Raw genomic sequence first — 257404 nt, forward strand, 5'->3', positions numbered from 1 at the left:
ACGTGCAATAGCTAAACTTTAAAGATTAGTAAACTGATGTAAATCTTTTTAAAGTTCGGTCAGCCGCTTTGTCTGAGCAAGTTTCCTGAGCAAAAACAGAAAACTGATCCAATACTCTCTCCATATAAATTTCAAATAAATCGTCTCACATTACATGAAAGAATTTCATCTTATCACCTGACTCCTCGATGTCAGCACGACATATTTTGAAACTCGCTGTAGAGCTGACTAACCTTAACACACCACCTCTACCACGGGGTCGACAAATGTGGACTGAAGAGGGCTGTAAAAAAATAAAGCTGTCCCAAGCACTGGTCAGGCTATTCAGTTTTGATAGCACTTTTTATGTGGCAAACCACGATCTGGTGCACCAGTAGAGCAACTGCTTTCCATTATTCCTCCGTGCCCCAATGAGTCAGGCCTTTTTCCATCATTAGCATTTACAACATAGGCAGATCGTTAGAAAACGCTTAAAAACAAAGACCACAATAGGCATTTTTAATTTTAAAGAATTTTAATACAAACTTAATATAAACTATTTCAGTCCCTCTTAACATGTAAGACACTGACTCAAAATACTTTTATACCGTTTTTTTCAAGTATTGCACAATATAGGTACAAAATTAATATTTACGATTACATTTTTCTTCCATAATATATAGCAAAAATCTTTAAACCTTTAACAGAAAATACATTTTTTTTGAAAAAGCAAATATTCGTACATTTTAATTCCACCACTAAAGGAATATCCTGTACACAATTTTTAGAATAGTTGATGTCTTTAAGATGGATATTTTACAATTTCAGTAAAAAAAATACAACATGAAGCTGCTGCTGTCACAGATCACTGTAGTAAAAAGATATAAATGCAATACCATGTCGTAGAAACAATATATATATCCTCTGATATTTTACAAACTTTGTACTAAATTAAATTATACAATTAGAAAAGACCAATAAACCCACTTATTAGTGCCAATTTTTATAAAAAAAAATCAGCCATGTCCTTGCTATATCTTAAATACTGTAAGAGGCCATATCTGAGAGTATACTTTAAAATATACAGTCAGTATAAAATAACTTTGTGCTTGGTTGGCAAATGAAAAATGATGCATGTTTTATTTCTTTTAACCAAGCTTGAATGTATTCTTACTATAAGCTTAAAAAAAAATTCTCAAGGAGGCGAAAAAAAAAAAACCCCCCTTGGGCCCGTGCATTTTAACTTGTACAATACATTTTCTTATTTTTAGTTAGCCATAACAGGCTGGAATTGCTGGTTAGAATACTGCATGTTATTTAAGCTAAAATTCAAGCCATCTACAAAAGACTTCTCATTGAGGCCTCCATAGGCCGCAAACACATCAAAGGCATTACTGTACTGGAGAGGACTGAGGTTAAGGGGGCTGTCACCTGGGAACATTCCATTGGTACTACTACCTTGACCCTGCATATTAGGAAAAATAAATTCCTTGGCATTAGGAGAAAGGGCAGAGGTTTTCTGCTGTGGTTGCTGCTGGGGTGGCGGTGGTGGCGGTGGTGGTGGCTGGGCTGGCTGCTGCTGCTGCTGCTGCTGTGGCTGCTGCTGGCTACCCAAGCCAAGCCCATACAGAGAGTGCATTGAGGAAGAGATGGCTTTCTGCTTCAAGAGGTCATTCACATTCAAGCCGAGGTTGATAGGAGAAGTACGGGCAACCTTGTTGCTACGGCCACTATTCTTCATTTTGGTAGAGCCGAACTTGGTGGCAGCAAAAGTGGCCGTGGTAAAGGTTAAAGGCTGAGTGGACCGGGGCATGAAGGTAGGGCTTACAGCAGCAGAGTGACCAAAAGGAGGCGATGGAGAGCTGGACACTGATGACGCTGGGTCACTTATGGGCATAAAAACCTGGGCCTCTGGGTTAAAGCTGTTTTTGATCTCCTTATCCAACTCGCATCCATTTTCGTTATTATCATCCACATAAAGCACCTTCACTGGTCCCTTTTCACCAATTTGGTAAGAAACCTCAAATGGGTCGATCCAAACACTAAGATCCTGTGGCAGATTGCCACGAACATCATCAATGTCCAAACCACTCTCTTTGGATGCTTGTTCAATCACTGGGTCCACTTTCTCCCCTATGTGTATACATCTAAACCCCGATCCTTTGTATGGCTTTTCAGGATACCAGTGCCCTTCATATTTCTTCTTAAGCAGTCTTTCAAGTTCTTCACCAAAAATGTTGACACGTCTCCTGGGAAGCTTATTGTACAAATACGAAATAATAAAATTTAGTGCTACTTGGATTTCAAGCTGCATAGCTGCTATGCCACAAAATTAGGTTTCAACTCCCCTACCAAAAAAACAAAAAGTGTTCAGTTTGTGGCAGAGAAACAAATTTTCATTCAAAGTGCTGGTATTGGTAGATTATCCTTCACCTTGAGTGATCTTGTTCCTTAAAACAAAAGCAAACATGTCCAAATAAGATAAATGTAATATAAGCCCATGACCTTTTTTTTTCTTTAATCCCCAAAGTAATTTCACCTTTCAAAACGGCTAATATCCTATGTTAGTTTGCTAAGAATAAAAAGAAAATGTCTACTAGGACAGAAAGCCTGAAAACTGTAACTAGTACAATAAAGAAACACAAAATAGAAAATTGTTTATTAAAGTTTAAAATCACAGAAAAATGTAGGTTTACAGATGAAATAATGCTTTTAAGACCCTGATTATTTGTTTCTGAATAGAGTTCTAAGAAGAAAACCCTCTAGAATATGTATTATTCTCCCCTCAGTTCTCACAAGAATATTTACGGTACTCAGCATCCTTCCCCCTCATATACATATGCCACTTTTAGGTGGTAATTTTTATTGTGTTCAACTTAGAAGTGAATCCACTTTTTTGTTTACTTCGGATGTATACTTTTAAATCTGCTCTGTCACTGACATTTAAATATTTGGCGAGTTAGGAAAATCATTTTAATTTCCATAGTACATGACGCTAAAATTAAAGACACTGAGTACTAAAATGAATTTCATCCTAGTGAATAAAAACGAAATTATTCTATATAGTTTCGGCCTTAAGTATATTAAGAGCATACAATATAATAAATCCGAGCTTCTCTGTGCCTTTTATTTTCAATGTGTATTTTTCTAAATCTGGTAAGTACCTATTTGGCAGCAAGTATAACAAAGCAACAACACAAATTAAAACTATTGATTATTCTGTATAAAGGCCAGGGGTTCTGAGTTTTAGTCTGATTTTAAAAACCTCCCTCCCTCCCTCCCTCTCACGGTAACAGCCGGAGAGGCAAGTATGATAAGGTCGACCTTTAAACGTTTGCTGGATCAGCACTGGGTGGGGATAAGAAAAGATCAAGGGCAAACAGAAGATATTTGCGAAAGGGATCTATTTGCACACTCAAGCTGATTTAAAAGGACGTTTAAAAATCAAATTGGTCCTAATTCGTCTGTTCCATTTTCCATATTCGTGGTGACAAAGGAAAAAGAATCCCTGGCTGCCCCCAAACTACAAACACTTTCCAAGTCAAAAGCCTGAGTGCCAGCAGAGGCAGCTGATTAAGCCCAATTGCTTGAAGGTGCAGCCAAGCAAAATTCAGGCTCGGTGGAAGGTAGTTATAAAGCAGTGCCACAAGACAGGCAGGAGCGTGAAGAATTACATAAACAGCTAGTTAGATCTCATTAGATTTCTGCTCACAGCCCTCGGAGCCCGAGCGCTACAGCAGCAGCAGCAAGAGGAGGTGGAGGTGGAGGAGGAAGAGAGTACGAGCCTCCTCGGAGGGGGAGGAGGAGGGCCACGGGAAAAGGAAGAGCAACCTCTCCCGGTCGGGCACCCAGCACCCAGCACCCAGCACCCAGCAGGTCGGGGCGCCGGGTCAGCCGCTCCCCTCCCCCGCCGTAACCCGACCCGCCGCTCCCTGCCCCGCGGCCCCCACCCCGGGCTCCTGGGACCCAGCCAGAGCCTGGGGGAGCACCGATTCCCCGGCACCATTTTCAGCCTCGCGGCCACCGGCCTCTCGCACCCCAGAGTTCCCCCGCGAGCTCGCCGCTCCTCCGGGCGCCCCAACCCCAGGCTCCCGTCAGCTCGCCCCGGGCCGCCCATCCCAGGTCAACCGCCCGGGACGAGCCCGACGCGCCGCGGCGCCTCTCGAAGCCGCTCCCCTCGGGTCCCGGAGCCTCCCCCCGGCGCCCAGGGCCGCGACCCTGCCGTCCCCGAGCTCCCGAGGGCCCGGGGCTCGACGCTGCTGCAGCCCCCTCCTCCACCGCCCGGGCCCGGGGCTCCGTCTCCTCGCAGGCCTCGCCCGGTGCCCCGCGATACTTACGGGCTGCTTCGGGGGCGGCTTGGACCACAGACCCGCGGCGAGGCGGTGAGCAGCGCGGCAGGGCGGGGGCGCGGGAGGGTCGGGAGCGGCGGGCTCGCCGAGGGCACCACGTCGCCGCTGCGGGGCGGAGGGCAGAGGGCAGAGGACAGAGGCCTCGGGCGGGCCCTGGAGCTCGCCGCAGGTGGCGCGGGGTGGCGGGCGCGGGGGTTAGACGAGCGCGCTCACTTCTCCACACAGCCCGGTGCCCGGCCCAGCGTCCCCGTCGTGCGCCCGCTCCACGCCGGGCCAGAGCTTCGCTCTTTCTGCCGCGGCGCGCGCCCCGCCTCTCGTTTTATGGCCTCCTCCCCGCCCCCATCTCCTCTGCCGGGGTGCGCGCGCCCGCCCCGCGTCACACAGGCCCGGCAGCGCAGCCAGTCCCGGCGCTCCCCGCCCCGCAACCCCGGCCCTCGCCGCCGGCTCCGCCCCTGCCCTGCCCCCCGACGCCATTGGCCAAGTCCCGGCTGCCCGTGTCCGGACGCGCGGTGGACGCAGGGGTGGGGAAGCCGCGCCCTCGGGCTCCGGGAGGGCCAATGAACCGGCGATCGGAGCCCTGGGGACGGAATTAAGAGAACGCTGGAGAGGGACTGGGGGGGGACGTGCCACTGAGAGAGAAAGGGGTGGGGTAGGGCGGCTGACGCCCGGTTGAGGCGGAGAGGTGCCGGGCAGGGGGAGGGGGGCAAAGCTGGCGGAAAAGCGACCGAGAGAACCGGGGCTGAAGGAGCCCAGGGTGCCCAGAAAGTGCCCTCTCCGCGCGGGGCTGCGGTCGAGGAGGATCCCGGAACTCGTGGAATAGTTACCGAGTCGGCCTCCTGCCCACCCCAGCGGGGGTTTAGAGAAAGGGCAAATTGTGACCGGGACTCGTGCACCCGGTTAATTGAATATTAATCACCCCAAGGCCTAGGCCAACCGCCCCCCAGAGAGTGGCAGCTGCAGAACCCACAGGCCGCGAAGCCGGGCTGGGGGCAAGGAAGGGAGGCGGCCGCAGCAGCTCTCGCCCCGCCGGCAGTTTAACTGCCTCCGCAGCCTCAGGCCTCCCGGTGCGACCCCGGCTGCGACTGGGATTCATTTATTCCGAATGTCCCAGCCCACGCCGGGCCCAGGGTGTGGCGACTCGAGGCCAAGCTGCGTCTGTATCTGTGTCCCTGTCTACACACACGCATGTGCGCATGTCTAGGGCTTGCTGGAACGCAGGTGCACAGAATAAACGCGGGGCCTGCCTGTAGAGCGCGTGGAAGATCAGTCTCAGCTGAAATATGTGCGGGTACCTAGAGAGTAGGGTAGGAGAGGGACTCGTGGCGGGGGACGGGTAAGCGCCTTTTTCACAACCTGCCCCAGAGAAATACACGAAATTACATCGGGAGTGGAATCGAGCGTCCCTCTCAGCTAAAAATATTACTCACAGGTAGCAACGACGCCTGATTGGCCGCGCGGGTCCCTTCGCAACCAGGCGATTGGCTGCCTGGTATCCAGGAGACCGACGTCAAACTCGGACTGGGAAAAGGGGAAAGTCTGGGGAGAGCGATGGAGGGGAAGGGGAGAAAGAAGCAATGAATGAAACGCCCATCGCCTGACCTTCCCCTTTCCCCTTTCCTCCGCATTCTTGGAGGGAGCACTTCCTGGAAAAACACCAGTTGGGGCGCCGCCTTCTCCTCCAAACGGTGGGGCCTGCACCCTCAACCTGCTATAAGGAAGTTAAACCTCAGCTCACCTTGGAGTCGGTGTCTGCGGGGCGGGCCCGTGTGGACCAGCTGTGCTCCTCGGGCACAAACCTGCTGTACATGTCAGGCCTAGAAGCTATTGGCTTTATGGACGCAAAATCTGGATGGAGCCGCCTTCTCCACTCTGGGTCTCCCGCCTCTCCTTTTCAGAAGGACCCGCATTGAGAAAGGGTATTTCTGAAGGCTCAATGCGTAGAAGGGGAGGGGGGATGGGTTTGTAGAATGGGCTGACGGTGGGGAGTGGTCAGGTGACTGATTTCATGTTTATTGTACAGATTCCTAAAACATAGTTTTTCTCAGTGACTCCTTAAATTCTGATTATTGTGAGTTTTTTGTTTTAGTGTTTAGGTTTTTTAGTTGCAAACGAGTGGAATTGAACTGTGAAAGTATGGCAAAACTGTGAAAGCATTTAAATTAAAATGGCACTTCCTCTGCATTGAAATGTCATCAAAACGTCAAATATAAATGATTTGTTCAGTTTTGTTTTTTTAATTAGGTGTTTGTTTTTGGTTTTGTATAATGACAATTCCATCTTTAATAAAAGTGAATTATTTTTAATTTTATAATTAAGCACAGAAATTTCAAGAAACTGGATAGGATATTCTTGGAATGCCTTACCAAAAGAAACACTTCATTTTTCACATGTTCAGGAAGCACAACTTCTCTTACCATTAGGCAAATAATGGTACTGTACCACACATCTAGAATTGCCGGCCCATGTGTCCTGATTTGTAGTTTGGAAAATATATCACTATAATTGGGGGGCATGTTAGGTGTGGCTTAGAGTAAAATGTCTGTCTAAAGATAGATGAATTGTAATTTTGTCGAACTTATCTGTACTTTACAAGAATTCTTTTTTTTCCTGACATTTTTGTCAAAACTTTTCGAGAATTCTCTAAAGAGAAGGCACAAGTTCTCTTTTCTGAATGTCTTCAATCTGTAATTCCAGGTTTAAAATACGAGAGCAGTCATCTGATAGGTACTGATTAAATATCAATAGCAGTTAAAAGCATTAAGTCGGAAATGTAGATGTCAAAACTTTATGAATTATTGCTGCTTGGTCCAGGAGTGTAAGAAGATTTCAGACCAAATATAAACACACACACGCACAGACACGGAGGCCCCATGGCATACTGGGAAAAGCAATGAAGGGTGGGTACTGGAGATCTGAGTTTCACACTAGTTCCTATCAACTTTTAGTTTTCTCCCCTATAAGAAGGGTTGAATTAGATCATTTCTAATGTCTCCTTCAATTAAAAAATTCTACATTTAAAACTCAAGGTTCCTAACATATATAATGCAGCTCTTTTTCAAATATGGATTGCAAATAAAAGGGAAAACCGATTCACATCTCTGAACATTACCAGTCATGAGGTATAAAATGTTATTTATCCAAGTTTTGCATATGGCTTATTACTATTTAACATTTACTTTGAAATTGTGCAGGGGAGTGGAGGACTAACTGCTAGTTGTGCAGGGGATTAGGCTTAGGGAGGAAAAAAGAATTTGATATTAGGCTCCAAGTGTATCACAATCAAGAGGTATTCCTCTCCGAGCAAATGACAGTCACTAGAAACTACAGCCTTTGCCTTTCACATCCCTATGTTCTACACAATTCCCAGTGGGGCCTTACAATAAAGGTAATTGTTTGGTAAAAAATAACTTCCAATATCGTCATAAAACACCGTTCTCGAAAGTGCCTTGAATTATTACCTCATTCACACAAGCACACACAACACCTTGATTTCTGAGATAGAGATGTCCTAAGCTTTCTAATTCTTATTATGTTTCCTTGTAAATTGAGACAGGATTACAGGAGAATAGCTATCACATGGTGTGTAATTACTAAGACTCACTTCACTTTTAAGGAATCGAACTTTTACCTTTATTTGAAAATAAGACAGCCAGGACGAGGTGGCTCACATGCTTATAATGCCAGCATTTTAGGAGGCTTGAGGCAGGAGGATCCCTTGAGCAGAGGAGTTCGAGACCAGCCTATGCAGCACAGTGAAACCCCTGTCTCTATTTTATTTAAAAAAAAAAAAAAAAAATTCCCAGGCATGGTGGTGCTCACTTGTAGTCCCAGCTACTTCGAAGGCTGAAGTGAGAGGATCTCTTTAGCCCAGGAGGTCGAGACCAGCCTATGCAGCATAGTGAGAACCTGTATCTATTTTATTATTTTTTTCATTAGCTGGGTGTGGTGGTGCACATGTGTAGTCCCACATACTTGGAAGGCTGAGGTGAGAGGATCTCTTGAGACCAAGAGGTCAAGGCTGTAGTGAGCAGTGATCATGCCACAGCACTCCAGCCTGAGCAACTGAGTGAGACCTTTCTCAAACAACAAAAAACCATAATGTTCTTATCGTGATTGTTACTTCTTTCTTTCTAGACAGTCATGCAACGTAAATCATAGCACACACATTTTAAAATTATTATTATTTTTTGAGACAGAGTCTCACTCTGTTGCCCAGGCTGGAGCGCAACGGTGCGATCTCGGCTCACTGCAACCTCCACCTCCCAGATTCTTCCTCCTCAGCCTCCCAAGTAGCTGGGATTATAGACACCCACCATCATGCCCAGCTAATTTTTGTATTTTTGTAGAGATAGGATTTCACCATGTTGGCCAGGCTGGTCTTGAACTCCTGACCTCAGGTGATCTGCCTGCCTCAGCCTCCCAAGGTGCTGGGATTACAGGTGTGAGCCACTGTGCCTGGCCTAAAATTAATTTTTAAAATCATGCACTAACCATTGAGTTATTAAAAACCAAGTAAACCAGTTCTTTTCTAGACATTTCTCAAAAAAAGCAATGCAGTTATGTCTGAGGAAATTTCAGTGCGGGTTCCTGTGGCTTTTCATATGGGTTTGTAGTGGAGGGCTATATATTCTCCAGAAGACACCGGCACACAGACATTTGTAATTAAAAGATAACTAGATAACATTGCACAAGCCCATCTGTCTTTCGAACAGGCAATTCTACTGAAGCAACGTGGTCTGATGGGAGAATGTCTCCTTAGAATTTGCCACTCTCTATTATCTTGATGAAGAAAATCCAAACCAAATCTTGAAACTTCTTTCCATTAGTCAAGGAGGAAGATTTTGATTTCCGCAAAGAGATTATAGTGCAGATTCTAGGAGTGATACAGTGTTCATGACATTCTAAGTACAAGGAACATTTATATAAAGTACTCTGAGAGCAAATGTTATTAGAGTACTTTAAATACATTTAAAGCATGGGTTGCATATGTTATTATGCAGCTCTGCTTACTAAAATAGCATATAATTTTATATTTATAACCAATTGTGGTAGACACTGCTGCCAGCTCACCCGTTTCCCATGCCCCATCCTCTTTCCCTTGTCTTCCTGACTGAAGAGGCTAGAAGAGCTGAATGCATGTTTCCCCTGGCTTCATTGCAGTAGAGGTGGCATTGTGACACTGTTCTGCAGATAAGGCATAAACAGAAGTCAGCTGGGATGGTGTCTGAGGGTGCTATGCTTTTCTTATCAGAGGGATTTGTTCTAGTTACCTACTGCTGCATAAAAAACGATCCAAAATACCAGTTTATTGTGGCACAAAAGGTCCATTTTATTATGCCCTTGGATCCTTTAGGTAGGAAATTCAGTCTTGGCATGGTGGCTCACACCTGTAATCCTAGTACTTCGGGAGGCCAAGGAGGGCAGATCACTTGAGGTTAGGAGTTTGAGACCAGCCTGGCCAACATGGCAAAACTCTGACTCTACTAAAAATACAAAAAAAAAAATTAGCGGGGCATGGTGGTGTGTGCCTGTGAACCCAACTACTCGGGAAGCTGAGGCAGGAGAATCACTTGAACTCGGGAGGCAGAGGTTGCAGTGAGCTGAGATAGCATCACTGCACTCCAGCCTGAGTGACAGAGAGAGAGACTCTGTCTCAAAAAAAAAAAAAAATTTTAGGGCACAAGAGGATGGATGGCTTATCTCTGCTCCGCAATGTCTGGAACCTCAGCTGGAAAGACTCAAATGCTCAAGAATCATGTGAAGCAGGTCTATCTAATGGAACTTCCTCCAGTGATGGAAATATGCTGCCCATGCTGTCCAATATGATAGCCACATGCGGCTCTTGAGCACTTGAAATGTGGCTGGTGTGATTGAGGAACTGAATTTTTACTTTAATTTAATTTTAATGAAATTTAGATTGAAATAACCACATGTGGACAGCAGCTTCTGAATTGGACAGCACGGATCTGGAGGCTTTTTCACCCACATGTCTAGCACCTGGGCTGCAGTGACTCGAGGGCTGGGCTTAGTTGGCGCTGTTGTTTGGAGCATTTCCACATGGCCTCTGAATTTCCCCTGTGGTTTGGGCTTCTCACAGCGTGGCAGCTAAGAGGAAGCAGAGGAGTTTCTGGAGAGTGAACTTTTTTTTTAATTAAAAAAAATTTTTTTTTAAGTTTTCTGTAGAGATAGGATCTTACTGTGTTGCCCAGGCTGGTCTCAAACTCCTGGCCTCAAACCCCCAGCTTTGGCCTCCCAAAGCACTGGGATTGCAGGCATGAGCCACCACGCCTGGCCACCATGGAAGCTGTCACCACGGCAGCCACCATGGAAGCTGCATGGCCTTTTATGACCCGGCCTTGTAATTCACAGTGTACCACTTCCATTATGCTCTATTGGTCAAAGTAATCACCAGCCAGATTCAAGGGGAGGGGACATCCCCACCACCTCTCAGGGAGGACTGTCAAAGGATTTGAGCCCATTTCTATTATTTATTTATTTTGAGACAGAGTCTTACTCTGTTGCCCAGGCTGGGGTGCACTGGCGCAATCTCAGCTCACTGCAACCACCACCTCCCGGGTTCAAGCAGTTCTCCTGCCTCAGCCTCCCAAGTAGCTGGGATTACAAGCAAGTGCCACAATGCCTGGCTATTTTTTTGTATTTTTAGTAGAGACAGGGTTTCACCATGTTGGCCAGGCTGGTCTCAAACTCCTGACCTCAAGTGATCTGCCTGCCTTGGCCTCCCAAAGTGCTGGGATTACAGGTGTGAGCCACCACGCCCGGCCTGCCCATTTTTAAAAATCACCACTGGGTCACTTCTCCCTTTCTCCAGCCTTGAACATGGATCTCATGGCAGGAGCTGCAGTAGCTCCTGCTGAATAAACCATGAATAAAATGCAAGTTAACCCAAAGATAGGGTTTCTGACCAATGCTAGTCACTGCCTAGGCCTGGTCCACTTTTTAACCGACATTAAGTATTCCATGACTTGCAGCTGAAGTATTTCCAGCAAAACACTAATTTTACATCTTTTAAGGAAACCTGAACTTGATTTTCCAAAAAGCCAAAACACATTTTTCCTCAAGTGTAAAATATCAGGGCTTCTTTCTCATTATAAAACCTGGAAATGCTCATTATAGCAAATTTGGAACACGTAGAAATAAAGAAGAAAATAGCAATCATCTTTAATCTCTCCGCTCAGTGCTAACCATCTTGCTCCATTTCTTTCTGAATGAGTTTCTATCACCTGTGCAACTTTCTATCCTGCAGTTCACTTAGCATTGCATGTTCCCTATTTTCTCCTGATATTAAGCATTTGTCACAATCATCATTTTTAATGACTGTATATTAAATTCCACTCTATGGATTGAGAATAATTTATTTAACCATTGCTGGGCATGTACATTGTTGAAAATTTTTCTGTATTAAAAACAAACATATTTAACAAGCATTTTTATATGTATATTCTTTACCTGTCTAATTATTTCCCTGGGCTAGATTCTGTAAGTGAACTTACCAGGTTGAAGAGAAGAAACATTTTTTCAGGCTCTTAACACGTAATGTCAGTCCACTTTCCAGAGAGATGGCACTTTTTTACCTTCCCAGAGGATACACACTGCAAAATCACAACATTTTTAGCCAGCATTGCCTACTAAAAATTTTTTCCTATCTTTGGCTAATTTGGTAGGTAAAATGATGCCTGCTGTTTAATTTTTATTTCTTTGATTACATGCAGGATGAACAGAGTTTGACATGTTTGTCAGCTCCTTGTACTACTGTTCCTGTAAATTTAATTTAATTTAATTTAATTTATTTATTTATTTATTGAGATGGAGCTTCGCTCTTGTTGCCCAGGCTGGAATGCAATGTCGTGATATAGGCTCACCGCAACCTCCACCTCCCGGGTTCAAGCGATTCTCCTGCCTCAGCCTCTCAAGTAGCTGGGATTACAGGCATGCGCCACCACACCCTAATAATTTTGTATTTTTAGTAGAGATGGGGTTGCTTCACGTTGGTCAGGCTGGTCTCGAACTTGTGACCTCAGGTGATCCACCTGCCTTGGCCTCCCAAAGTGCTTACAGGCACGAACCACCATGCCTGGCCTTATTATTATTATTTTTTTTTGAGACTGGATCTTACTCTGTCCTCATCCAGGCTGGAGTGCAGTGGCATGATCTCAACTCACTGCAACCTCTACCTCCCAGGTTCAAGCGATTCTCCTGCCTCAGCTTCCCTCATGGCTGGGATTACAGGTGCCCGCCACCACGCCCAGCTAACTTTTGTATTTTTAGTAGAGATGGGATTTCATCATGTTGGCCAGGCTGGTCTCAAACTCCTAACCTCAGTGTGCTACCTCTTTAATAGAGAGTGAAATCCCAGGAAGCAGGAGAGAAGGGCAAAGAGAATAAAACAGCAAAGGAGGAGGACATATTCCAGGTTGCATTATTGAACCAACTGCTGTTAAGTACAATTGCTTGATCCCATGGATTAGTCCTTCAAGAAGCCATGTAAACTGACTGTATCCCAGAAGAGTTTATATGAGAAAAGAAAGTGGAAGAGAGTTTAGCCATTGGTTCCTATCTCCCGCTGGTTAAAGAATTCATGCCATGTTGCATAACTGTATTGCACGGTGTGTGTCCCATCTCTCTGCATTGTCATGAGAGCAGGCCAGTAGCTTCTGCTGCCCTGTACCTGCACCATCCACAGAATGCTTAGTGAATATTTGACTGCACTGACTTTTCATAAAGTTCAGCTTTCTGCTATTTGATCATTTGCATCCCAGTGTGCTTTCCCCAATTTGTGCTGTTTTGTTAATCTGTTAAATTTTATCATTTGAGTAGTACTTACGCAATCACCAGATTATTTCACATGCTCAGTGGCATTTGGATTCTAAAGCCAGATCATTGTCCTTCCACTCTCAATATGTTTAAATTAAAAAACATTAAGTGACATGCAAACTAGCTCTAAGAGATTCAACATTGACCAGCATAGGGATTCCAGAAATTAAGAATGGAGAGAACAAGGGGAAGGAAATAACTAAAGAACTCAGACAGGGAAAAAATTGGTAGATCAGTTAAGTAACAATTAAATATTTGGCTAACATAATAAGCTTGACTTAGTAGATATCTGTGTTCTCATAGGACCTTCCACATATAGATATTCTTTTCAATAACCCACGGACTAGTTTTAACATTGCCTATGTAATATGTCACCAAGAAAATTTACATAAATTCCCCCAAATAATCTTATGACCCATAGTGTTCACAGAACATTAAAGCTAGAAATTAACAACAAATATAGCAAAACATCTCTTTTCTTGCATTTTTTGTGTTTGAGACAGGGTCTCATGCTATGCCCAGGCTGGAGTGTAATGGTGTGACTGCAACACTTTGGAAGGCAGGAGGATCGCTCGGGCCCGGGATTTCGAGGCTACGTGGTGTGACCCTGCCTTTACAAAAAGTTTTAAAAATTAAAAGAATAAAAAATAGAAACAGGTTATTAAATATAAGAGCATACTATGTACAACTACATTAAATTTACAATTCTTAGGGAAAATGTAAACGATCCAAATTGATTTAAGAAATAGTATCAAACCTAAATACACCACCAATAATGGAAAAAAATTGGTTTAAGATCTGCCTCCAGAAAAGACACGAAGCCAAGGTGGTTTTATGGTAAGCTGTGCCAAAAAAATTCCTGCGTTCGAACTTTCAGAGCTTAGGGAAGCATAAAGGTCTTACAAACTCATTCTATGAGTTGGTATAACGCTGATATCTAAGTGTACAATGATTTGAGCAAGAACTGAAGATAAAACCGGGCACAGTGGCTCACACCTATAATCATAGCAATTTGGGAGGCAGAGACAGGCAGATCACTTGACTCAGCAGTTTGAGACCAGTCTGGGCAACATAGCAAAACCCTGTCTCTATAAAAAAAAAAAAATATATATATATATATATAAATTGGCCAGGTGTGGTGGTGTGCACCTGTAGTCTCAGCTACTTGGGGGGCTGAGGCAGGAGGATCACTTGAACCCAGGAGGTTGAGGCTGCAGTGAGCCAAGATCACACCACTGCACTTCAACCTAGGTGACAAAGTAAGACCCTGTCTCAATAAATAAATAAATAAATAGAAACCCAAAGGCTAAATTTGCTTATGAACGCAGATTTTAAAATCCTAAATGAAATATTAGCAAATTGAATCAGTGTATTAAAAGTATAATCGAAGGATGGCCTCATCCTCATCTGAAGAGGGCTCCTCAGATATCCTAAGGATGGATATCTGTTAATTCAATTCACTATATTAATAAACCAAAGAGGAAGGAATGACCATTTCAACTGATGCAACCAAAAAAGCATTTAATGAAATCTAATACTCTTTCATGATTCAAAACAAAACAAAACTCTTTTTTTTGTTTTGAAATAGAGAATGAAATGTCCTTAACTTGATAAAGTGTCCATCAGAAACCTACAGAAAAGGTTGTACCTAATGGGGGTGTGTTAGAAACATTTTAAAGTCAGTACTGAGACAAACAGTGTTGGTACCATTGCCATTATTAAACAAGCCTGGAGTACCTAGCCATTTTAATAAGAAAAGGAAATCAGAGGGATACATCATAAAAGGCTGAAGTGGGAGGATCACTTGAGCCTGACAGGTTAAGGCTACAGTGAGCTGTGATTGTACCACTTCCCTCAGTCTGGGTGACAGAATGAGACCCTGTCTCAAAATAATAATTATAATAATAAGAACATATATAGAGAGAGTGCAGCGGCATGATCTTGGTTCACTGTAACCTCCATCTCCTGGGTTCAAGCAATTCTCCTGCCTCAGCCTCCCAAGTAGATGGGATTACAGGCATGTACTACCATGCCTGGCTAATTTTTGTAATTTTAGTAGAGACAGGGTTTCACCATGTTGGCCAGGCTGGTCTTGAATGCCCGACTTCAGGTGATCCACACACTTCGGCCTCCCAAAGTGCTGAGATTATAGGTGTGAGCCACCAGACTTGACCTAAAATAAAATATTAAATACATTTTAACATTTATTATATTTATATATTATATATACTTTTTGTATAATTTGTATATATACATATACAAATTACAAATACATATACATATACAAATACAATCTTTATATTTGGGGCTCACTTCTTTGTTTATGTAGTGTTTGTTTCCAAAAGCTTCCTTTATTATCTCTCACAAAAATGAGAACAGAATGCACACACCACACCTACCTGCCCTACATTCCAAAACCATTAATTTATTACATTGGAAGAGATCTGGGTTTTTTTTTTCTCTCTCTCTCTCTCTCTTTAGACCTCCTCTGTGGACAGAGATCTGATTTTTGTGCATTCTGAAATACCCATTTATTACAAGAACTCTGTAGATGGATGGCTAAAATGACTTTAATTCCATCCTCACATACTCCCTAATAGAGAATTAGCCCTTTGGTCCTGTTTCCCAGCATCTGGATTCCCATTCCATAAGCATCACTCACAGGACTACCCTCCTGGGTGCAGGAGAATTGGAGGCTGAGTAAGCCCCAGGCTAGTGCAACAGACACTACTCAAGCCAGACACCCAGGAGGCTTCGGGGACACCCCCTTTTGCTCACTCTGTCCCTAATTCCAAGCTGCCACCGGACCCATCAACCTGACCTCCTACCTATTGATCTTGTCCCTCCACTGCCCCGCAGGCCATAAGCACCTGCTCCCTGGACCACTGCACCAGCCGCCTTCTGGCTCCTCTGCCTCCGGTCCTGCCTGCATTGCTAACACCTTCTCCACCCCACAGCTGAGGGACGGGTCTTTTAAAAATGCAAATCAAGCCTAGGCAACAGAGCAGGATCCTGTCTCTACAAAAAATAAAATGTAAAAAAAAATTACCCAGGTGTGGTGGCATGCACCTGTAGTTCCAGGTACTTAGGAGGCTGAGGCATGAGAATCGCTTGAACTCGGGAGGCAGAGGTTGCAGTGAGCCGAGATGGTGTCACTGCACTCCAGCCTGCACGATAGCGCAAGACTCCGTCTTAGAGTGAGGACCAAAGCCCTCACTGTGGTCTATAGACCCTCGAGGATCTGGGCCCTGCCTGCTGATGCAGCAGCAGGCCAGAGCTTGCCTAGCCTTCCTCTGCCCTCTCTTACTTCCTCAAATATGCCATGTTCGCTCCTACTTCAGGGCCTTCTGCTAGTCCTGACTGCAGCCTCTCACCTCATTCATCCCTACTGAGCTCAGCATTCGGCTTTTATTTCCCTTCTGCAGGGGAAGCTGCCCCAGTCCTATTACGGCAAACCCCCGGCTACTTGCTTCCATAGTTCCTATGCAGTTATTTACTCAGTAGCTGTCTCCATCACTGAGCAATGAAGTCCAGAAGGGGTAGGATCTGCATCTACTTTGTTCCTTGCAGTATTCTGGGACCCCAGCACAGAGCCTGGCTCGTATAGGACTTAATGAATGAATGAGTGAATGAGTGAATGGGTGAAGGAATGAATGAGTGATCCAGCTGTATTACCAGACAGATTGTGGCAGGGGCAACAGTTGCTGTGGGGGTTTGGGGAGGCTGTCTTTGCCTGGGAGGTGGGGAAGGCACGGCAGAGCCTAAGGAAGCCTTGAAGGCAGAGTGTGGCTTCATGGGCAGGGAAGGGAAAATGACATTTTAGACTCAGCCCCTACACAGGTGTGAGGCAGTCTCTCGCGGTTGTCAGGTCGGAGTGGGGCGAGACAGAGATAAGCCTGCGATTGTGGGTGAGCTCAGCCTGGGAGGGGCTCTACATACCAAAAAAAGGACTGAACCTTATTGTGTAGATAGTGGGGGAACCTGGGAAGGTGTGTTAGGCAATCTTTCCCCACCCTGACTCTTCCCATCCCTCCCCTGCTTTCCTTCCTTCTGGAGTTAGGGAGCAAGATCTCCAGGGGGCCAGGCAGGTGCTCTGGTTGGAAAGGTCATGACCAGAGCTTGTTGGGTCCACTGGACTCAACAGATCCCTTTCTTGGCTCTGTCCCCAGATGTATAAGGCAGAGCTAGAGTGGTAGAAAAAGGGAGACACACTCCTCAGGGCCACCACACTCACCCAGCAGGGATCTGGGAGCCCTGGAAGCACCCGGGACCCCAGCCTCAAGGGTGGACCCTGGAGGGAGGAGTTGAGGGAGCAGGCACCCATCAGTAAGAATGACGGGTTGACGGCCCTGCTGACAAGTGTCAGGGGGGTGCCACCTCCCCGTGTTTCTTCTGAGCTGTTTGCTTTGCCTTGGTGCACTTGAGGGGATGGAAGTGCTCGGCCTTCAGAGCTCCAGGTTTGGGGCACGAACAGGTTCCACTTTGCCCAAAGCCAGGCAAAGGCTCCTCTCTCTGAGCAGAGGTTGCTGAGTCACGGGAGCTCAGGGTGGCCCTGCACTCAGGATTCACAGCTGCCTTGACATCACCAGTGTCCCAGGTGAAGGCACAAACTCCTGGCCTGAGGTGAGGCTGAGGGATACACGAGCCCGCCAGGCTAGGCCAGCAGCTCCTGTGGGCTCAGACCCCTGCTCTCCTGGCTCTTCTGCTGACATTTCAAACCTTTCAGAATTTCTTTTATTTATTTATTTATTTATTTATTTTTTCGAGATGGAGTCTTGCTCTGTTATCCAGGCTGAAGTGCAGTGATGCCATCTTGGCTCACTTCAACCTCTGCCTCCTGAGTTCGAGTGATTCTCCTGCCTCAACCTCCCAAGTAGCTAGGACTACAGGCACATGCCACCATGCCCAGCTAATTTTTGTATTTTTAGTAGAGACGGGGTTTCACAATGTGGGCCAGGCTGGTCTGGAACTCCTGATCTCAAGTGATCTATCCGCTTTGGACTCCCAAAGTGCTGGGATTACAGGTGTGACTTTTACTATCTTTAGGTAACTGCTGTATATAATGCATGACCCAACATTTTGTCATCTGTTCAATCCTTCTTGGTTTTATTTTATTTTTCCTGTAATATTTTGGGGTTCGAGATTATTTTGTTGGGTTTGGCTACAAGGAAGGCTAGATGTGCCTCAGAACCTCCTCAAAACTTCTTGTGCGTTGTCAGCCGGCTCGGTCTCCTCTGAATCAGATCTGCCTTCTCATCTGGGAAACGCAGACCTCTAACAGGTGGTTGGAAGCTGTTGAAGGAAGAAGCCAAGATGTGGCTTCTGAAAAGCAGGCAGGAGGGTCCCTGGCCATAAATATGTCCCTGATAAGGGCCTGAAATCCCACTCTTAGAATTTTATTCCTTTGACGTTGCACGAGCACCTGGGAAGAATACTGCCTTCAATCCTGACTACTTATCAACCCTGTAAAGATCTGTTTATAGCCAAGGGTTCCCAGGATGGGCCAAGGAAGAGCAGGGGGACAGCCAGCTTTCCAGGTAGGCCCTAACATAGTGTCCAGATTTTGAGGTTGCTTTAGTTATCTACTGTGTAACAAACCACCGAAAAACATAATAGCTTAAAGCAATGATGTATTGTTTCTCAAAATGCTGTGTGTTGGCTATTTGGACAGTTCGATTGGTCTCACCTGGGATCACTCAGAGGGCTACAGTCACGGACTTGGGCTGGATGGTCCAAAGTGACCTCATTCACATGTCTAGCAGTGCGTACTGGTTGTCAGCTGTTTAAGTGGCCTCTCCTCCTCCGGTAGATTAACTGAACTTCATCATGGTACAGTGATCTCAGTGTTATGAGAAGGTGATCATAGGAACTGGAAGACCTGTGGCCAGGTGTGGTGGCTCACCCCTGTAATCTCAGCACTTTGGGAGGCCGAGGTGGGCAGATCACTTGAGGTCAGGAGTTCAAGACTAGCCTAGCCATCATGGTGAAACTCTGTCTCTACTAAAAATAGAAAAATTAGCCTGGTGTGGTGGTGCGTGCTTGTAATCCCAGCTACTCAGGAGGCTGAGGCAGAAGAATCGCTTGAACCCGGGAGGCGGAGGTTGCGGTGAGCTGAGATCGTGCCATTGTACTCCAGCCTGGGCAACAGAGTGAGACTCTGTCTCAAAAAAAAAAAAAAAAAATCTCTTTTGGGAAGATTCATGTTTCTTTGTTTTCCACTTTCTTGTGCCCTTCTGCTTAAACAAACTTTGGGCTTCAGCAAGTTAAGTACAAGTCCCATAAAACGCAGCCGAAAAACAAGCATCAACAAATCAAAGAAAATGACACACCAAGGGCAGCCTTGACTTGTGATGGGAGGAGAAGATGCCTGTTTTTAAGGAAAGGTCTTGTTGTTTAGGATGAATATGGAGGGAGGGACAAGAGCACCTGCAGATAAGACAAATGGAGAATTGAAGGAAAAAACGCTGTGAAAGCAAAAGTTGCTGGAGAGGCTGACTCCTCCGCCGGCTCAGAGCTGTGTTAGGGTGGAATGGGGCTAGCTGGAGCCCAGTGGGGAGATTTCTTTTCCAGGCTGGGTGGACCCACAGGGGCCATCACTCGATCACTTGGAGGTGAAACTAGTTCAGCCCAGCCTTCATAATTTTCTTGAAGCAGTCTGTATTTCCTGTGTTTCTTCTAGCTCCCAGGGTGTGTGTGACCTTTTCCTTGTTACACTGAAGCCCCCGCTGAGGGAGGTGTCCAGGAGACGGAGGTTGCAGTGAGCCTAGATCGTGCCACTGCACTCCAGCCTGGGTGACAGAGAGAGACTTCATCTCAAAAAATAATAAATAATAAAAAATTCAAAGCAACAAATAGATCGCAAATGAGCTTTATTAGTTAGTTTCTTGGAGGGGAGGGGTGAACATGGAGAGTTAGAAGGAGGTAGGAAATAAAAAAATCACAAGATGATCTGAATACATCCCTGCCTTAGAGAGCTTCCAGATAAGCCCGAGAACAGATCTCAACACAGCCTTGGGTTAATTGCCCATTTAGCTCCTTGCCCTGGGGCCTGTTGTTTTCCACAGACTGTGTCCCAGTGAGACTCAGTCTTCTTCTCTCACTCACCCCCATGGAGTCCTTTCAGCCCAGTTGCAGACCAGGAGAACATGAATGGAAGAAGGACTGAGTCCACACTGCAGTGGCTGCAAGAGGGGATTCAAGATCTAACATTCTGAGCAGTTTCCAGACAGTGGAGGACAAAGCCCAGGCTGGGGTCCGGCAGGAGCAGGAGCAGCCAAAGCCCTTGAAGAATGCCAAAGGGCAAACCGCAGAAAGCGAGTTCAGGTGTCAGGTCCCAAAGGCAAGAGGAGGGTTGTAAGTGGGAGAGGACCCAGGGGGCCCTGGAATGAGTGGGAACAGGTTGGGCCGGAAGTGGGAAAGCCATCAGCTCCACAAGTGACGGGGAGCATTCCCAGAAGGACTGCATAAGTGCCCACTGTGATGCTGTGGATGGGCTGGGTCAGGCGCTCAGACACTCACACCAGGACAGACGCTTTGTCCCTGGCCACCCAGCCATAGCCATGGTCCTCAACAAGCAAGCCCCGCAAAGTAGCCCCAAGCCGGGGCAGAGGAGCGCGGCGTGAATGCATCCTACACTCTGCCCATCAGCCCTGATCCATGACAAAGTTTTTGTCCATCAGCTACAAACTGGAAAAAAAAAAAACATAAATGAGCTTTTAGTAATGTTAATTTTTGTTTATAGTTTAAATTTTGATATTATGGCTTGTTCTACTTTTGGTGAAAAGATGGGTTTTCTTTTATGAAGTCATGGTGATGGGAGGTGATAGGGCTTTTTTTGGTTGTTTGAATTGCCTCACTATGCCAGGCGCAGTGGCTCATGCCTGTAATCCCAGCACTTTGGGAGGCTGAGGAGGGCGAATTACCTGAGGTCAGCAGTTCGAGACCAGCCTGGCCATCATAGTGAAACCACATCTCTACTAAAATACAAAAATTAGCCAGGGATGGTTGTACACATCTGTAATCACAGCTACTCAGGAGGCTGAGGCAGGAGAATCACTTGAACCTGAGAGGCAGAGGTTGCAGTGAGCTGAGATTGCACCATTGCACTCCAGCCTGGGTGACAGAGGCTCCGTCTCTCAAAAAAAAAAAAAAAAAGAATTGCCTTACTTGGCTAAATTTAAAAGCTGACGATTTGGTTCCCAGATTTATGAGAAAAAAAAAATATATTTTTTTTGAGAAGGAGTCTCGCTCTGTCACCCAGGCTGGAGTACAATGGCTTGATCTCCGCTCACTGCAACCTCCTCCTTCCAGGTTCAAGCGATTCTCCTTCCTCAGCCTCCTGAGTAGCTGGAATTACAGGCATATGCCACCATGCCTGGCTAATTTTTGTATTTTCAGTAGAGATGGGGTTTCACCATGTTGGTCAGGCTGGTCTCGAACTCCTTACCTCATGATCAACCCACCTTGGCCTCCCAAAGTGCTGGGATTACAGGCCTGAGCCCCCTCTCCCAACCCGAAAAATTTTAATAAAGCATCAAATCCCAGTCTGGTTACCTCTGCTCTAAGAAACTAAGAAATCCTGTCCTTGAAACCCAGATATGGCTGCCAAAATAACACCATTATCCTCTCCATCAGCAACCACGAGGACACTTATATGGCATGCACTTTGAGCCAAGCTCAATCTAAGCCTTTGCATACACGCATGAACTCCTCCCCTGTTTTGACCTCTTGCCCACTTACTGTCTGCCGGATATCTTGATTTGGACTTCCCAGCTCTGAGCTCTGACAGATCCCACTGTCGACTGAATGCCAGTTCCAATGGCCCCCTTGCTACAGGTTTCTGCAGGTCATATCATGAAATTAGTTGCTGTCTTTTTTTTTTTTTTGAGATGGAGTCTTGCTTTGTTACCAGGCTGGAGTGCCATGGTGTGATCTCGGCTCACTGCAACCTCCACCTCCCAGGTTCAAGCGATTCTCCTGCCTCAGCCTCCTGAGTAGCTAGGACTACAGGCGCATGCCACCACTCCCGGCTAATTTTTGTATTTTTAGTAGAGACAGAGTTTCACTATGTTGGTCAGGCTGGTCTCGAACTCCTGACCTCAAGTGATCCGCCCGCCTCGGCCTCCCAAAGTGCTGAGATCACAGGTGTGAGCCACCGCGCTGGGCCTAGTTGCTGTCTTAAATGGAAGTGCATGAAAGTGCTTCTCCACTAAGGTAGAAGGAGCCTCCCTTTTAAACTCTGCCACTGCTTCTAAATGTCCCTTTTCCCAATGCTGCTGGGAGTCTGACCCATTGATTGCTGCGGACCTTCAGCAAATAGGTGTTCCCTGGACTCTGGCTGGCTATCTGGAGGCTAACTTTGCCTGGAGCTTTGCAGGCACCCTCCTTCAGAGATCTCGTATCTACTGACACCCAGCTGCATCCTTCATTCTTTCCTGGCTTTATCCAAATGACAGTCAAGCTGCCTGAGGCTAAGGAGGATGATCTCTGAGTCCTACATATAGATGCTATATGAGAGTTAAAGAAGGTATGATTTTAAAAAAAGAATGTGTGATCGAGGGACCCTATGGTCCCTCAAATTACACAAAAACAGAAAAACCTGGATGCTGAAAATGAGGCTATTAATTGTAAATAAGAAGAAAACGCTAGTCAGTTGAAATAGCTAGTATGGTCTTGGTCATTCATGAGGAAAGAATGACCCCTGTCCTGGGAGTTGGCTTTGGAAGAACCCACTGTGGCAGAACCGGTCAAACCCTCCACTATCTAGTACCTAGAAGCTTTCAATTTCCTGCCAACAAGCCACCGAGGTCTGCCTGAACCTTGGTGTCTAAAAAGCCCACAATCGGCCAGGCACGGTGGTTCACACCTGTAATTCCAGCACTTTGGGCGGCTGAGGCAGGCAGATCACTGGAGGCCAGGAATTTGAGACCAGTCTGGCCAACATGGTGAATCCCTGTCTCTACTAAAAATACAAAAATCAGCTGGGTGTGGTGTCACGTGCCTGTAATCCCAGCTACTCAGGTGGCTGAGGCACAAGAATCCCTCAAACCTGGGAGGCAGAGATTGCAGTGAGCCGAGATCGAGCCACTGTACTCCAGCCTAGGCAACGGAGTGAGACTCCATCTCAGTAAATCAATAAATACATACATAGCCCACGATTAAGCCAGGCATGGTGGCCCAGGTCTGTGGTCCCAGCTACTCAGGAGACTGAGGCAGGAGAATCCCTTGTACCTAGGAGTTCAAGGCTGCAGTGCACAATAATTACACCTGTAAATAGCCCCTGCACTCACACCTGTGTAATACAGCAAGACCTCATCTCTAAAAAATAAGACAAAAGCCCAAAAGCCCACAATCTGACTCACCAAAAGGTGTGTGTTCAAGGCACTGTCTTCAGTGCCTGGCTGAACCTACTGAAGCCTAAAGAAAAAGGAAAAATCAATAATACAGGTTCTGTCTTCGTTGAAAATATTGCTATTTTGCTTCTCATGGATTTTTTACACTAATTTGGATGTTGAAAATATTGCTTTAAACATTATTTATCTTGAGTATTGGGTTTTGTAGGCATTCCCTTAAATTTTGTGAATAAGGTGAGTGCCTCACTCTCCTGGTCACAGTCCTGGCACAGTTATGTCTACAAAGACTAATAAGATTTACCTGTTAGCAAGCTCCTACTCTAACAAACATACTCAGCTCATTAGATTAGCTAGTTGATATCAGCCCCCGCAGCTCATGTAATTGCTTCCCTGGCCCTTGCTTATCCAGAAAGTAGAGTCCTGTCTCAAAGTTTTTAGCCAGTGGCTGGGGTCGGGTGCAGTGGCTCACACCTGTAATCCCAGCATTTTGGGAGGCCAAGGCAGGCAGATTACCTGAGGTCAGGAGTTCAAGACCAGCCTGACCAACATGGAGAAACCCCGTCTCTACTAAAAATACAAAATTAGCCGGGTGTGGTGGTGCCTGCCTGTAATGCCAGCTACTCCGGAGGCTGAGGCAGGAGAACTGCTTGAACTCGGGAGGTGGACATTGTAGTGAGCCGAGATCGTGCCACTGCCCTCCAGTCTGGGCGACAAGAGTGAAACTCCATCTCAAAACAAAACCAAGAAAAAGTTCTTAGCCCGGGGCCATGTCTGTACTCTGCTGCCAAACCCTTTCCAGACCCTTATACTGACTGCCTGGTTGGGCCTTCTGCTGACACTGTGAGACCCTCTGAACACTGAGCACCGCCCTAGGAAGAAGCAGTAGGTGCTTTCTAATTCTGGGTCCCTGACGCTCCCTGGCCCGCCTGGATTCTTTCCCATTCATCTGCATCTGACTCTCCTGGGCCTCATTCCACACTCCCAGAAGTTCTTCCTTTACTGCTCACCTGCCTCCCGGTCAGAACTTCCCTGAGCAAATACCCCACCTGTGTGTGAATCTTTTCGGTTTCTGGGTCTCATGCCTCCCCTAAGCAATGCAAACCTTGAGTCAAGCACTGCGCTCTTGCCCCAGGCCTGGGGTTGTCACTTTAATCACCACTGAGAGCATACCATGTGCCACTGACCCATGCTTTACTTGTTTTAACCATGCACCTCATCGCAACCTTATGAGTAGATTACTACTGTCATCTCCATTTTACAAACGAGCAAACCAAAGCCCAGAGAGGCAAAGTTATTTGCCCAAGGTCACGCAGCTAAGAAGTGGCAGAAACAGGCTATGCGCTCAGTTTCTAGAAGCCAGCTCTTAACTATCATGTTACCTAGCTTCTCCTTAAAGTCTAAGAAGCCCTGTGTGGAAAGTTTGGAATCAAATGAGTCTCAGATTCAAATCCCAGATGTTCAGTTTACGAGCTCCGTGGCTGTGGGTGTCACTCTCATTCTCTTGGTCTCAGCTCCCTCGTCTCGCATGGTTTTGTAAGAACTGACATTAGGCCCTCCATACACAGCAGACACAACCATCACCCCCAACCTTTCCTGCGTTAAAACCCTGGCAACCACAAACATGCCATGAGCAGGGCCCAAGGCACTTAATTCCACACACTGGAAATGTCAGTAACAGCTGAAAAGAATAAAGCCAGTTTTATTTGTAAAGCATTTTACTGCTGATGGAGGGGGTGAAGGGTGCCCTGCGTTTGAAGGTTTGCAGCATGGACTCTAGAGGCCAGCTACTGAAGTTGAATTCTGGATTCCACAATCGTGTGTGACTTGTTTGGGCAAGTTTCTTTTTTTTTTTTAAGAGATGGAGTCTTGCTCTGTCTTCCAGGCTGGAGTGCAGTGGCACAATCATGGCTCACTGCAGCCTTGACCTCCTGGGTTCAAGAGACCCTCCCATCTCAGCCTCCCAAGTAGGTGGGACTACAGGCGTGCACCACCACGCCTGGCTAATTTTTTTTCCCACAGAGATAGGAGTCTTGCTATGTTGCCAGGGTTGGTCTTGAACTCCTGGGCTCAAGTGATCTTCCCAGCTTGGCCTCCCAAAGTGCTCTGATGACAGGCATGAGCTACCATGCCCGGCCTGGGCAAGTTTCTTAAATTCCCTATGTCTTAGTTATCTCATCTTTAACAGAGGGATAATAATAATAATAGCACCTACCTTGCGTAGGGTTGTTGCTGATTATAGAGTTAATATGTACATGTAACACCCTTAGAATAGTGCCCTGAACACACAGTAAGCTCTTCAAAGTGTAAACTGATTAGTCTATGAGGTAAGGGGAACTGGTGTGTCACCACCTTTTTTTTTTTTTTTTTTTTTGAGATGGAGTTCTGCTCTTTCTGCCCAGGCTGGAGTGCGATGGCACGATCTCAGCTCACTGAAACCTCCGCGTCCCGGGTTCAAGCGATTCTTCTGCCTCAGCCTCCAGAGTAGCTGGCCTTACAGGCGCGCACTATCATGCCCGGCTAATTTTTGTGTTTTTAGGAGAAACGGGGTTTCACCATGTTGGTCAGGATGGTCTCGAACTCCTGACCTCGTGATCCGCCCACCTCAGCCTCCCAAAGTGTTGGGATTACAGGCGTGAGCCACTGTGCCTCGCCTCCTATGTCACTACCATTTTGCAGTCCGGGAAACAAAGACACTAAGGGGTTGAAGGATTTACTCAATATCCCTCAGCTTTTGCAGAGTGGACCTCAAATTGTAATTCAGAGCCTCTGGTTAAACGCTTGCTGGCTCCTCCATTTCACCGAGGAGTTTCTTATTTCCATTTCTGACATGACTGCAATTGGCTCTGATTCCCAAGTCACGGGTTTCCAACCATATTAATGCACTCCTGCAAAAGTCAGGCTCCTCCTCACAGGCTCTGATGCTGTTTGGAGCAGGCCTGGGCTACTTCGGCCGCTGTGTAGTGCACAGCTCCCCGACAGAGTGCTTGCTGCACGAGGACGACCTTTGGCGGGGCAGACATTCGCCTCCATCAGGCGCCTAATTATGCAAACCCTGAACAGGAGACTGAAGAGGAGACTGGCCTGCCCAAGGACGATTGACGAGGCTGGCTGGTTTTATCTTCCCCATTGTGTAGGCCAGAGGCTTCATCATGGATGCAGCTCAGCTGCGGTATCTCAGCTGCTTTGTTGCAGGCGCTGGGGCGATGAAGGGTGAATTGGGTTAATATAATGTGCTGGTGACTCATTCCCAGGAAAGAACCTGTGATGGATCATTAAGCTGTCTTGGAACTTATTTCAGGCCCACACCCGCAAGATGAGCGCTCTCAATTTGTTTATCGGGTCTCCAACAATAGGCCACTATTCTCCTTCCCCACAACTCAGTTACACAATCTTTCCCCTCGCGTCTTTCAGCCACCTACTGAAAATCTGTCTGTGCGCTGAGCACGCGCTCCTCATCCCTCTACCAAATGCCTGGCTGGCGCGTCATCCCCGGCTTTGATGGGTACATTCACTTCCCTGGCTCTGGCTTCCCCTAAGATGGAGGGATTTACTCTCCTGCCTGAGCCCTCACGTGGGCAGATTTGGTTATATTCCCTCTCCCTCCCTGCTGCTGAAGTCTTCTCCCTGCCACTGGCCCCACACTAGATCTGGACCTCTCAGTTGTCCATCTTCATGCCTGTCCTGGTTCTCCCATTTCTCCTTTAATCCAAAGTTCTTGGGCTGATCCTTTTTAAAAAGAAATTATTTTATTCTTTAAAGCGATATATATAAATAATTCATGTTTATTATAGAAAAAAGAAATCAGGTATAATCTTGCCACTCAGAAATAATCTCTGTTAACATTTCTGCAGTGAGGCATGGTGGCTCATGCCTGTAATCCCAGCACTTTGGGAGGCCAAGGTGGGAGGATTGCTTGAGCCCAGGAGTTTGCGAGCAGCCTGGGCAACAAAATGAAACTCCATCTCTACAAAAAATAAAATAAAGTCCGGGCACGGTGGCTCACGCCTGTGATCCCAGCACTTTGGGAGGCTGAGGCAGGGAGATCACGAGGTTAGGAGTTCAAGATCAGCCTGATCAGTGTGGGGAAACCCCGTCTCTACTAAAAATACAAAAATTAGCCGGGCGTGGTGGCAGGCACCTGTAATTCCAGCTACTCGGGAGGCTGAGACAGGTAAATCACTTGAACCTGGGAGGTGGAGGTTGCCGTGAGCGGAGATCGCACCGCTGCACTCTAGCCTGGGCCACAGTGCGAGACTCTGTCTCAAAAAAACAAATAAATAAAATAAAATAAAATAAAAAAATTAGCCGGGCATGGTGGTGTGTGCCTGTGGTCCCAGCTACTCAGGAGGCTGAGGTGGGAGGATTGCTTGAGCTTAGGAGGTCAAGGCTGCAGTGAGCTGTGATTGCACCACTGCCTTCCATCCTGGGTGACAGAGCAAGGCCTGATCTCAAACGGCAACAATGAAAGCATGTTTTTAGCGTATAATCTCTTGGACCTCCCCTCATTCCAATTACTTACCTCTGCCCATCTTTGCTGGGACACTTCTGATACGTGTCCCCGTGGTGTACTGGGAGTATGCCGATGCCCCTTCAACTTGCTTTTTCTTTTAAAGTTGGTAAGATGCCACTTCTTAGTGAGCCTCTACTGGAGAATAAGACATATTTGTCAGCTTGCGTGTGGATCTGGATCGTGGAATCACCTTCCTTGAGGCGTCTGCACAGCTCCAAGTGAGAATGTCTTGCCTGCATTTTTGGAATAGCCTCCTCCTGGTTATGTGGCCTCCACAGTGAGCAGAACAAGACGCTAACACATCAGATCACTCCTCTGGTTGCAACCTTCAGTGGCTTTGCATCCTGATTTGGGACAGGCTCGGGACCCTCACCGGCCACCTGTGTCTCTTCAGGACGCGAGGCTTGCTTGCCTTTCCAGTTTCTTTGCTTGCCTCCTTACCGTGGGTGTTCACGCTGTAGTCTCATCAGACAGTTTGCTCTTCCTAGAATGGGATGGCTCTTTGCATCCCAGGATCGTTGCACGGGCTGCTCCCGCTGCCTGGAGTCAGTTTCCCTTCCCCGTTTCTTGTCTGACTAGTATTTCTACTCTTCCTTCAAGGCTTAGTCCAAATATCACCTCCCCTAACTACCCCACCCCATCTTGTCTCTTGTCACTTATGCAGGTCTCCTCTGTGGAGACATCACATGCCACTGTTAGACTTTGATTTATTACAAATCTGTCATCTGTCGTCCTCGCCAGACTAGGAGCTACCTGAGGGCAGAGATTGTATTTTTTCTTTTTTTTTCTTTTAGACAGGGTCTCGCTCTGTCACCAGGCTGGAGTGCAGTGGTGCAATCATGGCTAACTGCAGCCTCAACCTCCTAGGCTTGAGCAATCCACCCATCTTGGCCTCCCAAAATGCTGGGATTACAGGCGTGAGCCACCATCCCTGGCTAATTTTTGTATTTTTTGTAGAGACAAGGTCTCACCATCACCTCCTAACTCTCAAACTCCTGCTCTCAAGCGATCCACTCATCTTGGCCTCCCAGAGTGCTGGGATTACAGGCGTGAGCCACCGTCCCTGCTAATTTTTGTATTTTGTGTAGAGACAGGGTCTCACTATCTTGCCCAGGTTGGTCTTGAACTCCTGGTCACAATCAATTCACCCGTCTTGGCCTACCAAAGTACTGGGATTACAGGTGTGAGCCACCTCCAGGGATTGTATTTTTTAACTCTTTTTTTTTTTTTCTTCAGCCAGTCACAAAAAATCTGGCTCAGAATACATATCGAGTTCAAGAGGATTTTTATTTTTTACTGACTAGAGTATGAGAATAAAAACTACACCTATAGCTGCTCAACATTGTTGCTTCAGAGGTGAGCATTTTTATTAGATCTAGATATAGAATAAATTTCAAAATTGACTCAGACAACAAGTTTGTACAAACCTATGATCATAATGCTTTACATTAGGTAAATTACCTCATGTGAATTATTTAATTTAATCTCATCTCAACTTCACAACAACCACATGAGGTGGGAATAATTTTAAGTTAGAGATTAGCCAGACTCGGATACATCACGATGTTACAAATAGTAAAAAACAGGAGCAGGATTTGAACCAAGGTCAAAATAATGACCTGAAACAAAATGATTAAGTCTTTAAAGTTTTCTGGGGCTAGGCACGGTGGCTCATCCTGGGAGGCCAAAGCCAGCAGATCCTTTGAGCTCAGGAGTTCTAGACCAGCCTAGGCAACAGAGAGAGACTGTCCCTACAAAAATATACCAAAATTGGCCGGGTGTGGTGGCATGCAGCTGTAGTCCCAGCTACTTAGGGGGCTGAGGTGGGAGGATCACTTGAGCCAGGGAGGTGGAGGCTGCAGTGGGCTGAGATTAAGCCACTGTACTCCAGCCTGGGTGACAGAGTGAGACTCTGTCTCAAATAAATAAATAAATAAATAAATAAATAAAGATTTTTGGATGCAGAAATTTGTTTCCAAAAGGAATATTCCCAAACCGGGCCCCTTCATCACCTGGTTCCTCATAATTTAGCAGCTGAATAATCACAGGTTCACATCCTTCTCAAAGGTTACTGGGTGTGGTGGCACATTCCTATAGTCTCAGCTACTCAGGAGGCTGAGATGGGATGATTGCTTGACCCCAAGAGTTCATGTCCAGCTGGGCAACACAGTAAGACCCTGACTCTTAAAAAAATGTAACTAGGGGACTTATGACTAAATCTTTTCCCTACCTTCAATTCAACTATAACTTTCCCCAGTCGTCTTTCCTCAACCAACCATTTTCTGCTTAATTTGGAAAAGTGGTAGATTGTTGCCCACAAACAAGGGACTGCTCATCCAGGTAACATGTTTGGTGCATTCATGTCTTGAAGATCTTAACAGAAGGACTCTGATGATACTGGATGTTCTTTATGTGCAGAAAAGTGCCTTGTTCTACTTAAGGTTCTCATTCACTCAAAAACATATACAGAGGACTTAATCATCACAGATAATAACAGCAGCTAACATTTATTGAAGGCTTAGTATGTGAGAGGCACTGCTCTACCTGCTTTATGAATAGTAATTCATTTAATCCTCAACAACCCTTAGACAGGAAATATTGTTATGACAGTCTGTAGATGAGGAAACTGAGACAGAGAGGGCAAGTAACTTGCCCAAAGTCGTGAGGCCTATAGTATACTGCCTCTCCCCCCATGCACAAGGCTCTCAGCCAGCTTAGGGTTAAATGACACAGGTCCTGCCCTCATGGGGCTTATGTGCTCTTGCAAGAGAGACATGGAAAAAGGAACTGTGGTGCTTGGTGCTGGGGACACATGCAAGGCGACAAGAGGTAGAAGAAAGAAATGTTGGGTCGGGCATGGTGGCTCACACCTGTAATCCTAGCACTTTGGGAGGCTGAGGCAGGCAGATTGCTTGTGGTCACTGGTTCGAGACCAGCCTGGCCAACATGATGAAGCCCTGTCTCTATTAAAAATACAAAACATTAGCTGGGCATGGTGGCACACACCTGTAGTAGTCCTAGCTACTCAGGAGGCTGAGGCAGGAAAATCTCTTGAACCTGGGAGGCAGAGGTTGCAGTGAGCCAAGATTGTGCCACTGCACTCCAGCCTGGGTGGCAGAGTGAGACTCCATCTCAAAAAAAAAAAAAAAAAAGTTGGATTGCTGGACTGCTAGCTGATGACGTCAAAGGCATCGGAGAGGAGATGACCTTTTAGCTGGATCCTAAAGGACAAGTAGAAGTTCAGTAGGTTGACAAGGGTGGGGCTTGTTGCAGAAAACAGCCTTTGCAAAGAGGATAAAACACGTGCAATGTGGAGGTGGAAGAAGAATAATTTGCCTGAAGAACAGCGAGAATTTCCAAGGGTTTGGCTGTCGGGGTCCGCAGGGGAAGCAGCAGGAACGAGGCTGGAAAAGTAGGTTGGGCCAGATCATGGAGGGGCTAAAGGAACAGTGCATTAGTTGGCAAGAAAGGAAGAATTACTGGAGATATTAAACAGGAGCAGCACAGTTACATTTGTGTTATACCTATGAGCAGTCGGGAAGATAGGTAGACGAGAGTTTAAAAAGGAAGCCAGAAAATCAATCAAAAAATCAATCAAAAGGCGGTTGAAGGCTCACACCTGTAATCCCAATACATGGGAAAGCCAAGGCAGGAGGATTGCTGGGGTCCAGGAATTTGAGACCAGACTGGGCAACATAGTAAGAGTCCATCTCAAAAAAAAAAAAAAAAAAGAGTTAGCCAGGCTTGGTGGTGCGTGCCTGTGGTCCCAGCTACTCAGGAGGCTGAGATGGGAGGATCGCTTGAGCCTGGGAGGTCAAGGCTACAGTGAGCCGTGATCGCACCAATGAATTCCAGCCTGGGCGACAGAGCAAGAGCCTATCTCATAAATAAATAAATAGCAGTTAGAATTAGCCAAGAAACACATAGTCCCCTAAGGAAGGAATTGGTTGGCAAAGTATTTTAAGAAGCAGAATCAGTAAAACTCAATGACCCTAAAGCTTCTCACCTGGGCTGTGTGAATGGGAGGACATTAACGTTGGCAGGGAATAAAGGAGGAAGGGCTCATTTGTTCATCTAATTATTTGTTCATCAGACTCTTGGTCAAAGCACAAGAACCTGTCTCAGGTACTGGGGCTACTGCGGCGATTCAGACACAGGCCTGGCCTCGCAGAGCTCATGGCCTCGTGGGCAAGGCAGACAAGTAAACAGACGATTCCAAGGCAAAGCGGTGTGTGGGTCACCGAGTCTGATGGTGACGTCTTCACATCCCGCCCTCGCTGGCATGGCCACGCCTGGAGGCAGCACTGGTCCCTCTGGTCACTCTGCCACTCCCCTCTGAAGAGGTCCACCCTGGCTTCCCCAGGGCACAGGCCAAGAGCCTGATGTGGACATTTGGCGATGGCAGAGCTGGAGCCAGGGCATAGCTTCTGTGAAGGCAGGGCAGAAACTGGGCCTCCCAGTGGGTGAGGAAATGCCCATCTGGGATATCCAAAAGCCAAATGCGGGTACAACTTGAGAGAAACCCCTAGTCAAGGCTGTGGGGGGAACAGAGCCAAGAGTTTATTTTTAATTTATTTTAATTTTTTTAGAGACAGGGTCTCACTCTGTTGCCAGGCTAAAGTGCAGTAGTGCAATCACAGCTCACTGCAGCCTCAACTTCCCAGGCTAAAGTGATTCCTCCCACCTCAGCCTCCTAAGTAGCTGGGACTACAGGTGTGCACCACCACAGTCAGCTAGTTTTTAAATTTTTTTGTAGAGACAGGGTCTCCCTATGTTGTCCAGGCTGATCTTGAATTCCTGGGCTCAAGTGATCTTCCCAGCTCAGCCTCCCAGAGTGCTGGGATTAGAGGCGTGAGCCACTGTGCTCAGTCAAGAACCAAGAGTTTAAAGTTGAGCAGATATGAGACAAGAACAAGCCAGAACATGCAGAAACGATTGCCCCAAACCCCAGGGAACTCACTGTTTTTCCCGATAGCTGGTATGCACAGGATACTCAGGTCCTAGGGGGTGGTAAAAAGTGTCAGAAGTGGCCCTCTAACCAGTGCGCTGGTTTCCACATGCTGCAGAGAAGTGGCCCAGTCCTCACATCCTTTCCCATCCTCCCAGGTAACCCGCACCTGTTCATCCAGGTGTGCTATGGATTGCAAGGCATGAAGATTGACTATCTGTAATTGTTTCTGCAGGTGGCCAGCTGAAGGAGACAGAGGCAGGTAGAACCAGGGGCCTAGTGCACCAACAGCAGAGCCCATGAGGAGAGGATTGTCCCCCACTTTCCCTCTCTAGTTTTCTCTCTTTAGAAAGAAAAAGGAATGGACAGGGTCAGCAGAATCTGGAGGCTGCATCGAAGCTGCCTGTGCTTGTGAACGAAGCAGCCAGTGCAGCTCAGCCATCTGGGACACCCAGGGAATTCAGGGCCCCTCTCAGAAAATTCAGGGCATGTGGACAAGGTCAGCCACAGCATGAGGGAGGTGGGTAGAGAAAAAGATAACAGAAAGTGAACAAGCAAAAAGACAGTTGGAGAGGAGTAGAGAGGTGAAGGCCCTGTTCCCTGTCCCTGGATTCTTACAGCTCTGCTCACAGCTGCATCATTTCACACAGTGGCACCGACAGCTGATGTGGCCCCTTGGAGAGGCAGTGGTGGCAGGAGAAGGCTGGGTTGGGGACCAACCGGGTGTAGCATGAGTTTCTGAACCTAGAGAACCTGAAGCCTGATGGTCCCTGATGGGAGATGACAACAAGTGGACTGCGCCACTGAGGGGAAGAAGGGGAGGGGATGCCACAGTGAGGGGACACTGGCAGCTGGAGTCCCATGGGCCCCGCAGTCTCCTCTCGGGGTTGATCGGCACCTTTGGCGGCATGCGCAGCAGCCATTCGTTGCTGTCTTTTCATTTTATTAACTTTAATTTGTAACTGGGTAGATCAGCAACTGTTCTTCCTGGAGGGTGTAATTAGGGTTATAAAAAAGCCAAGTGGAGAGTGTGGACAACCCAGGGCTGTGCCTTCTGGGCTGTAATGAGCCCAGGGCCCCCTACGACTCCCTCCCTGGAGGACGCCATTTTCCAACCATAGGTTTGTTGCCTCGTTGACTCAAAGGGAAGGCTGAAGTCTCAGAGAACCTCATACTTCACAATTCGGAAGGAGTCAGGTTTGGTAAACTCGATCTTCTAGAAACCAGTCATTTGGGGTATTTCCTGGTGGAGCCTTTGGAATTTAGAGCCCACAGCATTCAATTGATCCCAAATGCCCCAGCTCTTCCTTGACGTCATCCAGGTATAGTGCATGCTCCTCCCCACCTGCTTCATCCAGGCTGGACCCAAGGTCCCTCGGATCTGACTGCTTCTCTCCACCCCTACTGCCCAGGCTTTAGTTCAAGGACAACTCAATTTCCATCTGGATTATTCCTTGGTCCTCCTGGTCTCCCCATGGTATCCCTCTCACTGTCTCCAAAGTAATCATCCTAAAGTACAAATATCTCCTTGTTATAGCACTCCAGGACAACCCCAAACAGCCAGCCCCTCACATCTCTGGGCCTTTCTCATGGAATCTCCTTTTCTTTGAATTTGTGTCTCTCTTGCCCTTACACATCCATCCTTGCTTGGTCTGAAACTGGTCCTCTACTCTCTGAAATCCTGTGTGTCAGCGTCATTCTGGATTTGCAGATGAATTTTGGACAGGGATTGTATCTCGGAATTTTTTTCTCTAAGGCCTACCCCAGATAAGGCCCATATATAGATGTTCTAGATGATAATGTTCTGAGTGTTCTAGGTGATAAAGCTGCTGCTGTATATGTGGCTAAGTGTTGAAACCAGCACTGTCCAATAAAACTTTCTGTGACAATGGAAATGTCCTGTATCTGCCCCGTCCAGTATGGTAGCCACAAACAACACGTGGTGATTGAGCATTTCAAATGTGACTATTTCAATGAAGGAACTAAATTAATTGTATTGAATTTTAACTTAAGTAATTTAAATTCAAATAGCCAAAAACATGTGGCTAATGGCTACCATATTGGACATCACAGGTTTGGCTTAAGCCAACTCGGAATGAAGATTAGTTGACAAGACTTCCTACCTATATCAAATTCAGCACTTCACAGCTATTTTTCAATCTTTGAATAAAATAAATGGCAGTAATAACAATATTTAAGCCCTGATTAAATATTGTTTTGATAGCTCAGACTGGGGCAATGTCACAGGCTCATTATCCCAGGCAAATTTTTGATAGTCCAGGGCAATTTCATCTGAACTATCATGCTGATACTGGTGGGATCTTGCCAGCAAGTACCTTCTCAAGAAGGTGGAACATGGCCAGGCGTGGTGGTTCACGCCTATAATCCCAGCACTTTGGGAGGCCGAGACAGTGGATCACTTGAGGTCAGGCATTTGAGACCAGTCTGGCTAACATGGTGAAACCTCACCTCTACTAAAAATACAAAAATTACCTGGGTATGGTGGTACACACCTGTAGTCCCAGCTACTTGGGAGGCTGAGCCAGGAGAATCACTTGAACCCAGGAGGCGGAGGTTGCAGTGCACTGAGATCACACCACTGCACTCCAGCCTGGGCGACAGAGTGAGACCCTGTCTCAAAAAAAAGAAGGTGGAGCATGATGAAACCAGCTAAGTGAGCTACTCCAGGCATGGATAGTGGTATTACCCAAGCAGGGGAGAATGGTTTCTTAGGTATCCTGTAGTGTGGGAGAGATTATATCTCCAGAACCTTACAATGAAGATCTGAAATTATCCTAAAAAAGTCACTTTTTGGCCCATCCCTAAAAACTTTAAAACAGGTATAGAAATAGGATCAGCTCAGCAGATGTGCAGTGCCAGGCTGTTAGATTTCCTTAACTCTTGCTCCAAGGGTAGATCCTTTCTTCTGCCTGTACTTGCTTGGCAAGTAGTATTGTGTCTGAATACAAAAAGAAAGCTCAATCTTTCCTCTCTGGGCAGCTGCATCCTTTGAGTTAGGGAAGCCCAGAGCTCACTGGTGATTGATGGCAAGGTGGAGCAATGGGTCAGAGGGAGAGGTGAGAACAGGGGTGGGACACTGACAGCAAAAAGACAAAGTTCTCCAGCTCCAGTGCCTCCCCCAGTTATCAGCCTGTGCTATTGAAAAGTGAAGACTCAGAAAAAGAAACTCTCAGATGCCCTGGCCATGGGAAAAAATGGTTTTGATGGGAGTTGGGGAAGCAGCAGGCAGGAAAATGGGATGAGGCTGCCATCATGGCAGTAGCTCTGTTTAAAAACACACTCGGCCAGCACTTTGGGAGGCTGAGGCACGTGGATCACCCGTGCGTTCAAGACCAGCCTGACCAATATGGTGAACCCCTGTCTCTACTAAAAATACAAAAATTAGCTGGGAGTGGCGGCGTGCTCCTGTAGGCCCAGCTACTCGGGAGGCCGAGGCAGGAGAATCACTTGAACTTGGGAGGCAGAGGTTGCAGTGAGCCAAGATCGCGTCACTGTACTCTAGCCTGAGCGACAGAGTGAGATTCTGTCTAAAAAAAAAAGAAAGAAAACATACTCACAGGATGGGAAGAGCTAGCAAAAGGAAAATAATTATAGCATTTTAGCCAACACTGTATCTTCTTAAACTCAGGTATAAATAGATCCTTAAGCCCTTCTCTACTCAGCATAGTTACTTTAACCTCATCCATGAGCAGGGACTTTGAGGGGGCAGTGGAATGTTTTCTGGTGAAGCAAAGAACCACCTCCACAACCCAAAGCACCATACAACCTTACCAACCCTGTTCAGTCCCTGGGAAAGAGAAAAGGCCCGGATATGGAACAGGGAGGGAAGGGCTGCATTCAAAATCCCATCCTACCCATACATTGTAAAATGGTACAAGCACTTTAGGAAACAATTGGGTGGTTTCTTTAAAAGTGAAACGTACATTTACCATGTGACCCAGCAATCCCTCTTCTAGTGGCTAATGCGAGAGAAATGAACACATGCATCCACACGGTGATTTATATACAAATGTTCATAGCTGCTTTATTCGTAATAGCTGCCAACTGGAAACAACCCAGATGTCCAAACACAGGTGAATGGATACACAAACTATAACATACCCATATAATGGAAAATATTACTCAGTAATAACAAGGAAAGAACTGATAGATGCAACGATGTGAACGAGTCTTGAAATCATTAGGCTGAGGGAGAAAAGTCAGATGTAAGAGTAGAAACTCTATGGTAACGTGTATGAAACATGCAAATCTGATAAGTTGTGACAGAAAGCAGATTGGTGCTTGCCTAGGGCCAGGGAAGGGGCGTGATTGACTCAGAAAGGAGCACAGGGAACCTTTCAGGGTGACGGCAATGTTCTCTGCCTTGGTTATTGTGGTAGGTATGCAAACATACAGCAGTGCACCTAAAATGGGCAGATTTTATTGTGTGTTAAGTTAGACCTCAACAAAGTTGACTTGAGAAATAATTTCTTCCTGAGAGCTTGGCCTACAAGGTGCCGGCAAACAGAGAGGCCTCCCTCAAGGCGCTGGCAATACTGCCAAGCTGGAAAAACGGCTCGCTGGCAGCCTGGAAAAGGCCCTTCTCTGGCTCTTGATCCTTAAAAGGCTGGAATTTCTGGCCGAACAAGAAGGCCTAGGCCCCAGTCCCCAGGGGGCAGCTTCTCCTCAGCTCTGGGCAGGGTGCCCGGCCACCCCTCACACAGGTGCTGGCTTGCTGCCCAAACACAGGACCAGAGGGCCTGGGCAGGCCCCCACAGCCCTGCTGGGGCAAGAGGAGGAGACCAGCCCGTAGCCAACCCGGCCTTAGCCCCAGCAGCCTGTGGCTGGCAGGGCCTGTGCCTACACAGCAAGATCTCAGCGTTCAGGGACGGGAGCAACGCTCAGGCACCCACCCAGCTCCCCCAACCCAGATTGTCACTGGGGACCTTTACCCTGAATGAGTATGGTTTTAGCCCCTAGAGAGGGTCAGAGCATCTGTGACAGGACGAGGCCTGAGCCTGGGACTTTGACCTCTCAGCCCGGTGCCCTTTTCCCCACACGGCACAGGCTCTCAGTGACTCTCTGGGGGAGGGATTTCTAATGGGGCTGGTTCTGAAGAAAAGCTCTCCAGGGCAGGGCCTGTGAAACCCAAGGACTGACTGCTGCGGGGGCTGGGCAGCCTGTGGGCATGGGAGGGCAGGGGGGGCAGAATCTTAACAGCTGCAGCTGCTGCTTTGTCCAAGGGCAACCCAGCCTCCCAGGTGTGGGCATCGCCTCCACCTCTGACCTGAGTCCCTGCCAGGCGCTCCCTTCAGACCCTTCTAGTTCTGCAATTCAAGGCCCAGTTAACCCCTTGTGGGGTCATAAAGAAGCTGGCAGAGGGTGGAGCTTGGAGCCCAATTCTGCTTACCCTGGGCTCTGGCCCAGCCAGTGTCTTCTGAAACAGGGAACTTCAGGGGTCCCAGGAGCCCTGGAACCTCCTCTGCTCCCTCTGGCTCTGGCTCCCGCCCCACCCCCTCCCTGCTGCCACCTGCACCTGTTTTTCCGGCCTTGCTCAATCTCCCCAATCCACAGGCTGTTTGTTCCCAAGGGTCCCTCCCCTTATCTCCCAGGGAGCTGTTGGCCATGGCCCGAAGGTGCAGAATTCATTGTCAACTCTTGAGCTTTCCCCACACACTCCACCCCCAAAAACCATAGCAGCAAAGAGCACCAGGGAAAGTCCAGGCTCGGGGACTCAGGAAGTCTGGGCCTGGCCCTCCCTGCTGTGTGACCTTGAGCTGGTCACTTACCCACTACACTTCCGTTTTCTCCTTGGTGAAATGAGAGCACTTTACTTTTTTATTACCCGGGCTCTGTACCTCTTCCCCAACACACACACACACACACACACACACACACACACACTCTCTCTCTCTCTCTCTCTCTCTTTTTTAAAATGTAGGGCTATGAAATAACACTTATCCAATAATTATTGAGAAGATGATTCTTTTTTTGAGACAGTCTTGCTCTTGTTGCCCAGGCTGGAGTGCAATGGCACAATCTCGGCTCACTGCAACCTCCACCTCCCGGGTTCAAGAGATTCTCCTGCCTCAGCCTCCCAAATAGCTGGGATTACAGGTGCTTGCCACCACACCCTGCTAATTTTTGAATTTTTAGTAGAGATGGGGTTTCCGCATGTTGGCCAGGCTGGTCTCAAACTCCTGACCTTGTGATCCGCCCACCTCAGCCTCCCAAAGTGCAGGAAGGACAGATGAGAGCCACTGCGCACGTCCAGGAGCTGATTTTGTATGAAACAAAACTAATCAGAGCTTCTGAGCAGTATATCCTGGTTTTGTTTCATACAAAACAGAATCCTGAATTAGTAATTACTGAATAAATGTGCATTTATCATGTTCCTCATTATAATTCCAGCAATGAAATTTGACATTTTAGTTAAGCCTATGTAGCCTTCTCACAGATAAATCTTCTATTTCTGTTATGATTTTAGAAAGATGAAAAACAGCAACAGGTCTCTTTCTTCCTGCTCTTCTCTGATCTGGCGTGGGGAATGGGTAGCCAGGAACAGGTGATCTTCCAGACCCCTTGCATTGCTGGATTATGGGGCCCACGTGTGTCCCATTGGCTAATACACTAGTCAGTCATTAGGCTTCTCATCATTTCCACCTACCAATGCCTGGCCCCCATCAGAGATCAGTACAGAATAGAAAAGGGCCAGCAGGACTGGAGCCGGAAAACCCTGCCCCCATTACAAACCCTTCTGCCTCTGCCCGCCCAGCCCACAGTGAACACCAGAATTCAGAGCTACTGCCAGTGGAAATGGGAAGGGATCACTGCTGTGGGCACCTTAGGATTTCTTCAAGGGATAAGACTGGTTAAGAGTCCAGAGGTGCACGGTGACTGATGCCTGTAATCCCAGCACTTTGGGAAGCCAAGGCAGATGGATCATGAAGTCAAGAGATCGAGACCGTCCTGGCCAACATGGTGGCACCCCATCCCTACTAAAAAAAAAAAATTAGCAGGGCGTGGTGTCACACCCCTGTAATCCCAGCTACTCTGGAGGCTGAGGTAGGAGACTCACTTAAACCCAGGAGGCGGAGGTTGCAGTGAGCCAAGATTGCACCACTGCACTCCAGCCTGGCAACAGAGGGAGACTGTCTAAAAAACAAACAAAAAATCCATTCCCTACTGAACACTCGACTGTGATGTCTTAAAGGTACCTGAAATTCAATATGTTTAAAGCAACCCATTATTCTCCCTCCGGGGATGGGAGAGATGCCCCTCTGGTTGGCTCCCCACTTTTATATCTGACCATCAATCACCCAGGCTCTGTGTGCTGACCCCTAACTCCCCTCAGCCCCTGTCAGGACCTCTAGGCCAGAGCTCCAGCTCCTAATGGTGTTTTCTCCTTCACCTCCCTCAGCCCAGGCCTCAGCAGGGCCCTCCTGGCTCATGGTGGGGGCCTCCCCTCTTCCCGCCCACCACCACACTGGAGCCAGGGGGATTTTTTCACATCACCTGTGATTGATCATCCATAGCCTTGGTCAAGACCTTCCGTAACTTCATGCAAAGACAGCACGTGTGTAAGCAATGGGGAGAAAAGCAGGGAATAACTGGAGTTCTTGGGGGGAAAGGTGGCGAACCATTGATCTGTCCAAATCTTTAATTTCACAGATGAGAAATCGGAGCCTGAGAGACACAGAGTACCTGGCTCAAGGCTACCCAGCAAGGCAGAGGCAGATGGTGTATTTGGGGGACAGTGACACTCTGTCCCACCTGGCACACTGTTCACTCCCCATGTCCTCACTGGGCACTATGATTCAGCCACATGGAGCTTCTGTGTGCCCTAAGCTTACACCTCTTTCACCCTACTTCCTTCTTCACGTAGGCATGCCCTTCCTCTCCTCCTCACATCCACAGTCCTAGTCACCCGCCAAAGCCCAGCTCAAGTGCTGCCTCCTCCAGGAAGGCTTCCCTGAATTCCTGTGCTGACCTCCTCTGCATGCCTCCCTTCCCATCACTCAGCATTCTCAATTTTCGTAAGAATCATTCCTGGGCATGTCCTCCAGGAGGGGTAGGACTTGTCTTACTCACCTTCATATCTCCAAGAGCAGCCTGCCTCGTGCCTGGCCTGTCACAGGTGCTCAACTGGTATTTCTGGAAGGCATTATCATTACATTTATGTCGTTGTTGTGCATGGCTGGCATTGACAGTTGAGTCAGCCACTGTGCTCAGTGTAGGAGTCAGAACACATGCGTCTTCAAAACAGGCCCAATGATTAGCCCCATTTCACAGATGAGGAAACTGAGGCTCAGAAGAAATTGGTTGCTTGCCCTGGGTCTCACTGCCGGAAGGAGGCAGAGTTGGAACTCGACCCCAAGTGCAGCTGATTCTAAAGCCTGTGATTCTTTTTTTTTTGAAGATGGAGTCTCACTCTCTTGCCCAGGCTGGAGTGCAGAGGAGCAATCTCGGCTCACCGCAACCTCTGCCTCCTGAGTTCAAGCGATTCTCCTTCCTGAGCCTCCCGAGCAGCTGGGATTACAGATCCGTGCCACCATGCCTGTAGTCCCAGCTGCTCTGGAGGCTGAGGCAGGAGAATCAACAAAGTTTTGTAATTTTAGTAGAGACGGGGTTTCACCATGTTGGTCAGGCTGGTCTCAAACTCCTGACCTCAGGTGATCTGCCTGCCTCGGCCTCCAAAAGTGCTGGGATTACAGGTGTGAGCCACTGCACCTGGCCCAAGCCTGTAACTCTCAATCTCTGTGTTCTCTCTGCAGCAGGGATGACAGCACTCCTGGAGGCTGGTGGAGAATTCCCAGGACTCTGCCACCCACAATGGCCCTTTTAGCCTTGGGGAGTCCTGTGATCCAAGGCCAGAGGACTGAGTCCCCTCCAGGTCTCATAGCAGACGAGTGGTACGTCCACCCAGGCCTGTTTTGTGGTGACCCCGGCCGCATGCAGAGGCCGCCCTCCTCTGTGGTTAGAGCATGCCCTGGAATCCCTAGCACAGCCAGGTGACGAGAGTTCCCCGCTGGCCCCCTGCCACAGGAACACAAAGTACCTTTGCATATAACCTTTCTTTGTCCCCTGCTGGTGACAGCAAATAGGGCAGGCCCAGGGCAACGTGGTAAGGTGGCAGAAGTTTGTCTTGGACAGTGTTTGCAGCCTCTCTGTTCCCTTTCCACCAGGGGTTTCCTGCTGGCTGACCCCTTCCCGTGTTGCAGGCTGGAATGGAGGGTTTAACCCTGTTATAACCCAGAGGGACACGCAAGGAGGAACATCAGGCTTTATGGAGAGACTGAAAATGAAGGTGGAGGTTTTCCTTGCTCGTGAAACCTGGCTCACCCTACAGGCAGTCCCAAAGAGAGCTTGTGATTTTCTTTCCCCTGTGGTCCCCCGACCCCTTCAGAGCTCTCTGGGAAGCTCTGCTCTCTCACTCCTTCCCTTCCCTGATCGGAGGCCCTGTGCCAAGGCTCCTGTATACTGGAGCTGGAAAACCTGCTCCTTTCACCACTCCTATGCTGTCTCGGGGCTCACCCCCACCTGTGTGCCCACCCCTGTGCTAGGCCTGCACAGATCTCAGTTCACTGATCACTATGAGAACCCTCAATTCTTCTCCCCATTTCATGGACAAGGACGCTGAGCCTCAGAGGGGTTCGTGATACTCAAGATCACACTGCCGGAGCGTGAGGTGACGGGATGTGAACTTTGGTCTGTGTGGCTGCAAAGCCCGTGCTGCTCTGATTCTCTCTTTCCACCTGCTGCAGCCCACATCCCTCTGGGCAAGTCTGACACTCTAGCTGCTCTCAACTGCCTGGCCCTGTGGCATCCCCAGAGGGTGAGGGGAGCACAGGGTCTAGGCACAGAGGCCAGCCAGGGACAAGGCAAGGGGGCTGCCCAGCACAGTGGTTCTGCTCCAGAGGTGCAGTCAGACCGCCTGGGTCGGCCCATGCCTGGGTCTGTCATTGCGGACAGCGTGACCAGCCTAAACCACAGTTTTCTTTTATCACCTATGTGCTAGAAATACCTATTTCTGGAGATTCTTGTGAGGATGAAACGAGACAGTCTAAGCCAAGTGCTTTGCCTAGTGGCACAGGGTAGGCGCTCAAGAAAAGTTTGTTGTCTGCCTGTGGTCTGGGTGGGGGCAGGGTGGGGCTCAGATGGTGAAGAAATGACACAGAAACCCACAGGAAACGTCATCACCTCGATGGCAGATGGATGGCACATTTGAGGGAAGTCACAACACAGGAAGAAAAAACTTTTCCATTTTGGCTGAGCAAAGGCAACAATATAATTACCATCATTTATAAAAACTGCTTCCCATTAATGTCTAATTCCCAGGAAGCGCAACAATAATTATCTCATTAACTATGTGTCAGATTAACTTTGTTGCAGGTTTTATTTGATTAAAACAGTGAACTCGCAACAGGTATTCTCATTCTTCACAGTTTGTGGTTTCTGGAGCATAGTCTTCTGTTGGCAACTTTTTCTAAATTAGAAGGCCTGTTTCCAGGGAAGTGTTTTTTGGAAATTTAGCTATCTCAAGTCCCAAAGCAGGGTGCACCCAGGGTGGAGGGAAGGGCTCAGAGCTTCCTATTAGCTTCCACTTTTGGATTTGCTAAGGTTAGTGATGAAAGATGAATTATGTATCCATCTTTTCAAGAATTTGGGGGCCGGGCATGGGTAGCTCATGCCCATAATCCCAGCACTTTGGGAGACCGAGGCAGTGAATCACATGAGGCCAGGAGTTCGAGACCAGCCTGGCCAACATGGTGAAACCCTGTCTCTACTAAAAATACAAAAATTAGCCAGTCGTGGTGGCAGTACCTGTAATCCCAGCTACTTGAAAGGCTGAGCCAGGAGAATCACTTGAACCCAGAAGGTAGAGGTTGCAGTGAGCCAAGATCATGCTACTGCACTCTAGCTTAGCCAACAGAGCAAGACTCTCTCTCTAAAAAAAAAAAAAAAACTGGGGCTTGGTATTATTCGAACATTTTACCACATGCATTTGTATTACTCGTGTGACATATATAATTTTTAATGTCTGGTGGCGGAAGATGCTGTTTTTATTCCCTCCCCCTCCCCCTGGCCCTAATACATGGATAACTCCAAAGCTGTTATATCCTGGATTACTTCCCCCATGAGGAGAAACGTTTGCTATGTCATATGCACTTCAGCACCTGACGTTTTTCTCATTTTCTTGTGGGTGGTGAGGACCCCCGTCCCCTCCTCCGCACCCCTACCTTAACAGGGAAAAGCTGCCTGTGGATGGGTCCCAGCTGCACAGGGAAATCACTGACGATTTCCAATAGGGAAGTGTCACACTTTGCCAGCTCTGGAGAAGACGGAATAGTTGGCTGGAATCACAGACCGGGCAGTGGTACAACAGAAGGCAGAGGCACGGTGGGGAGGGGTCTGTTCCCCAGCAGCTGGCTGGGCATCTCCCACCATGCTGGACCAGATTGTATCCCGAGGCTTAGGCCCTTCAGCGGCCCCCGTCATTCCCAGGAGCTGGCATGTGTGTCTGCTGCCCTGTGGGAGAGCCCCTGCACCCACACTGAACGCAAGGGCGACCCTTTTCCCGAGATCAAGTGATGTGGGGGTTCAGGAGGAAGAGCCCAGCTGCAGTGCTCAACTCCACTGGAAGGGGAGGGGAGGGAAGGGAGGCATTGGAAATCCCTGTTGTGCCAGGAAAGGAACGCTCCAGATCGTCTGGGAGAGGGTGCCCGCACTGTCCTTCTTCCTCAGGGCTGTGCAGCTGACAGTCTGCAGATGGAATTACCAAGGGGAGAGGGCCTGCTCTGATTCACACTTAGCTCTCTGGGAGAGGGACAAGGGCAAGCTTGGATCCTGGAGGACCAGAAAGAGGAGCCCCTGACCACGAGCTAGAAGCGGGAGGACACTTATTGTTCTGTCCCCTCCTGATCAAAACGTAGCCTCCACATGTGGCCTGTGGAAACAGACCCCTCACCTCCAGCTCAGGGCTCCTGCAGATTGTCCTCCTCTAGTCCCTGTCTCTGTGGTCTAGCTACTTTGCCTTGGGTGCTGGGCATCAGGTCTAGGGTGTCACAGTCCAGTAGAAATATAACCCAAGCCATGTGTAGAGTATAATATTTTCTTTATTTTTGAGACAGATTCTTGCTCTGTCACCCAGGCTGGAGTGCAGTGGTGTGATCTTGGCTCACTGCAACCTCTGCCTCCTGGGTTCAAGTGATTCTCGTGCCTCAGCCTCCCAAGTAGCTGGGATTATAGGCGCGTGCCACTGTGCCTGGCTAATTTTTGTATTTTTAATAGAGGTGGAGTTCCACCATGTTAGTCAGGCTGGTCTCGAACTCCTGACCTCAGTTGATCCACCTGCCTCGGCTTCCCAAAGTGCTGGGATTACAGGCATGAGCCACTGTGCCCAGCCAGAATATAATATTTTCTAGTAGCCACATTTAAAACAAAGAAACAGGTAAAATTAATTTTTTGAATATATTTTGCTTAACTCAATATGTCCAGAATATTATCATCTCAACATGTAATCAATTTAAAAAGTAAAGAGATCTTTTATATTCTTTTTTCACACTAAGTCTTGAAGATCTGGTTGGTGTGTGGTTTACTCCTGTGGCACATCTCAGTTTAGACGAACTCTGTTCGACGCCCAGGGCCATCCCTGTGGCCGTGGCTGCCATACTGGGGAGTGCAGGTCTAGCGCTTTCCTTGTGCCCTCCACTCTCCACAGGGGAGGTCAGAGGCCTCCTCAGAGGCCCCATGTCCAGACTCCTTTGCCTTTCCCTGACCCAGGAGCAAATCATCCTTTGGGCCGGGGTGCCCATCTGTGTTTCCTTATTGGCCAGTGGGGAAAGCGAGAGCCCTGGACTGGGCATCAGAAGGCTCTACCACTCGGCCTGCTGTGTGACCTGGAGCAAGTCACCTCCCCTCTCTGGGCACTGGTCTCATTCTCTGTCAGATGAGTTTTCATTAGATTTGTGATTTTCAAACAGTGGAACTTGTTTTTCTGAAGCAATCTCATGCCGAACCCCTATATATAAATCACAGGAGAGTGAAGCTGCTCAATACACGGTGAGTTGCTACCTCCAGCCCCCAGCCTGGAGATCACTCAGTGGCCAGGCTGGAGCAGAGGGTGAAAACCCGGCACCATCAGTCTGCAACTCACATTTTCACACCTAATTTTCTGTTCTTTTCTTTTCTTTTTTTTTTTTTTTTTTTTGAGACAGGGTCTCTCTGTGTCGCCCAGGCTGGAGTGCAGTCTCCGCTCACCCGCTCACTGCGACCTCCTCCCCCTGGGTTCAAGTAATTCTGCCTCAGCCTCCTGAGTAGCTGAAATTATAGGCGCCCACCAGCATGCCCGGCTAATTTTTGTATTTTTAGTGGAGATGGGGTTTCACCATGTTGGCCAGGCTGGTCTTGAATTCCTGACCTCAGTTGATCCACCCGCCTCGGCCTCCCAGAGTGCTAGGATTACAGGCGTGAGCCACCGTGCCTGGCCTCACACCTAATTATCTAAACCTGCAAATGACAGTGTAGGTTGTTTCTGGGCCTGCGTACATAGTAAAAGTATGAAGACACACATAGGGCGTGTGCTGCTTTCAAGTTCGTGGCCTCCTCTGATGACGGAGGAAGGAGGATGGACTGGGGATGGCACTTCAGTTCTATTGGCAAAATTTAGTGTTTTCACCGAAAGAGACCTAAAGAGAATACAGTGAAATGTTAACATGTGTTCAAACTTAGTGGTGGGTTTGTGTTGAGATATTACTCTGTACTTTCCTGTATATTTGGGATCTTTTATAACTTTAACTTGAAACTTTAGGAAGGCCAAATAAATATAATCTTTTCTCACCTTAGGCACAGAATTCTTTTAAATCATCAGGTAAAATGTATCTTTCCCTTCCCATGACACACTAGGTCATCCCTGAGACCCCCACCCTCCCTGCTGCGGTAGTTCAGGAATATAGATGCTGAATTGACCAGGGGTCAGGGTTCTCAGGACGTGGACAGCAGCTGAGCAGTTATTCAGTAAGTATCGATTCTACCTTTGGGGTATCAGGTATGTGGAGGCCCCAGGGCATTGAGACCCAACCCTGGTTCAAGAGGAGCCTGAGAGGGGAGACCTTTCATGGCTAACCCCGCCTCAGGGATGGCTGCGAGGGGCCGGGGGAAGAGCTGGGATCTGACTCTCTCTGGCTCCCAGGCCCCCAGCCTTCGGTCTCTGGGTGGAGGGAGGCCCCTCCTCTCCGTCACTCACTGCTCTTCCCCCTCCCATCACAGCTTGACTCTCCAGTGCACTGCAGATTGCCCTGGGCCCCTCTGGCTGAGTTTTGGGGGCTCAGCTCACCTCTCTGAATGTGTGTGTATCCCCCGCTGGGCCCCATCTCTGGTTCCTCCCTGTCACCCTTTCCCCCATACCCACTGATGAGGCTCCAAGCTCAGAAAGATTAGGACACCTGCCAGGGTCACCCTTCCCGGCCGGCCGGGCATGGCAGGAGGAGGGTTGTGGGAGGACAGCCGTGTACCAGGTCCAATGAGGTTATTTCACCGCGACAAACAGGTCCTGCTGGTTTGCCATTTGGAGAGAGTTTGGCCCCAGTTCCCATGGGCTGGTTAAATGGTAACTTGTCTTTGGCTGTTTGTGGAAATGTGACAGGGCACAGGCCACCAGCTAGGCCAGTGCTGGGCATTGGACTCCCAGTCATGCTTCTTTTCTTTTTCTTTTTTTTTTTTTTTTTTTTTTTTGAGACAGAGTCTGGCTCTGTTGCCCAGGCTAGAGTGCAGTGGTGTGATCTCAGCTCACTACAACCTCTGCCTTCCGGGTTTAAGCGATTCTCCTGCCTCATCCTCCTGAGTACCTGCGATTATAAGCACCCACTACCACACTCAGCTGATTTTTGTATTTTCAATAGAGAGTTTCACAATGTTGGCCGGGCTGGTCTCAAACTCCTGACCTCAAGTGATCCACCTGCCTCGGCCTCCCAAAGTGCTGGGATTACAGGTATGAGCCACTGCACCTAGCTCTTTGTTTTTTTCTTTTCTTTCTTCCCTTTTTTTTTTTGAGACAAGGTCTCACTCTGTCACCCAGGTTGGAGTGCAGCAGCATGATGACGGCTCACTATAGCCTTGAACTCCCAGGCACAGGTGACCCTCCAGCCCTAGCCTCAGCCTCGGCCTCCGAAGTACTAGGACTAGAACACATGCCACCATGCCTGGCTAATTTTTCTTTTTTTTTAGAGACTGGGTCTAGTTATGCTGCCCAGGTTAAGCAATACTTATTTTCTTTATTTTTTGTTCTTTTCCAGAATCTTCCCCTTTCACATATCTTCCTAGCCAGATGAGTAAGAGCAAGGAGGAATGGTGGTGTTAATAACACAGTAACACAGCCATTGAGGGCTTTTCATTGGCAGATTCTTAATCAAGAACAGCTGTGCCCATTTTACAGGTGGGACAACTGAGACAGAGAGGAGTGAGGTCACTATGAGTCAGTCACTGGCCTTTCTGGCCTGAGAGTTGCCTCAATATGGCTGAGCCAAAGAGGTAGAGCAGGTGAGGGGTGGGGATGGAAAGAAATTCTGGTTCTTCAGAGAGAGTTGACTGTCCTTGCTGGCCTGAGACACCGGAGTGGTGAGAACAGGATAGCGCCCGCCCCTTCCCTTTGTGCAGTGCCTGCCTGATTACAGAGTTGGACACATAGGATCTCATCTGCTCCCACAACCACTGTCTAAAATAGGCAGAGCAGGTTTTACTGGCCCCGTGTGACAGACAGGGAAACAGAGTCAGCAAGATTAGGAGCCTCGTTGAGTTCCACAGCTGGTCAGGCCCAGGGATATCAGGCCGCTGGACACCAGCTCAAGACTCGGGCTTATCTGCGATTCCCTAGCTTGTACCAGGCCTGAATCTGTTTCCTGAGAAAGAACCCCAGGACATCATGTTTCTGGGCTGTGTTAGACCGATCAGGGGCTAAGGACTTGGGAGGACTTTTCTTGAAATTGATAGCTGCTTGGTCGGGGTGTGGTGGCACGTCTGTAATCCTAGCACTTTGGGAGGCTGAGGTGGGCGGATCACAAGGTCAGGAGATCGAGACCATCCTGGCTAACACGGTGAAACTCCATCTCTACTAAAAAGAAAAAGGGAAAAAGAAATTGACAGCTGCTTTGAGAGTGAGACTTCCGACCAGCCCTTTCTTTATTTCATCTGGGGCTGGTTTGGCAGACTTCCACTCCTGGCCCACAATCCCAGGTGGACAGAGGGAGGGCGCTGCAGCTTTTGGATAACCTGCAGGGGAAGAAGCCTCATTCACCTGCTCCTAGACAGTGCATGTGAGCCCTCAGGCGCCCAGAGTGGACACTGCTTCCAGGCAGAGAGAATGTGCAATGCAAGTGAGGTGTCCGTTCCACAGACCCCGGGCACTCCTGCCCCATAGAGTACTCACTCTCCTTCATACCCCAAAATGATCCTGCCTTCCTCAGCAGCTTTGTGAAGGTGCAGTGACTCAGAAGCTCGAGCAGGGCCTGGTGCACAGTAGGTACTCAACAGTGCCCCCCTCCACAGCTTCTTGTGCCCCAGTGCTCAGAGGAGCGGGAGACCCCAGGATTTCCCCAGGAAGGAGCCTGCCATCCTCACCGTCGTGACTGGCCCCTGTGCTCACCCATCGAGGTCACTCGATGCCACACTGGGGTGGGAGGTTCTTTATTGAGGAATCTGCAGAGGTCAGGGGGAGGCGGGAGCCAGGACCACAGGGAAGGCCAGCCAAGGACAGCTGCCCACAGCAGGCCACAGCTGGGGCCCTTCCCACACTGCAGGCTGGCTTGTTTTCATGCAAAACCATGTTATGTAAATCAGTGCAGGGTTGCGCACACTCAAGTCAGAGTCAAGAGTTGGGCCCCCTGCCCCCCATCCAGGGTGTCTGAAGGCCTAGGCCAGCATACCCATCATTCAGCCAGAGCAGGTAGCCGAGTCAGCTGGGCTCTTCCCCAGATACTTTCAGGGAGGGACACAGGCCTAAGACCCAGGGTCCACACCCTGAAGGGAGGTGGCAGAGGATGTGGTCTCGGAAAGCCCAGAACCTGGTGAGTGGGGAGGGGTCCTTCCAGATGGTTTCAACCTTTGACCCAATTCCTCCATCTCTGAGGCGAAGGGAAGGGATTGGGCTGATGGCCCCAGAGCCCAAGCCCAGCCACCATCCTTTCTCAGAGCCACGCAGCTGGGAGAAGTCACCAAGGCTCCTTGTGCTGAAAGAAAGAGGGTATGTCTCAGGTGGGTACAAGGCATGGACTCCTGGAGGGGTCCTTGGCCCTCTCTCCTAGCAGGGACATTCCTTCTCCCTCCACCCTCCAGATCTCCTGCTCCAGATGCCTGGCTCCTCCAGGGCACCCCAATGGGTGGCTCTGCCACCCCAGGACACTCAACTGGAGCCACCCTTACAAAACCGGTTTGAAGCCAAACAATAGCACGTCGCAGTCCAGCTGAGCTGGAGGCTTCAGCAGGGCGAGCACGAGTGAGGCCATGGCCTGGCCAAGAGGGACAGAGGTGCCAGGGTCTCAGAGGCAGGTGCGGCACAGGTGCCAGCAAGCCCCACTGCCCAGCACGGCTGCCCCACAGCTCCCTCTCCTCCCCATGACCTGACTGCAGCTTTGAGGCCAGCACTTGGCCTCCCCTCCCAAGCAGCAGGTCCCTTCCCTGGCCCAGGAGGAGAAGGAGGGTGACTTCCGTGGGGAGAGGAAGCAGAATGTCAGCCTGCGGCCTTCCTGCTATGGGAGGAGAACTTCAGGTCAGAATGGCCATCTCAACCTCATGGAAGCTCTGGATTGACGAGTGACCGCTGTTGTGGCAGGAGGTTCACCTTCCCACAAAGGGAGCCCAGAGCCCAGAGGGGTCCCTCTGGCCCAGGGAGGGTGGGACATAGGCATATGCGTGGAAGTTGGACAAAGTCTGGCAGAATGGGGCACCAGGGGACAGTAAGACCCTGGCTGGGACACTGAGTGGGGACAGGCCCCAGCAGTTCCCTTGGAGATAAAGAGCCTGCTGCAGGTCCCAGGCCCCGACCGGGGACAGACGGGAAGGGACATGCTGATGATGGGGGTGAGCCGGCTAGACAGAAAGCTCTGTGGACACCTGAGGCCTCCTCCTGGAATTGCCCCAAGCCATGTGGCTAAGGCCTGGGGAGCCCTTCACCATGTGGGGTGGGGTGGAGTGGGGTGGGGGCCCTGAGCCAAAGCTGGGAAGGGGCAGGGGCTGCAGAGAGCCTCCGGGAGACGGGAGGCGCAGCAGGGAGGAAGCCCGCATGGGCCTTCCAAGTGCCCCGCTGCCCGACTTTCCTCCTGCCCAGCACCGTGGGTGGACTCCAACCTACAGCTTCACTGATCTCAGAAGGCCCCACCCTCTCCCGGCTCGTGCTTCTGACTGTTTATTTCCTGCAGAGGAGTCAGCGTTACTGCCACTGAGAACAGAGATGTTTCCACCCAGAGGGCCCACCTGCCGGGCACAGGGGACCCCTGTCCGCACCCCTCACACCCTGGCTCCATCCTAATGCGGGGATATGAACTTGGACTTGGGTCCCAGCTGCTTCCTGGGCCTCTGAATCCTCATCCCTTGAGCTGAGGGTGTGAGATGGGATAATTCAAGCCACCGTCCAGCCCCAAATGTCCCCCGCTTCATGACTCTCTTCCCCAAATACTATGCCTCCTCAAATACCTCTCCTCCCCCGCAGTGAGAGAGGTGCAGTCTGGTGGGGGACAGGGGAGGTTGTGGGATGACTGTGCCTTCTCCCCAGATCCCAGTCTGTCCTTCTGGATCCCACATCCAGGGACCCCCAGCCTTTACAGTTGACCCATCCCCGCATATTAGCCACAAGATTGTGGTTCTCTTTTAAAGGTGAGGAGACTGAGTCTCAGACAGACGCTGTGTCTTGCCGAAAGTCACCTGGCCAGTCAGGGGCAGGACTGGGTTTCAAGTCAAGCAGCAGGCCCCCTTGCCGCCCACCCCCCAGCATCGGTGCAGAGCCCTGGGTTGCCCTCTTCCAACATCGTTGTGGCGTGAACAGCTAGGCGCTTTCATTCAGGGCCCGACTCTGCCGCCGCCACAGCCTGGTGATGTCAGCATTGCCATGGAAACCATTCCCCAGGCGTCGGGCAGGACCAGCCTCCCCAGCGCAGTTTCCCTTTGTGTGGACTTTGCAATGCGTTGCCAAGACAGTGGGGCCTGCTGGGCGGGTTGGCATGGGGTGGGGAAGGCAGACAAAAACCCACACCGCATCCCAGCAACCGGCAGCTCACAACAGGGCCCACAGTGCTTGTGGGAGGGAGGGGCTGTGGGCTGGTGGTCTGAGGCGTGAGAACTGGTGGCAGGGGAGCGGAGGGGGGTGGCCCACACCCCAGCTCAGGAACCCCATCTGGCAACAGCCTTTTGGTGTCTTTAGTGCTATTTTGGGTTCCTGCTGCCTAAGAATTACCTGGGCCTGGGTGTTGTGAAAAAGGCAGACCTGCTGGTGGAGGTTGGGAGGAGTCAGTGGTTTAAACAAACCCCCAAGGCAATTCGGGTATGCCACCCATTCCGAGAAGGATACCTTCAGGAAGAATGACATTTATTGAGCACCTAGCTATGCCAGGCAGGCTCTTCTGTCTATTCTATTTCTTTTAATAAATAATTAATTAGTTAAATTTTTTTTTGAGACAGAGTCCTGCTCTGTCACCCAGGCTGGAGTGCAATGGTGCAATCTCAGCTCACTGCAACCTCTGCCACCTGGGTTCAAGCGATTCTCCTATCTCAGCCCCCCGGGTAGCTGGGATTACAGGCACACACTGCCACACCCGACTAGTTTTTTGTATTTTAGTAGAGACGGGGTTTCACCACGTTGCCCAGGCTGTTCTTGAACTCCTGAGCTCATGCCATCCACCCACCTCGGCTGCCTAAAGTGCTAGGATTACAGGTGTGAGCCGCTGCACCAGGCTATTTTCTTTCTTTCTTTCTTATTTTTTGTTAGACAGAGTCTCACTCTGTTGCCCAGGCTGTAGTGCAGTGGTGTGATCTCAGCTCACTGTAACCTTCACCTCCCAGGTTCAAGCAATTCTCGTGCCTTAGCCTCCCAAGCAGCTGGGATTATAGGCGCATGCCACCATGCCAGGTTACTCTTTATATTTTTAGTAGAGACAGGGTTTCACCATGTTGGCCAGGCTGATCTGGAACTCCTGACCTCAAATGATCTGCCCACCTCGGCCTCCCGAAGTGCTGGGATTACAGGTGTGAGCCACCGCACCCAGCCTCCTTCTGCTAATTTTCTCTTGCATTATAATCCTCACAGAAACTCTGAATGGGAGAAGGGGACAGAAGAAATTTTTTTGTGTGGTTTGAAAAAAAATCCTCATTTCCCAGTGGAAGATGCTGAAACTCAGCAAGGTTACATCTCTGTTTGCCCACGGTCACTCAGCTTAGACGTGGCAGAGTCTGGATTCTAACTCTGCGGTCTCCTCGCCATCCAAGCTGGGCCTGCGGCCTGGCAGTGTTCACTTCCTCCTCTTGCTGGTTTTCCAGGAAGAATCCTAAAGTACCTTTGGAGAGTGGGCCAGCTCTGTCCGAAGCCTCCCACAAGCTCCCAGATCTAAGAGGGGGTTGAGCCAAGCTAGAATCTCCAAGCCCAGGCCCCTCCCCGCAGAGGCTTGGAAAGCCTCCTCAGCCTAGTAAGGAAAACTCGTGCCCTGGCCAAAGTCTCTGCTGTCCTCCAGCCACCTCGGCCCTCCAGCCACACCCTCCTCTGTCCTGTAGGCTGCCCTGGCCTCCGTGCTCCCTGAAAGGGCTCCTGAAGCCTCTGCTTCCTCCCCCTGCCCGGGGGTAGGTGGCCTCTGACCCAGTCCACAGAGGTGGCCACTTCTTGGAAGTTTCCAGGAAGAGGAATTCAGTGACATTTGCTGGCGATGTCCCAGAGCTTCCGCTTAGAAGTGACAGCCTTTCTGTGTCCACCCTCCACGCTCCTGCTTTCTCTGAAGCCTGGTTCCTTAAGCTCCGTCTCTCTCTTTTTTGTTGTTGTTGTTTGTGTTTGAGATGGAGTCTTGCTCTGTCTCCCAGGCTGGAGTGCAGTGGCATGATCTGAGCTCACTGCAGACTCTGCCTCCCAGGTTCCAGTGATTCTCCTGTCTTAGCCTCTGGAGTAGCTGGAATTACAGGTGTGGACCACCTGCCTAATTTTTGTTTTTTTAGTAGAGACAGGGTTTCACTATGTTGGCCAGGCTGGTCTCAAACTGCTGACCTCAGGTGATCTGCCTGCCTCGGCCTCCCAAAGTGCTGGGATTACAGGTGTGAGTCACTGTGCCCAGTCTCTGTCTTTCTTAACAACCTCTCTGAGGGCTCAAGGGGAAGGAACCCTACCCTGCAGTCCTGGGGTTCTATTTTGCCTGCTGACTCTGAAGCTGACGCTCTGCCTGGTATTGCTGCCCGAGGATCTGGGCTCCTCCCTCTCCACGTGCATCTCCCTTATTTCTCATTTTTTTATTTCTTCTTTTTTTTTTTTGAGACATGGTCACGCTCAGTCACTTGGGCTGGAGTGCTGTGGCACTATCACAGCCCACTGCAGCCTCAACCTCTCGGGCTCAAGCGATCCTCCTGCCTCAGCCTCTGGAGCAGCTGGGATCACAAACACACAGCACCACACCCAGCTAATTTGTAAATTTCTTTGTAGAGATAGGGTCTCCCTATGTTTCCCAGGCTGCTCTCCAACCCCTAGGCTTGAGTGACCCTCCTGCCTTGGTCTCCCAAAGTGCTGGGGTTACAGGCACCATGGCTGGCTATGAATCTCTCTTATTAAAGGTCAGCAAACACTAGTGACCTCCACTAAAGGCCGACGAGAGCTGACCTCATGCCAGGGATGCCAGGAATGGCTGGATGGTGAATGGGGTGGGGTTCAGCTTGTGCGGGGCATACCTGAAGCCAGCCAGGGTTCCACTCCCAACCATGACCAGGCCCTGCCTGTCCCTTCATTGAACAAGTATTTCCTGAAGTCTGTGCTATGTTTTAGGAAGCATTTTTTTTTAATGTCCCCAAATAAGCCAAAAATGATGGAGGACAAATAAAAGCCAAACAACTAAATAACCGCGAGCCCTGTTCATCCCCATCATGGAAGAGTACAACCTAGTCATAGTTCATGTTTGATCTTAGAATGAAGAGGGGACATACTCCCGAATGCTGACAGTGGTCATCGCTAGCTGGTGGCATTTTAGGTGACTTTTATATGCATTTGTTGTGCTTTCCAAACTTTCTACACTTTAAGATGAAAATTTTTTTTTTTTTTTGAGATGGAGTCTCACTTTGTCACCAGGCTGGAGTGCAGTGGGATGATCTCAGATCTCGGCTCACTGCAACCTCCGCCTCCCAGGTTCAAGGGATTCTCCTGCCTCAGCCTCCCGAGTAGCTGGGACTACAGGCATGTGGCACCATGCCCAGCTAATTTTTGTATTTTTAGTAAAGGCAGGGTTTCACCACCTTGGCCAGGATGGTCTCCATCTCTTGACCTTGTGATCGGCCCACCTCAGCCTCCCAAAGTGCTGGAATTACAGGCATGAGCCACCATATCCAGCCAAGATGCAATTTTTATAAGCAGAGGAGCCCCAATAAGCCTGAGTATTTGTTGAGAGCCTCTAAAGGAAAGAAAGCTCATCGTCTATAGCCTTTGGGTCTGGAGGATGGGGCAGAGGTCAGCTGGTCCATCCCTTCTCCTCCCTACAGGGGCACACCCAGACCAGTCAATAAGTTTCCCAGCCCTACCTGTGCAGGCTGGGAGAGGCTGCCTGGGTGGAGAGCCCGGGCCCAAGGGGCCCTGGAGACTCTGACCCCAGCCAGAGTTCAGAACAACCAAAGGACCAGAGGGCAATAAATGGGTAACGTCCACCATGGGCCTTATAACCTCCTCCCTGGCCCAGCCAGGCTGGGAAGCAGAGGGGAAGAGATGGGGGTTCTGGTTGTCTCAAGGAGAAGGACCCGGATGTGGGATGATGATGCCTCTTGCACAGGCTGTTGGGGGAATTAAATGTGATGACTGGCCCACAGGCCCCAGACGAGGAGGCACTCAGTAAACAGTGCTGGGCGTGTGGATGAATGCACACGCTGGCAGTTCTCTCTTATGGGGTTGGAAATCCTCTCCAACTGCAGAGTTGTAAAATACCCTCTGCTTTACGATCGGGGCAGGAAGCCATCTCTGCTCCTGAATTCCCTCACACAGGCTGCAGCAGGAAACCCACAGCAGAGGCGGCCAGAGCCACTCTTGCTATCTGGCTTCGGAAGGTCCCTCAGTGCTCTGGGGCCCAGGCTGCCCCTGTTGGAACCGCCACGTCCAGTCCTACCAAAGTCCACGCTGCAGCCACAGGAACGAAAAGGATGATAGCTTTGTGGAAAACTCAAGCATTTAAAAAACAAAACAAAATGTGTGAAGGCCAAATCAAGTTCATCTGTGGGCTGCAATCTCTGTTCTAAATTTTAGCATTGATCTTATCAAAATAACTCTTTTGCATTTTTATCAGGGCCTTTCTGTGGAGTGATTTCCTCCAAAGAGAGGTGGGAATCTCAGGCCCTTTGGCTGTCCCTGGGTCGCACGAGGCGTCTGTCATGTGCTGACTGACCAGGCCTGCTCCCCAGAATGCATCCTCAGGCACCAGCGGATCTGAGATTTTGGCAACAGTCCAAGGCATTGAGGTCTTGCCAGAAAATAAGGCAGAGGCCTCTCTGGAAGCAGCGGGTGTCAGCTATGCCCTGTGTTTGCAAAGATCATCCGCTACAAGGCTGAGCGCTTGGGATTCTGGGGCTGGTGCAGTCCCAGAAACATCCCCTCCCCAGACTAAGCAGATTAAGGTTTCCACCTGTTCTTCCCTTCAATAATCCCTGCATTTGATTCTCTAACCTAACAGGAACCAGGCCAGGTGGAGATGGTCATGATTTCCATTTTGCAAATGAAGAAACTGAGGCTCAGCAAGTGACTTACCCAGGTTGCACAGGGACTGCATTCAAGCCCTAGGAACTAGGACCATTTTATAGCAGATCTCCCAAAGGCCACAGGTAGCTTATGATCTTCTCCCACAGGAGACTTGGTGGCTCTGAGATTTTGCTTTTCTAACAAGCTGCTGGGGATGCTGATGACACTGGTGCACTTTCGGATCACCTGAGGAGCTTTGTAAAAAGGCTGATGCCTGGCTCCCACCCCCAGGATCTATTTCATCGGCCTGGGTGCAGCCTGGTGTTAGGGGCTGGCATTAGACTTGGTGGCTCTTGTGGATAATACAATTTCTTTCTCTTTGTAAATTTTATTTTTTAATCATTACACAAACTTCATGTTAATATCTATTACAAGAACCCCCAAAGACCAAAAGACAACCCATCACCCATGAACGTCATCATATTTTCACATTCTACCTTCTAATCATCATTCACAGGAACATCCTTTTCCTTGCCTTTGAGATACACAGTTTTCAAATTTCTAAACTACAAATGCGCATTTGTTTGTTCATTTTGAGACAGGATCTCAGGCTGTTGCCCAGGCTGGAGTGCAATGGCACCATCATGGCTCACTGTAGCCTCAACCTTCTGGGTTCAAGCGATCCTCCCACTCAGCCTCCCAAGTAGCTGGGACTACAGGCACGCACCACCATGTCTGGCATTAAAAAAAAATTTTTTTTTTGGTAGAGACGGGGGTCTCACGATGTTGCCCAGCTGGTCTCCAACTCTTGGACTCAAGCGATCCTCCCATTCAGGCCTCCCAAATTGCTGGGATTACAGGCATGAACCACTGCGCCCAGCACAGATTTGTTTCATAGCTGATGTATATACATAATGTACCTGCAAATGTGTGTGTGTTTTTTTTTTCAAAAAAAAAAAACCTGTCTTGGTAAATCAATTATGTGTCATATAATCAAGGAAATAGGATAGGTCATTTTGTAGAGATGTAAGCAAATCATCAATATCAGTTGCTTTCCACTTCATTCACTTCCCTTTATATCCCCTGGCATTGGCCAAGGTTTTAAAATAAAGACAATTCAGTATTTCCTAATCCCTGGCCAGCTGGCCACCCCCACACCAGGCACTTGGGCACTCCAGCTAACTTCAATCTAAATCAAAACAGCAAGAGGATGTGTATAAGCCTCTGCTCTAGAAATTCCAAGGGGAAACGGGAAGGAGAGAAACTGATGCTTAATGGGCATCTGCTATGTGCCAGCCTTAAGCTGCAGAATTTGAGGAGTGAGGAGGGCTTCCATCTCTAGATTGTAAGGGAGAGGATGCTTCACAATTCTGAAGTCACAGGGAAAAAGTTCCAATTGGAAACATTAAGAGAGAAGAGCCCAACTTGTGTTCCCTGACCCTTGGTAATTAATCAAAGTAATGTTTTCTTTTCTTTTCTTTTTTCGTTACAGAGTCTCACACTGTCGCCTAGACTGGAGTGCAATGGCATGATCTCGGCTCACTGCAACATGCACCTCCCGGGATCAAGCGATTCTCCTGCTGTAGCCTCCCGAGTAGCTGGGATTACAGGTGTGCACCACCATGTCCAGCTAATTTTTGTATTTTTAGTAGAGATGGGGTTTCACTATGTTGGTCAGGCTGGTCTCGAACTCCTGACCTCGTGATCTGCCCGCCTTGGCCTCCCAAAGTACTGGGATTACAGGTGTGAACCACTGCGCCCAGCCACTAGATTTTCTTTTCAAAAAGTGTCTTTACGTTGACTATCTCTTGTGAAGCTGGTTATTTTCAGATGTGCCATGTTCCTGTAGTCTGAGATGGTGCGCCTCAAGTTGTCTTGAGTCAGAATCACCTGGCGGGCTTGTTAAACTGCAGCTGTCTGGGCCCCACCCCCAGAGATTGTGATTCAGCAGGTCTAAGGCAGGGTCTGAGATTTTGCTTTTCTAACAAGCTACTGGTGATGCTGATGCCACTGGTGCACTTTCGGATCACCTGAGGAGCTTTGAAAAAAGGCTGGTGCCTGGCTCCCACCCCCAGGATCTGATTTCATCAGCCTGGGTGCAGCCTGGCATTAGGGGTGCCATGGCTCCACAGGTGATTCTTATGTACTGCCCAGCCTAAGGGTCACTGGATTTACTGAAAGAAGGCAGCAGACATGATGAGAATTTCCCGAGACTATGAGATTCCTTGGATTTCAGGGACAACCTCCTCAGTCTTCCCAGATCAGGGCCTACCAGGCAGAGGGATGGAGGGATGGAGGGAAGCTGTCATCTGTGAGCTGTACTTCCACACTTGTATCTTTCAAACCAAGTAAACTGGTTGCTAATACTAGGTGGGGAACCATGTGAACTGGCTTCTAAGATTTCCGGCTTCTCTAGCCAAGCTTCTGGACCACATGGCTGTGGTCAGTGCCCCCTAGATGGTACACACTTGAAAGCTTGCCACAGTCCCCATCACCCCCTAGTGCGTTACCCTCCTTGGCCTGAGACTCATTGATTTGAGCTGCTTGGCGCCATTGAGTGTCCATCGTCCTGTTCGTGGGCAGGTGTGAGTGGACAGGAGCTTTAGGAACAGGAACTCAGGTCAGTACTTTCAAAGGAAGACAGGAGACACAGGGAAAGGGCCCTGTGCGTTCTTTGGAGGTGATGGTGAGCTCAGTCCCTGCTCTTAGTCTAGAAGGAGTGGGGGATGTTAGACTGAAACCCAAGGGACCCGTCATCTCACCCCAGCTCTATCGCTCATTTGCAGTGAGTTTAGGTAACTAACACCGTCTCTCTATGCCTCAGTTTCCTCATCTGCAAAGTGAGTGAGGGTAAGACATGCTGAGCTCCCGTGTCCACCCTATTCTAGGAGCTGGAGAGGAAAGAGTCCAGGTCTTACAACTAAGAGTTGGGAGGTGGAGGACCCTGAAGCCTAGGGAGGTAGATAGCTGGGCCCCAGGAGGTGGGCAGGAAGGAGGCCCGGCTCATTCCCGGTCTAACCACAGGTCTGTGCCATCCCCAGCTCCTCAAAGCTGGACTCTGAGCCCCACCCAAGGGTGCAGGCAGAGTCTAATTCCTATATGAACTCTGATGCGAGGCACTGCGGGTAGTGGCTGACGCCCAGACTCTGGAGCCCGTTGGGCTCAGTCCTGTGGCTTTGCCACTTCCTGGCTGTGTGGCAGGTTACCAACCCCTCTGGAGTCTCAGTATTCTCAAATGTAACATGGGCTAGTAAGGGGTTGCTGTGGGGATCAAATGAGCAGCACCTGGAAAGCATTTAGCTTTGTGTGTGGCAGATACTCATGGGTCACCATCACCATCATTAAGAGGGGGCACTCAAGTTGTAGCTGGGGCCTTGTCTGTGCCCCCAAAATCTTGGCCCTAACCCCAAGATGCGTCTTTTTTTTTTTTTTTTTTTTTGAGGCGGAGTCTGGCTCTGTTGCCCAGGCTGAAGTGCAATGGTGCAATCTAGGCTCACTGCAACCTCCGCCTCCCGGGTTCAAGTGATTCTCCTGCCTCAGTCTCCCAAGTAGCTGGGATTTCAGGCACATGCCACCACGCCTGGATAATATTTGCATTTTTAGTGGAGACAGGGTTTCACCATCTTGGCCAGGCTGGGCTCGAACTCTTGACCTTGGGCAATCCATCCACCTCGGCCTCCCAAATGCTGAGATTACAGGTGTGAGCCACTGCACCCGGCCCCAATATGTGTGTCTTGATAATAGGGGTCCCCCGTCCTCCTAAATTCCTATGATTGAGCCCAAGTTCCCCGAAATGGGCGTCTGGTCCAGCTCAAGTTCACTGAGTGGTTCTGAGATTCCTTGCAGACCTGAGCTCTTGCAGTCAGGTCGCCCTCTGCCCCTGCCCTCGTTTCCTCTGCCAGCTGCCACACACAGGTGCTCTGAAGCATCCTGGACATGGAGTCAGACAGTATAATCTCCCCTGGCTGTGTGACCTTGGGCAGGTTACTTACTCTCTCTGTGCTTTTGTAAAAAGGGAATAATAACCCCCACTAGATCCTAAGCTCCTCAAGGGAAAAGATGGTGTTTGCTTTATCCACCATTGTATACCCAGCATCTAGCCCAGTGCCTGGCACATAGTAGGTACTCAAAAAATATTTGTTGGATCAATGAATGGGTTGACCTAAGGACTAAATTGAATAATATACATGAAGCACAGTGCCAGGCACATGGTAGTCCCTAAATTAATGTTTTTTGGAACTGAACTTATCTGACTTCCTGAACTTCTGTATTTTCCTTTGCGCCTTCTTGTGGCCTACATGTTAAGACACATTCCAGGAATTTGAACCATGGATCATTAACACCTTGGTCATCACACTTGGCCCCTACCAACACCTCTCAATTTCAGCAATAGAGCCTGTCCTACAACCCTGGCCCACCGTATCTACCCTAACGAAGTTAACAATCACATGTGTGTGTATCCATCCCTCCATCCATCCACTCACTGATTCATTCAACACATTTTCAGGAGTGTCTGCTATCTCCACACTTCCTCCCCAGGCTCCTCCCCAAGCTTTGGATTCCTACGTATCATGGGTTACTGGATGTTTCCACCCAGGCCTGCCATGACGTTGCAAAAAGCCAAGCCAGACCCTCCTTTTCTCATACCCACTTTTCCTCCAGGGTTCTCTAAGCTGATGGTGCCGCTGCCAGCCTGGTCACCCAAAAAGGGAGCCCAAGAGTTGCCCATGACACTCCCAGATGGGCATGCAGGCCTGACTATTTATTTCCTATGTTATTCTCAGATACCGTCTCTCCCAACCTTTTCTGCCCAATTAGCCTGGGAATCCCCAAGCTCTTTTTCCTGAGTTTCTCTCTCCTCACTGTTCTATCCTCCTCTCTCTCCCTATTATCTATCCTCCCAATGCTGCTCCCAGGAGGCTCCATCTCCCGCCCCCACCTTCAAGCCTCCCAGTTGCTTTCTGTCCAACCTGTTGTCCTGTCCTGAAGGCTCCCACAATCTGGGGTCCCTGTGACCTGCTCAGTGTCATTTCCTGTTCTCTCTGTCTCCTGTGTCATAAAGAGTCTCCTGACCAGCGTCATTCTCTGTCTCACCCCAGGCCTTACTTCTTCTGCCTGAATGCCTTTCTTTCCTCAGCTCACCCCTTTACTTGGCCAACCCTTACTCACCCTTCAAATCCAGTTTCAATGTCACCTGCTCCAAGAAAACTTTTCAGACCGCACCCAGCCTAGATTACAGACTCTTCAGCTCTGCTCCCATCTGACCCATGCATGACTCCATCGCTGTAGTTACCACATTATTTCATAATTATCTGCTTAGTGTCCGGCTTCTGCATGCTTAGTCATTGCTCTACCCCTCTGTGCACAGTGCCTGGCCCAGAGTAACCCCCTGTGCAGATACTATTGCTCAGTTACAAATCACCCCATAATTTAGTGGCTTAAAAGTGCTATTTTGCTCATGGTTTTGTGGGTCTAGAATTTGGGAAGGCCTCAGCCAGGCAGTTCTCACTTGAGTTCTGCCATGGGCTGCAGTCACCCAAAGTCTCAAGGGGGTGCATGCAGATGGGCTTGGGTTTTGCCATGGGCTGCAGTAGATGCTGGCAATTGGCTGGGAGTTGGCCGAGCTTTCCGCTGAGGCTTTACATGTGTCCTCTCTGGCACGGCAATCTCAGGGTAGTCAGACTTCCCCCGGAGCCAGCGTCCCAAGAAAGCCAGAAGGAAGATGCGTTTGCTTATCTAATCTAACCTTGAAAGTCGCAGCCAGGCCAGGTGGCTCATGCCTGTAATCCCAGCACTTTGGGAGGCTGGGGCGGGCGGATCACCTGAGGTCGGGAGTTCGAGACCAGCCTGACCAACATGGAAAAACTTTGTCTCTACTAAAAATACAAAGTTAGCTGGGTGTGGTGGCGCATGCCTGTAATCCCAGCTACCTGGGAGCCTGAGGCAGAAGAATCACTTGAACCTGGGAGGCGGAGTTTGCAGTGAGCCGAGATTGCGCCATTGCACTCCAGCCTGGGCAACAAGAGCAAAATTCCATCTCGAAAGAAAGAAAGAAAGTCACACAGTATCACTTCCATCACATTCTATATGTTACGAGTGAGTGGCTAAGGTCAGCCCAGATTCAAGCAGAGGGGACAGAAGCCCTGCCTTTCAATGGGAAGGGTGTTAAAGAATTTGCAGACATGCTTTAAAACCACCAGAACCTCAACACGTTTGTTGCATGGATAGTTGAAGACACGGATGCCAAATTTCTCCCCACATATCCCTATCCTGCCCCATGAATACCTAGTTCTTTTCTTATCTTTTTGTTTTGTTTTGTTTTTTTAGACAGAGTCTTCACTCTGTCACCCAGGCTGGAGTGCAGGGGCACCGTCTTGGCTCACTGCAACCTCCACCTCCCGGGCTCAAGATGAGGCCTCATTATATTGCCTAGGCTGGTCTGGAACTCCTGGGCTCAAGCAACCCTCCCACCTTGGCCTACCAAAGTGCTGGGATTACAGACGTGAGCCACTGCACCCGGCCAATACTTAATTCTTTTCTTCCTGCCTCTTTCTCCTGCACCACCGTGACTCCAGCACATTTGAGGGCTGGCAGAGTGGCCCGGTGGTGGAAGAACACAGGCTTAAAAACCTACAGCTTCTGCCTCCCTGTGCCTGCTGCCAGCTGGCGTGAGATGCTGAGACGAGTCCCTCTCCTGTCCTAGACTCCGGTTTCCCTACCCAGAGAACGAAGTGCTGGGCCAGATATTCTCTAAGTTCCTCTCCGCCTCCCACCTTCTGCTCTAACTTTAGGCATCTCCATAGTTCCTACTTGCTTTCTGAAAAGGCAGCTGGAAGCATGGGCCAGCCCCATTCTGCAAAGCTGCCTCCAGCCTTCATGTCTTTGGGAGTTAGTGTCTTAATGACACAAGCACACACAGTACATTCTGGTGTGAGAAACTCAAAGACTACAGAAATATGCAGAGTAAAACGTGAAATTCACCACAACCTTCCCTTATGCCCTGCCTCCCTCCAAAGGAGACTGCCTCCATCCATCCGTTCAGCGATTGCCCTGGTAGACTTTTATATGCACCTACAGATTTCTCAGAAGGAGGGGATATGTGGTTTATTTTTTAACAAATAAAATCATACTGTTCATGTTTTTGCAACTTTCTCTTTTTCACTTAATTCTATGTCTAGGACATCTTTCCACCACATCCCCAAACTTTTTTTTCTTTTTGAGATGGACTCTAGTTCTGTTGCCAAGGCTGAAGTGCAGTGGTGTGATCTCTGCTCACTGCAACCTCCGCCTCCCAGGTTCAAGTGATTCTCCTGACTCAGCCTCCTGAGTAGCTGGTATTACAGGAGTCCGCCACCACGCCCAGCTAGTTTTGTATTATTAGTAGAGAGGGGGTTTCGCCATGTTGGCCAGGCTGGTTTTGAACTCCTGATCTCAGGTGATCCGCCTGCCTCGACCTCCCAAAGTGCTGGGATGACAGGCGTGAGCCACCGCGCCCAGCCTTTTTAAAAAGATGCTCTATTATTTGCGACGGTACGGATGCTGCAAAGTTCACGTGACCATTCTCCACATCATCAAATATTTTGGCAACTTCCAGTTTTAATTATCGTATACAATCTTGCAAAGGGCATCCTCAGGCCGTGTTCAGCACTCCACAGAACTGCAGAGCTGGGGGACACTCCACTCCCGCGTCCTAAAGAGAGCCTCTTTGAAGCAAGCCAGGAGTGCAAATCCTCCTGGCTGCAAATTGCGGGCTGTGTGGCCTGAGCCAACTCGCTGGAGCTCTCGGAGAACGGCTGTGACGAGTCCAGCTAACAATAGCCCGGCTTAGCAGCCCCGCGGCGGGCTGACGTGGTGAGGCCCGCGGGCCCGCCCTCCCTCCGCCGTCCGGGCCGGGCCGGGGGGTGCAGAGGCCGCAGGGCCCGGCTGGCTCGCTGCGGCCGCTTATCAGAGCCAGCTCTGGCGCCGGTTACGTAACCGGGCGGCTAATGCTGTTTTACTTGTCGATGGAACCCAAATTAAAAGAGGAAATTATTCTCCTGATGCTCAACTCGCCTAATCCCCATCTGTCTCTCCCCTGGTCCCCCGCGCTGCGGAGCGCTCGCATCTAAAGGTCTTGAACGCGTTCCAGATTTCTAATTTCGTTTGCTTATGCAACCAAAAATATTATGGCCGCGTTTCCTGGGGGTGATGAAGTCTATATTCTGGGCTCCAGGCACACTAAAAACGGCAGCGCCGGGCCCAGCGCTGCTCGCGCGTGCACCACGCGCCGACTTTTTTTGGTTCCTCCGAGGCGCGGGCAGCTCTGCAGCCGCGGGGGCTGCAGCAGGCGGGGACTGGACCCGCCCGGAGCTCGGGATGGGCCCGGGACGGCCCTGGGGAGCGTAGGCCCCAGGGCCGGGAGGCAGGAGCTGAGCGGACACGGGCGGGCCTGGGGCGCCCGGAGACCCAGGGGCCGTTCTGGTCGCGGCCGCCTGGGTGACCTCTCGGAACCTCAGTCTCCTCCTTGGTTTTTTCTTCTTCAACTCTGATTCCTGTGCGCTGAATCGAGTGTGTAGTGAGCTGTGATCGCACCACTGCATTCCAGCCTGGGTGACAGAGGGGAGACCTTGTTGAGAAAGAGAGAGAGAGAGAGACAGAGACAGAGAGAGAGAGAGAATGAGGGAGGCATTAACACCCTGGAATATTGTGTAGATTATTTTATTAAAAAAAACAAGGTAGATCAAGATGTATTAACATGTATCAGATTGTCAAATTCTTTAAGACATAAAGTCATGGAAAATAGAAAAAGAATAGAATATGATTCAATTTGAGTTTTTAAAAATCCACGGGGTAGGGAGAAGCAAAACAGAGCTCAGTGTTTTCATCCTACTTCTGTACTGTCTGAATCACCTGAAGAGACGAGGTTCATGCATTTCTTGCATAAATTTAAGTATCTGCTTTTAATGGTGTGAGGGACAGAGGGCGGGCAGGGGCCTCCCTGACCCTATCGTTCTCTGGAAGCAGTGGTCAGATCAGCAGTGGGACTGGCTGCAAGGCTTCTGTCCCCCACCCCCGACCCCAGGCTGGGGCTTCAGGATGTCTGACCCCAGTGTTCTGAGGGCCTCTGATCCTCAGGAGGCCACCAGAAGTCTTAGGGCTACAGGAGGGATGGGCACCTGCCTTAGGAGGGCAAACGCCGAGGGCAGAGCAAGGGCCCTGGAGTCGGAACCCCGGCTTTTAGTCTCTGGGGCATTGGCCCAAATGGCTGAGTCTCCCTTGTTCCTGCTGCCACTCTGGGTCTTGAGACCGGTGGCATCCTCTGCCCTGACAGCCAGGACAGGGCCAGTTCGAGGAGGAGCTAATGGACCCTGGCTGGCTCCAAGGCTGCGGGGCTGGGTGTGAAGCCTTGCCTCAGCCAAATCTGGAGACGTGCCCCTTGACTTGGCTTCTCAGGGCGAGGCCAGGCTCCCTGTGGGCCCCAGAAGCCTCAAGGGTACCCCACCCCTGCGATGGCCCAGCCCATGTGCATAGTGCTTCTCAATCAGACACTTGGAAACATGTGCACAGTTGCTGGAGACGCAGCAAAGAGGCCGCTTGAACACAGGGAGCTACTCCCACAGCACACGGGATGTGGATTTCCAATCAGCTTCCACCAGCCAAGAATTCCAGGAACCTCTGTGATGAACTAACTTAAGCAGGTTTCTTTACTTTGGGACTTCTGAAGACCTTTCACAAGCTTGGCTATATGATGACTCTCCATGAAGGTGTAATGAGTGCAGCTTTTATTAGACATCCATGGACTCAGGAGCCCTTTTCTTCGAGAGCATCTCACAGGGCTAGGGGGCTCCAAAACACTGAGCCAGAGAACAGGCATGGAGGGTGCGGGACCATCACAGGCAGAGTTTGGGAAAATTTAAGAGGAGAATGAGGCCAGGAGTGGTGGCTCACGCCTGTAATCCCAGCACTTTGGGAGGCAGAGGTGGGTAGATCATGAGGTCAGGAGTTCGAGACCAGCTTGGCCAACATGGTGAAACTCCGTCTCTACTAAAAATACAAAAATTAGCCAGACATGGTGGTATGCCTGTAATCCTAGCTACTCAGAAGGCTGAGGCAGGAGACTGCTTGAACCCGGGAGGCGGAGGTTGTAGTGAGCCAAGATCGCGACACTGCACTCCAGCCTGGGTGACAGAGCAAGACTCCATCTCAAAAAAAAAAAAAAAAAAAAAAAGGAGGATGAGTAAGCACTGCCAGGCATCACTCAACAAGGGGGATACGTCCTGAGAAATGCATCCTCAGGCAATTTCATCATTGTATGAACAGCATAGAGTGCACTTACACAAACCCAGATGGCGGTATGGCCTATCACACACCCAGGCTATTGCTCCTAGGCTACACACGCGCAGAGCTTCTTACTGCATAAATACTGTGGGCGATTATGGCACAACAGTATTTGTGTATCTAAACATATCTATACGTAGAAAAGGTAGAGTAAAAATACAGTATTATAATCTTATGGGGCCGGGCGCGGTGGCTCGTGCCTGTAATCCCAGCACTTTGGGAGGCTGAGGTGATCGATCACCTGAGATCGGGAGTTCAAGACCAGCCTGAGTAACATGGTGAAACCCCGTCTCTACTAAAAATACAAAAAATTAGCCAGGCATGGTTGCGGGCCCCTGTAATCTCAGCTACTGAGGAGGCTGAGGCAGGAGAATCACTTGAACCCAGGAGGCAGAGGTTGCAGTGAGCCGAGGTTGTGCCAGGGCACTCCAGCTTGGGCAACGAGAGCAAGACTCTGTCTCAAATAATAATAATAATAATAATCTAATGGAACCACCACTGTAGCTGCAGTCTGTAGTTGACCAAAACGTTATGTAGTGCGTGACTGTATAAGAAGGTGTGAGAAGGCCAGGCGTGGTGGCTCACGCCTGTAATCCCAGCACTTTGGGAGGTGGAGGCAGGCAGATCACGAGGTCAGGAGATCAAAAGCATCTTGGCTAACACAGTGAAACCCTGTCTCTACCAAAAATACAAAAAATTAGCTGGGCATGGTGGCATGCACCTGTAATCCCAGCTATTCCAGAGGCTGAGGCAGGAGAATCACTTGAACCTGGGAGGCGGAGGTTGCAGTGAGCCAAGATCAGGCCACTGCACTCCAGCCTGGGTGACTGAGTGAGACTCTGTCTCCAAAATAAATTTTTAAAAAAGTGTGAGAAAAGTAGAAGCCACCTCACCTGTAAGAGATTTATTAAAATCCCAGTCCTGCCAATAGAATTCGGGTGGGTAGGGGGTGGGAGAAGCCCGTTGACTAAGCAAGTGTGGGACTAACATTCTCTTTTCTCAGAGCTTGACGCCTGGGCTGTGCACCTACCTAGGCACATACCCAGATACACACACAAAAAGCTCACATGCAAGCATGTGCTCACATGAAACACAAGCGCACATGGAAGAACATACACACATCTCCTCCAGGGCACACTTGTGTACAGAAAAGCACACACCCATGCACACCCCAGGCGTACACCCACACACACCCACCTGCCCGTGCAAGCCCATGAGTGCTTGTTCCCCAGAAAGCAAACTCACACAACACATGGAAACACGGATGGAGACACACACACCCACACACACCAGCCGAAGCATGCACAGACACTCACGCAGCACTTGCATACACACACTGGGGTGTGCACGCAGAAGACAGGTGCAGGTGTGTGCTCAGAGCACCTGCATCCACACACTACGCCCTCGAGAGCACAGCATGTCTAAGGCCATAACAGCTTCCCTGCCTCTTTGTGGAGGTGGGGCCCGTGGGGGTGGGAGTGACGCTGTATTTTAGAAGGAAGCCAAAGGACTCCCGAGCGCGTTGAGTAAAGCAGTTCACAGAAGGCATATGTCCTTTGAATATTTTTATCTTTAGCACTCATAAGTCTAGCAGAGTCTGGGTGGCTCCATATTGCTACCAGGAAGGAGGACAAGTGGCTGGCTTTGAAAGCAGATGGCCCCTGGCTGCAGAGAAAGGATACCCCTGCTCCCTCCCCCGCCATACCGCAGCATTGCCTACCTCCACATATGGGGTCCCCCAGAGGCCTGTGCAGGCCACCTGCTTCCCACCAGGAAAACAGCTGGCAGAGCAGATTCCCCGGCCCCTAGCTGGGTGCCTGGAGAGGTTCTGACTGCCCCCAGCCCCTAACCTACCCCAACCCCCATTTCGGGAACTCAGGTCTCCAGAGCACTTTGAGCCAGGACCATTGTCTTGGGCCTGGGCTATGGCCCCCTGTGGGGGGCTCTCTGCAGCTACCCTGAATATCTGCATGGATGGTGTTTTCCACAATCCCTGAGATGGCAGGAGGTCTGGGCATGTGCCCTGGCCCTCTGGCTGGTCAAGGACAAGCTGGTGGATTTCCAAAGCGATTTAATCCCTGGGTTCTGACGCACCCGGTTCACCACCAAGCAGGATCTAGGGGCCACAGTCTGATGTCAGAGGGCGGGAGTGGCCTTGGCCAGGCCTTGGCATGACTCCATCCCTCCTGCCCACATGGCAGCGTGGTGGAGCCAGCAGAGAGCAACAGGCGCCCAGAGCCTTCGCCTCTCGAGTCACAACCATTTGTTAGGCCTGCAAACATCAGCACGGCCTCAAAATGAGGTAAAACCGTAACAAGGAAAGATAATCAGGTGCTATTAAATGAAAAGAGCAGATAAACAAAACATTATGACCATGTTTATTTGAGAACGGTAATAAATATATTTAGGCAGAGGGGAAAAAACTGGAAAAACCAACAGTGACTATCTTTAGAAATTTATCATTCGACAAATATTTATTGAGTACCTGCTATTGGTCAGACTGTTTTAGGTGCTGGGTATATAGCAGTGAAGAGACAAAACCCTTTAAAAAGCTTATATTCAGCCGGGTGCGGTGGCTTGCGCTTGTAATCCCAGCACTTTGGAAGGCCAAGAGGGTGGATCCGAGGTGGGTGGATCACCTGAGGTCGGGAGTTCACAACCAGCCTGACCAACGTGGAGAAACCCCGTCTCTACTAAAAATACAAAATTAGCCGGGAGTGGCAGCGCACACCTGCAGTCCCAGCTACTCGGGAGGCTGAGGCAGGAAAATCACTTGAACCCAGGAGATGGAGGTTGCGGTGAGCCATGATAGTGCCACTGCACTCCAGCTTGGGCAACAAGAGCGAAACTCTGTCTTAAAAAAAAAAAAAAAAAAAAAAAGCAGCTTATATTCTAGAGAGTTTACAGACAATAAACAAAATACACAAGTTCAATATACAGTAAATTGGTTGGGCACAGTGGCTCACGCCTGTAATCCCAGCACTTTGAGAGGCCGAGGTGGGCAAATTGCTTGAGTGAAGGAATTGGAGACCAGCCTGGGCAACAGGATGAAACACCATCTCTATTAAAAATGAAAAAATTGGCCGGGCGCGGTGGCTCACGCCTGTAATCCCAGCACTTTGGGAGGCCGAGGTGGGCGGATCACGAGGTCAAGAGATCGAGACCATCCTGGCCAATATGGTGAAACCCCGTCTCTACTAAAATACAAAAATTAGCTGGGAGTGGTGGCGTGCACCTGTAGTCCCAGCTACTAGGGAGGCTGAGGCAGGAGAATTGGTTGAACCCAGGGGGCAGAGGTTGCAGTGAGCCAAGATCGCACCACTGCACTCCAGCCTGGCACCTAGTGACAGAGAGAGACTCTGTCTCAAAAAAAAAAAAAAAAAGAAAAAATTAGCTGGGTGTGGTGGCTCGTGCTTATAGTCCCAGATACTTGCGGGGCTGAGGTGAGAGAATCACTTGATCCTGGGAGATCAAGGCCACCTGCCGTGAGCCAAGACCGCACCATTGCACTCCAGCCTGGGTCACAGAGTGAGACTCTGTCTCAAAAAAAAGAAAGTAAGTGAAATGGTGTAAATGGTGTTAAGTACAATGGGAAAGGCTGATGGGTTTGGGAATTGTGGGTTGGGGACTGTAATTTTTAATAGATTCAATTTTTTAAGATTGGTTCCAGTTTTACAGAAAAATTAAGAAGACAATATAGAGAGTTACCCCCCAATGCTCCCTCCTCCCACACCCAGTCTCTCCCATCAGTGATAACTTACATTAGTATGGTACATTTGTTGCAATGAATGAACCAATATTGATACATCATCATTATCATCATCATCACCATCATTATTGTTATTGTTGGAGACAGAGCCTTGCTCTGTCACCCAGACTAGAGTGTGGTGGCGTGATAACGGCTCACTGCAGCCTCAAATTCCTGGGCTCAAGCCATCCTCCTGCCTCAGCCTCCAGGGTAGCTGGGACCACAGGTACGCACCACCATGCCTGGCTAATTTTTGCATTTTTTGTAGAGATAGGGTTTTGCACATTGCCCAGGCTGGTCTAGAATTCTTGAGCTCAAGCAATCCTCTTGCCTCGGCCTCCCAGAGTGCTCGGATTATAGATGTGAGCCCCTGCACCAGGCTTTGATACATAATTATTTACCAAAGTCTACAGTTTATTTAGATTTTCTTGGTTTACCTAATGTCCTTTTTCTGTTCCAGGATCACAACCAGGATCTCACATTCTACATCAATGTCTTGCCTCCTGAGCCTCCTCTTGGCTGTGACCATTTCTTAGACTTTATTTTTTATGACTCTGACAGTTTTGAGAGGTCCTGGTTCAGTATCTTGGAGGATGCCGCTATATTGGAATTTGTTTCACGTTTTTCTCAAGTTTAGACAGGGGTTATGTGTTTTTGGGAGTGTTCATCACAGTCGACGTGCCATTTTCATCATGTATGCTATCAGAGGTCCACAATATCGACTTGAGCCAGGAAGATGCTGACTTTATCACCGGGACCTGTCAGGTTCCTGCACCTCCTCCCGTTCCACACTGTACCCTCTGGAAGCAAGTCACCACGTGCAGCCCACATGTAAGGCCTGGGACTTACGCTTTCAGCCCCAACTCATTTAGGGTGAAATATCGACACAGATCATTTGAAATTCTTCTGCATGTGTTCTGTGTGTCTTCTCCCCCATTTATTAATTAATCCAATCACTTCTTTACCATGGACTCATGGATATTTATTTTACACTTGGGTTATGGTTATTTATTTTACACTTGGTTACTTCATTTCGCTGCTCAATTGTTCCAGTGTTTGGCTCCTGGGAGCTCTTTCAGTCGGCTCATTCATCCCTTTGACACCGGCCTCCCTGGAACCAATGTGAGTCTTTTCTTTTTGAGCCCTTCCTTACTCTCTGGCACTACCTGATGCTCCAGGTTTATCTCATGTGTATCCTGCCCAGTCCTGGAATCAGCCATTTCTCCTAGGAGCCCTGGATCCTTTCAGTGGAGAATGGTATTAAAAACCAAGGTACTAGATATGATTTTTTTTTGTTGTTTTTTTGTTTTTAAACAGGGTTTTGCACATTTGCCCAGGCTGGTCTAGAATTCCTGGCTCTTGTCACCCAGGCTGGAGTGCAATGGCGTGATCTCCGCTCACCGCAACCTCCTCCTACTGGGTTCAAGCGATTCTCCTGCCTCAGTTTCCTGAGTAGTGGGATTACAGGTGCGTGCCGCCACGCCCAGCTAATTTTTGTATTTTTAGTAGAGACGGGGTTTCACCATGTTTGCCAGGCTGGTCTCCAACTCCTGACCTCAGGTGATCCACCCACCTCAGCCTCCCAAAGCGCTGGGATTACAGGTGTGACAACTCACTTTTAAATTAAACCACTCTGGCTACCATGCTGAAGATAGCATCAAGGGGCAAGGACCGATGCTATTTTAAGAATCCAATGAGTGATGATGGCTTAGATTGGGTGGTAGCAATGGAGGCTGGGGGAGGGGCTCAGTTTCTGAAGGCAGAGCCGACAGCATTTTCTGCTGGATTGGATACTGGGTGAGAGAGCGGGATGGTGCTCAGGTTCCTCCTGATCACCTGGAAGGAGGCAGCGCGATGAGTCACATTGGGGGAAGACTGGAGGAGCTCACACGCTGGACACATTCAGTTTGAGACTCCCATCATCCATCCAAGCAGAGACACTGAGTTTGTGGCCTTGTGGACGTCTGGATTTGAGGGAGAGGGCAGGCTGGAGGGATACTGTGAGAACTGGCTTCCGACCCAGCCCTGTTCCCCTGACACAGGTGGTCTCCAGGCAGTGATTTACACCTGTGGGCTTAGGCGGAACCCAACACAGGACCTGGACCAAGAGCCACCCATAACCACGTGGGGAGGGAGGCAGCTTTGAGAAAACCTGGCCCCAAGTCCCGGCAGGTGGGGCCGATGCTAATGTGGCTTCCCAGGGACCCCTGGCCTTGCTCTGCATGGGGGTGCCCCGCAAACACCCAGGGCTGAGGGCACAGAGAGGCCCCCGGATGAGGATTGGGCTTTCTCCCCATCTGAGCTGCTCCCCAGGGTAGAGCTTGGGGCCACATCTACTTCTTCCTCAGCTCCCAGCCTCTGGGTCCTGGCCACAATCATCAGAACTGCTGAGTGAAAGAAGGCTCAAGGCCATATCCAGAGGGCAGCCACTCTGATCTTTGGGAGGTGACAGCACCAGGTCACTGGATTCCCAAAACAGGAGGAACAGACAGGAGAGGAGGATCAGGAGGGACAGGAGTGAGGGAGGAGAGGCCAGTGGACGGGAGAGGAGAGGGAGGAGACGGGCGGGTCCACAGGTGAGGGGAGGTAGGAAGAGGCTGGCGTCCCGGGCTGTCCCCTGGTCCCACAGCCTGGCGAAGGGGCGGCTGACAGCAGGGGGTCTGTCCTTCTTGCCACCCGCCTGTCTCTCACCCGCCACATCTAGTCCACCAGCTGCGCCATGGGGTCCGCCTTCACACTCTATATGGAATCAGACCCCCTCTTCCCCTGCTGATGCCTCCACTCTGGTCCGGGCCACCCCTCTCTGACCCGTGTCTCTGGAAGAGCCTCCTCCCACTTCGTCCTCTACAGTCTGTTCTCAGAGCAGCCAGAATGACCCTTCTCAAACAACACCGGCATGAGGCCATCACTTCACAAAGCCTCTCCCGTTCCCAGAGTGAAAGGCCTCCTCTCAGGCTGCGGAGTCTCCTCCCTGCAGTCCTCCCCGCAGTCCTCCCCGCAGTCCTCCCGCAGCAGCCTCCCTGCCGCTCCTCCAGCAGCCCCAGCAGGCTCGCTGCTGCCTCAGGGCCTCTGCACTTGCCGTGACCTCCGCCCAGCCCACTCTGCCCAGCAAGCGCCTCGCTCCTTCAGGTCAGCTCTGACCTCTCCTCCTCAGAGGCCACCCTGCCCACCCAATCTGAAATAGACCCCTCCCCACCACTGCCACTGTGCCCTTCCCCAGCTTACCTTAAGACTTATCACCACTTTATATGTGTATCTCAGCTCACTGCAGCCTCCACCTCCCAGGTTCAAGCGATTCTCCTGCCTCAGCCTCCCGAGTACTGGGACTACAGGTGTGCACCATCATGCCCAGCTGATTTTTGTATTTTTAGTAGAGATGGGGTTTCACCATGTTGGCCAGGCTTATATATGTGTTAACGTCTCCCCACTGGAGTAGAAGCTCCCTGAGGACCAGGCTTTTGTTCTGTCCACCAGCGCATCCCAGCACCTGGGACAAGCCCCAGCAGGTGGGGGCTCCATGGATACCTGTTGAATAAATGCATGGCTATGCCTCACCTCCTGCAGTTCCTTAGGGCTGGCTCAGTGAAATTGGCTGGGCCTGGCTGTCCTCCTCAGGCCCAACCAATTTGGCTCTCAGACGTTCTTAGACCAAAGTGGAACCTATCACACGGAAGATGGGAAGGAGACTGGGCTCAGTAGCTCACACCTGTAATCTCAGCACTTTGGGAGGCCAAGGTAGGCAGATCATTTGATCATTTGGGAGGCCAGGAGTTCGAGACCAGCATGGCCAACATGGTGAAACCCTGTCTGTACTTAAAATACAAAAAATTGGCTGAGCATGGTGGCATGCGCCTGTAATCCCAGCTACTCGGGAGGCTGAGGCGGGAGAATCGCCTGAACCCAGGAGATGGAGGTTGCAATGAGCTGAGATTGCACCATTGCATTCCAGCCTGGGCAACAGAGCAAGACTCCATCTCAAAAAAAGAAAGATGGGAAGGAAATTCACCAAAACCTCGGAGAGCAAATGACTCCTTTCTCCCAAATCTGTAATTCCACCATGACTTCCTCAATCCCTTCCTTACACCTTCCTGATGCCTCCTTTTCCCCCATTGCCCCAGAGCTGGCTACATCCCAGGTCCTTCGGGGATATTTTTGTTTTTGAGGCAGAGTCTTGTTCTGTTGGCAGGCTGGAGTGCAATGGTGTGATCCCGGCTCACTGCAACGTCTATCTCCCAGGTTCAAGCAATTTTCCTGCCTCAGCCTCCCAAATAGCTGGGATTACAGGTGCCCACCACCATACTCAGCTAATTTTTTTGTATTTTAGTAGAGACGAGGTTTTGCCATATTGGCCAGGCTGGTCTCGAACTTCTGGCCTCAAGTGATCCACCCGCCTCAGCCTCCCAAAGTGCTGGGATTACAGGCATGAGCCACCGTGCCCAGCCCAGGACACCTCTTAAATATCTCCGTAGTACCTGTTCTCTCTCTGGCCCACCACCTTGGTGCTTATCACTTCAGGGACCCCAGAGGTCTCCAGGGTTTGCTCTTATCACCACAGGGCAGTTTCTAGAGATCCAGAATGATCTTGCTAAAAGAGAAGGTCTGATCTGCTCACTCCCAGGCTTAGCCCCGTTGTCGGCCCTCAGGGTTAGGTCCAGAGTTGACTGCCCCTACCGTGTCTCCACACTCCTGCTCCCTGTGAGCTCTTCCTGCTGAGGCTCCTGTCTGACTCAGCCACACACCTGCCGCCAGCCCCTCATGCTCACAGCACCTGCTCCTCCTCTCTCAGCCCTCTTCTTGCTTGATTGCGATTCATTGTGTTACTGCCATCCAGACTTCCTGTTTTGAGTTTCCATGTGCAGCCTGGCTGGACAGAGGCCTTAGCCTCTGCCTTGAGTCCTGGTTTCATGGGAAGCCCTCTGGTCTCAGCTTGGATGTTTGTGGGTGGGGAGCAGCTGCGGTGGGTAAGGGGTGGCTGGTGAGGATCATGGAGTGTGCTAAGGCTCCCTGGTCCTTCCCTCAGGGACACCACTGCTGACACCACTTGTCCCCAGGCTCTAGAGGAACTGGGTCTCTCTCATCCAAGATCTGACAGAGAAGAGGCTCTTAGGCTCTGATCTATTGAATGGTTGAATGGGTCACTCTAAACAGTAACTGTAGGTGATTTTTGTTCTATACATAGCTATATTTTCCATAAATAAATTATGTCCTTTTTTTTCTTTTGAGACATGGGGCTCACTTTGTCACCCAGGCCAGAGTGCAGTGGGGCAATTATGGCTGACTTCAGCCTCAACCTCCCGGGTTCAAGTGATCCTCCTGCCTCAGCCTCCCAAGTAGCTGAGACCACAGGTGTGCATCACCACACCTGGCTATTTTTTATTTTATTTTTTTGAGACGGTGTCTTGCTCTATCACCCAGGCTGGAGTGCAGTGGCGTGATCTCAGCTTACTGCAACCTACAACACCCAGGTTCAAGGGATTCTCGTGCCTCAGCCTCCCAAGTAGCTGGGATTACAGGTGCTCACCATGCCCAGCTAGTTTTTGTATTTTTGTAGAGACAGGGTTTCACCATGTTGGCCAGGCTGGTCTTGAACTCCTGGCTTCAAGTGATCCGCCCAACTCAGCCTCCCAAAGTGCTGGGATTACAGGCGTGAGTCACTGTCTATCTTTTTTTTTTTTTTTTTTAATAGAATGGAAAGTAAAAACTTACCTTGAAAAATCATTCTTACTGAAATGTTGATTAAAAAGTAACACTTCCTGTATCTTCCAAAGCTGAGCATACATACACCCAGGCCCCACCATCCCTGCCCTAGGTATTCACCCAACAGAAATGCATTGACAGGAGCTGGAATGTTCATAGTGGCACTATTCACCATAGCTAGGACCTGGAGCCTCCCCAAATGTCCATCAGCAGTAACATGGGTGAATACATTTTAACAGAGTCACACAATGGCAAGCTACCATCAGTGGGGATGAACAGCCCCCGACTGCCTGTGGCAGTACGGACAAACCTCGCAAATATAATACTGAGCAAAAGAAACCAGACACGAAATGGCACCCACTTTATGGCTCCGTGGATACACAGTTCAGACGCAGGCCAGAGTGCCCATGGGCTGAGTCAGGAGAGAGGCTGGGCTCGGGGATGGTAGGTGGAAGGATCTTGAGGGGTTTCTAGGTGCCAGTGAGGTGCTGTTTTTTAATTTGGGTGCTGATTGCATGGATAGGCAAAGTGTGTGCAAAGTCAGCCAGTTGTATTCTTTGATTTGTGCAATGTTCTGTGTGTGTGCTTAACTTCAATTTTTAAAAAGTCTTAAAAATAAAACTCATGCCTCCTGGAGCTGGTTAAATCCACCTCCCTTTTCTGTCCAAGGGCAGGTGGAGAGTAGGTGGCTGGCCTCCCTGGGGCACAAGCACGTGTCCCCTTGTGGGTGCTACCAGAGTCCCTCCCCAGGCTCTGAGACCCCTGAGGCCCCAGACTCAGGGATTTTCTTTCCACTAAGCTCTGGGGTAAGTCCCACCGTCACAGACCAGGCCTTCGTATCGGCCCAGTGTAGCTGCAGGGTGGCCCTCACTGGCTGGGTTACTCCGGGCCTCCCTTGCCATCGGCCACCCCCAGGCTTGGTGCGGAGGCGAGAGTGCAGGGGCACAGGCCGCCTGGGTCCCCGGGTTGTGTTCGGCGGCCTCCCTCCATCTTTTTGCCCCTGGTGGGGGGTGGGAGTGGGACTTGGAGGTGGGGAAAGTGGGGCTGTCGATGCTCCAGGGTCCCCGACCCCTCCTTCCCGCCGCAGAGGGCACGGAAGCCCTGGACCTGGTCTGACCTTGCGCGCCAGCCCCAGAGGTCGCCGCGCTCGGCTGTCGGGGTTCAGGTGCCCGCGGTCGGACCGGGGAGGGTGGTAATCAAGCCGGCGAGGGGCGGCCGGCGAGGGGCGCGGGTCCAGCGCGCTGCCCTCCGCAGCCGCCCCGAGCGGTTATTTATAACCGCGGGTCGCGTTACCTCCTGACCTTAAGCTGGGGCCGGCGATCCGCGGCGATTAGCATCTATCTCCTCCCCGCCGCCCGCTGCGAACAAACACCCCTCTGTGCGCCCTCCCCGGCCTGGCCCGCCCCGCGGGAGGCCCTGCAGGAAGCAGGATGTTGACCCGGAGCCTCCCTGTGCTCCTGCGGCGGCCCAGCCACGTGTGAGTTGCGGGCGGTGGAGTGTGGGTGGGCGGGGGCGGGCCCGGGGGGAACCGGGAAGCAGGAGCTACTCGTGTTTGACGGCTTCCCGGGTTACCAGTGTCCTGGTCTATTCTGAGTGGCCGCCTCATTTACAATATAGGGCTCCAACAGCCCGAGTCTGCCCAAAGGGGTGCCCTCTCCTAAGCCAGCGGGGATCAGTCAGTCCTGGTTGCGGCGGCACCTGCACAGGTCCCAGAATGACAGACTGCAAACCGCATCCTCCATCAGCCAGCCCTCGTTCCTCAGTGTTCCTCAATGGCAGCTGAAGGCCGGAGAGGAAAGGCAGCTGCATCAAGGTCCCACAGCGGACCCGGCTTCTGCCTGATGTTTTTCCCGGCGGCTCCCAGACTCCTGATTCTGGTCTGGAGAAGCCTTGTGAAAGGAGGCTGGGGTCGGACGGTTGGTCCATTCCTTCAACATATTTTTATTTTATTTATTTATTTTTGAGACAGGGTCTTGCTCTGTCAACCCAGGCTGGAGTGCAGTGATGGGATCATAGCTCTCTGCAGCCTCAGACTTCCAGGCTCAAGTGAGCCTCCTGCCTCAGCCTCTGAGTAGCTAGGACTACAGGTACAGGCTACTACGCCCAGCTAATTGTAAAATTTTTTGTAGAGAAGAGGGAGTACTATGTTGCCCAGGCTGGTCTCAAACTCCTGGTGTCAAGCAATCCTCCTGCCTTGGCCTCCCAAAGTGTTGGGATTACAGGCATGAGCCACTGCGCCTGGCCCATTCAACACCTTTTTTTAAGGCATCTGCTAGGTGCCAGGCACCTTTCCAGGCAAAAATCCTTACCCTGTGGAGCTGACAGTCCAAGGGAGCAAGTCCTTTCCTGGAGCCTGGGGCCCCACAATGGAGCCACAGTCTAGGCAGTTGCTGAGGGCCTTGATGTGTAAGTCCTGGGGAGGGAGACTGAGGCAGGGAGGGAGAGGGCCAGGCTGATGCCTGGTGCATTGTGGGACTGCAGCCCGGACTGGGTATTTGCTGAGCAAGGCCAAGGCCATGTGAGACACTAACACCTGGGCCTGTGAAGGCTTATTTAGGCCCAATAGCAGTGTGCCCCTGCCTAGCTTCAAATGACCTTGCACCCAGGGCAGAGGGTGAAAATCTCACCCAGTCTTGGGAGTCATCCTGGAAGAACTCATGGGAGAGGACCCACTGAGTCAGGAGGTTTGAGGAGCACAGTGAGGGTGGAGGGAGCCTGGGCTGTTGCCTTTCTGCCATGCTCTCAGGCACTTGGGGGCATGTGGGAGTTTGCCTGTGTGACGTGACCAGCCCCTGACTATCCCTTGCCCTCTCTGCACTCCAGCCTGGGTTGACAGAGCAAGACCTTGTCTCAAAAATAAATAAAATAAAAATGTTGAATGAATGAGCAGTGAAGGGCCTGGTTAAGATGAGCCATTTCATCTCTGGCTGCCTGTGCTTCGGTCTAGAGAACCCCGCTAGGCGAGACCCTCCCGCCAGAACCTGGCTCAGGCCGGGTGCATCTGCGGGGCCTGATGAAGCCCAAGAGGCTGGGCCAGGGTGGACCAGGAGTAGCTGTGGCCGTGGGTAGCTGGCGGTGTCCAACAGCTGACTCCAGTGTGTGAGGGAGGGTGCGCACACGTGTGTGGGAGTCTGCAGTGCTGGGTGTGCCTCGGTGGGTAGGTGACTGCTCATGGGAGCGTGTGCTCGCTGTGTGTTTACATGCGGGTGTAAGGAGTATCAGCAAGTGTGTAGAGTCAGGCATGTACATGTGGGGGTGTGGGTGGGTATTGCAGGAGTGTCTTAGTGGTCCTGGGGGAGGCTTGGGGAAGGGGAGAAAGGCCTGGAGGGGCCTCTCCCTCTGCAAACCCCCCTCTGGCCACATGGTCAGCTTGTGGCCGGTGTGCCCTGACCAGTCAATGAACTCAGGGTCTGCAAGAGTCAGCGGCTTTTCCAACCTCTTTGCCAAATGGGATGTCAGCATGGGGGCAGGGATGGCGGGGGTGCAGGCTGGGGAAGGTGGCAATGACTTCATGACCACTGACTGCTGAGCCGGGCAGGAAGCCGGAGGCTGGCTGGGTGGGGAATCCACTCTGGGTGGGGAGGCAGCCAGGCTCATGCTTCCGCAGAACCCCTGGATTTCCTTGGTGGGGAGGACCTCCTGGAGGGTCGGCAGGGGAGCTCCCTTGGACTGAGACCCCTGCAGGGGCTGTTGCATGGGGTCCCAGTAAGCTAACAACAGCCCTAGAAAATAAGGCCTCTTGTCTCTATGTGACAGATGAGGAAACTGAGGCTCAGAGAGACCGCCACCCAGCTAGAGTGAATGGTGACTGGACTAGGAACATGGGTGGGCGCGGTTCCCATGCTGCCCCACAGGACACTGCGGGGGCAGGGATAGCCCTTAAAATCCGATCCTCCGGCCTGTAATCCAGCACTTTGGGAGGCCAAGGCAGGCAGATTGCCTGAGCTCAGGAGTTCATGACCAGCCTGGGCAACATGGTGAAACGCCGTCTCTACTACAAAAATACAAAAAATTAGCCGGGTGTGGTAGCGTGCGCCTGTAGTTCCAGCTACTTGGGAGGCTGAGGCAGGAGAATTGCTTGAACCTGGAGGCAGAGGTTACAGTGAGCCGAGATCGCGCTGCTGCACTCCAGCCTGCGCGGCAGAGCGAGACTCCACCTCAAAAAAAAAAAAAGTCCCATCCTCTGAACACCTTGAATCCCCAAACCACAATCCACCTAAAAGTGGCCCCGTCTTGGGGAGGCCCTCCACACATTTCTCTCCATTTCGGGGGCCCATCGGCCGCAACAACCACATAGCGGGGCCGCAACAAGTCAACAGAAGCCTTTATATCACACGGCAGACTCTCTCCAGTCACACAGCAGGTCCCATCTCCAGCACAGACCAGGCCTGGTTCCTATTTCCAGAACGCCGTGGTCCAGCCCTGCATCGCTGACTCACTGGGTCAGGCTGGCGTTGCTCCTCTGTGGGGCTGAAGGGGCCCCAGATCACAGACCTGGGGGTGGGTGTGAGCACTGTCTTTGTACCCAGGAGCTGAGGTCAGCTTTTGGGCTACTCTTTCTTCAGCCATTTACTAGTTTCCCTTAGAAATAATAACTACCCCTACCTAAGCTTTATAGTTCAGCCAGGACTTTCACAAACATTCTGTCACTCACACTATCCCCGCACCAGCCCTGTGATGAGGAGTTAATATGCCCATTTTATAGAACCAGAAGCCGAAGCACAAGGAAGGAGGTTCTGGAACTCGTCTCAGATCCCATGGCCAGGGAGTGGCAGCCGCTCTGGGATTCCTGGCCCTGTCTGACCAGCACCTTCCACAGCAGAGACCCCCTCCAAGGAGTGGGCGACTTGTAACTTCCCCGTGGGTGGCCTCTGGGCTGCAGCGATCAGCTAGCAGTGCCATCTTTAGTCTGGGAGCTGTGTGAAGCCCGTGCCCACCTTCTCCCGCCTGCAAATATTGGGGGAGGGGCACGGAGAAGAGGAAGATAGATAGAAGCAAAAGTGGCAGCGCCGGGTGCGTGAGAGATCGGCAGATACGTGCTGGGGAGGGGTCCCCGGAGCAGAGCTCGCTGCCCTTGGCACTGGGCCCAGGCGGAGGAGTGGAAGGACCAGCAGGTCCTGGAGCACAAGTCCATCGACAGGTGCCTGGTGCCAGCCATTGCCATGTTCTAATCTGCCCACGGCAAAATGAGAAAAATAAGGACTACAGTGAGATTTTTCTAAAGCTAGGTTTACTCAGTCCAAAAGACTGTCCTGTCATCTGAGCTTTTCAATCGTGTGTGTGTGCGTGCACGTGTGCGCGTGTGTGCGTGCGTGTGTGTGTGTGCACGTGCGTGTGTGTATGTGAAAGGACCTTTCCTTGGACATTTCATTTTAATGACCTCACCTCAGCAAAATAAAAAAAACTGGTGACTGGCTGGTGTGGTGGCTCAGCCCTGTAATCCCAGCACTTTGGGAGGCCAAGGCAGGCAGATGGCTCAAGGCCAGGAGTCTGAGACCAGCCTGGCCAACGGCCCATCTCTACTAAAAATACAAAGATTAGCCGGGTGTGGTGGCGGACCCCTGTAATTCCAGCTACTCAAGAGGCTGAGGCACAAGAATCGCTTGAACCTAGGAGGCGGGGGTTGCAGTGAGCTGAGATGGCGCCACTGCACTCCAGCCTGGGTGACAGAGCAAGACTGTCTCAAAAACAAGCAAACTGTAAACAAATAAAACTAGTGACTACGTCAGATCCTGATTTTTTTTTTTTTTTTTAAATGTTAGTGATCTGAGAAATCCGAAAGGCTGGGGACCCACTGAGCTAGCTTGTACACAGCTCTTGGTGAAACCTGGCCTGGGGTGGCGGGGGGACCGGTGTTTTTTAATTGAGAGATGAATCGGAACAGCTGGAAGCTTCTCCGGGCCGGGGGAGGAGGGGCTGGGTTCTTGGTCCCTGCAGCCCCAGCCTAGGATATCCCCAGGAAACCTGAGCAGAAGGAACATTCACGTAGCTGTACTGGGGATTCTGAGAACGGCCCAGGGGCCAGTTCCCCATGCCACATGCCATCTGCTCATCCCTGACAGGAGCCAGGAGGAAATGTTCCCTTAAACCGCACCTCTGCCCCACCCCCAGCACCCCCAAGGCTGGTTCCAAAATAGTCTAGGCCTTTGGAGGAGACATCATGAGTCTTGCTGGCTGCCTGTCCCCTGAGAGGACATGGCAGTAACGCTATGGCCGAATATAGAGGGACAGTAGATGCTGACAGGGGCCCTGGGGCTGGGATTGCCTTGCATGTTCCACGGTGCCTACCCCACCCCCATCCCTTCTAGTCCTGCACCTCCTAACCTGGACAGCTGGGAGGCTGGCACCCCTCTCCTGGCCTGGTCCAGCCCAGCCCACCTGGGGACATGTTCTAACAAGCCCAGGCAGAACAGAAGCCTGGCCTAGGAGGGCCCAGGGCCTGGGCTGGACATGAGTGTGGGGACACCTCTCTCTGGGGACTCAAAGCATTTTATAAGCTTAACTTCCCACGGGGCACTTCGAGATCAGGAGCCCGAGAGGAACCGGGGTGTCTGCGGCAGAGCCACTCCTGCTGTCTGTTCTCAGCTTCCGAAGGAGAACAGGGCCATAAAGCTGGGGTGTGGGAGGCTGAGAGGAGGGCAGGAAGCCAGGCCAAACCCCAATAAACTGCTGGCTGAATCAAATCACAAATAATAAGTCCCGATGGCCAAGGTTGCCTCCACCCTCCTCTCCTGGGAATTAAAAGTCAAAGGGCAGAGCTGCTGACGCAGATGTCAGGGGAGACAGGAGGTTTGGAACAGCTGGGACTCAGCTCCCGGCTCCACTGCCCGAGGTTGCAGGCCCCAGTTGCCCTGGACACGGTGTCCCCCAGGCGGGCCCCTAGAGCTGCATTCTCAACTCAGGCGCAGGGAAGGGGGCTCGAAGGGGCCTCTGCTCCCTCACCCTTCCTGGGCCCTATGCGCAACAGAACTTGACTCAAGGTTAATCAGGCTGCCCTGAAAACTGTCGCCAGACGACAGCCTGGGAGAAGCAGTTGTCAGCCTCTCTCCTTCCCACTGCTGTAAGAGGAGGAAGAGACCTCTGACTCCGTGTCGTGGGGGAGCCTGGCTCCCTGAAACCCGCTGCGCCCCTTCCCCTCGGTCAGCCCCCGCCCCGCCGCAGGCAGACCCTGGGTGGCTGCACCAGGTCTGTGCACCAGCGGTGACCCCTAGTGGTCAGTGCGGGACTTGAACCTGAGCCTGGGCATGGCTGCCGCAGACTCTTCACCGCAGCCTCAGCCCACAGCCAGTGACTTGGGAAGCCCCGCCGCGTGAGTGGTTTGGAGATCGGATTTTGGTAAGGCTGTTGTTGGCGTTTAGAGGCATTTCATAGGTGCTGATTTTCCTAATTGAACTGTGGCTGGATCTGGGCCTGAAGGTCCCACTGTCGGCAAATCCATGTCCACATGCCTAAGAATGAATTCATCATCTTGTAGCCCTAAACCAGCTCCTCCTCCTGACTTCCCCATTTCTATTAATAGCACCGCCACCCTCCAAACCTCCGAGTCATCTTCAGCCGCTCCCTACACTGGGCGGGGTGCCTGGTCCTGCCCCTCCTCCCTCCGCAGGTCACCCCTGCATCCCTCTCCTGGACACTCATAGCCTCTCACCTGCATCACTGGCATCCTCAACAATGCCGCTGGATCAGACCTGGGCAGGGGACCGACCCCTCCTCCACTTACTGGCCTCGAGACCCTGGGCAAGTCACTTAAGCTCTCCGAGTCTCAGCTTCTTCAGCTGTAATGTGAGGCTAATAATCACAGTCCCTCTTTCATCATTGCATGAATTAAATGATAGGCCGGGTGTGGTGGCTCACACCTGTATCCCAGCACTTTGGGAGGCCCAGGTGGGTGGATCACCTGAGGTCAGAGGACTCCAGAGCTGACCTTTTGTTCTGGGTCCTAGAATGCCATGATGGTGGAAGAGTGAAGAAGCCTCAAGATTTCAGGAACTTCCAAGTCCCTGGCTTTGTAGCAAGTTGTAAAGCTACCTGGGCCTCAGTTTCCCTGCTTGTAAAATGAGAGTATACATGGTGAAACCCCATCCCTGGCCAACATAGTGAAACCCCATCTCTACTAAAAATACAAAAATTAGCTGTGCCTGTAATCCCAGCTACTCCAGAGACTGAGGCAGAATTGCTTGAACCAGGGAGGTGAGGGTTGCAGAGAGCCGAGATTGTGCCACTGCACTCCAGCCTGGGCAACAGAGCCAGACTCCATCTCAAAAAAAAGAAAAAAGAATTAAATGATAGAATGGACATGAAGAACTCTCACGTAGAAAATGCTAAATAGGTGTGAATTATTAGAAATCACCCAGTCCAACGCTCCCATTTTACAAGCAGGGAAACTGAGGCCCAGGTGTATTTAACAACATGCTACAAAACCAGAGACTTGGAAGTTCCTGAAATCTGAAAGTTCCTCCACTCCACCCCTCTACCATCATGGCATTCTAGAACCCAGAACAAAAGGCCAGCTCTGGAGTCCTCTGGGCCCGTGCCCCTGCTTTCAGGGCAGGGATGCTTGGGTAAGTGTGACGGTCACTCAGCCACAGGAAGTATGTCCCGGGATGCGGTGACCACAGCTGGTGTCCAGCTGGCTGAGTTAGGGCCACCCATCTGCAAGGTGATGAGTGAGGCTCGGCACGTGGACTGGCACAGCTGCCCACCTCAGGGCACACAGGGGCGTGCCCACATGGCAGCTGTCCAAAAAGGGCAGCCGCCTCCTCCATTGGCAATCTCGTCCTTGGCAATCTTGCCCTCACCTCCCTCTCCCCACACACACTGCATCCTGGTCCCCGAGTGATCACATAGGGGTCAGAGGAAGGAGGGCAGGCTGATGTGGCCTCTTCCCATCTGGGTCTGCTTCCTGTTGGGCAGGTGTCCTTAACATCTCTCCGTGAATAAGCATCTGGCACCCACAAACTCCTTGAAATTAAAGGTGGGAGCCTTGTTCCAGGAAGAGGGTCATAGCTGTTAAAAGATTTCAAAAGGGACTTTTACTCCCAAAAAGGCAATAGGAAGAAAAGCAAGTGGGCTGGGCATGGAAGCTCATGCCTGTAATCCCAGCACTTTGGGACGCCGAGGCGGGTGGATCACCTGAGGTTAGGAGTTTAAGACCAGCCTGGCCAACATGGTGAAACCCCGTCTCTACTAAAAATACAAAAATTAGCTGGGTGTGGTGGCACGAGCCTGTAATCCCAGGTGCTTGGGAGGCTGAGGCAGGAGAATTGCTTGACCCCAGGAAGCAGAGGTTGCAGTGAGCCAAGATCATGCCACTGCGCTCCAGCCTGGGCAACAGAGTAAGACTCTGTCTCTAAAAAAAAAAAAGAAAAAGAAAAGCAAGTGGACAGGCTTTAGGATCAGATGATCCAGATTGAAACAAGGGCCTATCCTAGAGTCTTTGGCGTCTATTGTCTATGCCAATGGTTCTCAAATAGGGATGATTTTGCCCCCCAGGAACGTGTCTGGAGACATTGGGTGTGCTACTGGCATTTAGTGGGCAGAGGCCAAGGATGCTGCTACGTATTCTGTAATGCACAGGGCAGGCCACACAGCAGAGTCTCCCAGCCTCAAACGTTAGTACAGGTGAGGTTGAGAACCGTTGGTTGAGGCATCCTGTCAAATGAGGAAATCTGTGCCCCACAGCCGCCTTGGGGATTAAGGGAGGCAATGTATGAAGAACCCAGGACTGGGCCCAGCACACGCTCCGTGGCTGCGAGGGATCTTCCTCCCCTCAGGACTTTTGGCCCGGGGACATGGCAGCTAGCGGGCAGAGGTGGAGTAGGCACAGATTCTGGTTTTCACGAGGGAACTTTCTGAAATGATTTTGATGTTCCTGCCCCACCCAGCCCATGGCGGAGATTCTCTAGAACAGTCCCATGCTCATTTATCAACAAGGAAAACCCTGGCATGGTGGCTCACACCTGTAATCCCAGCACTTTGGGAAGCCGAGGTGGGAGGATCGTTTGAGCTCAGGAGTTTGAGACCAGCCTGGGCAACATGGTGAAACACAGATTCTGCAAAAAATACAAAACTTGCTGGGTGTGGTGGTGCGTGCCTGTAGTCCCAGCTACCTAGGGGGCTGATGTGGAAGGATAGCTCGAGCCTGGGAGGTTGAGGGTGCAGTGAACTATGACTGTGTCACTGTGCTCCAGCCTGGGTGACAGAGGGGAGACCATGTCTCAAGAAAAAGAAAAAGGAAAAAGCGGGCCCTGGAAGGAGCCAGCCGCTGTCGCCCTCTGGACACTCACCATACCACCCCTGAGGCCCCCATTCTGTGAGACCCATCCGTGAGGGGAGAGGATAGGGGAGGGAAAGCACCTCCTTCAAGCTCCAGGGAGGCAGGAGGATTGGTTGAGGAGCGGCCCTGTGCAGAGGCAGGGGCATGGCAGAGAACACCTTGGGAGGTGGTGTGAAGCTGAGTCCAGGAGCCACCAGCCCTCCCTGCCACTCAGCTCAGCGGTCACTTGGGTCGCTTCAGGCTTGACAGCCATGGGGTCAAGTGTCTCCTCTACAAAAATAATTCCCAAATAAGTCACTGCCTTCACCCCTGGGACTGACTGGTGCACCCAAATTGGAGTCACCACCCAGGCCCCCTTGAGCGTTGCCTTGCTGGCTTATCCAGTGCAAGCGGAATAGCTGACCAGACTACCACAGTGGGAGGGAACTGATCTGAGACCGCCTGGAGAGATGGGACCCCGAGGCCCCTTTCTGGCACTACTCACTTGTTGGGTCTGCGGGATTCAAACACGCTCCCCATCTCTGGGTCTCAGTTTAACAGGGAGGAGACCACCACCTCCCAAACCTCAGTGCTGGCGTCGTCGGGCTGGGGGTGGCGCTGGGGCTCCTGTGTCTGTAGACGCAGCTGACTCCTGACAAGCCCAGACACGCAGCTGTTCCTGCAGAGGAAGCAGCAGCCGCGGGGGAAGAGCTGAGCGCTGAGGGAGGGGGAAGAGGGACCAAAGGACACCAGAGTGACCGCGTGCAGTGGAGCAAGTGTGAGCAGAGTCCCAGTCTCCAGGTCTCTTCTCCAGGGAAGCATTTTTGTCTTTATTGGAAATTTCCTGCCATGTGACACCTGATCTCTACCTTCTCTTCAACAGATGAGTTCTGCAGCCAGTCCCAGCGGGCTGAGACACTGTGACTGCCCACCTGTCCCCGGGTAACCCTTCTACACAGCCCCGTCCCTTCCCAGGGATGCTCAGTGGCTGCGGACACCCTTGCTTTCTGCCACTCAGCCCTTACAAGGGCTCCAAACCCCAAGAGGGGCAGTCTGGGCCGGGGCTCCTGGGCTCCCTAAGGCATGATCCCATCACACAAGTTCCGGGCCAGGCCCTGAAGGAAAGGGGCCCTGGACCCAAAGGCTCCTGCTCCCCAGAGGCTCCACCCAAGAACTTCTCCAGCTGCTGGCGCCAACTCCCCTCTGGCTTTCCTGTCATTTCCCGATGCCACAAACCTTCTGACATTCTCTTCCCCACTGAATTTCTTCCCCAGGCCCTTCCCTTCCCCAACGAGCTTCACATTGGATGTTCCCAGCTGGCAGGATCTGGAGAAGGCTGGGGGAGCTGTCTCCATGACCCCAGTGGGGGCAAGAGACAGAAGCTGCATCTGGAGCCTGCCGGCTGCAGTTTTGGGCATTCATATCCACCTGAGCATCCTGGAACAGCCCTGAACCTGGGCATCAAACTCCCCAGGCTTGAGAATGGCGAGCACTCCTATTAGGCGCCCCTTGCTCCAGGCCTGTGCCGACAGAGGCCCTGTAGTCCATGCTGGCTCTGGCTCATATGGGTGTCCTGACCGCAGTAAGGCCGATGCAGCAAGGGTCCCTTTTTTCTGTGCACTCCAGCTCCCCACCCCAGCCTGGGCAGCCTCGACCCTCCCGCCCCCTCGTTGTGCCATGTATCACTTGGCTGGGATCATGCCCTTCCACCTTCTCCATCAAGAGGACCCAACAACATCTTGCAGCTAACATTGGGGCATGGGAGTGAGGGCACATGATACTCACTCTTATGCCCTAATGTTTAGAATCATGGGGCAGAAAAGCATCCCAGAACTCATCTAGCCCAACTGCCATTTTAGAGAAAGCAGGACAGAGAGAAAATGAACAGCCTAAAACTCATGTCTACTCAGGGCAGCTGGGACAGGGGTCTGGTTTCCCAGTGTGGAGCCCACAGTGTCTGGATATGCTGGAACTCGGCACGTCCCCGAGAGTTAGCTGCAGAGGTGGCGCGTGGGAGAGGAGGCTGGAGAATAGGCTTGGAGGTTTCGTCCAGGCACACAGATTCTCTCTCCCTAATCCTGAGCCCCTCCTTTTCTCCCTTTCAGCAGCAGTTATAAAATCCAGGAAATAAATGTGGATTGATGGCCTATAAAGGGCTTAGTTAGTGCTGTGACCTGCTGAGTTATGTAACTGCTATTTATTATCAGCCTTGGATGAAGTTTTCATTGAAGCAACTCACTAAGCTGATTCCGTGACATTTCCTTCAGCCTTGTTCAGAAGCAGCAGCCACAGAAATTCTTCTGAAACTTCAAAGACTAGAAATTGGTGGCATGAATGCTTTTAAAGATTCCCTTCTTTCATCTTTTTTTTTCTTTTTTTTTTGAGATGGAGTCTTGCTCTGTCACCCAGGCTGGAGTGCGATGGCGTGATCTCGGCTCATTGCAACCTCCATCTTCCAGGTTCAAGTGATCCTCCTGCCTTAGCCTTCCAGAGTAGCTGGGATTATAGACATGCACGACCATGCCCGCCTAATTTTTGTATTTTTAGTAGAGATGGGGTTTCACCATGTTGGCCATGCTGGTCTTGAACTGCTGACCTCAAGTGATCCTCCTGCCTCGGAGTCCCGAAGTCCTGGGATTACAGGCGTGAGCCACTGCGCCCGGCCCCTTCTTTCTTCCTTGGGGCCAATGTTTCTCTCATCCATATCAACCCTGTTCACCTCAGCAACGGTCCCAGGCTATAGGTCCTCAGGTCCCTGGGCTAGGTGGGGGCTGAGAGAAGTTGTTTTCCTGCCTCTGGCAAAGGAAAGGGGTTGAGAAGAACCCAGGGCATGAGAATCTGGAGCAGCCAGTGGAAAATGCACTGAATGAAGTCAAGATTCTAGTCCAACCTCTGCTGCCACTCTTGGTCTCAGCTGGCTTATTAGTAAAGTGAACTGCTTCCCTCAGCTGTACAACTTGACCCTCCCTAGTGCAGCACCCTCCTTGGTCTGGCTTGCTGTCATGCTGGGGTCGCCAGCCCAGTGAGGATGAAGGGGAGGGCTGAGGGGCTGGCAGGCTCTGGCTGCTGGCAAGTGGAAGGGAGGAAGGTTAACACCAACATGGCGCCACCGTGTGTTCAAAAGGGAGCAGAGCTGGGCCTCTCCCCAGCAAGGCAGCTTTCCTCTCCCCAGCCCCTTTTCTGCTCTGGGAGGGGGTGATGGTGGTGGGAAGCCAAGGATCCTCCCTAATTCGGCTTCACCTCTCAGCCATTCACTTTAGTTGCCAAAAGATCCCTTGGGAGAAGCTCCCTGAAGGCTCTAATGCCATCCTAAAGTAGATTTTTGGAGGCTTCCAAAAGATTCAAGAAGGAAAAGACCCAAAGGAAGTCCAGGACCCAGAGAACGCAACTGTGTCTCTCTTCCTAATTAAGACACATTCCTCTCATTCATGGACGTGCTTCCTTGAGGCCTCGGGACAAACTGGTGTGTCAAACAAGGCCATTGGTACCAAGTGGTGTAGGCTGCATGATTCCCTCCATTAAGGATGTGGGCACGTTGTGAACATTGGGATCTGGCTGGGCATGAAGGCTGCTAGTCCACACAACCCAAGATGCATTGGAAGAGACGGCCCACTCTCAAAGGATGTCACCTTCACCATAGCCTTACAGGGCATCCAAGCCCATCCAAGCCAAGTCCGTGCTTGTCACCAAGGACAACTGGGGACCCAAAGAGATGAAATGACTTTTGATGGAGCAGTGGTAGGGAGGACTAGAATCTACAGTTTTTTTCTTCTTCTTTTTAAAATAGGTCTTGCTATGTTGCCCAGGCAGGTCTCAAACTGGATTTAAGCAATCTTCCGGCCTTGGCCTCCCAAAGTGCTGGGATTACAGGCGTGAGGTACCATGCCTGGCCTTTTTAACTTATTATTTTATTTTTTTAGAGATGGCATCTTGCTCTGTTGCCCAGGCTGGAGTACGGTGGCATGATTTTGGTTCATTGCAGCCTCAACCTCCTGGGCTCAAACAATCCTCCCACTTCAGCCTCCTGAGTAGATGAAACTACAGGTGTGTGACACTATGCCCGGCAAATTTAATTTTTTTTTTTTTTTGTAGAGATGGGGGTCTCACTTTGTTGCCCAGGCTGGTCTTGAACTCCTGAGCTCAAGCGATCCTCCTGCTCAGCCTCCCAAAGTGCTGGGATTATAGGCATGAGCCAGCCACTGAGCCTGGCCCCAAAACCTACAGTCCTTTATCATGATGTGGTTTTTGAGATGCTGACTTCCAGCTCACATCTTAATACCCCAGAGGAGTCTTTGGGAAGAAACAGCTGTCAGTGTGAGGTCCCAGAAACATGGCATTAATATGGGTGTGAAGGTCTGATAAACCCTCAATCGAGTGAAGCCTAGGACTGGGTCTTTAAATCAGCCAAGGCCTGCCTAGAGGCATCTGCCCAGTTTCTGCTCTCCAGCTAGGCTCCTTTAGGAAGGATAAATGTTTGAGATGTCTCTAAGAATCACATGCCACATTTCTGCTCCTAGTTCCTTATGAACAGCCCCAGGCAAACTCTCCAAGATAGAAATGTAGACTGCCTACACAGTAAAAGCCTGCTTGCTCAGAAGCATACCAGGCCAAAATGCAGCAACGGGCAAATAGCTGAAAATGCTCTCCTGGATTTGGAACTCAGACTGTCGCTGGTCTGGGGCTGGCCAAAGGCAGCGGAAAGTCAGCTTGATGAGAAAGAACAGCAGGAAAAGAAATCGAGGCCTCCGTGGAGAAGGACACAGATATCTGTTAACTGTTGAGTAATACTTTACTGATCTCATTGGTTCTTTCCGACAATGCTGTGAATAACAGACCATTATGACTGATGAAGAAATTTGGCTGGGCGCGGTGGCTTACGCCTGTAATCCCAGCACTTTAGGAGGCTGAGGCAGGTGGATCACCTCAGGTCAGGTGTTTGAGACCAGCTTGGCCAACATGGTGAAACCTTGTCTCTACTAAAAATACAAAAATTAGCCAGGCATGGTGGTGGGCACCTGTAATCCCAGCTACTTGGGAGGCTGAGGCAGGAGAATCGGTTGAACCTGGGAGGCAGAGGTTGCAGTGAGCCGAGATCACGCCATTGCATTCCAGCCTGGGCAACAAGAGCAAAACTCTGTCTCAAAAAAAAAAAAAAAGAAAAAAAAGACCTATGAGGAAATTCAAGTTTCTGAGACACCATTTCACTCTCTTTGGGTATCTCTGCACCTGAGATGTCCTGCAAAAATTTTAATCCCACTTCATATAGAAGCCATGTTTTGGGAACCTCAAGGCGACAGCCCTTTCTTCCAAAGACCCCTCCGGTGTGATATGTGAGCCAGAATTTTGCATTTTTGCTTGGGAGGAGTGATGCTAAGCTTTTTAATCCTGTAGAAAAGCATACGACCATCCTTGCCACTGTTCCACACCGTTGTACATCTGATGAAGCTAATATCTTATTTGGTCCTTTATATCTGCTCTACCCACTTATATGCAGTGACTGTGAGTTTACTTATTACCGTAAAGCATTATGAGCAATAGAGAATAAATGTTGTGATGGCATCTGAAAATGTCAAATTTACCACTCTTTCATGTTTCAATATGCCCCTCAATGTGCCTCCATAGAATGAAATTAACTCTTAGATGCAAAAGAGAATGGGTTCTCTTGTGTTTAATTTTCATGGAATACTCCTTTTCCTTAAAATGGGGGGTGGGGTGAGACAACAGAGAACAGAATTCCCCAAAAGGTCCAATAGGCCCAAGTGACCCTGCTTCCTAACACGATTCTGTTAGGACAGACAAGGCCTGGAACACTGGTAAACAGAATAGAGGTAAGAATATTCTGCATTTAACAGGTTTTGCAGGCAGACAGTTTTTCTCTTTTTATCACATTACAAAGTAGATACCATACCTGTATCATTTGTTCAACCACTGCTTCTAATACGCAGCCACAGTACTTGATCACGTCACCATTTCCACGTCTGCTTTCCTTGACTAACCCAGTCTCCCTGAGAGTGTCACAGTCATCTTCAGATACTTGGCATCTAGGAACCTCAAAAGTAGGCTACTGAGTACCTAGCAGGGCCAGGTGGTAAGACTAAATTAGCAGGGCCTAGTTTGGTGACCCTTCACTGGTGTAACCCTGGTGTTACTCTTTTGACAGTAAGGAAACTGTGAGTGAAGGGTCACAAACCTAGGAAACAGTAGACCCAGGATTCAAACCCACGTCTCCTGACTGGAGAGGCAGCCCCTGCCCCACACACCTGCAGAAGCCCCTAGTGCTCAGTTAATGCTGGCGCCACCCACTCAGGCACCTGAGCCTTCACTTGTCTCAGGTGGCCCTGTTTACCAATGGGCAAGGCCGCACCTGTGGTTAGGCCGCCAGGTCATCTGAAAGCTGTAACCCTCTAAAAAAGGGGTTTCTATGAAGATCAACTGTGAATTTATGGGCTAAATACTTGGAAAAAACGATCAGATGTGGTGCAAATGCAAGCTAGGCCTAACAAGTAAATGGTTATAGCTTTTTCTAGGAAAAAATCAGGAAATAGCCCTATCACATGAATACAGACTAATGGAGATGAAATATTTCCTTTAAGCTTTTACTGTAGCAGTTAAGTTCAAATACCCTATAGTTAAACTGTGCATGAATCAGGAAGGAAAGACTACTGGGGTGGGCCTGCTGGCAGGTCATCATGTGCAGGTTTATTGCAACTGGCTAAGAATGAATAAAGCTCTGTGCTCCTGGAAAACAGGTGTTTGTGAAGCCAGCAGGGCTGCTCTGAGGTTTGTTTTTTGAGACAAGGTCTCACTCTGTCACCCAGAATGGAGTGAAATTATGCAATCATGACTCAGTGCAGCCTCGACCTCCTGGGCTCAGGTGATCCTCCCACATCAGCTTCCCGAGTAGCTGGGACTACAGGTCCATGCCACCCGCCTGGCTAATTTTTTATTTTTATTTTGGTAGAGATGGGTTCTTGCTATGTTGCCTGGGCTGGTCTTAAACTTCTGGCCTCAAGTGATCTTCTCCCTCCCTTCCAAAGTGCTGGGATTACAGGCATGAGCCACCGTGCCCAGCCTGAGTTCCTCTTGGGCAGATGTTCCCAATGGGAGGATCAGAAGCACCTGCTAATTGTTTGCCCATGTTCCCCAATAGAGTCTGATAATCTTTTTTTGAGATATAGTCACGCTCTGTTGCCCAGGCTGGAGTGTAGTGGCACGATCTCGGCTCACTGCAACCTCCACCTCCTGAGTTCAATTGATTCTCCTGCCTCAGACTCCTGAGTAGCTGGGATTACAGGTGCACGCTACCATGCCCAGCTAATTTTTTTGTATTTTTAGTAGAGATGGGGTTTTACCAGGTTGGTCAAGCTGGTCTCAAAATCCTGACCTTGTGATCCACCCACCTCGGCATCCCAAAGTGCTGGGATTACAGGCATGAGCCACCACGCCCGGCCCTGAGTCTGATATTCTTGAGAGGAGAGAAAAAGAAAAAAAAGTTTATTCTGTGCATAGCTCCTTGGGTGATTGTGGCCATGCCTCTCACTCCTGGCTTAGCTGAGAACTGCAGCTTCTAAGTAAAGTCACTGTCCCCATGGAGCCGGGGCTTATTTGGTCCATGTCTCCTTTGGTGCCTCAAATCAAATCACAACTTTTTTTTTTGGAGACAGGCTCAACCTCCCCTGGGCTCAGGCGATCCTCTCACCTCAGCCTCCCGAGTAGCTGGGACTACAGGTGCACACCACCATACTCAGCTAATTTTTTTTTCTTTTTTTTCGTTTTTTTTTTTTTTGAGACGGAGTTTCGCTGTTGTTACCCAGGCTGGAGTGCAATGGCGCGATCTCGGCTTACCGCAACCTCCGCCTCCTGGGTTCAGGCAATTCTCCTGCCTCAGCCTCCCAAAGTGCTGGGAGTAGCTGGGACTACAGGCACGCGCCACCATGCCCAGCTAACTTTTTGTATATTTAGTAGAGACGGGGTTTCACCATGTTGACCGGGATGGTCTCGATCTCTTGACCTCGTGATCCACCCGCCTCGGCCTCCCAAAGTGCTGGGATTACAGGCGTGAGCCACCGCGCCCAGCCACTCAGCTAATTTTTAAACTTTTTTGGACAGATGGGGTCTCGCCATGTTGCCCAGCCTGGTCTCGAACTCCTGGCCTCAAGTGATCTGCCTGCCTCAGCCTCCCAAAGTGCTGAAATTACAGGTGTGAGCCACTGCACCCGGCCCCTTTTTCTCTGTGGGTGGGAGTGAATGTTCTGTGGTTAAAAGCAAGAAGCTAAACAATCTGGCATCTTTTGTACAGTGTCATTCTGATAAATTGGAAACTCTAATTAATCCAATCCCACCCACTGGCTATCTGGGCCTCATGAGGGACTCAGAGTACTTTGGGAGACCATGGACTTGTAGGCAGGAATGGTCCTTCTCTGTATAGACAACAGCCAGGCAAATCAGAGTCAGGGCCACAGAACCAGGGAGGGTCAGAGCTAGGATTTTTTTAGATTACCTAAGCCACCCTGCCTTTTAACACATGAGAAAACTAAGGTCCAAATACATTAGAGGAGCACCCTTCAACCTCGGCTACACATCACACTTACCTACAGCACTTTACAGATGCTTGGCCTGGACCCCACAGGAGGGTCCGATTCAACAGCCCTGTGTAGGTGACTGTGGGATACTATGTTAAAGTGACTTGCCTAGGGTCATGGCCTGGGCTATACAGCCTTCTTTCACACCATACCACTATGTTTTTCTAAAGAAAATGAGTTTAAAGCAAACTAGTATCAATTATCCAATATTTAAGGTATTCTGAGAAGTCCCCTAACTATAAAACCTTTCCTAATAAATTGGCTGCTGCTGCAGATGAAGCCCAGGCCCCTTGTGATCTCCAGGCTTTCATGCCTACGCTGAGTCTGAGGGAGCGGGGGCTGCTTAAGGAAAAGCCTGGGAGTTAAGCAGTCTCTCTCCACTAGTCTGAAAGATAGTTCTTCCACAAGGGGGACACTGCAGACTACAGTTCCAGTGATGAGGCTCATGCTCCTGCCCTGTTCCCCAGGGACTAAGAGGCAGGCAGGGTAAGGTCCTATAAAGACTAGGAATGGGCTGGGCACAGTGGATCACTTTGGGAGGCCGAGGCGGATGGATCACGAGGTCAGGAGTTTGAGACCGTCCTGGCCAACATGATGAAACCCCGTTTCTACTAAAAGTACAAAAATTAGAACAATGAGAACACATGGACAGAGGGAGGGGAGCATCACACACTGGGGTCTGCAGGGGGGATCTAGGGGAGGGACAGCGGCGGGTAGGGAGTTGAGGAGGGATAACATGGGGAGAAATGCCAGATATAGGTGATGGGGAGGAAGGCAGCAAACCATATTGCTATGTATGTGCCTATGCAACAATCTTGCATGTTCTTCACATGTACCCCAAAACCTAAAACACAGTAAAATAGATATTTTTAAAAAATACAAAAATTAGCCAGGCGTGGTGGGGCATGCCTGTAGTCCCAGCTACTCTGGAGGCTGAGGCAGGAGAATTGCTTGAATCTGGGAGGAGGAGGTTGCAGTGAGCCAAGATCACACCATTGCACTCCAGTCTAGCAATAGAGCGAGACTCTGTCTCCACCAAAAAAAAAAAAAAAAAAAGACTAGGAATGAGCCAGGCTACACAATATGTTCTAGGGCATCCAGCCACACTGAACAGTGCCTTAATCTAGTGAACAGTCTTATTAACATGCCAACTGGGGCAACTTTTACTATCATGTTAGAACCTCTCGTTTCTTGAAGGCACAAACAAAACACACTGGATGAGACTAAACATTACTGCACTGAGTCTGGATTCACATTGTGCTTCCGCATGATCAGTTTTATAATCATTCTTCCTTCCAGAGTCTCACCCAAGCAACTGGATCACAAATAAGCACACTGCATTATTAAAATTACATTACAACTTGCCTCTTATTATTGAACGATCTGGCAAGTAGTATATGCCTTAGTATCATGTGTGGGCTGTTACTCAAGCTCTATTCTCACATCTCATCTGAACACATGAGCCAAGCTGACCAGTGTGAGTATTCCCCAGTGCTCATCTTCAGCCAGTGCCAATGGCAACAGTCTTGACTCTCAGAAATGATATGTGTGATGGGGAAGATTATTAGACTTGCAAATAAAAACCAAGTTCAGATCCCCAGGAAAGGTTAAAAACAAAACAAAACACACTAGGCCTCATACATGTTTCATATACATATTTATATATATTTCATGTACAAAGTTACATTCCGAACCCCAGGGATTCCATCATAGAAATAAATACTGAAATAACTACATTGCGAAATGAGCTTTTTGCTCACAGAAGTGAAGCTCAGTCTCTAAGAGACAGCAAGTGGGACATTATAGAACCCATTTTTCAGATTATAGAGGCAAGTAAAATTCTGATAGAATGTCTTGGACAAAAAACGAATTTGGAACATAAAATGGTTAAGATATATTCAAATATTGAGAAGTATATGACAAAATTAATAAAACAACCTTTCAAGAGAAAAGACAAACATTTAGTGTTACAGAACAGCATAACCCTGTTAGAAAAGCATTTATGATTTCCATATTTCATTTTCTCTTCTACGTTTCTCATGTTACAAAGTGGGACCAAATGAGACCCTTTCTGAACATGATCAATTGAGAAGAGCCCTAAATCTGGTTCAGTCCTTTGGTAACAGTCATAATACTCACAAGGAAATAAATATTCTGTTCCATGGCATTTGCAAGACACGCGTTCTTTAGGACAGTTAATATTATGAGACATCTGTTTATTTTGTTACTAAGGCAGCCTATGTTAAAGGGTCTAGTCTCAAATGTAGGAAGACCTTTATAAGAAATGAACAATGCAGTAAGTGAAAGAATTGATTTTAACCTTTTCTGTGCAAACACAATCTGAAAAGTTTATGTGCTGCATATTGTGCTCAAAATGTTTTACACTCTCCACAAGCTGCAGCTATTAAGTGATTCCTTCCTATTTTTAAAATTTAGATCCACAGGAGTTAGAGAAAAATACTCTCAAAAGTGAGTTCCTAGAGAATATTATCCCTTTGCCTCACAGAGATTTTAACCTACATTTAATAGTAAGTATTAGGTTGAGGCATATGATATTGTCACTTTTGTAGATCAGCAATGGTTGAACATTGGCAATTTCATATGGTTCAACCTTGTACATGACCCAAGTGTAATAAAATGAGAAACCCTCAAGTATCCCTTATTTCTTCCACTTTTTTTGTATAGTGAGATCAACCCGAAGTACACAAGCCTCTTCTCTGCCCTTGATGTGGTGGCTACAGGCAGTTACACTCCTTTGCTGCTTGCGAGAAGCTTACATTTTGGCATTTTCTTCCAAAAGTTACCATGTTGACCAAAGTAAACATTACAAGAATATAAACTTGCTATTGGGGGAAAGGGGAAGTGAAGCAATCTGTAGAAAATATTTAACCAAAATTACAAACATAAGGACAAGCCTTTTAAACAAAGTATACAGGCATTTTTGTCCTCTCTCTGATCCCTGCAGTTAATTAACAGGGCCACGGATAATCTGACATCTTTAGATAAAGTAACTACACACCTATATTACTTAAGTTAAAGCCAGTAAGTTCAAAAAAAGCAATTACAACCATTGTTACATGTTTGTATTTTTCATCTGTAACTCCTGATTTCCTAAATTACATTCAGTCATACAAACATGGCTGAACAACAGCAAATGGGATCTGACTCTGGGATGTTTACTTCTTGGGATTAAAATTCCCAAACACTTTGGTGTCTCTTTCTTGTGAATCTATACATTTCCAATAAATGTTTCATAATGATTTTTTAAAAGATATTGCCAAAAATGGCTCAGATTTAAAATGAAATAAAAACATAGCAAACAAGCTATGAAAAACTAGCCTAAGTTTTGGTGCCCTGAAAAAAAGTGACTAAGTAGCTCAAGCAAAAAATTATTCTTTTAATACAGCTTTTACCAAAACAGTTTTCTTTTAATACATGAGTGGCTACAATTTTATTGTGTACACAATGTGCTTATAGACACACGTGGGCCCAGTGGATCCAAACGTCTCCTCTGACTCATGAAATGACATATACTTCACAATCTAGCCTAATCATGTATATGTGTAAAAGCCACTGGTGTACTTTTTACAGGCATCTTTGTATAAAAGTTCAGAAAAATCACTTAAGAATGCTTAGACAATTTGACATCTCCGTTTGCTTTGTTTTCTTTCCAGTAGTCTTTCTGATGATTAGGGGACCTTTATTCTATAGGTTTATACTGTTAAGTCAGTACATAAAATTACATTTAGCTTTGCTTCAACCGAGTGCAGTGGCTCACGCCTGTAATCCTAGCACTTTGGGAGGTCAAGGAGGGTGGATCATCTGAGGTGAGGAGTTTGAGACCAGTCTGGCCAACATGGTGAAACCTGGTCTCTACAAAAATTAGCTGGGTGTGGTGGCACATGCCTGTAATCCCAGCTACTCGGGAGGCTGAGGCAGGAGAACTGCTTGAACCCAGGGAGCAGGGGTTGCAGTGAACTGAGATCTTGCCTCTGCACTCCAGCCTGGGCAATAGAGCTAGACTCTGTCTCAAAAAAACAAAAAAAAAAATTCTATTTAGATTTGCTTAGAGTAATAGATAAAAAAGGGTAAATCACATATTGTCAAGAAGCTTGAGAGGGAGAAAAATTGCAGCATCATGGTTTTAAAAAACTTACTAAGCAAGAAAATCAGTTAAATCCAGACTTCAATCTATTTTTTGCTTGTTTGTCTGTTTTGAGACAAGGTCTTGCTCTGTCACCCAGGCTGGACTGCAGTGGCTCACTGCAACCTCCACCTCCTGGGCCCAGGTGATCCTCCCATCTCAACCTCCCATGTGGCTGGGACTACAGGCATGCACCACCACATTGGCTAATTTATTTTGTGGTTTTTTTTGGTAGAGACAGGGTTTCACCATGTTTCCCAGGCTGGTCTTGAATTCCTGGGCTCAAGCAATCCACCCGCCTCAGCCTCCCAAAGTGTTGAGATTACAGGAGTGAGCTGTCACACCCAAAATAATCTATTTTTTTTTTAATGGGCATAGTGAATCAAAATATGTAATGTCAACCTTTACTTTACGATATCTTATAGCTTTGTCTTCTTCCCCTTCATAGGTTTCCCCTCTGAAGATAACCCTTTAAGCTCAAAAGGGCACAAAAGCTAAAATGTTATTCACATACAAAATACCAAGTATACAGCTGTTCTGCAGTTTGATACAGAACAAAAGAAAATGACTTTTCTAATTAAATCCCTCATTCCTTACTTAGGCCAGACTCCATCCCCAATACGGTTTTACTTGTATTAACAGGTAAAAGCAATCTAGAAACATTTGGCAAACAGGTACATTTTTTACATGGAAAAAATTCAATCAACATCACCATTCTCTGATACAAGAAATACAAAACACATTTCCTTTAAAAAATCCTCCCAGTGCTGAAGTATCTTCTAAGTTTCCCAGAGTACATTCTAAGCTTTATGAATAATAAACCTTTCAGACATGTCAGTATGAAAATGAGACTGGTCTCAAAAAAAAAAAAACCCCATCAGAATATTCAGAGAAGTAGGCCTCATAAACTTTAGAGCTCTAATAAGTCAGAAACAGGAAACGTTTATTTAAATAGTGTAGTCTTAATTTCTTTAATATAAAACCCCCCAAAAATCTGATGAAAACAAAGTTTTATATACCATATAAACAAGATTTGTCAGATTTGAAAGTGAAAGTTAGAGTAATTTACAGTTAGCTTTTAGCCCTCTCGGGACATTTAGATATATCCTGATAATCCATCTCATATTAGTGTGTGTCAATTTTACAATACACTGGGGAAAACTCGGCTATTGTATTTAAGGGTACAGTTTCATTTATCAAGTGTTTCCCATTAATTCCATTATTAGTGACAGCTAAAAAGTGACCCCATCAAATGAAAAGAATGACATTAGACTGTGGCAGAGTAAACCACATCTGGATTGCTTTCTATAATTCACCAATTTGCAGGAAGTAAACATTCTTTGATTGGTTCATAATATACTGAAGTTACCTATAACACTGGTGCAGTATAACAGCTAGTTCCTCTGTATTGTTATGGTAGAACAGATTTTGTAATATAAAGTTAACAGGAAAAAATGCTCACACATTATGTGGTGAAAATTATCTGACAAAAAGAGCATTAAATAAAGGAAAAATAAACCATGCAGAAGAGATGGCTTCCCCATCTCCACCTGTTTCCTATGGACTCACTCACTGCCATACATCACTTGCCACACTATCAAGTGACTCCTTTCTGCTTTGGTGACAGAAGGTTCAAGTGGAAGATCCTCTCCAAGAAGTTCTGATTCTCCACCTTCATCACCTAGTGAATGATAAGAAGACTCAAGTTAAGCTGAGCACAGAAAATACAGAATAATGTGAGTCAGAGAGAATGCTCGTGGTTAGTCCACGAACAAGATGCCAAACTTGTATGACCTTCCACTGGAGAGTAAATAGTAAAAGAAATACTATGAATCAGATTCCTCACCCATATTCACCCAAGCCACTGCTTGACTTCAGAAAAGGTTAATTCATTTTTTGCACTGTATTTATAAAATTGAGTTTATTATACTATGTTGAAAAGCCATCCCAATATGTCTGCATACTGATGGTACCAGCTATGGGAAGCTAAGAAAGCAAAGCTGTCTAATTCTGTGTTCATCCAAAATAAAGAGTCGACTCTTACTTATTTCAAACTAAGAACTGAGACTAAATAGTGTTATAAAATGCATGAGCACAGGTACAGAGCAAACTAACTAAACCCAAATAACTCACACTTATTATAAATGATAGGTGTAGGCATATGGAAATTAAAATAATCAGCCTGCAGCACTGAAGATGGCAGATTCATCACCTACTGGGTTTTTCTTCCAATGATTTTCAAGCTTAGGAGAGATTATGAATTAACAGCGTATAATGGAAAAGAAGAAACAAAGAGGTTGGAGTGGCAGCCAAGATACAGGTTCTTCTGCATGGTAGCTGAGTGAATGTGATCAGTGGTGTCCTGACCAAAGACACTGGCTTCCAAGGCCCATTTGGGGTACACCACACTCCTCTCCACAAGACCCACTGCAGGGCATACCATTCTTCTTGATACAAGTTTGCATCAATTATATTTGTTGTCACAGACCAGGGTTATTTTGGCACAATCCAGTGGTAACTTGTCTAGTGGGATGGATTCTTCAGCAGAATCCTAAAAACATGCACACCACAGTACCTAAAGATATTCCACTGATCTAACAGAATTTTGTCATGTGCCCCATGTGAATTTCAACTGAACAAAAGAAAATATTGACAATGTTGACTAGAAACAGCATAAGAGAAAAAACCCTAAATATCTGCATTTTTCTCTGCAGGCCAAACTTTCCCTTATCCAGCCTTGTAATGGCCTTTCACAGCAATGTCAAACTAGAGAGAGGAGAACACTCAGGTCAAAATCCCATCTCTGAACAGAAACTAACTAGGTAGTTGGGAAAAAAATTAAGTTTGGCTCTTAAATTTTAAAAAATTACAGTGATAATAAATCAACTGGCTGAGACAAAAGGCTGTTGGCATTTCTTTTCTGAGTTGTTCTGAAGATTTTATTTGTAAGAAAATTATCCTGTCTGCCAGAGTCTCTACAGCCTGTTTTAAGTTTAAATCATTAAAAAAAAAATGGAACTGTTAGAATCAGTTTCTCATTGTTAAAATATTACAGGAAATGAAAAAGGAAATGGACCCCAACAAAAGATCAAATTTGATTTTTTTAAAACAGCATATTCACTATTAAAATTAGCCTATGCTAAAGACAAGTCTATTTTTCAGGCTGGAAATAACTAGAGATATTGCCAAACCCGGTTAGGCAATTTTTGTTCTATTTTCAGGATTCACAATGGAAGGAATTTTTAGTGGAAATGGAAAAACCACATAGAGATTTTATTAACAAACTCTTTAGTACGGTTCCAACTGCACTCCAAGACAAAGTTACAAAAACCACCCCAGCCAAGTGGAGTCCCTCACAATTCCTTTCATGAAAGGGAATTCACCAATAGTCCATTATTCAAAACACTTTGAAATGACTCCATTCCTGCTGACATCCTTAGAATCAATTTCTAAACATAACATTAACAGCCTTCCCCCCTTAAAACTGTCAACAAACTTTTTGCCTCAGACACTAGTGATACTAATCACATTTGTCACGTTGTCATTTAAATGACCCAACTTTTTTTTATTCCTTTACAGAATTCATATCTAAAGTATTTGTTACTGATTTACAACATTATCATATTCCCTCAAATTATCTAGTGCCTTATGTCTGGGAACTTTCTGAAGCACTGAGATTTTAGGTGAGTCCAAGGGATCCATTTATTTATAGCAAATAAGCTGGGTGCAGTGGCTCACGCCTGTAATCCCAGCAATTTGAGAGGCTGGGGCAGGCAGACTGTTTGAGGCCAGGAGTTCGAGACCAGCCTGGCCAACATGGTCAAACCCCATCTCTACTAAAAATACAAAAATCGGCCAGGTGTAGTGGCTCATGCCTGTAATCCCAGAACTTTGGGAGGCCAAGGCGGGAGGATCACCTGAGGTCAGGAGTTTGAGACCAGCCTGACGAATATGATGAAACCTTGTCTCTACTAAAAAAAAACAACAACACAAAAATTAGCCAAGCGTAGTGGTGGACGCCTGTAGTCCCAGCTACTTGGGAGGCTGAGACAGGAGAACAGCTTGAACCTGGGAGGCAGAGGTTGCAGTGAGCCAAGATCATGCCATTGTACTCCAGAGCCTGGGTGACAGAGCGAGACTCCGTCTCAAAAAACAAACACCTAAAAATAAACAAAGAAAAAGAAAACATAAAAATTAACCAGGCGTGGTGCCACACGCCTGTAATCCCACCTACTCAGGAGGCTGAGGCAGGAGGAACCCAGGAGGTGGAGGTTATAGTAAGCCAAGATCATGTCACTGCACTCCACCCTGGGTGACAGAGTGAGACTCTGTCTCAAAAAAAATAAAAAATTATGCCAAATAAACTTGTATTTGTATAGTGTCTTACAATTTACAAAGCACTACTCTTTCACAAGCATCAATTCTCCATGTTTTCTTTGTATCTGTCTGGCCATTCCCTCTCAGATCCCTCCATAAGCTCTAATGATCTTTAATCGGAATATGAATTCAGGGTTCTATCCTGGAACCTTTCCTTTTTCTTTCTTTCTATTTTTTTGAGCTGGAGTCTAACTCTCTTGCCCAGGCTGGAGTGTGGTGCTGTGATCTCAGCTCACTGCAACCTCCACCTCCCGTGTTCAAGCGATTCTCCTGCCTCAGCCTCCTAAATAGCTGAAATTATAGGTGTGCAGCACCAGGCTCAGCTAATTTTCTTATTTTTATTAGAGACCGGGTTTTGCCACTGGAAACTTTCCTTTCAGTTCCTTGGGTGAACTCACCAACCTTCATGGCCTTTAGTACCACTCCATGCTGACAGCCCCCAAACCCCTCCCCACTAAGATAGAAGACCTGTATATTCAGAAGCCCAGTGGAAATGTCCCACCTAAATCACCACTATCTTCTTCAAGATCAACATGTCTGGCATTGGACTCCTCTTTCTGTCCCTCCAGACCTGCTTCTCCTGTTGACAGTCCTGAGCTCTGTGGCCCATTTCTTCTTTCCCCACATTCCCATCATGCTTCTCATCTGTTCCCACTGTTACTACCTTTCTTGGGTGTTCACTTTTTCCCAACTCATTTCCTATGTCTAGTCTTGAACCTCCAGTCCATCCCCCATATCCTTTCATATTTCTAAACCTATGCTCAAGCTTTCTCTTACCTCGGAGTGCCAATCCCTGGTCCTCCCCACCCCATTTCCCAACCTGACCCTTTGGGCTAAGACTAAACAGTGCTGAGTCACCTCAAGCATCATTTCTTGACTTCCTTCTCTCCCCATCCTTCGAAATAACTGACTACTCACCACCAAAGCATCAATAACATTTTAATTTATTAACATGTCTCTATCTCTGCACTGTTCTATAATCTATTAGATGAAAGCTTTGTCTGGTTTGTTTCTGTATCTCCAGTTTAAGACTGACAGGTACACAGTAGATGTGCAATTAATGTTTGTTAGGTGAGAAAAATGAACAAATGAAGTTGTTTTGACACAAACAACACTTTATGAAATATTTTTCTTTCTCCATTTTGCCAGTTAGAAAACCGAGGCTCTAGGAGGTTGAATGACTTGGCAAGGCCTTCTGACCCTAAATCTTATGCTTTTGACATAAAACTCCACAGTGACCACATCATGCTATTTCTAATGTTCCTTTCAAACAAATACATTTTGTTATGAAGAGAAATACCAAGGTTCAGGTGCAGTGGCTCATGCCTTGTAATCCCAGCTGGGAGGCTGAGGCAGGCAGATCATTTGAGGTCAGGAGTTTGCGACTAGCCTGACCAACATGGTGAAACCTCGTCTCTGCTAAAAATACAAAAACTAGCCGGGTGTGGTGGCATACGTCTATAATTCCAGCTACTTGGGAGGCTGGGGCAGGAGAATCACTTGAACCTGGAGGCAGAGGTTGCAGTTAGCTGAGATCATGCCACTGCATTCCAGCCTGGGTGACAGAGTAAGACTCCATCTAAAAAAAGGAAGCAAGGAAGGACAGACGGACGGACCGACCAAGGAAAGACAGACGAAGGAAGGAAGGGAGGGAGGGAGGGAGGGAGGGAGGGAGGGAGGGAGAAGGGAGGAGGGACGGAGGGAGGGAGGACCAAAAAGAAAAAAAAAACCCACAAAATCCTTTCCTATGTAAAGAACTCAAACAACCTCTTAGAAATCATTATCAGAGTGTTTTCTTATTTACTTTGGGAGAAAATCCAAGTCACAGCACACAGTGCAAACTGAGCTCCAGAACCAATGACGTACCCATTCGGAAGTCAATGTAGCCCTCTCCTCCACTGATGACAAGCATAGACTTCAAGGGCGTCTGACTACCAGGCTCCTGTGCAGATGGCCCTGCTTTTTCACCTGTTAGATCCGTGCCACTACTGCTACTCTGTGGGCTGATGACTTGACCTGTTTTATATAGAGAAACAAAAGTGAATATTAATTATCATAGAAGGAGGCAAGGGAGACTGATTTTTTTAAAAAATATTTTTAGAGTTAAACAAAAAGATAAATATATTCTCATAACCAAATACTCGGGAAGCTAGAAGGCTCTACAGGATCAGAAAACATTATATGAAGGTTTTAAGAACCTAATTTGAGACTGGGCACGGTGGCTGATACCTCTGAGAAGCAAAGTGGGAGAATTACTTGAGGCCAGGAAATTGGAACTGGTCTGGCCAATACAGTAAGGCCTCAACTCTACAAAAAAAGTTAGCCAGAAATGGTAGTATGCACCTGTAGTCCTGGCTTCTTGGGAGGTTGAGGAAGCAGGATCACTTGAGCCCAGGAATTCAATGCTAAAGTGAGTTGTAATTGTGCAGCCATACTCCAGCCTGAGTGACAGAACAAGACTTTGTCTCTAAAAAATAAATAAATAAATAAATATAAAAAGGCCAGGCACAGGGGCTCACGCCTGTAATCCCAGCACTTTGGGAGGTCGAAGCGGGTGGATCACGAGGTCAAGAGATCGAGACCATCCTGGCCAACATGGTAAAACTCTGCCTCTACTAAAAACAAAAATTAAGGCTGGGCATGGTGGCTTACACCTGTAATCTAGCACTTTGGGAGGCTGAGGTGGGCAGATCACAAGGTCAGGAGTTTGAGACCAGCCTGGCCAATATGGTGAAACCCTCTTTCTACTAAAATACAAAAAAATTAGCCAGGCGTGGTGGTGCATGTCTGTAATTTCAGCTACTCAGGAGGTTGAGGCAGGAGAATTGTTTGAACCTGGGAGGTAGAGGTTGCAGTGAGCCAAGATCACACCACTGCACTCCGGCCTGGGTGACAAAGCAAGACTCTGTCTCAAAAACAAAACAAAATAAAACAAAATTAGCCAAATGTGGTGGTGCGCGCCTGTAGTCCCAGCTACTCTGGAGGCTGAGGAAGGAGAATCGCTTGAATCCAGGAGGCAGAGGTTGCAGTGAGCCGAGATCATGACACTGCACTCCAGCCTGACTACAGAGCAAGACTGTTTCAAAGAAAAAAAAAAGCCCAATTTGAAAATTTAAGTAAAGCAATTTTGTAACAAAGCAAGAATAGGCCCCAAATCCAATATCAGATATATGCGTGGCAAGGTGGGTCTTAGATGCCTGTTTCAAACTATTTTCTTTAAAAAAAAAAAAATTTTTTTTTTGAGATGGAGTTTCGCTTTTGTTGCCCAGGCTGGAGTGCAATGGCATGATCTTGGCTCAATGCAACCTCTGCTTCTGGGGTTCAAGCGATTCTCTTGCCTCAGCCTCCCAAGTAGCTGAGATTACAGATACCCGCCACCACAGCTGGCTAATTTTTGTATTTTAGTAGAGACAGGGTTTTACCATGTTGGTCAGGCTAGTCTCGAACTCCTGACCTCAAGTGATCCACCTACCTCAGCATCCCAATGTGCTGGCAATACAGGTTTAAGCCACCATGCCTAGCCTCTTAAAATTTTTTAACGGAGTCTTGCTATGTTGCCCAGGCTGGTCTCAAACTCCTGGGCTCAAGTGTGAGCCACTGCACCCAGCCTACCTGTTTCAAACTAGTATAGTCTACCTTTTGATTTGAGAGACGGTGGAAAAGGTCTCTCCCTTGAAAAGAAATGTGCTTATTTGTGTAAAAGACTGAGAAAAGTCTTCAACTTAAGCCCTGTGAGTTTGCATAGTCATAATTAACATTTAAATTTATTTCAAATCTATGGCTTTTCTGTCATATTTAAGGAAAGTACAGGTTATTTTAAACTTAGATTATGCAAACAAAATTACTAGTAAATGTGCTGTTTGTTCTGAAGCTTAAGTTCTAAGGTAGAATCCCTGAGTGTGAAATAGTAGAAAGAGAGAAACATTTAAATATTATTCACACCATGAACAAATGAGCAATCTCTAAGCCATCCATCTCAGCAAGATTTAATTATGGTGTTTTTTTTTTCCTTGCCAGAATCTGCTGGCTTTGGTCAAACTACACAGACTACACCTCCAGGAGCTAGCAGGACAGTCATTAACGCTACACACTGTAACAAAATTAATATATGTTGAAAGTGGATAGGAAAGTCTGATGTATCCCCACAGGGATGCATTCATGCATTACTCAATTATACTTTGGAAGAAAGCAAGAATGCCAGAGATGACTTCTGTTGGTAGACTAGTTAGTTTTGCCACAGAAGAAAAAGCACAGTAGTATTACTGATAAGGCCAGCCAGAATGGTTTAATCTTTAGGGCCACTGGCCTCACAACAACCATGTTGCTAATTCCATTTTTAGATTTATACCCAACAGAAAATTCTTGCACATGCACACAAGAAGGTCCACTGCAGTACTGTTTTTAATAGTGAAAAAAGAAAGGGAAGAAGCCTAGAGGTCCATCATCAGAAGAATGAATAAAATGTAGCGTTTTTATTCAGATATGAGTTAAATAAACTAGATTTTTATATATGAATATCGGTAAGTCTCAAAAAATGAGAAGCACATTATAGAAGCATACATATGAAGCACATTTAACAAGTATAAAGTCCAAAACCACAAAAAAATCATATATTGTTTATAAATACATTCAAACATAGTAAAAATACAAAAACATGGGCAAGAGGATATGCATCAACTTCAAGAGAGTGGTTACCAGTGAAGAGGAAAAGGAGAGGAGAGTGGGATTAGCGAGGGATACAAAGGAGATTTAAAGGGGACTCTGTGATATTTTCACTTTTGTTGAACCAAGAGAAACACTGTTACCAACAATCCCATTTCTAGGAAGGAAATGACTATACAAATATATAAAATGTACAAATGAGGTTTCAGAAAGCTCATTATCATTGTTGTTTAGTAACTGAGTAATTGGTAAGGGCATCATATGCCAGCCCTTGCCCCATGCACATATAATCATTTAATCTTCAGAACACCCTTGGGAAAATAAGTATGATGAGTAATCTGATGTGTTAGTTTGGTACACAGATACTTGGTCAAACATCAGACTAGATATCTTTTTGAGTCTTTTTTAGATGTAATTAACATTTAAATCAATAGACTTTGAGTAAAGCAGATGATGTACCACAGTGTGGGTGGGCCTCATCTAACCAGTTGAAAGCCCTACGAGAAAAAGACTGAGGGATCCCAAGGAAAGAGAGATGTTGCCTCCAGACTGCTTTCAGATTTGAACTGCAACATCAACTCTTCCCAGGGTCTCCAGCCTGCCAGCCTGCCCTGCAGATTTCAGACCTGCCAGTCCCCACAGTTGTGTGAGCCAATTCCTTACGATGTCTCTCTCTTCACACGCACATACACATGCATCCTATTGGTTCTGTTTCTCTGGAAAACCCTGCCTAATATACTAAGACACTGCTGTTTCTACATCACACAGTTAGTTGGTTGGGCAAAGTCAGATTTGAAATTTGTCTAGCTCCTAAACTTGCCTCTTACGGGAAAAACATTTCAAAACATGGGTCCTGCTTACAGATGGTCAGAACATCATTTTAGTATTGTCAATGGATAAATTTTCATTTTTCACTAGACATCATCACTACCACCTTTTGTCTGGGTGGTGCTTTATAGCTCCCAATAGCATTATTTTCATAACAAATGAGGTAAGCAGAGCAGATATTAATCACAACCACGCATGAGTGAGGAAATGAGTCTCTGAGGTTAAGCGACTTGCTCAAGGTTAGTGGCAGAGACAGAGGGCCTGGGCCCCAGATTCCCTAGTCCACTGCTTTTTACTATTAAGCTGCTAAAGGTCCCAGAGTGAATTCTCTGTCTCTTCCTCCATGCGGCCTTGATGACAGAAGCTTCTTTCTAGTGATTTCCCTTATTAGATCAAGACCATTTTTAGGAATCCATGAGGGCAAAATAATACTTCTGCTTTTCAAAAATAAGCAAGTCTACTAAAGAAAAATCAACAAATGTGTCTTTGGGGGTGGGAGAAATATTCTAAGATAACTTGATTCAAGTATCCTTATAGCACTTTATTCATACCTCCATTATAGAACTTCCTTCGTAGATACTGAAATTACCTGCAATTCGAGTCCTTAGCCTTATAAGGACAGAAGAGAGACAATTACACAGAACATCTCAACAGAATAATCTAACATACCTGGGACTGCCACAAAGAATTTGACAGCATCCCGGTGCCCATGGAAGCAAAGCTGTGCATGTGCCATTGAACAATAGGGTATAAATGTCCCTGGAGTCACTTTATCACTGTTTTCATCACCATATACGCGGATTACACTTCCAGGACGATTTCCCGGTACGCCTGAGGTTTTATTTGCTGCAACAGAAAAACCAAATACCAAATATTTTCCCCTAGAAAACAGTAATGAATGTTAAGAGGTTACTGGTTAATCTTTATGATATTATCTAAAAGCTACAGCCAGTTGAGATAAAACAAGGATGGCAATGCCAATTCAAGACAAAGCTGGGAAAAAAAGAGATACAGCATGCTAGTTACTTTTAAGTACCTCAGTAAATGGAGTGGGGGATTTTGCCAGTCTAGCAATAAGTAAGTTTATTTTTTAAATACATCTATTCATTTAAAAAATCATTTTAGTTAAAAAAAAACAAATTTGAATCTTAGTTGTGTCTGTTTCATTTTGTTTTTAATGTCCATGTTAGAAAACTAACCATTATACAGTTTAAAGTAAATGGGTATATTTTCAAATAGTCTTTCTTTATAGTTTATCTTCTGATTTTTCTCCCTCGCAGTAAGAATATTTCCCTTGAAGGGGCTGGTAAAAAGCTGTGCTTACAAGAATCCAGTCACTACAATAAAGTAGTTTTTATTGATATCAGACTGATGGTGTGCTGCATTACTGTAAAACACCAGACTCACAAAACATCCCCATTCCATGGGCAAGTAAGTAAATGAAAGAAATATGATCGGTAACAAGAGTAAACAATGTAAATTAATGACAGCTTTAAGAGATGTTTCATATTTATACTGGAAGAAAAGTAAAGTCTGAAAGAAAGTTCAGCTGCAACAAAAGATGATAAATAGACTAAGCTGCTGAGCAGTTTGGTGGCCATGTAACAAACATTAAAAAAAAAAAAAGACACCTGCTGCAATGCAGTGACTGCAAGTGGATGACATTTAGGAACATTCAAGAGGATATTCTAGAGGAGTGGTAACAGCCTTATAGTGGCTATCAGAAGCCAGGAAGAAGAGCTTGGTTCAGGATCTGCACTTACCCCTCAGCCCCAGTAAACGTCCCTGGTGGAGGATTACAGCTAAAGTGAGAAAGGAGGAAAGGGGACATGGAGAGGTGCACGACAGGGAGGAGAGAATTACTGTGAGCCACCACTCTCAGTGTCTTCTATCTGGTAAACCTGGAGCTCAAAGCCCCTAACGAAATTAACAAGATCCCACTTGGCATAATACCAAGTAACACATAAAGTTCTTCCTAAAGTTTCAATAGAATCTCTGCTCAAAAAAGAAAATCTGATTGATTGTGGTTTTGGGTTTTTCTAAATAATAAAGCAATGTTAGTGAATCTGAATACAAATATTAAGAACTCAATGTGCAGCATTTCCTAATTCTAAAATTTCTCCTTTATTTCTCTTTTCCTTTCTCTCTCTCTCTCTCTCTCTGTGTGCATGTGTGTGTTTGTGTGTGTGTGTGTGTTTTTAAAAAAGAAATTCTGTTCCAATGACTATGCTAAAATGAAACTCTTATAAAGAACTGAAATGAACTCTAGGGGATCCTGGAATCTCTTCGGATATAAGGAGAAGTCTAAATATGACTTGTAAGTAACTGCAGAAAAGACAACTGGGATTGAAAACTTGGGTTCTTTTAAAGGCTTCCAAAATACCTTCTAGTCTTTGTCCCTCCTCTGGCCTGAAAAAAGGTAAGGTGATTCTGAGGTGTATATTTATTAATGTATTTTATGGTCTTACATTATTTGCTTTTAATCCATTCCCTGCCATGAATTTTGCAACACAAAAACATTTACTTAATGGATGATTGATGTAATGGAACATCATATGAGAAACACACAAGGCATATTTTATTCATAAATACAATAAATCACATTCTTTTAAAATAGAAGAGAGATGGAAAGCCTTGCTGAACTCCTGAGAAACTTCTTCCATAACTTTTTTTAAACCTTAAATAAGACAAATGGAATATCCTAAACTATCTGCTAGGAGATATGAAAAACTAGGATGAATGCCAGGTAGTGTTTCTGGATAAAGGTATAATAAAGCTTAAGAAAAATGGACTTCAACTTTTATTTCAAAGATGAAATAGGACTGTGATTCCTTAATTGTAAAAAAAGCTTCTCATAATGAAAACCTTTTAATTATAAGTATTGGTCTTGATACATGAAAACTTATTTTCCTAGAGTTTATAAGTTTTACTGAGTGAAGTTAACAATAGCTAGATCTTTGCCATCACTGATTTTCTGAGCTAACACTGATTTAAATTCCAGGCATAACTATTTCCTATAATTCTCCTATTTGTCCCATGGCAATTATCTAAAAATATACTTACTTTCTGTCAATGGGATGGAGATAATGACACCGTTTCCGGTCCCCACCCACAAACGATTACAAGACACCATAAGAGCTGTGATCCTCACAAAAGAGAAGCCCAGTTTTCCAGTACCTGTAAAGAAAGGAGGGAACACTTTATTGAGAAACTAGAGCAGGCAGTGTGTTACATTCCAAGTTCCTTAGAAGTAGCAGGATTACAAAACAAAACAAAACAAAATCAAAAACAAGTAGCAGGATTGATACAATACAGAGGAAGTGTGACTAGAGCTAAATGGATGTTTCCTGCAGGTTCATATCAAAGTACACTCTTATTGGGGCTTATTGTCTATCAGACAATTCAGGGTCGATGAAAAAAGAAAAGCTTAAAAGTGGGTAACATACCTATTAGTTAGAATTAAAGTACACAGGAAATAAGGCACATCAGGAACTGTGACATAGGATTTACTTAGGGAGCTGTAAAATCAAACCAACACATAAAACAAAAAACTCCAGCAAAAAACAGTGAAACTGGCCGGGCACGGTGGCTCACGCCTGTAAATCCTAGCATTTTGAGAGGTCAACGTGGGACAACTGCTTGATCTCAGGAGTTTGAGACCACCTGAGCAACATAATGAGACCTCATCTCTACAAAAAGTACAGAAATTAGCCAGGCATGGTGGCACATGCCTGTAGTCCCAGCTATGTGGGAGGCTGAAGTGGGAGGATCATTTGAGCCCAGGAGTTTGAGGCTACTGTGAACTATGATAGCACCACTACACTCCAGCCAGTGCAACAGAGCAAGACTTTGTCTCCAAAAACAAACAAACCCATAGAAATCAAGTGCCCTTTGCTCTTATAAGCTGAAAAAGTTCTGGTTGCTCTTACGTTTTCTTTGCATAGACTAAAATCTTTGTAAACAAAATCTACACTTTTCCCCTCAGTTATATACTTGGGTTCTAAAGCAGTTTAAAATTTTTAAGTGTTACATAAAAATAATTTAGAAAGAATAAATGCATTTTTGTATTTCAAGTTAATTTTTGCAACTGATCTTATTTTTAGTGACTTGATAGACAAATTTATTGAACAGATAATACATTTAAGAAATACACTAGTCACTCATAAGTTCAACTTACAAGAACTGAGGGCATGATCACAGAATCAGTGTTAGAAGGAGGCTTAACCACCATTCAGCCTATTCTAGGAACCTTTAACCTCCAGTCAAAGTACATCCCTGAAATTAGTTTGTGTTTGCATGTGTATACATAGCTAGAAATAAGGTTTTCTGAGGGCAGTAACTCTAAATGGTTGAAAACCACTGATTCAGTTCAATCATTTTTCATGAAAGGATTCTTTTATGACATTCCTAATAATCATTATAGCACTGGGTCAGGTGCTAAAGATAGATCAGGGAATAAGACAAAGATGGTCCCTGATCTTCATGGGATTTAGGGTCTGTAAGAGAGAGATCACAATAACGACAAGCCCATGAAGAAAAACTATGACAGGACCTAAATGAAGGTCTCTCTTGAATATGACAGGTAGGCTATGACCTGAAAGCTAAGTAAGTTAAAAAGGGACCAAGAAGAACTTCCCAGGTAGACAATACAGCAGCACATGTCAGGACCCTGAAATAGGAAGGAGCTTGTTGAGCTGTCATGGTGTGAGCAAGGAGAGTGTTTGAGAACATGTAAGGTCTCCTGGTTGCATCACCTCACCTAAAGGCAAGAGTAGAGTGTGTCATGGTAATATCTGCACCTTGGTTATAGGCAAAGAACAGACTGGAGTGGCAACAAGGAGCCCAGTTAGGAGGCTTATGGTTACCTGGGGATATAAGGATAGTGGTAGAGATAAAGAAGTAACTGATTAAATATAGTTTCAGAGGCGGACTTGACAGTTCCTGATGACAGATCAGATGTGGAGAATAAGAGAGGAGGAGTCCAAAACGATCCCAACTTTCCATCAAGAACAATAAGGGGCCAGGTGCACTGTCTCATCCCTGTAACACCAGCACTCTGGGAGGCTGAGGTGGGCCAATCACTTGAGCCCAGGAGTTTAAGACTAGCCTAGGCAACAGAGTAAAACCCCATTTCTTAAAAAAAAAAAAAAAAGTAGCTGGGCATGATGATGTGGGCCTGTATTCCAGCTAATAGGGAGGCTGATGTGGGAGGATCACTTGAGCCCAGGAAGTCAAGGCTGCAGTGAGCCGTGATAACACCACTGTACTCCAGCCTAGGCGACAGAGTGAGACCCTGTCTCAAAAGAAAAAAAAAAAAACACACAAACAAGGTAGATTGAAACATCTGTCTGACACTTTCAGTGATAAAAGTTCACTATTCCTGAGGTAACTTAATTTGTTGGTTCTACCCAGCATTTTAGGCTATTTAAAAATAAAAACAAGGGCTGAGTGAGGTGGCACGTGCCTACCTATAGTCCCAGCTACTCCGGAGGCTGAGGTGAGAGGATAGCTTGAGCCCAGGAGATCGAGGCTAGAGTGCCCTATGACTGCACCTGTGCATAGCCATGCACTCTATCTTGGGCAACAAAGCAAGACCACATTTCAATAAATAAATAGACAAATAACATAAAATAAAACAAAATACCCTCTTTGACTGGTAAAGATAAAACGCGTTGGAAGCTTACCTAACATTTTGCTTACATAAGGCTCAATGTCCACATCCTGTAGATGTTGATAAGTGTGTGCATGATAGAGACGGAGAGTAGAATCCAAGCGAATGGAGACCCACACGCCATCCCCCACCCATGCAAGCTGTCGCACTTGGCTCTCCTTCCTGGGATGAGCATCAAAAGATTTCTAGGAGAGATTGTCCAATCACAAAGTTAACTTTGCTACGCAGGAGTACATATTTAAAACTCTACTAATTTGCACAACAAGTTAGCAGACTATTAAAAGAGAAGCCCAAATGTTATATATTAAACATGATTACTCTTATATACACAATTGCTTTCATCCTAGAATGCAAAACAAAATAAAGAACTAAGAACAAGATATTAGATTTCAGCACTATATAGGATATCAACTTATAAAAGCAATACTAACATATCCACACTATGTAACAATGTTCAACATAAAGATTTTCTTTTTTTTTTTTTTTTTTGAGGCAGAGTCTTTGCTCTTGTCATCCAGGTTGGAGTGCAATTGTGCAATCTTGGCTCACTGCAACCTCCGCCTCCCAGGTTCAAGTTATTCTCCTGCCTCAGCCTCCCAAGTAGCTGGGATTACAGGCACACACTACCAAGCCAGGCTAATTTTTATGTTTTAGTAGAGATGGGGTTTCACCATGTTGGTCAGGCTGATCTCAAACTTCTGACCTCAAGTGATCTGCCCTCCTCAGCCTCCCAAAGTGCTGCGATTATAAGAGTGAGCCACTGCACCCGGCCTAACAGAAAGATTTTATCTCTGGATTTTGTGTTGTTGCAGAGCCCCTGTGTTGAAATAAGATCACAATTATAATTCATCAGGCTGGGTGCTGATGGCTCACACCTGCAATCCCAGCATTTTGGGAGGCCAAGGTGGGAGGATCTCTTGAGCCCGAGTTTGAGATTGGCCTGGGCAACACAGTGACACCCCAACTCTACTATAAACACAAATTAATCAAGCATGGTGGTGCATGCCTATATTCCAAGCTACTTGGGAGGCTGAGGGGGAGGACTGCTTGAGCCCAGGAGTTTGAGGCTAGTTTGGGCAACATAGCAAAACCCCATCTCTACAAAAAACTTTTTAAAAAATCAGTCAGCTGTAATGGTGTGTGCCTGTGATGTTAGCTACTTGGGAGGCTGAAGCAGGAGGACTGCTAGAGCCCAGGCGTTTGAGGCTGCAGTGAGCTATGATCACGCTCCTGTACTCTATCCTGGGCGAGAGTGAGACCCTGTCTCAAAACAAACAAACAAAAATGCCAAAATATAATTAAACTAAAAGGAACCACACTGCTGTATATGTGTGTGAGACACAAGCTGAACATTTCCAATCCAAAAATCTGAAATCTGAAATGCTTCAAAATCTGCAAGTCTTTAAGTGCTGATGTGACACCATAAGTCACCCTGAACACATTATTTTTTTTTACTGCATTAATGGTGTAATACACAAGTATATATGAAACACAAATAAATTTTATATTTAGACTCTGGGTTCCATACCCAAGATATTTCATTATCTATGTATATGAAAATATTCCAAAATCTGAAAAAATCCAAAATCTGAAACACTTCTGGTCTCCAGCATTTTGAGTAAGGGACACTTGACCCATGTGTGGGTGGGTGGATGGATGGATGGATGGATGGATGGATGGATAGATGGATGGATGGACAGGCAGATAGACAGAGAGATAGAATAGATACAAAAAACAAATACCAAGTGGTTAACTTTGGGACTTCTAGGGAAAGAAATGTGATTTGGGGGAGGGTGAAAATTTTAAGGTGAAGCTTTCACCTTCAAATATTTTTATCAGGTTTTTTTATCTGTTTTTTTTAATCCCTAAACAATTAGAATGCACTTATGTATTGTGGCAAAAAAAAAAAAAAAAAAAAAAATGTAAGAAAACAATACTAGGAGGTTTTCATTTTTACAACAAATTCCCAGTGCAATGTTATTTCTGTCTGGGACACATATTTGGATGTGCCTGGATACACATGGGGAGGGCAGGGAGGAATCCTCTTCTCAACCAATCCTCATATAACTAAACATATCAAGAATCATGTATTCAAACAAAAACACATATATATCTCTGGATACATGCACAGACACACATGTAAACATTTATGTATGAATCCTCTTTCCTTTTTAAAAAAGCTACTTCCTCCCCTCACAGTCAAAAACGGCAAGAGAGTTGAAGTAACACAGAAAGCTAAGATATTCAAATACATTACTCAAGTGCCCTAAAACACACAGAACAAGAAAACAATTTCTGAAGAAGCTGAAAATAATTATAGTCTAACAGTCTTTGGATAAACAAATTCAATAAATACAGAAAACATAGGCTGACTTGCCTCTATTTTCATGGCCTTTGGCTGCACCACATAGATTTTATTCCTATAGCCACACCAGACTTTGTCATGTACCACAGTCATGCAACGGATGGAATGATGAGGCCGTCCAAGGTCTAAGAGGTGATAGTTTGACAAATCCCACTGCCCGTCTTTAAAAGAAATAAAAGATTATAGTTAACGCATACCACCTGCTACTCAATTTCAATACAAGAAACATTTTATTTGTCGTATAATTAAATTTATTGAGGAAGCACCCAAAGTGCCATATACTAAGTATACCTTTTATTTGCAGACTGAGTTCTTTTATTCCATAAGCTACCAAGTTGAAAGAGACCCTCAAAGATCATCTGCTTCAAACTGCCACCCAGTACCCTCTTTAAAACATGCTCACAAAAGCAGTGATGTGATAATAAATCAGTTACAAGTTATCTGTTTATCAGATTTTTAGAATTAGAATTGACTTAAGGCTATTTTGGGAATAATGTCTCTCAATCACTTGCATTTTGATGTATTTTCTTGGGTAGAAGTTGAGGGTAACTCATTGCTAACACTTTAGGAATTATGCATACTACATTTTCAGTGATAACAGAAATATGAAGGAGAACCAGTCACCAGAACCTTGCTTTGCTTTGTTAGCTTTTGTGAGCACACTGCCTCATAAGGCAGCCATCCCATTTTCAGACAGCTTTAGTTGAAAAATATTACCCATACCTAGCTAAGTCTGCCTCTTTGTATGTAATTACCCATTAGTCTGCAGTCTTGCAGAGTGGAAACAAAAGAACAAATCCAATCCAACCTTCTTCATTATAGCCCTATGTCTTCTCCTTTTAAAACCAAGTATCTTCGGCATGTGATCTGTACCTACCACAATTTATAGACCCTTCAACCTAACTCTGTTTTGTTGATGTCCATTGAATATGCTGTTTTATCTAGCCTAGTAGAGCAGGATTATCACCAGTCCTGTCCTGAATACCTTTTTCTTTGAGGCTTAATGCATTAAACTCATATCGAGTCTATAGTCAACCTTTAGGTAATTCTCACTATTCAGACTTGTCTCCCCATCTTGTTCTTCTGAACTCAAATGCAGGACTTTATACTGACACTTACTAAATGTATTTTACTTGTCTTATTCTGTCAATATTATTTTAACTCAGTTTACCAAAACATTTACTGTTTAATTTTTTTCTAGGCTTTTCTACTTATTAACTGAGTGACCATGAAAAAGTGGCCAAAATGCTCTGTGCTTCAGTTTCCTCATCTATAAAATGAGGATGACATGGAACTTTCTTAATAATTTACTGTGAAGATTAAATACAGATAAAGGGCTGAAAAAGGTACAACAGAGCCCTCTTGTTCTTTGATGATTCAGGCACCAATCAATTACAAAAGCAACTAACTGTCATCTACCCAACATTTCCCCAAGCCCAGAAAGATAGGAGATTTTGGGAAAAGCCTTTCTAAAATCCAAATTCATGGTATCTATGTTTCATAATACTTCCCAGATACACCAATCGAGTGGGTAGAAAATGACGTATCAGTTTTGGTTGACACATGTACCAAGGAGTTATGAAGGAATACATACATAAATTCCCTCAATTTAATTCATTCAAGTAGGGTTTCTGATACCACCACCCCTCTATAGATGAAACAATGGTTTTAAAGGAGAAAAATATAAATAAGGTGATGTGAAAATGATTAAACCTTACCCAATTATAAAATTCTTTTAAAAAAAGTCCAAATGTTAAGTGGACACAAATTATTTTTAAAACACAGGACATTAAAAAAATACCAAGTTTCTTCTAATTGCATAAGTATATGAATGAAAAACAAATGTTTCCCTATCACATTATTTAAAAGTACCATAAAATGCTAAATTACTTGCCCATTGTGGTAAATACATTTTCCCTAAGGTATCTGTTAATGTATACCTCCATGCAGGCACTAATATATTTACTGATGTTGTATATTGTTAGTATTTATTTTTTATCCTACTGAGTATCATTTCTTTAAAACATAATAAGCAAATCTACTTAAAAATGCTTTGCAAAGCAACAATTAGTGTCCCTGTTATATAGACATCCCCACTCACCCACTCCTCTGTGAAAGATTGCAAGGGTGCCATCAGCCAGGGCTACTAACACGATTCCCTTCACGTGTCTGCAAACAGGAAAGGGGAGTTCAGAACTCTCCATTTAGGAATACAGAAGGGACCACAGAGTACTCAACTAGTTCAGGGCCTCACAAAGGTCCAATCTGTGATGAGATGAGGAGCTGACACCAGAACATAAAGGAACAAACCGCTTTCTTCATTGTGCATGTCCTGCTACGAAAGAATGTCAGCTGAACTAAACCAAAAGCATGAGTGATATCTCAGTTGTTTCACTTTCTGGCCCAAGCTTCTCCTCTCATCACAGACAATCAAAACAAACTCCACAGACCAGAGACATGCACCTTGAGTGGAACCAACAGTGTCAGCTCTGTGGGCTCAAAGACAAACTGTCTGATTTTATAGTGAACACACAGAAAAGAACTAGTAAATCAATGCTCCAGTCAACATACTTACAAACCATAAAGAATATTCTAAAATAAACATAAATTAATATGTATTGCTTCTTTCCTGCAGTACTAAAGAACTGAGGACTGACTCAAGCAAGTTTTCCTTTCTACTTGGTTTTCTATTATACAGTTTCATTCTCACTTCTTTAGTTCCATAAAAATGGTTAAAAAAACAAACAAATATGCATACTAATTTAGTCATGAAATATATATTAGCTTTAAATGTCTTAAAACCTAGTTTATATTAAAATGCAAAGTTTTAACAAGAAGAATTTCAAAAATAAAACTTACACAATACTGAGAATCGAATCTTTAAGTTTAATGGAATGGAGACATTTCCTCCACTGGGCTACAGATGAATGGACATACAAACTGCAAGAACAAAGTCAACACTGGTAAGGCATAGAGAACATCAAGACACTGCATATATCTAATAATATCGCAAAGTTCATTCAGAAGGAAAGAACAGTAACATAGAAATTTTAGGAAAAGGTGCTGCTGCTTTTGTACAATGGTCAGAAAAGAAAAGTGACAGAGTAGGCCTAAGGTAGAGAAATAGGCTGCTGAGCAAAGAGAAACATATAAAGACTGAAAAGCAGGAACTAGTGCAATGCACAGTCAGTTTCACACACTTAGTCCTTGGGCAAAACTCTTTTTGTGAATTACCTTCCCTCTCTACTACACTGACCTATAACTTTTGGATGACAGAGTGGCCTACATCAGGAAGTGGCAAACTATGGCCTACACTCTGCCACCTGTTTTAATCCAGTCTGCAAGCTAAGAATAGTTTTTACATTTTACAAGGTTGGGGGCGGAAATCAGGGTTATTTTGTGACAGGGGAGATTCATTTGAAATTCAAATTTCAGTGCCCATAATGCTCTACTGGAGCACAGTCACACTAAGTTTGCCAACTCTTCACTTTAGAGTATTGGACTCAGACGGAAAAGATGCACTGCAGGTTGAGTAACCCTTATTTGAAATGCTTGGGACCAGAGGTGTTTGGATTTTTAAACTTTTTTTTTTTTGAGACCAAGTCTCGCTCTGTTGCCCAGGCTGGAGTGCAGTGGTGCGGTCTTGACCCAGCAACCTCCGCCTCCCAGGTTCAAGCAATTCTCCTGCCTCAGCCTCCCAAGTAGCTGGGATTACAGGCATGCACCACCATGCCCAGCTAATTTTTGTATTTTTTAGTAGAGACGGGGTTTCACCACACTGGCCAGGATGGTCTCGATCTCTTGACCTCGTGATCCGCCCGCCTCAGCCTCCCAAAGTGCTGGGATTACAGGCGTGAGCCACCGTGCCCAGCCTGGATTTCTAACTTTTTTCAGATTTTAGAATGTTTACATTATACACAACAGTTGAGTATTTCTAATTCAAAAATCCAAAATGCTCCAATGAGCATTACTTGTGAGCATCATACCAGTGGTCAAAAAGGTTCAAATTTTGGATTAGAGATGCAACAGTCATCTTGCTTAACCTTTTGAAATGTACAATTTTGTAAAACTCTCCACATGACTGGAAAGTGAACAAACCATATAATATTAGTTGTCATCATCTGACTTTTCAGATTGTGATTTGTTTTGCCTATCCTCACAAAATATCCACTAAAAGTTGGGATTGGGCCTTCCTGCAGCCAACATGTTGGTTTAATCCCAGTTTTCCTGCCCACATTCTAGCCTACATAAATATTCTCTGTCTCTGTGTTGTTCAGGATCTTCTATTTCTGGATCACCCCAATTTTAAAATTTTACGTACCTCTTCTTCCAAGAACATTATATAAAGGGAACATTCTGTGACAAAGAAACATATGGCTTACCATTCAGAACCAGTGCAAGTCCAGTTTACCTCGTAGTTGCAACATAACATCAAATTTTGTGTGTGTGTAAAATGCTTTGCATTAATCCATACTTTTTGCATTTATGTTTACCACATTTTACTTTCTTCTGATTTCAAAAGCAAAAGTAAAATAATAAATATATTCTAACGTTAAAAGTGTGGGGCACCTACCAGCCATTCTGAGCTCCAAGCCACATAGTTGGTAAAAGACTACTCATTTTCTGGGCTTCTTCTCTCACCAGGTCTTGTTCATTTGGCAGTACTGATATTGGATCTTTATATGCATCTGAGTCATTGCTGGAAAGGTAGGGCAAAAGGAGAGAAATCTGAGTATACTTAATTATAGTTTTCAGGGACTGAATGAATACTTCTATACTTGTTAGTTTGTTTATTTTATTTATTTTTTAGAGATAGGGTGTCGCTCTGTCACCCAGGCTGGAGTGCAATGGCACAATAAGGGCTCACTGCAGGCTTGACCTCCCAGGCTCAAGTGATTCTTCCACCTCTGCCTCCTGAATAACTGGGACCAGAGGTACACACACTATCACACCTGGCTTAAACTTATAGTTAAAAATAAAAAACAAACACCAAAATTCCAGAAAAGCCAAAGTCAATGCTTATATCATATATTTCAACAATTGTACCAGAAATAACAATTTGGAAGCCCAAATTGTTATGGAAGCCCAAGAAGCAGATAAGATAGTAAGACATGGTAACTAAATACAGCAGTTACTGTTCAGACTATTATTATGGCTGTCTCTTATTTTGGATTTTATCATAGTTTTTTCTGAGGTGAGAGAGAAAGGAGGGATACACACATATAAAAAGGAAGGAGAGGCTGGGTGCAGTGGCTCACGCCTGTAATCCCAGCACTTTGAGAGGTCGAGGAGGGAGAATCATGAGGTCAAGAGATCGAGACCATCCTGACCAACATAGTGAAACCACATCTCTACTAAAATACAAAAATTAGCTGGGCGTGGTGGTGCACGCCTGTAGTCCCAGCTACTCGGGGGGCTGAGGCAGGAGAAATGCTTGAACCCGGAAGGTGGAAGTTGCAGTGAGCTGAGATTGCACCACTGCATTCCAGCCTGGTGCCTGGCGACAAAGCAAGACTCTGTCTCAAAAAAAAAAGAAAGAAAAAGGAGATATATAAACAATTATCTGAAATAATAAGCTAGAATATGTTTAATATTCTATCACAAAAACTTTCTTTTGAATTGCCAGGGCATATTTAGTAAAAGATATATAACCAGGCTATCAAATTCAAACATGACTTATTCTTAAATTAATACTTCAAGCTGGGCGCAGTGGCTCATGCCTGTAATCCTAGCACTTTGGGAGGCTGAAGTGGGTGGATTTCTTGAGGCCAGGAGTTTGACACCAGCCTGGCCAACATGGTGAAACCTTGTCTCTACTAAAAATACAAAATTTAGCTGGGTGTGGTGGCACACGCCTGTAATCCCTGCTACCTGGGAGGTTAAAGCAGGAAAATCACTTGAACCTGGGAGGTGGAAGTTGCAGTGAGCCAAGATCGTGCCACTGCACTCCAGCCTGGGCTACAGAGTGAGATTCCATCTCAAAAAAAAAAAAAAAAAAAAATTAAATATTAACCCATTTATGCCAGAGGCTGCAAGATTTTTTTGTGAAAAATCAGACCTTGGCGATGACCTTGAGCAGTAGGATATAACTCCTACAAGCTTAGCATTCCAATAATGGACCACTAGGCATAAATGGGTTATTAATTAATCTTGCTTACTTTATACACTAAGAGTAAGAATATTAAACTTTAAAAAGGATCTAAAGAGACTCTCATCTAGAGAGGATCTAGAAAAGGTAGGAAAGAAAATGAAATAGGCCGGGGGCGGTGGCTCACGCCTGTAACCCCAGCACTTTGGGAGGCCGAGGCAGGTGGATCACGAGGTCAAGAGATCGAGACCAACCTGGTCAACATGGTGAAACCCCGTCTCTACTAAAATGCAAAAAATTAGCTGGATATGGTGACGCGTGCCTGTAATCCCAGCTACTCAGGAGGCTGAGGTAGGAGAATTGCCTGAACCCAGGAGGCGGAGGTTGCGGTGAGCCGAGATGGTGCCATTGCACTCCAGCCTGAGTAACAAGAGTGAAACTCCGTCTCAAAAAAAAAAAAAAAAAAGAAAATGAAATAATTCACTAAATGGGTCTAGATTAACCAATCCTTTAAAGAGCCTAAAACAAATTGTTTTCTTTTGTTTGCTTGTTTCTTTTTTTTTTTTGAGACGGAGTTTCGCTCTTGTTACCCAGGCTGGGGTGCAATGGCACGATCTCGGCTCACCGCAACCTCCTCTGCCTCCTGGGTTCAGGCAATTCTCCTGCCTCAGCCTCCTGAGTAGCTGGGATTACAGGCACGCGCCACCATGCCCAGCTAATTTTTTGTATTTTGAATAGAGACGGGGTTTCACCCTGTTGACCAGGATGGTCTCGATCTCTTGACCTTGTGATCCACCCGCCTCGGCCTCCCGAAGTGCTGGGATTACAGGAGTGAGCCACCGCGCCTGGCTCTGTTTGCTTGTTTCTTTTCTGACATGGGGTCTTGCTCTGTTTCCCAGGCTGCAGTGCAGTGGTGAGATCATGACTCAGTGTAGCCTCCAACTCCCAGGGCTCAAGCAAATCTCCCACCATAGCTGAGACCACAGGTGCACGCTACCACACCCAGCTAATCTTTAAGTTTTTTGTAGAGATGAGGGTCTCACTATGTTGCCCAGGCTGGTCTTGAACTCTTGGACTCAAGCAATCCTTCTGCCTTGGCCTCTCAAAGTGCTGAGATTATAGGCATGAGCCACTGGAACCAGCTGAACTGTTTCTTAATAAAATATTTGCATGAAAACTAAATTCAAAAAGGTCATTCACGCCTGTGTGGGAAACTCAAACAATGGCCAATTCTGCTGATAACTGGAGTGAAAATGAGAGTAGGAACGGGATTAAAATAACAAAGAGTTACCAAAAGAATGGAAGACAGCAAGTATTAAAAAAAAATCAGACCAGAGGAGAAAATGAACAGGAATATTTTTGACTAATATGTAGTTATACATCTGGTAAAAACATTTTAGAAAATGATGGACAGCATATATGGTGGTGGTTCCACAAGATACTACTATTATATTTTTACAATACCATGTGTATGTTTACATACACAAATACTTATCATTTTGTTCCAATTATTTACAGTATTCAGTATAGTAACATGCTGTACAGGTTTCTAGCCTAGGAGCAACGGGCTATACCATATCGCCTAGGTATGTAACAGGCCATACCACCTAGATTCATGTAAATGCACTCTATGATGTTCACACAATGATAAAATCACCTAATGACGCATTTCTCAGAACATATCCCCATTGTTGAGTAATGCATCATTATACTTTTATAGAAAAGATTTTTTTTTTTTAAGTTGGAAGGTGTATAGAATAAATGGGGGCAAATATCTACCAACAATGATGGGGAGGGAATACATGAAGATATCACAAGAATAGGTGTATTTTAGTCCACCACAATGACGTTAACTAGTGGAAATATTTTGGCTATTTGAGATTATTTTGGTTCCTTTTATTTGTACACTTCACTCAGTTTCCTAAGTTGATGACCAATTATTATACCTTGACTGATAAACTGGGGAGAGGTCTTCTGGGATCTGAACTCCCAAAGGATCTGTAAAGACATGCTCTGTGTAGACGCCAGTTTGGGAGATGTCCACGGTATCTTCAGCTGACCCCGCGTTGCCTTCTGTAGCTTCAGTTGCTTCTTCTGCTGTTGGAACATTTTCATCAACCTCACTATTTTCTGCTTCCATTTCTACAAAGTAAATAAAACACTAACTATTCCGAGTCTGGGCTTTTCTCCTCCAATTATTTCCCAACACAAACCCCTGTTATAGAACTCCACTCCATCTACCCACTCCTTCACACTGTATCATGAAATTGAGAATTCTTGATTCCATTTAACAGTCGTTACAGCATCTTCTTTCAAGTTCTTTCATCCTTGTTACTTTAAGATCTAAATTAAGTCCACAACCAGGCATCTGAGGGTAGCCTTGTACTCTAGAGAGATGTCAGGTAAAGAAAAAGGATATACCTGGTGGTTTTTCCATCACTGGAGAAGCACCATTGGTACTAGGGGAAGTGGCAGCTCCTGTCACACCTTCTGCAGAACAACCAACCACCGTGATGCCTCCTAACAGACTGTCTGTCTCTGCTGAGCTGTTGCTTGTCATGCTTCCACATAAAGATGTTTTGTCTACCTGACCAGATTCTGAAAGATCTTCTCCTGCAGGGTAGTCTGTTTCTCGTGCACCTGAAAAATAAATCTTCTTGTAACGGCAAAGTAAACTTCTATAAATAACATTTTCTTCACTAAAACAATTACAGGTTTGAAATGAGAGTATGCAGGTGAGATGTAGAGCTACTTGAATACAGGTAGCCTTAAATTTATGTAATCAAATCTTCACAATATGGGAAGGTAACTTAAAAAATTAAGATAATACTTCTATTAACACAAGTGCAAATAACCATGAAAATGTCAGAAATGAAACTTCTGTTCTTTTTTTTTTTTTGAGACAAAGTCTCACTCTGTCACCCAGGCTGGAGTACAGTAGTGCAATCTCAGCTCACTGCAACCTCCGCCTCCTGGGTTTAGGTGATTCTCTTGCCTCAGCCTACTGAGTAGCTGGGACTACTGGTGTGAGCCACCATGCCCAGCTAATTTTTGTATTTTTAGTAGAAATAGGTTTCACTATGTTGACCAACCTTGGTCTTGAACTCCTGGCCTCAAGTGATCCACCCACCTGAGCCTCCCAAAGTGCTGGGATTACAGGCATGAGCCACCACGCCCACCCAACTTCTGTTCTTAATGAGCTCCTCAACAGCCACAAAAGGTTAAAAACAATCTAATTATATCTGACAATGTCAGCCAACAAGAAATTCTATTAAATCATCAAGATTACTACTTGAAGTATAAGCTTCTATTACTGTTAAAAATTAAATACTCCAAGTATATACAGTGACTTAGATATTAGTAAAACATTTAAAAACTAGGCATTTATAATATAATGTCAAATATTTATAATACAAAAATAAATCTCATTTAATTTAGAAAATTGTTTTATTTATATCACACTAAAAACTTTTGTTGCAGTAAATATATATATAAAAACAAAATTTGCACTTTAACCATTTAAAAGTGTGTAATTCATTTGGCATTAATATTTACAATATTGTATAGCCATCACCACTTTTTTTTTTTTGAGACAGACTTTCACTCTTGTTGCCCAGGTTGGAGTACAATGGCACAGTCTCTGCTCAATGCAACCTCCGCCTCCCAAGTTCAAGCAATTCTCCTGCCTCAGCCTCCCAAATAGCTGGAATTACAGGGGCCTGCCACCATGCCCAGCTAATTTTTATATTTTTAGTAGAGATAGGGTTTTATCAGGTTGACCAGACTAGTCTCGAAATCCTGACCTCAGGTGATCCACTCGCCTTGGCCTTCCAAAGTTCCAAACTGTTGGGACTACAGGCGTGAGTCACCATGCCAGCATTTTTTTTTTTGTTTTTTTTTTTTTTTTAAAGACAGGGTCTTACTCCTGTTGCCCAAGTCAGAGTATAGTGGTGCAATGACGGCTATTGAAGCCTCGACCTCTCAGCCTCAGCTATCCTCCTGCCTCATTTGTTGATGTTTTGTGGAGACGAGGTCTCGCTATATTGCCCAAATTGGTCTTGAACTTCTGGGCTCAAGCAATCGTCCCACCTTGGCCTCTGAAAGTGCTGGGATTACAAGTACGAACCTTCATGCCTGGCCTATTTCTAAAGCTTTCCATCATCTCACACAGAAACTTTACCCATTAAACAATAACTCCCCATTCTTATCTCCCTCACTCCAGCCCCTAGTAACCGCTAACGAATTTCTGTCTCTATGAATTTGTCTATTCTAGATACCTTATGTAAGTGGAATCATACAATATTTGTCCTTTCGTGTCTGGCTTATTTCCTTTGGCATAGCGTTTCCAAGGTTCTTCTGTGTTACAGCATGTGTGAGAACTTCTACCTATAGTATAACATACTGTATACTTAAAAATTTATTAAGAGGACTGGCCATCCCAGTACTTTGGAAGGCCAAGGCAGGCAGATCATTTGAGCCCAGGACTTCGAGACCAGCCTGGGCAACATGATGAAAACCTGTCTACAAAAAGTATAAAAAACTTAGTCAGGTGTGGTGGTATGCGCCTGTGGTCCCAACTACTCAGGAGGCTGAGCTGGGAGAATCACCTGAGCCCAGGAGGTCATGGCTGCAATGAGCTGTGACTGCACCACTGCACTCCAGCCTGGGCAACAGAGTGAGACTCTGTCTCAAAAAAACAAAAACAAAAATGTGTTAAGAGGGTAGATCTCAGGCTGGGCATAGTGGCTCACGCCAGTAATCCCGGCACTTTGGGAGGCCAAGGTGGGCAGATCACTTTAGGTCAGGAGTTTAAGACTAGCCTGACCAACATGGTGAAACCCCATCTTTAGTAAAAACACAAAAATTTAACCAGGCATGGTGGCAGGCACCTGTAATCACAGCTACTTGGGAGGCTGAGGCAGGAGAATCACTTGAACCTGGGAGGTGGAGGTTGCAGTGAGCTGAGATCGTGCCATTGCACTCCAGTCTGGGCAAGAGAGTGAGACTCTGTCTAAAAGAAAAAGGGTGGGGGTTGGGGGGTAGATCTCATATTAAGTGTTTTTACCACAACAAAAAAATAAAACATAAAAAAGAACTTCATTCCTTGTTGTGGCTTAATAATATTTCAATGTGTGGATATATCACATACACCTCTTTAATTTTTAAACTAATGTTTTAACATCACATAATGTTTAATCCAAAACTTTAGAAGGCCTTTCCTTATTAATTAATCCAAATAGTCCTCTGGCTCCCAGTTATCTTCTCATATTACCATTGTTTTATTTTATTCACAGTATTTTTCACTACCTAAAAATACCTCCTTTATTCAATGGTTTTCAGTTTGTTTTTTAATCTTCCCCAACTGGAACATAAACTTTATGACAACAAGGTACAGAACTGCATCTTCAGCTACCACATCAGTGCCCAGCAGGTAGATGGTGTGGATGGAGGGGAGGGCAGAGAAACTCATGCCTCATTCTTACCCGGCACACTTGCAATGCACAGAACATGAGAGTTGCAAACAGTGAAACTGTCTAGGATGTTGCCAGGTTGAACAGCATCAATAATAAGAACTTTTGTAGCCGAATGAGTGCTGGTACAGATCCAGACTAAACTGGATAATTCTTCTTGATTTTTTAACTCCTTCTGCTGTTCCTGTATAGACAAGGATGGAAAATGTTTAAAATGATATGTATGTGCAAATATTCATAAGGTGGTGCTGTTACAGTAAAAGGCAATACTATTTCGAATTTATTTTCAGATTATTTGGAAGGTTAAAAATACAACCACTGATACGTTTTGGCTGTGTCCCCACCCAAATCTCAACTTGAATTGTATCTCTGAGAATTCCCACGTGTTGTGACAAGGACCCAGGGGGTGGTAATTGAATCATGGGAGCTAGTCTTTCCCATGATATTCTTGTGATCGTGAATAAGTCTCATGAAATCTCATGAGTTTATCAGGGGTTTTCGCTTTTGTTTCTTCTTCATTTTCTCTTGCTGCCATCACATAAGAAGAGCCTTTCACCTCCTGCCATGATTCTGAGGCCTCCTCAGCCATGTGGAATTGTAAATCCAATTAAACCTCTTTTTCCTTCCCACTCTCGGGTATGTCTTTATCAGCAGTGTGAATACGAACTAAAACAACCACCTATCAATATTAATTAGCAGATGAAAAACTAGCAGTTAGGCTGGCACAGTGGCTCCCAGCACTTTGGGAGGCTGAGGTGGGAGGATTCCTGGAGGCCAGGAGTTTCAGACTAGCGTGGTCAACATAGTGAAACCCTCATCTCTACAAAAAATAAAAGAATTAGCCAGGTGTGGTGGTGTGGGTGTGTAGTCCCAGCTACTCGGGTGGCTAAGGTGGACGGATCACTTGTGCCCAGGAGGTTAAGACTGCAGTGAGCCATGATCACGCCACTGCACTCCAGCCTGTGTGATAGAGCGAGACTCTGTCTCTAAACAGCAACAACAAAACTAACAGGTAAAGCAGAACAATGATAAACTCTTCTATTATCTTGATCACTGGAGTGATTACACAGGTGTATAGATTTGTCACAACTCTGACCTATACCCATTTCAAGTGCACACTTTATTGCATATAAATTATACTTCAATAAAACTGATTTTTCAAAAGAGTGCTGAGGGACAGTAAGCCAGGGAATAATTATTCCAGTTAGAAGCTGGACCCAGAGGTGAATTTTGGACGAAAGCATTAAACAAATAGTCTCATAAATCAGGTCAAATGTTAGTACATACACTTACCTTCAGTTCCTGATCTAACTTATCTAAACTACTCTGAGAGGCACTTCGCTGTTCACTGCCTTCTGTATCCAAACCAGCAACATCCTTGTAAAATACACTTGCTCCAACAACAGAACCACCATCTCTGGTCTTCCCACCAGATAAATTGACTCCAACAGCACACCACAGCTTCTCAGGTGAAAAAGAAAAGAATATTAAGTCTAGATGTGTTTAGAATTTTTCACCTTTTCTTAAAATAACTGATGTTGTAAATACAGGTCTTTAATGCAGTCTAAAATTATAAAAGAACAATAACACCACCATAGAAATAACACTTACACTTTTTTGGTTTTAGAAAAAAAAACTACCCAGAGTTTAGGAAATATCTCCTTTAACTTCACAATGAACCTACCTTCATTGATGTATCTTTTTCATCTAGAGGTCTGAGATAGACAGGTACAGGTAAATTTTTCATCTTATTTTCGCCTTGACCATTGGTTACCTAATAATGGTGGAAGGAGGAGAGAAAAAGGCACATTAGTAAACCTCGTCAAAAGTGACTTTCTTACAGATCCACTGAAACATGGGCAACCACTGCTGTTATTTACTCCTTGAAATCAAGTTCAAGTTGATTTTGCTTTTTTCTTTCTTCCCTTTTTTTGGGGGGCGGGGGGATTGCGGAGGGAGAGGGTTGCTTTACTGCCCAGACTGGAGTGCAGTGGCTCGATCATGGCTCACCGCAGCCTCAACCTGCTGGGCTTAAGCGGTCCACTCCCACCTCAGCCTCCCAGGTAGCTGGGACGACAGGAAAGTGCCACCACACCCAGCTAATTTTTTATATTTTTTTGTGGAAGCAAGGTCGTGCTTCTGTTGCCCAGGCTGGTCTCGAGCTCCCTGAGCTCAAGCCATCCTCCCACCTTGGCCTCCCAAAGTGTTAGGAGTACAGACATGAGCAACTGCATCAGCCAATTTTGCCGTTCTCATTCAAAAACCAGAAAAATCAAGTTGAGTAATTCGATAAACAGGATACAATGGGAGCTCAAAAAGCAGCTCTAATTAACACATATGTGCCCATATGCACACGCATGCATGTTTGTACACAAACATGTGAGTCCTTTGGAGGTAGGAATTATGGAGTAGATAGATAAAGTTCCTGAAGACTTGAACTTAATTTTAAATGAACAGTTTGAAAAGTTCCATGTCAATGATTTTTTAAACAATGATGCTAGTTTTTTAAAAAATGAAATCTTCAAATATTAAACCAGAATTGCTCTGGTTACAGCAGAGTGGATACCTCAAACTCCATGCACTTAGCCACCCTTTATCGACTCCTCCTCTCCTCACAGACTCAGAGCATTTCATTTGAGTTCTACAGCTCTAGAAAACAGCCTGAAAACCACCACCCTCCATGCTTAAATGTGTGCCCAGTCCATGCGGCTGAGATGAGCAGAATGGGGATGTGTACGGTGAATCCTTCATGCCCAGGCACACTCATCTCGCCCTGTTATTTCCTGCCGGATCCTCTTACCACACACACATATTACCTGTTTGTACTTCTGAGGCAGACTCCAGCCAAATGCCTGCACTCTACCATCTTCCTTCTGAACATGTGCTTTTACCTGACGATACTGCTCTCTTTTTTGTTCTCTGCGTGAGGCTAAACTAGCTTCAGTTCTAAAAGGAAAAAAGATTTCCCTTTTTAATTAAGTGAATACAACAACGGTTTTATCTCTCCTCTGTCACTAAAACAGCAAAAACAAAAAGGATGATTTCAAATTAGTTTATTCCAACTATCACAGCTCCTTAAAAAGTGTTATACTAGGCTGGGTATGGTGACTCATGTCTGTAATCCCAGCACTTTGGGAGACGGAGGTGGGTGGATCACCTGAGGTCAGGAGTTCGAGACCAGCCTGGCCAACACGGTGAAACTCAGTCTCTACTAAAAATACAAAAATTAGCTGGGCATGGTGGTACACACTTGTAATCCCAGCTACTCGGGAGGCTGAGGCAGAATTGCTTGAACCTGGGTGGTGGAGGTTGGCAGTGAGCCAAGATCGAGCCATTGCACTCCAGCCTGGGCGATAAGAGCAAAACTCCGTCTCAAAAAAAAAAAAAAAAAAAAGGCTGGGGGGGGTGGTTATACTAAAGCTGGTCTTTTTAAGTTTGTGCAGTGAATTCAGTGCCTAAGCTTTAAAAGGTTAGCAAGCAGCTTTGTTATATTAAATTGAAAAATCAGCCACCAAATTTCTAGCCAGTTTCAGATGCTGGCCATATGAAAGGGGAAAATTCTTAAGTATTTTTGGCTTTTTGTTGCTGTTGTTCATTCAGCAAATATTTACTGAGAATATCCTAATACTAGAAAAAGTGCTAGAAGTGATTTAAAAATTAAGTAAATCAATATCTGCTTAGGAAGATTAATATAGGTTAGATTTTAGATCCCATTAACTTGTTTCAGAAGATAAAAATGCAAACTGACTTGGTAAACTTTGGAGTTATAAGGTAAAATATCATTAAACGGATTTTGAAAATAATTTGCCATTCTTTTGGCTATTAAAATTTTCATAAGATGACTTGCTATGTATATATACCACAGTTAACAAATCTACCTATATGTCAGATACTTTACAGATAACTGTATAATTGGATCCAAACACTTTTGAGATAGGTTATCAGATTAATTTTACAGACAAAGAAACTGGGGGCTGATAGGTTAATTTGCCCAATTGTTTGTACCTAATGAGTAGTAAAGTCAGGATAAAAAACCAGGTCTTTTGTCACCAACAGAAATGTTCAAACATTTAGGATAAAGTCTCAATTATCTCTAAACGCCTTTAACATGTCTATTAATAGGTATTTATCAATGTTATCATACCAGCCAAAATAAGGTATTTAAAAAAATTCCTTCTCTTTTATAAAAACTGAAATGCAATTTTCATAAAAACTGTTAACTACAAGTAATTTACTTGAAGGCAGCCGAGTTACAGAAATGATTTTTTATAGATTTATCTGAATCCTTATAGCTAATAAGAGGCCAAGAATATTCTGAATTATTAACTTATTTAGAGCATAACCATTAATCTGGAAAATACTTACTCTTCACTAAGGAAATCAAAGGCTTTGGACTTATCACCAGGGAGCTGAGATATGGTACTGCTTCTTTTCTTGACGGAAGGAGTAACATGAGAGGTGGGTGCATTGTACTTCAGATTAACAGGTGGTTCAGGCTTCTTAGTCGTATTACTTGAGGAGCTGAAAAGTCGGCTGAAACTAAAAGAGGAAAATGTGTCTGTGTGTCACATGTAGTGTGAGGAACAATCCTTGACTTTCCACGAACTTTTATGCTGAGAAAATTTCAGAGCACTTTTACAAAGCAATGAGTTAGAAATTGCCAAAAAAAAGTTTTTGTAGTCACACGATGCAGCCTTAGCAGTAACTCACAGCCAAACTCAGACATTCAGGGAAGAGAAACTGTTGCTTAGAATTGCAGTACCTGTTCCTTAACTAGCAATTTCCATAATGAAAACAAGAAGCTCTTAAGTAGAGGAAATATTTCCTACTGAATAAATAATATAAATTAGTTTTTTTGCTAGCTCCTTCTTGGTGCAAGGTAAGAATGATTGTTAAACAGCAAGGTTATGGCTTCGTGATGTGAACAGACGCTTAGTATGCCAGTTCTAAAAATAGCTTATTATAATCAGGTACTAGAACACATATTATCATGTCAACACACATCTTACACATTTTCTGATTAAGCTCAATTTAAATAACTACTTTCAGGTCATCTTTTTAAAAAATTGGCACTTCCATTAAACAGCAGATTCACCAAAAAAGGGTAAGTTTTAATCACAGTAAACATATAGTACTTCTGGCACAAACATACTTCAAGCCCAATACATACACAATACTACTCAAACCCTACAGGCACTCAATTTTTCATCTTCACTTCGTCAAGTTTCTTACAATCACAAAACCAGCCCATCAGAAACTTAATGGGGATCCAGGTCATTATCAAGTCTATGAATAATTCCCCATTATTTTAATTTGGCAGAGGATTGCAACAAATGCATAACATGATGCAGCTTACGATACCATATTTTTTGTCCCTGAGAACAGCCTTACCGAGTTGGCACACTATATATTAAAAAAAAAAAAAAAGTTCAGTTTTGCTACTTAACCCTTACCGGTAGTTTAAAAAAAAAAATGAAGGAAAGAAAATTGACATAAAATCATTCTTGGAAATAAATTTTGATTGTAATTATCTTGTTTCAAAGTGCTGTCTAAATCTTTGTTTTTCAATACTTACAACTGCCAAATGCTTGACCTTTTTTTTTCCTGCATGGCTGGATTTTCTCGTGATGCCCTACATTCAAAAAGAAAAGAAAAATACGTTATCAGTGAGGTATCCTACCTTTCTTTCTGAAGAACGAGAGATCCAAGAAGTTCACGGGATACGCAGAGGAGAGTCAACAATTAAATTCAATAAATACTGTAGTTACCTTGATCTACCATGTGTCAGTCAATCTGCTAAAAATAATTCTACTAAGAGAAATAAAATATCAACCCTCTCTCAAAGAGCTTAATCTACCAAGAGAGGATTGTAATAAGTGCTAGACAGATAACCAACATGCCAGAATAATATTTAAAAATTTTTATTGAAAAGATACCCTCTTTCCTTTTTATTAAAATATTGCCTTGTAAATTCCCACCTTTACATAAAAGTCTCTATCGTCTGTACTCACAGCTGTCACAAAATAGCTTGAAACTTTAGCATTCTGAGGGGCTATTTTTCACAAGACTAAAACTTTTCCATCACTGAAAAGAGGACCACAGCAGAGAAGAGGATAAACTGGATTGACAGGTAATTCAACACAATTTCAGAAAATAAGACATTCCAAATTGATTTATAAGGTGGTAGGGATTCTGACATCATAATCAGAGTTCCCCTTTCACTACTTTTTTGTTATGAACTAAATTAAAAACATTCTTTAATTCAGTGAAGAAGCTAAAAGTAAGCTACTATTTCCTTCAACTTGTTGACTACCACTTGGCTGCTGGAGTTAAAAACAGCAATGAAGAGTGAAGTCTGGCCAGGCACGGTGGCTCATGCCTGTAATCCCAGCACTTTGGGAGGCCGAGGTAGGCAACTCACTTCAGGTCAGGAGTTCAAGACCAGCCTGGCCAACATGACGAAACCCTGTCTCTACCAAAAATACAAAAATTAGCTGGGCATGGTAGTGCACACCTGTAAACCCAGCTACTAGAGAGGCCGAGGCAGGAGAATTGCTTGAACCCAGCGGGTGGAGGTTACAGTGAGCCGAGATCACGCCACTGCACTCCAGCCTGGGCAACAGAGCAAGACTCCATCTCAATAAATAAATAAATAGAAAAGTGAAGTCCACTTTCAGTTTTTTAAATATTTACTTATTATTTATTTGATATCCACCAAACACTGCAGTTAAGAACACACTTCTTAGTGGGTTAGTTTTCTTGTTCAATAAATATAGATTGGAATACTGATCCTCCTTATGGGCAGTTATAAGCAATTACAATTATAGCAAATTGTAAAATAATATGTTACACAAAACACTTCATTTCACTATGACATTGGTAAAGGGTATATAAACTGTGAAATAAATGATGTAATCAAAAGGAAGTAAAAGTTGGCAATTAGAGAATATGTTCATAAACTTAAAAACAACATGTCAATGTATACTATTATTAGTAAATCTGATATGACAATCCAAACTCAAAAAGATGGGTAAATTAGGGGGCAAATCTACCCCCTCATTACAAACTCATTACAAACTTTTCAGGGGCTCTTTCTAAATTAAAGAAACACTATTACTGAGACTATGACCATTAGATGGCAGCATTAGGGGAGATTTAAGATTCAACTGACTGAAAGATACCAATGGAAGGGTGTACTTTGCACGAACAGTTAGAAAAGAGGGAAAGAAATCAAGCAAGAGTATTTCACAGAAAGACCTGGAGTCAAAATAATTTATTTTTCTATGTTGCATATGAAATTTTGATCTTTTCCTGACATTACCAGAAAAGTAGTATTGATTTCTATACTTGAAAAATGACCATCATTCCTAAGCAACAATAATTGCCTTTTAGAGGTCATGGTAACATCCTCTAAGATCCCTTGCTAGCCCAAAAAGCACCTCCTTTGATCACATTCTGTTACGAATTCTGAGTGTTACTTTAGAAAGTCTCTCCTAGTAAACAGAGAAAGGGGTTAGATCTCACAGGGCAGGACTTTAGTTCCAAATGAAGGAATATTCGAACCTACAAAATAATAGTAGGAAAATAATGAAGTTCTTATACAAACCGAATCATCTCTGTCCATCGAACAGCTTCCTGAAGCTCCATCAATCTCTCTTTATACTGGTTTCGCTCCATGAGAACACGGGCCATTTCTACTCTAGTAAACCGTTTCCTCTGGGCTGTGGGAATATCACTCTATAATGACAAGAAAATGACAGATCATTCTGGAAGCTTATATATGTCTTGGTGTTCAACTCAGAGTTATGCAAAGTCTTTACATTTTAAAATATTCCTTAATTTATAATCTAATAGATCATTTAAAGAAAAATGCCCTTATACAAACAAAATCACCAAGGAGATTTATTTTTTAAATTACTTTTTAAAATATAGTTTTTGAGACAGGGTCTTAATTCTGTTGCCCACTCTGGAGTGCAGTGGTGAAATCATACCTCACTGCAGCCTCCAACTTCTGGACTCAAGCAATCCTCCCACCTCAGTCTCCTGAGTAGCTTGGACTACAGGTAAACACCAACATGCCCATAACTGCTTGAGGCCAAGAGTTCAAGACCAGCCTAGACAACATAGTGAGACCCTGGCTCTACAAAAAATAAAATTCAATTAATAGCCAGGTAGGGTGGCATGCACGTGCAGTTCCAGCTACTTGGGAGGCTGAGGTAGGAGAATCACCTGAGCCCAGGAGTTCAAGGCTGTAGTGAGCTATGATTGTCACTGTACTCCAGCCTGGGTGACAGAGTGAGACTTCGTCTCTAAAAAATAGCAATAATACTAAATAAATATATATATATATATATATATATATATATATATATATATATATATAATGCAGATTTTAAACTAAAACCAAAATTGTTATCTACATAGATTTAATATGCTATTGTAAGTTTCACCTAAAAATGTTGCTCTAACATTATTTTAATTCAGGCTCTGTAACAATTGTCATTCAGAAAATAGTTATAAGTTAGGTCTAAAAGAGGTTCATTTATTTCAAATTACAAAACCATATACTACCTGAGGCCAGCATTAAGGGTAAACTTATTGCCTAGTTACTAAGGTACCCAACTATAAAAGCCGCTAAAATACCAACATAAGTGCAACAATCATATTAACCAGAATTACTCTTAGAGAGAATAAAGTATGTGAATATAGAGTAAGCATAAGGGTAAGACCTCAAAGGAGCATGGCTCAAGTCAACATCCTATAGGGCTTTCATTATCCACATTTTGGATCAAAGCTGAAAGGTTTGGGACAGCAAGGAAGAGGCTAAGCTTAGCCCTTAGCAGTCCTCCTTTGTTGTTCTGTTACAGAACTGGGGCCTCTCAATAAAAGTTTAACAACAAATGATAAATATCTTGAGTTTGCAACACAGCAAGCCCACTACTAGGTATGTACTCTGGAAAAGCTACTGCTCCTGCCCACCTGGAGACTTGTACTGTAATGTTTGTAACAACAGCATTGTAAAAAGTTGAGACAAACTAAATATTCCTTCACAGGAAAATACGTACATAAATTGTAGACTATTCATTCAATGAGGTATCATAAAGTAGTGAACACGAATGATAACTACAGCACTATACTACAACACAGATGAATCTCAAAAACATGCCACTGAGGAAAAGCAGCATGTCGCCAAGACTAAATATAGTATGAAATACAAAAACAGTAAAAACTAAGCCATATAAACATATGTAGTATGATAAAATTACTTTTTTTAAGTTAAACAAATGATAAATATAGGATAGTAGTTTTCTCTGCAGGGGAGGAACACAGAATAGTTCAATGTTGAGTAATGTTCTAATTATCAGATTAGGTGGTAAGTTCACAATGTTAATCTATTATGATTCATAACCTGCATATCTTACATGCTTTTGTGTGTATCATTAAATAAGATATTAAAAAACGGAGATTAAAGGGGTACCAAATGATCATTTTGTCCAAAACAACCATGTATCTTAAGTCTGACCTTTGACCTGCAAACATCTGTTACAAGAATGATTATGAGGCTGGGCTTCGTGGCTCACACCTGTAATCCCAGTACTGTGGGAAGCTGACAGGGGGTGGATTACCTAAAGCCAGAAGTTAGAGACCAGCCTGGCCAACATCACAAAACCCCGTCTCTACCAAAAATACAAAAAATTAGCCAAATTAGACTTGTAGTCCCAGCTCCTCAGGAGGCTGAGGCACAAGAATGGCTGGAACCCAGGAGGTGAGGGTTATAGTGAGCTGAGATCGTGCCACTGCACTCCAGCCTGGAAGACAGACTGAGACTCCATCTCAAAAAAAAAAAAAAAAAAAAAAAGATTAGGAGTATGCTAAAGATATTTGCAAGAAGCTCATATTTATTATTTTGTACTTACGTATATTCACAACAATATGAACTAATTGGCTAGTACTAAAATTCTAGACTTCATCTTTTTATTTAATACTATTAAATAATTTTTATTATTAAGCTTTAATATTTCTAAATCAAAATTTGAAACAAAACAGCAACAACAACCAAAAACCCCAAAATGTCCCAGTTGGTCCTTAAACTTGAACATGCAAATACAGGTAAAAGCACAGAGCCACAGAGGGAAAATGAGCATAACGCATGGAGCTAGAAAGTTCAGCCATCTGGATACTATGTAGAAGCATGAGCCATCCTATTCATGACCATAAACATGGGTTCTGACTGTTAAAAATCTTTACAGTATTATATCCAAAGCTTACTTAGAAAGATCTTCCTGAAATACCAAAACATGGGAAGGTAAGAAAAGAAGTCCAAAATTGTAAACCTACATCATCGTCATCTTTTGCTTTTTGCCTTGCATCTTCAGCTTCTGCCCGAGCTCTAGTGGGGAAAAAAAACCAAACATGTTATTTTAATTGAGCTCATCTTTTCAAGAAAATAAAATAAAATAAGAGAGTAGGTCAACATTTTAACTACCACTAAAGGATTATTTTTCTTTTCCCAAACAGGGTATTTAGCCACCTTCATTTGGTAGAGTGTCATTATATCATAGCATTGTTTTCAAAAATAAACAATTGCATGATACAAAACTTTTCTTATTGTCAAAACAAAGATGTTTGAACAGTTTCTAACTCTTTTTACATCATCATATACATAAAAAATGACAGTATTTAGATGACAGGCTAGTAACGGGCAGGGCCTGCTCACAGCAGAGACAATGGGCTGGAGCACTTCGCCCTCTCCCAGGCAGTTCTTGGCCTTCCAGGCTTGAGTGGACAGAAGGTCTCAGTCTCAGGGTTACATGTGTAACCCTTTGTGGCATAACTGGCCAAGAGTTTGGTTTAGAACAACATGGTTAAAACTTACTTCCTAAGCTCTTCCTCCAATTCTTTGTTCTTTTCCTCTAGCTTCAGTTTGGCTTGTTTCACAGCCTCCAATTCCCCTTGCAGCACATCTTTCTCACAGGTCAGTTCATCCACTTTTGCTATCAAATCATTCTTCACTATGTTCAAAGCATTTCTAAGAAACAATGCATTTCAACTGCATCATTACAAGTAAATATTCTTTCCATCTTTCAGCTATTCCTTTGTAGACTAAAATAACTGTACAATCATAAAGATGAATAATTTAATACTTCAAGACATTCTACCTGATGTTGCTTGTAGATAAATGCAAAAAGAACACAAAGAAACAGTCTAAGGTTTTACTCTTCTCATTTATCAAATGAATAAAACAAGATAGACCATCAATTACTAAAAGTGGGAAGATCAAATTTTAAAAATAGCATTTATAAGGTTACTATTGTTATAATTCCTGAGAATATATTACCCAGTCAATAAAGTAAAATTATTCACTAATGTTATTTTTAATAAATAATGAGAAAACAGTCTAAATTGGAAAGTCAAGACAGTCTAAGCTGAAGAAAAAAATCTGAGATCTAATTTCTTTGGGTATAGTGTGCATAGGACCTTATTATAACTGCATTCTGTCTTGTATATACACAGATGTTTCAAAGTTGCTCTGACACAACAAACTGACAAAGGAACCCAGTCTGCTTTTCCACATGACTGGGGATCTGTCCTCTAAATGTGCCTGAGGGCTCAAGACTCCACAAATTGTACCCAAGAATAGACAGCTATGAAAGACAGCTCTGAAGAGGAAGGCTGCGTATACATCAAAACATCTGTGTGGAAATAAAAGAAACCCCAGGAGAAGAGATAAGAAAATAGACAAATGTCAGGGAGGGAGCAAAAAAAGTGTAAAACAAGGACAGATACAGAGCAAGGAAACATATCCATCAGGGCAATGTAGGTGCCAACACTGTGTGTGTGTGTGTGTGTGTGTGTGTGTGTGTGTGTGTGTGTGTACACTCAGAGGAGGGGAACAAGATGGGACAGGGAGATTCAGGGCAACGTAGGTCCCAACATTATGTGTGTGTGTGTGCATGTGCGCACGTGTGTGTGTACACTTAGAGGAGGGGAACGAGATGGGACAGGAAGATTCCATTAGTATGTTAAAATGATGAAGTGTTATTGACTTGTACATGAAGAAAATTCTTTATCTTCTGTTGCTAAAATTGCACATATACTTACTTGGTTTCCAACAGTTGTGTATTTTCTAATATAAGATTCTCAACTTCCCGACCCATTCCTATCAAAAGAAAAAAGATAAAGACTTTAAAAATAAATGTATCAATAATTATATACATTTAAAATATAAGCTGTAGTCACAAATTTTATCTTAGAAATTTTATCTGTCCTTTATTAATCTTATTTTGTCTATAATTTTATTTGATGTATCTACTTTAATAGATTATAAAATTATAAATAATTATTCATTACAAACAAGGCTAAAGATTTTGTTGGCCAATATTTTTTTAAATCTGGTCGGCTTGCTAGAAAATGTGGCAAATTTTTAATATCTGTTAGTCTATATTTTATTTCTCAGATAATATTTCAAAAGGATCAAGACTTTTCTACCAAATTCTAACATTCCAACATTACTTAGGGGAAAAAACAAAAGCATTAATATGAATCGAAATTGTTTCTAAATCACAGCTGATCTTGTAGGCTTTTGCCTAAAAATTAGACCTTATTAATAGAGAACAGACAGAAACAAGGCCAAAGAAAGACAGAACCCCAAGGCAGATGAAACCTTACCAAAGAAATTATGGTCTTAAAGCCCATGCATTCCATGTAAAGCAGAAACAAAGAACAAGAAATGTTTTACATAAGAAACAGCATGAAAACAGATTATTAATCTATAAAGTTTTATACATGATATGAAAAACATCTGGAATCACAATGTTATGATTTAATGCATAATGATGTGCAAAAGACAGAAATAAAGATGATTTCCTTCGTTCATGAGGATGCTCTCTGGTATACCTAAAAAATGATTTACCAATTATTTCTCACAAAAAAATTGAATACAGTTAGATTGAAAATCTTCAATCAATAATATAAACTTTCCTTCAAAGTGCCACCTATGAAATAATTATGTTCGGTTATCATTTGAGTGGCTGCCTTTGATCATGTTTGCCATTTTAATGACTAGTGTAAGATAGGCATGTAGAGCATCTAATTCAAGATCCAATGGAGTGGTCTTTACGGAGAAGAAAGCTATTAATTTGCTTCTCATAAGAAACTGAAAAAATGAAATAACACACTAGGGAATATCACTCAAAAAACAGAAAATCAAAACAAAGAAACCCACCACTCACTCATCTCAAGGAATTGCAAGCTAATAATGTTGGAAAATCACATACAATGGATGAAGTAATATTCATAACCCAAGTAAACGGGAAAGAAATCTTTCTAAAGAAAACTACATAAGACAAAGGAGTTAACATGTCCCTTTATTTTTAAAAAGGCAATTTTCAATGATTTAAAAATTACTTAAAACAAATACAGCCAACCTAGGAATGCTACAAATTCTGTGCACATGGACTCATATTTTGTCTATATTCTAATTTTCTCAAAGAGCAGGGTACTTACACCAGGAAGAATTAAATATCAGAAATAGTAGCTTACTTAATCATCTCCCTATATATTATCCACACATTGAAACCAAACCAAACAAAAATCACAAAAAAGTTTCCAAATTCTAAGTCCAAAATGATCTTTGGCAACATATTTGCTTTAAATACTACCTTTTTTTTCCTTTGTAAATACAATGGCTGGAATGTTAACTTTTTAATAAAGCTACAGAGACAGAAGAAATAAGAGTCTAGACTGGTTGAAAAAGTTTATATGATAACTATGTTTGCTATAAACTCTCAAGCACTTAGATAAGCGTGAAAGCTGAAAATATATGAAAGGCAAAAAAACAGCTGTGCAGAAAAAAATGATGAGAAAGCATTAGATGAGAACAGCAGCCAAGAACACCTAGCTTAAAAGCAGTAATATTAAAATATTCAAAATCATACACACCAGAATATTCCCCTAGGTAAGCAGCCCAAGAGAAAAATGAATGAGAATCTCAATTAGATTGTTTTCAGAAAGCAAGAACTAAACTCATTTATTTTAAAATGAGAGAGGAAACAAAGAAATTGAAAAGATGTAGAGAAATCATTAACTAAACACAATGAAGTCTAAATATTTATAAAAAGGAAAAAAATCAAAATGTGTACTATAGGAAAAACAAACCCTATAATATCGTTTCTAAAGTTTACATTAGCCAGGAAGACAGCAGACAAGACAGATATTCTGTAAATTGGAGGGTATGCAGGACATTTGTGAAAAGATACAAAGTCCTCAGTGGGTTTAGAAAATTCACTGTATGATCCATTTATTATCCTACTCGGCTTGCACGTCTTCAGGTGCATGTATATACTGCTACTGTGTCCTCGCCAAAATGTGACTCAGTCTGTTACACTGTAGTATGTTGTGAATTTCCTTGTACTGTACTTTTATTGTTAGTCTTCTTGCATCAATGATACAATAGCAACAACATTTTTTAATTACTGTTAAAAGATTAACTGGCAAAGTACAGAGTTTACTCTTAAGGGAAAACACCATAAAAAGTCACGAGGATACCAAATGGGAACACATGATGGTACCTCTGAGTCTGTATGAGACCGTGATGAAGTAGAAATAAAGCCTTTCCAAGATGGCCAAAAATAAATAAATAAATAAATAAAGTTTACATTAAATGTACACATTCCCAACTAAGAGTTATCTTAAAATATGGTTTATAAATTGAATATGTAACCAGTAGGATTATCTAAAATTTCATTTTGAAATGATCAATAAAAACTCTTTATTAGAAAAATATAAAGTGGCCTCATTTCTATTCAAGACTTTTTTGTCTTTTCTTTTTCTCAAGACTTGCCATCCAGTAACATCTATTCAAGACTTAAATGAAGCACAAACTTAGGTCTAATACATTTGGAAATTTTACTTATTAAAAACAAGCAAAAAAAAAACCTGTCTGGCAGTTTTTTAAATCATAGAAGTTTCATTTGGGTTTTAACACTGATACTCAAGTTAGTTCCATAGATGGGCTTCAGAGTTATATGGTAATCCCTTGAGAAGATGCACAATTTTATGTAGTTATATATGTGTATTTTTACAAAGGTACATTGCTCTCTTACAAATTCCCCTGTAAAGAATTTTTAATCTCAAAAGAAGAATCACAGATAAGTGAAACAACCCCCATTAGAACTACTTAGCAAGCCCATTCACTTAGTTGCTAAGTGCTAAATAAAGATGCAACAGCGAGCAAAGACACGGGTTGTCTCAGCCACACTGAGCTTATAGTCTGTCCAGGGAGACAGGTACCTAAAAAATGACAGTAAGTATGAAGAGCTGTATAATAAAATGCAGTGTCATGGGACTACATTTCAAGGACAACTAAGCTTTAATTAGGGGATCAAAGCAGATTTCCTGGAGGATGTATCACTTAAGCAAGGCAAGAAAAAATATATATACATATGTATATATTTACACACACACACATTTAGGAGAGGGAACAAACAAACCTTGGTGATTGGCTGTGAGGGAAAGTGAGAGGTGCAGGATGGGGAGCTATTCATTCACTGAGACAGTGGCTGTTGGCCCAAGAGCAGCCTTCGGGGACAGAAAAATAAAGATGACAAACTGAGCTTTACACATGTTAAACGTAAAGCCCTACAAGTCATCTTAGCTTAGGGGTCTAGTAGGCAGTTAGGAAATAATAGTCTAGGGCTTTAGAAAAAGATCTGGGATGGAGATTAAAACTTGAGACATGAAAACCGAGAAACAATGAGAGCAAATATGATTTCTCAAACAAAGTATCAGGCCTAGGACAGGAACGCTGATACCTGAAAGATGAGCAAAGGAAGCAGATCCTGCTAAGATGACTGAAAAGGTAGAGTCAGAGACAGGAAAGGACACAGGCAAGTTGCTATCACAGAAACCCAGCAAAGACAGTTTTAAATAAGAAAGCTGAGGGATGAGATACCAATCAGGATAAAGGAAAAATTGTTGAGATTATTTCTTTTAAATTATTAAAATCAGAAAAAGGTTGTGCTGGCGTGATGGTGCACACCTGTAGTCCCAGCTACTTGAGAGGCTATAGGCAAAAGGGTTCCTTGAGCCTAGGAGTTCCAGGACAGCCTACACAATGTAGTGAGATCTTGCCTCAAAAAAAAAGGGTAATCTAAGTACTGAGTCCATATATAATGATTAAAATTTGCTAAGTGCAATGGCACAATCTTGGTTCACTGCAACCTCCACCTCCCGTGTTCAAGCAATTCTCCTGCCTCACCCTCCCGAGAAGCTGGGATTACAGATGCCCAGCTAATTTTTGTAGTTTTAGTAGAGATGAGGTTTCACCATGTTGGCCAGGCTGGTTTCAAACTCCTGAACTTGTGATTCGCCCGCCTCAGCCTCCCAAAGTGCTGGGTTTACAGGTGTGAGCCACCACACCCAATTGGATATTATTTTTAATCGATTTAAAAGACCATAGTTATTTCTAAGTACTATGTGGCTTCTAAATACTTTATAAGAAAAGAAAAGTTTGGGGCCACCAACCTTAAAAGTTATATTACTCATTACTGCATTATGAGGTAACACAGTGTACAAATTATATTCAAAAGTACTTCATACTTAATACAAACAGGCAGCATAAATGAATTTTGTGGGGTGATGTATATTGATTCTGGTGAATTTTACTGTACTGAATATAAATTTTTAAATTTTTCTAACATTTTTTTCATCTGCCCCTCAATTTTGCCAGGGAGTTAGTTTCTTAAGCCAATTATGTCATAAAAGAAACTTTTCAGGTATAATTTGGTGTTAACTAAAATTAAAACGTAACATTAAATATAAAAATAGAGTATTCCTTAAGATTTAAACTTTCTTAGTCCTCCTTGAGAAATGCAATTCATTCAATTTCTTCCAAAGTTTTACTTAAACTTTAATGGTGACAATCCCTTTCTGTCTAACTATACATACTTACATACTTTCAATCTCTCTCTCTCTTTTTTTTAGTTTTGAGACTGAGTCTCGCTCTGTTGCCCAGGCTGGAGTGCAATGGCCCAATGTCAGCTCACTGCAATCTTCACCTCCCAGGTTCAAGCGATTCTCCAGCCTCAGCCTCCTGAGTAGCTGGGATTACAGGCCCGAACTACCATGTCCTGCTAATTTTTGTATTTTTAGTAGAGATAGGGTTTCACCATGTTGGTCGGGCTGGTCTCAAACTCCTGACCTCGTGATCTGCCTGCCTCGGCCTTCCAAAGTGCTGGGATTACAGGTGTAAGCCACCGCACCTGGCCTCAATCTCTCTTACTAGATATTTATTTATTTATTTTTATGAGACAGGGTCTGGCTCTGTCACTCAGGCTGGAGTGCAGTGGTGCAATCTAGGCTCACTGTAACCTCTGCCCCCTGGGTTCAAGCCATCCTCACAGCTCAGCCTCCCAAGTAGCTGGAACTACAGGCATACCGTACCATGCCTGGCTAATTTTGGTATTTTTTGCCATGTTGCCCAGGCTGGTCTCCAACTCCTGAGTTCAAGTGATCCACTTGGCTTGGCCTCCCAAAGTGCTGGGATTACAGGCATGAGCCCCTGCGCCCGGCCTAGATAGACATTTAGATAGAACTTGTGTTTTCCTCTAAAAACACTTCACAATGTCAAGGACATACCTGACAATCAATAAATTTAACATAAAATAATGCAAGCAATGTCACTCCACTCCAAAGTCCTAACAATTTACAAAACCTTTTGAGAACAGTGTAGTCTGTACTATAATTATACCAAGAGACACAAATTTTTTTGTAGCTTAGTATCTCCAAAGGTATATATTTTTCATTCTACACAGTTTTTAATTTCTGTTGGGTATTAAGTTACAAGGAAGGTATACCAAAACTAATTCATACGAGCCAGAATCTTGCACTGAAAGGAACTTTAGAGATCATCTAGGGCAGGGGTTGGCAAACTTTTTCTATAAAGGGCCAGACAGTAAATATTTCAGGCTTAAGGTTACAGTTGCTTACTCAACTCTGCTGTTGGTAGGCAAAGGCAATCATAGACAATAAGTAAATGGTGGTGGCTGTATTCCAACAAAACTTTATTTACACATACACACAGGAGGTCAGCTGGATTTGGCCCGTAAGCTACAGTTTGCCAGATTCCTGAACAACAGTCCAGCTCCTTCATTTTACACACAAAGAAATTAAGGTCCAAAGAGGTTAAGCTAGTTGGCAAAAGTCACCAGATAAATAGTATAAGAACCAAATGCAATATTCTTTTCAAACCATGTATTCTTCTAGAACACAAACTTTAAAATGCTTATATTTCCCACAGAGCTGAAACATAATATACTCTGTGAAAACTTAGAAAAGTCAAGTGTTATAATTTCTTATTTAATTAAAGTCAGCAGAATGTAATGAAATTAATGTAAGTCAGAAAATAACTAGCCATCAATCCATACACACACACACACATATACACCCCACCATGTTCGTATGTGTAGTTATCTGTTTTGGAATATAGTAGGAGTTCAATAAATTGTGTTGTACAAATTCAAAATATAAATTTAAATGCAATTCAGTTTTAAACATACCCATAAGCAAAGGTGCTTTCATTTAAAACTTTCATGATCACAGGCATATGTTCCCAATAATCATCTAAAAGGGCAATAACCCTGTACCACTGAGCAGTTGGGGTCATTTTAAAAGACTTTTCAATTAAATCATTTTAAAAATCAATTTTAAAAACAGTATGATACTTCTTCAGATGAGCTATCATACCTAGTAAATCTGCTCCTTCATCCACATCTCCTATTAGGCCTGAGCCAGCTGAAGACAGTTCTTCAAAGAGAGATTCTGTATTGCGATCAAAAGCTTTGTTCTCTATGCCTTTGGTGGGAGTGCTATGTAACAAGAACAACAAAACCAAATCAACAAATGACAAAGACTTTTTTGACAGTGTTAAAATGAATACAATAGGCTAAACTACATAGGAATTTCTTACCTATAATTTACATTTACTAGAAAATATAACTTAACAAGATTTCTTAAAGGCTTCCTAAGAAGTTCTCACTAAGCTCCACAGAGACAGCTGGTGAAGAAATTACAGAATGTTTTTGTTGTGTGACCCCAGAAAACACAAGCAATAATGGCAGCTCCTCTGCTCTATACCAGGTGCTGACCTAAGTGCTTTCCACAGATCAGCTACGTGACAAGAAGGCAATTATGTATGTAAAAGATGGTTAAAGAAGCATTTCTCATAGTGGCAAAAATTGAAAAGACCTAAATGACCATTAATAGGGGACAGATGAGGTAAGTTATACACATATAAAGTTAAAAATTTTAGCTTTAAGATTAAAAACATAAATAGAGCTTTATAAACTAAAGAAACTCATTGTACAAAGGTTTTTTTTAAAATCAAGTTGCGAAACTGTGTATATACTATATGCCCTATTTTGCTGGGGTGTATAGGGGAATGCTGAAGTATATATGTTTGTGCCTGAATACTATATTAATAGAAAAAACTCTGTAGATCATTTCTAGTTAAACATGATGTAGTGAACATAGTATCACCTAGTAACTCAGAAACTCAACTAAAATGAAAGCTAAGAAATTAAAAAGATATACACCCAAAAGGACAAAGAGAATAGAAAAAGAAACTATAGCAGATAAAATGTGAATAAAATTCAGTAAGATGGAAAATAGATGGGCAAACAGTAGAAAGTGATTCAATAGACCAGAGAAAGGTGAAACCTAAGCCACTGGGGTTTAGGGAGGAGGTCAATATGCTGCCAGAACCCCTCAAAGGCCTAGGACTTGAAGGTACCAGCAACCGCAGGGAGAGCATGCAGAGAGGAACATGAAACAGAAGGACAGGATAAAAAAAAAACTGTACAAGAGGCAGTACAGGACCTAGATACAATCCTCCGGAACACTGAGACCTCCCTTCTCTTGGCACAGCTCCCTGAACAATGGAAGCCAAGTTTAAATGTTATAGGCAGGAAAGTGGAGAATCAGCATTATTTACTTAAGTATGAGTAAAACAGCCAGAGAGTCCTAGAACTCTAAAGAAGACTTCTATTATAAAAGAAAGGGCCCAAAACAAAGAGGATGTGACAGAGACACTAAGAACAGAAAGAGACAATGCAGGCAGCAGCAATGACAAAACACCAAATAACTCAATTTCTTTAGAAGAAATGTTGTATTAGTAAAACGGCAAGATGGTATAAAAAGTACCAACCAAGAAAAAGAACTTAGAAAAAAAACCAATGAGGGTTTAAAAAAAATCTGCCAACAATTAGTACAAAAGAAAAAAGATAGGAAGCAGGGAAGAAAAGAAATTATGTCATTCCAGAATGTTCAATACATAACTAACAGGTGTTCCAGAATGAGACCAGAAGTAACAAAAATAAGAAGAAAGAGAATTTCTCAGAACTGGAAGATAGGAATTTTCAGATGAAAAGACTTATTTCATGTAAGAAGATACAAAAAGACCCCCACACCAAGCAAAGCATCATTAATTTTTTTAAAAATCAAGAAAATGACAGTCTTAAAAGATTTCAGAGAGTATATAAAAATAAGAAGTCAAATAGCAACACCCTGAACTCAACATGAAAATGAAGCAATGTCTTTGCAATTCTGAGGGAAAAAATCTCCCAACCTGTAGTTCTTTATCTAGCCAAACTATCAAGAAGTATGTCTTCTTATCAAATTTGTCACATTCAAGCTCACAGTGATTTAAAAAAAAATTTACTTGTCATGTACCTTTTGCCCAGAAACCTAGGAAGGTTAGCATTCTATCAAAACAAAGGCATAAGTTAGAAACAGGATGATGTGGGATCCAGGAAACAAAAGATACAACAGAGGAAAAAGGTGAAAAGAATTCCAGGGATGAAAGTGAGGGCATATTCCAGAACCAGAGCAAACTGACAGTAGTCTCAATTAAAGAATGGGAATAGAAGGCTGCAGGAGAGTGAGCACTAGGAAACAGACAGGTTTTGTGTTTGGTCATATTGGCAACATTTACATTTATGAATTGCATAGTGTCTGCCAATAATTTAGTGACAGGTCCATAGAAACATAAGGAAAAGAAACAAAATAACCGAAAGCTTTATTAATGTCAGAAGAACAGAGGGTTGTAAAAGAAATGAAATGGGCTGGCCACAGTGGCTCATGCCTGTAATCCCAGCACTTTGGGAGGCTGAGGTGGGCAGATCATGAGGTCAAGAGTTCGAGATCAGCCTGACCAACATGGTGAAACCCCCTCTCTACCAAAAATACAAAACTAGCTGGGCATGGTGACGGGCGCCTGTAATCCCAACTACTCAGAAGGCTGAGGTAGGAGAATCACTTGAACTTGAAAGAGTTGAGAATTACTGAGGGGCGGAGGTTGCAGTGAGCCGAGATCATGCCACTGCACTCCAGCCTGGGAGACAGAGTGAGACTCCATCTCAAAAAGAAAGAAATGAAATGTAATTATACTATAATCTGTGACTAAGTAGAAATGCAGATTAATTTTATAGTCATAATGATGTAAATAATATTAGCAGAATCTGAAATATAATAATATTAGGAGGATAAAAGGATGGTGTTTTAGGCATTATATCCTCATCTTCTACTATAGAAAGCCAACAGCTAGCATCACAGGCTTTTTCAACCAGGGTTCCTTACTTGATCTACAGAATACGGAAAAGGATTTAAGTGACTATTTTCTCCATTCTCCCAAGGAAAGTATATACCTAGAGTCCTATTCTAGATGCATAGGAGCACAGCTAATTCATTATACACAAGGGATGCTTAGGGCATTAGGACTACATTTTGTCACAGAATCTCAGCTGAAAAGGGGAGGAATGAGGGAGGAGTAACACAAGCACATTATTTTAGATATCTGAAGACAGACAGCATGAGAGAGAGCTAAGAAGTGATAGAGTCATGTACCCTTTACTCAGAAAGCTAGTAAGGATATGCTCTGTCAAAACAAAGGCATAAATCAAGAAGCAGGGTGATGTAGGATCCAGGACAAACAGTGGTGACAGAATGAGAACCTGTCTGAGAGAGAGACAGAGAGAAAGAGAAAGACAGACAGACAGATAGAGGGTTCTGGATTTGAATCCCAGGTCCACCTCTTGTTAGCTTGGTAATCTGGGACAAACTACTTGAACAAGTTCTAAGTCTCTTTATTTACAAAATAAGGATAAAAACATCTACCTCATAAGATTATAATCAGGATCAAATTATATAAAATCATGATGAAAATAATATTAGTTAACATTTATTGAATGGGGCATTTTGCAATGATTTATCATATACTGATTCATTTAATCCTCACAACCATCTGAGGTATTAACATAATGCTGTTTTTTAGATGAGAAAACACACCTAAGATTCAAATCCAAAACAGGATTTGAACCCATGCAGTCTTACACTAGGGTCTATGCTTTTAACCGCTACAGCATACTGCACAATGCTTAACATGGATCAATAAATGGCATGCATTTTTATAGTCATTAATTAATTAAAAGATAAACTTTATGGAAGAAGTGAAAAGAAAGGCAGTAGCTCCTATCTGATATTCTTGAGCATCAATGTATTCTGGATAATCCTGATTAGGATGATATCTAATCTCCCAGTACTTTGGGAGGTGGAGAGGGGCAGGTAATTTGTGCTCAGGAGTTTGAGACCAGCCTGGCCAATGTGGTAAAACCCTGTCTCTACTAAAAATACAAAAAGTAGCCTGGTAGGGTGGTGCACACCTGCAGTCTCAGCTACTTGGGAGGCTGAGGTGGGAGAATCGCTTGAACCCAGGAGGACAAGATTACAATGAGCCAAGATAGCACCATGGCATTCCAGTCTGGGTGACAGAGCGAGACTCCATCTCAAAAAAAAAAAAAATAAATAAATAAATAAATAAGGGGTGATATCTAACCATTTTCTTCCTACCACTAAACAGCCTTCCCATGTAAAATGATACTAAAATGAGACTAATTTCTTCCAATAATGAGATTATAGTTCTCAAGATGGAAGTACATTCTCCCTTCCTGATCTGGGGGAAGGTACAAAAATTTGTTCAAACTTTTTTGTTTTGTTTTTTAAATTACGTTTATTTAGCATATGTATACATAAAAAAGAAATTGCCTTCTGAACACACCCTGCAGAAAACATGCACAAACCCAAGGTATGTGTTGTGGGAGGGGACCTGGTCCCAAGTTAGTAGCTGGGCAATGTAATCTCGAGAGTCACAAGCCCCAGTCAGGAGAGGGCTAGACTGAAGTGTCAGGCAGGCCGGAGTCTCCTGACACTGGCCCTAAAACAAGCATGCTCTATAACCAAAGGTCTGTTTCACGCCCTCAAAGTAGCACTGCAGACAGCCCAGCCAAGTCCACTCTGTTACTTCCCTTCACTCCTGCTTCTTGGTTTCCTCAAGTTACAGAAACTATGGGATATGTCTTGGCTGTCTTTTTTCCCCTATCCGCTATAGTTTGAATGTGTATCCTATAAAATTCAGTTGTTGCAAATGTGATACTATTAAGATAGGACCTTCAAGAGATGATTAGGCCATAAGGGTTTCTCCCAGGTTAATAGGACTGGGATCCTTATAAAATAATGAGGCTTTATCCAGTGTTCAGGGCTCACTTGTCCTTCTGCTATGTAAGGACATAGAGTTCCTCCCCTCCAGAGGATGTAGCAACAAGGCACCAACTTGAAAGCAAAGAGCAGCCCTCACCAGACAACTCACCCTGCTAGCACCTTGATCTTGGCCTTCCTAGCCTCCAGAACTGTGAGAAAATTAATTTCTGTTCTTTATAAATTGGCCAGGAGCAATGGCTCACGCCTGTAATCCCAGCAATTTGGGAGGCTGAGGCAGGTGGATAACGAGGTCAGGAGTTTGAGATCAGCATGGCTAACATGGTAAAATCCCATCTCTACTAAAAAATACAAAAAAAAAGATTAGCTGGGCGTGGTGGCAGGTGCCTGTAATCCCAGCTACTCGGGAGGCTGAGGCAGGACAATCATTTGAACCTGGGAGGTGGAGGTTGCAGTGAGCTGAGATCACACCACAGCACTCCAGCCTGAGCAACAGAGCAAGACTCCGTCTCAAATAAATAAATATATAACCAACCCACTCTGGTATTTTGTTATAGCAGTACAAAATAGACTAAGACACCACTCTTCCTACTTATGCACCTAATCTGTGATGCTGCAAAGGTTTTTCACAAAAAATGTAAACCATGTACAGTGTCCAGTTTCAAGAACAGGAATTAGAATCTAATACCAACATTTCTTCAAGAAAACATCTGAATCCATTTTATCCAGTCAGAGACCAGAGAACAGTGTTTATGGGTTTGGGGGAGGGAAGATGTCTTCATCTGACATTTATTTTACCTTGAACCTTTATATCCACTGAGATCTTTGTCCATATCCAACTCAGGAGTAGATTCAATGATCGCTTGAACTTCTGACTTCTCTTCATTTTCAGCAGAGCCTTTAAAAAGGACATGAAATAAACATACATATATTACATAGTACCCCAATATAAAAATCCTGTTGTTTTTATGGTTGTAAAGGTATCATTTGAACATTTTTCAAAAAGGTACAAGACTGGGTTTTAGGAAACACAGCATTAGACAGTATGTCATATGTTCAGTTAACAGTTCATATCAAAAACTAATAAGCAACCAAAGAAAGTTTGCCTTTGTGTTTCGTGGAACAAAGTGCAATGTATCCAAGGTCCTGCTTTCATTCCTATTTAAAAGATGGAATTTAAAGAAACTAAAGACAAAGACTAAACTAAGATAGGGGACAGAAATGAACTGTCCTCCTGTCTTTTAGACTCTCAGACCTGGCCCGCAACTCCTGGCCCCAATAGTTTCTCTCCAAGACTATTAAGCATTACCTCTTTTAAGCTTATTTACAACTGAATACAATTAAGTACAGTCTCCTCTTGGTATCTATGGGGGATTGGTTCCAGAACCCACCAAAATACCAAAATCCATGGATACTCAAGTTCCTTATATAAAATGGCATTGTATTTGCATATAACCTATTAATATCCTCCCATATACTTTAAATCATCTGTAGATTACTTATAATACCTAATACAACATAAATACTATATAAATAATTGTCATACTGTACTGTTTAAGGGACAATAATAAGAAAAAAGTATATGCATGTTTAGTACAGGTAGAGCTATCTTTTTTTTCTTTTCAAATAGTTTCAATCTACAGCTGGTTGAATCTACAGATGCAGAACCACAGATACAGAGGGCCAACTATATCTGCCTATTTTATAAATACAAAGCAGGCAACACCTTCAAAGACATATTTTCTCATACCCACATTATCTGGGTTTACTGAATACTTTCCTAATAAGTAAAGAACTAGGGTCACTCACCAGTAGATACATTTCTAGTTTCTTGGGCTACCTGTACTTCAATGTGTTTGCTTATTTCTGACTTATTTGGTGTATCTGTAATCTTCACAAATCCTTCATTTTCTTCCTTTAATGGAGTATCGGGAGGAATTGTTGCCACATCTGAATTAGCAGTTGATGCTGGAGTGGTAGCTTTAGATCCGCCTTGGCTAACATCAGAAAGCTCATCCTACAAATAAAAATAATTTAGAATAAAATTTTAAATGACATATTTACTCTAAGCCACATTAAATGGGGTAAGAAATAAACCTACTAGAAAAAGTTCTTTTTTTTTAAAATAAAGGCAATAAAGAGCCACTGATTATCAATAAATTATCTCTCTAGTCTCTCTGCAAATAATTGGGAAATATTTAAGTAAATCACATTTTTTCAGATGAGATTTTTCTAAACAGAAAATTTGAAAATAAAAGAATTACCAATAAAACTACACATTAATGTCCACATCATTCTCTGTAATAGCTGCTCTAAAACAGCAGGAGAATAACCAAATTCTTAATCTCGGGGTTTCTTTGTAAAGTGTGGTATTAAAACATCCTGCATCTAAATCCTTTGAAGTACTTAAGGTGCTTGCTAAAAGGGCAGATTCCAGCCATGCACATGCCTGTAATGCCAGCTTAGGCGGGAGGATCCCTTGAGCCAAGCAAGACCCTGTCTCTTTAAAAAGAAAAAAAAGAGAGAGGAGGGATTAACAAGGAGAAGACAGAGTCTAAGTCCAACTCCAGACTTAATGTACCAAACTTTAGGCATTGAGAATAGGTAACAAGCAATCCAGGTGAGTTACATACTCATTGAAATTTGATTACTATTATAGGATCTACAGATAAGTTTCAAGAGGTATGTGCAGACTGAAACTGTATGCAACAATTTGTGTACAATGTGTTTTTCTGGGAAAAGAATTTATAGCTTTTATCAGATATTCAAAGGGGTTTGCAACTTCAAAGTAATTAAAAGCAATTGTCCAGTGGCTATCAAGAATGAAGCTCTTTTGGAGCACCCAGGTTTTAAAAAAAGAGAACCTGACAAAAAGTTTGTCACCACCACCAGTAATAATAATAATAATAATAATAAGGATTAGGGTAAATTAAGTGAATTTATCATTCACTAAATGCATGACCTTGGGTAAATTACATATTCTTTCTATACCTTTATCATCTATAAAATAGAGATAATGATGTCTACTTCATAAGATTACAAATTATTCTACATTATGGCTTAGCAATATGTTTCACACATACTAAGTATTTAAAATATTAGCTATTATTATAACAGTAACTATTTGTATAATTATAAATATATAATTATATTTCATTTATAATTATATTTACAATATTATAAATTATATATACTATATATAATTCCCTTAAGGGAGTATTAGTAGGAATTATTGCCACATCTGAATTAGCTGTTGATGCTGAAATGGTAGCTTTAGATCCTTTGCTAACATCAGAAAGTTCAACCTACAAATAAAAGTAATTTAGAAAAAATTTTAATTGAGTAATTTATTACTAAATTGAGTAATTTATTCCAAACTACTTTAAAAATGAGTTAAGAAATAAACTTTTTTTTTTTTTTGCCCAGCCTGGTCAACCTGGCGAAACCTTGTCTCTACTAAAAATGCCAAAAATTAGCCCAGCATGGTGGTATATGCCTGTAGTCCCAGCTACTAGGGAGGGTTAAGGCATGAGAATCGCTTGAACCCAAGAGGCAGAGGTGAGCTGAGATTGTGCCCATGTTACAAGAATTCCCATTCTTTTTTTTTTCTTTTTTAAGACTAGTCAAATACAGTAGTGAGAAGGGGGGAAAGAGTAGAACAAGGAGTTCGATCTGTAACTGACTGAGAACAATCGAGATAACTCACTACTTTCAGTCTAGTCACGAATTCCCATTCTTAAAGGTTTCGAAGGTAATACACATTAAAAAATATAAAATAAGGCCAGGTGCAGTGGCTCACGCCTGTAATCCCAGCACTTTGGGAGGCCAAGGCGGGTGGATCACGAGGTCAAGAGATCGAGACCAACCTGGTCAACATGGTGAAACCCCGTCTCTACTCAAAATACAAAAAATTAGCTGGGCATGGTGGTGCGTGCCTGTAATCCCAGCTACTCAGGAGGCTGAGGCAGGAGAATTGCCTGAACCCAGGAGGCGGAGGTTGTGGTGAGCTGAGATGGTGCCATTGCACTCCAGCCTGGGCAACAAGAGCGAAACTCCGTCTCAAAAAAAAAAAGAAAAAAATATATATATATATATATATATAAAATAAACAAACAGTCTCTATTTCTGATAAACAGTGTTGATGAAAGCAGTTAAAACCCATTAAGACTGTGGATTCAGAAAGTCCTAGAGAATACTGAGTTCATCTATATGAAAAAGTGATACGCTTTTGAAACTATTTTGCAAATAAATAATTTTAGGTCAATCCCGGAATTGTCATTTACCTCTTAAACATAGAGACATTATTTCTTCTTCCTCCTTATTATTCCAGGCCCCTCACTCCCTCCAAAAGCCAGATTATTTTCACCTTAGAAAAAATTGTATTTAGTAATTTAAAAGTTCACAACATATAAAGTGTGGCAAAAGCCCACTTCCCTAAATTCATTTGTGGATCTGGCAGCATGAAATAAAACCAGGAGACAGTCTAGATATCATGGGGTGAAAAGAAAAAAAAAAAGAAAGAAAGAAAATAACCAGGAGAGAGCTGAACCTAAAACAGGAAAGGGACCATGATACCTCAGCAATCCCAAGGTTTCAGGCTACAAGGAAGTGGTGAATCAGGATCTACTTAAAAGAAAATGATGTTTTAAATTTATCCTAGGCTATCCAAATAACATGAGATTTGCTTATCTGTAACTTACTTCCCTCTTATACTTACCACATAAAAATAGTTTACACTCTTTAAAATAGCTCATTGTGTGGGCTGTACTTCTGACAACTAGATCCCAGGGATACAGCATGAGAGCAGAGAAGGGAAAAGCTCAGATTTTAGGGAAAATGGGTTTGTTTTTGTTTTTGTTTTTGTTTTTTTGAGATGAAGTTTTGCTCTCGTTGCCCAGGCTGGAGTGCAATGGTACGATCTTGGCTCACAACAACCTCTGCCTTCCAGGTTCAAGTGATTCTCCTGCCTCAGCCTCCAGAGTAGCTGGTATTATAGGCATGTGCCACCATGCCTGGCTAACTTTGTATTTTTAGTACAGATGGGGTTTCTCCATGTTGGTCAGGCTGGGCGCGAACTGCCGACCTCAGGTGATCCACCCACCTTGGCCTCTCCCAAAGTGCTAGGATTACAGGCATGAGCCACTGCCCAGCCTCGAAACCATTTTCATAAGAGGTCTTTCTCCTTGGTATCCCAGGCAGTGGGGACATAAAGCTACTAAGATTAGCAGAAAAGCACTTTGATGGGAAATCAGCCACAGCATTTGGCCAGAGGCACGATATTCTTGTACTATCCCTCACTAACTGCCTCCAGTTAAAGATACAATGAGACTAAGTGCAGCGGCTTATGTGTGTAATCACAGCCCTTTGGGAGGCCAAGTTGGGTGGATCACCTGAGGTCAGGAGTTTGAGACCAGACTGGCCAACATGGTGAAACCTTGTCTCTACTAAAAATACAAAAATTAGCTGGGCATGGTGGCGTATGCCTGTAGTCCCAGCTACTTGGGTGGCTGAGGCACAAGAATCACTTGAATCCAGAATGGGGAGGAGGTTGCAGTGAGCTGAGATCACACCACTGCACTCCAGCCTGGGCAACAGAGTGAGACCCTGTCTCAAAAAAAAAAAAAAAAAAAAAAAAAAAAAAAAATCAGCCTGTTAAAAATTAAAATATACTACTTTTGGTCAAATGTATGCTCATAAGATAACACAATCATGTGCCGCATCCACATAATGACATTTTGGCCAATAACAGACAGCATACAGTATACATGGTGGTGATCTCATAAGATTAAAATGGAGCTGAAAAATTCCTGTTGCCCAGTGATGTTGCAACTGTCATAATATCCTAGTGCAATGCAGTAGGGTATTAACAAAACTACTGCACTGCTGGGTGTATAAAAGTACAGTACATACAATTCTATACAGTATATAATACTTGATAACGATAAACAACTATGTTACTGGTTTATGTATTTACTATACTTTTCATTGTTAGAGTATATGCCTCCTTCTACTTAAAAAAAAAATAAAGTTAATTATAAAACAGCCTCAAGTAGGTCCTTCAGGAAGTACCCCAGAAGAAGACACTGTCATCATAGGAGATGACAGGTCCATGTGTGTCACTGCCCCTAAAAACTTCCAGTGGGACAAGGTGTGGACGTAGAAGATACTGACACTGATGAACCTGACCCTGTGTAGGCCAAGGCTACTATGTGTGTGTCTTGGTTTTTAACAAAAAAGTTTAGAAAGCAAAAATATATATATATTAAAAAAATAGACAAAAGCTTATAGAATAAGGATATAAAGAAAATATTTTCATAGAGCTACACAACGTGTTTGTGTTTTAAGCTAACCATTATTACAAAAGTCAAAAAGGTAAAAATAAAGTTTATAAAGTAAAAGAGTTATAGTAAGCTAAGGCTAATTTATAATTGAAGAAAGAAAAAAAATAAATGCAGGGTAGTTAAGTGGACAGCATTTTATAAAGTCTACAGCAATGTCCAGTAATGCTCTAGGCCTTCATATTCACTCACTGCTCTCTCAGATTCACCAAGAGCAATTTGCAGTCCTGCAAGCTCCCTCCATCCATGGCAGGTGTTCCATAGAGGTAAACCATTTAAATTTTTCATATTGTATTTTTGCCATATCTTTTCTATGTACAAATACCATTGTGCTACAACTGCCTGTAGTATTTGGTACATGCTGTAGAGGTTGCAGCCTAAGAGCAATAGGCCATATCATGTAGTCTGGGTGTGTAGTAAGCTATGCCATGTAGGTTTATGTAAATTCACTCTGTGATATTCCTACAACAAAATCACCTACCTACACATTTCTCAGAATGTATCTCTGTCATTAAAAGACACATGACTATATATGCCAACAAGGGAAAATTCTTATAAAGTCCCAATTGAAAAGCATTTATTATGAATTTTTCAACATAAAGTTCCAGGGGAGTTGTATGTTGTTATTGCACATTCAATCTGTGGCTTCTTGAGATTGCAAATTCCTATTTTATATTAGGTCACGTGCCAGGTTGTCTGTTTTGGCTAATAGTCTTGACTGCAAATGACCCCTAGCCTATCAAATCATATTGTCTGACATCATTAAGATATCTTTTTCAACGGCATGAGTGGTGTCAAACACAGAGACTTCCACAGTTGTCAAGTCTCTTTCTAACATATTTATTTTATAGCCCCATTTTCCCCTTTAGAGCCTTTAAGGAACTGCCACATTGCAGGTGTACATGTCACTACAGAATGTTCACATAAAGCAAGTACAAGATTTGGAACTGCATATAAAAGAATGGCATGCCTGTGCATATTTAAGTTGTGCTTTGAAAAAAAACAGAGATGCAATTCAAAGATAATACACAAATGGCCAAGAAGCATATAAAATTATAATCAACATCACTAATCACTGAAAAAATGCAAATCAAAACCACAATGAGCTATCACCTGGCCCCCATTAGAATGACCACTATCAAGAAAAAGAGGATGTGAATATATCAGACACTTGTGCATTGCTGGTAGGATTGTAAAATGATGCAAACCACTCTGGAAAATAGTATGGAAGTTCCTAAAAACATTAAAAATAGAACTACTATATCATCCAACAATCTCACGTCTGGGTATGTATTCACAAAAGCATTATTCCTAACAGTCATAAGGTGAAACCAACCCAAATGTCCATCAACAAACAAAATGTGGTATATACATATAATTGAATATTACTCAGCCTTAAAAAGGGAGGGAATTCTGTCACATGCTATAACGTGAATAAATCTTGAGGACATTATGGTAAATAAAATAAGCTAGTCTCAAAAAGACAAATACTACATGATTCTATTTATGTGAGGTATTTAATATGCGATGTCAAATTCATAGAAACAGAAAGTAAAATGGTAGTTTCCAGGGGCTGGAGGAGTTAGGAAGTTATTATTTAATGAGTTAGTTTTAGATTTGCAAGATGAAAAGTTCTGGCACTCTGTTTTACAATATGAATATACATAACACTACTGAACTGTATACTTACACTACTGAACTGTATACTTAAAAATGGTTAAGATAGTATTTTTTTTCCTCCCTGTGGAGACCACATCAGAGCTCATAAGATGGTAATTTTTGTGTGTTTTTACCACACACATAAAATAAATGTCATTACTTTTAGTTTCACTTGAGATACTGCAGTAAAAGCAATCTGGTCTTTGAGTCATTTTCTTATGGGTTTTAAATATCATGCTAAAAGTCTATAAGCTCTTCAAAATATTTTCAGTTGTTCCATTTATCAAATGCATCATGTGCTCAGTGCTATATAGAATACATATGTCATGTATTATCTGGCATTGCAGCACAATTATTTTCTAACTCAGTATAAACTATGTTTGCAACTAGAGAAAATAAACTATTCCATTAAGGACAACTTACAGACACTACATGCCAATGTAGTGTTTTCCAGAGTAGCCTGCCTAACTTCTGAAATAAGCTAAACAAAGGCAAGCACCTCTGCTACGTAAGTTTGTCTCTTAGATTTGAAGATTTTAAGCCAAATGAAAATAAAGACAAAATTACAAACAAGTAACTAGCCCCACATAGAATCTCTCACTATTAACACAAATCACCTTATAATTTTATACCTACATTTCTTTCTCCCCAAGTAAAAGTAAGTCTCTAAAGCACTGGTTCTTAAAACTCCTTTGGTTTACAGCTATGTGGTATATGTACTTGCATTCTTCCGGAGAGTTTCAAATAATTTGATTCCTAAGAGTCTGTGACCCAAAGAGAACACTAGAAACCATAATTTTAGATACTCACATTTAGGTAAAACACATCTACGTGTAAACAGAATTGTAGCTTCAAGAGAATTCAATTATTAAAGGAAAGGTATGAACGTCCTAACACCGAGTACATTTAGAAGGAAGAGGATATTGTTTCACTGCTGATGCTAGAGAGCTTCCATGGACCCAGGTCAACCCCTGACCTAGCACATAGCAGAAAGTCACAGATATCTTGTTATTCTCGGTGCTCAGCATATCAAGCCTGACATGTAGCAGGCTTTTTTTTTTTTTTTGAGACAGAGTCTTGCTCTGTTGCCCAGGCTGGTGGCAGTGGTACCATCTTGGCTAACTCCAACCTCTACCTCCCAGGTTCAAGCAATTCTCCAGCCTCAGCCTCCCGAGTAACTGCGATTACAGGCATCTGCCACCACGCCCAGCTACTTTTTGTATTTTTATTAGAGACGACGTTTCACCATGTTGGCCAGGCTAGTCTCAAACTCCTGACCAAGTGATCTGCCTGCCTCGGCCTCCCAAAGTGTTAGAATTTCAGGCGTGAGCCACTGTGCCCAGTCTGTAGTAGGCTCTTAATAGATGTTTGCTGAATAAAGCTGAATGGTGCCCTGACTGGAGATGAAGAACTCTATTAAACTAAAGAAGCAGTCCATAGTAAAATGTCACACTAGGCCATATCCAGGACACATACAAGTTACATATATTATGTACTGAGGCAGATATTTCTGGAAAGTATACCATTACATAGAGCTAGATAAATGGAAAGAGGCCAAATTTCACAGAATTTACTTACATTTTCTTTCCTTTATTTAAAAATGCTTACTTTGGGGAAGGAATAAATTACAGATTACAGTAAAGCCCTGACAACCACTGTAATGGAAATAATTTTATTTTATATTTCAGTGAATTACATCAATAGTCTTTGAAACTGAGCATTTAATGTCTTAAGAATAGCAGTTGAGGAAGTAATCGATAGTTAATCACTTTAGTGTATTTTTTTGCAAAATGTTAAGAAGCACCATTCTCACCTCCTGTTCTACAGCCTTCAGAGGTTCGGGACTATTGCTGACCTAGGAAAAGGGAAGATTATAAAAGAGAAAAAAATTATGTGTTTACTAGGTTTTAACATGGCTGTATCTTTGGCTTGCACTATCTCCCAGGATATAAGATTCATCTATCATCTACCGTGTTTAAAATGAATGTTTGCAACCTTTGTTTTGTTTTGACTTAAACAGACCTTAAGACCCTAGTTTAAGTAATATCATGGTTCAGAAGCCACCACTTGGATCATTGTCTATTATTTATCGACATGCAGCTCATTATTTAACATTTTTTTCTGCTTACACCACTTTATGAAATCTTCCTGAGGGTTACTACCATCCCTTCGACTATTTAACATACTAATATTCCAGTGCAGCACACTTAGAAATGTTTATCACACCTCCTTTCTCTTCTATCATTACTGAATCAGTTAGATAACACTAATGATCGAAGGATCACTAAAATCTAAATACTTTTTTTTTTTTTTTGAGACAGGGTCTCACTCCTATCACTCAGGCTGGAGTGCAGTGACACAATCACGACTCATTGCAGCCTCAACTTTGCAAGGGTTGGGTGATTCTTTCACCTCAGCCTCCCAAGTAGCTGGGATTACAGGTATACCCCACCATGCCTGGATACATTTTTATGTTTTTAGTAGAGACTTGGTCTTCCCATGTTGCCCAGGCCAGTCTCAAACTCCTGGGCTCAAGCAATTCACCCTCCTTGGCCTCCCAAAGTGCTGAGATTACAGGCGTGAGCCACGTGCCCAGTCCCAAATTCTTTTTCATAAAAATCTATTTATTCATATTCTCTATTTCTATCTATACACTTTCCCTCTATGAAACAGATGTTTTTCTCTTAAATACAAAGCAACAGTTTTAAATACTCTGGGTCTGGAAATTCATCAAAGTCTTTTTGAAAGGCTACTAGCTCTCAGTTGTGCCCTTAAAAATACACAGATTAGCAAGGCATGATTCACATGTAGGAACCAGACTGCCTCTTCTTTAATATACGTGGTTTTTTTACCCTTAGCTTTATTGAGGTATAACTGACAAATACACATACAGTTAAGGGGATTTTTCAATACACACTGTGAAAGAATCACCACAGTCAAGCCAATAAACTTATCTAGAGCCTCACACTTTTTTTGGTGGTAAAAGCACTTAATGTTTATTTATATGATATCTGATTCTGGATCATCATCATCTTTAATCATTCTCTTCATCAAAAACTCGGTAAAAACTTGGATAGCTCTCTCTATATAAAAGTAGAAAGATTGTCAAGACGTGTTACTAAATGAAAAAAAAAAGCAAGCAGCAGGAAAATACTTATAAACCCACGTATCTTTAAAAAGCAGTATCTATATGCACCTGTAAAGAAAAGGGCCAAGGATACATCAACTATTTACAAAGATGGTGGGGGGCAGGGAGAATTTAGGGTTGAAGAAACTTCCCATTTCTACTCTATATTCTTCAGTATTACTAAAAATTGTGAAACTGAAGTAATATAATTTTTTTAGACACAGGATCTTGCTGTATTCCCCAGGCTGGTGTGTCATGGCTATTCACAGGCACCATTAAAGTGCACTGCAACCTGGAACTCCCGGCTTCAATCAATCTTCTCACCTCAGACTCCTGAGTAGTTAAATAACTTTTTAAAAGAAATTATAGGCCGGGTGCAATGGCTCACACCTGTAATCCCAGCACTTTGGGAGGCCCAGGTGGGCGGATCACCTGAGGTCGGGAGTTCAAGACCAACCTAACCAACATGGAGAAACCCCGTCTCTACTAAAAATACTAAATTAGCTGGGCGTGGTGGTGGGTACCTGTAAATCCCAGCACTTTGGGAGGCCCAGGTGGGCGGATCACGAGGTCAAGAGATCAAGACCATCCTGGCTAAGATGGTGAAACCCTGTTTCAACTAAAAAATACAAAAAGTAGCTGGGCGTGGTGGCGCATGCCTGTAATCCCAGCTACTCGGGAGGCTGAGGCAGGAGAATCGCTTGAACCCGGGAGGCAGAGGTTGCAGTGAGCTGAGATTGCACCACTGCACTCCAGCCTGGTGACAGAGTGAGACTCCATCTCAACCAAAAAAAAGAAAAGAAAAAGGTAATTTTTCAGTAGAAAATATTTTGAACAACTTCTCATATTCTAAGTTTGTTTAAACAGTAAATGTAGGTATTAAAAAATACCTATGTACCAATTACCTCAAATGAAGTCACATTTAAACTACAAGCTTTAAACACCATCATTTATTTTGAAAGTGCTGCTTATTTACATTTTTACCAGTTTCTTTTATCTTTTTTGAGATGGAGTTTCGCTCTTGTTACACAGGCTGGAGTGAAATGGCGCGATCTCGGCTCACCGCAACCTCCGCCTCCTGGGTTCAGGCAATTCTCCTGCCTCAGCCTCCTGAGTAGCTGGGATTACAGGCATGTGCCACCGTGCCCAGTTAATTTTTTGTATTTTGAGTAGAGACGGGGTTTCACCACGTTGACCAGGATGGTCTCGATCTCTTGACCTCGTGATCCACCCGCCTCAGCCTCCCAAAGTGCTGGGATTACTGGCGTGAGCCACCGCGCCTGGCGTTTTTACCAGTTTCTATTCTCAACATACATACGCATCTTGGTCAACATACAACACAATAAAATCTTTACCCTTTATTCCTTCCAAACCTCAACAGTCACCTATGCGTGGTTCCTAAAGTTACCAAATAAAGATCTACGTGAGGGAAAAAGCTTATAAGCAAAAACTGAGCTTATAGAACAAATTTCTTATCCACTGTCATAAACACAAGCAAAAACAATGAAATATAACAATGATCTTTAAAAAAAAAAAAAAAAAACTCTTATTTTACCCTAGTACATATACAAAATTCCATAAAGGAGGTATAAACTAATGGAAAAACCCAAACCAGAAATGAATAAACAAACAAACAAACAGTGTCTAAATCATAGTTCCTAAATACCCTTCTCCCAAAAAATGTGCCAGAGCTCCTTTGAGAAGTAGTCAAATTTTTAAGAGTAGGGCAGGGGAAATAAAACACCTTGGAGCATTTTACGGGGCCAATAAGGAAGAAAGCACTCAAAAAAAGATGGGTTAAGTCAAAAGACCACAGGAGCCAACCTAAAAGAGCTCTCAATGTCCAAAGCTAGAACAATTTGAGAAACCAAAGAAATGATAGGTTTGTATAGGCCACAAAATAAAATATACACCCCTTGAATTCAAACTGGAATGGTGGAAAGGAGGAGAGAGACAACTCTCCCTGATAGAAGAATTCCAATTAATAAATTTAGAATGAAGAAAACAGAAAATAACCATTAGCAATATTTTACTAATAATTGTTGCAGGAAAAATTCACTGATGAAAGCTAAAATCAGTGAATGAAAGTTTGAGCAGAAACAGCGTATCTCCATAGTCTCAAAGTATATCCACACCAAGATATTAGATTCTATTGGATTCTTGCTGAAAATACATAACCTCAATCTAATAATGAGAAATCAGAGAAGCCCAAATCGAGAGACATTCTACAAAATAACCAGTACTCTTCAAAAGTCTCAAGGTCAGGAAAGACAAGACAAGACTGAGGAATTGTCACACGCTGGGAAGATTGGAGCAACGTGAAAGCCAGATGTGGTGGCTCATGCGTATAATCCCTGCACTTTGACAGGCGGAGACAGGAGATCACTTGAGGCCAGGAGTTTGAGAACACAACCTGGGCAACACAGTGAGACCCTGTCTGCAATAACATCTTTTTTTTGAATCAGAGTTTTGCTCTTGTTGCCCAGACTGGAATGCAATGGTGCAATCTCAGCTCACCACAACCTCTGCCTCCCAGGTTCAAGCAATTCTCCTGCCTCAGCTTGCTGAGTAGCTGGGATTACAGGCACCCGCCACCATGCCCAGCTAATTTTTGTATTTTTAGTACAGACGTGGTTTCACCATGTTGTCAAGAGTGGTCTCGAACTCCTGACCTCATGATCAACCCACCTTGGCTTCCCAAAGTGCTGGGATTACAGGTGTGAGCCACCATGCCTGGCCAATAAAATTTTTTTTTAAAAAAAGCAATGTGGGATCCTGGGCTGGATTCTGGAAGGGAAAAAGGATATTCATGGAAAAACTGGTAAAACTCAAATACAGATTTACCTAACAGTATTGTACCAATGTTAATTTCATAGCTTTGATGATTGTATTATAGTTAGTTAATATCAGGGGATGCTGGGTGAAGGGTATATGGCACTCTGTACTAGTTTTGCAACTTTTCTGTAAGTCTAAGATTACTTCAAAAAAGTTTTTTAAAACAGTACTAACTTTTTAAATTACACATGCATTTTATAATAGAAATTTTAAATAACAATAGATACAATTCAACTACTATAAAGATTAAAGCTTGTGGAAACTAAAGATATAGGAACAATTTCAGAACTTAACCACAAATGGAGGAGGATGGAAAATTCTCTCAACAAAAATGCTGGCTCTGTTTAGACATTTCCTGTTCTGCATGCTAAGCACATCCCCTGAAGAATGCAGCACGCATTGACTGGCTTTACATACCAAACTCTGCTAACAAGAGCTTCTCACATCAGTTTAAAGTATCACAAGTCGTGTGACTTTATGAGAACTCTAAAATTTTCACTAGTAGGTGTCTATCCAGTTGGTTTCGTTAAAATTGCTTTTGTCATATCTAAATGTCACATTCTACTAATAATCAACAACCAAGGATGCTCTTCAAAGAAAAAAAAATACCTTTCTGGAGTACATATGTATACGCATGCATATGTGTGTGTACATGCCCTATGCCAGCCATATAATTTTCATGCTGCTTTCTAGGCCTTAGTTGGTTATTTACCACAGCATTATTTGTAACAGCAAAAGACTAGGAAAAATGAAGCTGTCCCAGCAATAAAGGAGATCTGAATTGCAGTTGAGATATGCGATCTCTTCCCCGCTTCTTCTAGGATTCAGATGTATCAATCATCTTTCTTCACTCCCTTGTCTTTAATTTTTCTCTCTACTGAACCCTTCTTGTAAGCATACAAACAACCCAGTCTCTTCCATTCTACTTTTGTCTTCACTCTGCCAATTTCCACCTCAAGTTATTTTTTTCTTTCCTCACACCACAATCACCATTGACAAGTTAAACTGCTCAAATCTACACCTATACATTTACAAATTCAGTCCACATTCTACTTGACTTCTCCATACCAGCTGATCCTGCTGACATCTTCTTCCATTCGAAAACTCCCTTGTCCCTTGACTTCCAGGGCTCAAGTCTCTTATGGTCTCACTGCCACTACAACCCTCCACTAACGTCCTTCTTTTCCCATGTATCTTTCTTCTCCACTCCAGCCCTGTCTTCCCCTACCACACACAGATGCTGCCTTCCTCACCTGCTCAGGCTCTGACACCCTATGCCTGGCACCTCTCCTTGGGGAGGCCCTCATCATCCTGTTTAGGATCTCGTACCCCCAAGCCTGGCTGCCATCCTGCAGGGATGTCCTTAACGCGGCTGAGGCCCTGACTCTGTACACCAGGCTACCCCACATGGATTACAGTCCTAACCTTGCTTGGGTTATGACAACAATCCCACCCCTGCTCCTAACCACCATGGAATGCCTTACCTTCCTCTGCCCTGCCTGATGGCTTTAGAATCTAATTGTGTGGAAAGGAAAGAAGAAGGGAAGATGAAGCAATACTATACCACCTTAATAAAGCTTTAAAGTAAATCTTTTTTTTTTTTTTTTTTTTTTTTGAGACGGAGTTTCGCTCTTGATACCCAGGCTGGAGTGCAATGGCGCGATCTCGGCTCACCGCAATCTCCGCCTCCTGGGTTCAGGCTAAAGTAAATCTTAATATCTGGTAGGGCAAGTTCTTGTACTTATCGTTCTTCAGGATTGTCTTGGTTATATTTGGCCTTTTGTTCTCCAATTCCTTCTTTATTTACAGCTTCTTTGTGAATTCAGTAAGATTAACTGTCTCACCTTAACATTTTGTCCATTCTCAGCTTTAGCCTATTATTATTATTATTATTATTATTATTATTACTATTTTTCTTGGGACAAGAACTTACTCTGTCACCCAGGCTGGAGTGCAGTGGCATGATCATGGCTCACAATAGCCTCAGCCTCCCAGGCTTAAGTGATCCTTCTGCCTGTGTCTCCTGTGTAGCTGGGACTAAAGGCGCACACCACCATGCCCAGCTAATTTTTAAATAGTTCGTAGAGATGAAGTCACTTGACACTGGAGGAAAAAAATTTTTTTAATATATGAAAAATAGGCCGGGCGCGGTGGCTCATGCCTGTAATCCCAGCATTTTGGGAGGCTGAGGCGGGCAGATCACTTGAGGTCAGGAGTTCAAGACCAGTCTGGCCAACATGGCAAAATCCCATCTCTACTAAAAATACAAAAATTAGCCAGGCATGACAGTGCACGTCTATAATCCCAGCTACTTGGGAGGCTGAGGCAGAAGAATCTCTTGAACCCAGGAGGCGGAGGTTGCAGTGAGCCGAGAGCGCACCATTGCACTCCAGCCTGGGCAACAAAGCTAGACTCCATCTCAAAAATAAAATAAAATTAAAAAAAATATGTATATATATAATATATCAAATAAATATATATATATATTATAAAACTTTTTTTAAAAAAAGGAAAAGAGACGGAGTCCCACTAAGTTGCCTAGGCTGGTTTTGAACTCCTGGACTCAAGCGATCTTCCTGCCTTGCCCTCCCAAAGTATTCAGACTATAGGCATGAGCCACCACATCCAGCCTGTAGCACTTTTATAATACACTTTTTAACAGAACAGCTTTAATCATTTAATATATGGAGTTTCTTTTTATCAATTTCACTAGAAGTTCCCCAGTAAAAAATTCCTGTTAATGAAGCAATACAAAACTCCCCTGCTTTCTGTCTTCAACTGATCTCCAAACTCGATTTGAAGACAGTCAATAGGGTGTTAGTCCTTAGGGTGTTAGTGAGACTACATGTAAATTGTGATATTTGAACTGGCCTTGAATGATAGTATTTCTACTGGTGGAAATCTAGGCAAGGTAAAGCATATATATATGGGGAAACCATAAAGAAAAGCAATTAGATGCAGAGGTCTAGAGTCCAGGGAAGAGATATGGGTTGGAGATTCAAATTTGTGAACAGTGATGCATAGATGGCATTTAAAGACATGGAATTTGATCTACCCAGATTAAGAGAAGGGCTGAGGTTTAAGCCCTGGGGTACCCCAACATTTAGAGATCCAAAAGCAGAAGAGAAACCAGCAAAGGAGAAGGAATGGTGAAGAAAATCAGTGTGTGTTTGCCAGGGAGAATCCTGGAAGCAAATGAAGGAAGTACTTCAAGAGGCTGAACATATTCAAATATATAAATGCTGCTAAAAGGTAAGATGAGGACTGAGAATTTTCCATTAGATTTGGAAAGATGGATTCTTTCAGCACCCTTGACAGAAGGCATGTTGGTGCAGTAGGTAAGACTGAAAGTCTGAGTGGAATGAAGAGAAAATCGCCATTTAAACATGCTGAAGTGTTTCCCCATGTCAGGGCCTTTGCATTTGCCATCTCATCTTCAACATGTACTCCTCCAGACCTTTCCATGCACCTGCACGTTCCCATGTCAGGATGCAAGCCATCTTCCAGAGGCTTTCTCTCACACCCTAAAATAAGTACCCCTTCCTGGTAATTATTCTTTAGCTTACCTTGCTTTAACAATACTTCAAGTTCTATTACTTCATGTATTTGTTTACATATTTGTCGATCTCTATAAGATTGTGATAAATCAAGAATATGTATAAACATTTCTTTTTAAGATCTTATACATTTTTCTAGGTGCCTCATTCCTAGAAAATCCATTGGATTATTTACAACCTCACTCACCACAGGTCTTCCACAATGAGAAACTGGTAATACACCAACAAAGAAGGTCCATAACTTTACAATCACTGGCAAATCCCCTTATCTGCTGTTCTTCTGCCACAAAGTTTTCTGTCATTCTCTGTCCTGTGGTTTTCTCACAGGATATTTTCTTTTTTTTTTCTTACAGGATATTTTCACCTTAACCTTACTTCATAGAAAAATTGTGGTACTAAAACTAATGTTAATTATAATTTACACCTCCATTTTTTCATAATGAAGTCAAAGCATGCCCTAAAAGATGGCTAGGTCGGCCCGGGCTCGGTGGCTCATGCCTGTAATCCAAGCACTTTGGGAGGCCTAGGCGGGCAGATCACGAGGTCAGGAGTTCAAGACCAGCCTGACCAATATGGTGAAACCCTGCCTCTACTAAAAATACAAAAATTAGCTGGGCATGGTGGTGGGCACCTGTAATCCCAGCTACTAGGGAGGCTGAGACAGGAGAATCGCTTGAACCCAGGAGACGGGGATTGCAGTGAGCCGAGATCGCACCATTGCACTCCAGTCTTGGCGAAAGAGTGAGACTCCATCTCAAAAAAATAAAAAATAAAATAAATAAGACGGCTAGGTCATCCCCAATCTCAGGGGAAATGATATTTTAAATTAGAATATAGTCCAATTCCCGTTATACACGGAAATCAAGATGATAAGGCATGTGACATGCCTGTGGCATAGCCCACAAATGAATCCTAAATCCCTGACTTCCAGCCCTGGTAAAGTAGAAAGTTATCTAGTGAACGACAAGGGTTTAGGTCAGTAATAAAATACAGTACATCATAACTACTAACATACTTTACAAACTAGACTTTTGTCATTTTGTAAGCACTACCCCATTCCTGGAAATCCTTATCCATTGAGTCTTTATCTCATTTAGTGGCTACAGGTCCAAACCAAGTAGAGAGAGATAGGGTTTTAGTTTTAAAAACTCTCTGGAGTACTTCCCTTAGTATTTCTAGGGAGGACACAAGAAACTCCTTAAGTCTATAGAAATAATTTGTTAATTGGTTTATAACTTGTCACTAAAGTTATGGCACGGCATATCAGTAGATTAAAAAATGAAGAGAATTATAATAATCTCCTAAGGTGCACTTTTGAGTAGTAATTAAAATATAGTTGCCATGGTACTAAAAGTATCCCTCCCACTTAATTTTGTTTTGGGAAAGCAGACATGGCAAGTAGGCGACTGAGACATGAGTGTTTTGGAAAATCTATTAAACCTACTGGCAGGCTAAAAGAGCCACTGTGGTACAGGAGTAAAAGAAAGAGAGAATTGCAGCTGGGCGTGATGGCTCACACCTGTAATCCCAGCACTTTGGGAGGCCGAGGCGAGTGGATCACCTTAGGTCAGGCGTTCAAGACCAGCCTGGCCAACATGGTGAAACCTCGTCTCTATTAAAAATACAAAAATTAGCCAGGCATGGCGGTGGCACTTATAATCCCAGCTACTCAGGAGGCTGAGGCAAGAGATGAACCGGGAGGAGGAGGTTGCAGTAAGCCAAGATCACCCCATGCACTCCAGCCTAAGTGACAGAGCAAGACTCCATTTCAAAAGAGAGAGAGAGAGAGATGCCCAGTAACATCACTGTGGGCTAATACTAAGCAGTATTAGCTTCTAACAAATTGATCAAGAGGGGGAAAATGTAAGGTAACCCTTAATGTTAAAAATACTTTTCAGTGGGAGAAAAGCTATCAAATATTTATCAACTGCTTACTGTTTTGAGCACATTTCAAAAGTCAATAGAATAATTCTAAATGCCTCTACCACTTATATTGTCCCCAAAGATTCTTTCTAACATCTAAAACAAATCATTCATTCAACAAACATGTTCTGAGTACCTACAATGTGCTAGGCACTTTTCCTAGTGCTAGGGATATAGCAGCAAATAAACCTCATGGAATTTATCTTCTTAGTGAAGAGTCTAGAGGCAAATAAATACAGCAAACGACAGTATTTTAGAAGCATTGTTAAGAGCTATCTTTACATACTTAGATCATGATAAGCATTATGAGGAAAAATAAAGCAGGAAAAGGAAATAAGATACATGTAATTCATTTCTATTTATTGTAGGTGGTGTCTCATGATAAGAGTAGATTTACTGTAGTAGATAAGGTAACAAAGGATCTTTTATAATCAATATCTTTATGAATATTTCATTTTAAAAGATAAAGAATATAACTTCAAATATTCTTAAAAGTTATTAGTTCATATCCACTCTTAGTGTACATTATTGTTTATATTTATCACATATTTGATGAAAGTTCTCGGTCAAGAACATAATCTATAATTAATTTACACCAGGCCTTTTTAGCTAAACATAATTCATTTTTGTAGATTGCTTTATGAAGTAGTTTTAAGGAAGGAACAGTGTATTTGTTTCGTTTTTCTGTAAGTGAAACCCTACTGTATTGGAAAGCCTCTAACAGTGAACCAAGGCTTTCTGGTAATAGTGATTTTCAATTCTAATATAATTAGGTTCACTAGTCACCCTAGCCTAAACCAAATAGAAATTAATTTGTCATTAGTATGCTAATCAAGATGATATAATGTTTCACTTATTTTCCTATATAATTTGAAATAAAATAGTAAAAATCACACTCTTTGGGAAGAGCTCATTTCCAATTAAAAAAATAATTTTTACAAACTAAATGTATACAAACGATTATATTTTACTATACTCTGGTCATCTAGCACTTCAATTAGGATAAGAAAGTTTAAGAAATGTAAACTGACGATTTCAACAGCATAAAGCTTACCTTCAGGCTGGTATGAGAACGTGGTTGACTTAATTCCTGAAATTTCCATTGCTCAGATCCAGGGGTCTCTCCTCCTTTCTGAGTGTCAGGTGTAAGCAATCCATCTCCAGCAGGTAATGGGAAAATTCCTAATGATATAGGACGTTCTTTTCTATTTGAAGATGGGAGAAAAAAAATTAGGTCTTCATTTACTTTCACTTTTTAATTTGCCATGACTATAAGTAATAAGCCTGGACTGTCACTGTTTTAGAACCATCACTCAAAAATAACACTGTCTGCCCATCTGAATAAAACAGACTTACCAAAGAGAAAGGACAGTCTCAGTTTAGTTAGCCTCAAGAAATCAACTAAGAAAAGTGGTAAGAAGGGTTAAGGAAATCTTATAAGTTACTGATGAGTTCCTTGCCCAAGAAGCAGTCAGTGCTCTAGTCTGGTCTAGAGAAGAGCTGCCGCTGAGTTTTTTATACGTAGCTTAGCCCTAGGAGAACCTGCAACCTCTTTCTTTGGAAGTGAGCGCAACCCATTTCTAGACTTCCCAAATCCTCTCGCTAATCCCTGGATGTTTACTGAAGCCTCTTCAGGGTATGCCTTTCCTGCCTAGAGGAAAATCAATATATTATCTAAATCAGAGCTACCTAAATGATGAAAAGAACTGAAAAATATCTTTCTTCCCCACCCCACTCCAGTAGGAAAGTTCTGTTTTTCTACAGAACCACTATACGAGTTCCTTTCAAGCACAGTACGTATGAAAAAACCATTGTCAGTTTTTTCCAAATAAGAAGGCCAAATAATTCTATAAAGATTACTGAATTTCCACTGCTTTGTGGGAAGTTTCAATGAACAAGAGTTACAATTTTAATAATAATAGAATTTCAATGAGAAACACATCCTTTGTTGATCCACAGAAGATTCCAAATGAAAGCACTTTTAGAGGGTGGAAACAAGCCCACTAGCCAGTCATCCTGGGTCATTAACTCAAGAGTGTCGAAACTGGAAAGAAATCAGACACTAAAGGTTTGGTGCCTCCTGGAATTCATACCTCTACTGCTAAGAATGTAAGTTAGAATTGAAACAATGAGGTTATTAATAAAAGTGGGAAATTTTCAGTTTTGCTAAATAAGTCTTTTATTCTGTAGTTCGTTTTTATACCAAGAAACTTGAGCCGCTTTCGAAATGTGCCTTCACTTAATACAAAAGTTGTGTTCTTCCATCCCTAACAATCTAAAAGGACTGATAAAACTGTCCCAATGCCTTCTTAAAAATTAGGTGAAGCATAGGGGTTGACAGATTACATTTAATCAAAGTTGTATGCACAAGGAAATAAAATTTAAAAACAGAACTTTTATTTAGGGGGAAAATTCAAAAGCAGGAAGGCAGTATAATAAGAGGGTAGTTTTAGGCCGGGCGCGGTGGCTCAAGCCTGTAATCCCAGCACTTTGGGAGGCCGAAGCGGGTGGATCATGAGGTCAAGAGATCAAGACCATCCTGGTCAACATGGTGAAACCCCGTCTCTACTAAAAATACAAAAAATTAGCTGGGCACGGTGGTGCGTGCCTGTAATCCCAGCTACTCAGGAGGCTGAGGCAGGAGAATTGCCTGAACCCAGGAGGTGGAGGTTGCGGTGAGCCGAGATCGCGCCATTGCACTCCTGCCTGGGTCACAAGAGTGAAACTCTGTCTCAAAAAAAAAAAAAAAATAAGAGGATAGTTTTTTTTTTCGTTTGGTTTTTTTTGAGACAGTGTCTTGCTGTGTCGCCCAGACTGGAGTGCAGTGGAACGACCTCAGCTCACTGCAACCTCTGCCTCCCAGGTTCAAGTAATTCTGCCTCAGCCTCCCAAGTAGTGGGATTACAAACTTGTACCACCACGCCCAGCTAATTTTTGTATTTTTAGTAGAAACAAGGTTTCACCATGTTGGCCAGGCTGGTCTCGAACTCCTGACCTCATGTGATCTGCCTGCTTCGGCCTCCTGGGATTACAGGCGTTAGCCACTGCACCTGGCCAAAAGGGTAAATTTTAATACCAAATCTAAGTTTGTGACTACAGGCTGCCAGGACGATCAAATGACAAAAATTAAAGTGACTAGTCAGTTATTATGTTTATACCAGTTATTCCCAATTGCTGTTCAGCAACAGTTTTCATAAGTCCATGAAAAAAAGAGGCATTATTTATTATTTCCTTAGTGCATAGATAATATACTACATATTGTATCACATATATATTCCCATATACTATAGAACCCTATTCTTTCTTGAAAATGACGCTGGCCAGGCACAGTGGCTCACGCCTGTAATCCCAGCACTTTGGGAGGCCAAGGCGGGCGGATCATGAGGTCAGGAGATCAAGACCATCCTGGCCAACATGGTGAAACCCTGTCTCTACTAAAAAAATATAAAAATTAGCTGGGCACGGTGGTGCAAGCCTGTAGTCTCAGCTACTGGGGAGGCTGAGGCAGAAGAATTGTTTGCACCTGGGAGGCAGAGGTTGCAGTGAGTCGAGATTGCATCATTGCACTCCAGCCTGGGTGACAGAGTGAGACTCCATCTCAAAAAAAAAAAAAAAAAAAAAGAAAATGACTGACCTTTATTTTAAATTACATCTTTTCTTCTTCTCTAATTTTAAAATGCCCTTTCATTAAATGATGGTGACAGTGATTAGTAGCTAGATTTCCTTTTCCCATCCATTCTGGACAAAATAAGTTGTCAACCTGCTGTTTTTCCCCCATATTTTGTGAAAGGAAAATCCAAGAGGTCTAAGAGCTTCTAGCTGACTTTTATTTATTTTCTAACACACCTTAATGACTTAAGCAAAAGGTGACTGGGAATTTAATGACTGAATATAATGAAAAGCTCTCTAACCCAAAATGCAAAGACAACCAGGAAGATGATATATAGACTTCATAAGACTCCCTCACACTAACAGAAATCAAAATATAAGCCAGTCATTAGAATTATTATCCTATATGAATAACAACACATTCATTCTCACACATATCAAATACTAAAAAAGTTTAAAACTACTGGGGGAAGGAGTCTTCTATGAATCCAAGTTTTACTTTTCTAAAATTAAACAAAATCAGTCAACAAAATCTATAATCAACAGTCAACAAAATCTACAACCCAAATTACAAGTAGAATTCCCACCTTTTTAATTTGCTTGTGTCTATCATTCAGAAACTACTCTACAGGGAGGGGACATCTCTTCAGAGACTGACAGCTATCTGTCAAGTGGGATACAATGTTCCAACTCTGAAAAAATAATCACTACGTACTCCTCCCCTTATTTTACTTATAAATTACATATAGTTGGCATAATTAGGCAAGTTTGTGAGAATCCTACTTTTGAAAAGAAATCCTGAAAGGTAAATATTAGTCCAGTACTATGTTGGTATGTATTAAATGCTTCGGTTAAACTCACAGAAGGGGGAAAAAAAGAGAAACACATGGAAAACTATCAAGTGGCAGATTTACACCTGCAGACTGAAACATCTGTTATTACTTGTCTAGAAAACAAAGCTGTCATCAACTATCAGAATTCTTGTTTTATTTTCTTAATTGCCCTACTTCTATATATCCATTTTTGAGTTGGTTATTAAATGTTAGCTTATGTGTGTAAATACTTTTACACCTACATTTTTGAAACAGCCTTTTGGCTATATTCACATTTAATACAACTAATTTGTAAAATCTATAAAGGGAGATAAAAGAGTACGTTTGTTGAACACCACATGATGGGTACTGAGCTACATGATTTATTCACATTATCTCATCTAATCCTTATTGAGAAACAGGGATTATTTTTCCAACTTTCAGAGTAGAAAAAGTGATGCTTAGAGACTTTAGGCACTAGTAATTGGCTGAGTTTGGATTCAAAGCCAGTCCTGTTCAACTTCACACCCTTCGCTTCCCTTGGAACTTCCTACTTGGAACTACCAACTTTTTGGCAATTTAACATTAATATCTAAGATTTTGATATCTTTAATCAGTTCAGTAGCAATTTTTGTGGTAAAGAACTTTTAAAATTTAATTATAAGGTATTTTATCAATAAAAGCTGTAGCTAAAACAATTTCTGCTAAACATAGGCACATATGAGTAACTATGAAAATTATTTACTGGATTAATTTACCATATATCTTACAACTATAATTAAATACAAAATAATAAAATCACTTATTTTTAAAACCACCCAATGGAGTAAGTCCCATCAGGAGAGAAAACTCAGGCAGAGAGAGATTAAGCAACTTGCCAAAGGTCCCACAGCCACATGCAATAAAGCATTTGCACCCAGGCAGTTCAACTCCAAAGTCTTGTTCTACCCACTTCCAGGCACCACACAGCAGCTCATGGCACTGCCCTCTCAAATGAAACCTAAACCCAAGACGGCCCCTTAACATTAGTCTTATTTTAATATTCTACATATTCTTAAGTTCAGCTGCTTTTAATTTCTTCAAACCCTAAATATACAGATACATGTATACAAATCTTTTATGTACTAATATACGTACAAGTAGTAAGATTGTTCCCAATTTTTAGAAATCAAGAAAGAAAATAAAAGATCAAGTATCTAGTTTAAATCACAGATGAAATTTAATTGCTGGGGTTTCAACTAATATTGAACTTGAACTGACCTATGAATAAAAAGAAACACATTGAGGGAATTTACTACTTTAATTCTTCTTATCTAAATTCACAATTAGGGTTTAAAGATTTTATGAACATTTAAATAATAAATAAAAACTATATACTATGAACTTTCATTTAAAACCATGCACAAAGCAGAAATCTAAACAAAACAGAGAGTGTTAGTCTGATGGTTTAGAAAACAAAAGAAACCACAACCTTAAGTCTCTAAAATATAGGAGATGGCTCTTACAGGGTATAAGTAGAGTCGGCAACAGTAAAGCTACAGAGATTAATGACTACCCCCACAAGCAGGCATGGATATTTGTCACCCAAGGCTACAAAGAAAAGAAAGGGCAACATCTGACAAAACAATAGTGAATAGACTTTGTAAAGCTTTCACAACTTTGATGTGTAAATAATGGGGAAAAAAGCATTCCTTAACCTAAAAGTCTTAAATTTTTTCACTTTAAAACATTTTGTCTTAGGAGGAAAATATTTAAATTGTCGTTTCCCATGAGCTATTATTAAAAATCACAAAAATGATACCTGAACCTCTATCAGTCAAAGGATAATTAAAAGAAAATAAACTTATGGCCTGTGTCTAATTGACTGTAAGTACAAGCATAAAAGATATTTGCCATTAAATGCTCAGAAGCTAAATGCAGAGGTTGTGTAAACTTGGACCCGGCACTCTACTCTTGCTCTCTCCTTTTACTTTGAACATTCTGCTTAAAACAAGACCACACTGACCTTGTACTTGTGTGTAACTACGATATGAAAATCCTTTTCTTTAGTCAGTGCTTTCTAAACACAAAGCTATGATCCTAACTGATGGTCTATAAATTACTATAAATAAGAATCAAAATCCTAGCTTCAGGCCATTTTCCATTGTTTCAATCTTCAACAGAAATGGTTACAAAGCAGACCCGTGGAGCTAAAAATTAAAGAAAAACCAGCTAAGCAGGGGCTTCTAAGAGAGATGGGAGTACCTGAGTATCCTTGGTAGGTTCTGCGTCAGAGCTGGCACACCGGTAGAAATAGAAAAGTGCACAAGCAGCAAAACAGAGAGAGATACTAAGATAGCAGAATTAATGACCACCGCCCCGCCAACAAAGCCAAACACAAACAGCAGCATGCATCCAGGACTCATGGCGCTGTGCTGGCATGGTGAAACACCCGAACCAGGAGGCCTACACAGGGGCCAAAGGGGTATCTTTGTAGTGAGGATCTGTCATTCAGCTTGCTGCCACAAAAACAATGCCATCAGCAGCAGCTTTCCACTCCATCCTGCAGCGGCTCCCAAGCGATGACGTCATTCCGCTCTCCCCACCTCATAACCATAGAGCTGCTGCTCCTAGCATTTATGCAGCAACCCCGAGCGACAGCCAGCCTATTAACTATTTTCCCCTCCACTAAGAGTCCTGGCTTAGCTCATTGGCTACAATGCCTGAAGATCTACATAATTTATTCACACTCCTACATCAAACAGATGGCTAGCTAACCCTTTCAAATATGCCTCTCTGTAACAAAAAGGACTTCAAACCAATTACACGGGAGAAATAAAAAATTTCAGCATTCCCACAAATTAGAAAATTTAAAACCTAGTATAATCTACATCAAGTATCGGAAAACAATCTAAATACTCAATGTGCTGCTTATATGGATGGCTTATAATTTACCTTTTTAATGGTAAAAACTGTTTCTATTTTTCTGTGCTATTCTCTCCTGTAGCATTCCAGCCACAGTGGAGAGCTTTTTGAATCAGCCTCACTATTGTTCCAGGATTAAAGAACAGAAAAAAACAGAAACAAACATATTATTTATTTTACTTTTTCTCAAGGCAAAATATATAACAAAGCTTACCTAATTCTACTATGAGCTGTGGATTCTAGTTGATCACTCCCTGAGAGCTGATGAAGTTTTGTTCTTTCTAAGTGTTCCATGTAATTATGGATCATCTATTTTAAAGACAGAAAAAAAATACACAACATTTAAGGCTAATATCTGGCATAAAATCATAGTGTTATAACAAGGAAAACATTTTTGTATAATTTTCTTATTTATCAGACTACTCAATTCCATGTAAGAGAATATTAAGGAATGAAAAAAATTTTAATGGAAAGTAATAGACAAGTGCTTCCATTTAAGGATACCGGTGTCCACAAAAGTAGCTAATATCTTGCTTAGCATGGCAAAAACAAACAAACAAACAAAAAAAAAACCATTTTTTTACAATATGTGATGCTATTAAATAAAATAATATTGACATAAAGAACACAAATTAGTAAACAGACACTGGGAAAGAAGTGATAAAAGAACATCAGTTTAAAAATAATAGATGGCATTTGAGAAACCCATTCACTAAAATGACATACAACAAAGAAATTAATGTGAAACTTCTAAAGAAACCATATCCTTATGTGCTGATCTTCCCCATTTTAAAAGGAACAGAATAAATATAACTTTCAATGTAATTAATACCAAGAAAAGTTTCCTCTTTCTGTAGATTTAGTTGAAAGAATGATAAAATACTTTCTCCTTTGACTATTACTGGTATCATTACTTAGTATATTCATCTATAATAACAGCAGCAAATTAACACAAATGAAAAAAATTATAACACTTTTTGAGTCTTAGATAAGGAATCATATGATAGACAAGCTGAATATGAAAGTAAAAACTTCAAGAATATAAAGTTCATAAACTGCCAAGAACTTCTAAGGTCCTATTTGATTCTTGATAATGTATAGTTTTACTTTTAAAAAGCCTAAATTTGGAATTAAGACATAAAATCAAAACGTCTTTGCTAGACATACTAACATGATATGAATAAGAAAAAAATGAATTTTAAAAAACAAGAAATAGTGTGCTAGTATTTAAAGGGTAAATATTAAGAGTCAAGCAAGGCTGATGTCTTTCTTGGGAATATTACTTGAATTCTTTTTTTCTTTTTTAATGTCCTTTCTCACCATTCCTAAGGAATATTACTTGAATTCTTAACACTGTAGATAGAATAGTTTTGGAAGTCACTAAACTTTAGCTGTATTAAGATGGATTGCAATCTCTTTATAAATTAAATTATGCACTGTATCAGATCTTGTAAACTACCACGAGAACAGTAAAAAAAAAAAAAAAATGCACTGTAGCATATTAAATAACAAAATAGATTTTTAAAAAAATTTTACATTCACTTTACAAATAATGCTTTTGTTGTAGAAATTTTATTTGGCATGTACAAAAATTAAGAAATGTAAGTTAATTTAAAGATGTCATTTATCATGAAATAAACAAAAAGCTGAACTCTGGCGAATGAAATAAAACAAATTAACCATACTATTCCCCAATAAATACTAGTCCAAACAACAAATGTTATCCACAAAGAGTAAAAACGGAATCACATGGCTTTAGTATCGTATCTTAAAATTTTTAATTGACATACTTTTTATTTTAAATTTATAGATTTTACCACCATTTACAAAACAGTTTTGCAGAAATACACCTGTCATCTGTCAGTAAGTCAGAAATAATGAGCTTTCTTGTGTCAGAAAGAATTTTCAGGAAAAGAAAAAATCAAACTGAAACTAATATAACAAAGTGACTGTCAGGCCTAATCAAGCTCAATTTAAATTTTCAAAAGGTTTTAGAAGGCCTAAATTAAGGCTTTGCAGTGGCTCATGCCTGTAATCCCAGCACTCTGGGAGGTAGGAGGATTGTTTGAGGCCAGGAATTTGAGTTCAGTCTCAGCAACACAGCTAAACACTGACTCTAGAAAAAATATATAACAACTAGCAGGCACTCATCTGTAGTCCCTATTGCTTGGGAGGCAGAAGTGACAGAACTGCTTGGACCCAGGAGTTCAAGGCTGCAGTGAGCTAATGATTATGCCACTGCACTCCAGCCTGGACAACAGAATGAAACCCCTAAAAAAAAAAAAAAAAAAAAAAAAAAAAAAAAAAAAAAAAACTTCAAAAATAAAAGAGGCCAGGTACAATAGTTAATGCTTGTAATCCTAGCACTTTGGGAAGCTGAGGTGGGAGGACTGCTTGAGCCCAGGAGTTCGAGACCAACCTGAGCAACACAGAGAGACCCTATCTCTATAAAAAAATTTTTTTATATTAGCTGGGTATTTTGGGACGTGCCTGTAGTACCAGCTACTTGGGAGGCTGAGGCAGAAGGATCATTTGAGCCAGGGAGGTCAAAGCTGCAGTGAGTCATGATCATACCACTGCACTCCAGCCTGAGTGACTGGGTGACAGAGTGAGGACCTGTCTCAAAAAAAAAAGCCTAAGGTGAATTCTTTTTTTTCTTTCTTCTTTTGAGACAATGTCTCACTCTGTCGCCCAGGTAGGAGTGCAGTGGTGCGATCTCAGCTCATTGCAACCTCTGCCTCCCACATTCAAGTGATTCTCCTGCCTCAGCCTCTTGAGCAGCAAGGTACTACAGGTGCCCTCTCGAGCAGCAAGGTACTACACCATGCCTGGCTAATTTTTGTATTTTTAGTAGAGACGGGGATTTGCCATGTTGGCCAGGCTGGTCTCAAATTCCTGACCTCAAGTAATCCACCTGCCTCAGTCTCCCAAGGTGTTGGGATTACAGGTGTGAGCTACAAAATCCAGCCGTGAATTCTTATATACACAGAATAGTAAAGTAATTGTATGTATGGGATTGATTTGTTCAAATGAAGGACCTAATTTTCTTTAAACATTTGGATGAAGAAAACAAACCTATCCCAGATTGCTTTTATAGTAATCTATGAACTCAATATCGAAAAAGAATGATAATCAAAATGAAAACATAGTTGTCCCCCAAATAGCCATTCTATAGGCTGATTCTCTATTATCTTAAATGCTTAATTTAAAAAAAAAAAATCAAAATTAAAAAAAAGGTTAAAATCTAAACTTTCTTTTAATGAAATTGATTCTAACTCAACCAAACTAGCACTTAAAAGGAAAGACCTGACAACCAACAATGACTGAGGGAGGAAAAAAAAGAGAGAACACGAACAACAAAATGGCAGCTATCATTTATTGAGCATTAAATGTATGTCAGTCAGTACATGTACAGCCATTTTTCCTCCATTTAATCCTCACCATATCATGATTTCATAGGTAAACTCTAACTATCCAAGTTGACTGTCTGTTTAATGCCTGTTTCAAATTGTCACAAGCTTTGGGGCCAGAACTCTGGCCTGCCTGACTCAGTCATCTGAGCTATTAAGAATTACAGGACTCAGGCCTTATCGGCCTTTGTACTTAATTCTCTGAGCAGGCAATGAACCCATTGTCCTTTCTTCCTCATACCCACAAGAAAACCCCATATGCTAAAGCATTTCCTGACGTCTGGAATAAAATGATACCCACTATAGTCTATAAAGACACAAAAAAGTAGAAAAAAAATTATGCATAAAAATTTAAATTTTGAAAAGACCTCACCGTATCACTCACGTTAAAAAAAAAAAGTGAGCTGGAGGGAGCACCAGTGTTGTTAGAAAAGAGAAGTGAGAAAGTAAAACAGAACATGCTTCAGATAATCTATTCCTGGGTCCACCAAGTCCATTCCTTCTGGTCTCAGAACTGCAATTCTCAATTTACTTAGGTATGCATATTAATTCACACATTCAAGAGTCAATTTAGCAATAAACAATTGAAGTTATTAAGAAGAATCCCAAGCACGTTATCTGGAAAATTCTGGTTTGGGATAAATCTCAAATCCCCTCCCTTGAGATACCTTCACAACAGAGGTTCATTGTCAGTCAGCATTAACTAAACCAAAAAGCAAGGCCTTGGTGAAATTTTGAAGACAACTGGCCTGGATTCCTTCAATTATTTTGACATTCAGTCTTTCCTTATGCAGTCCCCAGATCACAACCTATATCACAAAACTGCTAATCTTTTTTTTTTTTTTTTCCTCAGATGAAATTTCACTCTTGGTGCCCAGGCCGGAGTGCAATGGCACAATCTCTGCTCACTGCAACCTCCTCCTCCCAGATTCAAACAATTCTTCGGCCTCAGCCTCCCAAGTAGCTGGGATTACAGGCATGTGCCACCATGCCCGGCTAATTTTTTACTTTTTTAGTAAAGATGGGGTTTCACAATGTTGGTTAGTCTGGTTTCAAACTCCTGATTACAAGTGACCCACCCGCCTTCGGCCTCCCAAAGTTCTGGAATTACAGGTGGGCCCAGCCAAAGCCACTAATCTTAAAGTTGCTGAGATGTCATAAAGCAAACAGGCATAGACAAACATCAGGCTGGGGCTGGGCGCGGTGGTTCATGCCTGTAATCCCAGCACTTTGGGAGGCTGAACCAGGTGGATCACTTGAGGTCAGGAGTTTGAGATCAACCAGGCAAAAGTGGTGAACCCCCAACACTACTAAAACTATAAACAAAATTAGTCGGGCACGGTGGCAAGGGCCTGTAATCCCAGCTACTCAGGAGGCTGAGACAGGAGAATTGCTTGAACACGGGAGGCAGAGGTTGCAGTGAGCTTAGATGGCACCACTGCACTCCAGCCTGGGTGACAGAGTAAGACTCCATCTCAAAGCAAAAAAAAGGAAGAAAAATGTCAGGCTTGGCATGGTGGCTGATGCCTCTAATCCGAACACTTTGGGAGGTGGAGGTAGGAGGATCTCTTGAGCCCAGGAGCTTGAGACCAGCCTGAGCGAGATGGTAAGACCCCACCTCCAAAGAAAGAAAGAACAAGAGAAAGAAATAAGAAAAAGAGAGTGAGAGAGAAAGAGGAAGGAAGGAAGGAAGGAAGGAAGGAAGGAAGGAAGGAAGGAAGGAAGGAACGGAGGGATGGGGGAGAGGGGAAGGGGGAAAGGGGGAGAGGGATGGAGAGAGAGGGAGAAGGAGAGGGAGAAGGGGGAGGGGGGAAGGAGGAGGGGGGAAGGAAGAGGAGAAGAGGGGGAGGGGAGAGGAGGAAAGGGGAGGGGAGGGGGGAGGGGAGGGGGGAGGAGAGGGGGAGGGGAGGGCAGGGGAGGAAAGGAAAGGAAAGGAAGAGAATTTTAATATTAAAAAAAAAAAGAAAGACAGAAAGGAGGAAGGAAGGAGAAAGAAAAATGTCTAGTGGAACCTAAAGGTGTTAGTGTTATTAAGAGTTCAGGCAGGCTGGGTGCTGTGGCTCATGCATGTAATCTCAGCACTTCGGGAGGCCAGGATGGGTGGATCACTTGAAGCCAGGAGTTTAAGACCAGCCTGGACAACATGGTGAAACCCAGTCTCTACTAAAAATACAAAAAGTAGCCAAGCATGGTGTCATGAGCCTATATTCCCAACTATTCAGGAGGCTGAGGTGGGAGAATCACATTAACCCAGGAGGCAGAGGTTGCAGTAGGCTGAGATTATGCCACTGCGCTCCAGCTTGGACAACAGAGGGAGACTCCATCTCAAAAAAAAAAAAAAGTTTAGGCAATGGAATCTGACAAACCTGGCTTCAAATGTAGTCACTAACTAGCATGGAATTTGGGCAACGCATTTCATAGACTCTTTCTAAACCTCAATCTGTAAAACGGGAATGGAAGAGAATTTGGTCAGAGGATAAAATAAGAATGCATTCAAACACTCCCTGATGTGAGACCATCCCAAGATCCCAAAGGGATAAAGTTTTTGGTGATTAGCGTACACATGTGGGCCCGAGTGCTTCAAAACTGTTTGTCCTTTATATTTCCTCCACTGCCCTCTTTAAGGCATGTCTTCTTTTAAGCAAATTCAGTAATGTTTACAAAAATTTGATTTAAGAATAGTTAACTATTTATTCTTAAATTTAAGAATAGTTATTCTCTTTTGATACAAAACATAGATTTTTAAAAAAAGAATATTCTTAAATCAAATTTTAAAAAAGCCACTGTAGGCTTCCTTTAAGCAACAAAGAATGTGTTTCATAAAAGTGTTAACTATTATAAGATATTACCTTCTTTGGAAGTAATAGTGAAAAGGTTAAGGTTAACCCCCTTCAGGCTTCCTTTCCCTGAATGTTTTCAGACTTTATGTTTTAAGGACGCCTAGTTCTTTGGCTTTAGATAGCTATTTATAATTGCTAATTGAACGACATCTCTTGAACAGATGTATAAACAGAAAAAATTGTGGGCTAGATAGAGCAGAACAGACCCACATTTCAAAGCAGTCCAATCTATGTTACATAAACCTTCCTTCCTTGAGGCAAAACAAAATATAGGGAGCCTATCAGGTCAGAGGAGAAGCACAGATAACTGAGGGAGGAGATGTATGAAGAGCTTTCAGGCTGCATGGGAAATCTGCCTTGGTTACTGGACAGACCTAGCTCTTTGACTTGGTAATTAAGATTTTTCCTGAGATCTTTTTTACTTCCTAGACTATCCTTCCCTCAAGAAATAGAAATAGCCAAAAAAAAAATTGTATCCTTTCATTTAAAATTAGCATGTCAGGCTTTTTTTATAGGCACAGATCTTCATCTTTACTGAATAAATATATTTAAAAATATGAAATTTCACTTTATAGTTATTTTTTAAGAATGTATATATTTTAGGCCAGGCATGATGGCTCACACTTGTAATCCCAGCAATTTGGGAGGCCAAGGTGGGTGGATCACCTGAAGTCAGGAGTTCAAGACCGGCCTGACCAACATGGTGAAATCCCATCTCTATGAAAAATGCAAAAATTAGTCGGGCATGGTGGTGCGCCCCTGTAATCCCAGCTACTCGGGAGGCTGAGGTGGGAGAATTGCTTGAACCTAAGAGGCAGAGGCTGCAGTGAGCCAAGATCACTCCAGCCTGGGCGACAGAGCAAGACCCCACCATCTCAAAAATAATAATAATAATGTATATATTTTATATTTTATACTTTAATACATCATAATTTAATAATCTTCAATTATTAACAAAGATTAGAGCTTCATTTAAGAAACAAAAGCATTATTTATTATTTATCACTATCAATTACTTCCTCTAAATATATTTATAGCTGGGTACAGTGGCTTAATGCCTATAATCCTAACACTCTGGCAGGCCAAGGCAGGAGATCACTTAAACCCAGGAGTTCCAGACCAGCCTGGGCAACATAGTGAGCCATGACTGCGCCACTGCATTCCAGCCTGGGGAACAGAGTGGGACCCTGTCTAATTAAAAATATATATATGTATATAATATATATGACATATTTATATAATCTTTATATATGTTATAGATAACATATATTCATATATATGTTATAGATAACATATATTCATATATATAACATATATGAATATATGTATGTATATTTATCAGCTTTAATAAGTACTACTTAGGTAAACAGTACATAGAGTGCATTTTTTAGGCATTGACATGAACAGTATAAAAAGAATCAATAATAGGCTTTTTAACAATCTTAATATCCACCAAATGTCATTAAATCTTAATATCCACCAAAATTAAACCTTAATATCTAACAAATGTCATTAAAATGTAAGGGTATTTTGGTTTTCTTTTTTTTTTTTTGGAGACAGGTTCTGTCACCCAGGCTGGAGTGCAGTGGCACAATATTGGCTCACTGTAGCCCCTACCTTCTGGGCTCAAGTGATCCTCCCACCTCAGACGCCCGAGTAGCTGGGACTACAGGTGCAGGCCACCACACCTGGCCAATTTTTTTTTTTTTTTTTTTTTTGTAGAGTCAGAATTTCACAGTGTTGCACATACTGGTCTCCAACTCCTGGGCTCAAGTAATTTGCTCACCTTGGCCTCCCAAAGTGCTGGGATTACAGGCATGAGCCACTGCTCCTGGCCAAAATGTGGGTATTTTTTATACACTGAAAAAGCTGCTGTGTAACCTGCTCTTGTCTTCCCTGAGCTCTATGGTTCCAGCCCTTCATGGACCATCCTGTCTACTACTAGATATCAATTCTGTGTTACTTCATGCTTTGGGTATGGTTATTAAGCTAAAATTGTAATAATCAAATCTCACATGTCAAGGTTAACAGGAAAAATTCCACACCCTACCCCAAGAAAGTGCTAACCACATTATTCAAAGGCAAATGCAATTGAGTGTGGTGGGGTTTTCTATTCCTTAAAAGCAACAGCAGGTATTACATAATTTTAGAAAATAAATAGCAATGTCTGGGCATGCTGGCTCACAACTGTAATGCCAGTACTTTGGGAGGCCAAGGAAAGTGGATCACCTGAGGTCAGGAGCTCAAGACCAGCCTGGCCAACATGGAGAAACCCCGTCTCTACTACACTAAAAATACAAGTTAGCTGGGTATGGTTGCACACACCTGTAATATCAGCTACTCAGGAAGCTGAGGGACAAAAATCACTTGAACCTGGGAGGTGGAGGTTGCAGTGAACCAAGATCACACCACTGCACTCCAGGTTGGGCAACAGAGCAAGAGACTGTCACTCACACACACATGGGTATCTACCCCCCAACACACACACACACACACACACACACACACACACACACACACATGCAACAACAGAATATAGCTACAATACAATAATGTAAATACAATCTTTGCAGTATTAAAATGCTTACTGTACACAGAATACAGTCTCTGTGGATATCCTCCAAAACATGATTTTAAATTGTTGTTTTCTGAACATAGATTATAAAGATTTTTATACTCTTCTAAAGAAAAACAACAACAACATAGTTTCTACCAGGCACAGGATAAGAGATCACACAAATTAGAAGAAAAAAATAAACAGGAGCTAAGACTGGAACCATATTTATCATAGGAAAGATAGGACTAGCAAGGGGAAGAAGAGAGGAATTTTTTTTTATGCAACAAATATTGCATAAAACTATGAAAAGTCTATTTATATGGGTATGTGAACCCCAGATTGACCATGATATACAAAAACAATGTACACATTAACATAACAGAAACAAAAGCAACATGAGAGGCTGACAGAGAATCATAAAAAGGTTAAAAAACCCTCAAGTACATTTTCTAATCTGCTTTGAGAAGACTGTGTGCTGAAACTGTTAATTTAAAATACTAAAAACTCATGCAAAAAACCTACTTTTGAGTTATTTTAACACATTATAATTTGTGTTTATATTATTTGTTATGAGCTTCATGCAAATAAGTCCTTTACACAGGATAATAAATATAGAGACCTTTTACCAATAACTTACCCATCCATAATTTCCAAACTGGTAACAAAACAAATCAGTTCTCTTAACTTAGCATCACAGAAACTTCATTATGTGCACATAGGGTTTTGCTTAGCCAGCCAAGGAGACAAGTACTAGAACTGTCTTAAATAATTAAATTATTCTGTGGCATACTAATTCACCACATAAAAAGCTAATTCTAGATGAAAAACAAGAAAAGTTGATATTTGGTAACTAGGTAAATTCCACATGAAATTTAATGTTTTCTTGAAAAAATCCCCAAGAATTATTCTTTCTTAAAAAATTCTAATTTTCAAAGAAAAATTAAGACATACTTTCTAAGGTTCATTTCTTTGTCGCAATAATAACATGGTAATGAAAAACCTAGAAACCCACCTCAGTGTGTCTTTGATGTAATGCATTATATTCCTTCTTCAGTTCTGCTTCTCTTTCTTCAAGTCTGCTAACTGAAATTAAGATAAATACATTTGATCAAAACAAAGTAAGAAATTTACTTGAAAAAGTACACGTTTAAAACTTAGAATGGGCTATCCACAATCTTTAGCAACTTTCAGATTCAGTGTTCCATATAAAAGTCTTCACAAAGCAGTGACCTCATTTTATCACCCTTAATAATGAAAACTTTCAGAGGAGGTGACTATATCAAATTGGTTCTCTAATATTCCTATATATATCAGGTCATCCCCTAAACAGTTTTTTTTTTTTTAACGTGATACAGATCTTTCAAAAACACAAGTCGCCTCATCGAAGTTTTAAGCTGGAATTAGGGCCCAAATCATTTATTTCTAACACTACTCAAGTCCTTTCTTTAGTAATGGCAGTTTGTGAAAGTTTATTGTTTATAAGTACTTTTTCTGCTTCAGGTTTCCTAAATTTCAGGGACTCATCTTCTTTTATTTAGCTCCCTCTGCTGATGGGTTTTGTGAGTGGCACTGACTTGGGGTAGTGCTTATAGAGTATAACTTCAGAATATTTTTTAAAAAGTTTTATTAATAGATCCTGAGATACAGAATGTCAGGACAGGATTCCACAGGAAAGAATAACTGATAGCAAAGAGGAATGATTCAGGGAGGAGGTGGAGTCCACACAGAACCACAAAGGAAGAAATTACGGTACTCAAGACAGATGGTAATGAGAGCACTCCTGACACCGTTACCACAGAGAAGGGAACACAAAACCATGCCAGCGGTGAGGCAGAGGGTGGTGGTGAGGCAGAGTGGAGACTAGCCAGCCTGGAGGAGCCCATACTTGGCTAAGGAGCAGTGGGAGACAGTCTGGGGAGAAATAAAGCTGGTGCTAGCGGAGCATGTCAAGATACTCATTTATGTCTGCTGGAAAGCCTTAGCATAGCTGAAAATGTTCCCTGGGTTTGAGGGTCAGCTGGCTGCAAACAGGCAAGGCTGTGTGTAATCTATAACTGCTGACTATGGAGGACAGCTGTAGAAGAAACTAGTATGAACTAATACTCTGACAGTAGATATATGAATGTTTTATATGCCTCCTAGTATTAACACACCAGACACCAAACAAAACATACTTTGTGCTGCCCAGAAAATTAAATTTGGGTTTGTGTCCCATAATTTGTTCAAGTATCTTGAAAATATGTGATTAGGAAAACTGCTCTCTTTGTTTTGATTTGTTTCTAATTCAAGCCTATGTGTCACTGGCTCATTACATTTGCACCAGAGAGTAAACACACTACAGTACCCATGGAGCACACTTTATCATGTCACCCAAGTGCTGAGTACATCTGCTGCTCATCTTATCCTGTGGCTGAAAGCGATAATAAGCAAATTTATTATGCAGATGTGTTGTGATAAACTAATAGATGCTAAACCATAAAGTAATCCTTTTTAAATAAAATTTAATTCTATGATTTTTATTTAAAAATAGGAAATCCAAGCAAATTATGGATATTTAATAATAATTTCAAAATAAACATTTTCTACTACTTGTCATTTAAATTGATCTAAAAGCTTAAAGGAATTCTGAGACTACTGGACAAACCATATCTATTTTCAATTGTTCATCTTTGTGAATCATTCTTTTCTTGATAATGTGCAACAAAAACAAAAACTGGATGCTGACGCTAAAATAAAATCCAACTATCATTCTTAACCCTCAAGTTGAAATTTGTGTTCAATAGTGGAGCCTTATTATTCTTGTCAGCTAATGATATAAATTTAAAGTAAATTTATATATATCACCATCACCACCACTACAAATAGCAACCAACATTATAAAGTGCTTATTATGTACCATACAGTCCTAAGAACTGCATATAAACTACCTTATTTGAGCCTAACATTAACTTTATGATTAAAGTATTATTATTACATCATGGTATAGATGAGGAAACTGAAGCAAATAGGAGCTAAGCAACTCGCCCAAAGTCACACAGATAGTAAATGGCAAAGCAAGGATTCCTATCAAAGTCTGGCTCCAGAATCTGTGTTCTTAATGACCATGCTATACTGCTTCTCAACAAATACTCCTTTTAATCTGTTTTGTATATTGGAGTTTACTTTAAGATTTCACTTTGGGCAGAGGAGAGCAGGCTTCAAACAAAAAACTCCTATTCTTATGGAAATAACCCATTCACAGATACTTTGACACAAAGCATCAAACTGCCAAGCAACATGTGTACCCAAGTCAGGGAGCTGCACACTAAAACCAAAATGAAACACCACCACGCTTCTGAATGGCCAAAATGAAAAACACAATAAACCAAGTGGAAACAACCCAACTGTCCATCAAGAGTAGAATGGATAAATATTCATGTACTGGAATACTGTACAATGTGAATAAACAAATTGCCACACACAACATCATGGACCAATAGCACAAATATGACGTTGAAGGAAAGAAGCAGAAACAAAAGAATACAAAATTCAAGACATAATACAAAACTAATCTGAAATGTTAGAAGTCAGGATAGTAGTTACCCTGGGGAGGCTTTCTGTACAGCCCCAGCCCACCTCGACTCAAACACAATGCGCATCCATTCACGCAGGCACTTTCCTCTGTTTGAATACTCGTTCTTTCTTATGTTATCCAACAATGGCTATGAGTTCAACATGTAGAATGGGATTTAAACAAACTATTGAGAACCATAACAAGTTTTGCTGCTCTGACTTTAGCATTCTCAGGGAGAGAGCAAAAATGTTACCAAACAGACTGGATAAAGAAAATGTGGTGGCTCACGCCTGAAATCCCAGCACTTTGGGAGGCCCAGCCAAGAGGATTGCTTGAGTCCAGGAGGTTGCGGCTGCAGTGAGCTGTGATCATGCCATTGCACTCCAGCCAGGGTGCCAGAGCAAGACCCTGTTTCAATTTTTAAAAAGGGGGGGTGGGGAGCCAGGCATGGTGGCCCACACTTGTAATCCCAGCACTTTGGGAGGCCCAGGCAGGCAGATCATGAGGTCAGAAGTTCAAGACCAGCCTGGCCAATATGGTGAAACCCCGCCTCTACTAAAAATACAGAAATTAGCCAGACGTGGTGGTGGGTGCCTGTAGTCCCAGCTACTTGGGAGGCTGAGGCAGGAGAATTGCTTGAACCCAGGAGGCAGATGTTGCAGTGAGCAGAGATAATGCTACTGCACTCTAGCCTGGGTGACAGAGCAAGACTCCATCTCAGAAGAAAAAAAAAAAGGCCGTGTGCGGTGGCTCACGCCTGTACTGGGAGGCCAAGGCAGGCAGATCACAAGGTCAGGAGTTCAAGACCAGCCTGACCAACATGGTGAAACCCCGTCTCTACTAAAAATACAAAAATTAGCTGGGCATGGTGACACACGCCTGTAATCCCAGCTATTTGGGAGGCTGAGGCAGGAGAATCGCTTGAACATGGAAGGCAAAGTTTGCAATGAGCTGAGATTGTACCATTGCACTCCAGCCTGGGCGACAGAGTGAGACTCTGTTTCAACAAAAAGAAGAAGAAAATGTGGGACAGGCTGGGCATGGTGGCTCACGCCTATAATACCAGCACTATGGGAGATCAAGGTGGGCAGATTGCTTGAGGCCATGAATTCAAGACCAGCTCGGGCAACATGGCAAAATGCCATAACTACAAAAAATACAAAAATTAACCAGGCATGGTGGCATGCACTTGTAGTTCCACCTAGTCAGGAAGCTGAGGTAGGAGAATCGCTTGAGCCCAGGAGCTCAATGCCATAGTGAGCCGTGACTGCACCACTGCATGCCAGTCTGGCCAACAGAGTGAGAGCCTGTCTCAAAAAAAAAAAAAAAGAGGGGGCCAACCATGGTGGTTCTTGCCTGTAATCCCAGCACTTTGGGAGGCCGAGGCAGGAGAATTGCTTGAGCCCAGGAGTTCAAGACCAGCCTAGACAACATAGTGAGATCTCCATCTCTATTAGGAAAAAAAAAACACAAAAAAACTAGTACACATATACCACAGAGTACCATACAGCCATGAAAAAGAACAAAGCCTGGCATGGTGGCTGATGCCTGTAATCCCAGTACTTTGGGATGTCAAGGAAGGAGGATTCCCTAAGCCCAGGAGTTTGAGACCAGCCTGGACAACATAGAATCTCTTAAATAAATAAATAGTACACATAGACCATAGAGTACTGCACAGCCATAAAAAAGAACAAGGTAGCCAGGCACAGTGGCTCACACCTGTAATCCCAACACTTTGGGAGTCCTAGGTGGTCAGATCATGAGGTCAGAAGTTCGAGACCAGCCTGGCCAACGTGGTGAAATCCCATCTCTACTAAAAATACAGAAATTAGCCAGGTATGGTGGCTGGCTCCTGTAATCCCAGCTACTTTGGACGCTGAGGCAGGAGAATTGCTTGAACCTGGGAGGCAGAAGTTGCAGTGAGCCAAGAACGTGCCACTACACTCCAGCCTGGGTGACAGAGCAAGACTCTGTCTTGGGGGGAAAAAAAAGAGTGAGGCTGGGTGCAGTGGCTCACACCTGTAGTCTCAGCACTTTGGGAAGCCAAGGTGGGTGGACTTGAGGCCAGCAGTTCAAGACTAGCCTGGCAAATGTGGCAAAACCCCATCTCTACCAAAAATACAAAAATTAGCCAGGCATGGTGGCAAACACTGTAATCCCAGCTACTCAGGGGGCTGAGGCACGAGAATTGTTTGAGCATGGGAGGTAGAGGTTATAGTAAGCCATGATTGCATCATAGCACTCCATCCTGGGCGACAGAGGGGAAACTCTGTCTCAAAGAAAAAAGAATTAAATAATGTCCTTGGCAGCAACGTGAATGGAGGTGGAGGCCATTATCCTAAGGAAACTAACGCAGGAAGAGAAAAACAAACACTGCACATTCTTACTTATAAATGGGAGCTAAATACTGAATACACATGCATGCAAAGAAGGGAACAACAGACATCAGAACCTACTTGAGGGTGTGGGTAGAAAGAGGGTGAAGAAAAAAAAACTATCAGGTACTATGCTTATTACCTGGATGACAAAATATACATATACCAAACCCCTGCAATATGCAATTTGTCTATAAAAATCAACCTGCACATGTACCCCGAAACTAAGTTAAAAAATAAATAAAAATAAATGTTACCAAATTGGAGAATTATAAAAAGAAAGAAAAAAAAGATAGATACAATTGAGGATAAACTAGAGTTACTCTTTCAACAGTCAGGTTGGTAATATGTATACTTTGATGCCATATAACTATTCTTTTTTTTTTTTTTTTTTGCGACAGAGTCTTGCTCTGTCGCCGAAGCTGAAGTGCAGCGGGGCGATCTTGGCTCACTGCAACCTCTGCCTCCCGGCTGAGGCAAGAGAATCACTTGATTTTATCACCAAAAAAAGGGCATTTAGCACATGGAAACTACCTGGAGTTACAGATGACTTGTCCCTTTTGTTCTTTTTTTTAAATAGACTTTATTTTTAGAGCAGTTTTAGGGTCACAGCAAAATTGAATTAAAGTACATAGAATTTCCATATATCTGCAGCCCCCCTGCACATACAACGTCCCCTACTATCAACATCCAGAATGAGAGTGGTATACTTGTTACAAACGATGAACCTACACTGACACATGCTTATCACCCAAGTGCATCAGTTACATTAGGGTGCACTCTTGGTGTGGTACACTCTACAGATTTTGACAAAAAATATGACGTGTAACCACCATTACAGTATTAAACAAAATAGGTTGACTGCCTGAAAAATCCTCTGTGCTCCACCTATTTATCCCTCCCTACCATCTCCCAATCCTTGGCAATCAAAATGATCTTTTTACTGTCTCCAGAGTTTTGCCTTTTCCAAAATGTCATATATTTGGAATCATATAGCACCAAGCCTTTGCAAATTGGCTTCTTTCACGTAGTAATATGCATTTGAGGGTTACTCCACGTCTTTCTGTTTTTATTTTTGAGACAGAGTCTTGCTCTTTCGCCCAGGCTGGAGTGCAGTGGCGCCACCTTAGCTCACTACAACCTCCGATTCCCAGGTTCAAACAATTCTCGTGCCTCAGCCTTCCAAGTAGCTGGGACTACAGGTGGCCGCCACCACGCCCGGTTAATTTTTGTATTTTTAGTAGACACAGGGTTTCACCATGTTGGCCAGGTTAGTCTCGAACTCCTAACCTCAGGAGATCTGCCCACCTCTGCATCTCAAAGTGCTGGGATTACAGGTGTGAGCCACCTCACACAACCTATTCCACGTCTTTTCATGGACAAATAGTTTATTTGTTTTTAGCATTGACTAATATTCCATTGTCTAGATTACCATAGTTTATGTCTGTTATTTTCATAAGAGCTAAAGGTCTTAAAATTACAAGCCTTAAACTTTCACTATCTCTTTTACACACAAAATTTCATGTTTTTAATGCACAAAAAGTGGTATTATAAGATATTTTCAAGTTACTGTTGAATATTAAAAACTTGTATGCTGGTCAGACACGATGGCTCACACGTATAATCCCAGCACTTTGGGAAGCCAAGGTAGGTGGATCACCTGAGATCTCCAGGAGTTCAAGACCAGCCTGGCCAACATGGTGAAACCCCATCTCTATTAAAAATACAAAAAAAAAACCTGGGCATGGTGGTGCATACCGGTAATCCCAGCTACTTGGGAGGCCGAAGCAGGAGGACTGTTTGAACCTGGGAGGCGGAGGTTGCAGTGAGCCAAGACTGTGCCACTGCACTCCAACCTGGGCCACAGGACGAGACTCTGTCTCAAAAAAAAAAAAAAAAAAAAAACTTGTATGCTGATGACATCTATCTTTTCACTGTTTTTCATAGAAAATAAATCATAAAATATACTTGAGCTCTGTCTCAGCTTTTTATATAAATGTATTTTGTCTGTTACCTGTTAAATAACAGGCAAAATACTGAATTTTGCAACATCTAAAATAAAAGCAGCTGAGGCACAGTGGCTCACGCCTGTAATCTCAGCACTTTGGGAGCCCAAGGTGGGTGGATCACCTGAGGTCAGGAGTTCAAGACCAGCCTGGCCAACATGCGGAAACCCCATCTCTACTAAAAACACAAAAATCAGCCAGGCATGGTGGTGGGCGCCTGTAATCCCAGCTACTCAGGAGGCTGAGGCAGGAGAATTGCTTGAATCTGGGACTCGGAGGTTGCAGCAAGCAGAGATCATGCCCCTGCACTCCAGCCTGGGCAACAAAGACAAACTCCATTTCAAAAATAAATAAATATAAGAAGAAGCAGAAGAAAGAAGGAGGAGGAGGAGAAGGAATTTTAAAAAGTAAAATAAAAGCAGACAAATTAGCTCATGGTTAAAATATATACATAAAAGATGTAAGTATTATCCTGTAGCATAAGTATTATCCACTTCCATCTTTCTCTCCACTCTAGTACTTAGTCTGTTCACCTTAGTCTACTTACCCAAGGCCCTTAACTAATTCATTTCTTTTTCCAATTAAAATTAAACAGGTTTATCATTCTGCTGAGTTATATTCAGATGTGTCATTGATAGCTAATTATACAAATAAAACAAGATGACTAGTACACTACCTACTCCTAGTAGGCAACCACAGCATTATAAAGATGGTTCAAACATTAAGTTATCTACTTTCCCATTTATGAATTAGGAACTAAATGAGTCAGGATGCCAAGAGGAAACCTAAGGAATATCTTCCCAAAGTGGTTATTCATTATACTCAACTCTTCAAAACTATATTACTATAGATTTTCAGATAGCAAGGTTAGAGTTTCGGTTGTTTCTAGCTCTAGCAGGATATACTGGCAATTGAAATGGGGATGGAGGGTATCCCAAAATGTGGTAGATCCATAAAAGAATATTATTCAGTTATGAAAAGGAAGAACTGACACATGCTACAACATGAATGAACCTTTATGCTAAGTGAAAGAAGCCAGTCGCAAGGACCATATATTTTATGATTCTATTGTTATGAAATGTCCAGAACAGGCAAATCCATAGAGACAAAAAGTAGGGGGAAGCAGAGAAGCAAGAGTAAGTGCTAACAGGTATGAGGGGGTGGTTCCTTTTGGGGTGATAAAAATGTTCTGGAATTAGTGGTGGCAGTTGTACAACCTTGAAAATTGTACTAAAAACTGCTGAACTGTGCATTTCAAAATGGTGGATTTTGGCCGGGTGCAGTGACTCATGCCTATAAATCTCACCACTTTGGGAGGCCAAAGCAGGTGGATCATCTTAAACATCTGAAGTCAAGAGTTCGAGACCAGACTGGCCAATATGATGAAACCCCATCTCTACTAAAAATACAAAAAATTAGCCAGACGTGGTGGCAGGCACCTGTAATCCCCGCTACTCAGGAGGTTGAGGCAGGAGAATCACTTGAATCTTGAAGGCAGAGGTTGCAGTGAGCTGAGATCACACTATTGCACTCCAGCCTCGGCAACAAGAACAAAATTTCATCTCAAAAAATATATATAAATAAAATAAAATAAAATGGTGGATTTTATGATATGTGAATTAGATTTCCATTTTTTATTTTATTTTCAAATAGAGACGGGGTCTCGCTATTTTGTGCAGACTGGTTTCGAACTCCTGGGCTCAAGCAATCCTCCTGCCTCAGCCTCCCAAAGTGCTGGCATTATACGCACAGCCTGGATTTCAATTTTAAAAAGGGTCATTTGAAACCTATCCCTTAACACAAGCATGAGGAAATTACTCCTTAATTTAATAACCTGTTTTTTAAAGAAAAAGTCAAATGGCAAGGGAACAAAATGAAAATCTCAACATTTATGCTAAAAGAGAAGGATATTTTAAAGAAGTGTCCTTTTTCTTTTGCTTGGATAAATAGCTAGGTTATCCATCCCAGCCCCTTCAGGTAGTCTCTGACTGAGTAATAGCCAATGAAGCAGAAGTAAAAGTGATGTGTGCTACTCCTAGGCCTGGTCCAGTAAAAACCCTCCACACAATGCTCCATGCCCTTTACCCTCCCTCCAACTTAATACAGGTGAGTAAGACAAACTCAGAAGCTATAAAGTGGAAAATGCCTATGTCTCCACAGAAGCCACCCACTTATCTGAAACATCAACTTTTTAAACTTTACATAAGAAATAACATTTGAGTCCTTATATATATTTTGTGGCTAGTCTGGTATATAGCAACTACAGTTAGTTGAACACATATTAGCTTATAAACATGTACTGAAATCCTCTTAAAAGTTAGCATTCCAAATTATCACAGGTATATTACCCCAGTATGCTTTTTTTTTTTTCTTGAGACAGGGTCTCCTTCTGTTGCCCAGGCTGCAGTGCAATGGCACAATCACAGCTCACTGCAGCCTTAACTTCCTGGGCTCAAGCAATCCTCCAGGCTCAAGTGATCCTCCCGAGGTAGTTGGCACTATAGGTGTGTGCCACCAGGCCAAGATAATTTTTTTATTTTTTTTGTAGAGACAAGGGCTCACTATGTTGCCCAGGCTGGTCTCGAACTCCTGGTCTCAAGTGTTCCTCCCACCTCAGCTTTCCAAAATGCTGGGATTACAGGTGCGAACCATTGCATCTGGTTCCCATTATGTTTTAAGAATAGTTTATGATGGCTAGGTGCAGTGGCTGATGCCTGTAATCCCAGCACTGTGGGAGGCCGAGGCAGGAGGATCACCTGAGGTCAGGAGTTCAAGACTAGCATGGCAAACATGGTGAAATCCCATTTCTATTAAAAAGACAAAACATTAGCTGGGTGTGGTAGCAGGCACCTGTAGTCTCAGCTGCTTGGGAGGCTGAAGCAGGAGAATTGCTTGAACCCAGGAGGCAGAGGTGGCAGTGAGCCAAGATCACGCCATTGATTGTCCTCTGACCTGGGCAACAGAGTGAGACTCCATCTCAAAAAAAAAAAAAGAACCTGGATGCGGTGGCTCATGCCTGTAATCCCAACATTTTGGTAGGTGGGCGGGTCATGAGGTCAGGATACCGAGACCATCCTGACCAACACGGTGAAACCCCATCTCTACTAAAATACAAAAAATTAGCTGGGCGTGGTGGTGCACACCTCTAGTCCCAGCTACTTAGGAGGATGAAGCAGGGAAGCGCTTGAACCTGGGAGGCAGAGATTGCAGTGAGCCAAGATCATGCCACTGCACTCCAGCCTGGTAACAGAGCAAGACTCCGTCTCAAAAAAAACAAACAAACAAAAGGAATAGTTTATGTCTGTTATTTATAAATGATTTTCTGAATGCTATTCTGGTGGCATATTCTCTCCTGCCTAACACCTACAGCAAGAACCTGAACAGAAACTGTTTATGACTTTCTGTATTTCATGTTTTCTTTACCTGTACTGTGATTCTAAATTTTGATATTACCTTTTTAGGTACTTATAATATAAATCATATAGTATAAAGATCTTACGTAATTGATCATATAATACATAGAAAATATACACACATACACCGAGATCAAATAATACAAATTCAGAACCTTTCTTTTCTGAAAATACTTTACTCAGTACAACACACCAATGAACTCAGTTTACTCAAGGCCTAAGTCGCATGAGATGGTATAAACACTTTTGAGAAGTCCTTTTAACAGTAGAAGAGCCACCTCTTGAAAGTCCTAGATATGCCACTAAGGAATCAGTTAAAGGGAAAAGACAAGGCAGTAAAAGGGAAGGGGAAAGCAGGAAAGAAAAGCCCACCTAGGCAAGGACTACAGACATCCTTGAAAGCCTCAAGTACCATGAAGTTAACCTATACGTAGATTGTTGCATTACATTTGAAGTATATTAAAAGGTCATTTCTTGTTTAACTGTTCTCACGTAAACCTAAACTTCAAAACAATCTCAGGAAAAATTCTAAAACCCTGTCATTTTACTCATGAAAACTAGCTCCAAGCCGAAATTAACTGGAAATAAACAAGAATCTATCTGTTCACCCTATCAAAACAACAGATAAGTAACTGCCATTTTTAAAATTGCTAATTTTATGGGGAGTTAAAAAAAAAAAGCAAAGCATGTTATCTAAAAAGAAAAAAAAGGTGAGGGGCAAGAAAAAAAGAACAATCAAAAGACAAATCCAAAATTTCCCCTTTATAGTGAATGGTGATACTTCGGCCTCATTTTGGGCGCTCTTTCTTTCTATCCATCTTTCCAAAAAGCAAGAGGGTAAGATTAAGGCAGGAAGAGCCACCTGTTCTGCCGGCTCAAAATCAGAGCTTACCTCCTGAGATTGATGGCCTTTGCCAAGTTTGGAACACCTTCCATCTCTGTTGTCTTCTGCCCCATCAGACTGCTGATAGGCCTACGGGGGGAAGAAAGAGAAACAGACCTGCTAGAATGCCATATCCAACTCATTATTTGCCTTCTCAAAAGGAATCATCAGTTTTTACTGTTCCTGGAAGGCAGACAGTCCAACTCTTGCTAGGCCTCAGAAGATTGGCATATGGTCTTTCAGAAACTTCTTGAACAATTTACCATCAGAAGTCCCAACAGGTAAGCAAGAATCAAAGGCTGACTTAAGAGCAAAGAAATCTCAGACAACCACATCAAAACAGTAATAACAACCTCTCCTTACCAACTAAGTCCTTTACCATGTCTCCCAACTTCAAAAAATTTTCAGATATGTTATTAATCAATGACACAGTGTGAAATTATAAATATTTTAAAGCTACCATGAATCAATGATCATATTCTCAAAACATAGTAGGATAACTTCAAAGAATCCCAGTGGTAGAAACTTCTAGTGATCTGACAGATCCCTTTCTGGAAGATAATACCTAAGCCATCCACAACAAAGCTGATGATTCTCCTGCCCAAAGTCTCTGTCCAGGGGCAGTCCATGCTTTACCTCTTCACATATTCCTGTATATCACCCTCATGGCCAGCAATACTTCCTCATGACCAACCAAAGCCAACAAATTCATTTTTGCTCTCTTAATCTTCTAAAACTACAGACAAACAGCTTGCTATGTTCCTTATCCATTCCTTTATATATCAGAAGAAATAATCAAATTATTCATATTTTCCCTGTTCTCTAAACAAATCACCAGAAATCCTTTAACCCTTACTCATAAACTTAATTTTCTATGATACCTTTAGTTCTAGATATCAATTATAAATTACAACTTTAAGGTTCTCAATAGACAGCACTAGACTACAAAAATCAAAGAGCCGAAAAACAGATAATAAACCATAAAACAGCTAAAGACCACAAGTATTACCTAAGGAAGCAGAAGTAATATTAGTGTTTGCATAAATTATCTTGTGCCTAATTTTCTACTTTCCCACTCATATGTAGGCTCTGAATAAGAAATAGCTGCTACATATAGTTTATTAAATATGTAGATATTCTTAGTATTGCAAAGAACTAGATTCTTATTAAACAGACTAAAAGTAGCTTTCTAAATAATTAACTTCCTTGTCATTCTTTTAAAACCAAAAGATATAACTCAAACTCCTAAAGCTGCCTCATTAAAAAAAATTCTCAACAAAAATACGTATCGTCATTAAAATATATATATATAAATCATCATAATCTACTTTTATCATTCTTAAAATTATGTAGAAAGAATTGCCTATTGAGATAGAACTAAAATGGTAAAAGTGTCCTATTACAGTATTATTTATTTTTTTCAAAATACTAACATCCATTGCCAATCACAAAGCACAATAAAGGATATGATAACATTTTATGTAAGCCTGAAAGTATTTTTGTAGGTGATTTGAAAAACAGTGACAGAAAATATTTAGGTTCTCTCAAATACTAACTTTGATATGAAATGACACCTGGCAACTTTAAAATGGTTTACGTGCTATAATTTATCAATCACCTTGTATTGAAGGTCTGTTTTAAGTCATTTATTCGTTTAAAATAAAAATTATGTTATTGTTTATTAATTGTTAATATCTCTCCCAACTTTCTATCTAGTGCAGTGCTTATTCTTATGACCAAGAAATAAGAAGTGTTTTCCTTCCATTAATAATGTTTCAAAGTGAAGGCTTGAAGGTATTTTACTAGACTAAGATCTTGATACAAGATGTAAAAAGCAAAGGAATGTTATATGGGGAATGAAAAGGGTAGAAAGGTCAGAACATATGGATCTAACACATTTGACTTCAGAGCCAACAACATTTTTCCATCTAATTCAATAAGATAGATTTTCATTTAAAGGAATGAAGGGTGGAATTCAAGAAGAGTTTAAATATAATAGCTGAAAATCACAGCCATGGGTTCAGTGGCATGTGCCTGTAATCTCAGTTACTCAGGAGGGCTGAGGTGGGAGGATCACTTAAACACAGGAATTAGACCGTCATCTCTTAAAAAAACAAAAACAAACAAACAAACAAAAACTGTACTTCCCAAAAAAATACCCACCAAATTAAGAAGTACCCACTCAAAAAAAAAAAAAAAATCACTGTCATCTAAATCTTTTTGCCTTCTCCACAAAGGCAATAGCTCTGCTGTACTCAGGGAAAAATAATATGTTGTAAATTCAAGGAGCCTGAGGGTGAGAGAAGCTTCCTAAGAGAGAATCAAATAATAATGGTTCTATACCAGCTCTGGGTGCTAATATACTGTAAATAATGGTTCAAATTCATAAGTTATGACAAGCAAAATGGAATTTGCTACTAAACCTTACTTCTCCAATTCTATTCACATTAGAAATGGCCTATTATATGCCAAGAACCACTAAAATTCCTTGACCTACTTCCTTAAATATATTCTAAGAAAACTACCAACAGAGGGAAAACTTGTAGATGTAAAAAAAATGTTTACTGCAATATGATTCGGTATACTAGAAAAAATGACCAACCAACCAACAGAAGAAGTTTTTAAGTTTTTGTATTCTAAATTTCTCACATTTATTTTACCATAATTCACCTCTTCATTCCATAAAGGATTTAAGATAGTTTACAATAGAGCATAATATATTCATTATACATGTATAAAACATGGATCAAGGAAAAAAAACTATTTAAATATGCCAACCAGGTAAGGTTCAAACTAAGGTTGCATTTCAAAGTGTGATCTGTTTCTGGGCTGCCATAGTAAAAAATGCAGTGGCCACTAAACAATTCTCATTAGAGGAAAAAATAAAGCACAGTCCTCAGGGAAAACAAAAATGGTTAATAGATGGCACAGTTTCCGGATGGTAGATGTATGTGGACATAAAAAATAATAATAAAGATTATACAACAAGGAAAAATACTCATTATAATGTTAAGAAAAAGGTACAAAATTAAATATACATTCTAACTGCAATGATATAAAAAAAAATATGGAAAAAAAGACTAGGAGTACATAATCTTCCCCTTCTACCCCCCACTAAACTATGATTTCTTTGACCACAAGGACCATATCATATCCTTGGGTGCCACAAACATATCTACGCAGAATGCTAGGCATACTGGACTAGTTTAATAGTTTCAACTGTATTAAAATGTCTATACTTGCTTGACTCAAATTTTAGATAATATTTGGCTTACAAGATAGAAATACACAACATACAACAGAGACAATGAATATAAAAAGTACTTTCTGACAAAGACCTATTACTGTCACACTATGAATGGCAAAGTTGATTAGACAACTTACACAGTTGAAAAGTACCAACAAGTCTTTCTCAATTCACAACTTTCTTATTCCACACAACATCTATTTCAGATTCTTCCTTAAGGTTCACAAGATGTTAATTACCAACAAGTATTATTGCTACTTCCAGATAAGGAATAATACCTAGCATTTTAAAAAATCATTTATTCATGTTAGAAAAAATAAAAAATAATTCTTATATTAGTTCAAATTTTGAAAAAGGATCAGAAATCCCTAAAATCAAGCCTGACCAAAAATTGTTAGAAAATTTTTTATAGACTCAACTTCTCCACTTGTTACATCAAAGCGATAGATTCCATACTGTCAAAAGCTGTAAAGTGTGTCTTTTAATTCAGTTCCTATTGCTTTACTTTTTCTTACTTCTCAAATAGCAAATAACTTTAACCAAAATTTCCCCTTTTAACATAGGAAGTAATCTTTAGAGCAGAACTTGAATTTTTATTGTGGCTATTTTTTAAAAGGGATATGTGTCCTAAAACAAGTTAACGAGAATTGACAAACTCAGTCTTTCAAAATTAAAGACACTAACACACTGTACAAATATAAACACAAAAACTAGAAAAGGTATAGTTACATTCATCCAGCACTCAAACAAATGGCACTGAGCAAAAAAAACTGCATCCACTCATCCTCCCACTACAGGTATGCCAACAGTCATCTCAGTAGCCCTATATAAATGTTTATTTTAAATTAAATGTTGGGTTACAGTTACTTTAACAAAAAAAATCCTATTTCCTTTTTTTTTGAGACGGAGTCTCACTCTGTGGCCCAGATAGGAGTGCAGTGGCATGATCTAGGCTCACGGCAACCTTCGCCTCCCAGGTTCAAGCAACTCTGTTGCCTCAGCCTCCCAAGTAGTAGGGAATACAGGTATGAGCCACCATGCCCAGCTAATTTTTTTTATTTTTAGTAGAGATGGGTTTTCCCATGTTGGCCAGGCCAGTCTTGAACTCCTGACCTCAAGTGATACACCCATCTTGGCCTACCAAAGTACTGGGATTACAGGCATGAGCCACTGTGCCCAGCCTCATCTTTTCTTTAAAAAACAAAAAATCAGGCCGGGCGTGGTGGCTCATGCCTGTAATCCAAGCACTTTGGAGGCCAAGGTGGGTGGATCACCTGAGGTTGGGAGTTCAAGACCAGCCTGAACAACATGGTGAAACCCTGTTTTTTTTTTTTTAAAAAAAAAAATCAGGTCAGGTGTGGTGGCTCACGCCTGTAATCCCAGCACTTTGGGAAACCAAGACAGGCAGATCACGAGGTCAGGAGTTCCAGATCAGCCTGGCCAATATCGTGAAACCCAGTCTGTACTAAAAACACAAAAATTAGCCAGGCATGGTGGCATGCGCCTGTAGTGCCAGCTACTCGAGGGACTGAGGCAGAAAGAATCGCTTGAACTTGGGAGGTGGAGGTTGCAGTGAGCCGAGCTCGAGAGACTGCACTCCAGCTTGGGAGACAGAGTAGGACTTCATCTTAAAAAAAAAAAAAAAGCAGTTACATTTAGATGGCCCAGATCATCTGTTTTCTATTACACAAAACAAGAATTAATGAACTCCTGACGTAACACTTATTGTTTTATTTTTTATTTTTTTCTAAAAAGGAAGAGAGAAAGAAAAAGAAAGAAAAGGAGACAGAAAGAGAGAAAGAAAGAAAAAAAGAATGAAAGAGAGAAAGAAAGAGGAAGAAAAAGAGGGAGAGAGAACGGGAATCTTGCTCTATTGCCCAGGCTAGAATGCAGTCTAGAAATGGGTATTAAAAACCTCTTTTATGCTAATAATTGTGCTTAACAATGGAGACAGGAAGGAATAAGGGAGGAAAATAACAAACAAGCAGCCAACCAATATTTTATTTAAACCTGTGAAATACTCTGCAATTGCTGAGGAGTGATTTACTTCAAATTATGTGGTCACTTTTAGAATAGGTGTGATGTGATACTGAGAAGAATGTATGTTTTGTGGATTTGGGGTGGAGAGTTCTGTAAATGTTTATTAAGTTTACTTGTTCCAGGTCTGGGTTCAAGTCCTGGATATCCTTGTTAATTTTCTGTCTCGTTGACCTGTCTAATGTTGACAATGTGGCGTTTAACATTTATTTAAATTTGTTTCCATCTTTTAAAAAGCACACTCACTCCTACTCTTGGTTTTCCAATCATATAGGGAACTGATGATACTTAAAGATTACTTCCTACCACCACCTTTTTAAAAAATAAGAAGTTTTTAGGCTCTGCACAGTGGCTGACACCCGTAATTCCAACACATGGGAGATCAAAAAAGGCAGATTGTTGAGCCTAGGAGTTTGAGATCAGCCTGGGCAACATGGCAAAACCCTGCCTCTACACAAAATACAAAAAGTAGCCATGTGTGGTGGCGTGCGCCTGTGGTCCCAGCTACTCGGTACTCGGAAGGCTGAGGTAAGAGTACCGCTTCAGTCTGGGAGGTTGAGGCTACCATGAACTGTGATCGCACCACTGCATTCCAGCCTGGGCAGTAGAGCGAGATCCTGTCTCAAAAAAAATAAGAAATAAATAATAAAAATTAAAAATAAGAAGCTGGCCGGGTGCGGTGGCTCAAGCCTGTAATCCCAGCACTTTGGGAGGCCGAGGCGGGTGGATCACGAGGTCAAGAGATCGAGACCATCCTGGTCAACATTGTGAAACCCCGTCTCTACTAATACAAAAAAATTAGCTGGGCATGGTGGCGCGTGCCTGTAATCCCAGCTACTCAGGAAGCTGAGGCAGGAGAATTGCCTGAACCCAGGAGGCGGAGGTTGCGGTAAGCCGAGATCGCGCCATTGCACTCCAGCCTGGGTAACGAGAGCGAAACTCCGTCTCCAAAAAAAAAAAAAAAAAAAAAAAAAAAAAAAAAAAGCTTTGATTGGGCCAGGAATGGTGGCTCACGCCTGTAATCCCAGCACTTTGGAAGGCCAAGGCAGACAGATCATGAGGTCAAGAGATCGAGACCATCCTGGCCAACATGGTAAAACCCTGTCTCTACTAAAAATACAAAAATTAGCTGGGCATGGTAGCATGCACCTGTAGTCCCAGCTACTTGGGAAGCTGAGACAGGAGAATCACTTGAACCCGGGAGGCGGAGGTTGCAATGAGCAGAGATCATGCTACCGCACTCCAGCCTGGTGACAGAGCAAGACTCCATCTCCAAAAAGAAAAAAAAAAGAGAAGCTTTGATTTATATTGGATATTTAAAAAAAAAAAAAAAGCTAAGGTGGTCAAGTGAAAAAAATAGTCAAATAACTTTCCCCCAGAAAAACTGGGGAAATGTTTAAATGTGGTATAATGAAAACTACCAAAAAAATTTAAGATATACTTAGAATTCATATTACACCCAGTTAAGGCTTAGAAAAAAAAAAAGGAAGACAAAGGAAAACAATTCACTAGAAAAGAGAAAAAGACTCGAAGATCTCAAAAACAGGAGAAGGGAGTAAGTTCCAAAGCATTAATAAAAGATGAGTCCATGGAAAAAGATTTAGTGTTATCAACTTTGTGCATATGAATGGTCAATTTTGATTAACCATAGTTTGTAAGTTCTTTAATTGTTCTTTATACAGCAAGATTTATTTCAGAATAGAATAGCAGACTCCTAGGGAAGAAATTCTTTGGGGGATAATACATTCAAAACAAAAAGTTTTCAGATTAAATTAAGCTCAAGACCATATCTGATACTTATTGAAGAATTTTTTCCTCCCTTCCCTAGAATATTTTCAATTATTTTTAAATGACCTAATTTTTTTAAAGTCTTTGAATTAAAATGGAAAACATAATACTTTGGGAGAGAGGAATGAGAAGATGGATACCACAGAATATGATAATTTCAAAAAAGGTATGACTCTCTGGACTGGATAACAAATCTGAGACAAGAAAAAGGAAATTTGAGATACTCAAATATTCTCCTAAATTGATCACTTCCCTTAATTAAGAAACCACTAGGCCAGGTGTACTGGTTCACACCTGTAATCCCAGCACTTTGGGAGACTAAGGAGGGTGGATCACCTGAGGTTAGGGGTTCAAGGCCAGCCTGGCCAACAGGGTGAAATCCCATCTCTATAAATATACAAAAATTAGCCTGGCGTAATGACGGGTGCCTGTAATCCCAGCTACTCAGGGAGGCTGAGGCAGGAGAATCGCTTGAACCTGGAAGGCAGAGGTTGCAGTGACCGGAGGCCACGCCATTGCACTGGCAACAGAGCCAGACTTCATCTCAAAAAAAAAAAAAAAGAAAAAAAGAAAAAAAAAGAAATCACTCTATTTTGTTTACATTTACTAGAAAGGAACAGAAAACAGATTTTTTAAATTTAGTAATGAAAGGACTAATGTATGTGTGAAAGAATTAGTAATTCATTCTACTTAGACACTTTTGTGAAAAAAGCAGCAGTATTTTCTGCATCCTTTTCTAAAGTGAGACATTTTAAAGGTACTCTGATATCAAAAATGCAATTTCAAGTAGAAGGTAATTCTTCCTCTAATCACAGAAGCCGATTACTTAATGCATAAAAGGATTTTAGACAAGGAATTCCTTTCCAAATCAAAAAAGGAATTCTGGTCAGGCACAGTGGCTTACACCTGTAATTCCAGCACTTTGGAAGGCCAAGGTGCAAGGATTGCTTCAGACCAGGAGTTCAAGAGCAGCCTGAAAAATATAACAAGACTCCATTTCTTAGGGCCGGGCGTGGTGGCTCACACCTATAATCCCAGCACTTTGGGAGGCCAAGGTGGGTGGATCACGAGGTCAAGAGATCGAGACCATCCTGGTCAACAAGGTGAAACCCCATCTCTACTAAAAATACAAAAATTAGCTGGGCATGGTGGCGTGCGCCTGCAGTCCCGGCTACTTGGGAGGCTGAGGTAGAAGAATTGCTTGAACTCAGGAGGCGAAGGTTGTGGTGAGCCAAGATCATGCCATTGCACTCCAGCCTGGGTAACAAGAGCAAAACTCTGTCTCAAAAAAAAAAAAAAAAAAAAAAAAAATCCACTTCTACAAAAAAATTTAAAATTAGCCAGGCATGGTGGCTCATGCCCGTAGTTCCAGCTACTTGGGAGGCTGAGGTGGGAGGATCACTTGAGCCTGGGAGTTTGAGAGTACAGTGAACTATGATCGTGTCACTTCACTCCAGCCTGGGAGAGACAGCAAGACTCCATCTCAAAACAAAGTAATAAGGTTTTTTTTGAGATGGAGTCTTGCTCTGTCACCCAGGCTGTGGTGCAGTGGTGCGATCTCAGCTTTGCCTGCTGGGTTCAAGCAATTCTCCTGCCTCAGCCTCCTGAGTAGCTGGGACTACAGGCATGCACCACCATGTCCAGCTAATTTTTGTATTTTTAGTAGAGATGGGGTTTCACCATGTGTGGTCTTGAACTCCCGACCTCAGGTGATCTGCCTGCCTTGGCCTCCCAAAAGTGCTGGGATTACAGGCATGAGCCACCATGCCCAGTCAAATAAAAAATGTACTTCAGGCTGGGCAAGGTGGCTCATGCTTATAATGCCAGCATTTTGGGAGGTGGAGGTGGGGAGACTCCATTTGAGCTCAGGAGTTCAAGACCAGCCTGGGCAAATTCTTGTTGCCCAGGTCAGAGTGCATTGGTGTGATCTCGGCTCACTGCAACCTCAGACTCCCAGGTTCAAGTGATTCTCCTGCCTCAGCCTCCCAGGTAGCTGGAATTACAGGCATGCACCACCACACCCGGCTGATTTTGTATTTTTAGTAGAAACAGGGTTTCACCATGTTGGTCAGGCTGGTCTCGAACTCCCGACCCCAGGTGATCTGCCTGCCTCAGCCTCCCAAAGTGCTGGGATTACAGGCATGAGCCACCACGTCTGGCCTTGTCTCTATTTAAAACAAAAAAAAAAAAAGTACAATCAAATTGGGATTTTTAATTTTTTTTCTTTATCAACAGCATGAAATCAAATTGGGATTTAAATATTACCTCCAATAGTTAAATTTTCTTTCTTGAATAGAGAAGTCTCAACTCTTGAAATGTACCAAAAGCTTACAAATGCCACAAGACCATTTCTCCAGATAAGTGGTACTCACAGTAATGTGACCCCAGTAATATATTTGTTAGTAGAGGCCCCATGGAGTCCATATCATGCAGTGCTCTAAGACTTCAAATTTTCTTTTCTTTTGAGATGGGGGTCTCACTCTGTCACACAGCCTGGAGTGCAGTGGTGCAATCTCAGCTCACTGCAACCTCCACCTCCCAAGCCCAAGCAATCCTCCCACCTCAGCCTCCCAAATAGCTGGGACTACAGGTGCACAACACCACACCCAGCTAATTTTTGTATTTTTGGTAGAGACAGGGTTTCACCACGTTGCCCAGTCTGGTCTCAAACCCCTGAGCTCAAGCAATCTGCATGCCTCAGCCTCCCAAAGTGCTGGGATTACAAGTGTGAATCACCACGCCCGGCCTCTTTTTCTTAATTTTTCTGTTATAAAGACAGGGTATCCTGCTATCTTGCCCAGGCTGGTCTCAAACTCCTAGGCTCAAGCAATCCTCCCACCTTTGTCTCCCAAAGTGTTGGGAACAGCTGTGAGCCACCACACCCAGCCAACCTCAAATTTCTATGGTAGAAATAATAGAAGTCACTCAATGTAATCAATGTTAACAAAGGAAAGTTACACGACTCTGGGTATCCACAAGCCTAAAAACACAAAGCATGACACATGGCTCATTTTGTCTCACTCAGGTTGGCTCCTGTTGACAAACATCTACTGGCCCTCTTCTAGGACATCTGCTTAATGGCTACTTGAGTTCACCTTGAATTCTGGAATGCTTGAACTCCAGATTCCCAGTGGTGGGAATTTAGGTCTATTCTGTCTTTCCAGAGTACTAGAGAGAACAGTCAGTTCTCACACATGCCCCAAGATTGCTGGTGAAGGTTCTCCATCATGATTGGCTGTACCTTAGTAGCTAGTGTCACTATGCAGACTTAATGAGTAAAGTGGATAGAGTAACTGCCCAGTCATCCTTTGCTCCCTAGGATTCTGAAAGTTTACAATGCTGGGAAAGAAAAGCAGAGAACTGTCTGTCTACCAATATCAGTTATGAAAATAGGCCATAAAGTTTCTCACTGTTTCTTTTTCTAATTTTGACTTTAATTAGGTCTCTTTTTTTATTAGCCAAAAGGGGAAAATGATCCTTGAGGTTTGAAACAATAATTTTAAAAACCAAGAATATATGAAATTATATTAAAAATAAAATGATTCTGAAAAATGTTCTGTTCCCTCAAATAGCCCCACTTTTCCATTAAAAAGGAACAAAAAGGGGGGATTCAGTACTTTTTTTCCTCTAATATCTAATTATATGCTTAGGTAATTTTTAAATACATACTTCAAAACTGTAAGCTTCATTACATTTTTACATTTCAAAGCAAAACAGAAAAAATGAAACTCTGTATACTTGATCAAAATTAGAGGAAATTATCCACACGCACACACTTGCATAATGATTACAGCATAATGTTAACTACAAGCAAAGTCTGGGAGCTAAATTGAAGAAGTGAGTCTGACAGATACATTTGGCTTAGTCATTTCTGCATATATGGGTACCAAGTGAAAATGTGAAATAAAAGAGAACTAACCCTAGATTACAGGTCTCACTCTTGAGTCTGGGATGACAATTTCAAGTTTGTATTTAGAACCTTAGTCATATGTCAGGATGAGTCATTGCACCATTAGAGCCCACTCTTTTTTTTTTTTTTTTTAGAAACAGTTTCACCATGTTGCTCAGGCTAGAGTGCAGTGGCACCATCTGGGCTCACTGCTGCAGCCTCCACCTACTGAGTTCAAGTGGTTACTGTGCCTCAGCCTCCCAAGTATCTGGGATTACAGGTGTGCACCACCATGCCCAGCTAATTTTTGTATTTTTAGTAGAGACAGTGTTTCACCATGTTGACCAGGCTGGTCTTGAACTCCTGACCTCAAGTGATCCTCCCACCTCAGCCTCCCAAAGTGCTGGGATTACAGACATAAGCCATCACATCTGGCCGAACCCAGTCTTTAATAATGTGTACTTATGAGAAGAAATGTTTTACTTACTCTGGTCAGCATAGTTTTTTGCTTTGAGCTCAAGTTGTCTTGTTTGAGATTCTAAAGACTCCACTCGGGTCTGTAAGTCCTTTTTTTCCTGTTCTTGAGAGTCTTCAAATTCAATGAATTTCTAACAAAGAAGAACAATATAAATGTCATCAGAGAAATTAAATTTTGTATTTTCAACTCCTGTATTTCTTGGAATCAATAATCACAATTAGGTATTAACAACTTAGATCTCAGAATGATGAACATGGGTTGACTTTTAGTTTTTCTATAAAAATCAAGTTTTAAAAACTCCCAAATATAGAGAGAAAAAAATGACAAAATCATTAAGGCATTTCCACTTCATATTATAGGCATTCCGTATGATATACATATCCTACCACAAATATGTAAAGCCTTTTGTATACTTGCATATGCATCTTGATTTCCAGACAATTAAAAAATCTATAATATGTACAGCAGAGAACAAAAGAATGATGGAATAATCAATAAATATTTGTTAAATGACTGTTTAATAGTCATAGATTCACCTGAACCATGGAGTTTAAATTCTTAAGAAAAGGACACGTGTTACAAATACCTCCACCACTCAAATCTAACTTAACTTACTAAAACTGTTCTCATCAAGGGTAGTAACACTAAGTGCAATCACTAAATCTCAGTCTTCATCTTGATTGTTGTATCAGCAACATCTGATGAGTGATCACTCTCTCTTTAAAACATTTTTTTTTTTAATTTGGCTTCCAGCACATTTTCACGTTTGCTGCTCCTTCTTGGTCTTCTTTGGTAGTACCTCCTTTTCTCCCAACTTCTTAAAATTGGCATGCTCTGTCCTTGAACACAATTTCTCTTCCTTGTTTACACTTATTCCCTAGTGATCTCATCCAGTTTCATGGCTTTAACTATGAACTATATATGCTGACAACTTCCAAATTTCTATCTCTAGCCCAAACCTGAATTCCAGTTTTGTATGTCCAACTGCCTGCTGGACAACTTCAATTGCATGTCTACAAAGCATCTTAAGGCTGAGTGTGGTGGCTCATGCCTGTAATCCCAGCACTTTGGGAGGCCAAGGCAGGTGGATCACAAGGTCAGGAGTTCAAGACCAGCCTGGCCAACATGGTGAAACCCCGTCTCTACTAAAAATACAAAAATTAGCTGGGTATGGTGGCGTGTTCCTCTAATCCCAGCTACTCGGGAGGCTGAGGCAGGAGAATTGCTTGAACTAGGACCTGGGAGGTGGAGGTTACAGTGAGCTGAGATCAGAGATCACGCCACTACACACCAGTCTGGGCTACAGAGTAAGACTCCATCTCAAAAAAAAAAAAAAAAAAAAAAGGGGGGCCAGGCAAGGTGGCTCACGCCTGTAATCCCAGCACTTTAGGGGGCCGAGGCAGGTGGATCATGAGCTCAGGAGATCAAGACCATCATGGCTAACATGGTGAAACCCAGTCTCTACTAAAAATATAAAAATAATAGCACTGGGCTGGGCACAGTGGTTCATGTCTGTAATCCCAGCACTTTGGGAGGCTGAGGTGGGTAGATCACGAGGTCAAGAGATCCAGACCATCCTGGCCAACATGGTGAAACCCCGTCTTTATTAAAAAAAATACAAAAATGAGCCGGGCATGGTGGCATGCACCTGTGGTCCCAGCTACTCAGGAGGCTGAGGTGGAAGGATCACTTGAACCCAGGAGGTGGAGGATGCAGTGACCCGAGATTGCACCACTGCACTCCAGTCTGGCAATAGAGCAAGACTCCATCTCAAAAATAATAATAATAATAGCGCTGAAGAGTCCTTTGATGTGAGAAGAAAAAAAGAAAATAAAAAAAATAAGCCAGGTGTGGTGGTGGGCACCTGTAATCCCAGTTACTGGGGAGGCTGAGGCAGGAGAATTGCTTGAACCCAGGAGGCAGAGGTTGCAGTGAGCCGAGATCGCACCACTGCATCAATAGAGCAAGACTCTGTCTCAAAAAAAAAAAAAAAAAAAAAAAAAGTAAAAACAATTTACTCCTCTGCTCAAAACCCTCTAGTGGTTTACATTCTTTATCATATCCTCTAAGGATCTATGCAATATGCTTCCACCATTCTCTTGCTTCTTTGACATCATCCCTTACTTCTCTTCCTATAATCCTCTCCTTCCCATTCTCTGATTCAAGCCTCCATACAGTTCCTCCCACACTTCAAGCCTTAGCACTTGCTTCCTACCGCCTAGAATTGTCTTCTTCCAGTTATCATCCAAACAGCTTACTCTTTACTCACTTCCTTCACATCTTTGTTCAAATGTCACCTTCTTAGTGAGGCCTTCTTTGGCCATCCTATTTAAAACTGTGATACCATGCCAGGCACGGTGGCTCACGCCTGTAATCTTAGCACTTTGGGAGGCCAAGGAGGGTGGATCACTTCAGGTCAGGAGTTTGAGACCAGCCTGGCCAACATGGTGAAACCCCACCTCTACTAAAAATTAGCGGGGCATGGTGGTGCACACCTATAAACCCAGCTACTCAGGAGGCTGAGGCAAGAGAATTACTTGAACCCAGGAGGTAGAGGTTGCAGTGAGCTTAGATCATGCCACTGCAACAGAACAAGACTTGGTCTCAAAAAAAGATCAAGTCACACCCGGGCAACAGAACAAGACTTGGTCTCAAAAAAACTAAAAACTAAAAAAATAAAACTGTCATACCTACTCCTTACCTTTCCTCCCTGCTTATTTTCTTTAGAACACTTAAACTGATCCAACATGGTATTTCAGTAATTAATGTTCTTTATTACCAGTCTGTCCTCACTAGAATGTGGGTTCCATGAAGTCAGGGATTTTTGTTTTGTTCACTGATGTATACCCAGTGCAAAGAATGATGATAGCAGCACATAACAGGTTCTCAAGTATTTGTTAAATGAATAAGTGAATAAAATTTTTCGAGTTAAAAAAACTAAAACCCATACAGAAAAATTTGTAATTCACAAAAAACTTAAGTATCACTATAATATATCCTAGTTTTAATGTGAAATTGTCAGTTTATTACTTATTTTAACTGTCCTCAAATTTTTTTTTCTTTTTCTTTTTTATTTTTATTTTTCGCCCATGAGCCTGTAAAATGTCCTCAAACTTTTCAATCACTACAGAGGACACTGGGTTTTTTTTTTGTCTACACACATTATGTTCCTTTGGGGAACTTTCTCTCTCCAGTTTCATGCTAATTATATTCAGTCCATGTAATTTGATTGATGATGACTCCATCTCTCTAGGGGTGGGCATGTGACTTAAACCAGACTGATCAGAGTCTTCTCTGGGACATCTACCAATTCTTAAACTATAAAAACCTAGCAGGCCTTGGCTGCAGACTGACATATCTTTTTTCCAGCACAGAGAAGAGCAGACCTGAGACTAAAGCCAATATACAGAAAGAGCAAGGGAGATAAAAACTTTAATTAAAGATACTATTTGTACCTAGGATTCCTGGAGCCAGAATTTTCCCAGTATTTTTGTTTTCAGTTACAAAATTCAATACATTCCTTTTTTACATAAGCTTGAGTTGGTTTTCTTCTTTTTTTTCTTTTTTTCCTTTGAGACAGAGTCTTGCTGTGTCTCCCAGGCTGGAGTGCACTGATACAATCTCAGATCACTGTACCTCTGCCTCCTGGGTTCAACTGACTGTCCTGCCTCAGCTTCCACATAACTGGGGTTACAGGCACCTGCCACCACACCTGGCTAATTTTTATATTTGTTTAGTAGAGACGAGGTTTCACCATGTCGGCCAGGCTGGTCTCGAACACTTAAGTGATACACCTGCCTTGGCCTCCCAAAGTGCTGGGATTACCACGCCCAGCCTCCTTTTTTTTTTTTAAGATGTAGGTCTCACTATGTTGCCAGGCTGGTCTACAACTGCTGAACTGCTGGCCTCAAACTCCTGGGCTCAAGCCACCCTCCTGCCTCAGCCTCCAGAGTTGCTGAGACTACATGTGTGAGCCACTGTGTTCAACTTTCCTGATCTTTGAAGCCTGAAACCTACAAACTCTATAATATTGGTTCTTAATCATTAGGGGATCCAAAGACCAATTTGGAAATTTGATCCATCTATGAACCACATTTCCCCAGAAAAAATGCCCCCATCCATATTTTTCTCAGGGGGCTTAGAGACACTATAGTTCCTTCCACAAACCCAAAGTTTAGCACCTCTATGCTATACTTTTCTATGAAAATATTTCATATTGAGGCAGGAGAATCACTTGAATCGAGGAGGCAGAGGTTGCAGTGAGCCGAGATGGCACCACTGCACTCCACCTTGGGCGACAGAGCAAGACTCCATCTCAAAAAAAAAAAAGAAAAATACTCCATTCATTCATCCATCTTTCAAAACACAAGTTGAGCCCCTATTGTTTTAAACATTCCAAGATGCTGGGAAATGTAGTAGGTTACAAGAGAGCCCTATGTTCTATTGATTGAAATTTAATAGATGAAAGATCTTAAACATGGGTAACTGCATTTTGTAAAAAAGATGGATTTGCAAAGATCTTGCATAATTCAACAGTCACCTAATTTGAGGTTAAGGCTGATAAGAGATGGCTGATATTTCTGTTACTGCCTAACTAGTACCAACATAGGATAACAGCACATTAGTTTACAGCTCAGTCAGGCTTGCATATAACATGATTCCTGAAGACTTTCTGAAATGAGAAGGCAACATTGCAAACTCTGAATATGAAATGTAACTTTTAAAAATCACACAGTTCAAGTCTGCATATAATGTAATCACACTGAAATCATGTATGTGAACAAGAAAAAGCACAAGCCAGGCACGGTGGCTCACGCTTGTATAATCCCAGCACTTTGGGAGGCCAAGGAGGGCTGATTACTCAACCTCAAAAGTTCAACACCAGCCTGGGCAACATAGCAAAACCCTGTTTCCATGAAAAATACAAAAATTAGCCTGGCATGGTGTTGTACGCCTGTAGTCCCAGCTACTCAGAAGCTAAGTGGGAGGGGATCACCAAGCCCAGGAGGCAGAGGTTGCAGTGAGCCAAGATCACACCACCGCACTCCAGCCTGGGTGACAGATCAAGACCTTGTATACCCCCACCCAAAAAAAAAAAGATGAAACGAATGCTCATAAAAAGTCCAGTATATTAATTACTGATTTAATGTGACTTAATTGCTTGCCAGTGGCATGACTTTATAAAGTCAGTCACCTCTACTACACTTGGCAAACGTTAGAATAATCATGATAGGGTTAGACCAATAGTTAAACCGTGGCAGGAGAGGGGCAGGTCTTTTTTTTTTTTGCAATTATAAAACCATATTACCCCTGGAAATTCCATTGAGCCTCCTCAGCACAGGAGAGTTTGTCAGATCATTCAGGTATGTTGGTATACAATGCACATACTCCTCCCCTTTTCTCTTTTTCACACACACACACACACTCTCTCTCTCTCTCTCTCTCTCTTTTTTAAGGGCTAGGGGGATTAAGAGCCTGTGAATGACCTTTTTCAGCATGTATAATAATGCATCTTCACTAAATACCCCCTCCCCTTTCAATAACTAATAGGCCAGCAACAATATTAAAGTGACTTCAGACAACTCTCCTGGGAGCAACTAGACACTGTTTAAAAAAAAAAAAAAAAATCAGTGGACAATACAGACTTATGTCAGGATCTAAAAAGAGTAAGCTTTATGATGAAGTAAAATACTTTCAAGACCAGATGGCTTATAGGGACTGTTTTGCCCCACTGTTTGGGGAAAAACAAATGAATACTTTGAAAAGACAAGCTCCCAAAGTTAAAAAAAAAAAAAAAAGTCCCTAGAGGTTGTTGCTTGTTGGAGTAAAGATGCAGAAGAAAACAAGATGAAAAAAAGGAAAAGAATAACCATTTAAATACTTTGACTACAGTACTTGTCTAAAAAATAATATCAAACAAAAGGCCGACTTATTGTTAAGTGTCTATGAAGATATTATCTTCTCCCCATTCACTCTACATAATGGGGAGAGGGAAATATTTCCATTATGTCAAATAATTAATTAAATGTAATTATTTTTTAATGTAATTTCTTTTAAGAAATAAGAGCAGACTGAAGACCATATTAAATAACACTCAAAAGATGTAATCCCTCCCAAGTCCAAAATGTGGAAAATTTTTTAATAAAAATAATTTGGTTTCTTCCACAATAAATGTAAAGGGGGAAAAAAAAAAAGCAGAACCACTATATATAAAGAGAAACTTAAGAGACATATCAAACCAAGTATAAATGTGTAGACTATCTTGATTAGATACTGATGGAAAACAACCAACTACAAAATACATTGATGAGACAATTGGGGAAATTATACTTTAATGATATTTAATACTTAATTTATTAAATATTAAAGATATTTAACAATTTATTAACTATTAAAGAAGAATATTTAATACTTAATAATTAACACTTATTATTAAATATTATTAAAGAATAACTGGCTGGGCACAGTGGCTCATGCCTGTAATCCCAGCACTTTGGGAGGCCGAGGCAGACGGATCAACTGAGGTCGGGAGTTCAAGACCAGCCAGACCAACATGGAGAAACCCCTTCTCCAATAAAAAAACAAAATTAGCTGGGCATGGTGGCAGATGCCTGTAATCCCGGCTACTCAGGAGGCTGAGATAGGAGAATTGCTTGAACCCAGGAGGCGGAGGTTTCGGTGAACTGAGATTATGCCATTGCACTCCAGCCTGAGCAACAAGAGTAAAACTGTCTCCAAAAAAAAAAAAAAGAATAACCATCTATAACTTTTAGATGTGATAATGGTATTATGGTTATATTTGTTAAACAGCCCTAGCTTTTAAAGATACAATGATGTTATAGCAACAGAAAATAAATAAATAAATAAATAAATAAATAAAATAAATAAAGATACAATGATATACTCTTTGGTCTGCTTTAATAGTATGGTGAAAATGCTAAAGGGAAGTATGGAAGTACAGGTGAAAAAATATTGGCTTGGCCAGGCACAGTTGGCTCATGCCTGTAATCTCAGTGCTTTGTGAGGTCAAGGTGGGAGGATCACTTGAGGCCAGGAATTTGAGAACAGCCTGGGCAACATAGAGAGACCCTTGGCCAGGCGTCGTGGCTCAAGCCTGCAATCCCAGCACTTCAGGAGGCTGAGGTTGGTGGATCATGAGGTCAAGAGTTCAAAACCAGTCTGGCCAATATGGTGAAACCCCGCCTGTACTAAAAAAAAAATACAAAAATTACCTGGGCATGGTGGCGAATGCCTGTAGTCCCAGGATTGCTTTAGCCCAGGAGTGCTAGGCTGCAGTGTGCTCCAGCACATCACTACACTCCAGCCTAGGCTACAGAGTGAGCAAATGTCTTTTAAAAAAAATTTTTTTTCTAAAGAAAAAAATTGGCTTATTGTTGGTAAGTGTTAAATGATGGGATGTGGGAGTTCATTTATATTATACTATTCTCTCTAATCTTCAATGTTTGGATATTTCTGTATGTTGGCCAGGCGTAGTGGCTCATGCCTGTAATCCCAGCATGTTGGGAGGCCAAGGCAGGTGAAACACAAGGTCAGGAGATTGACACCATCCTGGCTAACACAGTGAAATCCCGTCTCTACTAAAAATACAAAAAATTAGCCAGGCGTGTTGGCACACACCTATAGTCCCAGCTACTAAGGAGACTGAGGCAAGATAATTGCTTGAACCCAGGAGGCAAAGGTTGCAGTGAGCCAAGTTCATGCCACTGCACTCCAGTCTGAGCAACACAGTGAGACTCTGTCTCAAAAAAAATAAAAAAATAAAATAAAGCCGGCTGGGCATGGTGGCTCACACCTGTAATGCCAGCACTTTGGGAGGTCCAGGTGGGCGGATTACCAGGTAAAGAGTTCGAGACCAGCCTGGCCAACATGGTGAAACCCCGTCTCTACCAAAAATACAAAAATCAGCCAGGCATGGTGGCAGGCGCCTATAATCCCAGCTACTCGGGAGGCTGAGGCAAGAGAATCGCTTGAACCCGGGAGATGGAGGTTGCAGTGAGCCAAGACTGCACCATTGCACTCCAGCCTAGGTGACAGAGAGAGACTCCATCTCAAAAAATAAAATAAAAATAAATTTTTAAAAAGTTAAAAAGTTGGTGGCCGGGTGTGGTGGCTCAAGCCTGTAATCCCAGCACTTTGGGAGGGCTGAGGTGGGTGGATCACCTGAGGTTAGGAGTTCGAGACCAGCCTGGCCAACATGGTGAAACCCCGTCTCTTAAAAAAAAAAAAAAAATTAAAAAATTGGAATAAAATTATTAGTGGTATTTAATATGAAAAAAGTTTGTTCATTGAAGGGCTATTTGTAACAGTTCAAAACTGGAAGATAAACGTCTATCAACAGACAGTAAATAAGCAAATTACAACAGATCCATACCATGGAATGTATACAATAGAAAACTGGTGTGGTGTGTGACGGTAGAGCTGGAGACAGGAGGGTTGAGTGGAAGTCTAAAATCACTACTTAGTAATATCCCTAGTAGGTAAACAGTCCCATACCAGAGTGGCCTGATGGCCTTCCTTGCTCACCCACACAGGAAATAAGAGGTTTGTTTTCTGAATAAACTCAATGAGAGATTTTAGACTAGAAACATTCGAGGCACAGCCAGGCAGATGCCAAATGACAAGTGGAATTACATGAAAGTCTAAATTCTAGATACTAAACAGTAATAGGGCCTCCTTCCAGCTGCATTATTGCAACCCAGGTTGCAATAATGTAGGTAACTAGGCTTACCTACTCCACCAGCCACCCCTCAAAGAGATTATCCTTCTCTGGAAAAACTCAAATGTTTCTAAGAAAGGATCATGGGAGACTGAAATTTGGGTTCCCAAGAGGTAGTAAACTGTATCCACACACACAAAGCCTCCAACCCTCCTTTTTTAGTGCCTCACTTTTAAAACATGACGAGATAATTAAGGATTATCTCTTGAAGTTCTAGCCTGAAACAGAGAAACCAAAACTATAGGAAATAAAAATGGAACTCTGAAGAAACAGACAAAGCAGGGAACAAATGAAAACTATAATTAATATACTCAGAGGCTAAAGAAAAGTCGTTGCTCCCATGAAACCAGAACAGTATGCTATTTTTAAAAGTGGTGGGGAGGGAAGCAAAACAAGAAAGAGCACTTGGAAATTATTAAAATATGAATTGAAAAATCCAGCACTTTTTGTCTTTCTTACATACAAACTATACCTTAGGGTAACCAAATAGTTGATGAGGGGCAAGTTTCCTTTACAAAAAAATTTAGCTGATAAATGTTGAAGGAAAAACTGGATTGAAATAGCACCATTTCCCAACCCCTAATGATATAATAGGGAATATCCAGTTTTCCAGGTCGCCTCATAAATGCTTTTACACTCATGATCCAAACAAGGTCCATATATTACATTTGGATAATATATCTCTTAAGTCTCTTTTACACTCCGGACTCCCCAAGTAATGATCCTTTTCACCCAAGCGATGATCCTATAATGGAATATTATAAAACCATTAAAAATATATAGTTATGTACTTCCAGAAATAGTTTGATGCCAGTTATCAGTGAATGAAACTGAGTAGGCAATTCACAGAGAAGTAGAATCACCAGTAAATGTAAAACATGCTCAAGCACACTAGTGATCTGACAAAAGCAAATTAGAAGTGGTGGCCGGGCATGGTGGCTTACGCTGTAATCCCAGCATTTTGGGAGGCCGAGGTAGGAGGATCACGAGGTCAGGAGTTTAAGACCAGCCTGATCAACATGGTAAAACCCCATCTCTACTAAAAATACAAAAATTAGCCAGTAGTGGTGGTACATGCCTGTAACCCCAGCTACTCAGGAGGCTGAGACAGGAGAATCACTTGAACCTGGGAGGCAGAGGTTGCAGTAAGCCAAGATCGTGCCACTGCACTCCAGCCTGGGTGACACAGTGAGACTCGATCTCAAAATAAAAAATAAAAAAATAAGAAGTGGTTTCACACCTGTAATCCCAGAACTTTGGGAGGCTGAGGTGGGTGGATCAGGAGCTCAAGATCAGACTGGCTAAAATGGTGAAGCTCTGAATCTACTAAAAACACAAAAACTAGCTGGACATGGAGGTGTGTGCTTGTAATCCTAACTACTCGGGAGGCTGAGGCAAGAGAATTGCTTGAACCTGGGAGACGGAGGTTGCAGGGAGCCAAGATTGTGCCACTGCACTCCAGTCTGGGCGACAGAGCAAGACTCTGTCTCAAAAAAAAAAAAAAAAAAAAGTGGTTTCACACACATCAGACAGGCAACAGAAACCAAAATGTCTGATAGTGCCAAGTGTTAGCAAAGATACAGAAAAATAAGAACTCTTTTATACTACTGATGGGAATATAAACCACTGCATTCCTTTGAGAAGCAATGTTACTATATCTAGTTAAGTTTACAAATACATATCCTAAAGCCTGGCATTCTATTTGTAAAATATATATCTTTGAGAAGATCTTACACATGCACCTAATGTTACTGCAGCAATGTTTGTAATACATAATGTGGTAATGAAGAATGGATAACGGTATATTCATGTGAGAGATACACAGCAGTTAAAAGAATTAGATGCATATGTATATATCAACATGGACAGATCTAAAAAATAACAGGTAAAACAAATAAAATGCAAGATTATATAAGAATTTAACAGTGTGATATTTTGAAATACAAAATATGTATTTGGTCTCTGACCCAATTTCCTAACATATAACTCCTAAAATCCTTATAATCTCCAGAGAGATGTCTTTTTGTATGTTAATGAGTAGATTCATTGCTGGCAGCCCCTAGGTAGCTTAAGGATGGGAGCTGGTCATTGGAAAGACCAAAAGCATAATTAGAGGGTCAGGACTTTCAGCCTACTCCACATAATCTCCTGGGAGGGGAAAGGGGCTGAAAGTGAAATTGATCACCAATGGCCAATGGTTTCATACCTACAATAGTGATGTCTCCATAAAAACTCAAAAGAAGAAGGTTGAGAGATCTTCCAGATAGCTGAATGCACGGAGGTTCCTGGAGGGTGGCATGCACAGGGAGGGCATGGAAGCTCTGTACCCCTACCCCCATACCTTGCTTTGTGCATCTTTTCATCTATATCCTTTGTAACAGTAAATATAAGTGTTTCCCAGATTCTGTGAACTACTCTAGCAAATTAACTGAACCTGATGAGGAAGTTGTGGAAGCCCCAGATTTTATTTTTTTGTTTTTGTTTTTGAGACGGAGTCTTTATTTGTCGCTCAGACTGAATTGCAGTGGCATGATCTCAACTCACTGCAACCTCTGCCTCCTAGGTTCAAGCGATTCTCCTGCCTCAGCTTCCCAAGTAACTGGGACTACAGGCACCCGCCAACATGCCAATTTTTTTTGTATCTTTAGTAGAGATGGGTTTTCACCATGTTGGCCAGGCTGGTCTTGAACTCCTGACCTCGTGACCTACCCACCTCGGCCTTCCAAAGTTGGGATTACTGGCTATAAACTGGGGTTCCCAACTGGACACGGTGGCGTGCCCACGATTACAGGCGTGAGCCACTGAGCCCAGCTGGGAACCCCAGTTTATAGCCAGTTGGAGACTGCACCGAACACAGAGGATTCATCAGAAATAAAAGACAGTAGCTGAGCAATGTGGCACATGACTGTAATACCAGTGATTCGGAGGCTGAGACAGGAAGAGAGCTTGCACCCAGGAATTCAAGATCAGTCTGGGCAATACAGCGAGACCCTCATCTGATAAAGAAAAAAAATTACATATATTGTATATAATTGTATATTTTACACACACACACACGCAGATACACACACACACATACACATGCCAGGCTGGTCAGAAGCACAGATAAAATAACCCAAGGCTTGAGATTGGCATCAGAAGTAGGGGGTGGGTGGTCTTAGGGACTGAGCCCTCAACCTGTGGGATATGATGCTATCTCCAAGTAGACAGTGTTGGAATTAAATTAGATGACACCCAGCTGGTGCCTGATGCAGAACTGACTGCTTGCTGATAGGGAAAACCACTCCCACATTTTTATTTGTAGTGGTTTTCCCTAAGTATCTGTTGCCCGGGCTGGAGTGCAGTAGCATGATTCCAACTCACTGCAACCTTGACCTTCAGGGCTCAAGCAATCCTCCTGCCTCAGCCTCCCAAGTAGCTGGGACTACAGGCATATGCCGCCATGCTCGGCTAATTTTTGTATTTTTTGTAGAGACGGGGTTTCATCATGTTGCTCAGGCTGGTCTCAAACTCCTGGGCTCAAGGAATCCACGTGCCTCAGCCTCCCAAAGTGCTGAGATTATAGGCATTAACCACTGCATCTGGCCTCCCCTACACATTTGGTCACAGAAGTCTTCTTTTTTTGTCGGGGGAGTGTGAGGGGTGTCTGTGTATGTTTCAGGTCTGATGGGTAATGTGGCAATGTTGTAACAAGGTTCAAGAGTGGCACATCTCACACATGTGCATGAACACCCAATCATCATGCTCATGAACTACAAAAGAAGCATGCTGATTGTTTTTGGTGTGAGAGCAGAGGTTCATGGGGTTTTTTCCACTTTTAGGCAATGGTTGCTGAATTAGAGGGAAGGGTAAGGCAGTTATAATCTGAGTGATTTTTTTCTAAACACAAAGGTCCTGCCTAGCAGCACTTCTTCCAACCAGACTCTCAAAAGTCTGTCGGGGTGGATGGGTTTAAATAATTGGCTATTTTGGTCCAGGCACAGTGGCTCATGCCTGTAATCCCAGCACTTTGGGAGGCCAAGGCGGGAGGATCACATGAGGTCAGGAGTTTGAGGCCAGTCTGGCCAACACAGTGAAACCATCTCTATTGAAAATACAAAACTTAGCTGGATGTGGTGGTGGGCACCGGTAATACCAGCTACTCAGGAGGCTGAGGCACAAGAATCGCTTGAATCCGGGAGGCAGAGGTTGCAGTGAGCCGAGATCGTGCCACTGCAATCCAACCTGGTGAGAGATTGAGACTCCATCGAAACATTCCTCCAGTTGGTTGGGGGTCCCATGTAGTGTAATGAAAAATCAAGAAGGGCAGCTGAACCCAGGATGGGTCCTGACTTCCAAACTTCCCTTGAAGCCCCAACCACTAACCACTTCCTAACTACCCTCCACCTGAGCATGGTTATCATTCAACTGCACTGGATGAACAAGGAAAGATGTCTAAGATCATTGATGAGTTAAAAAGAATATGAAGTTATCAAATACTACATATACTATAAGCCCATTCCATTTAAAATATGTTAATATATAAAAATGCATCTGAAAGAATATATGTCCAGTTATTAATAGTGAGTTCTCCCTAACAGAAAGGATTCTGGAAGCACTTTTGTACTGCTTGATGGATTGATGACGATGTTTTAAAATGAGCATATACCCACGCATGGTAGCACATACCTGAAATCCCAGATACTTGGGAGACTTGAGGCAGGAGGACTGCTTGAGCCCAGGAGTTCAAGTTTAGACTGAGCAGCAAGAAAGACCCTTGTCTCAGCCGGGTGCGGTAGTTACGCCTGTAATCCCAGCACTTTGGGAGGCTGAGGCAGGCAGATCACCTGAGGTCGGGAGTTCGAGACCAGCCTGACCAACATGAAGAAACTCCGTCTCTACTAAAAATACAAAAAATTAATCAGGCATGGTGGTGCATGCCTGTAATCCCAGCTACTTGGGAGGCTGAGGCAGGAGAGTTGCTTGAACCCAGGAGGTAGAGGTTGCAGTGGGCCAAGATCGCACCACTGCACTCCAGCCTGGGCAACAAGAGCGAAACTCTGTCTCAAAAAAAAAAAAAAGAGAGACCATGTGTTTATCAAAAAAAAAAAAAAGAGGTAAACACCAAATGCAAATTGTTACCCATTTCCTTGAAGTGTCTTTTTTTTTGGAGATGTGTCTTGCCAAAAGGGTATGATTGTGGTTAAAAAAAAAGAGAGAGAGACCCTTGTCTCAAAAACAATACATAAAAAAATAAAGATAGCATATATTTTGTCTGTAAACAGGAAAAATAAAAAAACTAATAAAGCCATTAGGTGAAGTAATAGCCAAACATGAATGACACATGCAGAAAAATTTTACTCACTGCCCGAAAGTATCATCCATAAATGTGTAGTCAAACATGACCATTTACTCAACATGTGCTTCATATTCTTGCATCTCTATTTTATATTCCTTATTAGACTTTGTGACTAATCATCACAACAAACAGTTTATTTTTAACTGTCTTACCCAAAAATACAACAAAGAAGAAGAGAAACTCATTGGCCTATGAATGAGGTTACCAAGTGAACTGATTACCACAATGGCATAGCCTCAAAGTGTACTACTGGCTGGATATCTCTTATTCAAAATGCTTGGTACCAGAAATGTTTTGAATGTCTGTTTTTGTTTTGTTTTGTTTTGTTTTTGGATTTTGAAATGTCTACATATATATAATCAGACATCTTGAAGATGAGACCCAAGTCTAAACATAAAATTTATTTAAGTTTAATATACCCTGATACACAAGCCTGAAGGTAATTTGATACAATGTTCTCAATCATTTTATGCATCAAAGTTGTACACTGAACCATCAGAAAGCAAAGAATGCCACCACTACCTCATTACCATGGCCACCAATGTGGACAACCTGTGGTGGTTAGCCATCACCACAATTCCTGACCCTAAATTTATATTCTACCAACAAGCAATCATTTTCTTGTATTTATTCACACATATAAGTACTTAACAGTAAAAGAATATGATGTGGGCTGGGCGTGGTGGCTCATGCCTGTAATCCCAGCACTTTGGGAGACCGAGGTGGGTAGATCATGAGGACAGGAGATCTCTACTAAAAATACAAAAATTAACCAGGTGTGGCAGAGCATGCCTGTAGTCCCAGCTACTCAGGAGATTGAGACAGGAGAATCACTTGAACCTGGGAGGTGGAGGCTGCAGTAAGCCAAGATCATGCCACTGTACTCCAGACTGGATGACAGAGCAAGACTCCGTCTCAAAAAAAAAAAAAAAAAAAAAAAAAAGTGAAAGGACTTATTGAAAAACTTTTTGGAAGTTTTAGCATAACTTGGCGCCAGAAGTAAGAATAATTTGAATGCACAAAGAGAACTTTAAATGGTTAGGCTTAGCAATTTGACCTTTAGCATATTCATCCATCCAACCAACACATTTCTGTTAATTATCTACTGCATCCTAGTTGGTGGGAAAATAAAAGCAATAGGTTAGTTTGATACAGCATTGGAAATACTACAGGAGCGGAAGAGGACTGTATGCTGTGGAAGGATATAAAATGTGCCCAATTCATACTCAGGTGTTGACAAAAGCCTTTCCAGAATCGAAACATGAAAGATAAATAAAATTAGGCAACAGAAAAGAAGAGAAAGTGAGTGCCAAGCCAAGGGATAGCTTTTAGGAAGGCCTGGAGAGACAACACTTTGCAAACCAAATTCAAAGTGTTCAGTATGGCTCAAAAAGGAACAGATGAGTCTGACATGATAGGGTGGCCAGATCACAAGGTCTTGTATGTTAGGAACTTAAGTCATTTCAAGAGCTTTAGAAAGAGAAACTGGTCAGGCATGGTGCCTCACACCTGTATTCTCAAGTGAGAGGATCGCCTGAGCTTAGGAATTCAAGAAAAAGCCACCAACGTCTTCTGGAATTATCTGATCAGATTTCCATTTTGGCAATACTGGAAAAAGAAAAATCAGTTATGGGCTAGTTTAGTGGTCCATTCACCTATTCAGAAAAACTGCCCTGGTACTTTCTATGTGCTAGCTACCAGAATATAGTGGTAAATGACAAACTACCAGGTCTATGGAGTTTGCATTCAGGGTGAGAGATATTGGTGGCCTGTACCAGAGTAGTATAAATAGATTTAGAAAGTAATAAGATTCCAGCCAGATGCAGTGGCTCACACCTGTAATCCCAGCACTTTGGGAGGCCGAGGCAGGCAGATCATGAGGTCAAGAGATCAAGATCATCCCAGCCAACATGGTCTCTACTAAAATTACAAAAATTAGCTGGATGTGGTGGCACACTGGGAGTAGTCCCAGCTACTCGGGAGGCTGAGGCAGGATAATCGCTTGAACTCAGGAGGCGGAGGCTGCAATGAGCCAAGATCACGCCACTGTTCTCCAGCCTGGTTGACAAGAGCAAAACTCCATCTCAAAAAAAAAAAGAAAGTCATGAGATTCCAGCAATATTTAAAAGTTAAAAACAGGCTGGGTGCAGTGGCTCACGCCTGTAATCCCAGCACTTTGGGAGGCTGAGGTGGATGGATCACAAGGTCAGGAGACCAAAACCATCCTGGACAACATGGTGAAATCCTGTCTTTAAAAAAAAAAAAAAAAAAAAAAAAGCCGGGCGCGGTGGCTCAAGCCTGTAATCCCAGCACTTTGGGAGGCCGAGGCGGGTGGATCACGAGGTCAAGAGATCGAGACCATCCTGGTCAACATGGTGAAACCCCGTCTCTACTAACACAAAAAATTAGCTGGGCACGGTGGCGCGTGCCTGTAATCCCAGCTACTCAGGAGGCTGAGGCAGGAGAATTGCCTGAACCCAGGAGGCGGAGATTGCGGTGAGCCGAGATCGCGCCATTGCACTCCAGCCTGGGTATCAAGAGCGAAACTCCGTCTCAAAAAAAAAAAAAAAAAAAAAAAAAAAAAGTTAAAATCAAAATAAGTAGCAATGGGAATGAGGAAGAGAAGAGTTAGGGATGGTAACCTGATTTCTGGCCAGGTAGATGGTGGTATCTCTCACGAAGACAGGGAACAAAAGAGTAGCAAGTTTGGGAGATAAGTTCACTTTTGGACATGTTGGGAGATATTCACATCCAGTAAACAATCATAAGATGAATCTGAAACTACAGAGAGAGATCTGGCCTTAAAATTCTTAGTAGGCTATCAGTTCCATGACAGAAGGACCTTGTCTGTTTTATTCACCACTCTGTGCCCAATGGGCACAGTACCAGGCACATAGTTGGCACTCAATAAAAACATCTGTTAGGCCAGGCACGGTGGCTCACGTCTGTAATCCCAGCACTTTGGGAGGCCAGGGTGGGTGAATCACCTTAGGTCAGGAGTTCAAGATCAGCCTAACATGGAGAAACCCTGTCTCTACTAAAAATACAAAATTAGGCAACCATGGTGGCACATGCCTGTAACCCCAGCTACTCAGGAAGCTGAGGCAGGAGAATCACTTGAACCCAGGAGGCAGGGGTTGTGGTGAGCTGAGATTGCACCACTGCACTCCCATCTGGGCAACAAGAGTGAAACTCCATCTCAAAAATAAATAAATAAATAACATCTGTTAGATGAGTGGGTTAAACATTCTGGAATAATCAATATTAATGGTAAACTGAACCCCTGGGAATGGATAATACCAGTGAGGCACTATGCAGAGTGAAAAACTAAAGAGGACCTTAGAAAGAATGCCCAGGAGCACCAACATTCATGTGAGTAATAGGAATCCACAGAATGGTCAGGAAGGTAAGAGGAAAGCCAAGGAATTTCAAAGTCACACAACCTAAATACAATGTTTCTCAAAGGAAGAAGTAGCCAAAAAAACACTGCCGAGAGGTCAAGTGTGAGAAGGAAGAAGACAGAAAACAAGAAAGGCATTTATGAGAGCTACTAACTTTTCTGAAAGTTCAAGAATAATGAGTAGGAAACACTCTGAATATATATCTAAAGTTTCAGATCTAAACAATTATATAATAAGATGAATTACTTGCTGCATGAGCAGCTTATTCTTTTTATTCTTTCATTTACTTTCCCAGTAGCTTGAAAAAACACTTAAAACGTAACCTTTATTAACTTGTTTGTTCCATCTAAAGTGTCTACCTCTTCACTGCTGCTTGCTTGGTTAAAAAAATAAAATTACAACCAGGCGCGGTGGTTCATGCCTGTAATATCAGCACTTTAGGAAGCAGAGGCAGGAGGATCACTTGAGGCCAAGAGTTCCAGGCAATCCTGGGCAACATAGCAAGACCCCCGTCTACACACACGCGCGCGCACGCACACATACACTAGCTGGGCATGATGGCACACACCTGTAGTCCCAGCTACTCAAGAGGTTGAGGCAAGAGAATCACTTGAGCCCAGGAATTCGAGGCTGCAGTGAGCTATGATCACTCCACTGCACACCAGCCTGGGTGACAGAGCAAGACCTTGTCTCAAAATAAATAGATAAGAAAAATAGGCTGACACTCTTTGCAGCCTCAGCCCACCTGCACCCAGGTGAATTTAAAAAAAAAAAAAAAACAGGAAAAGAAAATTTTAAACATATTTTTTTAAGTAATAAAGTGCCTGCCTCTCTAGGCTTTAATCCATTACCCTGTTTATTTCCTGCATGACATTTATCATGATCTGTAATTAACTGGTTTGCTTACTGTTTATCACAATGTAAACTCTGAGAAAGCATGGGCTACCTTCCTTGTCTGTTTTGTTGGTGGCTACATCCCCAGAGCTTAGAACAGTGCCTTGCTCTGCCAGGCTCAGTGGCTCATGTCTGTAATCCCAGCACTTTGGGAGGCCAAGGCAGGCAGATCACTTGAGATCAGTAATTCGAAACCAACATGGTGAAACCCTGTTTCTACTAAAAATACAAAAATTAGTCGAGTATGGTGGTGGGCACTTGTAATTCTACCTACTCAGAAGGCTGAGTGAGGTGGGAGAATCACTTGAACCTAGGAGGCGGAGGTTGCAGTGAGCCAAGATCGTGCCACTGCACTCCAGCCTGGGCAACAGAGCAAGACTTCATCTTAATTAAAAAAAAAAAAAAAAAAAAAAAGGCCAGGCACAGTGGCTCACACCTGTAATCCCTGCACTTTGGGAGGCTGAGGCAGGCAAATCATGAAGTCAGGAGTTCGAGACCAGCCTCGTCAACATGGTGAAACCCCATCTCTACTACAAATACAAAAATTAGCTGGGCATGGTGGCGCCTGTAGTCCCAGCTACTCAGGAGGCTGAGGCAGGAGAATCGCTTAAATCCGAGAGGCAGAGGTTGCAGTGAGCTGAGATTGCACCACTGCACTCCAGCCTGAGCCTGGGAAACAGAGGAAGACTCTGTCTCAAAAAAAAAAAAAAAAAAAAAAAAAAAGAACAGTGCCTGGCTCAATAAATATTTGTTCTTTCTAAGCATCTATGTTTCTGTTTATCTTTCCATCTACTTGAGGGAATGGGATAAGATAGTACTAGAAAATCATAAAGTCCCTATCCAGCTCTTTAAAAGAAACTGCAGGAAAGCCGGATGCAGTGACTCACACCTGCAATCCCAGCATTTTCGGAGGCTGAGGCAGTGGACCACTTGAGGTTAGGAGTTGGAGACCAGCCTGGGCAACACAGTGTGACCACCCCGCTCATTTTCCACATGCAAAGAATAATAATACAATTACATTAAAACTTCAGGGCCAGGTGCGGTGGCTCATGCCTGTAATCCCAGCACTTTGGGAGGCCGAGGCGGGCAGACCATGAGGTCAGGAGATCAAGACCATTCTGGCCAACATGGTGAAACCCCATCTCTACTAAAAATACAAAAATTAACCAGGTGTGGCAGCGCATGCCTGTAGTCCCAGCTACTTGGGAGGCTAAGGCAGGAGAACTGTTTGAACCCAGGAGGGTTCAAGCAGTGAGCCAAGATTGCACCACTGCACTACAGCCTGGGAAACACTTCAGGACTCTGTCTCAAAAAAAGGAAAACTAGCTGGGCGTGGAGGCACATGCCTGTAATCCCAGCTACTTGGGAGGCTGAGGCATGAGAATGGCTTGAACCAGCAAGGTGAAGTTTGCAGTGAGCTGAGATCAGGCCACTGCACTCCAGTCTACGCGACAGAGCTAGACTCTGTCTCAAAAAAAAAAAAAAAAAAAACTACAGGAAGAAAAAGAGAAAACACACTTTAAAGGGCAATAATAAATGAGGCACAGTGGCTCACACCTATAATCTCAGTTACTTAGGAAGCTGAGGTAGGAGGATCACTTAAGCCCAGGAGGTTTAGGCTAGATTGAGCTGTGATTGCAACACTGCCCTCCAGCCTGGACAATAGTATGAGATCTTGTCTCAAAAACAAAGGTGGGCGAGGGGGGACAATAATAGAATGCAGAATCTTAAAAATTCTAGACCTATACCCTGGAGAAAATCTTATCAGCAGGTAAAAGAATTTCTCAGGCTCTATAACCCTGGCAGAGCAGGTAAACAAATCAGGAACAATATATCCTGGAAATACACTATAAAAGTTAAAAAAAAAAAAAAAAAGATGGCCGGGGGCAGTGGCTCACACTGGTTATCCCAGAATTTTACAGGCCAAGGCAGGCAGATAACCTAAGGTTGCAAGTTCAAGACCAGCCTAGCAAACCCTGTCTCTAGTAAAAATACAAAAGTTAGCCAGGGGGCCGGGTGCGGTGGCTCACGCCTGTAATCCCAGCACTTTGGGAGGCCGAGGCGGGTGGATCACGAGGTCAAGAGATCGAGACCATCCTGGTCAACATGGTGAAACCCCGTCTCTACTAAAATACAAAAAATTAGGTGGGCATGGTGGCGCGTGCCTGTAATCCCAGCTACTCAGGAGGCTGAGGCAGGAGAATTGCCTGAACCCAGGAGGCGGAGGTTGCGGTGAGCCGAGATCGCGCCATTGCACTCCAGCCTGGGTAACAAGAGCGAAACTCCGTCTCAAAAAAAAAAAAAGTTAGCCAGGGGTGGTGGCAGGCACCTGTAGTCCCAGCTACTCAAGAGGCTGAGGCAAGAGAATCACTTGAACCCAGGAGGCGGAGGTTGCATTGAGATGAAATTGTGCCACTGCACTCCAGCTGAGTGACAAAGCAAGACTCTGTCTCAAAAAAAAAAAAAAGTTACTAGCAAAAATATTAAATGTAGGGTCACTTTCTGTATTTCTACATCTTAAAGTTTCAAAAAGGAGGAAAAAAAAATCCATGAATTTTTTTGTTTGTTTTTGAGACAGGGTCTTGCTCTGTCACCCAGAGCAAGTGGTATGGTTTACCAGAGTACAGTGGCACGATCAGGGCTCATTGCAACCTCGACCTCCTGGGCTCAAGGGATCCTCCCACCTCAGCATCTCGAGTAGTTGGAGCCACAAGTGCATACCACCATCCCTGGCTAACTTTTCTACTTTTTTTCAAAGATAGGTCTCATTATGTTGCCCAGGCTGATCTGGAACTCCAGGGCTCAAGCTATCCTCCCCTTCCCTGGCACCCCAAATTACTAATATTATAAGCATGAGCCACTGTGCCTGGTCCATGATAGTTTTTATGTGACAATTTTATTTATTTATTTATTTATAGACAGAGTTTTCCTCTTGTTGCCCAGGCTGGAGTACAATGGCGCGTTCTTGGCTCACCACAACCTCCGCCTCCCGATTCAAGCAATTGCCCTGCCTCAGCCTCTTGAGTGGCTAGGATTACAGGTACCCACCACCACGCCTGGCTAATTTTGTATTTTTAGTAGAGACAGGGTTTCTCCATGTTGGTCAGGTTAGGTTAGTCTCGAACACCCAACCTCAGGTGATCCACCCGCCTCGGCCTCCCAAAGTGCTGGGATTACAGGTGTGAGCCACTGCACCCGGCCAATGTGATAATTTTAAAACAAAACTAGCCAATTTTAATTCCATTTATAGATTTCAAATTTAAATTTCTTATAGAAAAGTAACTAAAATGCAATTACTTCCTCCCAGATGAGTTTCATCAATTGACTATAAATATATTAAGAAGCTAGTCAGCTCTATAGTAACTGACATATACCATGCTCTTAAAAATAATTCAAATTAATATCTATGATATTACAAATGTTCTTTTTTTTTCTTTTTTTTGACACGGTCTCACTGTGTTGCCCAGGCTGGAGTGCAGTGGCATGAACACAGCATACTGCAGCCTTGATTTCCTAGGCTCATGCGATTCTCATGCCTCAACCCCCCTAGTAGCTGGGACTATAGGCAAGCATCACCACACCCAGCTAATTTTTGTATTTTCTGTAGAGATAAGTTTTTGCCATGTTACTCAGGCTGATCTCCAACTCATGAGCTCAAGTGATCCGCCCACCTCGGCCTCCCAAAGTGCTGGGATTTACAGGTGTTAGCTATCATGCCTGGCCTTGGAAAAGATCTCCAATATAAATAATATAGTGGTTATATGGGAGAATAGCCTCATTTTTTTAGGAGATAAATATGTTAAGTACTGAGAGACAAAGTAAAGTATCATAATGTCTTCAGTTTACTTTCAAATGGTTCAGCAATTAAATATGTGCATGTGTGTATATGTGTAATTACATCCACATATACAGACATAAATAAAACAACTACTGAATCTATATAGTGAGTATACAAATGACAGATGTACTTTCCATTTTTCTATATGTTTGAAAATTTTTCTAATAAAAAGTTGGGGGGGTGGGATTTACTGAAAAAGCTTACTAACCTTGAAAAAAAAAAAAAAAAAACTAGCAAAGTTCACAGTGGCTCATGCCTGTAATCCCAGCAGTTTGGGAGGATAAGGCAGGCAGATCACACGAGCTCATGAATTCGAGACCAGCCTGGGCAACATGGAGAAACCTCATCTCTACAAAATATCAAAAATTAGCTGGCATGGTGGGCATGCCTGTAGTCCCATCTACCTGGGAGGCTGAGATGGAAGGATGGCTTGAACACATGAGGCAATGGTTGCAGTGAGCCAAGATCGCACCACTGCACTCCAACCTGGGCCATAGAGCCAGACCTTGTCTCGAAAAAAAAAACACAAAATAAAATAAAATTCTATACGCTGAATTTCAGCACTTGTCTATTATATTAATATATAAATTCCCATGGTTCAGTTAAAACATTTTTGGGTGTGCCTATTATGACAAACTACTAAACACTGAAATTCTTAAGAAAACAAAACACAGTGCTATAATTCAAATCAATAATTAGATATCACTGGTCAAGATTTTAAAGTATAAAACAGGATTTATATATACACATTCCCAAATAACAGCTTTTTAAATATATATAACATTACATACATTATCAAAGTGGTCTATGTTGATATTTCTGACCACAACTTAATAATTTATTTAGATAACAGCTGTATTCATTATGAGTGTTGAGCAGAGCAAAAGAACTTGGGTAGGTTCTAATATCAGTTCTCCTGGGAACCAAAGTTCAGTACAATATAAATAAACAGCATATAGTTAAAGGTAAGGTAAAAATTCCACAAAGCAGGAACACTATACACTCTCAAGCACAGAATTGGATGTGTGACTTATGGCACACACTTCAGCAATGCAGTGAGTCAATCTACTAATCTACCCTCTGATTAGAGGTAGCTGAACCAGTTAGATACTATACCCAGTTTAGTGTTCTCTTTTGTGACTGGTTTTTCGTTTTGGTTTTGTTTTTTTGGAGACAGAGTCTCACTCTGTCACCCAGGTTGTAGTGCAATGGTGTGATCTTAGCTCACTTCAACCTCTGCCTCCCAGGTTCAAGCAATTCTCCTGCCTCAGCCTCCCCAGTAACTGGGATTACAGGTATCCACCACCATACCCGGCTAATTTTTGTATTTTTAGTAGAGAAAGGGTTTCACCATGTTGGAAAGGCTGGTCTTGAACTCCTGGCCTTAGGTAATCCACCTGCCTCAGCCTCCCAAAGTGCTGAAATTACAGGCGTGAGCCACAGAGCCTGGCCTTCTTTTGCGATTCTTTTTTAAGGGGGTTGGGGGATTGTTGCTTTGAGGGGAGTTACACTTATTTTTTTTTTTGTCTGTTTTTTTTCCTTTTTGTGTAGAACAGGGTCTTGCTATATTGCCCAGGCAGGTCTCAAACTCCTGGGCTGAAGCTATCCTCCCACCTCTGCCTCCCTAAGAGCGGGAATTACAGGCGTGAGCCACAGCACCCGGCTGTGATTTTTAACTAAGTAAAAATATGAATGTCACTACAGCAGGGACACATAATGGTATCTCAGATATTCACATTCAGAAATTTCAAATTTAAAAAAAGATATGTCTTGCCTGGCATGGTGGCTCACACCTGTAATCCCAGCACTTTGGGAGGCCGAGGTGGGTGAGGTCAGGAGTTCAAGACCAGCCTGACCAACATGGAGAAACCCCATCTCTACTAAAAACACAAAATTAGCCAGGTGTGCTGAGTGCCTGTAATCCCAGCTACTCAGGAGGCTGAGGCAGGAGAATCGCTTGAACCCGGGAGGCGGAGGTTGCAGTGAGCTGATAGCACGCCACTGCACTCCAGCCTGGGTGACAGGGAAAAAAAAAAGTGTGTGTGTGTCTGTGTGTCTGTGTGTGTGTGTGTGTGTGTGTGTGTGTGTGTTTTAAAATATAGGTTAGGCATGGTGGCTCACACCTATGTGTATGTGTGTGTGTTTTGATTGTTTGTTTGCTTGTTTGAAATGGAGTATTGCTCTGTTGCCCAGGCTGGAAAATTGCTTAAACCCAAGAGGCAGAGGTTGCAGTACACCAAGATGGTGGCATTGCACCCCAGCCTAGGCAACAGAGCAAGACTCCATCTCAAAAAATAAAATTGAAAAAAGAAAATATCAAGTGTGAGCCAGGTGTTGTGGCTCACACATCTGTAATTCCAGCACTTTGGGGGACCGAGATGGACAGATCACTTGAGGTCAAGAGTTTGAGACCAGCCTGGCCAACATGGTGAAACCCTGTCTCTACTAAAAATACAAAAATTAGCTGAGTTGGGGGGCACGCACCTGTAATCCCAGCTACTCCAGCAGCTGAGGCAGGAGAATTGCTTGAACCTGAGAGGCAGAAGTTGCAATGAGCTGGTATTGGGCCACTGCACTCCACCCTGGTGACAGAGGGAGACTGTCTCAAAAAAAAAAAAAAGTTATGAATGAATGAGAACACTAAAACAAGAACAATGAATGTCAATACCTATTTTCCTCCTCATGAGTCTTATGGGTCCCATGCTTATACACTTCCAAAGACAGGAAGTGTCCAAAGTCTTCATTTAAACAAAATCATACTGCTTTAAGTGCTAATTCCTTGGGAACAAGTTAGAAAATTCTCAGTAGTGGCCAAGCGTGGTGGCTCATGCCTGTAATCCCAGCACTTTGGGAGGCCAAGGCGGGCTGATCATGAGGTCAGGAGATCAAGAACATCCTGGCCAACATGGTGAAACCCCTTCTCTACAAAAAAAAAAAAAAAGTTTCAGTAGTATCTCTCACCTCTGCATTCAATCATCCTATTGTTTTGGGTTTTGGTAAGGAATTCGGTCTTGTTCTGTTGTCAAGGCTGGAGTGCCATGGTCATCACAGCTTACTGCAGTCTCAAACTCCTGGGCTCAAGTAAGTGATCCTCTTGCATTAGCCTCCTGAGTAGCTAGAACTACAGGCTCACACCATCACATCCAGCTAATGTTTTTATGGTTTTTGGTGAATGGGGTCTCACTATGTTGCCCAGGCTTGAACTCATCCTTTTTTCTTTAAGCAAATGACCACAAAAAAGCAGTCACAAAATCATGGAACCCATTCCCAGTAAAGATATTCTCTCTTCAGCCCACTCTCTCCATATATGCGTCCACCCCGAAAAGGAAGGAAGGGGCCGGGGGCAGTGGCTTATACCTGTAATCCCAGCATTTTGGGAGGCAAAGGTGGGTGGATCACCTAAGGTCAGGAGTTCCAAGACCAGCCCGACCAACGTTGTGAAACCCCATCTCTACTAAAAATACAAAATCAGCCAGGCGTGGTGGCCCATGCCTGTAATCCCAGCTACTCAGGAGGCTGAGGCACAAGAATCACTTGAACCCGGGAGGTGGAGGTTACGGTAAGCCAAGATCACGCCATTGCACTCCAGCCCAGGCAACAAGAGCGAAACATTTTGTAAGACAGAATCTTGTTCTGTCACCCAGGTTGGAATGCAGCATCACAATCTCAGTTCAACGCAATATCCACCTCCCAGGTTCAAGCAATTCTCCTGCCTCAGCCTCCCAAGTATCTGGGATTACAGGCGCACACCACCACGCCTGACTAATTTTTGTGTTTTTAGTAAAGACAGAGTTTCACCATGTTGGTCAGGCTGATCTCGAACTCCTGACCTCATAATCTGCCCACCATGGCCTCCCAAAGTGCTGGGATTATAGGCATGAGCCACCGTACCTGGCCAGGAAAAGATTCTTTAAACTCACATGTCTACTTTTCAGAAGTTTCTTTTTCTTTTTTTTGTGAGAGGGAGTCTCACTCTGTTGCCCATGCTGGAGTGCAGTGGCAGGATCCCAGCTCACCGCAACCTCCACCTCCCAAATTCAAGTAATTCTCATGCCTCAGCCTCCCCAGTAGCTGGGATTACAGGCACCCACCACCACACCCAGCTAATTTTTTTATTTTTAATAGAGGCAGAGTTTCACCATGTTGGCAAGGCTGATCTCAAACTCCTGATCTCAAGTGATCTGCCTGCCTTGGCCTCCCAAAGTGCTGAGATTACAGATGTGAGCCACCACACCTGGCCCTTTTTTAAAATTAAAGCAAATCATGCCTCTTTTAAAAGAATCAGAAGTTGCACAAATTCCTAACATGCCCAGTTATAACCTCTCTCTCCAGATCATTCTGTTCCCGGATTTCAAAATCACTGGGCTGGGCTCAGTGGCTCACACCTGTAAGTCCCAACACTTTGGCAAGATCAACAAGGTAGGAGGATCACGTGAGCCCAGGAGTTCTAGACCAGACTGCGCAACATAGTGAGAACTTGTCTCTATAAAAAATTTAATTAGTCCAGCATGGTGATGCATGCCTGTGGTCCTAGCTGCTCAGGAGGCTGAAGGAGAGGATCACTTGAGCCCAGTAGATTGAGGCTACAGTGAGCTGTGACTATGCCACTATACCCCCGCCTGGGCAACTGAGTGAGACTCTGTCTCCAAAAAGAATTTAAATTTAAGGCCGGGCATGGTGGCTCTTGCCTGAAATCTCAGCACTTTGGGAGGCCAAGGCGGATGGATCACGAGGTCAGGAGATCAAGACCATTTTGGCTAACATGGGTGAAACCCTGTCTCTACTAAAAATACAAAAAAATTAGCCAGGCATGCTAGCACACACCTGTAGTCCCAGCTACTTGGGAGGCTGAGGCAGGAAAATCACTTGAACCACGGAGGCGGAGGTTGCAGTGAGCCAAGATGGTGCCACTGTACTCCAGCCTGGGCAACAGAGGGAGATTCTATCTCAAAAAAAAAAAAAAAAAAAAAGAATTTAAATTTAAAAGTCACTGACTTAAAAATAAATTATTCAGTAGGTTCACAGGGCTTATTCTGGATAGAGTCAACAGGATGTTCTGGCTGAAAAACTGAAATTTAAGCAAAGCAGACAGTGAGGAGCTAGCTATGTGAAACGCTAAGGAGAACATTCTAGGGCATGGGCAAAGGCATCAGACGGGTCTTGGTTAAGGAATGGAAAGGTGTGTCCAAGGCAGCCCAAAGGAGAGAGTGATGAGCGATAAGATAAGATAACTGAACTTGATTAGCCTCTGAAACTGGTCCAAATCTATCTAAAATTAGCCCTTCTTTAGGTTGTTTTTAAAGAATCCCTAAAACAGCAGACTAGCTCCATACAAGAAATTCAAATATAAGCAAAGAAAAAAGTTAGAATGTATTCAAATTATGTCCCATCAATATAAAAATTAAATTTCTGATGCCTTGCTTAGAATTCTTGCAAGCAAGAGATTATAGCACCTCATACACTCCTCAAACATTCTCACTATTTACATACCCACCTAAGTTTCCACAGAGGTGCTCAGAATTTACTTTACATTCTCTGGTGATGGATAATTTCCATGCTTTCAAATCACTGTTGCTGTAAATACCCTGAGGCACTTACTTTTGCTATAATAGACTCTTGGACTCCATATTAAAGGCACAAACAAAGCACTCACAGAAAACTAAACACAGAATTCACTCTACATATTGGCCTAAAAGAGACAATTTCTAGGTACTGAGCAACACGTGATTTATGAACTTATATGAAAACTGATAACAAGGTATGTTTATGTTTGTGGCCTGAGAGTTGGCTCATTTAGGATTTCATAAATGTTTTCTGTTCTCAGGTCACGACCCTTTGCCCAATGGTTTCACTACGGAGAATTTATAGATGTGATTGGAAAAATATAAACCACAATAAATTCATCCGATAATCTATTTTTTTAAGTCATTTACTTAAGAATTAATATAGAGCCCAGAGTCTAGCAGTTGGTCAGTTTTATTTCCTGATTCTGCAACCTGTGGCAGATGGTTTTCTTGGCACGTGTGACCTTGGCATTTTTGCCCATATTTACATGGACTGACAGGAGTTTAAGGCTGGAGGGAGCATTTCTTTACGTGAGGTAAAAGGTCATGTCTGGCCTGCTTGTCACCTGTGTGTATATGTGGTTAGTCACTTCCATGTATATTCACACACTGGCAAGGGCCTGTATGAGCACGAAGCAGCAGCAAGTCCTCTCAGAAGTAGCACTTGCTCTCTATTCTATAAAGAGTGCTAACAAACAAGCAGAAATTGTGATCCTATCATTATTTGGTTTTTCATCCCTTCCTTCCCTATATAATAGGAAAAGCTCTTGAAATAGTCCATTTTGGTGGGGTGCAATGGCTCACGCCTGTAATCCCAGCACTGGGATGGTCTGCCCAAGGCCAAGGCAGGCAGATCACCTTAGAGCAGGAGTTCAAGACCATCCTGGGCACCATAGCGAAACCCTGTCTCTACTAAAAACAAAAATTAGCAGGGAGTGTTGTCCTAGCTACTCAGGAGGCTGAGGCACAAGAATCACTTGAACCCCGGAGGCAGAGGTTGCAGTGAGCAGAGATCGCTCCACTGCACTCCACCCTGGGCGACAGAGTAAGACTACGTCTCAAAAAAAAAAAAAAAAAAAAAAAAAAAAAAAAAAAGCCAATTTTCTTTGGCAAACTCAGTAGCATTCCTTTGAGAAAACTGGATCCCACAATCAGAACTAAAAATCATCACTACAGTCAAGTTTTTAAAAAAGGAAAAGAACTATTTAACCAGATGCAAAGGTATACATGAAAAAACAAAACAAAAATTTTTAATGGTGTTACTATTCAGTGTTAGGAAATGAGCTACAAATCTGACATCCTAAAATCTTTTCAATTCTTTTTGAAAAATACTACGTCATTCTGTCAATTATAAATTATTTAGCCTCCTTTGATTACCAGGTATTTAACCAGGTGTGCTAGATGCGTGAGAAACAAAAACAGGACACTTCATCTGCCTTTGATAAGGTCCACAGAAATAATGCCAATGCAGCCTGAAAGCTAAAATCCTTGTCACGCTCAAGAAGCCAAAGACCTGTCACTTGCACCCTAAAACTCCAAAAGGTTCGGAGTCGAAGTGAGGGCACCCAGGTCACTGCTCAGGTGCTAGAGTTAACAGGCGGCCAAATGCATGTATAAACAGAAGTTTGAGAAAGAAACTCAGAGGAAAAATCTTGCCAAATGTCACCTACATCTTCCCAACCCCGCCCCCCAATCCTTTTTATAAATAAACGGAGGGTTTTTGAAGGGAACTGTCCAAGGTTACAACCTGACACGGAAGAATGCTTCGGTATGGAATAACAATAAAATTGTTTATATATGTATTGAGTACTGCCACACAACATCTAAAAGTTGACAAAGTGTCAACCAAGGCACAGAGAACATAAAATAAGACCTCTTTCTCAACAAGATTAAAACCTCAAGAAGAAATTGACCGAAAGAGGGAGATCTCTAACTTCCCAAAGCAACAGCAACCCCCCTGGAAAGGTACTGGAACTAGCGGAAGTTACATATCCAAGACAGAAGTGTCCCCCTCCCCAAGGGTAAAACTTTGAACCGCCATCTGACTATCCCAAGGTAGTTGGAAACTTTCCTCAACAACAAGAAGCAACCAGACACCCTACAATCTCCGCCCTTGGACATCCCCAGGTGTCCTCCGGCCAGGCTGCCGCTTCCTCCCCGGGTCCTGCCTCCTCCATCTCGCTCCCTTCCCAGGACACTCAGGAGCCAGCCTCCGCTTCCAACGCCGGCCTGGGTCCCGGGGTACCTGGATGCCGCAGTGCTTAGTCCCGGGGGGCCTCGGCCTCAGGGCCGCCCTCCAGGAAGCCCGTCGCGCCTCCAGTCTCCCACAGGGCCGCGACCCCCGACCCGGCCGCCCTCGAGGCCGGATCCCGAGGCCCCCGCCCTGCAGCCTGCCTCACCTCCTCCGCGTGCTTGCGCAGCGCCTTCTCCCGCTCGTACTGGGTGATGAGCTGCTCGTTGTCGTCCCGCAGCAGCTCCAGCTCCACCTGGTGCTCCTGGTCCTGCGCGAACACCGAGTCCAGGTTCTCCAGCACTGCCACCACCAGCGGCATCAGCTCCTTGACCACCTCCTCGTCGTAGCGCCCGATGAGCCGCTCGAACTCGCGGTAGATAGAGCCGGCCAGGCCGGACACCCGCTCCGACATCACGGCCCCGGAGCCGCCGGGCTCCTCCTGATACACCACACCGTCCTCCAGCTCCATGGTGGCGGGCGGGCGGGCGGCCCGGGGCGTCGCCGGCTGAGGGGCGGCACCGGCCCGCACGGGACGGGCCCGGCTCAGGCTGGGACGGGGACTAGGGCTGGGGCCCGGGCCGGGGCCGGGGTTGGGCCCGGCGGGGTGGGGGCCGGGGCTGGAGGAGGGGAGGGGTGGGGTGTGAGGTCTCACCCCAACCGCCGCTGCACCAACTGCCTGGGCGGCCGGGCCGCGCGCGCCACACGTCATCCGCGGGGCGGGGCCGGCGCGGCGACGGCCCGAGGGGCGGGGCGCCGCGGGAGGCCAGGCGCGGCCGGGGGCGGGGCTAGCGTCATCGGGCGCAGGCGGAGGAAGCGGTGGCGTCAACACTCGGCGCCGCGCGGCCGGTGCGGGCGCCAATGGGGAAGACTGCGGTCGGAGGGTGGGGCGAAGTGTCGGTCCCCCGCGGGATTCGTGGGGCGGGTCCCAGGGGAAAGGGAGGGGTTCGGGAAGAGTGACGAGCTTTCTTTGGTTAACTTAGCTGGCGTTTCTATTGCTTTTTAGAGTTCACAAAACACCTTCGCACTTCATTCCTACAACACGCGTAAAGCGGTGGCTGTTTGGATCCCGTTACACAGACAAAGAAAGTAGGCCCAGAAAAGTGGTGATGCTCTCAAGGTCACGCAGCTAGAACGGGAAACGGGCTGAGCTGGGACTCAAACCAATTCTCTAGATTGAGAATTCCGGGCTCCGAAAAAAATGGGAAACAGAAGGGGAGGGGAAACAACCGTAACCAGGTTCTGCCTAAGTGGAAAAGTGGTCTCGAATAGGATAGAACTGTTTTGTGCTATGGAAGGGTAATGATAGCCTAAAACAGGAAGGGTGATAGCATTCTAGAGAAGGGTGAAACCGGAACGTTACTGGTTGCACTTTCCCAAATAGTGAGTGTGTCTGCAACGTCTGGCCAGCTTGGGACATGGGGCATTTCCAGGCTCCAGCCATCCTCCTCTCCCCAAGTCTTGAAAGGGGAAGGAAAGGGTAAGTGAGAGGTTGGGGAGTAGTGGAGGAAAGAGGAGGAGTCGCTGGAGTGAATAAGTCCCCATGACAAATGAGGTCCCCGCCGCCTGGGAGAGCGTCACGTGTGGGGAATGACAACGCCCACGCCTAGGGCGGGCTGAGTCAAGGATCGCTTCCCGCTGTGCTCATCTAAAGTCCGCAATAAACGTCGGATGGAATGGGGCGGAAGATACTCAAAAGTCCCTTTTCTCTGCTGCAGGTGACTCAGTTCTGCGTCCCCGACTCGTTTAAGATGAGGGGAAGGAAAGGCAGGACAAGCATGAGTTTAGGGGGAGAATTGGCCACCCACCGGGATCATAACTGCCCTTAGCTTGGAGTTTACAAGTTCAAGTACTGCCCACCAAGTATGAAGTAGTCCCCTAAAGTTTCCTACGCATGACCCACCTGGAGACCCACAAAAACAGTATGAAGGTTGGGCAAGAGCAAACCTATAAATCTGGAAGGACAAAGATGAAAATACTAAGTCTTATGAAGTGCCGGATAGTACTGAATTTGCGGCCTGTGGTTTCTCCCTTTCTCAACCTCACCCCACATTCACCCTTGTGTAGTTGTTGGGGTCGTAGGAATGCCGACCAGCTGGTTGGGTGTGAGCCCCAAATGCCCTTTTTCTTCGTAACCTTTCATATTTGTAAACCAGAAAAAGTCTTGATCTGAATCTCTCCTCTTTTATTTTGTCTTCCTGAGGGCTGAGAATGATCTACCTGTATACATGCCTCTATTTTCCTGGGGGGTTAGAAGAGCTGGAAAACATAGAGCAAGGCTTTACTTTGTCTTTCCACGGTACTATACACTTCAGAAAATTTAAAGAAAAAAATGTCGATTTTTCAAGTATGAGATTTTGTCATTCCTAATAAGTATGCTGCTTTAGGTGTAAGTTCAACATAGAAAGATATATACTTATGTCTTGATTTTAAGCTTCAGCTAGTTATCAGAGATGACATTTAGTTAAAATAAAATTCAGCTAAATAACCATCAACTGATGAATGGATAAATAAAATGTGACATCTATGATATTGTTTCCACAGGGTCATTAAAAATAAATAAATAAATAAAATGTGACGTATATACAATGGACTATTATTTGGCAATAAAAAGAAAGTACGGGGAGGGGAGGGGAGTGGGAGTGGTGGCTCAGGCCAGTAATCTCAGCACTTTGGGAGGTGGAGACAAGAGGATGGCTTGTGCCATGAGTTGGAGACCAGCCTGAGCAATATAGTGAGACCCTCATCTCTGACAAAAAAAAAAATTTTTTAAAGAAAGTACATGCCATGACATAGCGGAATCTTGAATACATGCTAAGTGAAAGAAGTCAGTCACAAAGGACCACATAATTGTATGATTTCATTCATATGAAATGTGAATTAGTGATTGGCTAGGTCTAGGGGCATGAGAGGGTGAGGAGAGAGGAAATGTGAGTGACTGCTAATAGGTATGGGATTTCTTTTTGGGATAATGAAAATATTCTAAAAATTGATTATAGTGATGAATACACAACTCTGTAAATATGCTAAAAGACACTTAACTTTATTAACACATTAAATGAGTGAATCATATGGTATGTGAATTATATCTCAAGCTATTAAAAAATAAAATAAAAGTATGGCTGGCTGGCTGAGGTGGCTCACACCTGTAATCCTGGCACTTTAGGAAGCCAAGGCAGATGGATCGCTTGAGGTCAGGAGTTCGAGACCAGCCTGGCCAACATGGTGAAACCGCATCTCTAATGAAAATACAAAAATTAGCTGGGCATAGTGGCATGCACTTGTAATTCCAGTTACTCAGTAGGCTGAGGCAAGAGAATCACTTGAACCGGGAGGCTAAGGTTACAGTGAGCCGACATCACACCACTGCACTCCAGCCTGGGCCACAGAGCAAGACTCTATCTCAAATAAATAAATAAGTTATGGCTATAATGATTTTTTTTTTTAATTTTTTTTTTTTAAATAGGGAACTCGGCTGGGCATGGTGGCTCATGTCTGTAATTCAAGCACTTTGGAGGCCAAGGTGGGCGGATCACCTGAGGTCAGGAGTTCAAGACCAGCCTGACCAACATGGTCAAACCCCATCTTAAAAATAAATAAATAAGCCGGGCGCGGTGGCTCACGCCTATAATCCCAGCACTTTGGGAGGCTGAGGCGGGTGGATCACGAGGTCAAGAGATCGAGACCATCCTGGTCAACATGGTGAAACCCCGTCTCTACTAAAAATACAAAAAATTAGCTGGGCATGGTGGTGCGTGCCTGTAATCCCAGCTACTCAGGAGGCTGAGGCAGGAGAATTGCCTGAACCCAGAAGGCGGAGGTTGCGATGAGCCGAGATCGCGCCATTGCACTCCAGCCTGGGTAACAAGAGCGAAACTCCATCTCAAAAATAAATAAATAAACAAACAAATAAATAAATAAATAAAATATGGAACGCTTCACGAATTTGCATGTCATCCTTGCTAAGGGGCCATGCTAATCTTTTCTGTATCTTCCAATATTAGTATATATGCTGCCGAAGCGAGCACGCCTATAATGATTTTTTTTTTTTTTGGCTATAATGATTTTATAGTAGACCCAATGAAAGCATGTAATTCGCCCGGGTGTGGTGGCTCCCGCCTGTAATCCAAGCACTTTGGAGGCCAAGGCGGGCGGATCACCTGAGGTCAGGAGTTCAAGACCAGCCTGACCAATATAGTGAAACCCCATCTTTTAAAAAAAAAAAAGAAAGAAAAAGAAAGCACATAACTCAGTATAATTGAGGGGAAATAAATTGATGTTGAAATTAGGAAGCTTGTATTTTAGTATGGACTGGTCATTTCAAACAACTTAGGCCATAAACAAAAGAGCGAGTAGTTACTGAGTACCCACTCAGTGACAGTCACAAGGATAAGGACTATAAACTTTAGCTTATTCATCTGTATGATGAAGGGGTTTATTAGAAAATCTGTCCCAGCACTTTGGGAGGCTGAGGTCGGAGGATCAGTTGAGGGTAGGAGTTTGAGACAAGCCTGGACAACATAGCCGACCATTTCTAAAAATAAAAATAAAGCCCAGGGGCGGGCCGGGCACTGTGGCTAGTGCCTGTAATCCTAGCACTTTGGGAGGCCGAGGTGGGCAGATCACCTGAGGTCAGGAGTTCAAGACCAGCCTGACCAACATGGAGAAACCCTATCTCTACCAAAAACACAAAATTAGTCGGGCATGGTGGCACATGTCTATAATCCCAGCTACTCGGGAGGCTGAGGCAGGAGAATCACTTGAACCCAGGAGGTGGAGGTTGTGGTGAGCCGAGATCGCGCCATTGCACTCCAGACTGGGCAACAAGAACGAAACTCCATCTCAAAAAAATAAATAAATAAAGCCCAGGTTGTGCTGGCACAGGCATGTAGTCCCAGCTACTACTTGGGAGGCTAAGCCATAAGGTTCACTTGAGCCCAAGAGGTTGAGGCTGCAGTGAGCTGTGATAGCATCACTGCACTCCAGCCTGGGCAACAAAACAAGACCCCAACTCCATTAAGAAAGAAAGAAGGGCTCTCTGCTCCTCCTGTTCGACAGACAGCTGCATCTTGTTTCCCATCACCAGCCACATCCCTGAGACACCATGGGGAAGGTGAAGGTCGGAGTCAACGGATTTGGTTGTATTGGGCGCCTGGTCACCAGGCCTGCTTTTAACTCTGGTAAAGTGGATATTGTTGCCAGCAATGATCGCTTCCTTGACCTCAGCTACATGGTCTACATGTTCCAGTATGATTCCACCATGAAATTCCATGGCACTGTCAAGGCTGAGAACAGGAAGCTTGTCATCAATGGAAATCCCATCACCATCTTCCAGGAGCGAGATCCCTCCAAGATCAAGTAGGGCGATGCTGGCGCTGAGTACGTGGTGGAGTCCACTGGCGTCTTCACCACCATGGAGAAGGCTGGGGCTCACTTGCTGGGGGGAGCCAAAAGGGTCATCATATCTGCCCCCTCTGCTGATGCCCCCATATTCGTGATGGGCGTGAACCATGAGAAGTATGACAACAGCCTCAAGATCATCAGCAATGCCTCCTGCACCACCAACTGCTTAGTGCCCCTGGCCAAGGTCATCCATGACAACTTTGGTATCGTGGAAGGACTCGTGACCACCGTCCACGCCATCACTGCCACCCAGAAGACCGTGGATGGCCCCTCCAGGAAACTGTGGCGGGATGGCCGTGGGGCTCTCCAGAACATCATCCCTGCCTCTACTGGCGCTGCCAAGGCCTTGGGCAAGGTCATCCCTGAGCTGAACAAGAAGCTCACTGGCATGGCCTTCCGTGTCCCCACTGCCAACGTGTCAATGGTGGACCTGCCCTGCCATCTGGAAAAACCTGCCAAATATGATGACATCAAGAAGGTGGTGAAGCAGGCATTGGAGGGCCCCCTCAAGGGCATCCTGGGCTACACTGAGCACCAGGTGGTGTCCTCCAACTTCAACAGTGACACCCATTCTTCCACCTTCGATGCTGGGGCTGGCATTGCCCTCAACGACCACTTCATCAAGCTCATTTCCTGGTATGACAATGAATTTGGCTACAGCAACAGGGTGGTGGACCTCATGTCCCACATGGCCTCCAAGGAGTAAGACCCCTGGACCACCAGCCCCAGCGAGAGCACGAGAGGAAGAGAGGTCCTCACTGCTGGGGAGTCCCTGCCACACTGAGTCCCCCACCACACTGAATTGCCCCTCCTCACTGTTTCCATGCAGACCGCTTGAAGAGGGAGGGGCCTAGGGAGCCCCACCTTGTGTACCATCAATAAAGTCCCCAGTGCTCAGCCAAAAAAAAAAAAAAAAAAGAAAAGAAAAGAAAGAAGGAGAGAGAGAGAAAAAAAAAGAAAGAGGGAAAGAGAAAGAAAAAAATCTGTGAAGGCTTTTTGCAGTTCTAAAATCCTATAATTCTCTTGTATAATAGTCGGTAATGACAGACAGGAGACAGGGTCTTGATATTGAGTCCGGTTAGTGAACTCCTAATTATGTAGGCTGTACTGCTACCTCCTGTATTCAGTTGGCTGGATAGGTTCAATGAGAGTGTGATTGACTAAGAGTTGTTAAGGAAAAATAGGTCATCTTGTGGACTTTAAGTGTTTACTTTTGATTCCTAAAGGGAAGGAAATTCCATTTCAAGAGATTCCTTGGCCTTGCAAAAATAGTGAGGACAGTCACAGGGGCAGCAGAGGGGAGCAGTTAATGACTGCAGGAAGGGAGGAGTTTCTTCCTAAGCACAATAACTATAATCACTGGAAAGCTGAAATTACTAGTCCTGTTGTTTGTCCAGCCTTCTGGAACATATACAGTTATTTCTTTGTGACTCAATTTAACTGGTTTCACAAAAGACATTTTCCCACCTGCAAGGAGACAGTCACTGAAAAAGGAAGACAAGACAGGGCTCGCCAGGCACAAGGCCCTCTGGTCACTGCAGTGTGAAATAAGTAATTCATCACTGGGTACAAACTAAAACACGTTTGATGAGGCAGTCTAGCTATGGAATTCCAGGCTCAGAATGAAAAGCACCAACCAGGGTATTTTTCTGAGTCCTCAGCTTTTTCTTTTAAAGGCTTTTTTTCTTTTCTTTCTTTTTTTTTTTGAGACAGAGTCTCACTCTGTCACCCAGGTTGCAGTGCAGGGGTGCAGTCTCTGCTCATTGCAACCTCTACCTCCCAGGTTCAGGTGATTCTCATGCCTCAGCTTCCTGAATAGCTGGGATTACACGTGCATCCACCACATCCAGCTAATTTTTATATTTTTAGTAGAGACGGGGTTCTGTCATGTCGGCTAGGCTGGTCTTGGACTCCAGGCCTCAAGTTATCCACTGGCCTCAGCGTCCCAAAGTGCTGGAATTGCAGGCATGAGCCACCATGCCCGGCCAAAGCATTTTTTTTTTTTTAATGGGACAGGGTCTCACTCTGTCACCCAAGCTGAAGTGCAGTGGCACGATCTCTGCTCACTGGTGGAGGCTCACTGGCCTCAACCTCCCAGGCTCAACAGATCCTTCCACCTCAGCCTCCCAACTAGCTAGGACTACAGGTACACCACCACCCCAGCTAATATATTTTTTTACTTTTTATGGAGACAGGGTCTGGCTGTGTTGCCCTGGCTGGTCTTGAACTCCTGGGGTCAAGCGATCCTCCCACCTCAGTCTCCCAAAGTGCTGGGATTACAGGAGTGAGCCACCATGCCTATCCTTGAAAGCCTTTTTAATGTGCCAAAACAAGAGGGTAAATGTATCTGGGTTGAATTTGGAAGGCTCCAGACAATAACTATTCTGTTTTACTCCCTGTTCCTCAGGAGCTTTGGATTCACAGGAATTGCCTCTAAGAAGAAGAGGCTAAACATGTGGTTGAAGCAGGAATCCCAGAATTGAGTCTGTTTTGATGGCGCCAAGGAATGTTGGTCATATCTGTGTGCAGGTCTATTTTCTTTCTTCACTTTTTCTGACTTGGGCTGTGTGGATGAAGAGGATGAAGAGAAGGCCCACTACCACCTCTCAGTATACTTTGTATACATAGAGCTGTATTCATCTGGGAATAAAAGACATGTTTTCAGCTGGGCACGGTGGCTCACACCTGTAATCCCAGCGCTTTAGGAGGCTGAGGCAGGTGAATCACAAGGTCAGGAGTTCGAGACAAGCCTGTCCAATATGGTGAAACCCTGTTTCTACTAAAAACTACAAAAATTAGCTGGGTGTGGTGGCGTACACCTGTAATCCCAGCTACTCAGGAGGCTGAGGCAGGAGAATGGCTTGAACCTGGGAGGCGGAGGTTGCAGTGAGCCAAGATTGTGCCACTGCACTCCAACCTGGGCAACAGAGGAAGACTCCACCTCAAAAAAAAAAAGTATAGGAGAGGAGTGTGGCTTCCGTTACTTGATCAAGGAGGATAAAGATTTATGGAGCCTTTGAATTCAGTGACATTTGCTCTCTGTCTTCTGGTCTCAAAACAATATTCCTTGTTTTCTTTTTTTTTTTTTAAAGATAGGGTTTCACCATGTTGGCCAGGCTGGTCTCAAACTCCTGACCTCAAGTGATCTGTCCACTTTGGCCTCCCAAAGTGCTAGGATTACAGGCGTGAGCCACCACGCCCGGCCGTGTTCCTTGTTTTCTTGGTCTCTGAATATCCAGCTGGGCTTCGGAGTTGTAGCTGTGAGTTACTTTGTTCCCTGTCTAATTTGGCCTCCTTTGACTCTAATGCTACCCAAGACATCTCTGAAGTGTAGCTGTGATGGTAACCTTCGCCCAGCCCTTTCTTCAGAGCCACCTGCTGTCTACCACCCACCCCACCCCAGCATCCAGGCTAGGCTGGGGAAAGATAAACCTCTGAGGCTTCCGTGGCCTGATCCCATAGCACAACCAGTTTGGTACACTTGTTTTTTAGATTGGTATCAGGTAGTCTTCAGGGTAGCATCTTTCTGAGCCCCAAATGAAAAGAGGGTAGGGCCCTCAGGATTACATGCAGTTATCCAGCCTATCTCCCACCCTCTGGGATGAAACCTGGACTTCCAAAAATGTGGGCACATATCTGACAGTTTTATTCTCTTCATTCCTGGTTTTTTTGCTTCCATCTTGCCAATCTTCCAGACTAAAAAGTGAGGCCAGGAGTGGTGGCTTTGCCTATAATTTCAGCACTTGGGAGGTCAAGATGGGAGGATTGCTTGAGACCAGGCATTTGAGGTTGCAGGGAGCTATGATTGTGCCACTCATTGCACTTTATCCTGGGTGACAGAACGAGACCCTCTCTCAAAAACAAACAAACAAACAAACAACAACAACAAAGCTGTAGTTGGTCTAAAGTCTTGGTGCATATGTTTAAGCCGATCTTACTTAGATCTTTCTCTTCTCATTCAGTCTCTGTCTGCCTAGTCTTTTTAGATGCCTCCTCTTCCTCTATATTAATATAATGGCAATGACATGGGTAAGAGAAACATTTGAGAGAGCTAATGAACAGAACTTAGTAGTTTTAGAGGGTGATAGACAGGGGACTCACAGATTTCTGGTTTGAATAAATGGGTAAATGGTGGTACCACCAATCAAGATAACCAATTTAGGAAGGAAGGCAGCTTTTTTTTTTTTTTTGAGAGACAGAGTTTCACTCTTGTTGCACAGGCTGGGGTGCAATGGCACGATCTTGGCTCACTGCAACCTCCGCCTCCCAGCTTCAAGCGATTCTCCTGCCTCAGCCTCCCTAGTAGCAGCTAATATTTTTTTATTTTTAGTAGAGATGGGGTTTCACTATGTTAGCCAGGTTGGTTTTGAATTCCTGACCTCAGGCGATCTGCCTGCCTCAGCCTCCCAAAGTGCTGGGATTACAGGCATGAGCCACTGCACCTGGCCCAGAAAGCAGCTTTTGAAAATAAAACAATGAATTCATTTTGGACTCTTTTGGTTTTAGATACTTCTGGATTGAATCTCAAAAAATTATAGTGGCTGGGCACTTTTTTTTTTTTTTTTGAGATGGAGTTTCGCTCTTGTTACCCAGGCTGGAGTGCAATGGCGTGATCTCGGCTCACTGCAACCTCTGCCTCCTGGATTCAGGCAATTCTCCTGCCTCAGCCTCTTGAGTAGCTGGGATTACAGGCACGCGCCACCATGCTCAGCTAATTTTTTGTATTTTTAGTAGAGATGGGGTTTCACCATGTTGACCAGGATGGTCTTGATCTCTTGACCTCATTATCCACCCGCCTTGGCCTCCCAAAGTGCTGGGATTACAGGCGTGAGCCACCGCGCCCGGCCACTTTTTTTTTTTTTAAGATGGGGTTTCACCATGATGGCCAGGCTGGTCTTGAACTCCTGACCTCAGGTGATCCACCCACCTCGGCCTCCCAAAATGCTAGGATTACAGGCGTGAGCCACCGTGCCCAGCCATGACAAATTTTTTTTTTTTTTTTTTTTTTTGAGACCGAGTTTCACTCTTGTTGCCCAGGCTGGCATGCGATGGTGTGATCTTGGCTCACTTCAACCTTTGCCTCCCAGGTTCAAGTGAGTCTCCTGCCTTAGCCTCCAAAGTAGTTGGTATTACAGGTGCCCACCACCACGCCCAGCTAATTTTTTGTAGTTTTAGTAGAGACGGGGTTTCACCATGTTGGCCAGGCTGCTCTCGAACTCCTGACCTCAGGTGACCCACCCACCTCGGCCTCCCAAAGTGCTGGGATTACAGGCATGAGCCACTGCATCTGGCCGGCTGGACAAATCTTTTAAAGCTGTTAATTTGTAAGGCCGGGCACGGTGGCTCAAGCCTGTAATCCCAGCACTTTGGGAGGCCAAGGCGGGTGGATCACGAGGTCAAGAGATCGAGACCATCCTGGTCAACATGGTGAAACCCCATCTCTACTAATACAAAAAATTAGCTGGGCATGGTGGCGCGAGCCTGTAATCGCAGCTACTCAGGAGGCTGAGGCAGGAGAATTGCCTGAACCCAGGAGGCGGAGGTTGCGGTGAGCCGAGATCGCGCCATTGCACTCCAACCTGGGTAACAAGAGCGAAACTCCGTCTCAAAAAAAAAAAAAAAAAAAAAGCTGTTAATTTGTAAATGTAGTAAAGTCTTATTTGTAAATAATACTCCTAGGAAGAATTATTTTATGAAACACATGATCCAACATTTACCTTTTTCATTTTTATTTATTTATTTAGAGACAGGATCTCACTCTGTCACCCAGGCTAACTCCAGTGTACTCTCAGTGATACCATCATAACTTACTGCAATCTTGAACTCCTGGCTTCAATTGATCCTCTTGCCTTAGCCTCCCAAAGTGCTGGAATTATGGGTGTGAACCACCATGGCTGGCCCGATATTTACCCCTTTTTTTTTTGAGATGGAGTCATGCTTCTTCCCCCAGGCTGGAGTGCAGTGGCATGATCTCGGCTCACTGCAACCTCCGCCTTCCAGGTTCAAGCAATTCTTCTGCCTCAACCTCCTGAGTAGCTGGGATAACAGGCGCCCACCACTATGCCCAGCTAACTTTTTTATATTTTAGTAGAGACGGGGTTTCTCCGTCTTGGCCAGGCTGATCTTGAACTCCTGACCTCGTGATATATTTACCTGCCTCGGCCTCGCAAAGTGCTGGGATTACAGGTGTGAACCACAGCGCCCGGCAACCCATTGTATATATTTTTTGTATTTTTTTGCAGAGACGGCAGGGTCGGGGGGAGGTCTCATCATGTTGTCCATGCTGATTTTGAACTCCTGGGCTCAAGTGATCTGCCTGCCTTGCCCTCTCAATGGAAGTAGGCAGGGTGCAGTGGCCCACACTGTTGGGACTACAGGCGTGATCCACTGCACCTGGCCTACCCTTTATGTTTTCCTTAGTCAACTGTTTCTACCTAATAGCTATTTGAAATCAGCTACCCTAAGGGAATGGGAATTTTGCTGGGTAAGGGAAAGAAACCTGAGCTAATATTGGAATTTATGTCACTCCTTTTTTTTTTTTTTTTGAGAGGGAGTCTCGCTCTGTCGCCCAGGCTGGAGTGCAGTGGCGCGATCTCAGCTCACTGCAACCTCTGCCTCCCAAGTTCAAGGGATTCTCTTGCCTCAGCCTCCCGAGTAGCTGGGATTACAGGCACATGCCACCACACCTGGCTAATGTTTTAATTTTTTTTTTTTTAGTAGAGACGAGGTTTTGCCATGTTGGCTAGGCTTGTCTCCTTACTCCCGACCTCAGGTGATCCACCCGCCTCAGCCTCCCAAAGTGCAGGGATTACAAGTGTGAGTCACTGTGCCTGGCCATTATGTCACTACTTCTTAGAAAGAAAAAAAAAAAGATTAAAAAAGAAACTGGGGCCAGGCGAGGTGGTTCATGCCTGTGATCCCTGCCCTTTGGGAGGCCAAGGCACGTGATCACAAGGTCAGGAGTTTGAGACCAGCCTGGCCAACCAAGTGAAACCCCGTTAAGAATACAAAAATTAGCCCAGTGTGGTGGCATGCGCCTGTACTCCCAGCTACTCAGGAGGCTGAGGTAGGAGAATTTTTTCTTTTCTTTTTTTTTTTTCTCTTACATTCTCTCATGAGGTTGCATTTTTTTCTTTTTCTTTTTTTTTTTTTTTTTTTTACGAGGTGGGAGAATTGCTTGAACCTGGGGAAGTTGCAGTGAGCCAAGACTACACCACTGCACTCCAGCCGGAGTAACAGAGACTCCATCTCAAAAAAAATAAAAGAAAGAACTGTAGTCCTTTTTCTTCCCAAACTTTTCTCCCATTGTATAGCTGAGAAAACTAAGGTCTAAAGGGTTCAGCCTTTTAGCAGGAAGCAAAATGAGGGTACTGGCTCTGGGGAGAGGGGAGAGGGAAAAGCAGGTTCAAGAAGGTGGGAAATAGTCTCCAAAAGCTGAATAGAGAAACTGCCATAAAACAAAACAAAACCCTAGGATGAGTCCTGTCCCTGTAAGACTTTACTACCTTAAGCAAATACCAGGAACCTGTCCTAGATTTCCCCCATCACCATGAGGATGACCAACTGTTCCAAAGAAACCATGATATCAAATCACTTTGCAAACTGCAAAGTTCAGCTGCCCATGTTGCCAACATCAGCCATTATTCCTCAAAAACATAAACAACTCAGGTCTGGCCTGGCAAGGTGGCACACACCTGTAATCCCAGCACTTTGGGAGGCTAAGAAGGCAGGATCACCTGAGGTCAGGAGACCAGCCTAACCAATGTGGAGAAACCCCATCTCTATTAAAAATATATAATTAGGCCAGAGGTGGTGGCTCACGCCTGGAATCTCAGCACTTTGGGAGGCCAAGGTGGGTGGATCACAAGGTCAAGAGATTGAGACCATCCTGGCCAACATAGTGAAACCCCATCTCTACTATAAATACAAAAAAATTAGCTTGGCGTGGTGGTGCACGCCTGTAGTCCCAGCTACTAGGAAAGCTGAGGCAGGAGAATTGCTTGAAGCTGGAAAATGGAAGTTGCAGTGAGCCAGGATCGCACCACTGCACTCCAGCCTGCAGCCTGGAAATAGAGCAAGACTCTGACTCAAAAAAAAAAAAAAAATATATATATATATATATATGTATGTATGTATAAAATTAGCCGGGTGTGGTGGCACACACCTATAATCCCAGCTACTTAGGAGGCTGAGGCGGGAGAATCGCTTGAACCCGGGAGGCGGAGGTTACAGTGAGCCAAGATCGTGCCACTGTACTCCAGCCTGTGCAGTGGAGCGAAACTCTGTCTTAACAAACAAAAAAACAAAAACAAAACCCAGGTCTAAGGACAAGTCCAACCCACAAGCAGAGAACAGGATATGAACAAGCTGGAACACAATAACATGCTGTGGAATATGTGTTCTATTTAAGATCCACAGCTTATCTGAAATAAAACAGAAAAAAGGAGCTGGTTGGGAACAAGGGGTAGTGTCTGGTCAGAAGGGAAATAATCCATAGATTCCCTGTGACCTTTGTCACTTTTTTCCTCCACATATTCATGTATGAAAATGACTCAGCCCTAACACCCGTGGTTTATTTTTAGTAGAGGCAGCAGAGCCAGTTGAAAACCTAAGCATGGTAACTCTTGCCCATCAACAGTCTCACACATCAGAAGCAGGGAACAAACATTTATTCATTTCAACTGATATGTGTGACTCAAGGGGCACCAGAGAGTCTGCCCCTTTCAAGTTATATATTTGCTCTTTCTTTCTGCCACAGTATTGGAAACTCCCAATGGAAGAACGGCTCTTTTGGTCATGAAATTCTTTCCTTTTTTTTTTGAGACGCAGTGAGGGCAATGGTATAATCTTGGCTCACTGCAACCTCTGCCTCCCAAGTGATTCTCCTGCCTCAGCCTGCCGAGTAGCTGGGAGTATAGGCGCATGCCACCATGCCCAGCTAATTTTTGTATTTTTAGTAGAGATAGGGTTTCTCCATGTTGGCCCGGATGGTCTTGATTTCTTGACCTCGTGATCCGCCCGCCTCGGCCTCCCAAAGAGCTGGAATTACAGGCATGAGCCACCTCTCCCGGCCTTGGATATGAAATTTCAGTAATAGGAAGCTCTTAGCCAGCAGTGAGTGGAGTCCAGTTCACTCATTTTACAACTGAGGAATCATCCACAGTCACATGTAAGTCTGTGGCTATGCTGGACTCTCAGCCCAGTGCCTCACTGTACCTCCATTGTTCCACGTTCCCAAGTCAAAAGCTAAATAGTATCACGTTTGACATGAGACCATAGTTCCAGAAGAGGACATATCCAGGGCCGATGTCCTATTATAATGTAAGTTAAATGTTGAATATAAGGAGATAACATTCTGTTGTTCACTATCAAATTAGTAGACACCAAGACCCAGAGGGATATACTCTTTTTCTTTCTTTCTGTTTTTTGAGATGGAGTTTCGTTCTTGTTGTCCAGGCTTGAGTGCAATGGCGTGATCTTGGCTCACCGCAATCTCTGCCTCCCAGATTCAAACGATTCTCCTGCTGTAGCCTCTTGAGTAGCTGGGATTACAGACGCATGCCACTGCACCCAGCTAATTTTGTATTTTTAGTAGAGACGGGGTTTTGCCATGTTGGTCAGGCTGGTCTCGAACTCCTGACCCCAGGTGATCTTCCTGCCTCAGTCTCCCAAAGCTGGATTACAGGCATGAACCACCATGCCATGCCTCTTTTGTTTGTTTGTTTTTTAGGTGGAGTCTTGCTCTGTCACCCAGACTGGAGTGCAGTGGCACGATCTCGGCTCACTGCAACCTCCGACTGTGTTCAAGTGATTTTCCTGCCTCAGCCTCCCAAGGAGCTGGGACTACAGGTGTGTGCCACCACACCCAGCTAATTGTATTTTTAGTAGAGACGGGGTTTCACCATGTTGGCCAGGCTGGTCTTGAACTCCTGACCTCAGGTGATCTGCCCGCCTCGGCCTCCCAAAGTGCTGGGATGACAGGCATGAGCCACCAGCCCAGCCCAGAGCTCACATTCTTAACCACCATACTATGTACCATAGGCTATGATGTTCTTAGCAATCAGAGACTTTCCTGGCTGTTCTCATGATAGTGAATAAGTCTCCTGAGTTCTAATGGTTTTAAAAACGGAGTTTTCAAAGGCCAAGCGCAGTG

The 257404-nt window shown here is 43.8% G+C and overlaps 2 protein-coding genes, 1 long non-coding RNA gene, 2 other non-coding genes and 1 pseudogene across 17 annotated transcripts; 1 reads left to right on the top strand and 5 right to left on the bottom strand.

Moving 5' to 3' along the window:
• Positions 1-491: 491 nt before the first annotated feature.
• Positions 492-4620, bottom strand: TOB1 (transducer of ERBB2, 1). The gene is made up of 2 exons (XM_064367542.1): positions 4317-4620; positions 492-2429 (listed from the first exon to the last, which is right to left on the bottom strand). Exon 2 carries the CDS (start codon positions 2291-2293, stop codon positions 1247-1249), a length of 1047 nt encoding a protein of 348 aa, XP_064223612.1. The 5' UTR covers positions 2294-2429; positions 4317-4620; the 3' UTR covers positions 492-1246.
• A 65951-nt stretch (positions 4621-70571) lies between these two features.
• On the bottom strand, positions 70572-77998 carry LOC135270966 (uncharacterized). The gene is made up of 3 exons (XR_010339121.1): positions 77918-77998; positions 74145-74444; positions 70572-72883 (listed from the first exon to the last, which is right to left on the bottom strand). It is a non-coding gene; the product is annotated as an uncharacterized LOC135270966 (long non-coding RNA).
• A 19095-nt stretch (positions 77999-97093) lies between these two features.
• On the bottom strand, positions 97094-242528 carry SPAG9 (sperm associated antigen 9). 13 transcript variants are annotated; one of them, XM_064367545.1, is made up of 32 exons: positions 242018-242320; positions 211856-211976; positions 189190-189260; positions 179585-179679; positions 173100-173250; positions 162417-162458; positions 154416-154623; positions 153405-153504; positions 147804-147925; positions 143001-143012; positions 141162-141219; positions 139936-140088; positions 139398-139449; positions 136666-136796; positions 134635-134691; positions 133425-133598; positions 131876-132005; positions 130744-130833; positions 130353-130520; positions 129072-129243; positions 126010-126228; positions 125535-125685; positions 122074-122199; positions 120360-120440; positions 119602-119669; positions 117513-117661; positions 115149-115320; positions 112528-112641; positions 111228-111266; positions 110134-110310; positions 105841-105990; positions 97094-101278 (listed from the first exon to the last, which is right to left on the bottom strand). In XM_064367545.1, the coding sequence occupies exons 1-32, from the start codon at positions 242318-242320 to the stop codon at positions 101163-101165; spliced, it is 3972 nt and encodes a 1323-aa protein (XP_064223615.1). In that variant the 3' UTR covers positions 97094-101162. The 13 variants fall into 13 exon arrangements, with proteins under 13 accessions (XP_064223615.1, XP_064223613.1, XP_012318990.2 ...); XM_064367543.1 differs by having other exon boundaries at positions 125535-125730; XM_012463567.3 differs by lacking the exon at positions 143001-143012 and having other exon boundaries at positions 125535-125730.
• Positions 224244-224347, bottom strand: LOC135270988 (small nucleolar RNA U13). Its single transcript, XR_010339148.1, has one exon. It is a non-coding gene; the product is annotated as a small nucleolar RNA U13 (small nucleolar RNA).
• A 3242-nt stretch (positions 242529-245770) lies between the features above and the next one.
• LOC135271019 (U6 spliceosomal RNA) lies at positions 245771-245876 on the bottom strand. Its single transcript, XR_010339171.1, has one exon. It is a non-coding gene; the product is annotated as a U6 spliceosomal RNA (small nuclear RNA).
• Positions 245877-246952: 1076 nt separating this feature from the next.
• Positions 246953-248017, top strand: LOC105724706 (glyceraldehyde-3-phosphate dehydrogenase-like; annotated as a pseudogene).
• Positions 248018-257404: the final 9387 nt, after the last annotated feature.

This window comes from Aotus nancymaae, unplaced genomic scaffold (assembly GCF_030222135.1).
Source record: "Aotus nancymaae isolate 86718 unplaced genomic scaffold, 86718_ANA_hifiasm-v0.15.2.pri h1tg000072l, whole genome shotgun sequence".
Taxonomy (NCBI): domain Eukaryota; kingdom Metazoa; phylum Chordata; class Mammalia; order Primates; family Aotidae; genus Aotus; species Aotus nancymaae.

Bases quoted from the DNA above. Each gene is read 5' to 3' on its own strand.
- TOB1 (XM_064367542.1), bottom strand. From the start codon at position 2,293: ATGCAGCTTGAAATCCAAGTAGCACTAAATTTTATTATTTCGTATTTG.
- SPAG9 (XM_064367543.1), bottom strand. From the start codon at position 242,320: ATGGAGCTGGAGGACGGTGTGGTGTATCAGGAGGAGCCCGGCGGCTCC. The intron at 211,977-242,017 runs GTGAGGCAGGCT...CTTCTTTGTTAG, and splicing joins TGCGCAAGCACGCGGAGGAG to AAATTCATTGAATTTGAAGA. The intron at 120,441-122,073 runs GTAGGTGCCCCA...TTGTTCTTGCAG, and splicing joins CTTGGAGCTCAGAATGGCTG to TTTGTATGTCCATTCATCTG.